At 35.5% G+C, this 288358-nt stretch overlaps 2 protein-coding genes and 1 long non-coding RNA gene across 11 annotated transcripts in view; 1 reads left to right on the forward strand and 2 right to left on the reverse strand.

The window, feature by feature from the left end:
- Positions 1–3401, reverse strand: part of LOC108585499 — a 65927-nt gene extending 62526 nt beyond the window's left edge. The window contains exon 1 of the long non-coding RNA XR_004184332.1: positions 3295–3401. This is a non-coding gene — a long non-coding RNA (uncharacterized LOC108585499). The remainder of the gene's footprint in view (positions 1–3294) is intronic.
- Positions 3402–3403: 2 nt separating this feature from the next.
- IRAK1BP1 (interleukin 1 receptor associated kinase 1 binding protein 1) lies at positions 3404–38039 on the forward strand. Its single transcript, XM_017958037.3, has 4 exons — positions 3404–3796; positions 25139–25204; positions 37526–37656; positions 37761–38039. Exons 1-4 carry the CDS (start codon positions 3482–3484, stop codon positions 38029–38031), a joined length of 783 nt encoding a protein of 260 aa, XP_017813526.1. The 5' UTR covers positions 3404–3481; the 3' UTR covers positions 38032–38039.
- A 38281-nt stretch (positions 38040–76320) lies between these two features.
- PHIP (pleckstrin homology domain interacting protein) lies at positions 76321–215084 on the reverse strand. 9 transcript variants are annotated; one of them, XM_031667255.1, is made up of 40 exons: positions 214844–215084; positions 214670–214728; positions 214509–214544; positions 214262–214321; positions 197467–197617; positions 197277–197375; positions 179297–179457; positions 162074–162295; positions 161663–161763; positions 155337–155407; positions 153435–153535; positions 153302–153342; positions 152497–152595; positions 151579–151732; positions 151028–151162; positions 139598–139726; positions 137761–137986; positions 134162–134299; positions 133322–133505; positions 127094–127211; positions 124451–124591; positions 121576–121652; positions 119123–119354; positions 114822–114941; positions 112832–112939; positions 112112–112236; positions 111898–111980; positions 108328–108439; positions 108086–108147; positions 105491–105646; positions 104082–104202; positions 100874–100999; positions 97932–98001; positions 97562–97612; positions 97143–97292; positions 89561–89713; positions 88637–88800; positions 87926–88185; positions 87231–87428; positions 76321–83271 (listed from the first exon to the last, which is right to left on the reverse strand). In XM_031667255.1, the coding sequence occupies exons 1-40, from the start codon at positions 214881–214883 to the stop codon at positions 82634–82636; spliced, it is 5472 nt and encodes a 1823-aa protein (XP_031523115.1). In that variant the 5' UTR covers positions 214884–215084; the 3' UTR covers positions 76321–82633. The 9 variants fall into 9 exon arrangements, with proteins under 9 accessions (XP_031523115.1, XP_031523112.1, XP_031523111.1 ...); XM_031667252.1 differs by lacking the exons at positions 214509–214544; positions 214670–214728; positions 214844–215084 and adding an exon at positions 110429–110476 and having other exon boundaries at positions 127094–127208; positions 214262–214359; XM_031667251.1 differs by lacking the exons at positions 214509–214544; positions 214670–214728; positions 214844–215084 and adding an exon at positions 110429–110476 and having other exon boundaries at positions 214262–214359.
- Positions 215085–288358: the final 73274 nt, after the last annotated feature.

Here is a 288358-nt window from a genome sequence, read left to right on the forward strand (position 1 = left end):
TGACAGGCTGGATTAAGAAAATGTGGCACATATACACCATGGAATACTATGCAGCCACAAAAAAGGATGAGTTTGTGACCTTTGTAGGGACATGGATGCAGCTGGAAACTATCATTCTCAGCCAACTATCACAAGAACAGACAACCAAACACCGCATGTTCTCACTCATAGGTGGGAATTGAACAATGAGATCACTTGGACACAGGAAGGGGATCATCACACACCGGGTCCTATTGTCGGTGTGGAGGGGGAGGGATAGCATTAGGAGATATACCTAATGTAAATGACGAGTTAATGGGTGCAGCACACCAACATGGCACATGTATACATATGTAACAAACCTGCACGTCTTGCCCATGTACCCTAGAACTTAAAGTATAATTAAAAAAAAAAAAAGAAAAAATAAATAAATACAGATTCTCTTGTGAAAAATTCCAACAGATTCAACCGGAATTAGGTACCTATTCTTAGTCCAATCAACTTGGTAGTCACCTTATTCAAAACAGTTGCTAGGGGCTCAGCCTTGACTCTGAGAGAGAATTGAGCTAGTATGATCTGAACAAATAGCTCTATCCTCTTCATTCATTCTCCCAATCATTCCAGCTGACAACCTAAGTCAGTTTAGGCTTATCCTTCTCTTTCATATACTATTGATTTATAGTTCTGTCACAAAGAATTAATTCATTCTTCTTTCAAAATCCAGTATTATCTATTTCTTCTCTATTCTCATGGACTTTATTACTTGCCAAAATGATAGTTCAAAAACAGACATCACACTGCAGTTACATTTGCATTTCTTAAACTACTGGGGAGGATAAACTTTTTTTTTTTTTTTTCATCCTACAGACTATTAACATTTCTGCTTTCTTGGTCTGTATTGTGGACTTAATTGTATCCCCCAAAATTCATATGTTGGAGTGCTAACTTCAATGTGACTGTATTTGGAATAGGGTTTTTAAGGAGGTAATTAAGGTTTAATGGAAGTCATAAAGGTGAGGCTCTAGAAAGAGACATCAGGGTAATGTGCACAGACGCAAGGCTATGTGAGGACACGGCAAGAAAGTAGCCATCTGCAAGCCAAAGAAAAAGGCCTTGGGAGATACCAAACCTGCTGACACCGTAATCTTGAACTTCTGGGCCCCAGAACTATAAGAAAACAAATTTGTGCTGTGTAAGCTCCAAAGTCTTTGAAGCTTAAAGACTTCTGTTATGGCAATGGCAATCTAATGCAATCTAATGCAGTTTGCCTCAGTGTTCATTATTTTTCTTTTGACACGTTTGTTTCTTCTAATAACAGCTCTCTAGGCATTAAGACTCTTAGCCCTTTATACACAATAAACATTAACAAACATTTTTCCCAATTTATTTGCCCCCCCCCCACCTTTGTTTTCATTTTGCTTTATAAACTGATTTTTTTTGGAAAGTCCAATTTTTCAAACTTTTCCTTTATGGTTGCTGCACATGAAATTATGATTAAGGCCAGCCTTCTCATCCCCCAGAATATTTATATTTATATATAGGTTCTTCCAGTTATTTTTCTTTTTGGTCTCATTTATCGTTTTCAATGTATGATGTAAAGTATACATTTTTTAAAAATATAGCTTACAGTGGGTCGCGCGTGGTCGCCCATGCCTGTAATCCCAGCATTTTGGGAGGCCGAGGTGGGCGGATCACGAGGTCAGGAGATTGAGACCATCCTGGTTAACACGGTGAAACCCCGTCTCTACTAAAAATACAAAAAAATTAGCTGGGTGTAGTGGCTGGTGCCTGTAGTCCCAGCTACTGGGGATGCTGAGGCAGGAGCATGGCGTGAACCCGGGAGGCGGAGCTTGCAGTGAGCCGAGATCGCACCACTGCACTCCAGCCTGGGTGACAGAACGAGACTCCGCCTCAAAAAATAGAGAGAGAGAGAGAGAGAGAGAGAGAGAGAGAGAGAGAGAGAGAGTGTGAGAGAGCTTACAATTATCCCTGTACCATGTAATCATTTTCCACTGATATGAAATCTTTTATCGTATACTAAATACTTACACTTTAACTCCTGTTGCTTTTTGTTTATGACATTCATTCATTCAATAATTTATTTTGGAGGCTATATTCTTCCACATTTATCGTAACGGAAAAATAATTTTCCAGCAAGTTTAAGAAACATTATTTTGGGTGTCTTAAATCATAAAAGACTATGAGGGAAAGCTCTTAACGTTAGTTTTTAAATTAAAATTGTGTTCAGCGAACAGGATGAATATACACAAAATTATGTTAATCCAGTGATGAGCCTAATTAAAGGAGGGGAGTACCATTTGATTAAGTTGCATTATACTAATCGAAAAGAACAGAAAAAACAATGGTGAAGAAACTACAAGAGGACTGTCAGCTTTTTCAGGCTCCTTTTAAAACAATAGTTCTTATCCTTCTAAAACCAGTTATTCAAAATTCTTTTTTCCCCCCTCAATTCTCTTAATAAAATTCAGACAGTAAAGAGGTATAAGCCAGTGGGGCTATTTCTACAAAGATCATTGCTTAGTGCTAGGAAGAGAATCCAGAAGACGGGAAGTTGAGGGTTGTGTTCTAAAGGTTCTCTCAAGAAAAGGGTACAGAGAAACTCCAAGTTGTACACGCCCAGCAATGTCCATGTTGGATGTGCTTTGATACCACCTAAATCTCTCCTGTCCGAGTTCAAGGACCGAACCATTCCAGGGATTTTAGAAAAAAAATGGGGAGACATGAAAATGATGCCAAAGCCATAGCTATTTTTACAGACATCGGTTATGTTCACTCTGCTTTCCATATGCAACGCACTCTACATACAATGGGCACCTTATAAGCACATAGCAAATGTGAAAAATATTGTCAACATTGCTTTGATAATATTATTATTAATATATTATATATTCGAATACAATATATATTATTAATACAAAAATATTATCAACGCTGCTTTAGAGAAGATGAAACTGAGATAGGAAGAATCATAAACTGTCCAAGATCACAGGGGCAAAAAGTTCACCTCAACTGAAACCTCTCACGAACCACAAAAATGTGGCCGAGGGAGCCTCAAAAGCTGTACCCCAAGCGGGGACGGTAAAGTCAGAAAAGACACGGCTGGGTGCAATCACAGAGAAATCTAAAACCACCCGCTCGGCCTCGCTACTCTTCTTCCTCTGAGGTACAGAGACGCGGGTGGGACGCCAAGGAGTTGCGAGAAAGGCCAGGGCTCACTGAGGAGGCCACAGAGAAAGCCCGCTAACATTTTTTGAAGGCCGTAAGGTAAATATGTTAAAAACCGTAGCTACTCACTCAGCCGACACCTAGTAAAAAAGATGCGGCAAGATCAACAAGGCGTAGCTTGCGCCCGCCACAAACTCCGCGGCCTCCACAGCCATCCCGGCATACTTTGCGCCGTGCACAGGAAAGCCCTGGCGCGCATTGGCCCCTTCGGCCGCCGTCTGCCGGTAGTTACTATGGAAACCGAGCTGCTATCGCTATGTCTCTGCAAAAGACCCCTCCGACCCGGGTGTTCGTGGAACTGGTTCCCTGGGCTGACAGGGGCCCGGCGAACAACCTGGTCTTAGGCGGCGAGACGCTACCCGGCCTCCGCCACCCGCTCTCCTCAACACAAGCCCAAACTGCTACCCGTGAGGTGCACGTAAGCGGAACCTCAGAAGTGTCTGGGGGCCCGGACCGGGCGCAAGTGGTGATGCGAGTGAGCAGCACCAAGGAGGCGGCAGCCGAGGCCAAAAAGAGCGTTTGTCGCCGTCTAGATTACATCACGCAGAGCCTCCAGCAGCAGGGCGTGCAGGTGAGATCTCCGCGGGGGAGGAAATGCGAGCCGGACGACACAAAAGGGTTGGCAGATGGTCGGGCCCCACGGCCGGCTCTAGAGGGAAGGGAAATGTGGAGGGTCTGGAGCGTTTAGGACGTCTTTGTCGCAAAGGTACTCCGGGACGCCTGGACCTGGCAGAGTGAATATTTGAACCATTCTTCTCCTAGACGAAGGTAATTATTGGCCTCAGGCAAATTAAAAACGAAAGAATGCAAATTGGGTAGGTTTTTATCAGGCGATATTTGCTTCAGTAATTTTGTTTTAAATTTGAAGTGATGAAATGGTAAAACTTGAAATGTTAGTTATAAATATTTGCCCAAGTGGAGTGCTGGACACTAAATATTTTGTTTTGTTTTGTTTTTATTCTGCACCATGGAATTGGCAAGTGAAGAGCACGACCTGCTTCCTTCCGATCATGTAAAACTTTGCATGGAATGGTTCTTGAATATGTTCCGCAAACAGTAACTTTGGGGAGTGGGGAAGAAGTTGCGTCCATTTTCATTTTATAATGATTTTCATTTTGTAATGATTTCCCCAAAATTTCTCAGGCCTTCTTAGGTTTAACTTAAAAGAAAAAGTCAAGGCAGTATTGTGGATACCACATACATGAAATACTTTTAACGGAGATGTCCATGAGACAAATCACTAAGCAAATCTTACCTTAAGCCTACTCCTAAGGAAAGAAAAAAAGATTGAAACCATCATTTAATCCACACAATAGCACTGTTAGGCGTGTTTTAATAACCCCGTTTTCCAAATTTAAAGAGGTTAAACAATGCTGTGAACTTTAGGTAGGGCAATATTTGAACTCATGTATTCCTGAAACCAGAATGTAAGTTGCTTCCAATTCTGCTGATAATTAGAATGAAAGAAAATTAGAAATCATAGAGATGAACTATTTCAGTTTTCTCATTTTACAGAGTAGGACCCCAAAGGCCACAGATGTGACTTATCCAGGATAACATTAAGTTGGTAAAAGTGCAGACATTGTTACTTCCAGTCTATTGCAAGAAATGCCATACCCTGAAAAAGCAAGTCCTTATTTTTAACAAGAAAAGATATTTGCATTGCCTTTATAATACAAACATATGAGTTATTACAAAGTCATTTGGACAAGATTTCTTCAAACGATTTTACAATTTAGAAAAATACAAATAATTATAAATAATGTGAGTAAAGTGGGTTTAATATTAGAAAAATCATTTTAAAAACTGCTACTAGTGCCATAGTTGAATAAGATAACAAGTTTTTAAGTTATTTACATAAAATAAAAATGGAGCTCACATGACTCTATAAAACAACATAGGCTGGGCATGGTGGCTCATGCCGGGAATGCCAATACTTTGGGAGGCCAAGTCAGGTGGATCACTTGAGGCTCGGAGTTCAAGACCAGCCTGGTCAACATGGCAAAACCCCATCTCTAGTAAAAATACAAAAATCAGCTGGGCATGGTGGCACACTCCTGTAATCTCAGCTACTAGGGTGACTGAGGCAGGAGAATCTCTTGAACCCGTGAGGTGAAGGTTTCAGTGAGCCAAGATGGCACCACTGCACTCCAGCTTGGGCGACAGAAAGAGACTCTCTCAAATAAATAAGTAAGTAAATAAATTACTAAGTCCAACTTAGAGTAATTATATTAAAATTCAGTGTTCAATTCAATACATGAGAAGGACAGTAACCTCGCAGTCATCTCTGCTAATTGGTGAAAGAAGTCATGTAGATAATTTGTTCAGGAGAGAATACAAAATATCGTTTATATTATTAGGATGAATTATGGGTCTTCACAAAGTCCTTATTCATTTTAAACTTTAGAATTCTGAGCTGTAAGGTTTATAAACATCACTTCCCTGCTTAAAGGGCTCCTCATAATCCAAACTCCTTTGCTTAAAAGATAGAGCTGAAGGTGGCTCATGCCTGTAATCCCAGCACTTTGGGAGGCCAAGAAGGGCACATCACCTGAGGTCAGGAGTTCAAGACCAGCCTGACCAACGTGGCAAAACCCCGTCTCTACTAAAAATACCAGAATTAGCCGGGCATGGTGGTGCATGCCTGTAATCCCAGTTACTTGTGAGACTGAGGCAGGAGAATTGCTTGAACCCGCGAGGCGGAGGTTGCAGTGAGCTGAGATCACACCATTGCACTCCAGCCTGGGCAATAAGAGTGAAACTCCATCTCAAAAAAAAAAAAAAAAAAAGCCAAAACAGCCTGACTGTCTATCCTCATTTCCTATCATATCTTCCTCCCCTCTATTGTATTTTTCTTTAAGAATTAGCTCCAGCCTGAGCTATGGAATGAGACCCTGTCTCAAAAAAAAAAAAAAAAAAAAAAAAAATCAGCCCAAATTCACCTTCCTGGCATTCCTTTCCTAATATAACACTAATCCCTGCCATACAACACTTCACTCCCTATACTTGTAATAAAAACTTATCCCGTATCATAATTCTTAATTTACTTGTCTCTCCTCCATATTCTAAACTTCTCCAGAGCCGAGACCATTTGTTCTTTTTTTGCCTGTATGAGTTACGGTCCATACACTTCACATAATGTTTACTCAGAAGATACCTTCTGAATGAATAAAAGAAACAACGAAACAATAAATGAACAAATTATTCAGCTATGTGGTTTTCATTGAAAAGTGTTTTAAAGTTTTAAGCAATATTTACTCATTCAGCCAACAAACATTAAGCCTTTCTTTTCATTGTTCATTTTTGTTTTTGTCTTTGTTTTTTTTTTTTGAGATGGACTTTCACTCTTGTCGCCCATACTGGAGTACAATGGAGGCGGTCTAGGCTCACTGCAACCTCCACCTCCCAGGTTCAAGCGATTCTTCTGCCTCAGCCTCCCGAGTAGCTAGGATTACAAGTGCCTCCCACCACACCTGGCTAATTTTTGTATTTTTAGTAGAGATGGGGTTTCACCAAGTTGCCCAGGCTGGTCTCGAACTCCTGACCTCAACTGATCCCCTGCCTCGGCCTCCCAAAGTGCTGGGATTACAGGCATGAGCCACTGCACCTGGCCCATTGTTCATTTTTAAACAACACTTAATATTGTCTTAGTTTGTTTGGTCTGCTGTAATGAAAAACCATAGACTGGGTAGCTTGTAAACAACAGAAATTTATATCTTACAGTCCTGGAAGCTGGGCATCCAAGATCAAGGAGCTAGTAGATTTGGTATATAGTGAATGCTACCAAGAATTACCCTGATATCTCTGCTTCCCTTTTATTTTCTCCTTTCTCCTACTATAGGCATAAAATGACCTCACAATGTCTGGTCCTCCCTTCACAAAAGTGTTTCTGTCATTCAGGATGCATATGTAAGTTCTAGTGCAAGAGAGGACTAGGAGTAAATGCTGAAGGGAGTGTTTAACCCCTTTAACCCATTGCAGTATGAGCAAAACTACTGTAAGATTCCTCTAACAGAGTGCAACCAAAAAAGAGACCCCTTTTCTCCTTTTTGCTTCACAACAGACCGCCTCAGCCACCCTGACACCCAGTAGGAGGTATTCCACAGGAGCAGCAGAAGAGAACTTACCTTGTATCATGACATATCAAGTCATATAGTTCTTGCAATGGACTAAATGTTTGTATGTTGAAACCTAATCCCAAGTATGATGGCATTTGGAGGAGGCTTCTAGGAGGTGATTGGGACATGAGGATAAGGCTGTTTATAGATGAGAACTCTGAGGACCAGGGTGATTATTGGCAGGTTGCTTGCCCACGGTCATAGCCAAGAAGTGGCAGAATTTTAACCTTAGGGTCCATGCTCTTAACCACTACAGGGTGTTGCTGCTTTATTCTCTTGACAGTGGGTAATTGAGGTGTTAGGTAGGGAAGATGTCGCTGATGCTATTGATACCACTGCTTACATCCTTTGGCATTTCACATTTGTGTGCATGCAGGCCCAGCTTCCATCTGACAACATTTGTAAATTCTTTGCCTGAAAGCTTTCCCTGGGTGCCAGAATCCACTCTGTCTGCAAAGGGGGCCAGAGTGTAATGCCAGGGAATTAAAGTCCTCTCCCCGAACCCCACCAGCCTTCATCTGAAGGCTAATGTGGAACTAGAATGACTGAGGGAAATGAATGGAAAGAGACCTCAGCATCTTCACCCCTTGGGGTAGGATAATTCTGAGGTATGTGTTCCACCCTGGTTCCTAGAGTTTCGCTGCAGGATTAAATTTGAGTTGACCACAGTGGTAATTTGCTTGACAACACATCCTTTAGTGCCTTTCTTTCCTTATCTGTCTTGCATCCCACTCTGTTAATGGTGTTTTTTGGGATCACCTTCAAAATTAACTGTATGCAAATTTTTGTCTTAGGATCTGTTTCTAGGGGCATCCAAATTAAGAAGTAGTGGCAACAAATTGAACATAGACATTGGATAAAGTTTTTCGTTTTTAAAAATGGTCACAACATGAATGTCCTTGTAAGTTACATATTTACACATGTCCGTAATTACAGGTTGAACATCCCATCCAAAATGCTTTACCAGAAATGTTTTGGATTTCGGAAGTTGTGGATCTGGGAATATTTGTATTTTATATGTACCAGTGGAATGTTTGTAATCTGGAAATCCAAAATTCAAAATGCTCCAGTTTCCTTTGAGTGTCATGTTGGCACTCAAAAAGTTTAAGATTTTGGAGCATTTTGGTTTTTCGGATTAGGGATCCTCAACTAGTAATATTCTTTGGACATTAATTCCTGGATTATGTACATTTGAAGGCTTATGAAAAATTGTACTCTAAAAATATACATTTATACCTTCACTTGGCACAGTAGGCATTATTTTCTTCTGTAATTTTGCCAACTTAGTAGTCCAAAAATTGATACTGTCATTTCTTTTTTCTTTATCATTTGAACTTAAACTTTTAAAATACAAATTTCCAGTTCACAATATTTTGCCCATTTTTATATTGTCCTTACCTTACTACATTTATAAGAACCTTAAAATTAAGATTATAAATAACCTGGCCAGGCATGATGGCTCAGACCTGTAATCCCAGCACTTCGGGAGACTGAGGCAGGCAGATTACGTGAGGTCAGGAGTTCAAGGCCAGCCTGGCTAACATGAAGAATCCCTGTTTCTACTAAAAATATAAAAATTAGCCAGTCATGGTGGTGGGCACCTGTATCTCAGCTACTCAGGAGGCTGAGGCAGGAGAATCACTTGAGCCCAGGAGGCAGAGGTGGCAGTGAGCTGAGATCGCGCCACTGCACTCCAGCCTGGGCAACAGAGTGAAACTCTGAATCAAAAAAAAAAAAAAAAAAAAAAGATTGTAAATAACCTGTCATATATTGCAAAAATTTTTCTCAGTTTTTTATTTGCTGTATAACTTATAGTATTGAACATTCAAAATCTTAAAGTTTTGTTTAGCCAAAGTCATTAATTTTTTTCTGTATTTTTTCTACCTTTGTATATAATGTTTATTGGGTGTGTTGGATTCTTCTCAAGCATAAAGCTATATAACTTTTTTTTTTTTTAAACACAAAGTCTCACTCTGTTGCCCAGTATGGAGTACAGTGATAGTATCATTGTTCACTGCAGCCTAAAACTCCAGGACTCAAGCTGTCCTCCCACCTCAGCCTCCCAAATAGCTCGGACTACAGGCACACACTTCCATGCCCAGCTATTTTTTTTAAATTTTTTGTAGAGACAGGGTCTTACTGTGTTGTCCAGGCTGGTCTCAAACTCCTGGCCTCAATCAATCCTCCCACCTTGCCTTCCTGAAGCACTGAAATGCCAGGCATGAGCCACCACACCTAGCCTTATAGAACTATTACCTAATATTTCCTGGTCTCTTAAGGAACCTTTGTAGTACATTAGATATGTGTGCTGTGCTTGGAATTTACTTTGGCATAAGGATAAGGGTTTTATTTTCTCTTGACATAGGTAAGTAACTGTACTGACACCATTTACTGAAGTCTGTCTTTCCCTTACTACACATGCAAGAACCTGGCTTTACATAATTGAAAAGTCAAGTTGTAATATGGGCTTTCATTGTCAAGGCTCTGCATACTTTGATGTAGTTCTCTTGGCTTTACCTTCATCTTCCTGCGTGATACTAAAATGGCTGCAACATTCCCAAGCCTTGCATCTTATACTGTAGCTTAAAAAGAAAAATAATAGTCTTTGTTTCCTGCAACCACATTTATTTTTAAAAATACTACAGTTTACTCTAAATAGACAACCTAAGCTTATTTTTGTGGCCAGAGAAATGCCAGACCAATTAGTTTAGATTCGGATTTCTGTCCATTTTTTAACCTAATCCTGTAGTAAATCAGATGTGATCATCCTAAATAGTTTAGACCTGTTATGGCTTACCTGAATCACATAGTTACTGCTCAGAGGGAGTAGGGGAAGGATGTATGATATGAGGATTCCGTATTCCTTGTTTTACCTACTGCTTTGAAATGTTACTGCTTATTGCTATTTGTAATCTTCAAATGTTCTTGTATTAGTTACAGAATTAATTAGTTCATTTGATCCTTGTTATGGTCCTGTGTCAGTACGACTCTGTTTAAATTATTATCTTCATAAAACATTTGTAGGGCAAGTTCTCCCCTCATTACTCTTCTGAAAAAATTCCCTGTCTGCAAGGAACAGAGGGACATTTTAAGTGACAGCATGGAATTATAGTCAGAAATTCCAGAGGGTAGAAAATTTATATACAACAAATAAAATTTCTATTTATATTTTGCATTAAGTTTATGAATTAATTTCAGGATAATGGCTGATTTTACAGTGTTGTGTCCCAGTCCATTTATTTAAATGCTGTGTTTTTCTGTAAAGTTTTTTGGTTTTCTAGGAAATACTCTTCTAGACATTGACCTAGGCAAAGAATTTATGCTGAAGACCCCGAAAGCAAATGCAACAAAATAAAAAATAGACAAATGGGACTTAATTAAACTAAAGAGCTTCAGCACAGGAAATGAAACTATCAACAGAGTAAACAGAAACACTATCGAATGGGAGAAAATATTTGCAAACTATGCATCTGACAAAGGTCTAATGTCCAGAAGCCTATAAGGAATAAATCAGCAGGAACAAAACAATCTCATGAAAAAGTAGGCAAAGGAAATGAGTAGACACTTCCCAAAAGAAGCCGTACAAGCAGCTAACAAACATATGAAAAAAGGCTCAACATCACTAATCATTGGAGAGATGCAAATCCAAACCACAGTGAAATACCATCTCACACTAGTAAGAATGGCTTTTATTAAAAAGTCAAAAAATAACAGATACTGGCAAGATTGTAGAGAAAGAGGAGTGCTTACACTCTTGGTGGAAATGTAAATTAGTTCTGCCACTGTGAAAGGCAGTTTGGAGATTTCTCAAAGAACTAGAAATAAAATTACCATTCAACCCGGCAGTCTCTTTGCTGGGCATATACCCAAAGGTAAATAAATTGTTCTACCGAAAAAGACACATTCACTTGTATGTTTATTGCAGCACTATTCACAATAGCAAATACATGGAATCAACCCAGGTGCCCATCAACAATGGATTAAAGAAAATGTGATACTTATACACAGTGGAATACTATGTAGCCATAAAAAGGAAAAAACTCATGTACTTTGCAGCAATATGGATAAGGCTTGAAGCCATTATCCTACCCTAGTGCAGAAATAGAAAACCACATGTTCTCACTTATAAGTGAGAAGTAAACATTGGGTACACATGGACACAAAGATAAGAACAATAAACACTGGGAACTCCAAAAGTGGGGAAGGAGCACAGAAGTGGTTAAAAAGGTAACCAGGTACTATGTTCCCTACTTGGGCAACGGGATCAGTTGTATCCCACACCTCAGCATCACTCAATGTACACGTGTAACAAACATGCACATGTACTTCCTGAATCTAAAATAAATAAATAAAATTAAAAATATATATATTGAATAGATGGGATGTTTTACCAAAAGATTTTAAAAGACTTTTTGAAGTTTTAGGGTTTTCTTCTTGTTTACTCTTTTTGATTCCTATGAAAATAATTTTTATGGCTATTGAGATTGTTATCATCATGATTTGTGCTTCCCTATTGATATAGTTTGGCTCTGTATCCCCACCCAAATTTCATCTAGAATTGTAATCCCTATGTGTTGAGGGAGGAATCTGATGGGAGATAATTGAACTATGGGGGCAGTTTCCTCCATGCTGTCCTTGTAAGAGTGAGGGACTTCTCATGAGAGCTGATGATTTAAAGTGTGACACTTTATCACTCTCTCTCTCTCTCCTGCCAACATGTAAGACGTGCCTTGCTTCCCCTTTGCCTTCTGCCATGATTGTAAGTTTCCTGAGGCCTCCCCAGCCATGTGGAACTGTGAGTCAAACCTCATTTGTTTATAAATTACCCAGTCTTAGGTAGTATCTTTATAACAGTGTGAAAATGGACTAATACACCCATATTACTTAAGTAGTTATTCCTATCTTGACCATTTTGTCTTAAAACTCTGCCTTTTGTATTTAGAAATAAACAGTAGCTTAATCAAGATAACTTAGCAGACTAGGCTGATATATTTCAATAATTTTCAGTTTTGTGCCCCTTATAGCAGGCTTTCTCAATCTTGGCAGTATTAACATTATGGATTTGATAATTCTTTCTTGTTGGGAGCTGTCCTGTGCATTATAGGATATTTAGGAGCATTCCTGGCCCCCACCCATGGAGTGACTACCATGTCCTCCTTTACCTGAAACTGTTCAACTTTTTAGACTGGCAGGCCCATGTCTCAGGAACCTCCTCAGTTTGAGTTTCACAGGGACACTTGATCATCTTGTGTATCCACTTAGTAGTGTACTCTTCTTCCCCAACTGTGACAACAAAAAATGTCTCCAGGCATTGGCAATGTCCCCTAGGGCAAAGTCATCTGGTGGAGAACCACTGCCCTATCGATAAACAAAAACTCTCATGCTCTGTGTGGGAACCACCAACCAGACTATCAGAAATATATCTATAGTGAAACAAAGTTAAGTTTACTTAGCATGATGCAACAAAGAAGAATGCATCCGAAAGGACCTTAGGAGTGTTTCAGAAACAGGTGTTCAGGAGGAGCCTCTTACAGGTTTTGGCCGTATGCCGAGCAGTGCAAGGGAAGGATCAGTGAAGCAGGCAGGGACAGATTGGTAACTGACTATTTTATTGATTTTTTTCATAGGAAACCCAGAGGATTAAAGTTAGGCTAGGTGTGCCTTTACCAAAGGCACAGCAATCAAGCAGAAAAAGAATTTTAATTATTTTTTGTGGTTACAGGTCTGTTAGTTTCTGTTAGAAACTTTGGCTCTGTTAAAAACTTTCCTTAGATTCTATGTCCTCTTGGAAACGCTGTTTATATTATGCTTAGACCACCTCAGTCTGATTGTTAACAGGCAATTTTTATTTCTCCATTCCCTGTAATATTATTTAGAATTTCAAAATTTATCAAATATTTTACTATATTGGGAAGCAAGATAACTATCTTCTTATATGGGTTGCTTTCAGACTGCACATACTTCCCTTTAAAAATCACTGGGCTGGGATAGGTTCCAAGATGGCCGAATAGGAACAGCTCGAGTCTACAGCTCCCAGCATGAGCGACGCAGAAGACTAGTGATGTCTGCATTCCAAGTGAGGTACCAGGTTCATCTCACTGGAGCTTGTCAGACAGTGGGTGCAGACCAGGGAGCATGACCTGAAGCAGGGTGAGGCATCACCTCACCCGGGAAGCGCAATGGGTCAAGGAATTCCCTTTCCTAGTGAAGGGAAGCCAGGACAGACAGCATCTGGAAAATCGGGTCATTCCCACCCTAATACTGTGCTTTTCCAACGGTTTTAGCAAACGGCACACCAGGAGATTATATCCTGCACCTGGCTCAGACGGTCCCATGCCCATGGAGCCTTGCTCACTGCTAGCACAGCAGTCTGAGATCGAACTGCAAGGCAGCAGTAAGCCTGGGTGAGGAGCGTCCACCATTGCTGAGATTTGAGTAGGTAAACAAAGCAGCTGGGAAGCTCAAACTGAGTGGAGCCCACCGCACCTCATGGGGACCTGCCTGCATCTATAGACTTCACCTCTGGGGGCAGGGCATAGCTGAAAGGCAGCAGAAACTTCTACAGACTTAAACATCCCTGTCTGACAGCTTTGAAGAGAGTGCTAAGGGAAGAAACTTCCCTCAGCACAGAGTTTGAGATCTGAGAACTGACAGACTGCCTCCTCAAGTGGGTCCCTGACCCCTGATTAGCATAACTGGGAGGCATCTCCCAGTAGGGACTGACTGACACCTTATATGGCCAGGTGCCCCTCTGAGACGAAGCTTCAAGAGGAAATATCAGGCAGCAACATTTGCTGTTCTGCAATATTTGCTGTTCTGCAGCCTCCGCTGGTGATACCCAGGCAAACAGGTCTAGAGTAGACCTCCAGCAAACTCCAACAGACCTGCAGCTGAGGGTCCTGACTGTTAGAAGGAAAATTAACATACAGAAAGGACATCCACACCAAAACCCCATCTGTACATCACCATCATCAAAGACCAAAGGTAGATAAAACCACAAAGATGGGGAGAAACCAGAGCAGAAAAAGTGAAAATTCTAAAAATCAGAGCACCTCTTCTCCTCCAAAGGAATGCAGCTCCTCGCCAGCAACGGAACAAAGCTAGACAGAGAATGACTTTAACAAGTTGAGACAAGAAGTCTTCAGACAATCGGTAATACCAAACTTCTCTGAGCTAAAGGAGGATGTTCGAACCCATCGCAAAGAAGCTAAAAACCTTGAAAAGAGATTAGACGAATGGCTAACTAGAATAAACAGTGTAGAGAAATCCTTGAATGACCTGACAGAGCTGAAAACCATGGCACAAGAACTACATGACGCATGCACAAGCTTCAGTAGCCGATTTGATCAACTGGAAGAAAGGGTATCAGTGATTGAAGATCAAATGAATGAAATGAAATGAGAAGAGAAGTTTAGAGAAAAAAGAGTAAAAAGAAATGAACAGAGCCTCTAAGAAACATGGGACTATGCGAAAAGACCAAATCTATGTCTGATTGGTGTACCTGAAGGTGACGGGGAGAATGGAACCAAGTTGGAAAACACTCTGCAGGATATTATCCAGGAGAACTTCCCCAACCTAGCAAGGCAGGCTAACATTCAAATTCAGGAAATACAGAGAATGCCACAAAGATACTCCTGGAGAAGAGCAACTCCAAGACACATAATTGTCAGATTCACCAAAGTTGAAATGAAGGAAAAAATGTTAAGGGCAACCAAAGAGAAAGGTCGGGTTACCCACAAAGGGAAGCCCATCAGACTAACAGCAGATCTCTCGGAAGAAACTCTGCAAGCCAGAAGAGAGTGGGGGCCAATATTTGACATTATAAAAGAAAAGAATTTTCAACCCAGAATTTCATATCCAGTCAAACTAAGCTTCCTAAGTGAAGGAGAAATAAAATCCTTCAGAGACAAGCAAATGCTGAGAGACTTGTCATCACCAGGCCTGTCTTACAAGAGCTTCTGAAGGAAGCACTAAACATGGAAAGGAACAACCAGTACCAGCCACTGCAAAAACATGCCAAATGGTAAAGACCATCGATGCTAGGAAGAAACTGCATCAACTAATGAGCAAAATAACCAGCTAACATCATAATGACAGGATCAAATTCACACATAACAATATTAACCATAAATGTAAATGGGCTAGATGCTCCAATTAAAAGACACAGACTGGCAAATTGGATAAACAGTCAATACCTATCACTGTGCTGTATTCAGGAGACCCATCTCACACGCAAAGACACACATAAGCTCATAATAAAGGGATGGAGGAAGACCTACCAAGCAAATGGAAAACAAAAAAAAGCAGGGGTTGCAATCCTAGTCTGTGATAAAGAGATTTAAACCAACAAAGATCAAAAGAGACAAAGAAGACCATTACATAATGGTAAAGGGATCAGTTCAACAAGAAGAGCTAACTATCCTGAATATATATGCACCCATTACAGGAGCACCCAGATTCATAAAGCAAGTCTTTAGAGACCTACAAAGAGACTTTGACTCCCATACAATAATAGTGGGAGACTTTAACACCCCACTGTCAACATTAGGCAGATCAACGAGATAGAAAGCTAATGAAGATATCCAGGAATTGAACTCAGCTCTGCACCAAGCAGACCTAATAGACATCTACAGAACTCTCCACCCCAAATCAACAGAATATACATTCTTCTCAGCACCACATCGCACTTATTCCAAAATTGACCACATAGTTGGAAGTAAAGCACTCAGCAAATGTAAAAACAGAAATTATAACAAACTGTCTCTCAGACCACAGTGCAATCAAACTAGAACTCAGGATTAAGAAACACAGTAAAAACTGCTCAACTACATGAAAACTGAACACCTGCTTCTGAATAACTACTGGGTACATAACGAAATGAAAGCAGAAATAAAAATGTTCTTTGAAACCAACGAGAACAAAGACACAACATACCAGAATCTCTGGGACACATTTAAAGCAATGTGTAGAGAGAAATTTATAGCACTAAATGCCCACAAGAGAAAGCAAGAAAGATCTAAAATTGACCACTAACATCACAATTAAAAGAACTAGAGAAGCAAGAGCAAACACATTCAAAAGCTACCGAAAAGCAAGAAATAAGTAAGATCAGAGTAGAACTGAAGGAGCTATAGACATAAAAAACCCTTCAAAAAATCAATGAATCCAGGAGCTGGTTTTTTGAAAAGATCAACAAAATTGATAGACCTCTAGCAAGACTAATAAAGAAGAGAGAAGAATCAAATAGACACAATAAAATATGATAAAAGGGATATCACCAACTGATCCCACAGAGATACAAACTACCATCAGAGAATACGATAAACAACTCTACGCAAATAAACTGGAAAATCTAGAAGAAATGGATAAATTCCTGGACACGTACACCCTCCCAAGAAGAAATTGAATCCCTGAATAGACCAATAACAGGCTCTGAAATTGAGACAATAATTAATAGCCTACCAACTAAAAAAAGTCCAGGACCAGACTGATTCACAGGCTAATTCTACCAGAGGTACAAAGAGGAGCTGGTACCTTTCCTTCTGAAACTCTCCCAATCAGTAGAAAAAGGGAATCCCCCCTAATTCATCTTATGAGGCCAACATCATCCTGATACCAAAGGCTGGCAGAGACACAACAAAATAAGAGAATTTTAGACCAATATCCCTGATGAACATTGATACAAAAACCCTCAGTAAAGTACTGGCAAACCAAATCCAGCAGCACATCAAAAAGCTGATCCACCACGATCAAGTTGGCTTCATCCCTGGGATGCAAGGCTGGTTCAGCATATGCAAATCAATAAACATAATCCATCATATAAACAGAACCCAAAACAAAAACCACATAATTATCTCAATAGATGCAGAAAAGGCCTCTGACAAAATTCAACAGCCCTTCATACTAAAAACTCTTAATAAACTAGGTATTGATGGGACATATCTCAAAATAACAAGAGCTATTTATGACAAACTCACAGCCAATATCATACTGAATGGCCAAAAACTAGAAAAATTCCCTTTGAAAACTGGCACAAGACAAGGATGCCCTCTCTCACCACTCCTATTCAACATAGTGTTGGAAGTTCTGGCCAGGGCAATCAGGCAGGAGAAAGAAATAAAGGGTATTCAATTAGGAAAAGAGGAAGTCAAATTGTCCCTGTTTGCAGATGACATGATTATATATTTAGAAAACCCCATCATCTCAGCTCAAAATCTCCTTAAGCCAATAAGCATCTTCAGCAAAGTCTCAGGGTGCAAAATCAATGTGCAAAAATTGAAAGCATTCTTATACACCAATAACAGACAAACAGCCAAATCATGAGTGAGCTCCCATTCACAATTGCTTCAAAGAGAATAAAATACCTAGGAATCTAGCTTAGAAGGGATATGAAGGACCTCTTCAAGCAGAACTACACACCACTGCTCAATGAAATAAAAGAGGACACAAGCAAATGGAAGAACATTCCATGCTCATGGATAGGAAGAATCAATATCGTGAAAATGGCCATACTGCCCAAGGAAATTTATAGATTCAATGCTACCAATCTCCATCAGGCTACCAATGACTTTCTTCACAGAATTAGAAAAAACTACTTTAACATTCATATGGAACCGAAAAAGAGCCCGCATTGCCAAGATAATCCTAAGCAAAAAGAACAAAGCTGGAGGCATCACACTACCTGACTTCAAACTATACTACTAATTAATTCAAAATTAATTCAAGATGGATTAAAGACTTGAATCTTAGACCTAAAACCATAAAAACCCTAGAAGAAAACCTAGGCAATAGTTTCATGACTAAAACACCAAAAGCAATGGCAACAAAAGCCAAAATTGACAAATGGGATCTAGTTAAACTAAAAAGCTTCTGCACAGCAAAAGAAACTACCATCAGAGTGAATAGGCAACCTACAGAATGGGAGAAAATTTTAGCAATCTACCCATCTGACAAAGGGCTAATATCCAGAATCTACAAAGAAGTTAAACAAATTTACAAGAAAAAAATCAAACAACCCCATCAAAAAGTGGGCAAAGGATATGAACAGACACTTCTCAAAAGAAGACATTTATGCAGCCAACAGACACATGAAAGAATGCTCATCATCTCCAGTCATTAGAGAAATGCAAATCAAAACCACAATGAGATACTATCTCACACCAGTTAGAATGGCAATCATTAAAAAGTCAGGAAACAAGAGGTGCTGGAGAGGATATGGAGAAACAGGGACACTTTTACACTGTTCGTGGGACTGTAAACTAGTTCAACCATTGTGGAAAACAGTGTGGCGATTCCTCAAGGATCTAGAATTAGAAATACCATTTGACCCAGCCATCCCATTACTGGGTATATACCCAAAGGATTATAAATCATGCTGCTATAAAGACACTTGCACACATATGTTTATTGCAGCACTGTTCATAATAGCAAAGATAGACTGGATTAAGAAAATGTGGCACATACACACCCTGGAATACTATGCAGCCATAGAAAAGGATGAGTTCATGTCCTTTGTAGGGACATGGATGAAACTGGAAAGCATCATTCTGAGCAAACTATCACAAGGACAGAAAACCAGCCACTACATGTTCCCTCTCATATGTGGGAGTTGAACAATGAGAACACTTGTACACAGAATGGGGAACATCACACACCAGGGCCTGTCATTGGATGAGGGGAGTGGGCAGGGATAGCATTAGGAGATATACCTAATATAAATGAGGAGTAAATGAGTGCAGCACACCAACATGTCACATGTATACATATGTAACCTGCACATTGTGCACATGTACCCTAGAACTTAAAGTATAATAATAAAAATTTTTTTAAAAAATAGAAAATAAAAGTCACTGGACTAAAATGAGTAAGTATTTTACTGGTTCTAAGATTGTTTTTCAGAGAGAAAAACAATACGAGTGTGGAAGCAATTCAGTAAAGTAAGGAGTCTTTTTAACAAATGTTGCTGTAACAGTCAAATGTCTATATGCAAAAAAAAATGGACCTCCACAGTCACCTCACACCTTATACAAAACTTTGTTCAAAATTGGTCAGTATTGCGCATGTAGCATCTGTTGCCTGTTATCAGGATAGAAGTCCAAGCACTTCTGCCCACTGCATCTTAGTATGAGAGTCACCAAGAAAACAATGCAGTCAAGCACTGGATGGAACAAACCTTACTTATGTAGAGAAAAGACAAGAGTGAGATCAGAGTCAGTAGTAGGTGTCAGTCCCCCATGACCAGCAACTTCTTCCCAGAAGCTAATGCAGGAGCAGTTGACCAGGATGCACATCTCTTGTGCTGCAACAGAAGGACTCAGTCCCCTTCCTAAAGGGTACAGATACAGTAGTGTGAGGTTGGCCAGGTGTCATACAACATACAACCTTTAAAAAGTAGAACAAAAAAGTACATATTGAGTCTGAAATGGGGAAGATATTCCCATACCAGGAAACAAGCCCAGCACAAGCTCTGAAAGATACTTTATCTCTTAGTAACCAAGTGTTCCAGGGCCACGGTCCATTCCTGGGCAGTTGAGTGTAGATCAAAAGACTGTAGCATGAGATTGCCTTTCCCAACAGTAAAACACAAAACTTCTAGAAAAAAGAAAAGGAGAAAATCTATGTGACCTTGGGATTGAAGATGAGTTTTTAGATACGGAGGTTGAGTATCCCTTATCTGAAATGTTGGGACCAGAAATGTTTCAGATTTCAGATTTTTATTTTGGAATATTTGCATTATATACTTAATGGCTGAATATCCCAAATCCAAAAATCTAAAATTCGAAATGCTCCAAGGAGCATTTTCTTTGAGCATCATGTTGGTGCTAAAAAAAAGTTTTGAATTTTGGAGATTTTTGAATTTTGGATTTTCACATTTAGGATGCTCATCCTGTATTACCAAAAAGCGCAGTCCATGAATCAAAGAAAAAAGATAAATTGTATTTTATCACAATTCAAAACTCACTTTGTGAAAAACATTGTTAAGAAAATGAAAAGTCAATCTACAGACTGGGAGAAAATATTTGTAAATTACATAGCTGATAAAGGACTTGTATCTGTTAAGAAAATGAAAAATCAGTCTATAGACTGGGAGAAGACATTTGTAAATTACATAGCTGATAAAAGACTTCTATCAAGAACATATGTACAACTCAATTCAGCAGTAACAAACAGCTCAATAAAAATGCACAAAAGATCTTAACAGACACTTCACCAAGGAACTTATGCAGATGGCAAGTAGCCACATGAAAAGATACTCAACATTACTTGTCATTAGGGAAATGGAAAATAAACCACAATGAAATACTACTGTGTACCTATTAGAATGGTAACACTGATGCCAAATGCTGGGAACGATGCAGAGCAACAGGAATTCTCATTCATTGCTGGTGAGATTGCAAAATTATATGGCCACTTTGGAAGGTAGTCTTACAGTTTCTTATAAAGTTAAATTAGACTTACCATAGAAGTCAGCATTCTAGGATAATTTGCCAAAGTGAATTGAAAACAAGTACATAGAAGAATCTGTACACAAATGTTTATGGCAGCTTTATTCATAACTTCTAAAACTGGAAGCAGCCAAGATGTCTTTCAGCAGTGGAATGGATTTTAAAAACTGGTACATCCAAGCAAAAGAATATTATTCAGCAATAAAAAGGAACGAGAATTGATTCACAAAACAATTTGAGTGAATCTTAGCTGCATATTAGTCAGTGAAAGAAGCCAGACCCAAAAGCTTTGAATTTTATGATTCTATTCACATGATCTCCTGGAGAAGAGCAAAGTATGGGGACCGAAAACAGATTTGTGGTTAACAATCTGTTGGAGGGCGAAGTGGTTGACTAAAAGAGATGCGCGGAGAAATTTTTAAGGCGAAAGAACTATTCTTTATGGTACTGGAGTGGTACATACATGACTTTATGCATTTGTCAAACCTCACAGAGCTGTAAATCACAAATAGTGAAGCTTGATGTATGTAAACTGGGGGAAAAAGGCATCAAAGAGCCTATCACAGGATCAATTCCACGATAAAATGTATTCTCTTGACAAATGAACCCAGTTCTTAACAAATGAGTGACATAACTGCTTAAGGTGATGGGGGCAGGGAGTGTCCTAAATTACTGGAAAATGGTGTTTTGACTGGAAATTATAAGGATGAAGAATAAAGATACAAAAACTGTATGCTCTAGTTGGTAAATATGTTTTCCAAAGGGGTATTTGTTAACAAGTCTGAAACTGCTTTACATGTATACTGAGATTAAACAAATAAGTGGATAGCGGATGGTGGGAGCCAGGTTTCTCACTCTAAGAGAGGGAAGTTACAGATAAAAATGGAAGGTTAAAATGAATTCTGTGATTCAGGATTAGAATTTAAAACATCAGTGTGAACGCATGTTTAGCTTTGTATATTGTACAGATGGAAAAACAAAATTTTATGTGTGTGTGTATATATATATATGTATGTATGTGTGTGTGTGTGTCTATGTGTGTGTATATATATACCCTAGCTCTGTCCACTGAGAGAGCCTGGAAGGAATGACACCCCAATAGCAGTGAGCAGTCTCAGCATTCAGATCTTGGTTCTACATACAAATCTCAAAGAAAAGGTACTATGCTTCTTGGAGAAATGGCTTATTCTAGGACTGGGACAGGGAAACTACATAAGCCTGTAGTATATTGTAACAGAAAGTAAGAAAGTGCTCAGCAAGTAAAGGAAAGGGGTATTTCAAACAGATAAAGGAGCCAAGCTGAAAGAAATGCCAATGGCCAAAGCTAGAACAATTGAACAACAAAATAAACAAAGTAGTATTTATTGAGTGAGTGTCGGCTACACTTAGTGACATGCTTCCAATTAATAAAGTATGGAAAGGGGAAAATAGTAACTTTACAGTGGAAGAAACTGGCAAACACTACTTTACCCAAGTGACCTGTATTGGTATTTTGAGTAGTGTCATGTGGATACCATGTACTGCCTCATGTGTTGTGATTAAAAAGGCATTTCACCTCTACAGTATTCTTTCCTAAAATTTATAACGCTAGTCTAATCATGAGAAAACATCAAAATGAGGGACATTCTGCAAAATACATGACAAAAACTTTCAAAGTCATGAAAAGCAAGGGAAGACTGAGAAACTGTCAAGAGACCAGAGGAGACTAAGGAGACTTGATGAGTTAATGCAATACAGTATCATGGATTCGATCCTGTAGTAGTAAAAAGCACATTTAATAGAAAAACTGGTGAAATCCAAATAAAGTTTGGAGTTTAGTTAATGGTAATCTGCTAATGTTGGCTTTTAGTTTAGACAGATATACTATAGTATTAACATCAGAGAAGTCTGAAACTGAGGTAGATGGGAACTCTGTACTATCTTGGTAACTTCTCCATAAATTTTAAATTATTCCAAAATTAAAAGTTTATTTTAAAAAGTTCAGGCCAAGTGTGGTGGCTTATGCCTGTAATCCCGGCACTTTGAGAGGCTAAGGTGGGAGGATCATTTGAGGCCAGGAATTTGAGACCACCCTATCAACATAGCAAGATCCTAGCTCTACAAAAAAATTTTTAGAAAATTCGGGCATCCTCCTAGCTACTCAGGAGACTGAGGCAGGAAGATCACTTGAGCTCAGGGATTCAAGATTACAGTGAGGCATGCTTGTACCACTACTCTGCAGCCTGGGCAGCAAAGCAAGACCCTGTCAATCAATAGTTAAAAACAAAATGTACAATATAATTTTATTTATGAAAAAGTCTGTATATAGATCTAGATACATTTATATGCATTGATGGTTTATTAAAATGTTTACTAAAATATTAACAGTAATGAGATTTGAGAATGCTACTACTTTTTGGTTATTTTTGCTAGTATTAGATTTTCTTTGATTAGCATGTATTTTTATTTAAAAAACACTATTAAAAACAAAGATAGCAATAAAAGATACTTTGCTTTCCGGTTACCTTTCATAAAATTATTTCTCATAATTTTTCAATCAGAAGTTCATCAAGTGAAGTTGCAGAAAAGTGAAAAATGAGACGTTTTATGACGTATGTTTACATGTCATAAAATATTAAATGACAAAAAGTTTCATGTTAATCAAGTGAAAAAATGATTACAAGCAATATGTATAGTACAGACCCCTAATTCTTGCAGTCAGTCTTGGTCCGAAAATATTAAATGTAAAATTCCAGAAATAATCCATAAGTTTAAAACTGTACACCATTCTGAGTAGAGTGATGAAATCTCTGTGTCCTGCTCTGTCCCACCTGGGGATGTGAATCATACCTTGTTCAGTGTATCCATGCTGTATATGCTACCTACCCATTAGTCACTTGTAGCTGTCTAGGTTATCAGAGCAGAAAAAAAATATTATACATAAGGTTGGATACTATCTGTGGTTTCAGGTATGTGCTGGATTTTTAAGGTGAAAGAACTATTCTTTATGGTACTGGAGTGGTACGTACATGACTTTATGCATTTGTCAAACCTCACAGAGCTGTAAATCACAAATAGTGAAGCTTGATGTATGTAAACTGGGGGAAAAAGTCGTCAAAGAACCTATCACAGGATCAATCCCAGGATAAAATGTATTCTCTTGACAAATGAACCCAGTTCTTACAAATGAGTGACATAACTGCTTAAGATGATGGGGGCAGAGAGTGTCCTAAATTACTGGAAAATGGTATCAAGTTCCAGGTATCTCTTGGAAGTTATCCCCTGTAGACAAGGGAGAACTACTGTACTGTTTTGTACTTAACCTGTATTCTAAATTTTCCACAATGAGTAGGTATTACTTTCATAATAAAAATGTTGCACTAATATTTTCATGGGACTGACCAACATCAGAGTGATATTTGGAACTTGAGTCAAAAGCTTTTAACTTAGGTTAAAACTTTTAAGAATTTTTCTGGATAACATAAACTGCTTGTAAATAGTTTATATCTTAAAATTTAGATGCAACCATGTCTTCTTCAAATAACATAATTAAATTGCTTGGCATAATCATATATTGATTTAACATATATTTTGAAAGGTACAAAAAAATTACATAAAATACAAGTTTTGCTTGTCCCTAAAGAATGAAAGTAGCTAAAGATTTTAGTCACTGAATTTAAAAACCCTTTTGGAAAGCAAATAAGAAATTCAACTTTTTTGTCAGAATTATATGCCTTGTATTTACCCTGAGAATATGTAAGTATTAATACTACTTTTTTAAAACCAAACTGGCTCAGGTTAGATGTTTCAATAAATATTTATATCATAGTGGTATAGTCTCAACTTTTGGTGAGTGCTTTCTCTATGCCAACTACTTGATAATATAACTTCTCATTAAGTCTGCAAAACGATGCTATGTGATGTACATGGTATTAACCTGATTTTATAAATGTGGAAACTAAGGCTCAAAAAATCGAATATTGAGTAACTTGCCCAGAGTTGCACATGATACATATTTGGTAATTTTGTATTAAAATATTTGTAAATTAAATATTTTTTAAAATGCTGACACTCAACATTAAGTATGCTTTATGTGCAAACAATTGCTCATATATATATCACCCTAACTTCATACTTTCATTACAAGCTAATATAAATTATAAAAGGAGTGACATGAAATTTTAAGCAAACATTTATAGATTTCTGAATTCATTTTATGTCACTTTTAGGAAAGTTTTAAAACATCAGGCAGAGTTCTTTTTGCATACTTTATGTTTTTCTGATTTTAATTAGTGTAGGTTTCTAATTTATGTTTTAGTGTAATTGCGTCAAATGTTTAGTAATCATACTCTTGGACTTTTTCTGTTTCAGGCAGAAAATACCACTGTGACAAAGGATTTTAGGAGAGTGGAAAATGCTTATCACATGGAAGCAGAGGTATGTACTTATCTTAACAAATAATTGGAAGCAGCATGATTTTGTGGAGACATTTATTTTTATTCTTGAACTGGAATGGTGAAAAATGCTTCTCATGATATTGACAGAAGATTATTTTTCTCAAAATCATGTTGGTGTTATGTATCTATTTCAGCTTTTAAATAAATTTAGTGAGATTTAAGAGAAATAGTTTAAAATGGAATAAAAACAGCAAGTGGGAAATAGTAGTTAATTGCCGCTAAATAAAATTTTAGTACTATCATCTAATGTGCAGGTAACACTACAGAAATCTCTTTTTAGATAAAAAGCAAATAAACAAAGTCATAACCTAAAGGATTTGAAATACTTTTCAGCAGTCTTTTGTTTTGCAGTGCAATTTTACTGTATTGTGATAAATACTGTTTAAAAATGAAAACCCTTTAACCTTTATACAAATTAAAAAGAATAAAACTATTTTCAGTACACTCAATTAATGACAACATTTAGTTCCTACAGCTGCCTATACTTTTTACTTATATTTAAAGATTTGATGGCCAGGATTTTGTGAAATCAGAGTGTGTTCTAGTGGTGGTTAGGTTACAGGACTGCTGTTTCTGATTCCAAACATTTTGGAGTATGTGCCTAGTCCATGTCACTTCCTTGTAACAGGAAACAAAGGGTGGGGTTATATTGAAATCTTGTATATCAAATGAGAGAATCTTTGTCTTTTGAAATAGAAAATATCCCCATCACCTGTTTCTGTCTTCAGGCAGACAATACATTGGTTTTCTGACTTTAAGGAGGTGACCTTAGGTTCAAATCACTTAGGCCCAGATTTCTCAAAGGTCATATAACAAGAATTAGATTAGAAATTAGAACCCTGGGTTCTTATCTCTTGAGAAGCAACTTCCACAGTATTCTGTTTGTTGCCCCAATGCTTCCTGTAATCATTTTGTGATTTCTCCACTTAAAATTTTACTGTGTCAAGGAATTTTTAAATGACTCGTTATGATTTTAGGGATCCACTTGGCAAAACTTATTTTGTAGTAGTAGGAACTGAAAAATGCCTTTCAAAACAGTATGAAGAGCAGTCTGATCCAAATTACAGAGGTTAAAAGCTGGTAGTATGTTATAGTACTCCTCCAGTAATTATCACCTGTTAGCACTTCAGATTGTAATGAATATAAATAGGAGCAAGTTATCTTAGTTAAGTAGGTTTATTAAGAAGGAACCAAGGGAATAATGGGAAAAAGGAAACAGTCCCAGAAACTACACAGCCAGGCTTCATGGAAAACTGGAACGTGTTTGAAACCACTGAGTTGTTCTAGGAACTGACCTTTCAGATGCAGAAAGAGAGCATTAGAGCTGCTTGTTTTAAAACATGACTAAATGGGAGTTTGGCTAAACTCTGCTCCTCTTCCTTCTACTTTACTTACCTTTTTAATGTTTTATATTCAGATTTCTTAAGAGATAATCTGATTATATTTTGTATAGGGATTCCAGGTAGCCAGAATTTATATCATATCACACAGTCCAATACATGATTGCCCTTAGGTCAGCACCAGCAGTCAGTGGAAACCAGAGTACTGGGATCACAAAATACAAAATGTACTAACCTAAGCATTAATAACAATGTGTGGCTTTATGGCTATGGATTTAGCAAACACTAAAACCTAATGTATAACACATGCCAGTATTCTTAAGTACTGTTAGATATATGGAAGGAGATTAGATGGTTGGTAGACTCCTACAACTCAAGTGAAGAAAAGAAATAACTTGATTTTAAAAATGAACCAAGGACTTGAATAGACATTTATCAAAAGAAGACATACAGATGGACAAAAGGTATAAAAAAAGGTGTTCAGCATCACTAATTACTTGAGACATACAAATCAAAACTATATTGAGCTATAACCTCACGCCTATTAGAATGGCTATTATCAAAAAAGCAGAAGATTGGCTGGTCACGGTGGTTCATGCCTATAATCCCAGCACTTTGGGAGATCGAGGTGGGCAGATCACGAGGTCAGGAAACCCCATCTCTACTAAAAATACAAAAAAAATTAGCCGGGTGTGGTGGTGGGCACCTGTAATCCCAGCTACTCGGGAGGCTGAGGCAGAAAAATCACTAGAACCCGGGAGGTGGAGGTTGCAGTGAGCCAAGATGGCGCCACTGCACTCCAGCCTGGGCGACAGAGCAAGACTCCGTCTCAAAAAAAAAAAAAAAAAAAAAAAAAAGAAGACAGTGTTGATGAGAAAGTGGAAAAATTAGAACGCTTGTGCACTGCAGGTGGGAATGTATGATGGTGTAACCATTATGGAAAACAGTATACAGGTTCCTCAAAAAATTAAAAATAGAACTACCATATGATTCAGCAATCCCACTCCTGGATGTCTATCCAAAAGAAGTGACATCAGGATCTGGAAGAAATAACTGTACTTGCATGTTCATTGTAGCATTATTCACAACAGCCAAGATATGGAAGCAACCCAAATGTCCATAGACAGATAAATGGATAAAGAAAATGTGTTATATACATACAATGAAATATTATTTATTTTAATCAAAAAAAAAAAAAGGGAACTCCTACCATTTGCAACATTGCTGTGCCTGCAAGACAGTATGTTAAGAGTAACATAAAAACGTCAGTAACAGAATGATAAATACTGGATTATTCCACTTACATGAGGAGTCTAAAATAATCAAATCATAGAAGCAAAAAATAGAAGCTGGTTGCCAAAGAATGGAGGGAAGGGGAAATGGGATTTCTTACTCAATGGGTATAAAGTTACAGTTATGCAGGTGAATAAATTCTAGATATGGGCTATACAGCATAGTGCCTACAGTTAACACAGTGTTGTGCACTTAAAAATTTGTTAAGAGGGTAGATCTCATGTTATGCTTTTATCATACACATGCACAAAGCAAAGAACACAAGGAAAATTTTGGAGGTGATAGATACGTTTATTGTCTTGATTATAGTGATATCACAGGTATATGTGTATGTCCAAACTCATCAAATTGTATATTCTAAATATGTGCAGTTTTTATGTATAAATTACACCTCAGTACAGCTCCAATTTTTTTTTTTTTTTTTTTTTTTTTTGAGACTGAGTCTCACTCTGTCACCCAGGCTGGAGTGCTGTGGCATGATCTCAGCTCACTGCAACCTCTGCCTCCCAGGTTCAAGTGATTCTCCTGCCTCAGCCTCTGGAGTTGCTGGGATTACAGGTACCTGGCTAATTTTTGTATTTATCGTAGAGACGGGGTTTCATCATGTTGGCCAGGCTGGTCTCAAATTCCTGACTTCAAGTGACCTACCTGCCTCGACCTCCCAAAGTGCTGGGACTACAGACGTGAGCCACCCAGCCTGCCCTAAATAATTTTTTTTTAAAGAATAGATGAGGCCAGACACGGTGGCTCAAGGCTGTAATCCCAGCACTTTGAGAGGCTGAGGTGGGCGGATTGCTTGAGCCCAGGAGCTCCAGACCAACCTGGGTGACATGGTAAAACCCTGTCTCTACAAAAAAATACAATAATTAGATAGATGTGATGGCAGGCACCTATAGACCTATCTACTCTGGAAGCTGGGGTGGGAGGATAGCTTGAGCCCAGGAGGCAGAGGTTCCAATGAGTCAAGATCATGCCACTGCACTGCAGCCTGGGCAACAGAGTGAGACTCTGTCTCAAAAAAATAAAAATAAAAAATAAAAAAACAAAGAAATATTAGACAGTAGAACATTACTTTTGACATAATGTCCGAAAATTTCATTCCAAAAGGCATGAAATTCTTTATCTACCTTCCACCTACCATGCCGCTTATCTTTGTTTCAAAGATAAAAATGTTAAACTCAAGATGGATTAAACACTTAAGTGTAAAACCTAAAACTATATAAACCCTAGAAGAAAACCTAGGCAATACCATTCAGGACATAGGCAGGGGCAGACTTCATGACTAAAACAACAAAAGCAATTGCAACAAAAGCCACAGTTGACATATGGGATCTAATTAAACTGAAGAGCTTCTGCACAGCAAAAGAAACCATCATCAGAGTGAACAGGCAACCTATAGAATGGAAGAAAAATTTTGCATTCTATCCATCTGACAAAGGGATAATATACAGAATCTATAAGGAACTTAAACAAATTTACAAAAAAAAAACATCAAAAAGTGGGTGGAGGATATGAACAGATACTTCTCAAAAGAAGACATTTATGTGGCCAGCAAACATTAAAAAAGGCTCATCATCACTGGTCATTAGAGAAATGCAAATCAAAACCACAGTGAGATACCATCTCATGCCAGTTAGAATGGCGATTATGGAGAAATAGGAACGCTTTTACACTGTTGATAGGTGGGTAAATTAGTTCAACCATTTTGGAAGACAGTCTGACAATTCCTCAAGGATCTAAAACCTGAAATACCATTTGACCCAGCAATCTCATTACTGGATATATGCCGGAAGGATTATAAATCATTCTACTATAAAGACACATGCACATGTATGTTTGTTGTGGCACTATTTACAATAGCAAAGACTGGAAACCAACCCAAATGCCCATCAATGATAAACTGGTTAAAGAAAATGTGGCACATATACACCATGGAATACTATGCAGCCATAAAAAGGGATGCATTCACGTTCTTTGCAGGGACATGGTTGAAGCTGGAAACCATCATTCTCAGCAAACTAACACAGGAACAGGAAATCAAACACTGCATGTTCTCACTCATAAGTAGGAGTTGAACAGTGAGAACACATGGACATAGGGAGGGGAACATCACACACCAGGGCCTGTCAGGGGGGTGGGGGGCTAGAGGAGGGATAGGCTTAGGAGAAATACCTAATGTAGATGACAGGTTGATGGTTGCAGCAAACCACCATGGTATGTGTATGTAACAGATGTGCATGTTCTGCACATGTATCCCAGAACTTAAAGTATAATTTAAAAAAAAAAAAAAAAAAAAAAAGTCAAAAAGAGAGCACAGAGTGAAAGAGAATAATCAAAAAAATTTCTCCAAAATGTACTAAAATGCAAGATTTGAATTTCCATATTCAGTGGACCCAGTGGGTGCCCAACACAATGAACAACAACAACAACAAACTCATCAAAGCATACTGGAAATGTTAGAACCCCAGGAATAAAAGGACCCCAAAAGTTCTAGAGAAAGAAAAATAGTTCCAAACCAAGGGTCAGAAATCTGAACAGCAGTTGGACCTCTCAGTGTCAACACTGGAAGCCAGTAACTAAAAGGCAAGACAGCAACATCTTCCAATTCTGAGAGAAAACAATGTCTAATCTAGAAATCCTTACCCATCCAAAAAACAGTAAAGGAGAAGGTAATACAAGGACAAGCAGACAGGGCTGACCAGAACTGTCACACTGTTCTTTATTTGACCAGGATCTGATGGATTAATGCCCTCTTAAAGATGTTAAAAATGTGAAACATCACTCCTGCATACAAGGTCTCAAAACATTTCCCTACCATACGTGAGGAAGTAAACCAAGAAATAGAAAAACAGGAGTTCCCAGGTAATGGCAAAGGAATATCCCCAGATTCAGGGGACAGAAGGACTAAGGCTTCAGTAAAATGCCTCCAAGAAAAAAATAAAGGAACTAATAGATTACCCAATTAATTTGACCTATTTATTTGAATTTTATAGCTCTTGTCAGAGGGTTTGAAGGACATGTACAGCTAAGAAAGCAAACAAATAAAAATGAAGTGATTATTAACTCCCAGGAGTTCAATGAAGACTAGAAGAAAAGAAATGCGATCATAGTACACTATATTGTTCAGCTGTAAACAATTATAATAATACAAACACTGACTGTTGATTTAATTTTAAAAGAAAGTTTCTAAGTGATGACTTTAATGGTAGGTGAATGACTGGAGGTGGGAAGGAGGGTTGGATTAAAATCCTAACTCTGTGATTCCTATACCAGTACTCTTTCCAGTTTTTACATTATTTTCATGTTATAACCTTAGTGTTTAGAGGAATTTTTTTTTTTTTTTTTTTTTTTTTTTTTTTTTGAGATGAAGTCTCGCTCTTGTCAGCCAGGCTGGAGTGCAATGGCGTGATCTTGTCTCACTGCAGCCTCCGTCTCCCAGGTTCAAGTGATTATCCTGCCTCAGCCTCCCGAGTAACTCGGATTACAGGCTCTGCCACCACACCTGACTAATTTTTGTATTTTTAGTAGACACAGGGTTTCACCATGTTGGCCAGGCTTGTCTCGAACTCCTGGCCTCAGGCAATCCATCTGCCTCTGCCTCCCAAAGTGTTGGGGTTACAGGCGTGAGCCACCGTGCCCAGCCTAGAGGAATTTTTTAATCCTGGGAAATAATAGGTATTCAATACTGTGTATCAGGTAGAAAAAGTAGTAGTGTAACTTCTCATATAGTTTTCTCCCTCTTCTTTCCCCCTCCTTTTCCTTGCATGCCTGCTATGTGTTAAGCATTTTCCATATATTATTCCATCCAATCTTTTTTAAATATTTATTTTTATTGTGAAATATTTTATACATATATAGACAGGAATATATAAGACTCATTCCATTTCAGACATCTGATCAATACAGAATCTTTGAACATTAAGCCAAAATTGTCTCACTAGTAGCCATAGGTTAGTGTACTTCTGTAAGAAGAAACAAAACAAGGTAAATACTTCTTCCTTAAAATATATACTTGAAGTTCATTTTAATATTGATGCTACTTTTTTCTTTTCCAGGGTAAGAATCCTGTTTGGCCATTTCTTATGTAACAAACTCTTTCTTTAGTTAGCCAGTTTCATTCTAAACCATCTACAACTACATTGTTCTGCTTATGATTTGGCCAGTCCAAACTAGAGAAAGTTGATTATCTCCCTTATTCTAGAATATTTATTTCTAATAACACATGTAAGACTGAATTAACTTTTTGGCATTTGCTTCACATTGTTCCCTCAATTCAGCTTATAGTCATAATAATTATAACCAATAAAAGTGTCTTTATAATGTGCTACCTTTAAATCATATTTCTTTCATCTTATACTTTGTTACTGCTATTTCAGTGTGAACTGCGGGATTTTACATTTATTTCTATGAAATTTTATCTTAATTTGGTTTACCTATATTTCCAGTCTGTAAAATAGCAGAGAAGTAAAGCTCATAATAAGGAGAAAAATCATACCAACTCAGGAGTGACACAGATGTTAGAATTAAAAGACATAGTCATTAAAAGTTATTTTGACTGTAATTCACATGCTCAAAAATTAAGGAGGGATGTGCAAGATATTTAAAAAAAAAAAAAAAACTGAATTTCCAGAGATGAAAACTACAGTGTATGAGATAATGAATACACTCAATAGGATTAACAGCAAATTAGACCTTATACAAGACATGCTTAGTGAACCTGAAAATGTAGCAATAAAAACTATCCATAATGAAACACAGAAAAGAAAGACATAAAAATGAGTTAATAAAACGTAGGACAACGTCAGATAGCCTATTATACATATAATTGAAGTCCCAATGCAGAGGAAATTGGGGGACAAAAAAAATACTTGGAAAAATTATGACCCAAAAATCTCCAAACTTGATGAGAATTATAAACCTACAGAGTCAAAAAGTTCAACTAACCGTAAGCACAATAAATTAAAAAAAAAAAAAATGCACCAGTACACATTATAATCACGTTGCTCAAAACCAGTGATAAATATTAAAACAGCCAGAGGAGGGGAAAAAAGACATATTATCTACAAAGGAACAAAGATAAGGCAACAGATTTCTTGTTGAAAACAGTGCAAGCAAGGAGACAGTTGTGCCACATCTTTAAACAACTAAAAGGTATATATATATATCTCTATCTCAACCAAGAGTTTCTATTAATGTATCCAGCAAAAGTAGTGCTCAAAACCAAAGACCAATCAAAGACTTTTCCAGTAAACTGAAAGAATTCATTACCTGTAGACCTACTCTTTGAGAAATTTAAATGACATCATTTAAGCAGGAAAGAATGATACCAGAAAGAAATAGGAATTTACACTATGTGGGTTTTTCTTAATATAAATCTCTTTAGAAATCTCTATATTTATATAAAAGATAACTGACTAGACTGGGTGCAGTGGCTCACGTCTGTAATCCCAGCACTTTGGGAGGCCAAGGCAGGTGGATCACCTGACGTCAGGAGTTCAAAACCAGCCTGGCCAACATGGCGTAACCCCATCTCTACTAAAAGTGCAAAAATTAGCCAGGCATGGTGGCTCACACCTGTAGGCCCAGGTACTTGGGAGGCTGAGGAAGGAGAATTGCTGGAACCCAGGAGGCGGAGGTTGCAGTGAGCCGAGATCACATCACTGCACTCCAGCCTGGGCAACAGAGCAAGACTCTGTCTCAAAAAAAAAAAAAAAAAAAAAATGACTAAATAAATGATAATGATAAACTACGGGGATTATAACATATGTAAAAATAAAATATATAACAACAATAGCACAAAGGTCAGGAAGGGAAGAACAGAAGTACAATGTTATAAAGGTGTATGTGAAATGGTATTCTAGCTCTTGACAGTAGATTGTAATAACTTAAAAATGTATTCTGTAAATCCAAAGCAAACACTAAAATAATGGAGTTACAGCTAATAAGTCAATGAAAGCTATGAAATAATATAATAAAAATATCAAAAAGAAAACAGAAAATGAGTAAAAGTGAAATAACAAGACCACAGGTTTATATTTAACCATATCAATAATCACATTAAATGTAAATGGTCCATATACCTTCATTAAAATACAGCTATTTTCAGTTGTATTTAAAAAGTTAACTCCACTTACATGCTGCCTGAGAGAAGTGTACTTTAAATATGAAGACATGTATCGGTTAAAAGTAATGGGATGGAGAAAGATATGTCATGCTAACATAAATGAAAAGAAAGCTGGGGTGGCTATAGTAATCAAAGTAGATTTCAGAGCAAAGACTTTCAAAGATAAAGACGGTCATTTCATAACGATAAAAGTCAATCAAGAGGACATACAGCACTAAATATTTATACATATAATAAAGCTTCAAAATACTTAAGGCAAAAATGATAGAACTACAAAGAAATAAGTCTACAGTTTTTGTAGATTTCAATACCCCCCCTTTTCAAGTTGATAAAACCATAGACAGAAAATCAGTAAGAATATATCAGATTAGAATCACACTGTCAACCAATTTGACCTGCTTGACATATATAGAACACTCCAAAAACAGCAGCCTACACATTCCTTTCAAGTGCACATTGAACATTTGCCGACATAGACCATATTCTGTGTCATATACAAGTATTTGGCCAGGCACAATGGCTCACACCTGTAATCCCAGCAGTTTGGGAGGCCGAGGTGGGCAGATCACCTGAGGTCAAGACCAGCCTGGCTAACATGGTGAAAACCCATCTCTACAGAAATACAAAAATTAGCTGGGCATGGTGATGCACACCTGTAATCCCAGCTACTCGGGAAGCTAAGACGGGAGAATCACTTGAACCCGGGAGGTAGAGGTTGCAGTGAGCCGAGATCATGCCATGGCATTGCACTCCAGCCTGGGCGACTGAGCGAGACTGCATCTCAAAAAAAAAAAAAGGATTTGAATCGTACAAAGTTCACTGACCACAGTGTAATTAAATTAAAAACCACTAATAGAAGGGTCTCAGGAAAATCCCCCAAATATGCTGAATTTTAAAAACATACTTTTCAGTAACCCATGTGTCAAAAAAGAAGTTGAAAAGGAAACTAGAAAGTGTGTAAGGAAGAAATCATGCCAATTCTATACAAATTCTTCCAGAAAAACTGAAAAGGAAGAAATATTTCCTAGCTCATTCTTTGAGGTCAGAAGATAACCAGAAAAATACCACTACAAGCAAAGAAAATTACAGACCAATATCCATCATAAACATATGCAAAAATCATAAACTAAATTTTAGCCAAATTTAATGATTTATACACATACACGCATACACACTGCACACACACACACGTATCCTTTACATGCAGGTATAAAGAATAATATTAATACTTAATGACCAAGTGTTGTGTATCTCAAGTTGGTTAACATTGAGAAATTGGTCAATCTAATTCACTGTATTAACAAACTGAAAAAAATCACCTGATCTTCTCAATAGATACAGAAGAAGCACTTAACAAAATCTATTATTTATTTATTCCTAGTAAAAATTATCAGTAAAATAAGAACAGTAGAGGTTTTCCTCAAACTGATAAGAGGAATCCATGAAAACCTACAGCTGTCATACTTAATGGTGAAACACTGAATGCTTTGTGCCTACAATCAGGTACAAGACAAAGATGTCTTCGTTCATGTCTTCTTTCACCATTGTGCTTGAAAAAGAATGAAAGACATCCAGAGTGGAAAGGAAGAAGTAAAACTATCTTAATTCATGGACAACATGACCATTTTTGTAGAAAATCTGACAGAATCTACAAAAAAGCTATTAGAACTAGTAAGCATCAAAAAATTTAAAATACATAGGTATAAATCTGTTATAAAGATGTGAAAGACCTGTATGCTAAACACTGCAAAGCATTGCTGAGAGAAATTAAAGAGGATCTAAATTAGTGGAGAAACATTTCTTGTTCATGGTTTGGAAGATTCACTATTCCAGATATCAGTTCTCCCTAAATTAATCTATACAATCCTAATGAAAATCTCAGCCAGCTTTTCAAAAAATAGAAATTGACAAAAACTGATTACAAAATATATTTGGAAATACAAAGGATCTAGAACTACTTTGAAAAAGCAGCATCTTTATTTATAATAGCCCCAAACTGGAAGCAACCTAAATAGAAAAAAAAAAAAAAAAAAAAAACCTGTGATTAGATCATATAACGAATACTATTCAGCATAAAAGGAACAAAAACTATTATGCAACAATGTAGATGAATTGCAAACATATTATGCTAAATGAAAGTAGTAGTCTCAAAGATTACAGACTGTATGCTTCCATGTATATGACATTCTGAAAAAGGCAAATCTTTAACAGTGGAGAATGTATCAGTTAGTTGCCAGGGTTTAGGAACTGGGGAAGGAACTGATAAAGGAGTTACTCGAGATAATTTTTAGGGGTGTTGGAACAGGTCTAAATTTTTGTTATGGTGGTTACAAAGTCCTATCCCTTTTTCAAAAGTAATAGAATTCACTAGGTATGGTGGCACTTTCCTGTAGTCCAGCTACTCAGGGGGCTGAGGCAGGAGGATCATCTGAACCCGAGGGTTGAGGTTGCAGTGAGCGCATGATCACACCACTGCACTCCAGCCAGGAAAACAGAAAGAGACCCTGTCTTTAAAAAATATATATACATACATATATATATATATATATATATATATATATATATATATGATTAAAGACAGATGTTCTGCATTGTATAAGGTGAGGTTATCTTATATCTGTCTGCTACTCCAGCATATTCTCTAATATCTGTACTTTTTGTTTTGCATATTGAGATTGTGTAAGAGTTCTTTAGAACAAAAGGTTTAGGCTGGGTGTGGTGGCTTATGCCTACAACCACTGAGGTGGGAGGATTGCTTGAGGCCAGGAGTTTGAGACCAGCTTGGGGAACATAGTGAGACTCCACCTCTACAAAAAAATTGTTTTTAATTAGCTGGGCATGGTGGTGCATGCCTGTAGCCCTTCCTACTTGGAAGTCTGAGGTAGGAGGATCGCTTGAACCCAGGAGTTTGAGGCTGCAGTGAGCTATGATTGTGCCAGTGCACTCCAGCCTGGGCAATGTAGCAAGATCTTGTCTCTCTAAAAAAAAAAAAAAAAAAAAGACAAGGTTTAGTTCTCTTCATTGAAGAGTTTACAGACCAGTTTTAAAGTATTGCCAAATATAAGGACTGCTTCCACATATTTAAAGGCAGAAGACAGTGAAATACATTAGCTTCCACATATGGATCTGAACAGAACTATTGGAAGAAGAAACATTTCTCAATGACAGCAGTGACGTATGACATAATTACTACTAATCAGGAAGCTAAGGGCATTGACCAGACAAAGGAATCATGTCGAGTTATCAAGATTAAAATTTAGCCAAGTTTTAAGATTTAAGGGAAACTCCTCCAATTTCATTTAAAAATCCCTGGTTTAAAATATAAATTTTTTTAATGTTCAAGACAATATTAATTAAATTTGAAAATTCAAAAGCAAAAAAAGAACAAAATAATTTAGTTACAAGTATCAAATAGGCTTTTAAAAATCTGTTACATACTATATAATGACCTCATCATCTGGCTATACTTTTTTACTTAGATGTAGAGAAAATCTTGAAACAGTACATCAGACATGAAAATAATATCGTGTCATTTCATTTACAGGTCTGCATTACATTTACTGAATTTGGAAAAATGCAAAATATTTGTAACTTTCTTGTTGAAAAGCTAGATAGCTCTGTTGTCATCAGCCCACCCCAGTTCTATCATACTCCAGGTTCTGTTGAGAATCTTCGGTAAGTTTAAGCACATCTTTAACTAAGATATTCTTTAAACAAAACTATCCAGTGCTACATTTCATTGAGTGTCATATTAATAATCTCTCCATTTAATTCCTAAGACGGCAAGCCTGTCTTGTTGCTGTTGAGAATGCGTGGCGCAAAGCTCAAGAAGTCTGTAACCTTGTTGGCCAAACCTTAGGAAAACCTTTACTAATCAAAGAAGAAGAAACAAAAGAATGGGAAGGCCAAATAGATGATCACCAGTCATCCAGACTCTCAAGTTCGTTAACTGTACAACAAAAAATCAAAAGTGCAACAATACATGCTGCTTCAAAAGTATTTATAACTTTTGAGATAAAGGGGAAAGAGAAGAGAAAAAAGCACCTTTGAAATTCCAACCAAATTATTATTGTACTTGTATCTTTTTACCTATTTTTATACTTTTTATGTTTGCTTTTGTCCTGAATATATATATATATTGTATAGGAAATAAGCTATTTCTTTCCAAAATCTATAAATCTTTGAATATAGTCCCACAGAATACTTACATTCACTTTCTATTTTTAAAAGACTACTCTGAAAAACACTCTTGGGAAATAAATGTATTATGTACATACTTATATACTGACAGTTCATACAAGCACATGTGTAATATTTCTATTATAAGGACAAATATTGACCCTTGCATTTGATAATTTTTAAAGATATTTAAAACATTTTCTCAGCCACATTTTTATATAAAACCAAATTTTATGTAAAAACTAGGCTTCAATAAGTTAAACTTTTTAAATTGTAAGACAAAATTTTTATGTAAAAGAATTCTTATATCCCATCAAACCTAATAATTTTCCACAACTAAAAATGAGTATAAATACATAATTTTAAGTGTATCCTGTCAGGTCTGCTATTTGGTTTTACTTTACTTAGAAGCTAAGTAGTTACTCTGTTACTTTTTCATGGATGCTAACAGAAGACATGAGATTCCTGGACAGAAACAAAGGACTGTTACTCATGGCACAACAAGGAGTATAAGCATCAGCACATTCTCATTGCTTCCCTTGTCCCAGGTCCCGTGGGGGCAAAATGATATGGCCATATACAATATGGCTACATATACAGTGGGCTTTAGTTGTAGGTAAAGAATACTGAGCTTGGAGGGTTCACTGCTTTTTATCCATGAACAGATGCAAACCTGCTCTTTGCCTTATCCCTTACAGATGCTCACTCAAAACTCAATACTGAGAAATGGCCCAGGTATAGTACAGTCAAGGTCTTGCATGGTAGCCACACCTAGCAATATGTGTAGGAAGGTGAAGTCTATTGAGGGCTATCTCACATCTAACAGTTTCTTTACTAGGACCAGAAACCATTTGATGCAGACAATAACCCCAACCTTAACAACTTCACAACATGAATAGAAATAGTGATAGATAATTCATAACTTTTTACAAAAGAATAATGAGGTATAATGGGAAAATGTTTTGATGCCAAAAATAAAAGAGTTAATATTTGAATCAGACTCCAACAGGACTCCTTAAAATGATACAAATACAAAGCAAATGATACGTGTAATTTAAAATTTCCTAATACACACGTTTTTTATTTTTCTTTTTTGAGATGGAGTCTTGCTCTGTCACCCAAGCTGGAGTGCAGTGGTACGATCTCGGCTCACTGCAACCGCCGCCATCCTCGTTCAAGGGATTCTCCTGCCTCAGCCTCCTGAGTAGCTGGGATTACAGGCACATGCCACCATGCCTGGCTAATTTTTGTGAGATGGGGTTTCACCATGTTCACCAGGCTGGTCTTGAACTCTTGACCTTGTGATCCACCCGCCTCAGCCTCCCAAAGTGCTGGGATTACAGGCATGAGCCACCGCACCTGGCCCTGTACACACATTTTTAAAAATAAAACTTTTTTAAAAAAGAAAGGGTTGAAACTAATTTTAATAAGATTTTATTTAACCAAATATAGCAAAAATATTATTTCAGCATGTAATCAGTATTTTTTTAATTAGTGAGATATTTATGTTTTATCTTGCCTTCAAAATGCAGTGTATTTTTTTACATTATAGCACATCTCAATTCAGATGCTAAATTTTCATCAGAAATATTTGATCCATATTTAAATTTCCTAAAATATACAATTGAGAAAAAGAGATTCACATACCCAGGTTGTTCTAGCATGCCTAAAAAATCTTGTAACTGGATCAAGTATCAGTTTTTAAATTAGTTAAAATTAAATAAAATTTAAAATTTAGTTCCTCAGTCACACTAGCCATATTTCAAGTACTTGAAAGCCGCAAATGGCTTGTGACTACCTTGCTGGACAGAGCAAGGTCCAACACTGAGATAATAATGATTCTTAAGGCCATTTGAAAGTTGACAGCAAGTATGTGTTACTGCTGTTGAATTACATGTTATCTACAGGCAATCATAAGCCATATCTGTTGTGCAGCATAGGCTTTCCATTCTCTATACATCTAGGTCATAGCGTTTTTCTATTGATAAATCTGGATGTTTATATACCAACATTACTTTCTTACAACATATTCCAGTATACAGTGTCCATCTTCACCTACTTTTTAAAGTGGTCCTGAAACAATTTTATTCATCTTATTGGAGTGTTGCTGTAGGGGAAGAGTAGAAGCTAAGAAGAGTTTGAGTCCAACACCATTATATTCAAACTGGAGTTGTAAGCTCCTTAAAAATGGGGATCTTGTCTGTCTTGTTCACAGTTGTGTTCCCAGCCCCAGAGGTAGTCTCAAGGCCAATACCAAGTATGCTCTCAAATATTTGCTGGGAAAATTTACTAGCTGGATAAAAGACAAGTTACTTTAATCTCTTTAATCTTCCTTTTTCCTTACAAATGAAAGAGACTAATAGTACTTACCTTGCAGCGTCATTATAAGAATTAAAGTTGATAAATACATGATCATGAGAACAATGGCTAGCACATAGCAGTCACTCTGAAAGTAGTAGCCAAAATATATCAACCGCATTGTTTGATTATTGTCGGCTCAATTAAAAGTTGGCTTTTCCAAATCCTCCATTTGGAAGAATTTTTAAATAGTCATATTAAAAATAAAGTTATCAGAAAACCAATGAAACATATGTTGAATTTTTATTACCAAAAGTTACTATCCAGTTGTACAGAAAAGTAGAATGAGACTGTGCGTCAAGAAAAAAATTGTTCATTCTCAATAAAAATTTAATCACATGGGTAGTTTTTTTTTAGCTGTGGGTTCATGCTATATTTGGTTTCATCATATTTGATAAAGAAGCTTTCAACTTAGCATGAAATACCTAAAGACAATTTTTTTAAGTTACCTGGCACTTTTTAGAATATCCAGGAACTTTTAAAGATGTTGCTTCTGAAAAAAAAAAAAAAAAATCCTGTAAAGTATACAATCCTACATCTTTCCATAGAAGATCTTAGGGAAGAAATCCTTCAAAGATTGGAAAGACTTATGTGTAGTATTCTGTATACTAAAGGGTATCAAATTTAGTTGTCAGTTGATACCAATTTAATTTCTTGATATGTGGCATACACTGGATTCTTATGATGAATTACTTAGGGAGACCTGTGCCACAAAGCCTACTAGAATAAACCTATCCTAAACTTAATCCTGTTAGAATTTCCTTCTTTTGAACTCCCTTAAAAAAAAAAATCTTTCCAGAAAGTGGAAAGTTATAATTTCTATTTTCCAAAAGACAAAATAAAATTCTAAATAGGGTATTTGAAACAGACCCACTATATTCTAAACTCCTTTTTGAAAGGAAATGCTATTAAAATAAGATTTCATATATTACTGATAATTCATAATGAATTTTAGGATTCCATTCAGTTGCATACTAAAAATTCCTTTTTTTATAGTAGCAATGTACTTTTAGCAGTATTCTTATTTGACAGTCAGTTTGAGTTCAATGTAAACAAATAGGACTTAGAAAAATAATTTGTAACTCAAGATGCTGTACCTCATATCCTATAATTATTGTTTTGTAATTTTCCTTCTCAGGAATGTGGGCTAGGGATATCTCAATTCTGTCAGATTTGTTGATAAGAATGTAATAGTGAGGAGTTCTTATAGCCTACTAAAATAAATGCATGAATTATGAGATCAAATGTGGGAGTTAATATATGATTATCTGCATTCCAAAATGAAAGCAAATTCTTTATTTATTCCAACAAAAAAAAGACCTATATAAATTAGTTTGAGCTAACATTTAGATATTTACTATTAACATGTATGGTATTTGCAACCAAATCACTGAGTTTGTTGTTGTCGTCGTTGTTGTTTGCGACTGCTGCTCTGTCACCCACGATGGAGTGCAAGTAGCTCAATCATAGCTTACTGCAGCCTCAAATCTCCTGGGCTCAAGAAATCCTCTCACCTCAGCTTTTTAAGTAGCTGAAACATCAGGTGCACACCACCAGGCCTGGCTAATTTTTTATTAGCGATAAGGTCTTGCTATGTTGCCCAGGCTGGTCTCAAACTCCTGGCTTCAAACAATCCTGCCTCAGCTTCCCAAAGTGCTGGACTACAGGCATGAGCCACTGCACCCAGCCCCAAATAGCTTCTACTCATAGCCTAGTGTGGCCTAAATTTATTTAAAATGCCCGGGTAGGCCAGGCACGTTGACTCATGCCTGTAATCCCAGCACTTTGGGAGGCCGAGATAGGCAGATCACTTGAGGTCAGGAGTTCAAGACCAACCTGGCCAACATAGTAAAACCCCGTCTCTACTAAAAATACAAAAATTACTTGGGCGTGGTGGCATGTGCCTGTAATCTCAGCTACTCGGGAGGCTGAAGCAGGAGAAATGCTTCAGCCTGGGAGGTGGAGCTTACAGTGAGCCAAGATCATGCCACTGCACTTCAGCCTAGGTGAGAGAGCAAGACTCCATCTACATACATACATACATACACACACACATACATACATACATACACACATATACATACATACATACATACATACATACATACATAAAATGCCCGGTATCTTACAAGACTAGTTCACAGTGGGTAATTCAAATCAGACACTGCTCTTCAAGAGAGGTAATATTAATAGAAATCTTTCAGGAAGGGTTGTTTGTACTATTAAACGAATAAAACTCTTATAAACCTGTTCATCAGGAGGATATTTCTGTTTCAGCAATACCTGGAACCCTTCTTCAACATCCCAACCAACAATTACTCCCAGATAGCCATATCACCTGTGAATTATCATGAATCCCATGTCAAATGAACAAATGCTGGCTCTGGACTCTGAATGTAAGTTGGTTAATTATAAGAGTGAAAAAAAAAAGACTAAGAAAAAACATACTATGTTATTTGCTACATAGGGTTTAAGCTTTATTAGAAGGCCAGGCATGGTGGCTTACACATGTAATGTCAACACTTTGGGAGGCCGAGGCAAGTGGATCACTTGAGGCCAAGAGTTTGAGACCAGCCTGAACAACATGGCAAAACCCCATCTCTACTGAAAAAAAAAAAAAAAAAAAATTAGCTGGGTGTGGTGGCACATGCGTGTAATCCCAGCTACTTGGGAGGTTGAGACATGAGAATCACTTGAACCCAGGAGACAGAGGTTACAGTGAGCCAAGATCATGCCACTGCACTCCAGCTTGGGCGACAGTACAAGACTGTGGCAAAAAAAAAGAAAAGAAAAGAAGAAAAAGATTTATTAGGGTTGTGTATGCTCAGTATAATTAACAAGACAATATTAGTGAACCAAAAACTAAGAATAATTTACACACTAAGAAACGAAAAGCCCAGGTGGGAGGTGAAAGTTCTAATCTAAAATGATCCTGAAATAAGTTACTGATCCCTGAATTTAAAAAAAAAAAAAAAAAAAAAAAAAACTCCCAAATGCCATGTTGCTTACCACGTGATAGGCAGGGGTCAGGCAGTGACAGTATGTGTGGGAGTGTATGTCCATTTTTCAGAATAAGATACTTTTTCAGTGTCTTTCAAAAATAAAGATTCTGTCACCTGTCCTTTTTTTCAAGGAACAATTATGGGCAAAGAGTAAAAAACAGACACATAGTTTCAGTGCTTCATATGGACATCAGTTTTGCGCTGATCACATTAATTGTGCCCTAATTATTTTTTATCTTCCCCTTCACAAGACTATGAACTCCTCAAGAGTAGGGCTATGCCTGAAACAGTTATTTTCCCAACGTTTGGGTAATAAGGAGGAAAAAAGCTGGCTGTAAGGTATCCTGCTTTATTCTCAAATAAGACAGATACTGTTTATGGCAAAGTACCTGAACATTGGTACACATGGAAGCAGGGATGGGAAATGCAGGACATATATTCAAACTGTGTTTGCACATTTTACAGTCCAATAAGCATGCTTTTATTTCTCCAGAGCTTAGCTTTCTCAAAAAGTAGTTTGTGGCTATGCGACAACATACATTCTGTTGTGTAAAGAAGCCTCTTAAATCATTTCAGAACCTATGTTCATTTCAAGCTAATTGGATCAGCTATGCCCTTTACCTCCTATTGCCACTGAGGGTGATTACCACTTAAGCCACACATTCCTCACCAGAAGGCCATAACTTACTGTCCAGAGAAAGTTGCTTTTGAAATTCTGACAGCAGCCACTATAAAATTACATCTAATAAATTCAGTAAACTTATAACTTTTAATAAACAGATGCTTAAATTGAATTCATTCCCATGGGCATTTACTTCCAAAGCATATTTTAGAAAATCATATTTGTACTTGATAGCAATAGTAAATGTATAGCTCATACAAAAAGGTAATGCTTTGTTCTTCCATTGAATCAGTCATATATATTATAATTTCACTTTAAAAGAATTAGTATAACAATTCAGATAAATCAACTCCAGCCCAAGTAACTAAATAGCATCAAAAGAAATTGTTTTTCGTTTGCACTAAATTAATCATGAAAACTTCAAGGTATTACATTCTATAGGGAATAGGAGGTGAAGTATAATTAATTCAAAGTTTAATGTCAACCAAATAAAATACAGAATTATTTTTAATATATCAAATATTTCACTAGCTCAATACGTACAAAGTAAGCATAGATTTCATCTTCATTTTCAATATACCTATTCCTAAAAAGATAAAGATTTAGTGATACAGATTCATGTCATCCACAAAGAAATCAATAGGAATATGCAGCTAAAACTTTTAAAGAGAATTTACTTGCAAACCACAAAAGTCAGCATACATTTGAAGAATGACTATATGGCTTTCATTTTGTAGGAATGTTGAGAATTTACAGTATCCCAAAATATTACTCCTCTGAAGCATTACATTCATTTTCAAAATATTCAATTATTAAATACTTGAAAAAGAAGAAATAGAGAATTGATCTAATATTAAATCCAACGCTTTAGAATTGTTTTCTCTAAAAGATTAGACACTTCATTGACCAATATTAATTAATGATATTTCATATTGTTTGGTGATAACTCTGGAAACATAACACTGCAACAGCCACCTAAATAACTATGAGAATGCGTGAAGCTCCGAGTTTTGGACAGATTTCAGCCCTCAGTCGATCACAGTAACCCTGATGACAGGAAAAGTTGAAACATCAGCAATGTCCAAAGAGCCATGCAACTACTGCTTCTCTGTATGTGAACTAGAATATTCAGAAAGGGACAGAGACATGCAGTTGAAGAAACAACAAATTCCTTGAAAAATAGTGTGGCATGATAGGGCCTATAATATTACTTCCAGAATATATGGAGGTAATAGTTTGAATGGTAACTTTTCAGTCTGCTACTTGTTAGAATTTTTTTTTTTTTTAATTGAGGTTGAATCTCGCACTGTTGCCCAGGCTGGAGTGCAGTGGTATGATCTTGGCTCACTGCAACATCCGCCTCCAGTGTTCAAGTGATTCTCCTGCCTCAGCCTCCTAAGTAGCTGGGACTGCAGGCACATGCTACCACGCCTGGCTAATGTTTTGTATTTTTAGTAGAAACAGGGTTTCACCGTGTTTACCAGGATGGTCTCGATCTCCTGACCTCGTGATCCACCCACCTCGACCTCCCAAAGTGCTGGGATTACAGGCGTGAACCACCGCGCCCGACCTAGAAGTATTATCCATACATTTTGTACACCCACAGATAAATGCAATGCATCTGTACCTAAGTGAATGTCAAGACTGGAAAGAAAAGTAAAAATCTAAAGAATATTTTAAAATGATCGGCAGTATCGGATGTAGTATTGTTCTGATGCTACACTTCCAAGAAACATCACTTATGAAGAAGGGATGAAATTTAAAATTCACTAAAATGATTGAAATTAATAAAATACATGAGAAATTTGTTAAGTCTTCTAGAAGTAAGTCTAGCTAGAAGTAAGATTTTATATATGCTGGAATAAATTATCCTCAAGTATATAGGAGATTGAATTCTCTTTTTTTTTTCTGAGTAACCTAGTTTATTTTGCAGATTTATTGGGAAATGGCAGATGAAACAAAGTGGACAAAGAACAGATTGAGGTCACTTTTTCATTGTCCTCATCTTCTTGCTTCACTTTTCATGAGATAAAGCTAAAAAGTATATATTTTTCAGAAATTACATGCTGTCACCTAAGGTTACTAAGTGACCTCATTTTTCTTCAAAATTGTTTGCCCCCTTTTGCCCATCAGTGATCAGAGCTAGTTTTTGAAAATATTTTAGTAAGAGTTTGTGTTTGTCTTAAAGCTAAGTATAATGTGTAAGTATTCAAATCACCAAAATATTTTTGAAAAGTACTGTACTAATCTCAAATAAGTACATGGAGAGTTACAATTTATTGACTCACATTCCTCTACTCCCCACCCCAAGAAAATGATTAGGGAGGATGATTCAGTTACAAACTTCCACTGCAAAAGGAAAATGCATACTGATCTTGGATTAGGTTTCCCCCCCCCCCCCCAAATATTTACAAAAGGATGATTATACTAGTGTTTTAGGGGATTTTTATTCCAGGACTTCACCTTTCAACATAAATGGTAAAATGTGCACATGTCATTTTATATGTTTTATTTGCCAAAAAAATATTAATTAATCACATTATTTTCTGCCCTGAAATCCCAAAATACTGTCTTAAATGATGGGTAAAAAGATCTCCTCTGAAAGATGGTAGCTATTTTTTCCAGGATGAAAGAAATAAAGTAAGACAATTAGAGTATAGTGCAACCTTTTTATTCTTTGAAGACTCTGAGCAGAATCATTGTCATACCCCTGAGAGATGAAATGCTATATTGATACAGTTGCTAGGAGAACACAAAGTTGCAAACTGTCACTACACTATTTGTACACAACTCCACAGTGATGTCTTCCAAGATGCATCTCTAAGCAGTATATGAGGAAAAAAGATGAAAATCAAGTTTACTAACTTTGCTGTGCAAATTATTTTAGAAATATTTACACTTAAAATGCTAGGTGTTTTTCTAATTACTGTGTGAATCCGTCACTAATTTTTATTTTTTGGTATTAGATTGAAAACTAATTAGAAACATTACCATATCATTAGCTTTCTTCCCAGTTATACCTATTTCTATTAAAATAAATGATAAATAGCCATAATTTATTTCCCCTGATTCAAACAACATATTTTCCATAAAACTTGAGGTCATATAACAGGTGTCTTATATTTGTGTGTCCAGATAAAAGCTCACCTGATATTTGTGATGAAAATAAAGAGGAAGCTTCGACTGCAAGAAAAGCTTTCTTCACTAGGAACAGAAGATCCTTTCCCGAGGAGGGGAAGTGAAATTACAGAGACCCATTAATCCATAGTTTCTGTGTTAAAACTAAAACTTTAGAAGCTGTTACTGAGAATATTTATTTTGTCTGTGTGTTGAATACACACACAAAATGAAATATTGAGGTAGCCTAATTATATTGGATGTTTTGCTTAGTTGGTAACTGAGGTAACACTTGTTTTATTTTTATTTTTATTTTTTTATTCTATTCATTTATTTATTTATTTGAGACAGAGTCTCACTCTGTCACCCAGGAGGTGGCGTGATCTCTGCTCACTGCAACCTCCGCCTCCTGGGTTCAAGTGATTTTTCTGCCTCAGCCTCCCCAGTAGCTGGGACTACAGGCGCATGCCACCAGGCCCAGCTAATTTTTGTGTTTTTAGTAGAGACAGGGTTTCACCATCCTGGCCAGGCTGGTCTCAAACTCCTGGCCTCTTGATCCGCCCGCCTCGGCCTCCCAAAGTGCTGGAATTATAGGCATGAGGCACCGCACCCAGCCTTTTATTTTTTATTTTATTTATTTATTTTTTAAGACAGAGTCTCACTCTGTCGCTCAGGCTGGAGTGCTTTGGTGTAATCTTGGCTCACCACAACCTCTGCCTCCTGGGTTCAAGCAATTCTCCTGCCTCAGCCTCCCGAGTAGCTGGGACTATAGGCACCCGCCACCATGCCTGGATAATTTTTTTGTATTTTTAGTGGAGACGGGGTTTCACCATGGTCAGGGTGGTCTTGAACTCCTAACCTCGTGATCTACCCACCTCAGCATCCCAAAGTGCTGGGATTACAGGCGTGAGCCACCACACCCGGCCATTATTTTTTATCTTTTTAGAGCAGGGTCACACTCTGTTGCCCAGGCTAAAATGCAGTAGTGCCATCATAGCTCACTGTAACCTTGAACACCGGACTCAAGTGATCTTCCTATCTCAGCCTCCTGAGTAGCTAAGACTACAGGTGTACACCAACACACCTGGCTAATTTTCCTATTTTTAGTAGAGACAAGGTCTCACTATGTTGCCCAGGCTGGTCTCAAACTCCTGGCCTCAGCTTATCCACCCACCGTGGCCTCCCAAAGTGCTAGGATTACAGGTGTAAGCCACCAGACCCAGCCAAAATGGCACTCATTGGTCATTGTTCAGTACGTGCCTACATATTGCTAGCATGTGCACATCTACCAGAAGAACTTCTGGGTTTAGACACATAATGGGGTGGCAAATCAATGTGCAATATTTTTTTAAGCCACCCTCAGCTGACTCTTCACCAACAGTAGTCTAATTGGTAGAAGATGGTGAGTCATCATCTGCCTTTCAAGTTCTTTCCCAACAGCAGGTTTATTTCTTGATGTATGTGCAGTCCTAGAGCTAAAGGAGACTATTAGATAGGATCAACTCTGGGCCCACCTTCTGTCTAATCCCAAACCTCTTCTACAGCATCCTTGATGATTTGTCAGCCAGCCTTTGGCATTAGAACGTTGATCAGAAACTGTGAGGAGTAATAGCATAAGACCAGTCTTGGGACTACAGAGAAAATATGAAGTGGTAAGAGGGAAAAGTGTATATTGAGAAGGAAAACTACTGATTTAAGATGGCAAAGCAAGCAAATACAGATGATTCTGACTTACGATAGTTCAATTTATGATTTTTCAACTTTATGGTGGTGCAAAAGCCATACACATTCAGTATATACCTCCACTTATGGCAAGAATATGTCCAGACAAGCCCATTATAAGCTAAAAATATCCTAAGTCAAAAACACACTTCTGACTTAGCAATATTTTTAATTTACCTTGAGTTTATCCAGACATAATCTCATGGTAAATCAAGGAGCAGTTGTAACAGATTGGCCTGAAGCTTAGCACAGCCTCCTTCTCTTCACCTGAAATGTAAAGATTTTAACCTAGCTTCTCTCAACAACTTTCATAAAGTACTTCAACATTGCCCTGAATTAAAACATAACTAAAGAGACATGTATTTCTATGCTCTTTTCACTTCCTGATTCCAAGCCGAAAAGCTGGACTATTTAAGGGCATGACAAATGCAGAATTGCACAACTCTAAATCTGAACAGCATTGCCAGGTCCCCACATTTCACTAGGAGAAGGGCCTTTAACAAATCGTAATTTGCTCCAGCAACAATAAAAAGTGGTACATAGGCTAAGATGAAGTCCAGATGCAGGGGGAACCCATGGATTACTTTAAGACACATGGGAACCACTTACAATGTGTGGAGTTTATTTGGATCTTGATTCAGACATGCTAAATCAACAAATATTTATAGCAGGAGACATTTGGAAATTTGAATACTGACCAGATGTTTGATGTTATTTCTTTTCTTTTTTCTTTTTTTTTTTTTTTTTTTTGCTCTCAGCAGAATCAATGAGGTTATTTCTATATGTTGGATATTTTTCATAATTTTTAAATGGCATCTTTTCATTACAATATTCTGTTTTCCTCAAAAATATAGGAAAAGGGTGGAAGGGAAACAATGAAAACGTTCAGGTGGGTCACAAAGATGGACACAAGGAGTCTGAAAGGCAGGCCTTGACATTTGTCTAAGTAATACTAACGATGACCCTTCGGAGTTTCACGGGAGAGGAGGGTTGCCAGAGTGTAATGGAGAGAAACTGGACTTAGTTGCTAGTTAGGATGACGGTGCAAGGTCCATGAGAGGGGATGAGGGAATGCCTGCTTGCGGAGGGGAAAAGGGAAGTGGACGTGGGGCAGGGCAGGGTGGCTGGGAGAGCCTATCACTTACAAGAAGAAGGAGAAAGAGGATAGTGGTTTTTCCCTGCATAAAAAACGCGATGGATTCTCACGAATTTATTGAAAGTCTGTGTGTCCACCACAGTCCAGGGTATTGTGGAATATTCAGGGGAAATACAAATCCAAGAATTATCTCAGGAATCAGCATCAGAACATAATCCCCCAAGAGAAACTATTCATGGAAAGCAGTAGACTGATAATAACATTTGAAAAACTGATTTCCTATAGAATCAATAGTTACTGTTTGACGAATTATACAATGTAGACTTAGGTCGTGCGATAGCTACAAAATGCCTAAGGAAATGGACTAGGTCGTAACAAGAAAAAGTGCTATCAAGCCCCGGGAGAAGGGAGCATTCTTGGCGCGGAGGGCGGAGCCTTTTCTCGAGTGGCGGCGGATGACCCGGGCTCCTGCCCCTCATCTCGGCGTGGGGCGCAGGCGGCGGCCGCAAGGACCGTGGATGCTTGAATAGCGCTTCTCGCCGGCGGAGACGGCCCCGGACAAGCACACCCGCCCGACCTCCGCCCTGTCGCAGTTCCGGGGCGTTCTGCGCTGTCATGGTTGCTAGGTGCGCGCTCCGCCCTGGGACAGCCGCGCACCTCCAGCGGAGGGCGTTAGCACCCCAAGACGCTGCTGCAGGGGTCTGAACCGGTCCTTGGCCTGCTAGCACCGGGTCCTGGACGAAATCTATCGCGGTCCACCTGAGCTTCATCTTGTGCCGTGACACCCATGCCTAGGTCTTGACACTTCACTCTTATGCCCGTTACTGCCAAGGGTCGGGATGGCCTTCGTGTCCTCTGCAGCCTTCGCCTGCCTTCTGCTGCCAACAGCTGTAGATTTTACCTCTTTCCCCTAACTTCCTCTCAGGCTCCTACTCCATTCCTATCGCGACTGCTTGAGACCGGGCCACCTCCCCTGCAAATTACCTACACCAGTGTCAAAATCAGGTCAGGGCAAATCCATGCCAGAACGCAGTGACCTAACTTCAATGCGACTCTGATTGCGTTCTTCCTAGTTTAGAACTTTTGGTGGCTCCTGATGGTCAAAGGAACCGAGGTCAACCTCCTCTGGCACTTTTCAAGGCACCTCAAAATCCGAGCCCTTTATTTTCCCCAGTCTTGACCCTTCTCTCCTGCTCCAGGGGAAGGAAACACACTCCCACCTCTGGGATATTACTCATCCCCATTGCCTCACCAGTTTCTCTGTTTGATGTTTTCACACAATAAAATAAAATTATCCAGTTTCTCTGGATAATTTACTTGCCTGTAAGTTGAAAACTCATAACAGCATATCCTGCAGGACTGCCACCTCAGTTCAATTAGATGACCCTTTTCTATCTTACAGCAGTTGCATGTTTCTCTCCAATGTAGTCAAGATCACTACTCTAGCTATTTAGTTACCTATTTATCTCACTTCATTCCCAGTAATTTATTATCTGAGTACTCTGTACCAGGCACTGGGTTAAGTAGAAGTTATGAATACTGTACTTACAACTACCATGTGAAGTAGCTTCTGTTACCCTCATCATTTACAAGTGGGCATGTAGAGGTTAAGAGAGTTTAATCTGTCAATCTACATGGCCAGGATGCAGAGAACTCAGACAGGCATCCTTGTTGTTGTTGGTTTTTAATAAACCTCCAGGTGATTCTGATGTGCATCCAGGATTGAGAACCACTGCTCCAGCCTATGAGCTCCTTCATGACAAAGGGCCATGTATTTTGTCTCTGTATCTAGTACAGTGACTGGGACATAGCAGGTGTTCACTAAGTGTGAAATACATGGGAGTTTTGTCTTGTTTGGTTTTTTGATCCTCTCCACCACTCTAGAGGGCAGGTCATACAGGAATCATACTTGCCTTTTTTAGATATGCAAAGAGATCGAGAAAATTGACTTGGCAATTCATAAATGGCAATGCCATGATTGAAGACCAGGGACATGTGACTCCTCTCATGCTTTTTTCACTATTGTAGTTTTTTCTGGGACACTTCCCAGAAGAGGATTTCCTTTTTATTTTTTCCGGGAAAAGTTTGGTGATAAGAGATTCATTTTTACATCTGATCAGATTTAGACCCTCTATAGTGCCAGAATAGAGAGCAAAGAGGCACAAGAGTAGGTTCTGCTGACAAAAGAAAGTGGAAGGGGTAGCAAACCCACTTCACAACATCATTATTTTGATGTATAGCATCAAAAAAATTGCTTTAGTTTCTGTAGCGATTACTATATAAGTACAATAATGTATCCTGAAGTCATTCCAGGCCATCTGGAATATTATTCCCCGTGGTACCAAGCCACCAGCTGAAGAGTTTTAAGTAACATGATCAGAATTGGATTTGCTGTATAAACACATAAATGTGTATACACACATACACACCACCACCACCAGCAACAGTGCAGGGAGTGAGTTGCAGTGATACAAAGGAACTACAGGAAATGTTGTCGATAACAGGTTTGTTCCTAATAGCAAAAGGTGGAAACAACAACCATGTCTTCTGGCAACAGAATGGTTAGATTGTGATGTTTTCACACAATAAATATTACATAGCAATAAAAACGAATCAATTTTACCTTATGTAAAAATGTGAATGAATCTTGGAAATATTACAAAATTATTGTCGTATGAAAAGACAAAGAATATGCCACCAGAAATGTGGAAGAAAATATATTAGCACCCAGGCTCTTGATTTGTTGAAGAGAAATGTACTATCCATGTTTACACTTATATACAATATCTGCAATTTATTAAATTTATTACATAAATATTTGAATGTTTATAATTCATAAGGGATCTATAAGCATATATATGTGGGTGTGTATGTGTGTCTGTGTCATGGTCTAAAATGGACTGCAAAATCATGATTGATTCCACAAAAGTACAAGTCAAGGCCGGACATGGTGGCTCATGCCTGTAATCCCAGTACTTTGGGAGGCCAAGGCAGGCAGATCATGAGGTCAAGAGATGGAGACCATCCTGGCTAACATGATGAAACCCTATCTCTACTAAAAATAAAAAAAAAATTAGCCAGGCGTGGTGGCATGCACCTGTAGTCTCAGCTACTTGGGAGGCTGAGGCAGGAGAATCGCTTCAACCCTGGAGGCCAAAGTTGCGGTGAGATGAGATTGCACCACTGCACTCCAGCTGGGCGACAGAGCAAGACTCTCTCTTAAAAAAAAAAAAAAAAAAAAGTACAAGTCATTACTGAGGCCACGGGCAGTGGCTCAGGCCTGTAATCCCAGCACTTTGGGAGGCCGAAGCAGGTGGATTACTTGAGGTCAGGAGTTCAAAACCAGATTGGCCAATGCGGTGAAACCCCATCTGTACTAAAAATATAAAAACTAGCTGGGCGTAGTGGTGCACACCTGTAATCCCAGCTACTTGGGTGGCTGAGGCACAAGAATCGCCTGAACCCAGGAGGCAGAGGTTGCAGTGAGCCAAGATTACACCACTGTACTCCAGCCTAGGTGATAGAGCAAGACTCTGTCTCAAAAAAAAAGTCATTGCTGAGAAGATGACTGCATCTTTAAAATACAGTTTAGACTAAAAAGTGATGAGTATGAACTAATTAATGGCTATTTAAAGTGAAACCTCTACTTTTTTCACTCCAGGAATATTTCAACTATTTATATCAAAGGAGTAGAAAATGGGCATTTGTTAGAATTCTTGGAAAAATACTGATATCGAGTAAAATAAAATAGCAGCAAATAGGAAGTGAACAGATGATATATTCTTATGCTTTTGACATTTGCTAGCTGCTTCTTAGTAACCACATATGACAGAATATAGAATCTATGTTTGTAATCATCACAACATTATACTAAGCTAAAATGCTTAAGTCATTTGAAGTGTTCCAAAATATGAAGTCATATGAAATGTTCCAAAATGTTACAAACTTCACTTGTAATATCGATCATTTTAACCATTCCACTAAATTAAAAGAAGCTTGCTTTAATTGATGATTAGCACATTAATAAATTAATTAACTCACTCCTAGGTAATCTTAAACTTGCAAAGGAACATTGAAAAAAAATCTTAAAACTGGAGAAAAAGAGTGTTTCTTAACTTGCCTTTCAACTGACAAGAATTATGAAAAGGTTACCCCAAAGATTAACTTTCTAAAACCTCTTGCCTGAAAATGAATCTTAATTTTGAAGATAAGCCATTATCTGAGTTTTGGTATCACAATATTCAGCACATTAAAATGATTTGTATAGTACCTTCATGTTTCTAAAATAAAATGTCTTACTTTTGCATACCAGGGTTATTGGTAGACAGGCATTCAAACTATATGAGGGAAAAAAAATTGAGTGTTTCCCAAGATGCAAAGCATTCTTTACACAGTTGTAATATGACATTTCTGCGTTATGTTCAGTGGAGCTGTTTTGTCTAAATTCCATGTCTTCTGTTTTCTTGGTTGATTATCTCTTTCTTATAAAAAACTAATTTAAGGCAATGCTCCTAAACAACTTCACTGCTTCTGTGAAATATGGCATATTTATAATTGCTAGAAAGATTTCCAGTGAATTGTCACTGCCTACATGTAATGATGGAACAACTCACTTATGAAGTAATTGTGACATTTGACTTAATATGATGAATAAATTTTATCAGTACCAATTAATACTAACAAGTTACAGGTTTTTGGTTTTGTTTTGTTTTTTGTTTTTGTTTTTGTTCTTGTTTTTGTTTTTTGAGACAGAGTCTTGCTCTGTCGCCCAGGCTGGAGTGTAGTTATGTGATCTTGGCTCACTGCAACCTCCATCTCCCAGGTTCAAGTGATTCTTCTGCCTCACCCTCCCAAGTACTGGGATTACAGGCATGTGCCACCATGCCTGGCTAATTTTATATTTAGAGTAGAGACGGGGTTTTGCCACGTTGGTCAGGCTGGTCTCAAACTCCTGACCTCAGGTGATCCACCCACCTCGGCTTCCCAAAGTGCTGGGATTACAGGTGTGAGCCACAGCACCTGGCCTAAGTTACAGGTTTTTATAACCTAGGTATTATAGGCAGAAATGTCATCATGCCTCAAATGTGAACTTCTGGCCACATGATATGGATCACTGTATGCTACAATGCATATGATGCATTAAATTATGAGCAAATTGATACAGTGATTCAAAGACTGTGAGTCAGAATTTCTAACAATATAATTCATCAAGAAGTTGGAAAATATGGCAATAATGTAAGCAAAAATGTTGCATAGACCTCATGACTAAAATAAAGCTCAAAACTTAGGATGCTAAAGCATGTTATAGTGGCCAAGAAAATGTGCCTCACAGAGTTTCACCTGCAGGAAGTTTATTAGACCAAGGCCTGAGCAGCTGCACTCAGAATTTCGCTGCTGTGTGTGTGCTGTGGATTCACACTTCCCTCAGACTATCCTAGCCAATAATGAGTACACAGGTATACCTAAGTTGGTCCTTACCTGGGAGACAGGGGACTACTGTGATGATCAAATTTGGCCCAAGGACTCCCCAACAGCCTTGCCAAACCTTCCTTAGACTACATAGAAGTCAAGGACACTTCATCCAACCTTACTTCCTTTTCTCCTTCACTTGGGGCTCACAGTGGCATGACAGGCTGGAAGACCTCCCAGCCTTTCCTAGGTCCCTTCCCATTTTATTTTGTAGGCATTTCCTTTATTATAATCCTTGTGCATTTTATTCCATCTTGGCATCTGCTTTTCGAAGGACATGGACAAACCCATGTGGCCAGATAATAGTGTTAGCAATTCAATTAAAAGTAATATGATCCATGGCAGATTGATGATGTTTTGTTACCAGTGGAGGGTGTCCCTGAACAAAGAATTGGACAAAACTCACAAACAAAGCAAGGGAAGAATGAAGGAACAAAAGCAGAGATTTATTGAAAGCAAAAGCACACTCCACAGGGTGTGAGCGGCCAGAGCAAGTGGCTCAAGGGCCCAGTTACAGAATTTTCTGGGGTTTAAATACCCTCTAGAGGTTTCCATTGGTTACTTGATGTACCTCCTATGTAGATGAAGAGGCTAAAGTGAAGTTATAAAGTCATTTACTTGGGCTTAGAAGGTTGGGTTTTTTGTTTGTTTGTTTGTTTAATTTGGTTCTAGAAAGTCTTTAGGTTGTCTGCTCCTACACCCTATTTCTTGCCTCAGTTTTGTTAAATCCTAGATATCAGAAAATGATTATGTGTAGTGCAAGAACATCCTCTTGGTGGTCTGTACACTGGCCTTTTATAATAAGACTCAACCTTAGAGTTGCATTTGGAGTATTATAATCCACACGTAGAAGTCACTCGTCAATCCTGTCAACTAATTTGGCAGTGTGATGGGGGGAGGGAAGTTACTTAATCTATCTGTGTTTTACTTTCTCTAATATAATATGAGAATAATAGTATCTGACTCATAAACTTGTGAAGACTAAATGGACTACTCCATGTAAAGAATGCAGAACAGTGCCTAACACCTAGTGTTTAATTAGTTGTGTTAGTCATTATTGTTACTATCAATGAGTTTGGCACTTGAACATATGTAGTTTGCCAAGACAGCTAGTATAGAAAAATCTATATCTAGGTGACCAAAGAGCTAGAAAAGAAACAGAGTGGTTAGAGAAAAGCCCAGGCAGATCTCCAGACATCAGAACACTCTACAAAAATACAAAAAAAAAAAAAAATAGCTGGGCATGGTGGCACACACCTGTAGTCCCAGCTGCTTGGGAGACTGAGGCAGGAGAATTGCTTGAACTCAGGAAGTGGAGGTTGCAGTGAGCCAGGAATGTGTCACTGCACTCCAGCCTGGGCAATAGAGTGAGACTCCATCTTACAAAAAAAAAAAAAAAAAATTAGAAGTTCCAGTGTCTTCAGATGAGAAGAAACCAGTGCAAGAATTCTGGCACTGTGAAAAATCTGAATGTAGTGATACCGCCAAAGGATCACACCAGCTCTCCAGCAGTGGTTCCTAAACAAAATGGAAATTCAGAAATAACAGATCAAGAATTCAAAACATGGAATTGAAAGGAAGCTCAATGAGATCCAAGACAAGGTTGAAAATAAACACAAAAAATCTTCTAAAGCAATTCAGGAAATGAAGGAGGAGATAAACATTTTAAAAATAAGTCAACTAGAGCTTCTGGAATTGAAAACCTCACTTAAAAAAATTTAAAATACAATGGAAAGCTTTATCAATAGACTAGACCAAGCAGAAGAGAAAAAATCAGATTTTGAAGACAGGTCTTTCAAATTAGCCAGACAAAAGTAAAGAAAAAATGATTTTTTTAAACTGAACAAAGTCTTTGAGAAGTGTGGAAGAGTGTAAAGCAACCAAACCTACAAATTGTTGGGATTCCTGAGAGAGAAAGAGAAAATGTAAACAATGTGGAAAACATATTTCAAGGAATAATTCAAGAAAATGTTTCTAATCTTGATACAGGTAGACATCCAGATACAAGAAATTCAGAGAACACCTGTGAGATACTACACAAAATGAACATTGCTAAGGCATATAGTCACCAGACTGTCAAACTGAACACTAAAAAAAAAAAAAAAAAAAAAAAAAATCTTAAAGGCAGCTAGTGAAAAAGGTCAGATATATACAAAGAGAATGCCATCAGACTAACAGTAGACTTCTCAGCAGAAAGCTAACACAGCAGGAGACATTGGGTGCCTATTTTCAGCATTCTTAAAGAAAAGAAATTCTAACCAAGAATTTCATATCCTGCCAAACTAAGCTTCATAAGTGAAGGAGAAATAAAATCTTTTCTAGACAAGCAGGTGCTAGGGGAATTCATTATCACTAGGTCAGCCTTACAAGAAATCCTCACAGGAGTTCTAAACATGGAAATGAAAGAATGATAACTGCTACCACGAAACACACTTAAGTACATAGCCCACAATTACACCTAAGTACATAGGCCACACAGTAGAAACTACAAAGCAACTACCTAATAACTTCATGATAGGATCAAAACCTCACATATCTTGCTTGAGCCCAGGTATTTGTTACCAGTCTAGGCAACATAGAGGGACCCCATCTGTAAACACAATACAAAATTAGCTGGGTATGGTGGCACACACCAGTGGTCCCAGCCACTGGGGAGGCCGAGGTGGAAGGATTGCATGAGCCTGGAAGTTTGAGGCTGCAGTGAGCCATGATCATGCCACTGCACTCCATCCTGAGTGACAGAGTAAGACCCCGCTCAAAAAAAATACATTTTTAAAATATCGATATTAACCCAGTATACACATATCAATATTAACCCTGAATGCAAATAGTCTAAATGCCCCACTTAAAAGACAGAGACAAGTTGAATAAAAAAACAAGACCTATCTGCTGTCTTCAAGAGACCCTTCATACATGTAATGACTCTCATAGGCTCAAAGTAAAGAGCTGGAGAAAGATTTATTACTCAAACAGAAAAAAAAAGCAGAGGTCATGATTATTATATCAGATAAAACAGATTTTAAACCAAAAACAGTAAAAAACAAACAAACAAACAAACAAAAAAACGGGGGCGGGGGGACAAAGAAAGGTGTTACATAATGATAGCGAGATCAATTCAACAAGAAGACAACTATCCTAAATATATATACACCCAACACTGGAGAACCCAGATTCATAAAAAAAATACTTCTAGACCTATAACAAGACTTAGACAGCCACACAATAATAGTGGGGGACTTCAACACCCTCCTGACAACACTAAACAGATCATTAAGGCAGAAAACTAAAAGAAATTATGGACTTAAATTAGATACTTGACAATTGGATGTAATAAGCACTACAGAATACTCCAGTCATCAACCACAGAATATAGTTCTTCTCATCTGCAAATGAAACATACTCCAAGATTGACCACATACTTGGTCATAAAGCAAGTATCAATAAATTCCAAAAATTCAAATCATACCAACCATACTCTATGACCACAGTGGAATAAAAATAGAAATTAATACCAAGAAGATCTCTCAAAGCCACACAATTACAGGGAAATTAAACAACTTGTTCTTAAATGACTTTCAAGTAAACAACAAAATTAAAGCAGAAATTTAAAGTTCTTTAAAATAAAGGAAAACAGAGATACAACATACCAAAATCTCTGAGATGCAGCAAAGGCAGGGTTAAGATAAAGGTTATAGCACTGAAGACCTCAATGAGTTAGAAAGATCTCAAGTAAATGATCTGACTCACACCAAGAGGAACTAGAAAAACAAGAACAAACTAGCCCAAAAGTGATCAAAAGAAAAGAAATAACTAAAATCAAAGCAGAACTGAATGAAATTGAGACCCAAAAATCCATAAAGAATCAACAAGACCAAAAGCTGGCTCTTTGAAAGGATAAACAAGATGGATAGACCACTAGCTAGTTTAACAAAGAAAAAAAAAGAGAGAAAATCCAAAAAAGCACAATTAGAAATTACAAAGTTAGCATTACAACTGACCCTACAGAAATACAAAAGATTATCAGAGACTATTATGAACATCTGTATACACACAAACTAGAAACTCTAGAGAAAATGGATAAATTCCTGGAAACACAACCTCCCAAGAGTGAATCAAGAAGAAACTGAAACCCTGAATGGATCAATATCAAGTTCCAAAATTGAATCAGCAGTAAGAAACTTACCAACCAACGAACTCCCCAGACCAGATGAATTCACAGCAAATTCTACCTGATGTGCAAAGTACCAATTCTACTGAAACTATTCCAAAAAAATCAAGTAGGAGGGACTCCTCCCTGACTCATTCTATGTAGACAGGATGACAAAAGCTGGAAAACACATAATGAAAAAAGAAAACTATGGGCCAACATCCCTGATGAACTTAGACACAAAAGTCTTCAACATAATACTAGCCAACTGCACCCAGCAGCACATCAAAAAGTTAATTTGGGTGGAGCGTGGTGGCTTATGGCTGTAATCCCAACACTTTCAGCGGCCAAGGTGGGTGGATCACGAGGCCAGGAGATTGCGACCATCCTGGCCAACATGGTGAAATCCTGTCTCTACTAAAAATACAAAAATTAGCTGGGTGTGGTGGTGCATGCCTGTAATCCTAGTTACTCAGGAGGCTGAGGCAGGAGAATGACTTGAACCTGGGAGGCAAAGATTGCAGTCAGCCGAGATCATGCCACTGCACTCCAGCCTGGCAACAGAGCAAGACTCCATCTCAAATTTTAAAATTTCAAAAATTTGAAAAAAACTATTCTAAACTCATATGGAACCAAAAAAGAGCCAAATAACCAAAGCAATCCTAAGCAAAAAGAACAAATCCAAAGGAATCATATTACCTGACTTCAAACAAGGCTACAGTAACCAAAATAGGATGGTACTGGTACAAAAACAGACACATGGACCAATGCAACAGAATAGAGAACCCAGAAATAATGCCATACACCTACAGCCATCTGTAGCTGGTCTTTGACAAAGATGAAAATAACAAGCAAAAGTGAAAGGATTCCTTATTTAATAAATGGTGCTATGATAACAGGCTATCCACATGCAGAAGTCTGAAACCAGGCTCATTCTTTTCACCACATACAAAAATCAACTCAAGATGGATTGAAGACATACATGTAAAACCTAAAATATAAAAACGCTAGAAGGAAACCTAGGAAATACCATTCTTGAGGTGGGCCGACATCTCAAGTACCATTCTTGAGATGTTAAAGATTTCATGACAAAGACTCCAAAAGCAATTGAAACGAAAACAAAAATTGACAAGTGGGAATTAAACTAAAGAGCTTGTGCATAGCAAAAAAAATAAAAAATAAAAAAGGTGTGGAGATATATATATATATATCTCAACAGAGTAAACAACCTACAAAATGGGAGAAAATATTTGCAAACTATGCATCTGTAAGAATGCATAGAAATCAAAATTCTAATATCTAGAATCTGTAAGAAATGTAAACAAATCCACAGGCAAAAAACCAACAATCTCATTCAAAAAATGACAGAAGACATGAATGTACACTTCTCAAAGACATACACGTGGCCAACAAGCATGTGAAAAAATGCTCAACATTACCAATCATTAGAGGAATGCAAGTCAAAATCACAATGAGATACCATCTCACACCAGTAGAATAGTTACTATTAAAAAGTCAAAACACCACAGATTCTGGCAAGGCTGCAGAGAAAAGGAAACGCTTACACACTGCTGATGGTAGGAATGTAAATTAGTTCAACCCCTATGGAAAGCAATTTGGAGATTTCACAAAGAATTTAAAAAGAGAACTACTATTCAACTTACCAATCCCATCACTAGGTATATTCCCAATGGAATATAAATCATTCTGTCATAAAGACATATGCACATATATGTTCATCACAGCAGTATTCATAATATCAAAAAGATGGATTCCATCTAGATGCCGATCACTGGCGGACTGGATAAAGAAAATGTGATACATATACACCATGGAATACTATGCAGCCATAATAAAGAACAAAATTATGTCCTTTGTAGCAACATGGATGTACCTCAAGACCATTATCCTAAGCAAATTAACACAGGAACAGAAAACCAAATACTGTATGTTCTTTCTTATAAGTGGAAAATAAACACTCATTAAACATGGGCACAAAGAAGGAATAATAGACACTTGGACCTACTTAAGGGTGGAGGGTGGGAAGAGTGTGAAAATCAAAAACTACTTAACGTTAGTAACCATCAGTGAAATGCAAATCACAACCACAATGAGATAACATCTCACACCAGTCAGAATGGCTATTACTAAAAAGTCAAAAAACAACAGATTCTGGTGAGGCTGCAAAGAAAAAGGAATGCTTATACACTGTTTGCAGGAATGTAAATTAGTTCACCCACTGTGGAAAGCAGTTTGGAGATTTTCCAAAGAACTTAAAACAGAACTACCATTTGATCCAGCAATCCCATTACTGGGTACATATCCGGAAGAAAATCATTCTACTAAAAGACACATGCACTCGTATGTTCGTCACGGCACTATTTGTTTTAGATTTTTTATTTTAATTTTTCTGGGTACATGGTAGATGTATATATTTATGGGATACATGAGATGTTTTGATACAGACATGAAATGTGTAATAATCACATCATGTAAAATGGGGTGTCCATCTCCTTAAGTATTTATCCTTTGTGTCACAAATTATCCAAGTATGTATATAAAATTTAAGAAATTTTAAAATGTACAATTAAATTATTATTGACTATAGTCACCCTGTTGTGCTATCAAATACTAGGTCTTATTCATTGTTTCAATTTTTTGTACCCCTTAACCATCCCCAACTCCCCAACACCCTCCCACTACATTTCTCAGCCTCTGACAACCATTCTCTACTCCCTGTCTCCATGAATTCAACTGTTTTTATTTTTACATCTGACAAATGAGTAAGAACATGTGATGTCTTTCTGTGCCTGGTTTATTTCTCTTAACATAATGACCTCAGTTCCATCTATGTTGTTGCAAATGACAGGATCTTATTCTTTTTTATGACCAAATAGTACTCCATTGTGTATATGTACCACATTTTGTTATCCGTTCATCTGTTGATGGACACTTAGGTTCCTTCCAAATCTTGGCTACTGTGAACAGTGCTACAACAAACATGGGCGTACAAGTATCTCTTGGATATACTGATTTCCTTTCTTTTTGGGTGTATACCCAGCAGTGGGATTGCTGGATCATATGGTAGCTCAGTTCTTAGTTTTTTGAGGAACTTCCAATCTGTTCTCCATGGTGGTTGTACTATTCACATTCCCACCAACAGTGTATGCAATTCCCTTTTCTCCACATCCTCACCAACATTTGTTATTGCCTGTCTTTCGGATAAAAGCCATTTTAACTGGGGTGAGATGATATCCCATTGTAGTTTTGATTTGCATTTCTCTGTTGATCAGTGATATTGAGCACCTTTTCATATGCCTGTTTGCCATTTGTATGTCTTCTGAGAAATGTCTATTCAAATCTTTGGTCCATTTTAAAATCAGATTATTGGATCTTTTTCCTATAACGGTGTTTGAGCTCCTGGTTATTAATCCCTTGTCAGATGGGTAGTTTACAAATATGTTCTCCCATTCTGTGGGTTGTCTCTTCACTTTGCTGATTGTTTCCTTTGCTGTGCAGTAGCTTTGCAGCTTGATGTGATCCCATTTGTCCATTTTTGCTTTGGTTATCTGTGGTTATGTGTTACTCAAGAAATTTTTGTCCAGAACAATGTCCTGGAAAGTTTCCTTAATGTTTTCTTGTAGTCGTTTCATAGTTTGAGATCTTAGATTTAAGCCTTTAATGCATTTTGATTTGATTTTGGTATACAGTGAGAGATAAGGGTCTAGTTTCATTCTTCTGCATATGAATATCCAGTTTTCCAGGCACCATTTATTGAAAACACTGTCTTTTCCCAACTGTATGTTCCTTGCACTTTTATTAAAAATGAATTCACTGTACATGTGTGGATTTTTTTCTGGGTTCTATATTCTGTGCCATTGGTCTCTGTGTGTCTGTTTTTATGCCAGTACCATGCTGCTTTGCTTACTATAGCTCTGTAGTATAATTTGGAGTCAGATAATGTGATTCCTCCAGTTTTGTTCCTTTTACTTATAATAGTTTTGGCTATTCTGGGCCTTTTGTGATGTTATATAAATGTTAGGATTGTTTTTGCTATTTCTGTGAAGAATGTCATTGGTATTTTGATAGGGCTTGTTTTAAATCTGTAGATTCTTTGGGTAGTATGGACATTTTAACAATATTAATTCTTCTAATCTGTGAACATGGAATCTTTCCATTTTTGTGTTCTGTTCAATATCTTTCACTAGTGTTTTAGTGTTCATTATAGAGATCTTTCACTTCTTTGGTTAATCCTGGGTATTTAATTTTATTTGTGGTTATTATAAATGGGATTATTTGTTTTATTTCTTTTTCAGATTGTCCACTGGTGGCATACAGACATGCTACTGATTTTTGTAGGTTGATTTTGTATCCTGCAACGTTACTGAATTTGCTTTTCAGTTCTAATAGTTTTTGTGTGTGTGTGTGTAGTCTTCAGGTTTTGCAAATATAAGATGATGTCATCTGCAAACAAGAATAATTTGACTTATTTCTTTCCAATTTGGATGCCCTTTATTTCCTTTCCTTGTCTGATTGCTCTAGCTAGGACTTTCAGTACTATGTTGAATAGCAATGGTGACAGTGTCCTTGTTGTGTTCCAGATTTTTAAGGAAAGGCTTTCAGTTTTTCCCCATTCAGTATGATACTAGCTGTGGGTCTGTCATACATGGCTTTTATTATGTTGAGATATGTTCCTTCTATATCCAGTTTCTTGAGTATTTTTATCATGAAGGGATGTTAAATTTTATCAAATGCTTTTTTGGCATCCATTGAAACGATCATATGGTTTTTGTCATTCTGTCCTGTATTATACTGATTGATTTGTACATGTTGACCTATCCTTCCATCCCAGGAACAAATTCCACTTGGTTGTAACGAATGGTCTTTTTCACTTATTGTTGAATTCAGTTTGCAAGTATTTGTTGAGGATTTTTGCACCAATATTCATCAGAGATATTGGCCTGCAGTTTTCTTTTTTTTTTTTTTTTTTGACGTGTTTTTGTCTTGTTTTGGTATTAGGGGAATACTGGCCTCATAGTATGAGTTTAGAAGTATTCCCTCCCCCTGTATTTTTTGGAATAGTTTCAGTATGATTGGTGTTAGTTCTTCTTTAAATGTTTGGTAGAATTCATCAGTGAAGCCATCAGGTCCCAGGCTTGCTTTTTTTTTTTTTTTTTTTTTTACCAGCAGACTTTTTATTATGGCTTTAATCTCATTACTTGTTATTGGTCTGTTGAAGTTTTGGATTTCTTAATGATCAATCTTGGCAGGTTTTACATCACAGCACTATTAACCATAGCAAAGACATGGAATAAACCTAGGTGCCCATCAAAGGTGGGTTGGATAAATAAAATGTGGTACATACATAACATGGGATACTAAGCAGCCATGAGAAATGAAGTCATGTCATTTGCAGCAACATAGATGCACCTCAAGGCCACTGTCCTAAGTGAATTAATGCAGAAACAGGAAAGCCAAATACCACAGGTTCTCACTTATAAGTAGGAGCTAAACTGGTTACTCATGGATATAACAATGGAAACAGTAGACACTAAGGACTAGTAGATGGGGGAAGGAAGGAGGGTGACAAGCATGGAAAAACTATGGGTACTATGCTTGGTACCTGGATTATAGGATCAATTGTACCCCAAACCTCAGCAGTATACCTGGTTAACAAACTTGCTCATGTACCCTCTGAATCTAAAATAAAAATTGAAATTATATTTTTAAAATGGCTTTTTTTCCTGTGTAAGTGTGGAATATAATATAAGCATACATTTAATTTGTTAAATTAAGATTGGGTTTGCTTTCTTAAGAAGAGACAAGTTAGTCTGGGGTACCTAAACTTCTTCTATTGGTCCACTGAACATATAAGCCAACATTACTTTTACGTAATATTTGGAGTAGCTAAAAACATGAAACACGTGTTCAAATAAATTGAGTCATAATTCTGACACAGTTTTTTTGTTTTTGTTTTTTGAGACAGGCTCTCCCTCTGTCACTCAGGCTGGAGTGCAGTGGAACTATCTCAGCTCACAGCAGCCTCAACCTCCCGGGCTCAAGCATCCCTCCTACGTGAACTTTCTGAGTAGTTGGGATTAAAGGCATGTGCCACCATGCCCAGCTAATTTTTTTGTAGACACAGGGTTTCACCATAATGCCCAGGTTGGTCTTGAACTCTTGGGCTCAGAGTTCTTGGCCTCCCAGAGTGCCGGGATTACAGGTGTGCACCATCATGCCCAGCCTTGCCAAAGTTTTTTATAAACGTAATTGTTCTATAGCATGTCAGTTTGAACATAATTTCAAAGATCCTCAGGTAACTTAAAATTGAGTACATTTCAGTTATAAGCAACACTGAAATACTGCTCACTGTGAATAATTTTAAGTGTATACACACTTGTTTCTTATATTTGTACACTATGGAGTTGCTGTCTTCAAGTCATATTTTTAGTAAAAATGTTCATTTTTGCAAATTCGAGGTTTAAAAAAATTGTGCTATGTATATTGAGATTTGCTGTTCTACAAAAATACTTGCATATGATAGTTTTAAATCACCATCCTTTCAGTTTTCTCTGTGAAACTTGTTATTTTCATTAAAATTTGTGATTCATATAGGTAGCTGACACTAAACTAAGAACAATAGTGACAGAGAAATACGACTGTGTGGCTGAGCACGGTGGCTCACACCTATAACCCCAGCACTTTGGGAGGCCGAGGCGGGCGGATCACCTGAGGTCAGGAGTTTGAGACCTGGCCAACACGGTGAAACCTTGTCTCTACTAAAAATACAAAAATTAACTGGTTGAGGTGTTGAGTGTTTGTAGTCCCAGTTCTTGGGAGGCTGAGGCAGGAGAATCACTTGAACTGGGGAGATGGAGATGGCAGTGAGCTGAGATCGCACCACTGCACTCCAGCCTGGGCAACAGGGAGACTCTGTCTCAAAAATAAAAATAAAAATAACAATAAAAAATAATTAAATAGAAAACCAACTATTATTCTCAGGTACGCAATATCCTATCTTAATCAAATGATTAATTTTTCTCTGAAAGCCACTGATTCTGTTTTACCACTTAAGTGGATCTTAAATTTAGAAAAAATGAGATAAAAATTTCAGGATGAGGCTGGACTTAGTGGTTCATGCAAGTAATCCTAGCACTGTGGAAGGTCAAAGTAAGAGGATTGCTTTAGTCCAGGAGTTTGAGACCAGCCTGGGCAACACAGTGAAATTCCTGTCTCTACATTCAATCAATTCATCAATCAATAAATGCCTGGTGAGGGAGTGTCTACCTGTAGTCCCAGCTACTCATGAGGCTGAGGCAGGAGGATTGCTTGAGCCCAGGAGTTCAAGGTTGCAGTGAGCTATGATTTGTGCCACTGCACTGCAGTCTGGGTAAGAGAGAGAGACCCTGTCTCAAAAAACAAGAAAAAGAATTAGGGTATTTTACACTAAAACTATCTTGGAGATTTCCCATAGGTCCCTGGAAAATCATGAACTTTAGTACAGGTATACCTTGGAGATATTGATTCCTGACCACCAAAATAAAACAAATATTGCAATAAAGAAAATCACACAAACTTTTTGTTTCCTGGTGCATGTAAAAGTATGTTTATACCATAGTTATTCTGTTACATGTGCAACAGAATTACGTCTTAAAAACAATGTACATACTTTAGTTTAAAAATACTTTATTGCTAGAAAATGCTAATGATCATCTGAGCTTTCAGAAAGTCAGAATCTTTTTCTGGTGGAGGGTCTCGCCCCAATATTGATGCCTGCTGTCTGATCAGGGTGGTGGTTGCTGAAGGTTGGGGTGGCTGTGTCAATTTCTTAAGATAACACTGAAGTATGCTGCATCCATTGGACTCTTACTTTCACAAAAGATTTCTTTGTAGCATGCAATGCTGTTTGATTGCATTTTACCCACAGAACTTTTAAAATTGGACTCAATCCTCTCAAACAGCTGCTGCTTTATTAAGTTTATGTAGTATTTACATTCTTTGTTGTCATTTCAACAATGTTCACAGCATCTTCACTAAGAGTAGATTTAATCTCAAGAAACTTTGCTCATCCATAAGAAGCAACACCATAGCCATTCAAATTTTATCATGAGATTGCAGCAAGTCAGTCACATATTTTTTTTTTAATTTATCTATTATTATTATACTTTAAGTTGTAGGGTACATGTGCATAAAGTGCAGGTTTGTTACATATGTATACTTGTGCCATGTTACTGTGCTGCACCCATCAACTCGTCAGCACCCATCAACTGGTCATTTACATCAGGTATAACCCCCAATGACATCCCTCCCCCCTCCCCCCTCCCCATGATAGGCCCTGGTGTGTGATGTTCCCCTTCCCGAGTCCAAGTGATCTCATTGTTCAGTTCCCACCTATGAGTGAGAACATGCGGTGTTTGGTTTTCTGTTCTTGTGATAGTTTGCTAAGAATGATGGTTTCCAGCTGCATCCATGTCCCTACAAAGGACACAAACTCATCCTTTTTTATGGCTGCATAGTATTCCATGGTGTATATGTGCCACATTTTCTTAATCCAGTCTGTCACTGATGGACATTTGGGTTGATTCCAAGTCTTTGCTATTGTGAATAGTGCTGCAATAAATATACGTGTGCATGTGTCTTTATAGCAGCATAATTTATAATCCTTTGGGTATATACCCAGTAATGGGATGGCTGGGTCATATGGTACATCTAGTTCTAGATCCTTGAAGAATCGCCATACTGTTTTCCATAATGGTTGAACTAGTTTACAATCCCACCAACAGTGTAAAAGTGTTCCTATTTCTCCACATCCTCTCCAGCACCTGTTGTTTCCTGACTTTTTAATGATTGCCATTCTAACTGGTGTTAGATGGTATCTCATTGTGGTTTTGATTTGCATTTCTCTGATGGCCAGTGATGATGAGCATTTTTCCATGTGTCTGTTGGCTGTATGAATGTCTTCTTTTGAGAAATGTCTGTTCAAATCCTTTGCCAACTTTTTGATAGGGTTGTTTGTTTTTTTCTTGTAAATTTGTTTGAGTTCTTTGTAGGTTCTGGATATTAGCCCTTTGTCAGATGAGTAGATTGCAAAAATTTTCTCCCATTCTGTAGGTTGCCTGTTCACTCTGATGGTAGTTTCTTTTGCTGTGCAGAAGCTCTTTAGTTTAATTAGATCCCATTTGTCAATTTTGGCTTTTGCTGCTGTTGCTTTTGGTGTTTTAGACATGAAGTCTTTGCCCATGCTATGTCCTGAATGGTACTACCTAGGTTTTCCTCTAGGATTTTTATGGTATTAGGTCTAACATTTAAGTCTCTAATCCATCTTGAATTAATTTTCGTATAAGGAGTAAGGAAAGGATCCAGTTTCAGCTTTCTACTTATGGCTAGCCAATTTTCCCAGCACCATTTATTAAATAGGGAATCCTTTCTCCATTTCTTGTTTCTCTCAGGTTTGTCAAAGATCAGATGGCTGTAGATGTGTGGTATTATTTCTGAGGACTCTGTTCTGTTCCATTGGTCTAAATCTCTGTTTTGGTACCAGTACCATGCTGTTTTGGTTACTGTAGCCTTGTAGTATAGTTTGAAGTCAGGTAGCATGATGCCTCCAGCTTTGTTCTTTTGACTTAGGATTGTCATGGAGATGCGGGCTCTTTTTTGGTTCCATATGAACTTTAAAGCAGTTTTTTCCAATTCTGTGAAGAAACTCATTGGTAGCTTGATGGGGATGGCATTGAATCTATAAATAACCTTGGGCAGTATGGCCATTTTCACGATATTGATTCTTCCTATCCATGAGCATGGTATGTTCTTCCATTTGTTTGTGTCCTCTTTTATTTCACTGAGCAGTGCTTTGTAGTTCTCCTTGAAGAGGTCCTTTACATCCCTTGTAAGTTGGATTCCTAGGTATTTTATTCTCTTTGAAGCAATTGTGAATAGAAGTTCATTCCTGATTTGGCTGTCTGTTTGTCTGTTACTGGTGTATAAGAATGCTTGTGATTTTTGCACATTAATTTTGTATCCTGAGACTTTGCTGAAGTTTCTTATCAGCTTAAGGAGATTTTGGGCTGAGACAATGGGGTTTTCTAAATATACAATCATGTCATCTGCAAAGAGGGACAATTTGACTTCTTCTTTTCCTAACTGAATACCCTTGATTTCTTTCTCTTGCCTAATTGCGCTAGCCAGAATTTCCAACACTATGTTGAATAGGAGTGGTGAGAGAGGGCATCCCTGTCTTGTGCCAGTTTTCAAAGGGAATGCTTCCAGTTTTTGCCCATTCAGCATGATATTGGCTGTGGGTTTGTCATAAATAGCTCTTATTATTTTGAGATACGTTCCATCAATACCGAATTTATTGGGCGTTTTTAGCATGAAGGGCTGTTGAATTTTGTCAAAGGCCTTTTCTGCATCTATTGAGATAATCATGTGGTTCTTGTTTTTGGTTCTGTTTATATGCTGGATTATGTTTATTGATTTGCAAATGTTGAACCAGCCTTGCATCCCCGGGATGAAGCCCACTTGATCATGGTGGATAAGCTTTTTGATGTGCTGCTGGATTCGGTTTGCCAGTATTTTATTGAAGATTTTTGTATCGATGTTCATCAGGGATATTGGTCTAAAATCCTTTTTTTAGTTGTTGTGTCTCTGTCAGGCTTTGATATCAGGATGATGTTGGCCTCGTAAAATGAATTAGGGAGGATTCCCTGTTTTTCTATTAATTGGAATAGTTTCAGAAGGAATGGTACCAACTCCTCCTTGTACCTCTGGTAGAATTCGGCTGTGAATCCATCTGGTCCTGGACTTTTTTTGGTTGGTAGGCTATTAATTATTGCCTCAATTTCAGAGCCTGCTATTGGTCTATTCAGGGATTCAACTGCTTCCTGATTTAGTCTTGGAAGAGTGTAAGTGTCCAGGAAATTATCCATTTCTTCTAGATTTTCCAGTTTATTTGCGTAGAGGTGTTTATAGTATTCTCTGATGGTAGTTTGTATTTCTGTGGGGTCGGTGGTGATATCCCCTTTATCATTTTTAATTGCGTCGATTTGATTCCTCTCTCTTTTCTTCTTTATTAGTCTTGCTAGTGGTCTGTCAATTTTGTTGATCTTTTCAAAAAACCAACTCCTGGATTCATTGATTTTTTGGAGGGTTTTTTGTGTCTCCATCTCCTTCAGTTCTGCTCTGATCTTAGTTATTTCTTGCCTTCTGCTAGCTTTCGAATGTGTTTGCTCTTGCTTCTCTAGTTCTTTTAATTGCGATGTTAGAGTGTCAATTTTAGATCTTTCCTGCTTTCTCTTGTGGGAATTTAGTGCTATAAATTTCCCTCTACACACTGCTTTAAATGTGTCCCAGAGATTCTGGTATGTTGTATCTTTGTTCTCATTGGTTTCAAAGAACATCTTTATTTCTGCCTTCATTTCGTGATGTACCCAGTAGTCATTCAGGAGCAGGTTGTTCAGTTTCCATGTAGTTGAGTGGTTTTGATTGAGTTTCTTAGTCCTGAGTTCTAGTTTGATTGCACTGTGGTCTGAGAGACAGTTTGTTATAATTTCTGTTCTTGTACATTTGCTGAGGAGTGCTTAACTTCCAATTACGTGGTCAATTTTGGAGTAAGTACGATGTGGTGCTGAGAAGAATGTATATTCTGTTGATTTGGGGTGGAGAATTCTATAGATGTCTATTAGGTCTGCTTGCTGCAGAGATGAGTTCAATTCCTGGATATCCTTGTTAACTTTCTGTCTCGTTGATCTGTCTAATGTTGACAGTAGAGTGTTGAAGTCTCCCATTATTATTGTATGGGAGTCTAAGTCTCTTTGTAAGTCTCTAAGGACTTGCTTTATGAATCTGGGTGCTCCTGTATTGGGTGCATATATATTTAGGATAGTTAGTTCTTCCTGTTGAATTGATCCCTGTACCATTATGTAATGGCCTTCTTTGTCTCTTTTGATCTTTGATGGTTTAAAGTCTGTTTTATCAGAGACTAGTATTGCAGCCCCCACTTTTTTTTGTTCTCCATTTGCTTGGTAAATCTTCCTCCATCCCTTTATTTTGAGCCTATGTATGTCTCTGCGTGTGAGATGGGTCTCCTGAATACAGCAGACTGATGGGTCTTGACTCTTTATCCAGTTTGCCAGTCTGTGTCTTTTAATTGGAGCATTTAGTCCATTTACATTTAAGGTTAAGATTGTTATGTGTGAACTTGATCCTGCCATTATGATATTAACTGGTTATTTTGCTCATTAGTTGATGCAGTTTCTTCCTAGCCTCGATGGTCTTTACATTTTGGCATGTTTTTGCAATGGCTGGTACCGGTTGTTCCTTTCCATGTTGAGTGCTTCCTTCAGGGTCTCTTGTAAGGCAGGCCTGGTGGTGACAAAATCTCTAAGCATTTGCTTATCTGTAAAGGATTTTATTTCTCCTTCACTTATGAAACTTAGTTTGGCTGGATATGAAATTCTGGGTTTAAAATTCTTTTCTTTAAGAATGTTGAATATTGGCCCCCACTCTCTTCTGGCTTGGAGAGTTTCTGCCGAGAGATCTGCTGTGAGTCTGATGGGCTTCCCTTTGTGGGTAACCCGACCTTTCTCTCTGGCTGCCCTTAAGATTTTTTCCTTCATTTCAACTTTGGTGAATCTGGCAATTATGTGTCTTGGAGTTGCTCTTCTCGAGGAGTATCTTTGTGGCGTTCTCTGTATTTCCTGGATTTGAATGTTGGCCTGCCCTACTAGGTTGGGGAAGTTCTCCTGGATGATATCCTGAAGAGTGTTTTCCAACTTGGTTCCATTTTCCCCCTCACTTTCAGGCACCCCAATCAGACGTAGATTTGGTCTTTTTACATAATCCCATACTTCTTGCAGGTTTTGTTCATTTCTTTTTCTTCTTTTTTCTTTTGGTTTCTCTTCTCGCTTCATTTCATTCATTTGATCCTCAATCGCTGATACTCTTTCTTCCAGCTGATCGAGTCGGTTACTGAAGCTCGTGCATTTGTCACGTATTTCTCGTGTCATGGTTTTCATCTCTTTCATTTCGTTTATGACCTTCTCTGCATTAATTACTCTAGCCATCAATTCTTCCACTTTTTTTTTTCAAGATTTTTAGTTTCTTTGTGCTGGGTATGTAATTCCTCTTTAGCTCTGAGAAATTTGATGGATTGAAGCCTTCTTCTCTCATCTCGTCAAAGTCATTCTCCATCCAGCTTTGATCCGTTGCTGTCGATGAGCTGCGCTCCTTTGCCGGGGGAGATGCGCTCTTATTTTTTGAATTTCCAGCTTTTCTGTCCTGCTTTTTCCCCATCTTTGTGGTTTTATCTGCCTCTGGTCTTTGATGATGGTGATGTACTGATGGGGTTTTTGGTGTAGGTGTCCTTCCTGTTTGATAGTTTTCCTTCTAACAGTCAGGACCCTCAGCTGCAGGTCTGTTGGAGATTGCTTGAGGTCCACTCCAGACCCTGTTTGCCTGGGTATCAGCAGCAGAGGCTGCAGAAGATAGAATATTTCTGAACAGCGAGTGTACCTGTCTGATTCTTGCTTTGGAAGCTTCCTCTCAGGGGTGTACTCCACCCTGTGAGGTGTGGGGTGTCAGACTGCCTCTAGTGGGGGATGTCTCCCAGTTAGGCTACTCAGGGGTCAGGGACCCACTTGAGCAGGGAGTCTGTCCCTTCTCAGATCTCAACCTCCGTGTTGGAGATCCACTGCTCTCTTCAAAGCTGTCAGACAGAGTCGTTTGCGTCTGCAGAGGTTTCTGCTGCGTTTGTTATTGTTTACTGTGCCCTGTCCCCAGAGGTGGAGTCTACAGAGACAGGCAGGTTTCCTTGAGCTGCTGTGAGCTCCACCCAGTTCGAGCTTCCCAGCAGCTTTGTTTACCTACTTAAGCCTCAGCAATGGCAGGCGCCCCTCCCCCAGCCTGGCTGCTGCCTTGCCAGTAGATCACAGACTGCTGTGCTAGCAATGAGGGAGGCTCCGTGGGTGTGGGACCCTCTGGCCAGGTGTGGGATATGATCTCCTGGTGTGCCTGTTTGCTTAAAGCGCAGTATTGGGGTGGGAGTTACCCGATTTTCCAGGTGTTGTGTGTCTCAGTTCCCCTGGCTAGGAAAAGGGATTCCCTTCCCCCTCGCGCTTCCCAGGTGAGGCAATGCCTCACCCTGCTTCAGCTCTCGCTGGTCGGGCTGCAGCAGCTGACCAGCACCGATCGTCCGGCACTCCCCAGTGAGATGAACTCAGTACCTCAGTTGAAAATGCAGAAATCACCGGTCTTCTGTGTCGCTCGCGCTGGGAGTTGGAGACTGGAGCTGTTCCTATTTGGCCATCTTGCTCTGCCCCTTCAGTCACATCTTTAGGCTCCACTTTGCAATTCTAGTTCTCGCGGTATTTCCACGACATCTGCAGTGACTTCTGCCACTGAATTCTTGAACCCTCGGAATCATCCATGAGGGTTGGAATTAACTTCTTCCAAATTCCTGTTAAAGTTGATATTTTGATTGCCAATGAATCATGAACGTTCTTAATGGCATCTAGAATGGTGAATTCTTTCCAGGTTTTCAATGTACTTTGACCACATTCCTCAGAAGAATCTCTGGAAGCTATAGCCTTACAACATGTATTTCTTTTCTTTTTTTTTGAGATGGAGTTTCACTGTTGTTGCCCAGGCTGGAGTGCAATGGCGCACTCTCAGCTCACTGCAACCTCCGCCTCCCGGGTTCAAGCAATTCTCCTGCCTCAGCCTCCTGAGTAGCTGGGATTACAGGCATGCGCCACTAAGCCTGGCTAATTTTTGTATTTTTAGTAGAGATGGGGTTTCACCACGTTGGCCAGGCTGGTCTCAAACACCTGACCTCAGGTGATCCACCCACCTTAGACTCCCAAAGTGCTGGGATTACAGGTATGAGCCACTGTGCCTGGCCTACAACATGTATTTCTTAGATAACAAGACTTGAAAATCAAAATTACTCCTTGATCTGTGAGGTGCAGAACAGATGTTGTGTTAGCAGGCATGAAAGCAACACTAATCACCTTGCACACTGCCATCAGAGTTCTTGGGTGACCAGGTTGTCAACAAGCAGTAGTATTTTCAAAGGAACCTTTTTTTTTTTTTTTTTTTTTCCCCTGGAAAGTAGGTCTTAACAATGGACTTAAAATATTCAGTAAACTGTGCTGTAAACAGATGGGCTGTCATGCAGGCTTTGTTGTTCCATTGATAGAGCAGTCGGGTAGATTTAATATAATTCTTAAGGGCCCTAGAATTTTTGGAATGGTAAAGAAGCACTGGCTTCATCTTAACACCAGCTGCATTAGCCCCCAATGAGAGCCTGTCCTTTGAAGTTAGGCATTGACTTCTCTCTTGCTATGAAAGTCCTGCATTGGTCCTTCTACCAATATAAGGTTGTTTCATCTGCATTGAAAGTTTGTGTAGATTTTCATCAATAATATTAGCTAAAACATCTGGATAACTTGCTTTTTCATCAACACCCCCTTGCACTTTTATTACAGAGATGGCTTCTTTCCTTAAACATCATGAACCAGGCCAGACGCGATGGCTCACACCTGTAATCCTAACACTTTGGGAGGCTGAGGTGGGCAGATCACAAGGTCAGGAGTTTGAGACCAGCCTGGCCACCATGGTGAACCCCATCTCTTGTTAAAATACAAAAATTAGCTGGGCATAGTGGCAGGGGCCTGTAATCCCAGCTACGCAGGAGGCTGAGGCAGGAGAATCGCTTGAACCTGGGAGGCGGAGGTTTCAGTGAGCTGAGATCGCAGCATTGCACTCCAGCCTGGGCAACAAGAGCAAAACTCTGTCTCAAAAAACAAAACAAAAAGCAAAACAAACAAAAAACAACAACAAAAAAAAACCCATCATGAACTAACCTCTGCTAGCTTCCAATTTTTTTTTTTTTTTGGCAGCTTTCTTACCTCTCACCTTTACAGAATTGAAGAGCTTTAATGGCCTTCTCTGGATTAGGTTTTGGCTTCAGGGGATATTGTGGCTGATTTGATCTTCTATCCAGACCACTGCACCTTTCTTCTTATCAGCCATAAGGTTGCTTTGCTTTCTTATCATTCATATGTTCACTTTAGTAGCATGTTTAACTTCCTTCAATAACTTTTCCTTTGCTTACACAACTTGGCTGTTTGGCACAATAGTTCCAGCTTTCAGCCTCTCTTGGCTTTTGACATGCCTTTTTAACTAAGCTTAATCATAGCCAGTTTTTGATGAAAGTGAGAGACTTCAGACTCTTCTATTCACTTGAACACTTAGAAGCCACGGTAGGGTGACTGACTGGTTTAATTTAAATATTGGTGTATCTCAGGGAATAGAAGGCCCAAAAAGAGGGAGAGAGATGGGGGAATGGCCATTTATTGGAACAGTCAAAACACACAGAACATGTATTAACTATCTTACATGGGTGTGGTTTTTGGCATCTCAAAACAATTACAGTGGTAACATAAATGATTACTGATCACAGATCACCATGAACAGATGGAATGATATTTTAAAAGTTGGAAATATTGCAATTACCAAAATGTGACACATGAAGTTATCACCTGCTGTTGGAAAAAATGGTACTGACAGTCTTGCTGGATGAAGGGTTACCAGTTATCTGCAAAGTGCAATAATGCAAAGCACAATAAAATAAAGTGTGCCTGTACTTCTTTTTATTAGTAAACATGTATTTTTAAAGCAATTCACAATTTATAGCAATACAATAGTGTGTTGTGAAAACATTAAAAGTCCTTCTTCTAAGGGTTCAGAAAACCTCACACTTACAACAATAAGGTCATGGCCGCAAGACACAGCTTGTCTGGAAACTACATATTAAATGATGTATTCTATTCAGGGACTAAATATAAAAGCCAAGGTTGAGCCATGAATACAGAGGACAATATACAAATGAGATTATCACCACTCGCTATTTGAACAGAATTAGATCTCACAGATAATTTAATCAACTTTCAAAACTTTACAGATGAGGAAAATGAAGCTCTGAGATATGACTTTGCTGGGGTTCCTCTACTTCCTGTCAGGAATGAAAGTCAAATTTCCATTTCCCAACTCCAAGCCAGTTCTTTTCATTACACTGTGCTGCCAGTATGTCTAACCAATATGGTAGAAAGGTATTTCATTGAATGACTTCCACCATTCTTTTCCCAAAGACTAATCAGTAAGTGGTAAATGTGTTAAATTTACCACACATTGATTACAAACACAAAGTACTATATTGCAAGTAACAGAGGTTTTGCGCTTTGGTCTTTATTCTTACTTCCATTAAATACTGGGGAATCTTGGGTCATAAAATTGGTATCATTACAAAAGAGAAATGAGTAAAGAGTGGTTGCTGAAAGTTAATTTTTCTTGGCTGGTTCTTCTAAGTATATACTAGGTATTGTTATTAGCAGACTTCAGAAAGAAAAGGTTATCTGTAATTTTTTTTACCTGCCTTCCTCAACTTAGAAATTTATTTTATACAAAATCATTTTAACAAAACATCTTAGGGAGAAATTAACACAAAATTACAAATCACTCCATGTGCTTAATTTGAATTGTTATAGTCTTATGTATTCATATCTAATAGTCTTCATGCTAAAATTGGGATTCTTAGTAAGTCAACAAAAAAGCATGACAATCTGACACAATTTCTAGGAAAACTGCAATAACTCTATGAACTTAAATACAAGTAAGTGAAATTCTTTCATCATTCCTTTTTTCCCAGAAATTTCATATTTTTGAGAAAATATTTATGCAAAGTGTTCCACTGAAATGTATCTCTTACGAAAGTATCTGAATATTGAAGTATTTATCACTCATCGCAGTTAACTTACGGTAAGAAACCAATGAAATTGTTTTATTAAATGTACACATAAAAAAGCATATAAGTTTTTGACCTTCAGTTGTTTTGGAATTAAATTACATTTCGGCACCCAAAAATCTTTTAACTGACAGTTGTCATACTTTGCAAAACACACAGGGCACTGGAAACTCTAATGAACCAGCATTTACATAATGGTAACTGCCATATAACTACTTTGGTAAGCAGCTTGTTGAAATTACGTACTAAGTGCTTTATGTGTTGCCAAAAAAACTTAAAAAACCAAATAATAAATCATGAGGCTCTACAAAATAGCTTAGAAAAACAAGTTTTCTATTTATTTAAAAATAAGTTTGTAGTTACTACATTGCAGGGACAGGAATTCTTACACGTACATTCTAGTTTGTATAAAAGGATTCAAAGAATTATGCATCAAAACTAACATAGAAAGTGTCCACGTAACAGTAAAGAAAGGTCCAATCAATATGTACAAAAAGAAAGGGCACTGCTATTCTGGTGTGAGACTGCTGTTTATAATATGATACTCCAGGTTCGGAAAGAAAAAAACAAACTTCAATAAAGCTAAATAATTAATTTGTTTTAAAACTCTGTGTTACTTATTACATACAACAGATCTGCTTGTGTTTAAACATTGTTTTCTGTACAAAATAAGCATAATCTTAATTTGAAAATGTGTCAGTTTCAACTTTCACCCTCTAGGTCAGTTACTTTTTAAAAATTGAGCTACATTCTACACATGTCTAAATGTCCTGTGACAGGATTTAAGTTTTCTAAAAGATCTTCAATAAGACCCCTGTCTTCTTGCAGTTTTAATATGGTCCAAAAATGTAACGTTGTATTGTCTCATTTTATAGTCTATCATTGTGACTAATCAACACACACAATGTTAAAGTAACCAGCGTGTGTGCATCTGCCTTATATGCATGTAGTATATTCCATCTTGAACCTATTTTTCTTGGCTCCTTGAATTGTAGAAACTCAGCCGTGCACTAAGTATTTGGTCTGTGCCATAAGGTTAATTTCCTGATAATTTTTATCTGCATTAAAAAAGTGTTTCAACACAGAGCTATCAAAACTAAAAACAGTATCTATTTATAGCTCATATTTTCTACTCACTGTTTTACTGCAGTGTGTACAAGGTTTATCTCTGGAGCGCCAAAAGTGGTACTTACAGTCTTCTGACTCAATTTGACCTCTTCTTGGGTACTATACATAGTTCATGATGACTTTTCATTTGGAGCGCTTTGCTCAGTATAATTAACAAAAATAGTTTCTTAGTAAATGTAGTATTAATTTTAGTTCAGATCACTTGGAAATCAGGGAACTAAGGGAAACTGCAAGGGTAGAAGCAAAGAAAAATGTATTTTTCAAATTTTAATGGGAAAATAAATTCTTGCCTAAGTGTAACAAAACCACTGCTCAACCTGTTATATTAGAAATACTTTTTAGGTTTATAGGAGTAATCAGATGATAAAACTACTTCCCCTATGACTTTTAAAATCATGTAACTCCTGCATATAAGCAAAACACTTACAGCCCTTTAATCACTCAAGTATCTTGGTCCTTTCAACCTATTCAAAAATGAATTTCAGGTCACAAAAAAATTCAGAATAAATCTGTTTTCATTAAGTAGAAAACTGAAAAAGCCACTTCCAGCTGACATTTGATAGAGATATACAGTAGGTATAGATGTATAAAATGGAATGTCAGAATTGAAGTAAACATTGTTAACTGGAGAAATTATATTACAAATCATATTTGAAAACATGTAAATGCTGCTAACATATAAGATAAAAATGATATTTGAATACATTTCTTAAAATGTCTGATTCATCTACTGCACTGCAGATGAGGGACAGTTCTAGATGTTAACATACATGCTGCACAAAGGTATTTTCTCTGATTACTGTATCTTATGTAATTCATTTCCAGGTGATAACTAAATTTAGTCAATCCCAAGTCTCAGACGTTACCTAATCCAGCTCACAAATATTCCACATTTACTTACACTGAAGGAGGAAGATAGTTTTATAATAATGCCAGCAGTCTTTAAATTTGTAGTGAAGCTGTGCAATAAAAACAATTGAAATAAGGCCAAAAAAATCTTCAGCTTATAATACATGCAGAAAATAGTCCAATGCCACTATAGCAGGTCACAAAGGATAAAATTTTAGAAAGTTATGTATGTATTGCCTATCGCCCAGGGCTGTGAGTCTCTGATTAGACTGAATATTTAAACTAATGCTCCACTTAAACTTTTCATCTGGGACTTGAGAATGTTGGAGTTGAGGGAGGGAATATTAGGGTTTGGTACTTAGAAATACCTAAATTGGTTTACACTTTCCATGCATGTTAAGTTATATTTCTGAATTTTCAGTAAATTTGAGATGTTTTTATTGCTTACCTAAGACAACTGCCAAGATTTCTTTCTGGCCTATCAACAGTACATACATAGTGTTACCGCCTCAAAGAGGATTATTTTCCCAAGTGGTAAAGAAAACAAAAATATGGTGATGACTTAAATTTCTTAATTCAACTTCTGCAATGTATAGAAGCTAAATTATAAAAATATAAAATCTAAATATATTGGTATTACTAATACATGTTTAAGTGTTTCGGTTACAAAGAATCTGATCCAAGTTACTGTGCTTTACTAAGAAACCAGTGTCTAATAATGTCCAAATAAGGTCATAAATATACAGTGTCTTTAGAACAGGAATAATACATTTATGTGTTATAGGAAAGATGGTAAATACTCATTTCTTTGCTCAAGAGTTGGAATTAACACATACACTGTACTAGAGGTATATTCCACTCTAAGACTGTGTACGCTCTTCCTTTTTCTGTACACAACTTAAAACTGTACATTATTTTTTTACAAAAATTGATTTTATAGCCTATTCTTTTTTTCTTAACACAATGCAGATAACATCAGGAAATTACATATTTCAAATAGATTGCCTTCAAAAGCAACTAATTAATGACTTAAATTTCAAACATACGCTATTATTTTCAAGAATGGTGTAAGTGAAAGACTCATTTTTCTATACAATCAAGCCATCCATTTCTGCATTATGAAGAGTTTAACTACTGAATTTTAATTTTATAGTTAAATATATTTGTTAGAAAAAAATAAATATACAAAAAACCTGAAAAATTTGAAATTATTTTTCAACTGCAAAATCTCAGAAATGCAGTCAAAATCTGGAAAATGGTTTACTTAATTTCACAGGAAAATTTCTGTACAAATTTAGTTACAAATGATCTTAAAAGCCCAAATGTATCACTTTTTCATTCTTCAAGACAGTTAAATGACAGCTAATATTCATCCTTATCAGACATAATTATGTAATGTGTTTTGCCAAGGTTCGATTGCAGACTTTATTTTTCTACATCAGGGTCATGCTGATACATATTTTCCCCATCTTCACTTTTTAAAAATGTAGTATCTGAAAATTTTGGTTACATTTTTGTACCATACCAGTCCTCAGAAAATACTACATTCTTTAAATTTTTTAAAAAATGGACAGTAATTTTTAAACAATAGAAATGGTAAGTATGTTGGTTTTTAAGGTATAAAATAACTAACTGTACCATAAACAAATAAATAACTGCTCTCCTTTTCCATAGCAGTACATATAGCAATACATTCTCCTAAGTCATATAGTTATCATTTACAATAGACAACTTAATTTTACTAATGATGCAAAAAATAATAGAATACAAGGCACAATCATTAAATGGAGTTTTTCTTTAGGGTGTATATTGACATACCAGCATGATAAGGATACCGTAAAAAGTGCAGAAAAAACACAATGTGCAATGAGACCACTGTATAAAACATGATTGCATAAAAAGTGATTTGGCCTATTTTAACCTTTAATAATTGAAAATAACCAATTTCCCCCTTAAAATTAAACTATAAAGTATGACATTTTAAAATTATTTTTATTCTACTGCTATCTAAAAAATCCTGAAAAAAGAATTTATACCTGGGTAATAGTATATAAGTATGTGTTTGTATATATATTTAATTATACCCATTTATCAATATATACACATACACACACAGACACGTTTCTTTGTAAGTCATTTTAGGCTATTAGATATGTCTAAAGTTTAGAAATGACATTAATCCAGATCAACAAGTAAACATCAAATCCCATACCTTTTTTCCTGTATTTTCCTTGAATCCTTTAACCACTTAAACATTTCCTCTAGAATATCTCTGTCAAAGGACCCACCAGTGCATTATTTTCTATTAGTACCAAAAAAAAGATATATCTCAGCATAACTCTTTAATAACTTGCTCTTTAGAATATATAGCCTTTCCAATATTGAAAAGTGTATGCTGTCCTGACAGTCAAAAACAGGCTTTCCACTGCACTGATTCTCAGTCTTTGGCACAATAAACAGAGATTGAGTGATATAAGAATCAAGGTCTGAAAAATTAGACAGTCAAATGTTTTCCAATGTGGATATGTTTCCCTTCATCAGTACATTTTCTCTTAAGTTTGGCAGAAATGGAATAAAGCAAAAGCCTCCTCTAGATACTTTGTAGATGAACATTCTATAATTAAAATTAAACTTTTTAGGGTATCAAATGGTGGAAATTTTGTATTTATCTTTTAGAGGAAACATTTCTTAATTCACTGCTACTCTGTATAACATCTGTCTTTTAGGGGCATGACTTGTATCAATAGAAATGTACCTTGCTTGGTCAAAAATAATTCATTTTAACATGAAATGCTCTATCACTAGGAATATTATGCTCCTAAAGAGTGTAGCAGAACTGTCTTTTCTATAAATAAATCAGGAATTCATTATAGATCAATTTCTTTTGTTTCAGTGAATGAAATGAATGTGAAAATGCATAACCTATCTAAGGGCAATAAATAGCAAACATTTAAAATATATATGTATATATTTATATATATATATTCATTTAAAGAAGTGAAGTGTCTTGTAAGTTTGTTTTTTTTTGTTTTTTGTTTTTTTTTTGCAAATCAAATCATATTCCCTACTCCACCATAGCAGCAAGGAAGCAGAAGCCTTAGTTCTACTTATTCCTTAACTGTACCTGCTTTATAGATTTTGAAGTAAAATATTTTGGTACAAGTTACCAACCAATTAAATTAGCTTTTGCTTTTTCAGTCAACTTTCGGACTCGTCCTCTACTAGAAGTTCCAAAAGTTAAAGAGGTGTCTTCGAACAACAGCTGCCTTTGCTCCTCTTCAGAGTCATCCTCATTATAGAAAGCTGTCCTTCGACCTTGATTTCTAGTTCTCATGTGGGGTTCAGAGCCTTTGAGTTCTTCAAACTCTTCTTCCTCATCTATAGGATCATCTATCTTTTTTCGGTTACTTCTCCTTAACACTTTGACACTTGCAGGGACTAGGAGATCTGAATCTAGTTTTTGTGTCTTCATCTTCCTTTTGGGTTTTCTACCTCCACGACTCTTTTTCTGTAACAAATCTTCCTTTACATTATTAGTTTCAGAAAGAAAATTGCATGTTGAAGAAGGAAGTACTTCATCTCTGATGGGATGCACATTATTTTGCTCTAAATTTTCTGGCTTTGCATACTGTAGCTTTTTGGGCTTTCTACCCCTTTTCTTGTGTATAATTTCACCACTATTGGTGTTAACTTCTACTTTAGGTTTCCTTCCAGGTCCCCTCTTCACAAGTTTTGATGGCTGTCCTCCATGGCCATTTACTTGAATGGTTCCTGGTACAAGAGCGTTGTTCTTACAATCTCCTAAAAGGGAACAACAGGACACCTTAATACATGGAGTTTCTTTTTTGGTTTGACCCTCAAACTTGTCAATAAGGCCCCATTGGTATACTTATATGTAATGACATAATCTAAATTATTTTATTAAAATGGGAAAAAAGAACCTAGAGAATGTTAATAGTTCAATGATCTTATTTATTTTCTAATTAAAACAGACAGATTCTTAATGATCTCATGAGGGAGGTAAAGCTCATAGAAAATAAGTAACTCATCTAAGTTAACATTGTGATTGATTATAAAGCTAGGATGACCAAAGTTTTCTTATTCCTAACTTAGAAGTAAGTTACTCTTGCTCAAAAACTTTGCTCTCAGAACTGTTTAAAGAGGACTTAAAAACAACTAAATGGCAGTTTTTCTTCACAGGCTTTGAAAAGTCCTCGCCTTGTGTAATAAATGGCAAATGACTATAATCCTAGGAAATACTGATTATATCAATCAAAATCACTATGTGTGCCACCATAATCATGATTAAGATCCCACTGTAACAAACTCCATGACAAAAGGCCATTATGCTTCATAAAACAGGAGAGAAAATGCTGGCAATCAAATTCTAAACCTGAAGGATCTGGAGATGATGAATCACCTTTCTGTTGTAGAAAAAAATGCTATAACTTAGATAAAGGAAAAATATGCCACAGGAACTATCAGTAACGAACTCTCTTTCCCTCCAAATTTCTGACATGTTTTTATTTGATAAAGTAGGTGATTTGCAATGCTCTATTTTTGAGGAAATTCATAGATGGAAACTGCTTTTAAAAAGAATACATCTTCATAAAAGCATTTTTTGTCACGGGTTGGAACTGTACTTTGTAAATAAGAAAATCATGGTTGGTTGGGTGCAGCGGCTCACAATTACAATGCCAGCACTCTGGGAGGCCAGAGCAGGCGGATCACCTGAGGTCAGGAGTTCAAGACCAGCCTGGCCAACATGGCAAAACCTCGTCTCTACTAAAAGTACAAAAATTAGCTGGGTGTGGTGGTGGGTACCTGTAATCCCAGCTACTCAGGGGGCTGAGGCAGGAGAATCATTTGAACCTGGGAGGCGGAGGCTGCAGTGAGCTGAGATCGCGCTACTGCACTCCAGCCTGGGCGACAAGACAGCCTGGGCGACAAGAGCGAGACTCCGTCTCAAACAAAACAAAACAAAACAAAAAAACATGGTTAAGAGACTCACCAAAGGTCAGAGTCAAGTATAGACAGAAAATGCAAAGATTTTAATTCCCGATCCCCATAGTGAAATGACTCTCTTTAGATTAGTGGTTGGGAAAAAATGTGGGTGTGGACATAAAGTAGTTAAGTATTTCCTATGGAGCAACTGACATGTAAACTGCCTAGGGATTCTGCCAATCCCTCTTGTTTTACATTATGACTACACGGGTTCTAAATATCCAGCACATGTACCTACTACAGAAGATAGGCTTTAAGAACTACATGAATCCCTTGAAATGGTCCAAAATTTTGTATGAATATGTTTATGTACATTTTTCTTAGACAGGGACTATAGGACTTATCAACTTTATAAAGCAATATATAATGTAAAAAGATTAAAAATGAATGCAGCTTTCTTAAAAAGGAATTCAGAAGTTTCTTTAAAAAGTTTAAAAACCACTGATCTTGAACTGTGTTGTCCTGGGCACATGAAAAGTTACGCAGTTTAGGAACTAAATTTTTAATTAAATTTCAATTTAAATACTAAAGCAGTATATATTTTAAAATACTGATTAAATACTGAAATAACATTTTGGATGCAATGGAATAAAATATTATTAAAATTAACTTTACCTATTTTTACTAAACATAGTGACTGCAAAATTTAAAATTACATATATGGCTTGTATTATATTCCACTAGACAACACTGCTTGATTCTAGACAGTTAATTTAGGTGTCATTATTTATAATAAATCACTGTTAATGTTAACTAATAGATAAGGATATTTCTATACAGTACCAGTACTCGAGTATTTCTAATACTCAAACATTATAAATCAAATGGACTATGAGACCAGACCTCCGCTATCATAATGCTAGAACCAATTCATCATATATATTTGATTTCGCTAGGATTCAAGAATAAAAAGCAGCAAGGAAGGCCAATATACTATTCAAACTCTAAATTCAGTTCAGAAAGGGGGCAGATATTAAAAATGTGAAACATTCATATGCAAAGTATTTTGGTTATTTATTCAAACAATTATCTTCTATATAATGGGCATTAAAAATGAGTAAACACATTAACCTCAGATTCTTCTGGAGATACAGACATGTGAAAATGAATAACTTGATCAGTATTATAAGTACCACCAAAGGTAATGAACAGGGTTTTCTGGGACATAAAGATGGAAGTGCTTGGCTGGGCGTGGTGGCTCACATCTGAAATCACAATACTTGGGAGGCTGAGTGGGGTGGATCACTAGAGGCCAGAAGTTCCAGACCAGCCTGGTCAACATGGAGAAATCCTGTCTTTATCAAAAATACAAAATTAGCCGGGTGTTATGGCGTACACCTATAATTCCAGCTACATGGGAGGCTGAGGCAGAATAATTGATTGAACCTGAAAGGCGGAGGTTGCAGTGAATGGAAATCTGGCCATTGCATTCCAGTCTGAGTGACAGAACAAGATCCTGTCTTTGGAAAAAAAAAAAAAAGGATGGAAGTGCTTGATTCTATCTAAAGAAGCCAGGAGAAGACTTCCTAAAGACGATATTTTAAGTGAGACGTGAAAGGCAACAGACCATTAAACTAGGAGGGAAAAAAGACATCCCCCCCAAAGAAGAAAAGAACAAAGACTCAGGAACTTCTAAGTGTTTAGGATGACTGGGATACAAAAGAGAGAAAGAAGGCAAAAGAACCTGGAATGTTAGGCAAGAGCCAAGTAACAGAGAGTCTTGTGTAACAGGCAAAAAATTAAAAATGTTTCCATATATGATTTGAGGGCAAGGAAGGGTTTTCTCTGCATGTATGTACACACATCCACATGTGCTAGACAGAAATGAAAAGATCACTTTGGCTGCAATATGGGGGATGGACTGGTTAAGAAAGAGTTTGAGAACTGAGGCAGGAAGACTAGTTAGGAAACTAGGAAAATAGTCCAGGCAAGAAATTATGTAAGCCTTGAAATAATGTCACGGCGGTGAGAATGGAGAGGAGAGAATAGATTTAAGAGATGTTATGGAAGGAGAAACAACAAAAACAAAAAGCTGTTGAAGAGATTCAGTTGCTGAATAGAGGGCTAGGATGACTCCCTGATTTTAAGTTTACATGGGTAGATCCCAATGCCATTAACCAAAATAAGATTTCAGTAGAGAAATTAAATTTTGACAGAGGTTTTTAAAGACAACAATGAAGAAATGTCTTAAGAAACACTTTGAAAGTCATGATGCAAAATGCTTATTATTAGGCTGTCTGCTGCCAAGAAGCCATATTATTTTAACATGTCACATGGCTTATTTTAGTATTTACTTTCTTCATCTTTCAAACACGAAGACTTTACAATAAAAACCCGAAGCTGAAAGAACTTGAAGTGTAACATGTCAAAAGTTGTACTCTACAGTTGTAGACAACCCCAATGAATTATTATTTAATAAAAATCTGTCTAGAAAAATAAGTAGTTTTGTGATCCAATATTTACTTAAAACATTTTTCTACAAAAGTGAAGAATGCTACATTGGGTTAACTATATCCTATTTAATTTAAACTTCGAAGATAAATTTCTTTTTTTCTTTTGAGACAGGGTCTCATTCTGTTTACCAGGATGGAGTGTAGTGGCACAATAATAGCTCATTGCAGTAAATTTATCAACTAATACAGATGTGTGACTTTTAAGTGGGCAACCTGAAAAGTGGATATAAATGCTGATTCCAACAAAAGCATCATTTATAATAAGGTTCTACTGTATCTTGAAAGATAGAAATAATACCTTACCTTGCTCAATGACAGCTGATGGCTTTGAAAGAGTGGACGCCTTTGGGAGTAGAGACGACTTCATTTTACGTTTGACTGGCTTTTCCTTTTCCATGGTTTCTTTTGCAGAATTATTCCTAGTGCCATGACTAAAATTGGATTGACCAGGACTGGAAAGAGTATTCAAAGTTTTGGAATGTTTCACGGAATTCTCTAGTACTAAAACAAATAAACAAAAAGTTAAAAATTAAGAGTTACTGAACCTAAAGATAAGAAAAAATGTTAACCTGAATTATTTGAATTAGCTAAGACAACAAAACCTGAAGGATGCTTAAAGCTTTCTTAGGAAATCTACTTTCTAATAGGAAAAAGGCATATCCAGCTAGAAACTCTCAATAGTTTCAGCCCTTTTAGAAGCTGTCCCATCATTTCAAAATTACGAAGGCAGGTCTTGGCAAATTGCTAGCTAGTGTGGGTACTATGATTTAAATTCAGTAGTTTAGATCAGAGTTGTCATTTCTAAGCATTAGTCTATAATGACGTAAATCTCAATTTAATTCTTATTAAAAACTTTTTTTAATAGGAAATTAATAAAGAAGGCAAAAACAACAGTGTCTGCTAGAAATTACTAAAACTCAATATACTGCATTTGGCAAAGTAAAAACTTAAATTAAGAAAATCATCAGACACATTACAATTTAGAAAGTCAGTCTTACTTGTTTTCCCTGGTATTGCAGATGCATTTGCTTTTGTAATAAAAGTCTTTGCAGCTGAAGAAGTCGATGGTTGCTCAGTGATAAGTGGATCTACAACCACTCGGTTGCTTCTGGTTCGAACCACAGAACTAGATTCTGTTTTACCGTTTATCTGAGCAGCATTGTGTCTTGGCGGTATTGATCGTGTAGGTGTAGAGAATGCAGAGGTAGAGATTTCTGACTTTAGCTGGGGTTTTAAGATCCTTTTTTTCCTTTCAGGGCTGTAAATAAAATAGTATTGTCAGTCACTCTTATAGTTCTATATGAATGAATAAAACAGTTTATAATATTGTTGGATTCAATATTTGTACTATTATGAAATATGTTAAAATATGAGATTTGTAGTGGATTTCATATGATTGTGAGCCTTTGAAAGTGAATATTTAGTGAAGGATCGCTGTAAATGCTAAAGTTATATGACGGAAAGCATGATGCCATCACTATCCTAAAAATGCTGTTTTACTGTATAGATTTAGCAGTTTGAATTTAAGCACTTACACTAGTATAGCTTTAGTTAAAAGATTAAAAATCCTCCACATCATAGGAACTTGCATGTCAAATATATCATTCTGTAATATAGGGAATAGTAAAGGAAGTATTAAAAAACACCAAGTTCTATCATTTAGATGAAAGTTATAGATCAGTTAGTGGTATTTAAAAGAAATTAAATACCTTGACGCAGCACTACTGGAAACAGAGCTGCTTCTGTTTCTTTTCTTCCTCCTTTTGGTTATGGTATTTCTTTTATGAAAACGAAGAGCAGATTTATAATCTGATAAAACTGAACTAATGTGTTCTTCAAAGAAAGCAGACAGGCGCAAACTCATGCTGTAAATCTGTGAGGGAAAAAAAAGTGTTCAAACATTCCTCGGAGGAAAATATCTTTGTTCAGTAAATATTGTAATGTAAATACTTTTCCAGTAAAAACTATTTAGAATTTAAATACTGTTTTTGACATCCTTTTTCCTAATCTTTTGATGAAAAGGTAAACTGAAGCATTTTAACAATTAAATATTTTTGTGTTTAGAACAGAAATCTTTCAAGTTTTGAGATTCTTAAAGAAAAGTCTGACTCTAAATTCAAATGGCTCATACAGACAAAACTCCTTATTGTCAACTCTATTACACTGAAACTATCCCAAAGGTTTGAACCTGTTTTCTACCTAGGACTAGCATCTCTTCTTTCTCATTTCACTGCTATATAGCACTGCTTTGTGATGTTATGTCTGGTCAAAGAGTTTTAAATTATATTTATATTTTTACTTATTTGTAAAAATCATTCACAAAAATGTCCCATAAGGCAGATAATAGCTAGAAAAGTCAAGGCCAGATGGCTCTGGTGCATACCAGGACAATTTGCACCTATCTATTCAATCACAGTACTTCAAGAAAAGTCACCATTACCAGACATCAAAGATAACATAAATGTTATTTCATACAAGGAGCTGAGTAGAAAGGTATAAATTCTTTTTCCAGGGGGACAATATTCAGAATATAACAAAGTTAACTTGGACCTAAATTTTAAGTAAAGCAACGTTTAGTCATTTAACATACTCCTCTAACTCAATCTAGTCATAAACAAAATTTAATTATATACCCTTGATCTTTTGCTTGGTGTATATGCTTTGGAATTACTGAAAATAAGTCTGACATCTTTACATAACTCCATTGGTGACTCATAATTCCCAGCCTCTAAAGTTTCTCTAACGGTAGCAAAATCCATTGGAGTGTCAATGATGTCTCTGTAGTCCTAGGAGAGGGAAAATAGGTGGTGTTACCATTATTATTACACAAAGCATCACTTCTCAGCACAGGGATTTGCACAGGATTTTTATGATGACTGTAAGTCCTAGAACTCTTAATAATCACTCCTGTTCCCCTTATCAAGAGTTCCTTTTTTCTAATAATTCTAATTTATTTCATACTCTCCCCCTTATATTGCAATCAACAATAATTTTCTTATTCAAGAACACAGAAGTTATTAATTTTTCACTGGAGACTTGGGAGATGGAGTTGTACTGGAAAGAGGAAAGTAAAAGAGTAAGGAAAAAGCCCAGCTCTACAACCAAAAGTTTGAAAGAAACTCTCAAAACTTTATACTACTTATAAATTCTAAAGGTCTGACGCATTGAAATACAACTGTAACTTTAAGGAAATAAAAATGATGGAAGTATGCCAGCATCCCATTTATGCAGACACCTAAGTTCTAGTAATCTCAACTTCAGTACTACAATTGGGAATTTTGCTTTGCAGTAATAAAGAATTAACGAATGTGAATAGTTGTCACAAAGTCTATGCATGTCACCTGAGGTGTCTACCTAGTCAACTGAGTATAAAATTAGGTAACAGATTGGAACCAATAAAAACACACAAGTGAAAGAGCAACAGGAAATCATCATAATATGGTGTATAATTCTAAAATTATCAGAATATGCTTTTTTTTTTTTTTAAGCAGGGACAAAGAGTATTGTACTCCCCCTTTTTTGGGAGAGACAGTCTTGCTTGTTGCCCAGGTTAGAGTGCAGTTGATGCCATCACAGCTCACTGCATCCTAAGCCTCCCAGACTCAAGCAATCTTCCCACCTCAGCCTCTCAAGTGGCGGGGACTACAGGCAGGTGCTACCACGCCCAGCTAATTTGTATAATTTTTGTAGAGACGGGGTCTCGCCATGTTGCTGAGACTGGTCTCAAACTCCCTGACTTAAATAATCTGCCTGCCTTGGCCTCCCAAAGTGCTGGGATTACAGGCATTAGCCACTACATCTGGCCTGCAGTTTTTCAATAGTCCCTCAGTATGGGATTATATTTTTTGAAGTATAACAACTTGACTTTGCACCATCAAGTTTAAATTATGATCAAATATGTCTGACCCTGAAGAAGGTGCCATATAAGGCAGGATTACTGCCTTTACAAATTTTTATTTCTTCCTTTCCAATAGGTATGCCTTTTATTTCCTTTTCTTGCCTTATTGCATTGGCTAGAATTTCCAGTACTATGTTGAATAGCAGTGGTGAGAGTGAACATTTTTCAATCATTCCTAATTCTTAGGGGGAAAGCACTCAGTCTGTCACCAGTAAACATAATGTTAGCTGTAGGTTTTTCATAGATGTACTTTATCAAGTTGTGGAAGTTTTCCTTTATTCCCAGTTTTCTTAGGGGTTTTATAATGAATTAACGTCTTGTTTCTTCAGATTCTGCATTTGTCTATTTGCCATCTATTCACAGGGCCAAGGATGATCTGGTACCTGGGGGGCCTTACAGACCTGAGGAAAGACTGCCTCTTCCTGGGGCAGTCAATTCTTAGTGACGGGCTCCACTGAGAACATGTCTTTCATATACATACCAATGAATCCCAAGTATAAAGCCACAGTCAGCTCCTTTTCTCACTCTCACACACTAAGCCAGTATTTCCATTTTAAATCATCCCAGGGCTGGGACCAGACAACTAGATACGTGTGCCTCAGAGCCCACTGGAATTATTCAAACTAGCCAATAATAAGCTGTTAACTGTGACCTGCCTTGCATTTCCTGCAGAAACCCCAATAAATGATTTCTAAGCTTTTCCCTAGTTTTGGTCTCTCCTGCCCAACCAAAACCTAGCACTTCCCCTGTGGCCCTGTGTGGCATGTGGTAACCCCCTACTTTTCTGGGACTCTTTTTTACTTTTTTTTTTTTTTTTTTTAATGAGATAGGGTCTCACTCTATTGCCAGGCTAGAGTGCAGTGGTGTGACCTTGGCTCACTGCAATGTCCATCTCCCAGGCTCAAGCAATCTTCATGAGTAGCTCGGACTACAGGTGCACACCACAGAACCTGGCTAATTTTTGTATTTTCTGTAAAGACAGGGTTTTGCCATGTTGCTCAGGCTAGTCTCAAACTCTTGAGCTCAAGTGATCCACCTACCTTGGCCTCCCAAAGTGCTGGGATTACAGGTGTGAGCCACGATGCCCGGCCTGGGAATCTTCAGTATAATAAACTTTTTCCTTCCAAGCCTTGTTTTCATTTCCTCCTGTGACCACACTGACTTTACCATAACCAAAATGCACATTCATAGAACAAATGGGTGTGAAATTTTGTCAAATGCTCTTTCTATATTACTTGATATAATCATGAGATTTTTCTTCACTAGCCTATTAATATGATGGATTACATTGACTGGTTTTTGAATAATCAACCATCCTTGTATCTCTGGAATAAACAGCACTTGGTCATGGTATAAAATCACTTTTTAATATATTCCTGAATTCTATTTGCTGTTATTTGGTTAGTTTTTTTTCTTCTTTTCTACTGTTATTGTCTGGTTTTGAGATCAGGGCAACACTGGCCTTCATAGAATGAGTTGGGAATTTGAGTTTTTCTATCTTCTGGAAGAGACTGTGTAGAATTTGTGTTACTTCTTTAAGTGTTTGGTTGAATTCTCCAGTGAAGCCATCCGGGACTAGACATTTCTTTTTTGAAAACTTATAATCACAAATTAAATTTCCCTAATAGGGTTACTGAGTTACCTGTTTCATACTGGGTGAGTTGTGGTAGTTTATACTTTGAGTATCGGTCTATTTCATGTAAGTTACCAAATTTATGTATGTATAATTCTTTGTAGTATTATTTATTTTTACTTTATCATCCTTCTGGTATTTGCAGGGTCTATAGTGATATGCTCTATATCATCCCTGATATTAACAATCTGTCATCTCTCTTTATAGCTTTGTAAATCTCAACAGAGGCTTGTCAATCTTGTTGATCTTCTCAAATAACCAGCTTCCAATTTTATAGATTTTCTCTATTGTTTTTCTTTTTTGAGTTTCACTGATTTCAGCTCTTTATTATTTCCTTTTGTTGGCTTACTTTTGGTTGATTTTACTCTTCTTTCTCTAGGTTCTTGAGGAGTGATCTTCGATTACTGATTTGAAACTTCTCCTTTTCTGCTGTACTCTTTAGTACACTTTAGTATTAGAAATTTTCCTGCATTGCTTTAACTGCGTCCTACAAATTTTGATACACTGAATTTATTTTAATTGAGTTCAATACATTTTTTTAATCCCCATGAGATTTGTTTAATCCATAGATTATTTAGAGGTGGGCTCTTTAGTTAACAAGTTCTTAGAAATTTTACATTATTGGTGTTACAAACTTTGTAGATTTGGGCAAAACATAAAAATGATTTTTTAAAATGTTTTGCAATATTTTGGGTAATGTAAAATTCATGTAGAATACTTAATTTTTCTTGGCTCACATCTTGGCCTTCCACCATGCAGTATAGTACATGATAACTGCTCAATACAATTCTATTGAATACATGAAAGCTGTAGATTATTAAGCCCATTTATTTCCATCAAAAATTTAATTTTTAACATCTTGCTTTGAATATTTGATTACACTCAAAATGTGAACTAATATTTTCATATAAAAGGTGAAATATGAAGTGCGTGATCTGCCTTAAATATTCCACTAAAGTAAGGATGATACAGTTAATTCTGAATTATAAAAAGTAGATTGGTATCCAAGGTTTTCTTTTTCTCTTCTGTGACAGTAATTAACAAAACAGACCTCCATCATGGAGTACCGCAAGAGGCAAGAGATTACATTTTTCTTATTTCTACTGCTTTTCATCGGCTAACACGTTTAGCTGGTGGGACAGGTTCTAAATATTTGCTAAATATTGTTCTCATTATTTTGAATATGTAAAAGATGACTGCATTCTTATATATTTCCCTCTTAAGTTTAAAAAGTGAACTTTCTTTATACAAAAATTCATTTGCCTATTGTCAGAATATCACATATAACTGGTGCGCTGGATATAAAGGATATGGGTTCCCATTGTGGCTTTGTCTATAAATAGCCACAAATAAATAGCAAGAAACAGTTTTGTCTATAAATCTTAGCAAGGTGAGTCTCAGTTCAACATCAGTAAAGTGAGTGGCTTGGAGCAGTCTCAGGTCTCCTCCATTTTTTCTGTCTGACTGTTTTAATATTTTCTTTTTGACTTTCAATTGTTGAGTTTTTTTCACTCTTATTCTAGGTAAAGATTTTTTTCTTGTATATCCCGATCAGGAATCATAGTTTGTCAAATGTTTACCAGTTCTAGAAAATTCCTGGCCATGGGGCATGGTGGCTTACGCCTGTAATCCCAGCCCTTTGGGAGGCTAAGGCAGGCAGATCACGAGGTCAAGAGATCGAGACCATCCTGGCCAACATGGTGAAACCCCATCTCTACTAAAAAAATTAAAATTAGCTGGGCGTGGTAGTATGCGCCTGTAATCCCAGCTACTCGGGAGGCTGAGCCAAGAGAATCGCTTGAACCCACGAGGCAGAGTTTGTAGTGATCCGAGATTGAGCCACTGCACTCCAGCCTGGTGACAGAGTGAGACTCTGTCTCAAAAAAAAAAAAAGTTCTTGGCCATTAGCTCCTCAAATATTTCTCCTCTCCCATTCTGTCTATTCTCTTCCACTGAAATTTTTGTTAGACATACTTTGGACCTTCTCTTTCTATCTACTATTACCTCTTACTCTCTCCTTCACACTCAATCTCTTTACCATTCTGTGTGGGATTCTATAGAATTTGCTTAGATCTTTACATTTACTATCTCTTTAATCTGTTTTTAAAACTGTCCGGTAAGTTTAATTTCAGTAATTATACATTTCATTTCCAGGATTCTATTTAATTGGTTTTAATATGTCTTCCCTCTTTTCCTCTCAAATAACATACTTTTCCCCCATGTTTCTTATTCTTTCATTTATTCCTTTAACCAAAATTATCTATCAAAGTTTAACTCACAGCATTTCTTTTTTCTTGGTGGTACATATAACAACAATAATCTTACAATGAATGTCATCTCTCTTTTTTTTAATGAAGTATAGTAATTCAGAATAATCTATTACTCAAATTTTCAGGGAGAGGTTACTAATATTTCCATTGGTTGTTTCTGTCATCTTATAATGGTAGATCAGATCAGTCCCTTATATAGGTGTGTGTGTGTGTTTTTTTTTTTAATCATTAGTTCATTCAGTTAAGGATTAACTTTTTTTCCATAATGGATTTCCACACAAGGGTAGTGCAAATTTGGATTCTAAGTCCATGTATAGCGTACGTTTAGGAAAATTTCTCCTCTCTGACATTAGAACCACTGGGGAAAACATTCTTTGTTGTGAAAGGAATTATTCAATTCTTATTTTCATTCAGGGTGCAGTTCTTCAATACTTCTGGTTTAGGGTTGGGTTTCAGCTCCAAATTCCTTTTTCACCACTGCCCAAGGACTCAATTATCTCTGTATAGTGTTAATACTTGTGCCTCTAGAATAAAAACATTGTCTTATTTCTATCCCTTCTTTTCTGTGTAAAGCCCAGAATACAAATGCCTAAAACAATGAATAAACAGCAATTTATTTTTCAAAAGAATACATAGCTGAGCTTGCAAGAACCAAAGTGAAATCCGTAAGTTGTGAAAACAGAGAGAAATGAAAGCCAGAACATTCATGCATCAGCTCAGTCCTAGGTTTTCCCAAAGGTGAGGTTCTAATTAGCTCAATTTATCACATCACTGGAATTAAAGATTTCTCTTCCACATTTAACATTCTATGTTTCTGGTATTTTAAATGACATGAAAAAAGTCATTTTCTGATATTTATCTGTTGATGAAGTTTCTCTATTTTCATCATTGTAAGTTAGAACAAAAATAAGCTTGGCTAATTTTTGTATTTTTAGTAGAGACAGGATTTTACCATGTTGGTCAGGCTGGTCTTGAACTCCTGACCTCGGGTGATCTGCCCACGTCACCTTCCCAAAGTGCTGGGATTACAGGTGTGAGCCACTGCGCCCAGCCCTTGAACTATATAACATTTAATTACTTTTTAAAGGAATAAGATAATGATGTCCAATGATACCACATCTAGGTCATGATGTCTTATAAAACATTTTTTATTTTCATTTCAAACCATGAATGCTATCTGAACTGCATAACTTTTTTCTTTTTTGAGACAAGACTCTCACTCTGTCACCCAAGCTGGAGTGCAATGGCGCCATCTCGGCTCACTGCAACCTCCGCCTCCCACGTTCAAGCGATTGTCCTGCCTCAGCCTCCTGAATAGTTTGGATTACGGGTGCCCACCACCACGCCCGGGTAATTTTTGCATTTTTAGTAGAGACGGGATTTCACCATGTTGGTCAGGCTGGTCTCAAACTCCTGGCCTCAAGTTATCCACCCGCCTCGGCCACCCAAAGTGCAGGGATTACAGGTGTGAGATACTGCACCTGGCCCCTGAACTATATAGCATTTAATTACTTTTTAAAGGGATGAGAAATCACTCTACGCTAAATTTAGATTGCTATGATTGCATGCCAAAATAAATACTTGGATCATGTTTACTTAGCTCTTTTTACCATGTATTCCATAAAGATTATACATTGGCATACCTAAATATATACAATAATATCACCTTACATTTGTACACAGTGCTTCACATTTAAAAACTATTTTTTTTGTTTGCTTTTGTTTTTGAGACCGAGTCTCTCGCTCTGTCGCCCAGGCAGCGGGATCTCGGCTCACTGCAAGCTCCGCCTCCCGGGTTCACGCCATTCTCCTGCCTCAGCCTCCCGAGTAGCTGGGACTACAGGGGCCCGCCACCACACCCGGCTAATTTATTTTTTTGTATTTTCAGTAGAGACGGGGTTTCACCATGTTAGCCAGGATGGTCTCGATCTCCTGACCTTGTGATCTGCCTGCCTCGGCCTCCCAAAGTGCTAGGATTACAGGCGTGAGCCACCGCGCCCGGCCTAAAAATTATTTTTATATATTCTCTTTACATCTCCATAATCCTGTAAGGATGTAGGCATTATTATTTTTTTTTTTCCTAGATAACTGCCATAATAAATTCATAGAATCAGTGTAGGGAAGACAAAAAGAAAAAAAAATTCAGATGAGAAAACTAAGGGACTAGCTCAAAGCTGCACAACTGGTAGGAACAGAATAACCTATTTCTTACAGTGTCTTGGTTCAGGGCTCCTTCCATTTTACCACACTATTCAAAATTTAGATTCTCTATGTAGTCAAATGGATAATGAGAACATGTATAAAATAATAAAGAAATGAACAATAATCATAAAAAGTAACTAAAATAGCCAACTGTCATGTAAAAGATATGTAGCAAACTGACAGGTAAAGAAAATATTTTCAAAAAGACTTACTGGATATTCAAGGAGATCTACTGGCTGACGGAAAGGCTCTGAATCTTCACATTGAAATATGAGATTTAACAATTCTTCACACTGTTTCTTCCATGCTTGAATATCGTAAGACTGGGCTCTATTACGTAATCTTCGTCTAGGCTGATGGTCCTGCAATAAAAGTGTTCAAATATATTAATAAAAGAGCACTTATACAATAAAATTTGTACTTTTAATGCAGTCTTAGATAATTGGGTAATACACAAGAATTCAAACAAAAGAAAATATTCACGAAGTTCTAAAAAACATACATTTTGTAATTGAAACTAATTTGAACATACTTAATGTCTTTTAAAATGCTAAGAGTAAAAAAAGAAAGAAAGCTCTTAATACATTTTAATTCATATAAAGTACTCCTGCTAAAACTAAAACTATATTACCTTCCTTTTTCGAGTAGAAGTTCCTGGCACATCAGCATCTTTCTCTTCTTCCTTTGAGGCAAGAATTTATCAGATTCATAAAACATTTTAAATGTCATTATACTTTATAGTTGATTAATTAGCAATTATTTCCTTTACACACTGGAACACTGTAATGTATATGCTGGGGCACTTTACTGACTCATTAAAAAGTTTCCCATTAAAAATTTTTTTGTAACTCTAAAAAGAATATTCTACTGCCAGTTTTTGTTTTAAACTACACTAGACAAGAAATAATCTTCACAACAGCTTTTACCTGAAAACTATAATATGTAAATTCATTTTTATACAGAGAATATCAATATAGTAATCATAATGAAATATTACATACCTCAGAATCAGACAACACTTTCTTCTTCATTGAATTATAAAGTGGAATTATGTTATAACAAGTCTGATCCCTACATAACAAGGAAATGTTAAAATGTAAGACTACAGCCATGATAATTTTTTTCCTTAAAAATTTGTTCCTAAAACCGTATTTTAAGATAAAAGTAGAAGCTGAAGGCTTGCTTTCTTCTGCATTGGCTTACTCCAATAATGTGTGCACACACATTTAACCCTGACCCCTCCACTCTATGTAGAGTTTTCAGTGTGGCCTGACTATATCATTACACCAAACCCAAGTCTCATCTCCCAGTCTTTGCTTAGGTATCTGCTGTGCTTCTTCCATTCCTCAGTCTTCAAACAGCTAATATATTTCTTGTCTTCCAACTTTCTTTCTTTTATTCTTAAATGTATTTCCCAAAACTCTGTTCTTACGCATCTTCTCTTGACACTATACCTTTTGCTTTGATAACTTTACATAATGGTGGTTTTATCTGTGTAAATGAATTCCAAAATTCCTGCAATCTGTCCTAACCCTTCTCCTGAGCATTCTACCATAACCTAAAATTCCACATATGTTTAAACTTAATAGTGGCTCCCCAGATATCCTTGTTCCTTTCTCTATTTTTTCTTAAACAACATACCATTCTTACAGTAATGGGAATATTGGTTTTTCATTATTCTTTCCCTTTCCTCCTCCTTATAAATCCAACTAGTGGTCAAGTGCTGTGAACTCTATCCCCAAGTATGTCTGGGCATCTGTCCCTTTCTCACTTCCATAAATTAAGTCCTCATCAACTCTTAGTTGGTCAAATATAGCAGTCAATCTGCTATTTATGCTTCTTGTCTCTTCTATATCAATTAAATTAGACACTGCAGTCAAATTAACATTTTTAAGGCATAGTGTAAAACATTCTATTCTCATGTCAAAATATTTTCAACATCCCCTTGCTCTCAGAGCTCATATTTTAAAAGTCTAAAACCTTAGATTGGCATTCAAGGCCACCCATGATGTGGCCCCAACTCAAATTTATAGCACTGTATCTCTACTGTGACTTCTACTCATTACTGTCTACCTCACCCAATTTATATTACCCTTAATTAAACCTCCCTACCTCATGCTGCTCCTTACCCCTGGAATGGCTTTCTTTTCATCTAACGTTTCCTTAATCTATCAATATCTACCTTGAATACAATGTCTTCTTAACATACTTCTCCTCCCCTGTATCTGAATCCCCATCATCACAACTAAAAGTGATCCTACACTCATCTAAACTTCTATACAATTCTCTTATTACTTGTCACAGTTTTCCTTATATTATAGTTTCTTACAGATTTATCTATCCTATGAAACTGTATTAAGAGGACAAAAATACTACCTCCAAGCACCCTTTATATTACTTTGTATGTATCAATTGCTTGAAATTTTGCCAAATAACTCAATTAAAAAGTATAATTAAAATTTCAAGGAATACTTAATATCTTGAAAACTATCTGCTAAAAAAAGTATTTCTAAACAAACTATACACATCTAAAAAAAATGCCACGGATTTATTTTTAGGAATATACAATACAAATGCTTTAAGTGTTTCATGAATCTGATTTCAAAGACATTTCAAAGTAGCTGTTTGAAAGAAATACATTTCATAGACTATTTCAAATGTATTAACAATTTTCATCTAAATTATTTCACTGAAATATGAATATGGTATCTCATGTAGTTCTACTGATTCTCTTTGAAAAAACAGATATACCTACACATAGTTATAACACTTACAAAAAATTACAGACATAAGAGTCTTCGGAGGATAATGCTTAATTACTAATTTCAATAAGGAAAACAAAAGCATAGCAATAATGGCCCCCAAACCATTGGAAAGCAATAGATATCTTAGAAAATAAGGTAGAGAAAGGGCACAAAATTGACCTTACTAATTATGTTTGGTGTTTTCTTATACTGAAATGACCTGCATTTCTCAGTTAAAAAACATTAATCAAAAAGGAACTCAAAGATTATGTCCATTAACGAGAATGAAGCATGGATGTTTATTTAAAAAAAAAAACAAAACACCTGAATAATCCTGAAGTTTTCATTATGTAAAAATGAAAGCTGATAACAGCTAAGTAAGCTTTTAAAATGCTGTTACTACTTCTCAACCAGGAAAAAAAAATTCAAAATAACAACATGGAATCACAGCAGTCTTTGTACAAAGTATAGAATTCATTTCTCTGCCTTCAATTTAGGAGGCTCAATTCATTGTATGACTGCATAAAATCCTTAAGATAAGGAAGGGAAAGTACTTCTGCCTTAATAAATAGTGGTTATCACTCTTGTTATGGGATCAATGAGGAACTAACCTTGACTTTGAACTAGAATCATGAAAGTTAAATTTAGTCTCCTGCTGGACTACTTAAATACTTGTTAATATACTTGACAGGGGCAATATACTGCTAGGATGAAAAATTCTCAAATCAGATGGCAGACACTCATTTACTGTGCAACCTTATACATGTTAACCACTATAGGCCATAGTTTCCTCAATTCAAAATTCCAGATAATAAATCTCTTCCACCTGTAAGATTGTTACTTGGGTTAGAAAAGTTAAAGTAGGTAAAACATTACATGTTAAATAAATCTTTACTGTTATTATTGTCTAACAGTTAGATTGCAAAAAGAATCTTTTTAAAAAAATTTTAACCTTAAAACACAATGGCAATGCAGCTTTTATGATTTCATTCTTATTATTAGCCAATGACCTGTTTCTTCCAAAACCCACGATCAAACCAGGGACCTTTAGATCTTCAGTCTAACGCTCTCCCAACTGAGCTATTTTGGCTACTCGTAAACGTTTCCTCTTTACAAACAGTATGTTTTCTATTTTAAGAGGAACTATAGTGCCATTAATTATTAAAACTATCATAATTACATATGAAAAAATAACTTACTTTATAAAATGTAGAAGAAGATCAGTCACGAATTTAGCAGATTTCACAATAGGGCTTCCAGGCTCATTAAATGTTCGTGTATTATGCTCTATATATCGAACTTCCCACATTAGAGAAGAAACCCGCCTTAAAAAAACAAAATATAGAAGTTTTAACTTCCTTATATTTAGAAATATGTGTACATCATTTAAAACCAAGACATTCCAACTTTTCAATTTCAGTCTAAACCAATCGTAAAAACCATTGGTCTTATAAAGTCATTTTCAAAGAAGCATAACTGCATTTGTGTTAGGGGAAAAAAAGAGGGGCAACCATAACTATGTATTTGCATACAAGATGTTTGGAATGGAACACACCAGACTATTAACAATGCCCTCTTTTTGGGAGGGAGAACATCTATATGGGGAGTGGCAGGAGAGTAGAAAGGGGAGAGTTTTTAAGTTTTGGCGTTATATATTTTTGTCATGTATGCTATCATTTTTTGGTAATAAAGACCCCTGACTTCTGAACAAAAAAGGAAACAAGTAATTTTAATCTAATTATATTATTGGTAATCAAATGACATATACAAATGAAAAGTTAACTGACAGCCACCTTATGAGATACAAAACTATAAAAATATTGCATGTTCGTTTACCAAGAAACCTAACTAAATGAGAATTATTTTCTGAACACTTAACTGATAATGCTAAAATAAAATCTGGAGTTTTATAATTTTATTTCTGAAAGTAAATAAAAATCCAAGGACAACTTTTGAGAATATTATCTGTGGCCTGACTTGAAATAATAAAGAAGAAAACACTTAGAAAATCTTACTGATTGTGAACAGAAATACAATTACATGGAATAAAAAAACACTGTATGTAATTGTGGACATAGAAACAAAGAAAAACTGTGCATTTCAAAAAGATTCACAAGGCTCTATCTAATAACAGAATCACAGATATCTTCAGTGTATCATATAGAAAACTGTGTGTAAAATAAGTATTAGATTAATACCAGCAGGGCAAACTGACAGTAATAGTTTAACAAGAGACTGAACTAGAAGTATCACGAAAGAGAAACAAACTATAAGAAGTCTAACACCAATGAGTGAAGGAAGAAGCAAAAACTTTTAAACAGTGAAATAGTTCTGGAAGTCATCATTGTATTGAATAAGAACATAACTCAGGTTTATAACTGAGTTTATCATCAGGTTGGAAAACAGGCAATTTCTAATTCATGTAAGTATTGTGTTCCAAAAGTTTTTTTCCTAAATTGGCTACAAAACTAGGGTAATGCCAAAAGCCTATTTAAAATATAATGTATCTTGAAATACAGATGTTCCTCAACTAATGATGGGGTTATACCCTGATAAACCCACTGTAAATTCAAAATACCATTAAGTCAAAAATGCATGTGATATAGTTAACCTAGCAAACATTTTACCTCAGCCAAGCCTACCTCAAATGTGCTCAGAACACTTACATTAGCCTATGGTTGGGCAAAATCATATGGCAACACAATACACTGTACAGTATCGGTTTAACTTCATGATCACATGGGTGACTGGGAGCTACTGGGAGCTGTAGCTCACTGCCATTGCTCAGCATCATGAAAGAGTACATCACAAGCCCAGAAAAAGATCAGAATTCAAAATTTGAAGTATGGTTTCTGCTGAATGCATATCCCTTTCATATCACTGTAAAGCTGAAAAATCTAAGTCAAACCACTGTAAGTCAAACCATATGTATAGTATATGTTAGCAATTATCATGTTGAGTAATGTGTGAGATATTTACAACAATAATGGAAGATATCAGCAGCTTATCTTTCTAGTTGTAGTACAACAATTAGTGTATGTATACAAACAGTTCTTTCCTTCTCACCCACCCATGTCTTGTTTCATCTCTGAAGCACTAGGTTTAACTTCCAATCTTTAGCAATTTAGGGGTCAAGGTAGGAATATAGTTAGGAATTCCTTCTTTTTTTTTTTTTTTCTCTTAAACTTCCAACAACTGATACTGAAAAAGACTTGAAGAATGCTTTGAGGGTGGGATGGTTGGGAACCACATAGCATAGAGGATTTTCTCCCTATCTCTACGCTTTTTGACAAATATCAAGGAAGCAACAGCAAACACACCTAAGAAGATCAGAAAAATCTTTAGAAACTCAAGTTTAATATATTTGTTTTCTTTATTCCAGTGGTTCTCAATCAAGGATAATTATGCTCCCCAGAAGACATGTGACAATGTCTGATTACATTTTTGGTTTTCACAACTAGGGGGCTGCTACTGGCATCTAGGGGGCAGAGGCACAGGATAGCCCCTCACAATGAGATACGGAAATAAAATTTAAGTCATAAAAAGAACCAAAGGCACATTTTATACAGAAAAATATTAGTACAAAATATGAATAAAACTTCTGTAAGTTAAAAAAGAAGAATAATGGAAAGGACTTCAGTAATAAATAACTGGTCACAAAAAGTTTTAATGCAATGTTACACAAATTAAATTGTTGGACTGCTAAGCAAAGGTTATATGAGAAACATTAAAACTAAAAACAGGATTCTATTATTTAAAAGCTATAAACATATTTTTTGACAAAACATTTTAGGTAATAAACCTATAAAGCCTACTGAAGATTAAAGACATTCAACAAAATTACCTAGATAATGAAAATTAATTGAAATTATGCCTGGGCCATTTAATTCTAATTCTTTTTCATGCTAAACTACAACTATGAAAAACTGAGTATTTTCAAATTTCAGTGTTATAAGTAATGATAAGCTGAATATAGGCAAAATAAGAACAAAATACATAATACAAATACATAATTTTTATTATATATTCTATTAAAAATCAATGAACAAATAAATATTTTAATGTTATCTAGGAGAAAATGAAATAACTTGCCTTGCTTTATAGAATACAATATAAAGACAGTGAGCATAAAATCATTCCAGCCTCTAGGAATAACTGTACCTAGGAACTGTATTTTAAGTGTCTAAAGACCAGCAGCATTGGCATTACTGGTACTTGTTAGAAATGCAGAATCTCCAGTCCCACTCCAAATCTACTGAATAAGATTCTACATTTTAACATAATCCCCAGGTGATTCTTATGTGCATTCATATATACAAAAAGTTGAGAAATAATGCTAAAGATCAGTAAATGGGTGGAAAGATCACCAGCTTTCCTTTGATAGTAGCTACATCAAATGGTTCTAACCTGTAAAACCTGTTTTCCAGTCTTTGTTTAATTGTACTTAGATCCGTTGGATATGCCACTACTGTGCAATACATGGGATAGGCTTGCAGATCCACAGGGGCCACAAATGCTGAGGCAATATCTAAAATAAATAGATAAGTTTGTAAATTTATTTTTGTATGCTTAAAATAATTCAAGAAGAATTCTACTTGAATTAAGACTTAAAAAGTCCTTATCTACATAATCATTAGTCTGCCACTGTCTTTTCACAAACAATATAGTTTAGCTGACATGAAGAATCTCACTTTTTCTTATGTCTACATATATATTGCCAAATTCTAGGGGTATTCATAGGTTTACTGGGAGAAAGAAACAAATTATATATACATATATCAGACCTACTAAGTACACACACATTGCCATAATTGACAGTTGGCCATTCCTGAATCTATATTTGACAAAACCATTCTATTATTAACACTGTAACATACTGCATTCAAATCTAACCTTTGACTTTCTCAAAACTTATTCCCTTATCTCAACTTTACATTATTCTGAGAAATATCAAACAAGTAGAGAAAGGAAACAGACCCAGAAGTTTTGATTCAGTGATACTACTGATCCAATACACACTGTAAAGTTGTACAGCAAAAACTATAACTAGTTAGGATTACTCCCACTTTTTTGCTAATTTACATATAATACGTAATATCCTAAAATATTGCTAAAATTATTTAAGGTAGTATTTATAAGGCTATTCCTATAAAGTGTTGGCGTTTTATAAAATACTTCAGATTTGAATATTCCTCACTGTGTGTGTCCATCCAGCTCTTCTTACTCATGTTAATTTCTCTCTGGACTCTCTGCAGCTGATTCCTTACTGAGAGAGAGGGTTGCTACAAACCACCACATAGTCTAGAGTTACTTCAGAAGCCCAGAATTCAGATAATCAAGTTTTGTGGTCATTGTTTTCTTTCCTTTTAACAAGGCAAAGCAATTAATATACCCTCTCCTTTCCCCTTAAAAAGATGCTCTTTTGTGTGTGTATATAAAGTTGGGGGAGATCAGTACAAGCTATCCATATAATTATAATTGAGCTTTCAACCCTCCTCCATGAATTCATATCATGTCAGTCTGAATATGTCAAGTGTTTTAAATTGGGTTGTGGAGGACAAAGATTTTTCAGAGATGCCTCTGGCACTTCTAGGAGGCCCTTATTCTAAAATTCAGCTAACATAACCTAATTTATAACTGTTTTAAATAGTTAAGTCCCGTGTTAAGATCACATTCAAAAACAGATTCCACTTAAAATGTTTGAAACCACTGACTTAGGATATTGTGAAAAAAATTTTTTGTTGGAGAATAACAGTATTTTTCTACTACTTTGCATTCTGCCAGTTTTTTCTATACTCATATGTTGCTTTACTTACCTAGTGTCATCAACTGGTTTATTCCTGCCACAATTCTTTCACATTCTTCATCCCTGGGATTGGTACCCCATTCTCCATCAAGAGGTTTATAGATTAGTGATCTGCACTCACCATCAGTTAAAGGAACACTGGTACCTAGTTCTTCAGGAAATACAGCTGAAATAGAAAAGCAGATCATTGCAAATATGTGGTAACTTATTAGTATTTAGGTTAGCTTTAGAATGTAAAAATAATAGTCACAAAATTAAAGTATATTTTGTATAGATTTGGTAAATATACTCTTTATTTTAACACAGGAAAGTACGTTTCAAGGGTCACGAAAATTTAAATTAATTTTTAAATGATACTGTAAATGATTCTCTAAATAATTACTTCTCCAAAATTATACCTGAAAATCTGCTCTGTAATCAAGCTACATGTGCAGAAATCATTTCTATAAAATATGCAAATCTCAAAGTTTTCTGAATCACTTCATAATTGCCATGTTTACTTTTGATAAACTATACACAAGGTAAAACTGAACTAAAGTGACATTTTCTAGAAATACTTCAATCGAAGCTTCAATTTTTGAATGTAGGAACAGAGAATTACGAAAATTGACAAATGATGCTTATGCTTATTACTCATAAATTATGAAGGTATGCTTTCTGCATGCTTGAATCTTCAACAGTTTTAGCTGACAGAATCACTAGAGGGTTACGGTAACTCAAAATCTAGAAACGTGTTAGGTGATTTTTCCTTTAGACTAGGTTTTGGCAGATACACACTAAAAATATGCCACTGTTTGTGTACAATCAAAATTCTCATCACAAACTACAATTAAACTCTATAGGTTCGTATGAATGTATATCCAAATAGAACAACAACAGTAACCACCCTTCAATATACTTAGGTAGGAAACGAAATAGTGAATCAGTATCACTTATTCATTTAAAAAATATCCAAGGCATTCTAACACCAACTGGCTTCACTGCTATCATATTCACAACAGTTCAATGTGAGTTCAAATTTAAACTTTTTTTTTTAATAAATGAGAGAAACAAAAAGATAAGCCATGTAACATGGTTACAAATTAAGATATTTTATAATTTTAACAGCTCTAATTTAGCAGTGAGATAAAAACACATAATATTGGCATTAAATTTTCAAAGTGATAATTCCTGCAAAGAACTAATCTTAGCTTACCAGCATGACCATCTTCTCATTTCTGAGGTCTATGAGATTGGCTTATTTTCTCCAACAGTTATTTTTTCTCTGACTTTGGAATACAATAACTACTAAGTAACTCAATTAATAAAAGATGATTTCTACTATGTTAGAAATTAGATGTTTTCCTCTTTGTATTTTAAAGATCTTATTTTTATCTGCTAACAGATATCATTATTATTATTGTTGTTGTTTTTGAGATGGAGTCTCACTCTGTTGCCCAGGCTGGAGTGCAGTGGTGTAATCTCAGCTCAATGCAACCTCTGCCTCCCAGGTTCAAGTGATTTTCCTGCCTCAGCCTCAGCTGGGATTACAGGCACATGCCACCACACCAGGCTGATTTTTGTATTTTTAGTTGAGATGGGGTTTCACCATGTTGGTCAGGCTGCTCTCGAACACCTGACCTCGTGATCCACCTGCCTCAGCCTCCCAAAGTGCTGGGATTACAGGTGTGAGCCACCGTGCCCGCCCTGTAATATATTATTGTTAAAAAAAATCAAACAATATAGAATAACAGAAAATAATTTATGAAGTCTTTATAATCCTACTCTATAAATAATCATTATTAAAATCTGGACTATATCCTTTTAATCCCTTTTTGGCTTATGCAATTGTGTATGTGTGTTGTATTTTTTACAAACAAAGAAAAATGGGCAATGAAGTGGAAAGAATATATAAACTCCAGGCTTTGGTCCCAATGACCTTTTCTCAGTACAAGGAAGACGTCGTACTCACTGCCTAAGGCTAATTATTAAATCCTGAATGTGTCAGGCCATATAAACAATGACAGTTATATTGTCATTATTAATTATATCTTCGTTGAGCTCTTGTGTGTGTCAGACTCTACAATAAGCACTTTACACACATGATGCTATTTAATCCTTAAAGCAGCCCTATAAGGAAGGTATTAGCTTAAGACGGTTTCAAAGGCCGAGTCCTAAAAAGTTGGGGAGTGAGGCTTTATGGAACTTGCCAAGATCACATAAAAAATGACAAGTCAGGATACGAACTGATGTCCATCTCTCTCAAAAGCATAACCTCTTAACTATCATGTTACACTGTAAGCAGTCTGCTAAAGTTACAAAAATGTCTCTGCCTCCCAAATGCACACTTTCTTGAATAATAATTAATAAAACAATTTCATATTTTGTTGTAATAAATTAATTTCAATCTTCCCGGTGAGACTATAAATTCCAAGTAGGCAAGAGTTATATCTATATTCTTTGCTGCTGAATCTCCCCTACTTCAAGGTGTACAATAAATATTTGCTGAATGAATGTTTTCTATTTGATACTCACAACAACTGTGATAGCATGTTAGCAAATCTTAAATAATTTCTTAAGAAATTAACTCCATAATGCAGACACAAAAAGCCCAACACACACTTACCATTATTAGGTATAAGCTCCATATCCCAAGGACTCATCTTTTCTGTATCTCCATTGTCCCAGCTTAAAGAAAGAAAAATCAGTATATTAAAAAATCTAAATTATTGTTTCACAATTTTAATAAAATCAATTATCAAAATAATTGCTTCTGTGTTTAAAAGAAGTCTCTTTATCTCTTAATAGATGGGAAAAAAAATTCACAGCAAGCCTAGGTGAACTAAAATACAACAAATGTTTCCTTACCAAACATTGTAGCATTGAAACAGACTATCAGGGTACTCAAGTTGAAGAGGTTCCTGGCTTTCAATTGTTCCAAACCACCAGGCATCATCTATGACAGACCTGAAGCGGTCACCTGGCCAAGAACAAAAACTATCTCATTATTCTGAAATGCATGGCTGCTGTCACTGCTTTTTCCTAACGTAAACCTTTAAGTACCTAAACTGCCTGTATGACTTCAGAAGACAAAAAGTGAACCACACACTCCAAAAATAAGTAAGTACAATCAGCAATACCAAGAGAAAAAAGGTATTTAGTAAGCATACTTGAAGTGTGACTTAGCAGTTTTCAATTCTACTTTTTATATTTCATTAAGGTATATAGAAATTCACTTGCTTTAGGCATTTTTACCAATCTAGCATTTTAAATTCATCATTAACACTATACCCAAACTTTTCACTCAAAGATTATTATAATTTAGGTAAATTCTACTCAACAATTACTTAATCTATTTTTAATTTCTTACTTTCTGTAAGCAAGTTTTCCCAACCAACAATCAATCAAGACTCCGTCCTAAACAAAACAACATAAAATCCAACCTGTCTTCCTTCATCTCAATCACTCTTAATACTCACTCACTCTCCCTTTCCTGTAAAAGGAAACAAAAAAAGAAACAAAAAATAAAACAACTAGTCTTTTTAAAACAGAGGACACTCCTTGTGTCTATTTCCTTATCCGACTGCTGTCATCGTATTACTTAACCTGCTTTTTCCCAAAGACCTGAACAAGCTATAAATGCTATGGCTTTTTCTTATGTAAATCTTCTCATGTTCCTTCCGTGTCATAAGAAAACTGTAAGTCACTTACTTCCTTTATGCAATGCTTTCCTGTTCCTCAGCTATCACAGTACTTGAGTTTTCTCATGGCTAGCATAGGCTAGAGTCTGAAAGACTTGGGTTCAAATAATGTATCTGTGTAACTTTGAATATATTAATTATTTTTGACCTTCATTTTCCTTGTCTATAAAATAGAAATGGTGATGTCTACCTCCCGGTAATTTTTGAATAATGCATTCTATTAAAGTACTCTACATTTTTGACACACGGGTAAGTTAAAATGAATTAAGTTAGCAATTAATCTGAATCAGTTTTATTTTTAAACTCATAAAGAGAAAAGTATCTATGTTCTCCTTTTCTTACCAAAAAGGATTTAAAAGTTTATAAAAACATACAGCATGAAATTAGTTAAAAATTTGAAAAACAAGGTAAAAGAATATGATAAAAAAGAAAATTGGAGCCAGGAGAAAAGTTCATAGGACACAACTGCATGTTGTTGACAGTTGTTCCTCAGATGCATACTAGTGACACTTAAGAAGCTACTATATAGTTTAATAAGAAGCATTCTTGACACCACCACAACTTCACACTAAACATGAAGAGTTTCAAAAAGCTGTATCTTACGACCCTATACAGACTGATCATCATGCTAAAGAGGAAGAACTGAATAATGTGTGCCTAACCATAATGAACAGTATCTGCAGAGTAACAAGAAAGTTAAGCAAAGAACCTGGACTACTACTGAAGTCCACCATTGAGAGTAAGCCTTAAAACATTTCTGAGGAGGGGCTGAAGTAAAAATTACTAATGTAATTTTAAATGGCAGTCGATAGGTGAATGCATATATCCTCAGATATAAAAGACTAATTAGATACTAACTTTAGAAAAATATTAACCCATAAATTAGAATAAAATCATAATATTCAAATGAGAAAATTATGACGTTCATCCATTTTAACTCTGATTTGTCCAATGTCAGCCATATTACTTTGCCGAAGTTATGAGCTCACTTCTGGAATATTCCTGAACTTTGATCTCTATTATTTGTTCTGCAATTTGTTGGCAAATTCAAGTCCTTAAAAAATAAAATTTATCATATCAAGTAATGTATGTGAAAAATTTAAAAAATCAGATGTACCAAAGGCTGATAGCCAAAACCAAGAAAAATGTTTACATCTATTTTAACTACTACTTCTTGACTTACAGATTTCTTCACTCATCAATTTTTGACAGTAAATATCAAAGTTGATTCTTGAAGACATGGGTTTTAACTGACCAGGTCTACTTACACACAGATTTTTCCAATAAACAGATTTGTCCCTCTGTATTGGCAGATTCTACATCAGCAACCAAATGCAGATTGAAAATACAGTATTAGTGGGATGTGAAATCCATGAATACGGAAGGGTCAACTTTTCACATTGGGGGGTTCCATAGGATCAACTCTGGGACCTATGTATGCAAAGATTTTGGTATTCATGGGGGTCCTGGAAGTAATTCCCTGTGGATACTAAGGGACAACTATAACCTTAATACAATTGTACATAAAAAGTATGTGTATTATATTTAATCCATATTTAATTTTTAATAATGACTATGTAAATATTGCTTGCTCCTAAGCAAAATAGCATATAATGCCTTTCTTATATAATTTTGTTTTCCCTAAAATTAATAATTATTTTTTTAACGCTTGGTTTTCAGTGAATTTACAATTAAATCTATCCACAATCTCTAACAGCTCAAGCTGTAAAAAACATTCTTCAATGTTATTTTGCACGAAGACAAACTTCCTAGATAAGTTATGTGTTCCAATTTTTTCCCCCTGAAGATTTTCCTCTTGAGGGAGATTTGGACTTGTTAGGTAGCTGCTATCCTGAGGCTTCTACTGAATACTTGGGATTCCTTTTAACTTTTCCTGTTCTGGACTTCCTGTTTCTTGAGGGGATTCCATACTTTTCCCTTTCTTGGTTTACTCCCTTATTTGATGAAACACATCTTTCAAAACTTCTAGGGAAATGGTACATGAGATGTAAATTTTCTTTCTAACTTCCATGTCCATAATTTTGATAAATTGCATTTTCCTAATTTCTCTTTACAGAGCACATACAAGTTTTCAAAAAAGGACAAACCACCATGCCAATGCATTCCAATGGCACTGAAGGATAGACTGGTATGTCAATTGATGTCCTTTTTCAAACCATACATACCATATACACATCACACCATGACATACATTGGTCCTATATGAAATTTTTAAGAGAACTACACTCATAAGTGGCACATCATCTATATGTAAATTAATGCACCTTAAGTGCCTGAAAACTTTTAAGGATTTTAGCTTCTTTGAGACTTGTTTATGATACTAATTTTAAAGATTATAACAGGATTAACCAATAAAAGAAAAATGTCAGTTTAGCTTTAGTACAAACTTACACATCTTGTTAAGCTTCTTTTGGCTTCAAATATAAATTCTATTGTTAATATTTTTATATAAAAATTTAACTTAACATGTACAACATGGAAAGAAAAAGTCAAATGTAACAGAAAAACATGTTTGAAATTTAAGCATCAACTAAAGTATTTTCACTTCTAAACAAAACTGAACAATATCTCCGACACAGTACCTTACTTTGCTATTAACATTCCTACAAACAGCAAAAAGATTTCTCTGATAATCTTTTTCTCAAGTATGAAAAATAGTAAATCACTAAGAAAAAAACCACATCAAACATCTATAGCTTCTAAATAAATTACCCACCTATATTCCATCGCCTATATTTTGCATCATCAAATTGTTGTCTCAAGACTAGGAAATCTATAACGTCAGGCATATCATGGTATCTAATTACAAACAGAAACAAACTGATTAGGTCACATACCTAAAAATACCTAAAAGATGTTCAAATGTATCTGAATCTTGAAAAACAATCTACAATACTAAGAAAACCATTGCCTCTTTCAACAGTCCTTACTTCATGGTAAATGATCCGCCAGTCAGTTTACCAGTATCAGGATCTAGAAAAGCAAGTTTAAGGCAGCAAAGGGTAGGTAATCCCACTTCATACTTTATGCCAACTATTTTCATAAGTTCTTGTTCCTGAGAGAGACAGAGAATATAAGAAACTATCTTTACAAAACAAACCACAAAACAGACTGCTAAACATGGTTGAGAAAAAATTTCTTGGTTTAAATCTTGATTTGGATGGTGATGACTGAGTACATGTAAAAATTTACTTAGCTCTATACTTAAGATTTGTGCACTTTATAGTATGCAAGTTACAATGAAATTTTTAATAAGTAAGAAAGGGAAGAAAAATATGGAGAACTTTACTAAAGTAAGTTTTCTATTACCATTCCAAAGACCTATGGTAACTTTGAACTACTGCTGACAAATCTAGAAATACGCATCAAATTTATGAATACAAAGCTTACCTAAGACTTATTCCCTAATTTTCACTATAACTAAATTTTGTACCCAACCCATAAACTGCACTGGAGTATATAAATTCACTCAAATCGTGTGTTTCTCTGGATGAAAATCAAACACCTGCTACTCTCTAGGACTGCTTCAATTAAACAAGGTATCTTCATGATGCAGTTTCTCATAGTATTAATAGTAACCTTTGATACAATTTTCTCCAAAATCCATAATTGTATTTTTGGGGCCATTAAATAATAAATCAATGTCATACCCGTAGTTCCATTTTATGCCATGGTTGTTTTTTGGGATTGATACTATATATTTTATTTTTCCGGGCCATTTCAACATAGGCTTCATGTCCTTGTCGGAAATAATAAACCTAAAAAATAAAGTCATATTAAAACCTGGATGTGTTTCCTTTAATCCAATATACAGGTATCTGCTGAAATTGCAGAGAGAAAATCTAATGCCTTTTGAGCCAACAGAAATTATAACATTTTCTCCCTCCTCCTTTATCTCAAGTTGTCTTAACATCACTAAATCATAACCAAAGTGTTCCAAATAACATTACTTTGAATACACACAAGTCGAGATGAAAAGTTATTTTCTGGTTTCACCATTTTATTCTTAAATTCAAAATAAGTTAATCTATATTGCATAATAACGTTAAGTAACTAATAAGTTTATTGTCCACTTTTTTCCTTATTTTTTTTTTTTTTGAGACAGAGTCTCACTCTGTCCCCCAGGCTGGAGTGCAGTGGCACGATCTCGGCTCACTGCAAGCTCCGCCTCCCGGGTTCACGCCATTCTCCTACCTTGGCCTCCCGAATAGCTGGGACTATAGGTGCCCACCACCACGCCTGGCTAATTTTTGTATGTTTACACGGTGAAACCCGGTCCTTAACATTTTTAGCAAGTGGTTTGTACATATGCAGAAAACATTAAAATGAAAAATGTACTTTCACATGTATTTTAATCCTTACACAAATCCTAGTAAGACAGCAGGGCATACATTTACCCCCATTTCATGAAGATCAAATTTAAGTGACTCCTGACTACTGTCTTGGAGAACTAGTACTTGAGACAGCAGTCTGACACCCACTAGTAGAAGAGCGTGTTTAAAAACGCTAAGTTTTTAGTAACATTTTGGGATAGCCACTATCCCCCATACTTTCATTCTATTCATTAATACCATTATTGTTCCAGTTGGCTGGAACTTTAAATGATGGAATAGTGCTGAATAATGAAGACCTTCAAGCACCTTCAAGCACCAGCAGTTAAAAAGACAACCTAACCACTTTGAAAGGAAATCATTCAACAAGGAATTACAAACTTTTCTGGCCACGTTGAAATAATGTATTAAAATATAATTTCACATCTTAATGCTACAGGATGTTAAGATCTATCACTGTACTATACTACAATAACGTGGTAATGCTCTGTGCTCTTCAAGTCTTATGAGGCAAGTAGGATTTCTAAATAAATTCATTCGGACTGTTCTTTAGAATCACTCTAGCATTAAAAAGTTTTTGTTTTCTTTGTTTTCTTAAAGTGTCAATTACCACTTATACTGTTAATTCGTATGCTTTGCTAAAGAAGCTTCTATTTTAAGTCCCAATTTATTTATGGTCAATCTGTTGGACACCAGATAACACTCCTATTAAAATTTGTGTACAAAATAAGGAGACATTAACCTTGAGTAAGAAATGTTGAGACCAGTTCTTACATTTTCATTCTAAATTCACAAGTACATATTCTAAAACAATGGTCTCATCCTCAGTTTCTTAAAAATTAAATAGTATTTCTTATTCTAAGATTAAAGATTTTTTAAAGATCTAATAAACTATGAACATTGTGGGTAAACAAAACACAACACTTTTTGAAATAAAATTAAATGAAAATAAGGTGCTAAATTTCATTTTTCCTTTAATATGTTATACATTAAGCCTTAAGATAAATGAATATATTTTAATTTAAAAAGATAAAGCTGACAATAAAACTCCTCTTATTAAAACATACATTCCATTTTTAAAACACTAACAAAATTTTCATTCTCATGATATTTAGATTTACAGCAGCTTCAAAGAGGATTATCATTAGATTTTCCCTCCTAATTGTACTTTCTCCATACATAGATACAAACATCTAGAATGAGATACTTTATAAAACTGATTCAATTTTCTAGAAGTCTATTTCAAGAGCTATTAAAAATGTTTAAAACTATGTGAGGAAAAAAGGATAATTTAAAACTTTTAAAGTACCTCATCGCCCATCTGTGGCACAAATGGACATCTCCGGGGAATAGTATCTGTAATCCATGTTGACGGCAACCATTCTTCTAATGTCAAACCGTTTTCAGTTAGTTCTCCCACAGCCAATCTCTGACAAAATTTAGAACATTGTTAAGTAATCATCAGAAAAGCATTAATCCACCAATCTACTCTTTAAAATAATTATAAAGATAATTGAATAAAAGGGGAAGGGCACCACTGTACAATATTATATACAGTTGGCCCTGTGTATCCATGGGTTCTGCATCCATGCATTCAACCAACCTTGACTGAAAATATTTGGGAAAAAAAGTCCACAAAGTTCCAATAGGCAGAACCATGCTACATTCTGAATACTATGCTGAATCCACACAAATAAAATGATGTGTAGGCACTGTATTAGGTATTATAAATAATCTAGAGATGATTTAAAGTATATATAGGAGACTGTGTGTAGGTCACATGCAAATACTATGCCATTTTTTATAAGAGACTTGAACATCCCTGGATTTTGTTATCTACAGGGTCCTGGGACCAATCTTCCATGACTACTGAGAGATGATGATCCTTTAAGCAACAAAACACTTACCCTGGAAAAAAATGGCAGCAGTGGCTACAGAGTTATTCAATCTCTCCAAATCACTGTCTACAAAGAGAACTAACTAGAAGCAAAACCCAAAATTCCACAGCCAACACTCACAACAAGGTAACAAGATATCCCCACAAACCCCAAAGTACAAGCTCTGTGTATTCTCCTTTCCTTTCAAAATGCTATCAATTTTATAAACATTCCATATAACAAACCAAGATACCCTAGAGTTTTTTTTTTTTTATCCTAGTTCTAGTAAGTTAGAACTAAATAAGATATTCTCATAGGAGCTGAGTAGTGCAAGATATAGAAGGCTAATTATTTCCATAAGCTGGACATTATACTTCTACATAGCATGAGAAACTATGCCTCTGAGAAAGTTCCTTAACTTTGCTGGTCACCCGCAAGTGGCCACAATGGTCTTGATGTTGTTACCTTAGACTCAGAAAAAAATGAACTTTCTAAGACTATTTGAAACCTAGTATTTTTATAAGTAAAAAAATGTTATGCAACTGATTAAAGTCTTTTGTGAATCACATGTAAAACATTAAAGATGACTGTACACTAAGACTGCTACATTTTACTCATGTTTTTTAAAAAACAAGGTACTGTAATTATCACTATAAAATAATACTTGTTTACTAAAAGAAGTAATGCCATAACATGGTATCAGAGAACACTATTTGCAATAAGTACTACTACTGCTTCCCAACTGTAGTAGTTATCATTTTCCTCTTTTTCCTATTAGCCACACCATACTGTTTCTCAGTCAAACACATCAAGAGCACTACCCTGAAGACTTAGGGTAAAGGTCTTTGATATTTACTATATATGAGATGGGTTCATTACAGAATTTTAGGTAGAAGCATAGTACGATCTCACTTATATTTTAAAAGGATCACTCTGGATGCATCAGAACAAGGATTGGCAAATCATGACCCTCAAGGGCAAGTCCAGCCTGCCACAATTTTCATATATTTTTATTGGAACACAGCCATACCCATTTGTGTATTATCTATAAATGCTATTATGGCAGAGTAGCTGGCCTTCTGTAGAAAAAAATCTGTCAACCTATGCTTTAAAGAATAGACCCTAGGGAGAAAAAAGGAGAAACAGGAAGACACGTAGGATGCTACCACCGTAATATAAATGAGAGTTCAGGGTGATTCACACCAATGTGATAGCAGTGGAGTGGTGAAAAACAGTAAAGTGCTGAATATATTTACAATTCATTAGATAATTAATTCCCTGATGGACTAGATGTGGACTATGAGAGAAAAAGAGGAATCAAAGATATCTCCAGGGTTTCTGGTATAAACAACTAAGAGAGTCACCACATTACTGAGATAAAGAGGGGTGGGGTACAGCGGGTTTGAGAAAAAAGCTTGGTAAGTAAGTTTTGTAGGTGTTAGATGTGAGGAGTACATTGATATCCAAACAGTAATTTGATATATGCACAGTTATCAAATAAAGTAGCAATTATGTTATGCACTGAGTATATCAGAGAGATCCCACAACCCAGGAACTTCCACTGTGTTTTATTCAGAGCAGTTCTGATTTTATCAGTTTTGTATACTGAGGAGCTATGTTTGTTTGAAAAGGGTTTCCTGTGACTAATAAAAAGGAAAAGACAGAAAAGTTTGAAAATCATAATTCTAGCCTCAATATGGACTATTAATTGCTAGGCAAGTATTTCTCCCTATAAGGAATTATCTATGTTCAATGGGGAAGCTAACAACTTTTACACCAAGACAGGTAAGTTGTATATTAAATAAGAATAATCATATGTATGACTGAAAGACTTTGGCATCACCAAAAATCATTATAAGGACAAATCTTACAGCCCAATAATTCCTGAGGAACTTAGAATGTTTGGTTGAGGAAGATTTCTGTCTCTTATTAATTACAACCATTAAGGGGTTAAGAATGCATTGAGTATTCTTTAAGATTTCCAGCTCCATGATTTGAGTTTTTTTTTAAATATGGAAAGCATAAATAATTTCTTTCCTTTCCAACCATGGGAATGCTTCTAGGCACAGCTCAAATCTTATTTCCTCTAGGAAATCTCATCTGAAATTCCAACATAAGAAGACCCTGTTTAAGAAGGGAAATACTTGTATGTTTATTCAAGATAACTAGAGGACTAGGGAGTAAGAACAAGTCCATCTACTGTTACATCACTGCTAGGCATGTGAACAAAATTTAAACTAAAGGGAATACCCTCCAGTATCCTAACCTTACCATATTTAAAGTGACCCACATAATTCTATTGGCAGAGTCATCCCATCGCAATACTCTGTCACAACAACACAGTGAAATTAAAATATGCCAAATGTTAACAACAGATCTACATGTGCCAGTGCATGAAGAAGCCCATGGTATTAGTTTGAGGAAAATTATCAAATTAACGGGACCAGATGAAGCAAACTGTATTCTTGGGATGAAAGAACTGTTCTCACAGTGACTTATCACTGCAAACCTCAAAAGTTCACCAAAATTGTCCTGAGATGAAAAAGAATATTTACCTTATTAGCCAGACACATGGCTAAATCAGTTTTCTTTAACCAATCTGTCTACTACATATATAAAATAACAAATCAGACTACATTTATCATCACTGACAAGGTAGAAAAGAAAAACTGTGGTAACTGTGTGGCATTCTCTTTGGTAAAGCTTCCCCAAACAAAAGCAAAAGAGGCAACAAGAAAAATAGCAGCTGTGGAATCTAAATTAAAGTAACTCATAATTATAAAGCTGAAACAATAACTCAACAAATGTAGATAAAATAAAACACTTAAAACAAAACAGATATATTATATTCTTATGCATTTTGAAAGCTCTGTGGGAATAAAGACCCTATGGTCTCCCACTATTTAATTCTACAAATGACAACTTATACTTAAATGATAGAGGTTACAAACAAATCTTCCTTTTAATCAAATACTGCTTCCCATTTACAGTCTTTAGGGAAGCAGAAAACATGCCCCTCGTGTTGTATTTACTTTAGAACAAAAATTAAACAGCTCTCACTTTCATTCCTATGTTAAAGAATTTCAACTCCATACGAGCTGACAGATATTCTTCCTATAATATTTCTTACGTTCTCTGTTTTTTCTCAAATTGTCCAGACTTAACTGTGGTAATCAAATCAATACTGCTACTGACCAAAGGACTGAAAACTTATGGCTCACACACTTTAGATTAATGAAGGAATGTTACAAGCCCATCTTACCCCACTTTAGCTTCATATTTGCCTTGGGATCAATTGTGACAAGCTGTGTCATTTCTACTCTGTGTGATGTTCCTCAAAGACTTTGTTTATTTTCAGCAATAACAATTAATAAGGATAGTTAAACATAAAGGCAATTCATAGACTAATATACTATATGTTTTGCATCATTATGTATTTCACATAAATAAATTCCACCAGACTGTCAAGAAAAATCTGATCTTTTTAAGATTAAATTTCAATATTTAGAATACGGCAATTTTGTAAGTAAATATTTTTACATGCTAAATATCTAAAAACTCGAATAAACTAAATATATTTAGGTATACTTTTTTACTACTGTGTACTTCTGAGTTTTTTCTATTATTATTTGCTGATAAACTTCAACAATGTTTGTGATCAATTGTACTTCAACATGTGTGCTTTAAACTGTTTCCCTAGAAAACACCAAATTTGTAATTTTAAAAACCAAACCTTTTGTTTTCTTTCTTTGGGCTTCTTTTTCTTTGGTGATATTGGTCCATCTTTTTCTTCATTTACTTTTTTCTTTTCCTTTTTGATCTGTTTTTGCTTCTGTTTTTCAGATTCTTCTTCTTCATCTGAACTGCTTTCTGCTTTCTTGGTTTTATTCTTAGGAACTTTCTTTGGTGGCTGCAGATTAATTCCTGCATCTGCTGTCCAGTCAGAGTAATCACTGGAGTAGTCACTAGAAGGACAGAAGGGATTTTTAGGTAACACACAAGATAAAATTTTAAGACTTGTTTTATAAAAATGAAAAGAAAGATTATAATAAAGAGAAATGACAAAACAAATACTTAAACTAACAAAAAAATACTTCCCTAATTTTCAACTCATCTTCAAAAGTTTCTTAAAATTCTACAGGCTTTACTTAAATATTGCAAAAGAAAAAAAACCTCCCCCAAAACCTGAAGATACATAAAGACACAACTTTAAGTGAATAAACAAATTTAAGTACCTTTCAAGATTTTAAGAAAAATATTGACTTCTGAGTGTTGCATATGTTACAAATTCTGTGGGTATATGAAAATAAGGAAGAGGGGGTCACTTTTCTCCGTTCTAGTGACAGCATAAAGATAACCCTGGAGAGCACAGAAGGTGTCAACATTGAGGAGATATGGGGATTCCTTTTTTAAGAGGAAGTGGGAGTTCAGACAGAGGGAACTCTTATGGTCCAGCACTAGTGCTCTCAAGGTAGCTGGATATTGAACTGGCAGAGTCAGAAGTGTTCCTGCCCAGGGGAAAGACTGTGTTTGCAAACTTTACTCTGCATGTAAAGTAATGAAATTTCATTTAGATAAAATTATTCTACCTACCTACACCTTAGGTGTATCTTATGCTTCAAAGCATGCCATGATTCAGAAAATACAGGCCTTACTATATTTTGTATACTGCTTCCAATCATGTTTGTCATTTCTTTTTAGTTTACCTTCATTGACAAACGATTTACTGAACCAATCATGTTGTAAAATAAAGAATCTAGTTGTATTATCTTCTATAGTAATTTTAGTATGTGAGCATATTTACTTATTTTGACAATTTTATGAACATAAATGTCTTAAAGGAATCTAAGTTATGTTAAAAGCAATAATTAGCTTGCCTAGATTTAATGATGTATAACCTCATCCTCTAAAAATACTGCTGTTAACATTAACGCGGAAAAAGCAGATTTTACTGGAGCTTTATTCCATTGTCATTAACCCTCCCCACTAACCCCTCCACTGTCCAAATGTTCTTTATAAGCACGTACCTAAATCTCTGATTATTCTAATCATCCCAGATAAGAATCAAATAATTCAGATGTTTTCTAACATGATTTAGTCATTTCACTATGAAATTTAAAATGATTTTTAAGAACTTAAACTATTTTCAGATATGCTATTCTAAAACAGGTTGTCTTCAACTTATGAGCATTTTATTTATACTAGCTCCAGCCAAGGCCACTGTAAATGGTACCTGCCAAATCACACAGTTATCACTCTCTAGAGTACTTGGCTCTTACAGAAGATCTTCTGCTGTCAGCATAAACATAATTACAAACTCCAGAGCCCAGCATTCTTTACAACTGTCCTCAACTGCTAAAACCACCACTACTCTTTTAATACAGGAACCCCTATGTCATCTCAGGGTTTGAAATACTCTGATTCCATTGTTGAGCCAAAAGAACTTCAATGTTTCCTTCACTGACCTGTTCTGAATACAGAAAACTACTAGATAAAACCACACACATTTGCACATCATTACCAGAAATCATTACTGTGAGAATAGGAGAGCCCTTGATTGTAGAACTGAGGAACTCTTACAGCCTCTACTTCATACTTTGTCTCTTCTATTTTAAGAGCCACTAAGGTGGGGGATAAGTTTAGCAGCTAATCATAACTGCCATCCCCAAAGGCTATACTCTCTTCTTGCTACTAAGACCTTGAAAAGTTAGCCAAGGTCATAAGCCCTGCAACAATGTGAATCGCCAGTATAAGGAGTTGGAATCCTCACTGGCCTGGTCAAATAAGGTAGGGATAACAAGAAAAAGGAGAGCTTATTCCTCTTATCATTAGTATTCCATAAATTCCACTACATTTAAGATAGTTAACTCAGGGGGCTTGCATTACTTCCTTAACTTCACACTTTTCAAAACCAGTAATGAAACTGGCTTGCAATTCAACATTATAATAGTATTCATAAAAAAAAAAATACTAAATAAGAAGATAAAGTTAAAAGCATCATTTTGCAGATCCAGTTGTAATCACCAAAAAATTATTTTCTATAGAGAACATATATCAGAAAATCTACATTTCATATAACTTCCAAAACTCTCTGAAGAACCTGAAATGTGTTGCTGGTTTTAAAAAAAAAATCACCTTTCTAAAGATTTTATATAACATTTGGAGAAATAAAAATCATTCATTTACCTAGAACTGCCATCACTGTGCCATGCTCTCTCTTCTTCTTCAGATGTTCCACCACTGACAGCAACTACTTCACCTTCCTAAGATATGTTGAATACATGTCTTATTGCATAATTTTATAAAATAACATTTTATGATTACAGAAAATATCAGTGATATCTTATAGTATCAGTCATATTGGGATATTTAAAATTTGATTTAAATTAGTTGCAAAGGGTGTCGTGGCTCATGCCTGTAATTCTAACACTTTGAGAGGTTGACGTGGGCGGATCACTTAAGGTCAGGGGTTCGAGACCAGCCTGGCCAACGTGGCGACACCCTGTCTCTACTAAAATACAAAAAAAAAATTAGCTGGGAATGGTGGCGGATGCCTGTAATCCCAGCTACTTGGGAGACTGAGGCACGGAATCGCTTGAACCCAGGAGGCAGAGGTTGCCATGAGCTGAGATTGCACTGCTACACTCCAGAAAGAGACTGTCTCAAAAATAACCAATAATAATAAAATAATAAGAGTTAGCTGCTTCTCTTTAAAAAATTAGTTGCAAAAAACAGCTTTTACCTTTTTTTTTTTTTTTTTACAAATAAATGAGAATACTTAAATGTATATAAAGACATAATACTTACTAACATTGGATTCAGAGCAATCCTACAGATTACCATTTTAAAAGCCTCACAACGTATCTTCTAGATAAAATTATATCAAATTCCATATTTACATTTGAAATTATTACTTCTTAGCCTTTTCAAAATACAAAGCTTTCTTTTCTATGGGTGCTTTGAGAAGGCACATTTGTGTTTATTTATTATAGGCACATCTATGTTTTACTTATTAAAACAGCTTTCCCATATACAAAAGGATGTTCCACTTCTGGTCTTATTTTATCCAAATGGTAAAGGACTAAAAAATACTCCAACACTCTGTTTCTCTTTAGTAAATATTCATGAGTCAACAAAGAATATTATCTGTGAGAGCATTTTCTTCATAAAGTTGGATTTTTTGATGGCAAAAATATTGCATGTCTTCCTCGCTTAAATAAACTTCATGCTCCAATAACAGTAACACCTCATATTTATTAAGCTTTTACTGTATGTTACAAACTATTCTAAGCACTTTGTATGTATCACCCCATTTGGGCTTGACAACGCACTATTGGTGATAGAGAGAGTTATTTAAATAAAACAAACTAAAGCTTTAAAAAGTTGAGAACTTTGCCCAAGGCGGCACAACTAATAAGCAACAAAACTTGATTTAAGCCCAGGTCACTTTAGTCCAAACCCTGGACAACATTCCACAAGAATGGTGTTACTTGCTGGGCATATTCAGGTAACTTTTAAAGAGGACAATGGGGTGGATTATTTTAATATTTAAATAAAATAATATATTTGGGACAAAAGTTTTCCTATTTTGATGTTTTAATGAAGAATGTGAATTATATGTCTATTCCACAGTTATGAAAACTAAGCAAAAATGAAAAAAATCACATTTGCATATTTTATTAACAAAAAGCATATTTTATTAACAAATTTAATCACTGCTCAATATAACAAATAAATCTAAGCAAGTGATACGACTTTTCCCACATTTCATGTGTTACTTCCTTAAAGGGGGGAAAAATAAACAGAATTATTCCTACATTACAAGTATGAAATACTACAGTACAAAACATTTCAACGAAAAAACCAGAGTTCCTTCCAATTAATTAGTATACTGTGCCCAAAGTGATACTTTGTTCTCAATGGGCTCCTCTAGAAATATATTCTAAATTTCTAAAAGGATGTTAAAGCATAAATAAATTAGTTTTGAAGACATTTGAAGGACTTATTATAACAGATGTGTTTCTGGAAATACAGTTCTTAAGTTTCTAATAAACAGAATATTTCAAATATTATATAGAAACAATATTTAGAGGAAACTCTTTCAAAAATAGAGACATTTTGTAAGATAATTAGCCCACATGTATTTTATGTTTTGTATGTCTATCCAAATTACCATGAGTCAAGTTTATATAATCAGTATATTTCTCTTTTTTTGCCAGAATGAATATATCATTTTGACCTGGCCATATGAGGACCCAAAGCCATTGGAGACTAACTTAAATTGTGGTTAGAATACTCTCAGTTTGAGTTAATGTTGCCCTGGCCAAAGAGAATTTATTTAGATAATTCTCATAAACGCCTAGCATTTCAAAGCACAACATGGCTTCAAAAGTGTATAGTAGTCAATATCTAAAATGATTACATCTCTAACCTGTAAAGAAGGAAGGTGATGGGGAGGGCTGAGAAGAAAAGAGGAACGGACATGGTTTAACTGCTTAATAAGATTGGTTTATGACTGCAAACTGATTGCCTTCACTGAAACAATACATAATTTAGTAAGGACAGTAATATTTACTGAAATAATGACGCATGAAGAGTATTTAAAAATTACACTGAGAAAGCTATAAACTGGTACAGAGATTAAAAACTAACAAAGACTGCCAAATACTTACTGATTTGCTGTTATACTTACACTATACATACTACAGCTTCACAGTACCACTTAAAAAGCTTGGCTTTAAGGTAAAACAAACTTGCATTTAATCCCTGCTCTACCTCTTAATAGGTGATTGTATAATCTAAATATCTTGGAGCCTCAGCATCCTTATCTATAAAATAAGAATAATTAATTCACATGACTTTATTTTGTGGATTTGAAATTATGTGTATGTGTGCCATGCCTAGAAATAGATTTTTAGAAAATAAAAGCTGTATCATAATACCCCAAAATGCCATATTTAAACTACATCCACAAACATATCAATAAATGCAAAGAATGAAACTCATATTTAAAAAAATAAGTAAAAATGACATCTAATTTATGAATGTGCTGATATCTTACATCTGAAGAACTAGTGCCATTTTCTATCTCTTCTGAGGGTCTAGGAGTCTCCTCCAATGCAGATCTCGTACGATAATTGTGTTGATTTGTCTGTTGCTTTTTGGATTCTCCAAGATCCAGGAAATGCTCATGAGCATGATTCTAGAAAAAAGTAAATTAAATTTATTCACACTATGTTTAAAGAGCAGGATTTTTAGTTTAAAAGTTAAATTTTTTTAATCAAAAAAATTCAAGCTGGGCATGGTGGCGCATGCCTGTAGTTGCAGCTACTCAGGAAGATTGCTTGAGTCTAGGAGTTCAAGGCTGTAGTGAGGGATGATTGCACCACTGCACTACAGCCTGGGTGACAAAGTGAGACAATTTATCCTAACAATAAAAACATTTGTTCATATTTAAGATATTACTTAATTGGACGAGGTTATAGTACCAACTCAAATATTTTAACATTCATCAAGTTAAATCAAAGGCTTATCAAGGTTATGTTGAAATTTACTTGCTGATTGATTAGTTATAAAAACACTGTTTTTTTTCCTAATTAATGACAGACAAAGATTAATGATAAAAGACTAAACCAAACACTGATCTCTTCTGTATCTACAGCAAACCTACAGAAATGATGTAAGAAAAAGGATAATGGGCTGTGAGGCATATGTAATAGGCAGAGGCAAATTGGAAACCAAAATGGGGATCATAAAGCTACCGTGCCACAATGAAGACAAGACGCCATGTGGCTGGGCTGTTTTTCTTCTACTGGAATAAATGTAAGAAGTCTTCTGCAGATAAGAATACAACCAATAAGCACTAAAAAACTGACAAAGCCCAACACAGTGATGAAGACAAACTCAATAAACATTAAAATTTATACCTAAAACACACCAAAAAAACTTAATAAAGCTATCTCAAAAGTGAATACAAAGGCCAGCCATGGTAGCTCATGCCTGTAATCCCAGCACTTTGGGAGGCCAATGTGGGAGAATTGTGCTTTGGGGTCAGGAGTTCAAGACTAGCCAGGGCAATGGCAAGACCCTGTCTCTACAAAGTTAAAAAATAAAATTTAAAGTTAGCCAGGCACAGTGGTACAAACCTATAGTCCCAGCTATTTGGGATGATGAGGCAAGAGGATCACTTGAGGCAGTCCAAGGCTGCAGTCAGTTAGGACTGTCCCATTGCACTCCGGCCCCGGCCCAGGTAACACAATGAGACTATCTCCCCACCAACCAAACAAAAAAGAGAATCACATCCATGAAATAAATGCAGGGTCTTGTCTTAGAAAAAAAACAAAGAATCAATGAGACATCCTTGAAATTGGATATAACCATTTAAATTTGGGAAAAATAAATGATAGCTAGCTGACCACATAAATAATAACTGAAGTTATTTCAGTTTTTGTGACGAGAGACACTAAAAATATGCGAGTGTGCATGCACACACATACATATACGTATACACATACATATCATTCCTTTGATTTCTTAAAAAGTCTTCGAAGTACTATTGAATTAAGAGATAAGCACATCTTTTGATTTTAATCGATATTAACATATTCCATCCATAAAAGCAGTAGCAAGCAATACAAACGCTCATCATCATTATATAAGTTTATCTCAGCAAAGGATGCAAAAAAGGTATGCTTTCTACTTACCATGAAAAAGCCAACCACTCAACCAACCAAAAAACAAGATTATTTCAGAAAGAAATTTTCCTTTATTACACCAATAGGAATTCTAGCACTCTGAGGTCCTACTGATCCCAGGGTACGATACACTTAGTAAAGAAAAAAGGACTACTTGAGTATTTTGAAAAGATGAGTAATAAAACAGAAAAGTGAATTCTAGAAAAGAAGACTGCTTTAGGAGGTTTAAAAAACTCAAATGAAAAAAGGAAGGAACACGAAGCTGGTGAAGAAGGCCAGTTATTTATTTTCCCTTTGTTTCAATAATTGCTTTAGATAGTGACTTGGACCTAAAAAGAAGTTTCACATAGGCTTCCTCAATTTCAGACTCTAAGGCTCTGAAATTTTCAAGCTAAGATGTTTTTCTCCAAAATAAAAAAAAAAAAAAAAAAAAGAAAGAAAGGAAAAAGGGATACTTGTGATTCCTTCACACTCAGCGAAGTACATATCTCTCTCCAATTAGGCCATGACCAACCGAAATCTACTGGGTGCAAACATTTTTCCAGAGTAGGATGACAGAAAAGCCAGTAAGGCAAAACTATTAGGGACAATCTACCTCTCTTAATGGAGAAAATGAGAAATATTATCTATAGCAGCATTAGCTGACTTCATTATCTAGAATAATGAAGAGATGCCAAGACACCACAAGAACACAGAAAAACATAACAAAACGCTATTTTTAGACTGTACAAAGATGGCATACAAGATTATGAAGAGCTAAAGAAAGCTCTTGATGAGGCTTTACTGTAATTTATTAGAATTTCATGAGTATACAAGAATTGGCACTTTGGGAAAGGGTATGCTAGAAAGCAGAAATGGAATTAAAAATTTTAAATACGAAACAAACAATCCAGAGATAACCAAGAATTACTATGTTAATTTTTAATCATTAATTAACCTGTTTATAATATTAACAAATGGTCACAATACTTAAGAAGCAAATATTAAACATCAAAATAATTAATATGTACCTTTGAGACAGTGGGTATTTTATTCTCTTTTGGAACAGTTAAGTGTTTTCTTTTCTCTTCTGACCTGTAAGTCTTTATTTCTTCTTCTCCCTTTGCAGTTCTCCATTCTTCTTGCCTACTGAAAGACAAAAGCCATATGCATTCATCTAGAATTTTACACATAACTTTCCTCCAAAAGGAATGTTAGGTATCAGGAAAGGAATGCTACTCCTGATGTTTTATTTTAAGATGGAAGCACATGATAAAGATTTCTGAGTTTAATTTCATAGGTTGTGGGCTCAGGACATGCGGCATTAAATGACTGAAATAATGGAAAGACAAACTCTGTCTACTTCAAGTTGATACTACTGGTTCCTGCTATGGTCTTTGGCAAACCAAGTATTAGATTCTGGGAACATGGTGATTCCTACGGTAACTTTTCCAAGAGTGAGAAATTGGATTTTTTTTTTTTTTAAGGATAGGGCCTATGCTTTGATAATCATCTGTTCCATATAGATAGCTGGAATCTCTTTAAAAATTCAATACAACAGAGCCTGAGGTTACACTGAAAGTCCTGAAAGAACTACACTCTTTCCAGAGACAGGGAGGTCAGGTTTCATCTACTGAAAAAACTCAAACATCAAGGTGAAACTGAACAACACAAGTTGAGGAACACTAATTTTAAACTTTAATAAAAAAAAATGAACTCATGTGAAGATAATTTTATTTTTTACTTCAATATCTTACAACTTTAAAGGTTTTGAAATGCAAGGGTATCTGAACTTTAATTCTCCCTTAAGATTTCATAATAAGAAGGGAGTTAATACTAAAACACAGTGCAACTATATACTGTTGATATTTCTTTACTAGATGATATTAATGAACTGCACAATCCCCATTGTGGCTGGCCATAATTCTGAACGGAAAATAAAATGAGCAAATTTAAATCTTGTGAAAAGAAGAGGTTTGGATTTAATTTTTTGTTCTTAGTTTTTTATAAAAAAAAATTAAAGTTTTTACTGCAATAATTATATACTAACATATAGTTGCAAGAAATAACAGAGCGATTATTTGTATCCTTTATCCAGTTTCCCCAAACAGCAACATTTTACAAAACTTTGTACCCTTTGTCCAGTTCCCCCAAATGCTAACATTTTGCAAAACATGGTACAACACCACAAGGAGGATGCTGACATTTATACAACCCATTGATCTTACTCAGACTTCCCCAGTTTTACTTCTATTAGTTTCTATTAGCTTGTGTGTGTGTACACAGGCATACATTGTTTTACTGTGCTTTGCAGATAGTGTATTTTTTTTTTTACAAGTTGAAAGTCTGTGACAACCCTGCAGTGAGCAAGCGCCACTTTTCAACCACATGTGCTAACTTCGTGTCTCTGTGTCACATTTTGGTAATTCTTAAAATATTTCAAGCATTTTCACTACCATATCTATTATGGAGATCTGTTGTCAGTAATTTTTTATGCTTCTATTGTAGTTGTTTTGAAGCGCCATGAACCTCACCTATATAGGACAATGAACTTAACTGACCAATGTTCCATGTGTTCTGACTGCTCCGCCAACTAGCCATTGCCCCACCTTCTCCCTCTCCTCAGGCCTCACTATTCCCTGAGACAGAACAATATTAAAGTTAGGCCAATTAAAAACCCTAACTGATTCAGTGAAATCATCTCTCACTTTAAATCAAAGGTAGAAATGATTAAACTCTGTGACGAAAGCGTGTCAAAAGCTGAGACAAGCTGAAAGCTATGGCTCTTGTGCCAAACAACCATGTTTTGAATGAAAAGGAAAAGCTCTTGAAGGAAGTTAAATATGCTACTCCAGCAAACATAGGAATGATATGAAAGTGAAGCAGACTTGTTGCTGATACAGAAATTGTTTTTTGTGGTCTGGAGAGAAGATCAAATCAGTTACAACATCCTCTTAAGCCAAAGCCTAATCCAGAGCAAGGCCCTAACTCTCTTCTCTTCTATGAAGGTTGGAAGGGGGGGAAAAAGCTGCAGAAGAAAAGTTGGAAGCTAGCAGAGGTTGGTTCATGAGGCTTAAGGAAGAACTACCTGTGTAACATAAAAGTGCAGGGTGAAGCAGCAAGTGCTGATGAAGTAGCTGCAGCAATTTATCCAGAATATCTAGCTAAGTTCACTGAAGAAAACAGCCACACTAAACAACAGATTTTCAATGTAGTAACAGATCAAACAGCCATCTAAATGGAAGAAGATATCATCTGGACTTTCACAGCTAGAGAGAGGTAAAGGCTTGGCTTCAAATCTTCAAAGGAGAGTCTAAATCTCTTGTTAGGGGCTAATGAAGCTAGTGACTTCAACTTGAAGCTAATGCTCATTTATCATTCCAAAAATCCTAGGGCACTTAAGAATTATGATAAATACACTCATCTTGTGCTCCATAAATGAAACAACAAAGTCTAGATGGCAGCACATCTGTTTATAGTATGGTTTACTGAATATTTTCAGCCCACTGTTAAGACCTACTACTCGGAAAACATGATTGCTTTCATAACATTACTGTTCACTGACAATGCACCTACTCACCCAAGAGCTATGATGAAAATATACAAGGTGATTAGTGTTATTTTCATGCCTGTTAACCGAACATCCATTCTGCAGCCTATGGGTCAAGGAGTAATTTTGATTTTCAAGTCTTTTTATTTAAGAAATTACATTTCATAAGGCTATAGCTGTACTAGATAGTTACTCTGCTAACAGATCTGGGCAAAGTACATTGAAAACCTTCTGGAAAGGATTCACCATTCTAGATGCCATTAAGAACATTTATGATTCATGGGAAGAGGAAAAGTATCACCATTAATAGGAGTTTGAAAGAAGTTGATTCCCACCCTCACAGATGATTCTGAAGGCTGAAGACATCAGTGGAAGAAGTTACTGTAGATGTAATGGAAACAGGAGAACTAGAATTATATGTGGCAACTAAAGATGTGACTGAATTGCTGAAGTTGCATAATAAAACTTTAAACGAATGAGGAGCGGCTCATGGATGAACAAAGAAGTTTCTTGGGGGAGGCTACTCTAGTGAATATGCTTTGAACATTGCTGAAATGTTAACAAAGGATGTAGAAAATTATACAAACTTGGCTATGCGCAGTGGCTCATGCCTGTAATCCTGGCACTTTGGGAGGCCGAAGCGGGTAGAGCACAAGGTCAGGAGATCAAGACCATTCTGGCTAACATGGTGAAACCCTGTGTCTACTAAAACTACAAAAAATTATCCAGACGTGGTGGCATGCGCTTGTAGTCCCAGCTACTGGTGAGGCTGAGGCAGGGGAATTGCTTGAACCTGGGAAGTGGAGGTTGTGGTGAGCAGAGATCATGCCACTGCACTCCAGTGTGGGCGACAGAGTGAGACTCCGTCTCAAAAAAAAAAAAAAAGGAAAAGAAAATTACATGAACTTAATAAAGCAATGGTAGGGTTTGAGGGGACTGACCCCAGTTTTGAAATAAGTTCTACACAGAAATACTTCATGTGTAGTCAAATCAATGTGGCAAACTTTATTACTGTCTAATTTTAAGAAACTGCCACAGCCATTTCAACCTTCAGCAACCTCCACTCTGATCGGCCAGCAGCCATCAACATCGAGGCAAGACCATTCACCAGCAAGAAGAGTATAATCATTGAAGGTTCAGATGGTTGTTAGCATTTTTCAGCAGTAAAGAATTTTCAAATTAGGTATGTAGTTTTTTTCAGACATAATCATATTGTACAATTAACAGATTAAAGAATAGTATAATCATAACGTTTATATGCACTGGGTAACAAAAAAAAAAAATCATGTGAGCTACTTTATTGCACTGGTCTGGAACCAAACCTGCAATATCTCCAAAGTATGCCTGTATCTTAGCAACCTAAATCTGTTCTCCATTCCTATACCCTTGTCATTTCAAGAATATTTCATAAACAGAATCATATAGAATATACGTTGAAATTATTTTTCTCTACTCAGCATAATTCCCTCAAGATTCCTACCCATTGTATCAATATGTTGTTCCTTTTTACTGCACAGTAGTAGTCCATGGTGTGAATATACCATTGTTTAACCATCTACCCACTGAAATAACATCTGGGTATCTTTCTGGCTTTTGGGTATTACAAATAAAGCTGCTATACATTTCTGTTCAGGTTTTTGTGTCAACATGAGTTTTCATTTCTTTAGGATAAATTCCCAATAGTGCAACTGCTGGGTCATATGACAGGCAGTTGTATGTTTAGGATTTTAGGGAAGTGCAAAAGTGTTTCGCAAAATGGTTCTATCGTTTTACATTCCCACTAGCAATGCATGAGTAATTCAGTTTTCTCTCCATCCTCTCTAGCATTTGGTGCTGTCACTTATTTTTCATTTTAACCATTCTGAGAAGAATGCAGTGATACTTCATTGTGGTTTCAACTTGTATTTCCCTAATGGTTAATGACATTGATTATCTTTTCATGTGCTTATTTGTCATCTATAGATCCTTTTTGGTAAATGTCTGTTCATGTCTTTTGCCCATTCTCTGGATGGATGATGTTTACTATTGAGTTATGAGAATTATTTCTAAGTCACTTAGCCCCGTGTTGGGTATGTCATTGGATTCCATTTTAATTAATGGATGAGGCTGACCCATTTCAGAGAGCCTTTTAAAAGGAAACTTTAGACTACCTATTGTAGAGATTCTCAGGAAGATTTCCATAGGATGAGTACAAAGTTTGAGACAAAGCTCTAGGAAGCCCAAAGAAAGAATATCTGTTAAAGTTATGGCCACAGTCTTGCTTGACCATAGGCCAATGAATAGTTAAGCCCAATGATAAAGGAATAAAAGGATGAAGAATATTTGAAGAGACGCTAATCTTCCTCACTCCTCAGGTTCCGTTCCATGTGCAGGAGCCTCAAGCAACAACTAGCGACCACATCTCCTGACTCATTCCTCTCCAGAGGAGGAGTAAATTAGTCAACTGACATGCTCTGGAAGAAAAACCCAGCTTAGCACAGCCCAGCCTTATGCCATTGTGTGCAATTATACATTTTGTCCTGCATCTTAAAGAAGCAAACCACATGTCCCAGAAGGGGAGAATAACTGTGGCCCACTGCTATCTGTGTCTGGGGAATATCACTTTTTGTTACTGTTATGGTTTTTGTGGAATGTAACTTTTTGTTACTGATATGGTTTTTATTTCATGAAATAAAAAGTGATAGTAACAAACAGTGATAGTCTGATTTACTATGTGTCTTATTTTCCACGTTATTTTTCAATTATTTCAGACTTGGTGTTGAAAAAATGGGCATTATTTACTTGACCCCTTTCAAACCTTAACATTAGAATTAAAAAGTAAACAAGGATCTAACTAAAAATATACCATGTGAGTTAATTAATTTATGATGGATAACTGGGCACATATGTCATAAGAAAGTATAAATGTATACCTTTGGTGTGTGTTTAATTCTAAATCCTAAAGTAAATTCAAAGTATGTCCAATCAAAAAGCATAATCTATATGAACATTAAGACCAAAATTTTAATTATATAATTACTACTACCTTCTGAGTTGAAGAACTAGACAATCTTAAATTCAAATTCACATTTTGACCTTCATACTTAGAACATATTTCATACACAGCAATCAGCATTAATTAGGTTCATATAGGCCTCATTCAAGAGTATTTCATCAGTGAAGATTAAAAGGAACTGGATATAAAGTTCCCTCACGGCATGGTCTAATAGAATAGAATTTTATTAAATCAACACTTTTAAAGTCATAAATGTATACTTTTAAATATAAATATTTTAATAAATATAAAATCTTTTTGTATTTTCCAATTAATTTTTTTTTTGCATCTGAATATCATGTGAATGACTGGATATAGCCATTAAAAAAATTAAATAATTATAACAAACTTTATAAAATGTATTTTAAGATACAGTTAAACAGGACAAACCAAGACTGAAATATGCTACTCAATAAAACCTTCCATTTGGTCAATCCAAATTTATGATTTTCCTGTTGACCTTAACACATATCATTCTTATCATTTACATAAATCATTCTAGAAATAAACATATTTTAGAAACTTAATTTTTCTACAGTCATGAATAGTTTATACTATCCTTTCAGATAAATTTCAGAGGAATTACAGAGCTGAAAAGGTATTATGCTGTGAATGCTGTTAATTCAAAATGAACACAAGGAACTATGGTACATAAAAATTCACAACTTCCCTTACCTGGCTATACCAGCTGATAGCTCGGGTACTACCACCCTCCGACTCCAAGCCACAAGATCCCGCTCTGTGGCTATTTCACTTCTTGGTGCATTGCTGTGCATTTGCCGTACACCTTCAATTTGTCCACTACGTCTCAGTCCTACGTTTGGTGGTGAATGAACCTCTGAGGTAGAACTTACAGAGCCTAAGTGAAAAAGTTAGTATATTAAGTTCTACTTAGAAATATTTCTCCATTAGTTTATAACAGAAAAAAGAGACAAAACACTATCTTCCACATGAAACTTCTTACTGTGGCAAAATAATTAAATTACCCTATCAGGAACTAAACCACAGGCAAAAGTGGTTTAATGAAAACAAAACATCGTTTTTCAGTTGATTAGATAAATCAATGAATCATAACTATAGACTATTAAGCCCCAAGGATATAAAATCATTACCTTAAAAAAATGCTGAATATTTTTGGGAAAACTTCGTAAGAAGCAAAATAGACAAACCCAAGAGTATTTATGGTTCATAAATTTGTTTTGACTCTTCAAGTTTAATAATATACAACAATAAGGGCGATGAGATGTTCAAGAATGTGGCTTGGACTACTCTACATGTCTCCTATAGAAAATGTGGAAGAATATACACATTTAAAAACTCATTATCTCTAACTTGAAATCTCGTTATGAACCATTTTCTTAGGTCATTAAATATTCTTCAAAACCCTGATCATTTTGGCAGCCTAGTATTTCATTTTATGGATGTACTATAATTTTTTAAATCACTTAACACTGTGGGAGGTTTAGGCTGTTTTAAATTTTTAAACATTGCACTTAAAATGGAATACCTGCTTACCTCTACTTAAACGGTTGGTATTACTGATAGCTGCTTCACCAGAACGTCTCAGGTCTTGCTCCTGTTGTAGTCTTTGAATCATGCTGTCTAGTGGGCTGATCTCCTGGTTTGCTTGCTGACTTAAAACTTGATTCAGCCCTACACAATACCACACAAAATATTATGAATACTTTAGTTACTATTTAAACCACTTTACTCACCAACCTCACTTATGAGTTCAGAATCTAACATAAATGTTGCTTGGGTAAAAGACTTAAATGATCAACTGTAAATGATGGGAGTTGAAAAAAAAAAAAAAGAAAACATCTGTCCATCTTAGTTTATCAAAAATAATGACGAGGATGGTTGCTAACTTTTACTAAGTGTTTATCATGATTTAGATATTCATAATCCTTATGGTAACTCCATTAGGTATATATAAACAACTCCACTTTATAGATGGGAAAACCAAAATAACCGTTCGAAGTCACACATCTAATAAGTGGCAATAGTAAGGTTTTCCACTTAGATCATAGTTTCTTTTACAATGACACATCTGATTACTCACTTTCTTAAAAAAAAAAGTTTACTGCCTTGTTTATTCAATAAATTATTGACTTTCTACTATACGTTAGGAACTACGCCAGGTACTGAGATCTAGTGGTAAATAAGGCACATGAAGATCCTTGTCCTTTAAGGAGCTAACATACTGATGGGGAAAGTAAACAATAACCTAGGAGTTAATGCACAGTATGAAAGAAAGGTGTTGAAATAAAGAAGGTGATGGTGGGTCAGAAAACTCAGAGAAGCCCTCTCGGACAAGGTAGCATTTGAGCTGAGATTTAAATTACTTAGCCACATAAAGAGCTAGATAAGGAACACTTCAGGTAGAAGGCAAGAGGTACAAAGGCTGTGAAGCAGGGAGAAACTTGTATTTTAACCCATCCAACTTTTCCAGCATTAATTCTTACTTGTACCACTCATACAGGACCACTTGACTTCTGCCCTTCTAACAAGAAAACACCTTCATGCACTGAAACTTTTGAACACAATATTCCCACTATAAAGATAAACATGATAATCTCTAACTTACCATTCCAGCACCAACTAAAATGGCACCTCCATGATATTTCCTCTGTGAAATCTTTCCAATTACTTCTGAAAGAATTAGCTGCTACCCTCTTTCACTTCCTTAAACAATCCATACATATCTAAGTATTCAGAGCAATATAAAACATAAATGAAGCCCAAACCAGTTCGTTCCTTAAAAGCATGAACTGTCTCATTTATCTTAATATTATCTAAATCTAGTACAATGCTAGGCATTAAAAAATATTCTCTTGCTGAATAAATTTTTAAAAGGTGTATTATAAAATATATGAAAAATATTGCCATGAGTATAAAGAAGGGAGCAATTAGTATCAGCCATACAAGTATATGAGAAGATCTGATCAGCTCAGAATTTTAGGGTGGGCTTAAATGGTAAGAAAAGATAGAGAGGATATTCTGAAATGAAGTAGTAGTAAGAAAGGTAAAAGGAAAAAGAAATTACATGTATTAAATGCATAACATTAAACTAAAATTCAATAGGATAAAATAACTTGTTTAAGGTCACCAAGGTAGAAGTGGCAAAGTAGACAGAAGTAAAAGTTCTAATGTCTTATACTTCTTTCCCGGTTTGCTGTTGGAAAAACATGTTGGAATACTGATGAATAATCTGATATAGCTCAAGTTTACAACTGAAAAAAAACACATTTAAAGTATATTGTATGGTGTCAATATAACAAGATAATTTATTGTTATAATAACTCAAATCTGTTTTTCCCTAACTCTGAGAGATTTCCCACAATAAATTTTATTATCTGGATTTGCACATAAAACACTAAGGTTTTTTTGAAAAGCATTTTGCTTTTGTTCTATTTTTGTATTAACCATTTTTAGACTCAGTAACTCTAAAACATGACAAAAAAAGATTTTTACCCTGAATTCTGAGACTTAGAACACTGAAAAATTTTGTGACTCATTACAAAGCCAATATTATTGCTATCGACTCTTATGGATACCAATAACTGGTAAGTATTTCATTTTTAAGATTATGCCTACTTTACATGGAAGAAAGAACAATGGACTGAGAATCAGAGCTGCAGTTACAGTCCCCGTGATTCTATGACACAATACCACTAAATTTTGAATTCTCTCAATTTTCAGGACTGGAATATCATAGATACAGGATTAAATACTGTTTATGAGAGCCCTTAATAAATTGGTCAATGGACTTAAAAAGTAATTAGGTAGCACTGATACTTTAATAAATGAGTCTTTTCCTTATTTCCTTATGTCTGAAACCCTAAAATAACTATCAATTTTGAGGCTTGGGCACAATCTGATTTTGCCAATTCCTCTCCAAGAGACTAAAGACATTTCTCTTAATTTCAGTTCTATGACCAAAACTTCTCTAATACTGAAACTTACCTAACCTGAATATCTGCCCATACTTCTCAAATACTACTTATTCTCTGAGTTCATGCTGTGTCCATGTAATGAGACACATGAATCTCACAAACTCCAGATATTCAAGTCCGCTGGACTGCACTACTCTATCAGTAGCAGCAGGAATGATTCCTCTAATGCTTCTTCTCACCCTCCATTCTAAGTAGACATGTCTAATTCCAAGAGCAGCCCTTTCTATCCACTATGTCCATCTTTACTGCAACTTCATGCTAAATCCTTTGAGAAAAATAAGATGCAGGTTTGAAGTTGATTTTTTTCATTATTTAAAAGTCACTCCACGCAAAAGCTACTTAGAAGCTTTTGTCAATTAAAGTCTAGAACTTAAAATATTTTCATAAATATCTTCTAGTCTAAAAATATAGAAGTATTCATAATGACAAAACTGGTTTAACCTTCTTTACAGAACATTTCCATTATTTTTACTTAATACACTAGTGCTACATTTCTTGTCAAAAGAGGGAAAGCAGTTTGTAGACTCTGACTCCATTTTAACTCTCACTTAATTCTCCAACACTCCATTACTTCACTAGAACAGTTCTCAACACTTTCCATGTCAATCCTCTTATAAACCTTTAAAAGTTGACAACTTCTTAAAACATCTTCAATGTGAACAGGCCATCTCCAATCTCTCTCACATCATGCTATTATTCCCTTTAGTAATATTCATCACAATTTGAACTATGTATTTGTTTATTCTAATAAACTGTGTTTAATAATCTACTAACCCATTCCGTGAAAGCAAGGATCATGTTTGTTTAATTCACTACTGAATAGCCATGGCTTAGCAGGTGTCAGAGACAGAAGAGATTATCAATAAATGTTGCTGAGTAAGTAAATGAATTGACTTGTTTCACACCAAATACAGCAACTACCTTACTGATCCCTAGGTGTTACAAATGGATAGTAATCAAAATTATTGCTGTAAATCGACAGCGTTCCATAATTAACTTGTAATCCTTAAGCATGATCAAAGACTTGTATAAAAGTATAAAACAATACTTTTACTTCTTATCCACTTAACAAATGAAAACAAAGTTTTACTCAATTAGCAATTTTAACAGTTCAGTGGGAAGAAGAAAATTTGACTGTCTAAGAAAAAGAGCACCTACCTGAGGAAGTTACTCCCATCTGAGGGATGAGTTGCTCCTCCCTGCAATTTTCACGGCCAGGAACTAATCTTTGATATCTTGATGGATGAGGGTTACCATCAACGTCAACCAAAAAAGGGGGAGGCATAAGATGAGGTGCTTGCTGAGTCTGTTCATCTAACACAAAATTGTTGGCATCACGAATAAGTGGCCGATAATCACTATGAAAGAACATCTGATCTGCTATCTGTAAAAAGAAAAGTTCATAAAAGACTGGAAAAATAAAAATGTATCATTATAGAAAAAAGTCTACGACATTTTTAATAGAAAGCAAACATCTGAATACAAATAATGGTATTAAGCAACAATTTTCAAAATATTATTTTCCTGAATTAATTGTAAATAGGTCTTTTAATTTTCTACCTTAAGTATTATGATCGGAAAAGTAGCTGCTTTAAATTTTCTCTGAAACAAGGAAGAGATTACACACAGGAGTCCCCCTCTTATTTGCAATTTTGCTTTCTATGGTTTCAGTTACCTGTGGTCAACCTGACTCCAAAAATGCTAAACAGAAAACTCCAGAAATAACCAACTTATAAGTTTTAAACTGTGCACTTTTCCAAAAAGCATAATGAAATCACATGCCATCTCACTTGGGACACAAATCATCCCTTTGTCCAGCATATCCACATTGCCTAGATATGCTACCCACCCATTACTGTATAGGAAAAACACAGTGTGCATAGGGTTTGGTATGCTCCAAGGTTTTAGGCATCCATTTGCAGTCTTAGAACATATTCCCTGTGGATAAGGGGAGGTTACTGTGTAGAAAAGCTACTACTAAAAATAAGCTATTCAATATTCAATTTTAAATTAAAATGGTAACATCAAATCTAGTCATAAATCATTCAACAGTCTTTTTACTTCCACACAGCTACCGTGTTTTATCTTAAATCCTTAGGTATACAGTAAGTATGATTTGTGTAATATTACTATAAAATCAACATAAGATTTTCTAAGGGATAATAAGCATTTTCTCTAAATGTTTTGAGATGATATCAAATTATTAATATAAATTCAACCAGGACATAAATTTTATTATATAAAATTTCACTGGTTAATTTGCAGTTTCTTAAACTAAATTATAAACTACTCAATATTTACTATCATAATCTTTTACACCATTCCACCACAAGTAATCAATTTACTTCTTTTAGTCACTGATCTTAAAGTTGAGGTCTTTAAATGCTGAGCACAGAGGCAGGGCATATGCCTGTAGTGCCAGCTAATTATTTAGTAGGCTGAAATAAGAGGATTGTTTGAGCCCAAGAATTCAAAGCCAGTCTAGGCAACATAATGAGACATTTCACACCCACCCTGTAAAAAAAAGCTCCCCAAAACTGGACAGGATCTTTAATAAAAAACATTACAATCAGGTAATATAATACACTTTTAAGAATCTTATGAAAGCCACAGATTTGTACCCTAGATAAGAACATATTATCTACATAAATAAAACATTTTACATAATTTCAGAGTCCCAATATGGATAACATCTTCCATCTCCAGTTTATATACCCCATGTTAAGAATTCCAATCTAGATTGCTCCAGCAGGCTAAGAGTTATTTTTTTTCTGAAATATGTAGATTTTTAAATAATAAGCCCTAATAAAGTGAGATTTAACTGCTGTCTTCACCTTCCTTACCAAAACTAAGTCTCCAGACTACTTAACATAAGATTCTTCAAATTTTATCCTGAATGTAAAGATGCTGATTCTCACCTACTCCAAAAACATACAACCCCTAAACATGCATTAAAAAAAAAATAAGGACATGATAAATAGTCATCATACTCTACCTTGTCATATTTGCTACTGGACCCAAAGCCAAAAATTAAAAGATGTCCATGAGAGTCGGTGCAAGCAAAATGCTGACCATCAGGAGAGCATTTGCAGTCAAATACTGCGCCATGTCCTTGGCCTTCAATCTGAAATATATTTAACCAACAGTAAGAAAACTACCATTAAAATGTAAAGAATTGGTCACTATTATTAAAATAATTTTATGATAAAAGAAGTATACATCCTAATGAAGTGAAGATTAAGCAAAACAAGCATAGTATGGTAATAAAATTTATGAATATTCATGAAAAGTGCCAGATTAATAGCCTTCAAAAATAAAGTATTTATCCACAGACCAAACACAATTCAGGAAATAAAAGAATACCAATCTCCCCCACCCATAGAATTCTGCTTCATGTTTTAAACTCAGATTTAACACATAATTACGTCTTAAACTCCATATATCTCTGTTCAATCATGCCCTTTCTGCAAAAGCTGACATGTAGCAACTGTACCGATTTTTTGGTAACTCTTGGAAGTAGTAGCCAGAGATCACTGCTCAAATGACACTAGATTTTATTATTTTTGGTAATAAATTCCCTGGTAGTCTGACTCGTCTTTTAAATGGTGAATTTCAAAGGTTAAAGAAAAGGTTTTTTTTACCTGATAATTGTTTTCTGTTTTCCAGTTCCATTAATCCAGAACGAATGGGTTTCCTCCCTGCAACCTGTCAATCAAACAGAGGTGGCCAATCACCACTCTGAATTTTTTGCTCTCAGTGCTTCTTCAGACTATGTTCCAGTTGAAAACTTCTTTAGCAGTGTTCTGAAAGAGGTAAAAATTCTACCCTATCTAAAGCACATCTAGGGACTGAATTTCAGAAACAACTAAAATAGGGAGTTGACTCCCTAACAAATAACAACTAAGGATGATTTTCAACAAATGCTGTTGGATTTCTGGATTAGCAGAATCGGAACACACACACATTATCAGGTAAGAAATACCTCCTTTCTGTTCCGGTATCCACTGATCTAGAACAAATTGAGTTTTATTAGTAATATCCCAGGAAATGCTTGGAAAAGAGAAAAGTGGTTTCTTTCTTTAGTATTAAAAATGCGGCATAAGGATGGATGTACAGTTCACCAAATGCAGAAGTTAAAATTCAGAAGAAGAATAACGGATTTGTCAAGGAAGGTTTGCATTTTGGTAAAAAGAGAAAACTCATTTCTATAAAAGAAAGGACTTTACCTAAGAAGTTAATACAATACCACAAATGGGATTGCCTCAAAAAGAAAACTAGCTTTTTCCTTTGGCTTGCTAAAAAGAAGAAATGTGTGCAACAGTGCTTATTAATGCTCTTTTGGATGGTTACAATAATAGAAAAGAAAGAATAACTTTTTAAAAAATGTAACCATATTAGATAAACCTAGTAAAATTATCTAATGTTTAATACATACAAAAACTTGTAAAAGAAAGAAAATGAATCATAAGTGAAACAGGATTATATCTCGAGTGTGAAGAAAGTTGGAGGATGGTAAGATAGGAGAGGAAGGTAACTGATTCCAAGTCTACTTTAAAACAATTCAAAAACAAGACAGAATATAACTATTTCTCCAGATTACCACAAGGGCACCAGTAGCCATACAGCTAGGCATTTGCCAAAAATGAAAGACTATAAGTAGAAATTCAGGATTCAAGTCTTTATTTTTCAGTGTTTTCCTAGGCAAATAAAAAAAAAGTTACATGAACTGTTATAAATAAGCAAGCACATGAACAAAGTATACCTCTAAATAGACTTTTATATCAAAAACTAAAAATCAGGGGATTGAAACTGCCTTAGCCATGTGTTGTTAAATGATTTTTTTTTAACTCCGTTCACTGAAAATTTCACAGAAGGCAACAGACAGAACAAAAAGCAACTACTTTGTAAATCTACTCTAATAAATGTTTCCAGAAGTGTAATTACAAGTCTAAGATTACAATTTTAAGTAGACAGTAGAGCGGAGACTTGAAAGTAGTAGTGCAATTTAGCAATTTCAAAGGCAATCTGACAAAGGTTCCTAAGCATGGTATCCTTCATGTGTTGTTTAAACAAACATTTTTTCTTTCCGGGGGTGAGGGTTGGGGGGTAAATAGGACTGATCAACCCTTGACCCTATTATTTATCAATGTTGTCACATTTACAGTTAGTAGATCTCTAAAATAATCTTTGGGGACAGTTGAAGCTTATAAAGCTCTGAAAAACCAAAGAAAAAATAGCAATCATATTTAGGATGCCTGTGTGTCCTATATAACACATTCCAATGTGAATATGGCAAGACAATATTAATTTTCTTGGTATAAGGCATCTGTTTAACTCCAAAGTGACTTTTATATGGAGAAAATGAAAGTACATTTCAATCATATCAAAAAAAAGAAAACGATATTATTTGTATTAACCATTTGTTTACGAAAGGAGGCATTAAAAGAATCCGCTTTACTCATGAACCGGTTAGAAAAGGTGCCTCTAACCTCATGAATTAAAAGGCAATTCTCTATTAATGGATGCTCAGACAATAAACACCCATACCTATAAACTGCAGACTAGGTTTTCCAAGACCAGGCTTCCAAACAGTTGATGATATAAAACAGGAAAATATTTTACTTTCTCTATATTAACTAAAAATATCCTAGCTAGTTTTAAAATGTATGGTATGATTAACTAAGCCAATCAAAAGAAAAGAATTTTATCTTTTTAAACAAGGGCCAAAGTATGAGTAAGAATTCTCAAAGACAAAATTTTAAATGAAAGCACTATTTGAATATTCACATCTACTAGAAAGCAATGAGGCTTATCTTCAAAAATGAAAAGAAAATACCCTCTCTAACCAAATGAAAGGTATATGAGACTATCATAAAATTAAATGCCCTGCATAGCAAGAAAATGTGTCAACATGAAATTTAATACTACATATAGCTTATGCTAGCTAGCACTTACTGCAGTTGTAGTAAAATAATTACAAAAAAGTGAAATTAATAAGTAATGACAAATTACCAAAATAAGTGCATTTTGGATGAAGTATTCCTCTAATAAAATCAAGTATGCTTGTTATGCATTATTTTGGACATATATAAAGACCACATAAAGCTCATACACACTAAATATCAATCAGGTTTAGTCGAGATAATCTATGAGACAGTATTTACCAATAACTGTGAAAGCTTCAAAAAGAATAAGAGGACTAAAAAGAAAAGAAATAAAGGTGTATTCAGCAATTATTGTATTTTGTTTTATTTTTAAAAGGAGATGGGAGAATCGGATGTGTTAAAATAGTGACTCTCTTATTAGAAAATTCTCATACTGACTAAAGAATTCTGTAAATACTACCAATACATGAGTAGTATAAACTTGTTAGGCATTTAGAGATTTATACTGAACTTTAAAGAAATTAAATGATACAAAAATTTATGAGCTAAGAGCTCTGATGAGGACAGACTCATTAAGGAAAGAATACTAATACCTTTTCTGAGGGAGGGTACTATATACAAGTAACATAATTTTCGTGAAGCAGAGAGATGAATGATTAGACAGAGGAATGAGATTGAAGACCCAAGACATCTCTCCATCAGTAATAAGTAAATCACCTACTCTCTGTGGAATGATGGAGATAAATGATCACTAGAGTCCAGTTCTAAAATCCCACCATCTGAGGTTCGGAAAGGTATGTTGGAAAAAACTGGACAAATCCGGAGATGAAGTATATTAAAAACAGAATGCATACTAAAATTCAGGGTCTAAATTATATCAATCATGAAGAATATATAGACAGTGAATATGAGAAGTATACGGCTCTAGAAAAAAAACCTTAACACAAAGGAGGAAGGTTAAAAACTATGGGCTATCTTAGGCAGAACCATCCTCTTCTAGAGTTATTTCAATTCTATTAGCAGGGTCAGTTTGTCTTGTTTCTTTTCTTTTTCTTTTTTTTTTTTTTTTAACATATCACTGATTAAAAGCATCTTACTTAGGAAATACTCCAAAATTTAAAATTATGCATCTTTTAAAATACCCTAATTTTATGAAATGGACTCATATACCAAGAATGAAAAGAGCTGATAAATGGAATTTATGCTAAGAATAACCCTTAAGAAGTCCTTCCTTATGTATTAAAAAAACTTTTAGATTAGAGCTTGCTAACATAGGGAAAAATATGTACACTAGATACAGAAGAGACTCAGATGTATATCTGAAGTAAGTGTTGGATCCTGGCCAACATGGTGAAACCCTGTCTCTACTACAAATACAAAAATTAGCTGGGTGTGGTGGTGCTCGCCTGTAGATCCAGCTACTTGGGAGGCTGAGGCAGGCAGGTGAATCGCCTGAACCCGGGAGGCGGAGGTAGCAGCGAGTCGAGATTGTGTCACTGCACTCCAGCCTGGTGACAGAGCGAAACTCCGTCTCAAAAAATAAATAAATAAATAAAGCATTGGCTATCTTCTCATCATTACTACAGTCATTATATAAACAAAGACGACCTTAAAAGAAACTATCCAAATTCCAACAGTTCAGGTGTTATCAAATTACTTTAAAATATTGTTACTGCATGGCTATTTTAATATTGAAAGTTCTTTAACTTATGCCAACATAAAAAAGAAAACTGCTGGACCTGACTTGATAAAATCAGATCAGATTATTATATAAAATGGAAAAAATATATATTATATAAAAGTGATTCTGAAAAATCAGCTCTAGATTTTCATCTAAAGAAAAATATTACCAAAATAAATATCTTCAAATTTAACTGCATTTTGTAGCAACATTCTGATTTGTCTGGGGAGATCAGTACTATTGATCAAGCCTTCCTTGTGGTTTATTTTCTTTTGGTCTTTTTGGCATATTAGCATGGTGTGACTTCCTTGACACACTCTCTAGGGATTGTGACCCCTTTTCCATTCTGCTAAATATATGAGTATTTCCCAAAGTTTACGTCTAAGCCTTCTGCACTTCCTTGTCCTGTCTCCATGAGGAAGTAAACTATATTCTATAGGAAACACTTCAATATTTTCTTCTTTTTACTCCTAGTCCCTCTAAGTAGTCTATCTCCAAGTGCCAGCTGGCCATTTCCACATAGGTAGTTCAACATAATAAACATTATTACAAATGAACTGAAAAAAGAAGTCAGTTCTCCCTTATGTCTTTCCTATTTCCATTAATAAAACCATTGTTCTCAAGGTCACCGGGGCTTAACACTCTATAAACCCATTTATTAAATCTTTCCTCCCTGTCACCCTATAGCCCAAATCCCCATATAGTTACAAAACACCAAGTCATTTATGCATTTTTTCTTTACAAATTTCCTACCACCTACCCTATAATTTTTCATGACTAATTAAAGTAGTTTTCCTCACACTTATTCAATTTCATACCTGAAATAGTACTACTGGCAACCAAATTATTTTTCTCTTAGCTTCTTGACCATCCTATAAAATAATTTACCAAAGTCCCCACAAGGTTCACAGGTATTTATGCCTATGAGATCATTTGAAGTCACTGACAGTTCTCAATTTGTTTTTTGTCATTATTTCCAAAATCTATTGCAATAAAGCTTTCTAAATAACTATGAACATGTCTTCACATTCAACTTTTAATAATATTCCTCCTGTTTATAAAATTCATTCTCTTTCTTACTGACTCAATTCCTATTTATCTTTCAAGGCATAGTTTCAATTCCTCCTCCTCAACAAAATGTCTCCGATCGTCCACCCTGACGTGATCCCTACATCTTAAGATACAGCAATTGTCTTTTCTCATTTGTCATGCTACCATTTGAAATTATTTATCAATATTTATCTCTTAAGGTATATTTTGTATATTTTATCTCCCCAACTTAACTGTAGTCTGACTAAAAATAAAGACCATGTCTTATTTCTCCCTTGTGGTCCTCATATTTTGTGCTTAACACAAAATAAAACACTCAAATAATAAAATACTCAAATATTTGTTAAAATGTTTTCATCTGCATGTTTATATTCTATATAATTTCATATACTTTCTCTTATAACTATCAAATCTCAAATACCCTTGTGATAGCAAGTCATGGACTATGTCAAAGAATTACTACATAAAAGTAATTCACCAAATATAATGCAGTACAAGAAGCTGGAGAGACAAAGTCACATTCATGGTAACAGATTAACATGCCTTTGGTACCAAGAGATATATATCTCTCTCTCTCTCTCTCTAAGAGATATAATCAAAAGAATCCTAAAACCTGAAAGAAAGTGATAATAACTAGTGTATAAGAAGACCGAAGGTACTTCCTTACCCAAAGAAGCTGAAACATAGACTGGAAGCATCAGAGAGTCCTTTTAACACAGAGAGTATAAATATAGGACATTATATCTTGTTAGATGATGATAGGAAGAAAGAAGGAAGGAAAGAAGGGAGGGAGGAAGGGAGGGAGGGAGGGACGGGAGAGGGAGAAAAGAAAAGAAAGAAAGAGAAAGAGAGAGACTCTTCTCCTGATTCATAAGAGATAACACAATACGAGATGTATCTATTTTGAGCTTCTCTTTCTCCCTTTCCTAGATATATACAGCTACAATTATCTAAAACTATAAAGTACAGGTCACACTGAGAACATGTTAACATCAGAAGAAGTATGCATGTACAAAAATTCTGGGTGGTAGATTGGCAGCCTCTGCTCGTTTGGAACGTTGCAAGGAGAAATATATTGTTCTGGATTAGTGGACACTGGAACTTTTTTTTTTAAAAATCTCTTAAGTAAAAGAAAGGTTAAGAGAACAATTATAAAAATAAGGAAAACTTTAATCAAATAAAAACGTTTTTGGAATTTACCCATGAAACAACAAAAGTAAAGCAAAAATCAAATTCAGTAAAACTGCTTTCTATCAAGAGACATACTGTACTCTTTGATTAAAACCAAAACCAGACAGGAGGCAACAAACTACAGCTTTGAGTAACATGACAGAAATAGAAAGATATGGAAAGAGAGAGACACAGCTAGGGCTATAGAGAAAAGAAAGAGTAAGAGAAATAAAGCAAAACTGCGAGAAACATGAGGAAAGCTACTAAAAACATGGGGTCTACAAATTCAACTCCAAGCATCTTTTATTTACTATTTAATATTCAAATGGCCTCGTACTAAGAAATGTGAAAATTCTCTTTATCTTTTCAAATTAATTTAATATTCATTTAAACTCATAGTTAAAACTTAGCTGTCCTGTGATAATTTAATGGGGAAAAAAACACCATAAAACAATTTATATTTAGGAACATTTAAGGTTATAATTAACTTCTAAACCTGGCGACCTCTTTTATACAAGGCCCTCAGCTTCAGTCCTGAGAGGTGCACACATTTTCAAGCTATTTCTGGGAATTATTTATCTGCCTTTTAGCATTTAATGGGAGTATAGAGACTTTAGAGTCTAGAACAACTCTCATCAAAACAAAACTATTCTGATGTTTACCTCCTGCCAATGCCAAACAAATGTGGGCTAAGTTATACCCAAGTATTATAGTTTGGAATATTCTTAATATACACTACTTGCTTCAGGAAAATATCCAAATATATACTACATTTCCTCTGAATACTCAAGTTATGTAAGGACTGTTCAGTTGATTTGTAAAGAAATAACTGATAAAAGTACTGAAGGCCTAGAATTTAGTTTGTTTGTTTTTAAAGAATAAAGTTGTCTCATAATTTTCTCTATAAAATTCTCTTTGGCTTCTTCTCCTGTTCATTTAAAAAAGAAAAACAACAGCAACAAAAAGAACTACAAAGGCTTTTCCAATAAGGATTTTTAAAAGTTTTTAGTTAAAGATGAGACAACAGAAACAGTAGGGGGAGTACAAGCTACATGTACTGTGTGTATTCCATTTCATGCCCTATGTGAGCCTCTTTTAAAACATTATCTCACGTGTCATATACTACTTATAAGCAGCAAAAACAAACCCAGCACCCACTCCCCAACTGCTTTTATCACTGAGATCCTCTATTAGGAGGAAAGTTAGCAGTAAAAATAAGAAAAATAAACTCATCAGTTTTTCTGGAGAATACCACTTTGAAAGTTGAGAATCCATTTCAAGATTTCAGAATGAAGTAAATTATTTAAACATAAAAGAACTAAATATCTTTATCTAAATTCCCAATCTCAAACTCTTTAATTTGCTGAAAAATTTAGATGGTCCCAAAAGAAAACACAAGAAATTTTTAAAAGTATAAGGCATGGCTTGAAACAGAAAAAAACAGAATATTTATTAGAATGATGACGATCAGTGCAATATTAAATGTTAATGTTTTATAATCTTATAATATTTAAAAATTATTAAATTTAATTACTATGTATCAGGCATTTGAAAGTTCACCTTTTCACTTGAAAGGTTTTTTAACATTAATTACAGGATTTTGGGCTATTTCTAAAATTTCAAAAAAAGAATTTACATTTCCATAATTGCACCAAAAAATGCGGTAAAATGCTGATGAATACAAAATACTAAATTATATGTTACATGATTTCCATTATCTTTTGCAAAGATACTATAAATTTCCAATGGAAAATTCAATTATTATTCAAAAAGCAGGAGAAATATTAAAGTATTCTTAAAATGTACTTGATAAAAACCAGTATTTAAGAAATGTATACATAAAACTGTTATTCTAAAGGTATAGTCTACATTCCTTATTTTCCAGCTATAGGTGGAATGGTGAGTTTACTTATCTGTTTTATAAACTTCAGTTTTAACGGTCACATGAAATATTAATTGATCTTAACAATACTTCACATAACTTTCACGATTTCTAGTCAAAAAAAGGAGTATTCCACCAGAATTATTCATCCTCTAATAGACCAAAGCACTATGTATGACTAGACCCTTCACATGGTGCTCAAAAAACATTTACTAAACTGAACTTGTGATTACTACTACAACTTAACATCAGGGATTAAATTTGTATGCAATCAAGTATCGTGGTATTTCAGTAACTGAAAAACTTATTGATTAGCTACATAGAGCCAAACAGCTATAATTATAGCCAAAACTCAACATTCATGATAGCAAGCAGTGAGAACACAGGCCCTCCCTCGAATTGTTTTTTTATTTTCTTAATAGCAATGCTGGATGCTTTATCTTCCATTTGTCCATAAATAAAACAAGCAATGAAAAGAACAAAAGAGTGAAGAGCAAAAAGAATTAGGGCAATTAGATAACTCATAAAAGACAGACAGGAAAAAAATCAAGTTAAAGAGTAAGATGTCAAAAGATCCACTCAGATTTATTACCATTATGAAAACATTTCTTCATGGACATATTACTAGCTGAGTATAGTTAAAAGTTAGCTATGCAATAACATTGACAAAAGCTCAAAAAGCCAAACATGACTAGATTTGAGTACAGCCAGAATCATGGGTTTATGCTCCAACGGTCCGCATAATAGCTGTGTGAACTCAGTAAATTTGGGCAAAGCACTTCATCTCTATAATGTACAGTTTCTCCATTCCTAAGATCAAGAGTAATAAAATCTATCTTGACCATCTTACAAGGTTTTCATGGGACCCAAGGGAGGTAAAATATGTGGGAGCATTTTGGAAACCATTAAACATCATACAAAAAATTAAAGGTAGTATCTTTATTTTAATGAGATTAACGGTGGCTCACTTTCTATTTTTTCAAATGCAGGATATATTTTTTAGACTTTCGGTTTATGTTTTGCTCACTCTCTGCAATTCTATGAATACTATCCAATTCAACTTATTACATATATTTGTTTCTTCTGCCCTCTTTAGAGGTTTTCCTATCTCTTATCCATAAAAAGAACCAGAAAATTATCCTCATCTAATACTCTTATTTAACAATAAACAATTTCTAAGGCAGTAATGTAACCAATCCCTCAGCTAATTTTCAAAAATATCAATATATTACTGTTGACTTCTACTCCTGGTTACATTACCAATTTTTAATGGTCTAAGGGCAAATCACTTAACTCTCAAGGTACTGCAGTTTTTATATCTACTGAAAAGGTAGAATATTAGTGTGACCAACTTACCTGATAAGGGACAATTCACCTTTATAACTGAAAAGTTAAAGCAGTATTCAATTATGAGAGAAAAGTTTCCCTCCAAACAGTCTACCAATACAATAATGCCCTTTGGAAATGCAAAACTACTAAAATGAAGCCACTAGTATATGCATAGCCCACATATTATTTTTTTTAAGCTATAAAGACAAATTGAGAAATGACTAATTTCCTTATTCAACAGATATTCCAAAAAGGAGCAAATTAGAAACACAAGGATAGAAAAGAAGAAAATATTTTTTAGTAGCATATTTACCGGTGGTTTTTAAAAAAAATCTCAATACAATCACAAAGGAAATCCATCAATCACTAACAAGTGCACACCAAATAATTAACACTGTTTCCCAGAAATAGAGGGTTTAACAAACCTTATTTCCTACCTAACGTACACTAAGGCACAGCCTTAAAAATAGCTAAAGTTATTTCCCTCACTAAAAAATCTGCTATTATATCTGCTTACTCACGACATAGAAAAAACTTTACTCTGATTCTCAATCAAGCATAGCATCACATCCAGTTTTTTCACAAACCATATTTCACAAATAACTGTTTTGTAAAATAATTTATTTCGCAAAATAATTCTGACCACATGTACTAATTGTATTGTTTTATGGTTCATTACTAAAGGTTTCTATAATTGGTTTTTTTAAAAAATTTAAACATGCTGAAATAGTGGAAAGAGTTTTTTTTCTTCTGTTCTTTGTTGAAAGGTATCTCTAATATACAGAAAGTAAGACATAAAAAAATATGACTACACAAATTACAGTAGTTGAGGAGACCTTTATACTTCATACAGTAAGTGGAAACACTGCTCAGTAAGTTGTATGCGACATATTAAAACACTGTAATTCAAATACTCAGCAAATTATGTTAAAATCTAAGAAACAAAATGTGGAGAGAAAGGGGTATAAACTCAAATATTTAATATACTACCACTTGATTAAAAGCAAGAAATGCCTGATTCTTTGGCTTTAATTTTAAAATCAGTGTACTTGAGTCAAATTCTATTGTGCTAGAACACTATTAAAGAAGTACAATAATACAATGTATTTATTTATAATTTCTTCATATGGTTTTCCAAATATTTTTTCTTCTCTATATTGTATCTTCATACTTGTGAATTTCCAAAGTTTCACTGCTAAAACTGTATCAGTTATCACAATATACAGGCACTGTAATATGCACAATTAATTTTCTTTTAAATTCAGCATGTCAATAAAGGTGTGAAATAAATCATTCTTTATTGATGGGAATTTAAAGTCAAAATAATGAACCAATTTTTAAATGGATTTCCTTTGTGATATGCAGAGTACCTTTGTCAAAAAGTTTCCAAATCTTTAGCAGGTATAAAATGAAGAGAATGATAATTACCATATTGAAATAAGATCGTATTTTGACTCCTCTTGCCAGATCCCACACTATCACATTCCCATCATGACCAGCAGAAAAGAGAACTCTAGGATCGAACGGGTGTGGTTCAAGAACAAATACCTCATCTTCATGACCCTGGAATATTTTTGAAGTGTCAAGGAATCATAGATATTAAAAAAGAAAGAAAAACAAACATAATGAAATACCAATATGGCACTATTTCTAGAAATGGAGTTTTAAGAAATATTAAATTGGCAAAACTATTCAAATTTGTCATATATAAATAATAATGAAACTGAGCTAATATCATTGTCCAGGGCTTGGTGGATGGATCTTTTCATATTAAAAAAAAACAGCAAATATCTACTATATATTTCCAAGCCAAACCTGTTTAACTGCATTATTAAAATTATTCACAGTCACTCACAAAGCAGTTACCCCAGCAAGCAAGAGATTTTAGTTAACATAAAAGACTTTATTCCTCAATGAGAATGTTTCATTCTGTAGTCAGCTTCAGTTATATCAAATAAAGATTAGAATTTTTTTCTCACCATCAGGACATGAATTAGTTGACCAGTGTAAGAATTCCAAACTTTCAGAGTCATGTTATTAACTGCAGTTATAACTGTATTGTCATGTCGATCCCAAGCTACCATAGTAACCTTCATTTTTGTGATTTTATCTTCTATTCCTTGAAGGTTTTGGCTGAAAGCGAGGAAGTATTTTACACTGACTATTAAAATACTGACACAACAAAAACCAAAACATATAATCTATAATTTGTATTTATATTCACTAACATAATAACTGTCACTTAACAGTAACTGAGAAGTTTGAATCAACATGGAATGAGGGTAAAAATCCCTGCACCAAGTCAGGAAATCCATGATTTCCAGAATTCTAGCACTTCGAAGCCATTAGTAACAGATGATCTTGCATAAATATCACTGCTATAACACTATCTAGATCCAGGAATTCTGTGCCATGCTGCTCACTCTCCACCTTTTACTGTTGCTGTCATCCCCTGCTGACTGTTCTGCTTTCCCATTCATCTGAGATGACTACACACAAATACAAGTGGAGAAAAACATTAAAAGCAAAATAACAGTTACAACACGCAGTATAATTTATCTTGGCTGAAGAAACCATTGGACATAAAATATTGTCCCTCTGTGACAAATGAAACATATATGTTCTGGTTTCTGAAAAAAATATTTAGAGTTAAAACTATTATTACAGTACTTTTATCATCCCCTTAAAAAAATTAATTCAGTAAATGTCCTCAAATATGCCAATGAATCATTTCATAAAAATCTACACTGCTCATCTCCAATTGTACCTCTAGTTATTGCAGAAAAGTAGTAATTTTAACATGACATATAATTTTATAGGCTGAGAGTCACCAACCTGCACTATAATATACTTTAAATAATCAATATCTACAGAATATTTCAAATTTGACCTCTTACCCTGCTGGACGAGTAGCCATATCCAACAAAATGCTCTTCCATTCTCTTCGTTTAAATTGCCAAATACGTGCTGTCCCATCACGGCTCCCACTTACAAACCTATATTAAAAGGAATCAATCCCCCAAAGAGAAATCATACATGCTTTACCAAAATGCACTTTTTCCTGAGATCTCATTTAAAAAGACAGCATTCATCTTTACTTGTGCAGCATTCTAGTAACTTCTGAAACTTAATGGGCTTTTTAGAATTTTATATGCAAACGTTCCAATTTTCATGGCGAGGTCACAAAAATAACATTTGCCAAAGTGATTCAAGGTCACTATGTACTACCCTAGAAATAAAATCGACATTTTCCAAGGAAAACACAATGATTTTCTTCTCAATATTAAAGAATCTGACTTATTCTACTCAAGGTATTAGAAGTAGCTTTATTTCCTTTTATAACAAGAACATGGGAAAATTTATACATCATCAATAAACAGGTCTGCCTCAAATATTATACTGTGACATATTTTCAATCTATACCAAAAGCTTCTCTACATTTTGAAACACATATGGAATATACAGGGTAATTTAAAAAGCAGTTATTACTAAAAGTGTCCAAGGATACTAACATTATTACAAATAAGATAAAGACATGTGCCTATGCACGTGAAGGCTTTATTCACTTTTAAGTATAACTGGTCAAGATCTTTATTTTAGGTAGGTGATCATTTCCTATACAACTTCAAATAAAATCTGATGACTAAAATTGTCTTTATTTCATAATTTTAAAATTAGAATTAAATTAGACAAATATTTTACCTGTTACTAGTGTTGGAAAACTGGATACTGTCAACTTTGTCCTATATATAAACAAATAAAAAAGTGGGTGCTGAATATAAACTCTTAGACTCACATAAATTATACTCATCTAATTCTTTTCACCAATACTTACAGTATGAAACTCCAATTCTGATATTTTCTCTGGCTGACCTGATCCAAAAAAATAAACCCGAATAATATGATCTGTGCTTCCCGTCGCCAGAAACATTCCACCTATGAAGAATAACAGCAATTATTTAGAAGTAAAACATAACTTCAAAATCTCTGAAAATTAGAAAAATGTAAGCAAAATTACAATATATACTGAATTAATATTTTACTCCAAAACCATTCACATTTATCCTAAATATATAACGCATCTAACTGGAATTTAAGAAAGAAGTTTATGAATATATCTTTGACTAGAATGAATTTTTCAATATTTCCAGAAGTAAAGCTTTGCTCAAAAAATAATTTCACTAAGTGATTATATAACCATACCATGTTAAAATTATCTGTCATCTTCACTAGAAAATATTTCTCTTGCAATTCTGCTGAAATTTTTCTCTTGTGTTATTTCCCATGTGTCAAAATCTTACCAAACTTTTAAGGTCAACTCCCTCAGTAACTTTTCTTTACAAAGTTTGCAATCAAAGGAGGCTGGTCTCTTTAGAACTCCCCTAGGACTTTGTTTTGTAGCATATTCATTCTATCTTGCATTACAGTTACTTGTATGTGCACTGTACTCAAGAGTAATACTCTTCTACAGTATTGAAAATAATACTTGTATATAATAAAATATTTAAGTACTTTTGCTAAATGATCTACCCACTAACTCCTTAAAAACATCAAATTGTCTTTGAAAAAGGAGTAAAAATTCAGAGTATTCTGGATGCATGTATGATGCCTATATTTATGTGATTACTACACGGAACACTGAATCCATGGCAGTGGCACTGGACATCTAGAAATTAGAAAATGAACATGTTTGGGATATTAGTATGGCAAAAACAGACTCACTTCACCAGTTTGCTATCCCTTATCTCAGGTAATACTCCTATCCACAATTATAAAATAAGCAGAAAAAGTAAAACTGAAAATAAAGGTAGGAGGAACAGGTATTAGACACAATTTGGATCTACTCATGTTTCATTTAATTTTCTTGTCAATTTACTACAAATAACCAGGTTTTTTTAAATAACTTGTTTAAAAACACCCTAACATCCATTCAAAATGCTGCTGCATAAACACAAATCTGAATTGGAATCTTAGCACTGCTATACAATCATTTTTTAAAGTGCAAATAAGAACAATATGCAGCGAATGAACTGATAAAGATGTACAAATATGAATCAAATGTATTTTACTTAACTATAGAATACCTTCAAAATCCATGAAAACATAAACCTGATTTAAAATACTGTTCTTACAATGAAACAAGTATTTAAACATTCATTCTTTAACAGGGTTGATTTTGAAACTATTTATTCTCTCCTACTAGAACATTATAGTCTTCTTAAAGAAAAACATTAGTCATGTGATTCTATAAACTAAACTCTTACATAACTGAAATACTTCTAAGCTAGTTTATATGATTCTTGGTTACTCACTAGCTCTGGCATATGTATAAGAACATGATTTATGGCCGGGCGCGGTGGCTCAAGCCTGTAATCCCAGCACTTTGGGAGCCGAGGCGAGTGGGATCACGGGGACAGGTCGAGACCATCCTGGCTAACATGGGTGAAACCCGTCTCTACTAAAATACAAAAAAACTAGCGGGCGTGGTGGCCTGTAGTCCCAGCTCCCTCTCGGAGGCTGAAGGCAGGAGAATGGCCTGAACCTGGGGAGGCGAGGAGCTTGCAGTGAGCCGAGCAGCACTGCACTCAACCTAGGTGACACAGCTGAGACTCCGTCTAAAAAAAAAAGAACATGATTTATAATACAACAGTAAATATTTTCCTAAATATTATGCGCTCCACTAGAAGGTTTCTAAATGAACAACTTTAAGTGGAAAATTAGAATGGGGGAAACTTACCAGCACTAAAAGAAGAACAGATCATTTGAACTCCAGGCCGAGGGCGCTCTGTAAATTTTGCAGGTCTTGGGCTGTAATACAAAAAATAAACAATTAAAAAAATCCTAAAGGAACCAGTAGCACCAGAAATAATCTGTTTCAAAAAATAATCCCAGAAGGGCAAAATTAAGTAAGACGCAAGAGATGGCTCCCTTCCTAAAAACAACTTAGAAATAATTATGTGTCATAAATCAGCAGATCTTGTAGAAATTCGAGATACAGATTTTGTAGGACCTCCTGATTATACAACAATACGTACATGGAACAATCCCAAAGGCACTGTCATACCAGACATGCAGTTACTAGTTACACTTACTTCTAATCAAATTTAACATGTTCTCAGTTTTTCATACAGAATAGCAACGTACAAACATGTAAGGAATAAAGCTATTCGCAAACATGAATACAGTAGCAAAATAGGTGCTGTCTGTGCCTTATGTATCTCATCAATAACTAAACTTTTTCAGTATTTTACATTTTTAATTAAACTTCTTCCTTCTTTGACCTACTAATGTGATAAAACATGTCCTTTAGGACCCCAAAAAGTAGGAATATTACATTTATCCTAGTGAAAATCTGAAGATAATGTGACTCTTACATCAACTATAATGAATACTCATTCAAAATAACAGTCTACAGAAAATAAGTTACACTCAACTGTATTTATATAAATTACATAACTGTATTACAGATTACATTTTATATCAGTACTACTGATATTAAATGTTTAATGTTACAGCCAACCAATTAGAGAAAATGAAGATTTTTATCATACTACCAGCTCTAATACATTTAACAATGTGTATGTAATGTTCCAATATACTGATTATATTTGAAGCCCTACTTACTGTTCATTTTGGCATAGTTCTTCTACACTATTTGAGGAAATGCAAAAATAATTAGAGCCTTAAGCCTATATAACTTTCAGAATCTATAACAAATTTAGCAGTTTTAGTTTTGTGATCATTTACTGGAAAAAAGTATATACATGAAACATTTCTGAGCTATAGGTTGGTGCAAAAATAACTGCAATTTTTGCCATGTTTAAAAAAGTTTTTTACCATGAAAATAATGGCAAAAACTGCAATCATTTTTGTACCAATCTAATATATATTCTGAGCAATGAGAATTACCTTTTTTTACTGACACAGAATGCAACAAAATGTTAAGAATTTAAAAAGTAAGTTTGTAAATAGTTTTACATTAGTATTTACAACAAATTATATTAATATTCACAGGCTCTAACAGCTGAGCAAAACAAATATCATTTAGAGAGACAGATATTAGAACATTCTTAAAACCTAAACATTTATTCAGAGCAAAATTAATTGTAATTTAAGTAAATTAATCTGAATTATGAAGGCAACTAAATACATTGCTTTCATTACTATCTTAAGGATTGTAGCTCTAGATTTTTGCTAATTTTTGGTACATCTGCTCACATAAGCTCCAAGCAAGCATTTACCTGAAACTCATTACAAAAATATGCAAATAGTCTTAGAGATTACCATTTTTTAAAAGATTTTTATTTTAGAAAGGAAATCAGTATATCGAAGAGATATCTGCACTCCCATGTTTGCTGTAACACTGTTCACAATAGAGAAGATTTGTGGTTTTTTTTGTTTTGTTAGGTAGAGTCTCACTCTGTGGCTCAGGCTGGAGTGCAGTGGTGCAATCTCAGCTCATTGCAACCTCTGCCTCCCAGGTTCAAATGATTCTCCTGCCTCAACTTAAAATTTTTTAAGTTAAATTACAGCCAAATGACAACAGCAATGAAATTATATTTTAAAATATTAAATTAGTGTGACAATGTAAGTAATTATGTGTTTAATTTGTTTACTTGTTTAGGTTTAAAGCAAATCAGTAAGGTTCGTTTAATGGAAAATATGCACACATAGACGCTTTGGAACCTGATGGACCACCATTTGAGTCTTTGTCATTGTTAATGTTACTTATTTTTAGATACTTTTTTAGACACTTCTCTTTACACACTGGTGAATTATTTTGATTAACCAATAAATTTAATAAAGCACTCTACAAGTTACTTTGTTTGTTATTGGAGACAGAGTCTCATTCTGTCACCCAGGACAAAGTGTAGTGACACTATCTCAACTCACTACAACCTCTGCCTCCCAGGTTCAAGTGATTCTCATGCCTCAGCCTCCCAAGTAGCTGGGATTACAGGTATGCACCACCACGCCCGGCTAATTCTTATATTTTCAGTAGAGACAGGAGTTTTACCATGTTGGCCAGGCTGGTCTCAAACTCCTGACCTCAGGTCATCTGCCCGCCTTGGCCTCCCAAAGTGCTGGGATTACAGGCATGAGCCAACACTCCCAGCCACAAGAGCGAAGATTTGGAAGCAACCACAGGGTCCAACAACAGATGAATGGATAAAGAAAATGTGGTACTTATACACAATGGGGTACTATTCAGCCATAAAAAAGAATGAAATCCTGTCATTTGTAACAACACAGATGGAACTGAAGGTTATTATGCTAAGTGAAATAAGGCAGGCACAGAAAGACAAACATCACATGTTCTCACTTATTTTTGGGATCTACAAATCAAAACAGTTGAATTCATAAGATAGTAGAGGATGGCTATTATAGGCTGGGAAAGGTAGTGGGAGGAAGAGGAGGGAGGTGGGGATGGTTAATGAGTACAAAACTAATAGAATGAATGAATAAGGCCTAGTATTTGATAGCACAGCAGGTGACTATAATCAACAATAGTTATACATTTTTAAATGACTAAAGGAGTATAATTGGATAGTCTGTAAAACAAAGGATAAATGCTTGAAGGGATGGATACCCTCTTTAACACCATGTGATTATTATGTATTGCATGTCTGTATCAAAAGATCTCATGTACCCCATAAATATATACACCTATGTACCCACAAAAACTAAAATTGAAAAATAAAGATTTTATATTTTTAAAGAGAAAAAACAAGTGGGTACCCATAATTTGTTTTTAGATGCATTATTTGAGGAAACATTTTTTAAAAGGGCCTTGGGCCGAGTTCAGTTTCTAGGTCTATCACTTATCAAGTGTGTGACCTTAGGCCAAGTTATCATTTCTGTACCTCAGTCTCCTCATCTGTAAAACAAGGGTAATTAACAGAACCTATCTCAGAGTTGCTGGGAGAATTAAATAAGTGCGATTCATGTAAAGTGCTTAGTACAGTGTCCAATATGCTCAATAAATATTAGTATTTTTATTAGGTTCAACAAGTTCTAGCCAATCCTTCAATGACTAACTGCCATTTAGTTTGGCACAGTGGTTAAAAGGGGTTTCTCATATTATACCTCTAGTAGTATTTAAATCCTGGCTCCAGTACCACCTGCTAACAATGTAACCTGCTGTGCCCCAGTTTTTTCCCTTATCTGCCCCAGAGATAATAACTGTATCTTTCTCAAAGGGTTATTTATAGGGATTGAGATAACAAATATGAAATGCTTAGTACTAGCTTGGCAGACTAAGTGCCTAATAATCACCAATAAAAATTTGTAATTATCATATTATACGCCTATTTTAGGATTCCTAGTCTCTTTACGCCTAAGTCTAAATATACTTGGACAGCTTCCTCCTACCCAGAGACCTCTGGGGCTAGCTTATGGTTCAATTAGCCACTTCGACTACCCATTTAAGAAACAGCATCTTTACTGGAGAGTTGGTAATATACACATACAAATGAACGTATAAAGATATTTGAGTTCCCAAAGTTGAACTGATTCATTCAACTAATGCAGATGCTGGGTTTCTAAAGTCATTTCCCCCAGCAGATTATACAAAAGCATTATAGCTAAATACAGTTTTTGCCTTTATTAATTAAATCCTATGTGACATAAACACAGTAGAAATCTATATCCTGTCAAATTTTTGGCAGTTTTCAACTATGTGTAAATACATAAAGAGAATAGGTGTTTCAAGGCTTATATCTAAAGAGCAATGGATTGTTCTTATTTTTATATTTTTAATGAGACAGGATCTTGGCCCTGTTGCCAAGGCTACAGTATAGTGGTGTGATCACAGCTCATTTCAGCCTCCAACTCCTGGGCTCAAGCAAGCCTCTCACCTCAGTCCCCTGAGTAGCTGGGACTGTAAGTGTGCACCACCATGTCTGGTGTTTGTTGTTGCTGTTGTTTGTTTGTTTGTTTGAATTTTTGTAGAGATAAGATCTTGCTCTGTTACTTAGGCTGGTCTCAAAGTTCTGAACTCAAGTGATCCTCCTTCCTTGACCTCCCAAAGTCCTGGAATTACAGGTATGAGCCACCGTGCTCAGCCACATTACTCATTCTTACGCGTGAACTCTGAATTTAAAAATTTTAAGGAACAATTTTAATTCCAATTAGGAAAGAATATTACTTATAAATAACCAGAAAAAACTTTAAAGTCCAAAAATAAAAAAAATTGCTAAGCTGTATACAACAGCTCTATGGAACACAATGGAAGCTATTAAAATAAATATAAATATCTATGGTAAAATATTAAGAAAAAAACAAAATTATATATATTTTCCTAATTGTATCTATATAAAAACATTCATGGAGAAAAAATACTGTATTAGAGTAGTGGTTTATATGTGATTCTACATAAAGGTTCTGAAAAAAATCACTTATATGGAAAAGCTCACTTCTCAAGCATCCAGAAACATGAAATGTTATTGTACTTAGCAATATAATCCTCAAGAAGCATAAATAAGGTGTGAGCTTAATTCTGTAAAACATTTTCTGTTCCTATCCCAATTTGAACATTGCTAATCACTTTTTCTTCTCTAAAACAATAAGATAGAAAGAGAGAAAGGTATCCCAATCAGGTCCACAAGGAGGTTAAAAATATATACAAGAAAACAACAATTAACAATTAACTATTGCTATTGTCCATATACATCAGTAAAATATTTCAACTTTTATCTATCAATAAAGACTTTAAATACGAGGGATGCAACTGAAGTGAAGTCAACTTGCTTTGTCCAAAGAACCATGTTTTAAATCACAATCTTTTTTCAAACGAAGTAGTTTTATTATGTTACTCGAGCTACCATGGCCCCCAAGCTGCCATAAAAACCACTCTACAAGAATGTTCATACACATGAAATTAAAGAAGCAGGCATTGCATTACAATCATCTAAACGCTACTGTTTTTAAAATAATAAAGGCATGCATATTTTATTAAATAACTTGGGTTGGCAATTTATACATAGAAGTCAGAGATAATTATTGAGATATACTTTCTAATCTGAATGACTTTCTACCTCGAGTGGCAGAAATGGCCATTTCAACATTGTGAAATCAACTGAATACACTACTTCCTTGTTCAAAGACTACCCATGGAGCAAATACACTATTTCCTCTCCCCACTACATCCACTTAAAAGATACGGTATAGAGGCCAGGCACGGTGGCTCACGAAACCCCATCTCTACTAAAAATACAAAAAACTTAGCCGGGCGTGGTGGCGGGCGCCTGTAGTCCTACCTACTTGGGAGGCTAAGGCAGGAGAATGGTGTGAACCCGGGAGGCGGAGCTTGCAGTGGGCTGAGACACAGAGTGAGACTCCACCTCAAAAATAAATAAATAAACAAACAAATAAACAAAAGATATGGTATAGAAAGTATCAAAGGGCAGAAAAGTGCTCTAGTCCTGGCCTTGCCAATTTTTAAGCATTGTTTTAACTATGGGAAAGTCTTTCAACCTTTTCAGTGCCCTTAATCAAAAGATAATACTATCCAACCAACTTGTTTTGATAAACCAAAGTATTAACATGGGAGACTGCACAAACGCAAAATGCTATTATGGGGAGGGAGGGGAATACATCTATCTACCTTGATGCAGTTTAGTGAAACCTCAATGATTCTGTCTCCCTTTGTTTTCCTAGATCTAAAATAAAATCTCAAGTTTATAGATTCAGTAGCATCAATTATTAAAATTATTTTAAAGAACAGCATTAGCAATTCTTAAGATTATGTTCTCAGCATCAAAAGCAGCTATTAAAATATGCAGCACATAGAAAGGAGTGGTAATAAAATAGGTAAATTCTGAAGGAAAGAGCTATGATTAGGATAAAGAGAAAAAAAAGTGAACATGAGAAAACTTTATTTGAAACATAGAAAAAGAGGGAGGTATAAAAACAAAACAGGTTAGTAAACAGTCAAAAGAGGATTTCTATTATTTACTCAAGGAGAAAAAGTAAATGTATTCCCATTGTCGACTACTTCATACTTTCGCAATTCCACTCATTAAATTAAACATATTTATTCTATGAAATAAAATAGAAACTGACTTTATTTTAAGGGTTCCAGCATCCCAGAGCCAAAAACAAATAGTGCCATCTGCCCCAGTAGAAGATAGATATCTCTTTGAGCCACTGCACAATGGTGAGAACTGAAAAGACAATCACAGAAAAAATATCTTTACAAGAGTGACATAGTCCAAATAAAATCTACTTTTTGCGATTCAAATAGCAACTAACAGTAACAGTTAGAAAATGGCAAGAATTTACCAAGGTTATGTTATTTAAAGTACATATATTTATAAAGAAAGCAGTCTTCATTTTAGTTGGCTTTATATACTGGATTATAAAAGTGATTATAAAAGTAACTTCTTAAAATTTAATAACCAAAAGCGACTTCATTAAATTTACTTTACATTATAACAACAACAAAAAAAAATGTATAGGGATTAAGACAATTACCTGTAGTGATGTAATAGATGCACTATGGCCCTGAAGAACAGCCAAAGGTGCACAGGTTCGAAGACACCAGACTCGGATCATTTTATCACAACTTCCAGCTGCTATCATGGTATTCTCATAGTTTACAGCCATGTCTGATATTTCAGCAGCATGTCCTCTTAAGGTAGCTAATAACCTCCCATCATCTGTTGCCCATATTTTCACAAGACAGTCATCAGAACCCTTAAAGTAAGAACGGATATTAATAGAATTAACCCTATACATTTTAATTCAAAATCTTAACACTAATAAATCATATCTGTTATATCCACTTCTGAACAAGTATATTTTTAAATACCAAAAAGTGTTAAATATTTGTGTTAGGAATCTTCCTCTACACAAAGCTCTTTATTAAATTAAATCACTGAAAAAGAGCACTTGTGTACTCACCAGCAAATAAGAGAAGTGGAATACTGACGATAATTAATATTTACCTTTGGTTCCCTATCTACTATCAAAGTACCCTCAATGTGGATTTCTGTAAAAGAATTTGAAATTCTGAAGTAAAAAAAAAAAAAAAATTATAGTTGCAAAACAAATGCAAGATACAATGGTGACTAATATTATCTATTTTGTTTTGTAATACAAAACTAAAAGTAAGCTTGTTTGGGGCTTTTTCTCTCAGGAAGCTAGGAGTTTCCTATCACTGATCTTCAGCTGAAAACATGACATCATCTATCAGAAAAAAAATTAACCTCATCTGTATGAAGTCAATAAAAATACATAAATTACTTATTTATTCTGCCATAGTAGTGTAAGTCCAGAAAGAAATTGTAAAGGATATGGAGTTTCCTATGGATACCTATATTGACAAATGAACATTCCGATTTTATATAGACAAAATAGAGATAGAACATTGAGACTTTATTTTTTATTATAAAAATTTTAAATATATAAGAAAGTAGAAAGAATAGCGTCATTAATCACCATATATCTACTTCCCAGATTCAAAACTTAATTTTTTGCCACATTTTCTAGTCTTTAACACAAGGTTTAAAGAGAAAACACACACTCTTGCAAAATTACTGAATATTTTACAGGATACAGTTTTACTAAGGGTTCATGTTAGAATGCTTAACGACCTTCCAATCTAATTCTTAAAGAAACACCTTCATATCTGACATTAGAAAGAACTCAAAAGGACCTACAGAGGCATATAATTCAGACAACTTTCTGCATCATACTGACAATAAATATAACATATAAATGTTTCCAAACACTGTATCAACAGAATATGTTAAATGCTGTATCTTAAATCAGACTTAAATCAGCCAATGCTACCTAAAACACCCCCCAATTAACTATAAAACCAGTTCTTCTGACTGAGTTATTCATCTACTAAATAAGGAGGCTAAATTGAATTGTCTTTAATGTTCCCTATACCTCTAAAATTAAGTGATTCATGCATTCATTTATCCCTTTGCCTTGTGATTATGTGACAATCACTAAAGATATAAGAATGAGATATAAAGACACAGTATTCTTGTCCTTGTGAAGCAAGACAGAAGAATATAAATGTAATGATGTACTATATATTATATAGGACATATAAACACTTACATGTCCTAAGTGTTTAACCACTGTTAATCAGCAAAGATTCAAACAAGGAAACGATCTACTTTTCCTGAGAAGATGGAGAGGTACGGTGTGGAAAGGAACCCAGAAGCGGTGATGCTTGAATAGAGTCTCACGGAAGAAGAGGCAATGTAATGTAGCGGCTTAGAGGACAGCCTCCAGGGTCAAATGTATGACTTTGGACATGTTACATATACTTCTTGTGCCTCAGATTTCTCATCTATGCCTACCTCATAGGATTGTCACAAAACTAAATGAGAGCGAAGAGATAAGACAGTGTCTGACACATGGTTACAGCTTTATCTTCTAACACTACCTTTGCTGCTGACAGTATTCATATTCTTATTACTTTAAAAAGAGCATTCCATAATGCGACTATAAACTATGGTCAAAAGCATGAAAATGTGAAACAATGTGAGTAGTTCATAGAATTGCAAGCAGCCTGCAAGGTTATTTACAGTGTGAGGTGAAGGCATACGGATGAAAAAGTAAGAAAAATTTGTGAAAGGCCTTTTACGGCTTACTAAGAAAAGTCGTGTGTAATGAGGGTCACTGAAGATATCAAACAGGTGAGTATCCGTCATATTTGTGTTTTCTAAAAGTCATCCTGGCATCAGTGTGAATTAGGCTAGAAAGTAGGAGACCAGTTGAAAGTTGTTAAAAGAGCATGGTCAGGAGAGAATGAGTGGTAACACAAATTATAGCAGCAAAAAAGAATAATCAAAGACATGATTATAACAGCTGTTCGGGGAATAAAAGGGATAAGGAGCATATCACTGATTATCTGTTGGAAGTGAAGGAAGAGCTGCAGCAGACTATGACTCCCAGAAAGCTGGTCTATACCACCACCTGGCACATGGGAAACACATTAGGGATTTGCTGAGTAAAAAAATGCTGTAGGGCACTCATTCAAATTAAATTCTCTAAATTTCACAAACTGAATCAATGTGTTCACTACATTTGATTATCTTCCCAAAACTGAAGCAATATTTGGTTCTCAACTGCATTCAGTACAGAAAGAATTTTAAGTACACTACAGTAGGTAGACTATATAACAAAAGTAAAATCATGACATCATGTTATCTTCAAATACGGATACAATTCATATCATTCTTATGAATCTTTGAATGTGTTTTACATTCCACTATAAAGGTGCTTCACGTATTTTTCATGTTAACAAATAAAAACACCAGTCTTTTGACCAAAATGTCAGTTTTAATAAAAGGAACAATGGCAATCTGTGACCTAAAATTAACCTCCAGTGACCTTCATCAATTAAAATGTAACAAGAAGTCCCACTATATTCCTACTGGGTTTATCATTTAGTTATCTTACCAATTTAGTATTGCTTGATTAAATTTGCTCTTTTTAGACAAGTGCTGAAACAAATAAAAATGCATATTCTTCCCTCTGAGTGTGTATTATCTCAATTAACCTTTCTTTTCTTCCATCAAATTGCCAGAGAGAAATTTTTGATCATCCTTTCACAAAAATCTCTCTCCATTATCCTCTTCCATGACCCACAGAAGTTTGCTGCCCCTACCCCTAATTCCACCCCCCAGGACTGCTGGAAGATTTTCAAACAGAATTCTCAGCATTCTTAAGCAATTTCTATCTTACGTATCATCACTTGTGATTATTAATTCACCTTTATGGAAATTTGAAACAAAAGATAATCTGAGCACAAATTCAATAAAGCTCTCTTAAGATGACTATACAAGTACTCAAAAATAATTGACTAAAAGAACTGCAGAGGAAAAATTAAATGTATTGGGAAAAAATGTTTAAAGTACTATAAATGTGTTTTATTTTATTATTTATACACTTCTTTGTTTAGTTTGAGATAGTCTTACTCTGTTACCCTGGCTGGAGTACAGTGGCATGATCATGGCTCACTGTAACCTCCACCTCCCAGGTTCAAGTGGTTCTCATGCCTCAGCCTTCTGAGTAGCTGGGATTACAGATGTGCACCACTACACCCAGTTAATTTCTGTATCTTTACTAGAGATGGGGTTTCGCCCTGGTGACCAGGCTGGTCTCGAACTCCTGGCCTCAAGTAATCCACCCACCTTGGCCTCCCAAAGGGCTGGGATTACAGGCTATAAATGTGTTTTAAGTAAATGAGGAAGAATGAATTAAAAATTGATAAATATCATTATTTTTAAAAAGACCAAAACGTCTAACATAATTTGAACAGATACACTCTCTTTTCCATAAGCCTACCTCTAGTTCCACCAATGTCACTAAGATCAACAAGCCAGAAAGTAAGATATTATAGTCTTTCAGCCAAAGAAAAATAAAATGTTAAAGCCAAGTTACGGATATTAAAAACAACAGTATGTAAACAGTGAAAAGGGGCCATGACATAAGATACACCTCTTCTAAGGTGTATGAAGGAAAAAGAAGTAGCGAGAGATCATATAACCTCAGCAAAAACAAAACAAAAAAAATCAGACGATTAAAAGTGAACGGGAGAGAACAACAGAATGAACTAAAAAAGTGAAGAAAGTTTGGAAATGCAGTGAAATAAAAGCAGTAAGAAAGCTGGAAAAATTCTGCAAGCAACAATTAAAGATCTGCTAAATTGAAACAGTATGATGTTAGAGATACCTCAACTGACATAGTTTTTTTTCAGCAAAGCTCCAATACCCAGGGGAAAACAAAGTAGTCATTTCTTTTCAGTAACATCTCAATGCTGCTGGGGATTTCTGCTCGGGCTGGGAATTGGAAAATTAAGAAAACTTAGAAGTCCAAAGTATAAGTGAAAATAAGTGATTAAGCTGGAAATGTTTTACCTAAGAATGACAATTGAGTTTTAAATGCCTGTTTAAGAGTTTGTATTTAACCTGCTCAGGTAGTCACTAGGCAATTTGTTAGCAGGCAAGACATGGTCACTATAGTATTTTAGCCAGATCCTGCTAGTGTCTATGTGAGTAATAGATCTGAAGCTACAAGAAGAGGTTTAGATTAGAGATAAGAGATCTGGGTGTTATCAGTTTATACCACAGTAGTCAAAACAATGATAGCAGACGAGATTGTCAAGAGAGACCATTTAGTGTAGATTTTTATCTGAAAAACTATGAACAGGTTTTAAGAAATCCATGGGGTGGGCACAAAATTTAAAATTCTTTTTTATAATTCATTTTAAAATCAAATTATTAAGCTAGTGTTTAATCACAAAGATAAGAGAGTAGTAAATCACTTGTTTCATTTTTCTTGTTTTTTTTTTTTTTTTTTTTTTTTGAGACGAAGTCTTGCTCTGTCGCCCAGGCTGGAATACTGTAGTGCAATCTCGCCTCACTGCAACCTCTGTATCCCAGGTTCAAGAGATTCTCCTGCCTCAGCCTCCCGAATAGCTGGAATTACAGGTGCCTGCCACCACAACCAGCTAATTTTTATATTTTTAGTAGAGACAGGGTTTTGCCATGTTGGTCAGGCTGGTCTCAAACTCCTGACCTCAAGTGATCTGTCTGTCTCAGCCTCCCAAATTGCTGGGATTATAGTCATGAGCCACCACACCCAGCCTCATTTTTCAATAATGTAAAATGGTCATAATTACTGTGAAAGAGTGCTCATTAATATTATCATTTGTTTATATCAAACTTAGCATAAGCTGGAAAAATCTCAAGAAAATCTGTATAGCCTTTAGCTTATTTAAATCCCAAAACAATGAGACACCAAATTTACAGGTTTTTTTTTTTAAGTCAAGACAATCTTGTCATCAAAGGATGAAGCCAAGGAAGCTAAAAGAGTACATCTCTATACTTGAAAAAAAAGGATGAGTTTGTGTCCTTTGTAGGGACATGGATACAGCTGGAAACCATCATTCTTAGCAAACTATCACAAGAATAGAAAACCAAACACCGCATGTTCTCACTCATAGGTGGGAACTGAACAATGAGATCACTTGGACTCGGGAAGGGGAACATCACACACTGGGGCCTATCATGGGGAGGGGGGAGGGGGGAGGGATGTCATTGGGGGTTATACCTGATGTAAATGACCAGTTGATGGGTGCTGACGAGTTGATGGGTGCAGCACAGTAACATGGCACAAGTATACATATGTAACAAACCTGCACGTTGTGCACATGTACCCTAGAACTTAAAGTATAATAATAAAAAAAAATGATGTGAGATTAAATGAGATAATGCATGAAAGCTTAGCAGAGTTCTGCTTTATAATAAGTACTCAATAAATACTGTGTTTTTTTAATTTTATGTGTTTGAAACCCAATAAATATTCATCAAGTAAAAAAAAAAAAAAGAAAACACAACTGCATAGATATTATTTATGAGAACGTGTGTTGAGAAAGGGTGGGAATTAAACAAAATTTACATTTTTCCAATCCTAAGAATTTGGCTTCAAGTACTCTAAAAATTAGCTTAGCCTACTGCCACACCTGAAAAAACCACACATATTATGATAAAGAAATGTGCCTAAAAAACAGTCAACATGCTTCTGCACTTTAGGACGAAGGAAGAAAATAGCATCAGACATTTACTCTGTAACCACTGTTATTTCTTCCAGTACTTTTACAGTATGGAGGTAATGGTACCTATCACTTTTCCCTTCAGCATGCAGCTGCATTTCTTACTATAAGCAATTAGTATTTTTTTCTGTATATCCAAAAACAGTTCTGATTTTGTAAATACCTTTAAAAACTTCAACATTCTTCAAAATAAAAAGTTTGAGAGGCAAGACTCAAAAACAAATATAGTCGTACCTCCTAGATACTGCAGGCTCAGTTCCAGACCACCGCAATTAAGCAAGTATTCCAACAAAGCAAATCACACAAATTTTTTGGTTTCCAAGAGTTGTAAGAGTTACATTTACATTCTGCTGCAGTGTATTAAGTGTGCAATGTCATTATGTCTAAAAAAAGGGGCACACATTAATTTAAAAATACTTTATTGCCAAAAAATGCTAATTAACTGAAACTTCAGCGAGTAGTAATATTTTTGCTGGTGGAGGGCTTTGCCTTGATGTTGACAGCTGTTGGCTGATCAAGGTGGAGTTGCTGAAGGTTGGGGAAGCTGTGACAACTTCTTAAAATAAGACAACAATGAAGTCTGCTGCATCCATTGGACTCTTCCTTTCACAAGAGATTTCTCTGCAGCATGGAATGCTATCTGACAGCATTTTACCCACAGTAGAACTTACTTCAAAATTGGACTCAGCCCTCTCAAATCAAGCCACTGGTTTACCAACTGAGTTCATGTAATATTCCACATCCTTTGTTTTCATTTCAACAGTGTTCACAGCATCTTGACCAGGAGTAAATTCCATCCTAAGAAACTACTTTCGTTGCTCATCCATAAGCAGTAACTCCTCCCCCATTTAAGTTTAATCATGAGATTGCAGCAATTCAGTCAGACCTTCAGGCTCCACTACTAATTTTAGTTCTCTAGCTATTGCAGTTACTTCCTCTACTCAAGTCTTGAACCTCTCAAAGTCATCCACGGGGGATGCAATCAACTTCTTCCAAACTCCTGTTAATGCTGACATTTTGACCTCCTCCCAAGAATCACGAATGTTCTTAATGGCATCTAGAATGGCGATAATAATTGATTCTCAATTACAGGTGAAACAGGAGGTTTTTGATGTACTTTGCCCAGATCCATCAAATGAATTACTATCCATGACAGCTATAGCCACATGAAATATATTTCTTAAATAAGACTTGAAAATCAGAATTACTCCTTGATCCACAGGCTGCAGAATAAATGTATTGTCAGCAAGCATAAAAACAACTCTAATCACCTTGTACATTTCCATCAGAGTTCTTGGGTGATCAGGCATCTTGCTAATGATCAGTAACATCTAGAAAGGAATCTTTTTTTTTTTTTTTTCTGAGCAGTAGGTATCAACAGTGGGCTTAAAATATTCAGTAAACCATATAAAAAGATATGCTGTCATCCAGGCTTTGTTGTTCCCTTTACAGAGCACAAGTAAAGCAGATTTAGAATAATTCTTATGGCCCTAGAATTTACAAAATAGTAAATGGACACTGGTTTTAACTTCAAGTCACTAGCTGCATTAGCCTGGAACAAAAGAGTCAGCCTGCTTTTTGAAGCTTTGAAGCCAGACATTGACTTCTCTCTAATTATGAAAGTCCAGATGACATATTTTTCCAATATACGGCTGTTTCACCTGTAATTGAGAATCTATTGTTTAGTGGAGCAACTTTCTTCAATGATCTTAGCTAGATCTTTTGGATAATTTGTGGCAACTACTTCATCAGCACTTGCTGCTTCACCTTGCACTTTTATGTTACGGAGACAGCTTCTTTCCTTAAACCTCATGAGCCAACCTCTACTAGCTCCAACTTTTCTTCTGTAGCTTCCTCATCTCTCAGCCTTCACAGAATTAGTTAGGGTCTTGCTCTGTATTAGCCTTTGGCTTAAAAGAGTATTGTGGCTAGTTTTGATCTCCTATACAGACCACTTAAACTTTCTATCAACAATGAGCTCTTTAACTTCCTCATGATTTGTGTGCTCACTGGAGTAGCACATTTAATTTCCTTCAAGAACTTTTCTTTTACATTCCACAACTTGGGCTAACTCTTTGAACATGCATTCCTCACTTGCCTTAATCTTTTCTAGCTTTTCTAGCTTTTGAATTAAAGTGAGAGACCTGAGACCCTTCCTCTCGCTTGAACACTAAGAGGCCATTGTAGGGTTACTAATTGGATTAATTTCAACAGGTAGGCCCAAGGAGAGAAAAATGGGGAAGGGCCAGTTGCTGGAGCAATCAGAACACATGCAACATTCATTGATTTTAAGTTCACCATCTTATAAGGGCACAGTTCATGGCACCCTAAAAGACTTACAATAGGAACATCAGAGATCACAGATCACCATAACAGTTATAATAATAATGAAAAATCTTGAAATATTGTGAGAAGTACCGAAATGTGAAAGAGACAAGACTTGAGCATATGTTGTTAGAAAAACGGTGCTGACAGACTTGCTTTACTCAGGGTTATCACAAACATACAATTTGTAAAAAATAAAGTATTTGCAAAATGCAATAAAGAAAGGGACAATGAAACAGGGTATGTCTGTATTGGCATTTTTCATAAAGCCTAGGCAATGTCTAGTAACACATTTGACTTTAATGTTCTCATGAAGAAAAGTTCCACAGGTCTTTGTGACGTGGTTTTCTACTGTTATGCACTTTGGTATCAAAATTCTCCTCAAAATCCAGAAAAAAATGGCCTACGTACTGCCATGAAAACTTCAAACAACTTCAGACACAGCGCCATGAATCATTTCAATTCGATGCAGAAACCAAACAGCACCTAAAGTCCATGCCCCCAAATTTTAATAATTTAATGAGTTTCCAGAGGTTAAGCTTCAAAAGGCCTAATTGAACTACTTATTTATTTAAAGAAAAGCTAAGTTTCAGAACAACTTCATAGAGCTCTTTTTGATATGGCTTATTTACAGATACTCTGACTATATAAATGAACTACAGGCCTTTCTATGCAAGGCCAAGAAGTCAATTTAGGCCCAGATGTTGCAAAACTATGAGGCAGACAATTAGAGAGGACAATTCTGTTCAATAATAAAGTCATTTGCAGGAAGCAGCATAAATGACAAGGAATGGTTGAATTTTCTCTAAGTGAAATCATGCCCCAAAGAGTTAAAGAAATCAATGACTAACATTGATTAACTGAATGACTAACATTCTTGAGCGTGCAGGATGGCAACTAAGAAACAACTTGTCCAAACACTGAAACTCCCTCTACTTAAGAGATAGAAGAACTGGCTGAAATCAGCTGGAACCAAGATGGCCAATGGAATCTACACAGAACCAGCTTGCTGACATCAGAGCCTGACTATCTACCATTTTTCATACTAACTACCCTAGAATTTGCTCATGTGACCCATGAGGTAGCATGATGAGATAACTGTGCATATCCAAGGACATTCCAGACCTCCCCTTTCCTTCCACAAACACCTACTAATCTCAGAATTCACCCCTACTGAACCTCTAATAAAAATACTGCCTTGAAACCAGCATGAGGAGATAGATTTGAGCTTGACCCCTGAGTCTTCTTGGGAGTTGACTTTCAATATAAAGCTTTTCTTTTCTCAAAAACGCAGCGTCATAGTATTGGCTTCTAGCACACTGGGCAGCAAGCCCCCTTTGCTCAGTAACACAAGCAGAAAACCGTATACATTGGGAAACAGTTTACTTCTGGTTCAGATAACCTGAGAAATCTTAAAATGAGGCATCAATCATAGAAAGATTACTACTTTGACATGAAAATAAAAGAAATTATGTGATTTTTTAACTAAAAATATCTTAGAGAATTTGGCATTCCTTGAAAATCTACTGTTATCTGGCAGAGTCAACAAGGAGAATTTTAATTTCTCTTGAGGCTACTTTACAGCTTTGTGAGTCAGAGATCTCATCTCTTATTGCCATTAGAATAAGCAGCAGAAATGAATGCCAAAAATGTCTATATTGTCGTATTTACTACAATTTCATTTACCTATTCAAGCTAAAAAGTAACCTGCTTTTCTAGTAAAACTAAAAATTGCGTACAATTTAAATTTAGTTCAATTCTTTTCTAGGTCATTTATTTTCTTTCTTACCAATGTATCAGACCTGTGTTTCATTTCCCTTACAAATCAGCCTAAACCTCAGGGTCAAACATTTCAACACATGCCTTATTTCATTCTTGACCCTTATTCATCTATACCACCAATGACCAATCCGGCACCAATCTAACCATCACTTGCTCTAATACTGCTATCAGGATGCCAAGAAGCATTATGGTAAGGAATATAAGCATACTAATTCCACAACACTACAAATTCATGAATCTCCTATTTACTTGGTAGGCTAAGCATAATCAGCAATCATTTTTTCTGTCTCTTTTCAATACTCTTCTATTGCCAAGCTTTATCACTAATTTCTAGAATCCAGTTCCATTTCATAATCAAGACTCTCATCAGATAGAATATTTCATATTGAAAAGTAGAACCTGTTAATTGCGGACCTAATAACTACCTTTCTAAAAAGTCCATACTGCAATTTTATACATCCCACCTCCTTAAAAATCATTACATATCAATAATCTCCTCTCGTATCTTCAAATTTGCTACCTTAGGAGTTTCTTCCTCTCAACTCAGTTTTCCTACACTTTATTGTCCTCTAAATTACCATACTCTGCCTCTTTTCCATTATTAAACACGCTAAATGCTCACTATTGCTTCTATACCACCTCCTATGCACTTAAAATAACTGTGAATTTCAAACGTACAAAAGTTTCAAGAACAGTACAAATGTTTCCCGTATCTCCATCACCACTTTTCTTCCCTCCCTCTCTCCATATAACATACACACATAACTCCATGACCATTAATCTTTATTCTGAACCATTTAAAAGCAAGGCTGCTGACTTGATACCCTATTACCTCTAAATATCACAGTGTGTATTTTTCTAAAACGTATTTCCCTACGTAAGTTGCGAAATCAATACTAATAACACTACCAATAACAATACTGGTAACAACCAAATCTACAGGCCCCATTCAAATTTTGTCAACAATGCTCTCTTTTCCTTTTTGGTCCACAAATCCATATACATTATATTTAATTGGCATGTCTCATCAGGCTCCTTCAATTTGGAATACTTTCTCAAGCTTTCTCTTTCATGTCCTCAGCAGGTTATAAAGAATACAGGCCTTACAATCTGCAGGATGACCCAAAACCTAGGTCTGTCAATGTTTCCTCATGACCAGATTCAGGTCATATTATCTTTTGCAGTAATTCCACAAACAAGAAGCTGTGTTTTTCTCAGGGCACCACTTCAGAGAACACACAATGTCAACGCATCCCAGAGCTAGTGAAGTTAACATGGTTACATTAGTATTTCCAAGGTTTTTCTCCTGTAAATTTGCAATGTTTGCTCTTTAACTGATTAGCATCTTTTGGGGACATACTGCAAGATCTTCAAACTAAGATCTTCTACTAGTCTCTACCCACTAATTTAAAAAAAAAAAAAATCAGCCACATGAATGAATACTTTGGAGAAGGGAATCCCAGGCAACGTCCTAATATAAGACTTTAAGTCACAAATGGGCTTCGCAAGTCTGAAGTACAAGGGATCAGTGTACCTGAAGTACAGTAGCAGAGAGGAACTTATCTTACAGATATTTGTATGTATTTCCCCTATCAGATGGTAAATGTTTTGCAAGAATGGACATTAGTCATTTTTATATCTCAAATTGCTTGATTCATTCATCATTTGTCGTATGCCTCCTGTATACATCAGATACTCTGCAAGGCACAACAGATCTAAACAATAACAAAGACAAAGACAAAGCTCACAACTTAATAGGAAAACAGAAATCTGTCATTGGAATGTAATAGGAAAATACAGTGTAATAGAAGCACAAAGTTAAGTGGCAGTACTCCACATTCAGAAGACAGACTATCATATCTTTTAACTGTCAAGTTTCAAAAGTTTAGTTTCTATTAAGTGTATTCAATTTTTCAATTCCCATTCCCTCTTCAGTGTACTGCAATCTCATTCCTATCTCTAATGCTAAACCTGAACAGTTTTTGGTCTTAGTCTGTTGGAGCTGCTATAACAAAATACCTTAGACACTTGTTAATTTGTAAACAGAAATTTATTACTCGCAGTTCTGGAGGCTCGCAGTTCTGAACTCGCAGTTCTGGAAAGTGCCAGTAGATGTGGTGTCTGGTAAAGGATCTCTTTGTGCTTCAAAGATAGTGCCTTCTAGCTGTGTCTTCACATGGTTCCCTTGACCCTCTTTTGTAAGGGCACTAATCCCATTCACAAGGGCTCCATTTTTTTTTTTTTGAGACAGAGTCTTGCTCTGTCACCCAGGCTGGAGTGCAGTGGCCAGATCTCAGCTTACTGCAAGCTCCGCCTCCCCGGGTTCACACCATTCTCCCACCTCAGCATCCCGAGTAGCTGGGACTACAGGTGTCTGCCACCTCGCCCGGCTAGTTTTTTGTATTTTTTAGTAGAGATGGGGTTTCACCGGGTTAGCCAGGATGGTCTCGATCTCCTGATCTCGTGATCCACCCGTCTCAGCCTCCCAAAGTGCTGGGATTACAGGCTTGAGCCACCGCCCCACCCACCCTAGGGCTCCATTTTTGAGACCTCATCTCCTAAAGCCCTCACCTCTTAATACTACCACATTGGGGATTAGGTTTCAACACAATAATTTTGAGGCGACAGAAACATTCAGACCATAGCAGTCATCAATTACCTTGACAAACCCAAAGGATGTTTTAGAGTACTAATCTCACTTTAGGTTTCTGCCTTTCATGAAATTATCATCTCCTGACTTCTAAGATATCACACTTTTTTTTTTTTTCCCCTAGCCTCTCAGGCAGCTTCGCGGTCTCAATTATTGACTCTTCTTTTATCTGCTTTAAAAGCTGAAGTTTCAGCCTTCTCATGTTAGATACATACGAGATAATGTATTCCATTTTCCAAGCTGAATGATTCCTAAGCTAAATCTTCTAACCTAAATCTCTGAGTTCCCACTGCCTACTGGGCATTTCTATTTGGCTTTCCACACAGATATCTCCAAGTCAACATGTTTCACCTTCACAAACTTCTCCCCTTAAATTCCTACCACAGTAAATTACAGGACTTTCTAAATCACAGAAGTTAAAAATATGTCATCCTATACTCTTCCATCTCTCTCCCAACATACAAATCAATCTCTCGAGTCTTACAAATCCTGTTTTTAATCTGTCAATTCCATCCCACTGTGACTGTTTAATCCCTGACTTCTTTTATAGATCACTGCCAGAATCTTTTTGCCAATTTCTCTGTATATAGAGTTAGTTTGAATCCATCTTCTACAATAATGCCAAAGGGTTCAATGAAAAGAGAAATTCTACTCACTCTTCTAACCAAATCACAATCATTAGCTCTCCACTGCCTTCAGAAAAGAAATCCGCTATTTAGCAGGTCACAAAAGTATCTTGATTTTGCACCACACCAATATCTCTAGCTCTTTATGATGAGCCATATTTATTCTATGCCATATCCATTAATACACAATTGCATGTTACATTCTCCCCCCAAGTCTGTAAATGCCTTTCCCTAAGTGTGCAATATCCAATTCAACTCCTAAATTTACCAAGCTGTTACTACTCTAGTCAATTTCCCTTACCATCTCCTACCACAAGGTTGGATTAGATACCTATCTCCTATGCTATCTCAGCACCTCGTATACCTCCTGTCAAGGTTTTATCACATTATATCAATATTGTTTGTTTACCATCCTTGAACTCTCGAAGAACAAATACACTTTCAATTCTATATCCCAACGGCTTAGAACAGTAGCTGGTTCATAAAACTCTGAAGTTCATTAAAGGAATGCATAAACTCATTTTCTTTATTATACAATATTTATTAGAATCAGAGAGACATTTTATGTTTCTGAAAAGGGGGGAAAACTCTGCTTTTTATAAGGTGTTCCATGTATTTTTGAGTGCCTTAGTTGTGAAAATTCATTAACTCTACTTTTCTCTGGTAAATGTTACTTAATGAAATGATTTAGAAACCAAGTAAAAAAACATTAAAAGGCTAAGAGAGAATTAGGGAACAAAATTTGACTTGGCAATTATGCTATTTCCCACCTTGGGTTTTTCTCATTAATATAATTGGGAAAGCACCCATTCTTAAAATACTACAGTACAAAATAATGATACATTTTCCTAATACAGAATATCAATTATCAATTACAATGATTTCCTTTTTAATTCTTGTATACTATTTATAAATAAGATTTTATTTGGATAAAAAATCAAAGATAAAATTTACTAAAATCTGTAAGTAGCAGCAGGGAAAATCTAATGACTGCTTACTGTGTATTTTGTTCAGTACTAATTATATGCATTAATTCACGTAATCCCACAAAAATCCTATGTGGTTGGTTCTATTATTAATCTACTCCCCTCTCTCTTTAGGAGATGAGAAAACTGGAGATTAAAGAGGTGACGTAATCTGTCAGTTTCACTAGCAGAAGTCGTAAAGCTGTGACTAAAAGCTCTGATGTCAAAGTTGATGCTTTTAACCACAGTATTCTATGCCTCCAGCTGTCCTGTTCAGAAAGGACTCAAGAGAATTAATCCCTTGGAAAAAGTTTTCAAATATATATACACAAATATCTTAGAAATAAATCTGCAAGGTCTTAAAATACCAATTATATAAAAAGGAAATATTGATTGGTCCATTACCAAATTGTTATCTCCAAAAATAATAACAGTATGTTCTCTCACAGGAGTGTTTCACTGGTCAATCATGATCTACTATCTTAAAGGCTGATTCTATGTATTTCCAAGACTGATTTCCAAAGGACTAGTGTCTAGTGTGTGCCTAGTGAAATGAAAAAAACACTCAGTGCCCATTTTATTAAAGAATAATATGAATAGTGGACATATGTGTAACCTACCACCACTTGAAGTGAAAATAATAAAAATACAAGAATTTTTTTAAAACACAGTGCCCTCATATCTTTGTATCTCTTATTATAAGGTAACATTCTGAAATCTGCAACTACAAATCACCAGTAAAATATTACAAATGAGACTGAATTTGGCACAATTAACAAATTCTATCACATTCTTAAAAAATAAACATCTTTAGACTTTTGGTAAGACCATATAAAATAGCACAGCACTACTTTTCTTCCCTTAATTGATGTGCTTTCAACTAAAGAAATAACCAAAAAACAGCTTCCTCTTCACATATTATTCCTGTTCTCTAAATCACATGCCCTTAAAAGAAATAATCAAATGTCTAGAAAAGGATAGCATTTTTTTTCTGTACAGAGCCGAATAAATATTTTAGGCTTTGCAGGCCATATGTTCTCAGTCAAAACTACTCAACTCTGCCGTTGTAGTGCACAGGCAACCATAGACAATATATAAACAACTGAATATGCCTGTGTTTCAATAAAATTGCATTTATAAGAACAAATAAACTGAGTTTGACACACAGGCAGTAGCATGCTGAACCCTGGTTCACAAAGCTCTTCCAGTCCGTACCTACCAGACTCATCAGAGAGCAAAAAGCACACTATTTCACTGTATTCTCCCTAAAGAAATTTCAGGAGATTATATGTCTAATTAATATCAAAACATGTAAAATGCTTCATAAAATATGACAAACAAATGCTTACAATCCCTATCATTTTTAAAGAAAGACTTCCTGCAAGGTTCTTTACAATGGCATAACTTTATATTGACCAAAATGTAATACAAAAACACAATGTAATGCTCCTTTTTCATTATTTTAATTTATTATTGTTTTTGAAAGAATTCTTTCAAACATAAGAAAAACCAAATTTACTTTAGGTTTTTAGAGGTGAATTTGAATATAACCATATTAAACTTGAATGGCTAAATTAATTTTCAATTACTATTTGAGAGCAAATTACTACTGTTGGTAGGCACTTCAGCAAATATAGAGATGCCTATTTTCCACTCTGAAAATAATACTTGATACAAGAGAAGGTAAAGGGGGAAAATACTGATGTAAGAAGTGATCTGCAAATGCCTGAGGTAGATTAGAGTCAAGGGAAAAGAAAAGTATAAAAATGCATTGCTACATCCTGCCATTTAGCTGTTTTACAGATGACTGGGTGTATGGATAGAGGAGAAGTAGTAGGTATAAATAGGTCTCAGTTTACAAGCAAATTCACTAAAAAGAGGAATCTATAATTGTCATAACTACGTAAAATTCACAGCTGTTCTCTTCAAAGACAGATAGGAAAATTTCCATTTAACTTCCATTTCAAATTTTCTTATTTCAAAAGAAATTAAAAACCTTCTGAACAAATGCATACCTTCAGCCCACAGGGTAGTGTTTAATAATAAATATCATCACAATAGTGTAGTATTATGCTTAATGAATGTAGATGTTAAGGCACCCGAAAATAAAATATTTCCAAAAGTAATTTTCTCACTTACAATAAAGCTCGAAAGCTTTGCTTTTCTCCATTCTACAGGTTACAAGAAACGATAACAAATAAATAAACCTAAAGAGGTTCTTTAAACACAACATCAGATATTTTGAAGAATGAAGTGTTAAGAATAACAGGTAATAAGAGTATTAGATATGCTCAGAATTTTTTAGCTTTTTTTAAATCACTATTTTAAGGGAAATTTCTCATAGACAAGCAAGTGGTTTTTTACAGATAATATAAAAAGGTATATTTAATAATCTCATACAATTATAAAAAGGCACATTTAATAATCTCTCAACATACTTAGGAAATGTCCTTGGTTTAAAATTAAAATTATTTTATGACATTTTGCAAAATGTCAAACTGTGTATTTGATATATGTTGAGAACTATACTTATTCACGATGCACAAGCATATTATAACTTTGACTGTGCTGCAACATGTCACTTAGAAACTTTCTGAATTTGGATAAAGTCCAAATTTAACTAAACTATTCTGTTAGAGTAAGTGAAACCACCTGAATTTCCAGTTTCCCATTAAAAGAAAAAACCAAGATTTTACTTCAAGTTCACTTATAAGCAAAATTTCCTCAATTACATATATGAATATAAATAATACTTTAAAAATTACTTACAGTAAATATCCGTCTGCCAGTTCGATCAAAAGTTACACAGTACACAGATGACAAGTGTCCAAGAATTCGTTTATGCATTTTCATGTGCTGATATACTGCAGTTGGAACAAGTCGCTCAAGTCTGTATTTCCCATTCAGCTTCCTTGAAAACAGAGTATCCGCTACCAAGAAAAAGAAGGAAAATAAATGTAATCTGGAAATTAATTTTCTTAAATTATCACCTTTTAAGAATTCATATATTCCAATTTGTCATGTGCTGGTAAAAATAAAGATGCTTTCTGATATACATGGCTTCTAGTTAAAAGTCTTTAAAGTACTGAATAAAAACATTGTTTCACCTAAAATAAGTCAGGCACTATCATTCTCACTTTGTAAGCAGGCAAATGGAGTTAAATGACCTGTCCAAAAATCACAAAGTAAGGCATGAAGCTAGGATTAAAGCTCAGATTTCTTCACTCTCTGGCTAGCGCTCTTCAAAGGCACTTAAAACTGGAACCCAGTGTACTTTTCGTTAACCAGTAACACTTGAACACTCTGAATCTGACAGGCAGAATGATATTTAAAAATCTCTTTGTAACAAGTGAAGACAAAGGAATACATCATTTGCATTATTCAAAAATAATAATTAAACCTGGAATCTTGCCAAACACCTGTATAATGATTCCTTATTTAGAATCCATTAGCTTTCCCTTTCAACTCATTCGTTCTAATCATCATTCAAGATTTGACTGAAGTTTATCTTCTGTCCCAAAGCTTGATACATTGACTCCAGCCGAAAATGTCCTCTCTTCCATCTAAATTACTACTATACTTATTTTCTATACTGGTAACTTTGGACAAAGAAGGTGCTCAATAAATAGATGTTGACTGATCTGCAGGCACATTATTAACCTACAGATGATCTTCTAATACAGGCTTTTTTTTTTTCTAACAGTGACTGCCATCTACATTGGGTAATTAGCATTAGGTTTCTCACTTGAATTTAGCCTTAAAGAAAACTAAATATATATACAAACTACTACTTAACCAAGGTACAGAGCCCAGTAATTATGCCCTAAAGTTGGTAAAACATAAATATATTGGTTGTATTATAAAGAATCTCAGTATTGCTTATATTATTCACATCCAATAAATGTTTGGCTCATACTATATTTCCAGCCACTGTGCACCCCACTGCCCCCACCCCAAACCCCCAAAGAATCTCTGGGCCTGGTAGGAGATATATAGCCTTTACAGGTTCCTAAGCAATAATATTTCAAAGAATAATTACACTATGCTTGTATGTTCTTTTATCACAGCAATAATTTTATATTCTGATACAGTATTTCTCTTGCTGTTAGCATGTAAGTTCTATGCAACAATCTACCACAACACTTGGGAATTTCTAAGACAAGGTAGGACAGTCGTGAATTAGCATATTTAGGCTTAAGTTGGTTATATAACAATTTAACAGACACTCAGTAAGTTTCAATCATAGCCTCGTCCCCTGATACATTTTCTTCATGCCCATGAATGGCCTGGTAAAAGACATCCTCCAATGCTTTGGCTCCAAATGTATTTAATGCAAGAATCACACAAAAACGACAGACATCAATTTTCCTGCCAAATAAGAACTAAAATCATCTTATCCAAACACCAAGGATCACTCACATCTCAGATTCACCTGTCCGTTGTAAGAAAATAAGTGATGACATGCCACATAAACACTGACAGTATTACCAAGATGTACTTTAACTCTAACCAAATCAAAATGTCGAATTTTAGGAAACTAACAGTGTTCAGGTGTGAAAATATGACTGTTGGAAATAATATATCAAGACACGTTTCTTAATGATGATTGAGCATTAGTATATAGGTCAGAATTTTTAAGATAAATTTGTTATAAAGACCATCTGAAAATCAGAGATGATGAAGAATTTTATAAGCAAAAACTACTTCTCTTAAAAGAAAATGTTACTGCCTCTTAAACACAGGTTTTACTGAATCCTTGACCTAGACTGGGATTAAATCCATTTTCATTTTGGAAGCCAATTGAAAAAAAAAAATAAGAATAACCTTTTCAAAGTTACTTTACAGTCAAATTTTCAAGCAACATTTTCCAGAATTAGGTGAAATATATTTATAGCTAACACTATATTCCACAGTATCATTTGTAATGCTTAGCTACCAATTAACTATTGGCTATCTATACTATGACTACATTCTGAAGGAAAAGGTACTTAACAGAGTCCTGGCTCTCAAACATTTACAAACTTGTGTAACAGCACTAAAAGATGTGACATACAGAAAGAACATATGTAGATTCCCAGGTAATAAGGTGGTGGTTCAAAGTTTCTAACCATAGGATTTAGAGGAGAAAATATAAGTATAGTTCAGTAGTTGCACAACTGAAGAGGTTGAATTTGAGGAAGGCGTGACCATATCAAATAGGTAGATAATTTTTATAAAGAGAGAGGGATGAGCTAGGACTCACATTCGATGAACTCACACTTTCTTTTATAATACCATTTGGAAAATGTCTCTCTCTCCTATCAGATCTTAAGTACCTTAAAGACAAAAACTCTCTTATGTTTCTCAAACCTGAGTATAGAGCCTTTTAAATTTAAAAAGTATGTAAATAAATCTTCCTTAATAATAAGATATACAAGATGGTTCAATTTAATTTATAGTTTTATGGCAGAATGGCAAATGGCAATTATCCACTTTCTAAAGAAATTAGTAAGAGACCAACTAAATTTTTGAGTAAAAAGGAAATGACTCTTCGATTATTGGAAGTCCTTAAATTTTATTAAACTAGAACATCAATTTTTAAAATGAGCATGGTTAAACAGATAAGGGGACACAAAGGGATAAATTCTTTATAGGACATTATAATTTAACCTAAAATCAAGAAGCATACATGACTTTCATTTTAAAGTACATTTATTTTTGTAAGTATAGTGATAGAAACTCTTAAATAAAGCTTACCGAAGCAAATCTCTATTCTTTTTTCACTTGGCAAATTCTTTTTTATCCTCTAGGATCAGTTCAAATGCAACCTCTTCTAGGAAGATTTCAAAAGCATCCTAACTGGTTGCCCTACAACATTGCTCCTCTGTTCAAAACTGCAATGCTCTTCATTTCATTCAGAATAAACACCAACTTCCTGATACATCAGCCTAAGACAGCCCTGCAGAAACTCGTCTCCTATTATCTCTGACCTTACCTGCTACTTCTTGCCTTGACCTGCTTCAGCCACCCCAATCTCCTGTTCTTCCAACACACCAGACATGCTCCAAACTTAGGTTTGCACTGGCTGTTCCCTCTTCACGCAGTCTTTCTCCACATATGGCTAATTCCCTTATCCCTTTTCAAGTCTTTTCTCAGATGTCTGCTACCTTCTGAATAAAGCCTAACCTAACCAGACCACTGAAAATAGCAATACAGCCCCTGCCATCACCCATAACTCCTGATCCCCTTTTATTCAGCTTTATATTTGCTCTTCATCTATCACTTATTACCAGACATATTTAATTATTTACTATATTCATTGCTTATTTCCTGCTTCCTCCTACTACAACATAATAAACTTCACATGGGCAGGATTTTATTTTGTTATCTGATTAGCCTAAGAGCTGACAATGATGGCTAGCAATTAGTAGATGACTGACACAGGCTGGTGAATTAACAAATAAATTACATATTAATAAAAATAATTAGTTTGGTGGTTACAGTGACCCACACCTGTAATCCCAGCACTTTGGGAGGCTGAGGTGGGCAGATTACTGGAGGTCAGGAGTTCCAGGCCAGCCTGGCTAACATGGTGAAACCTCATCTCTACTAAAAATACAAAAATTAGCTGCCAAGGTGGTAGGCGCCTATAATCCCAGCTACATGGGAGCCTGAGGCAGCAGAATAGCTTGAACCCGGGAGACAGAGGTTACTGTGAGGTGAGATCATGCCACTGCACTCCAGCCTGGGCAACAGAGCAAGACTCTGTCTCAAAACAACAAAAATAACAACAACAAATTAGGTTTAAGAATTAAAAAAAAAAAAAAAAGGAAGATTTAGCTCACAGATTTAAAGGATTTGAAATATCTCTAAATAGTGCTTCATTTTAACTGCCTGCTAAATGAATTTAACTGGGAAATAAGGGGGGAATGTATTCACTTAACTTTCTGAATATAGAGCATAAATGAAATAAAAATTCCAGAAATCACTGTTATCCATTTGAATAAAGTCTGAAGTTAAAAAGGAGCAAATACTGAAAAGTGTCATTTACACCAAATCATTCAGAACAGTCTTTGAAATAAAGTATAGGTGCTCAAGTCTACAAAACTAATTAGTAGAGATCAACAAAAGGCCCACAACTTCTTGAACATCAGCTGTAACTATGTGCATATTCAGCCCTTGGGTTCTCATCCATTACTTCTTTATGTGCTAGGATAACAAGTCAAATTCCCCCACAAGTCATTTCTTACTTCACACCTATTTTTCAAGAATTGATTTACTTATCCAATCATAATACTAATGCATATTCAATTTAAGAACATAAATGAGAGAAGAAAAACCCATAATTCTATTGCCTATAGCAATCAATTTTAAAATTTTGCAAAGGTTTATCTCATAAACAGCATTTTAACAGCTATGTTGTATTCCTTAATGAAATAAGAGGTTTTAAGTCTGACAGACCTGTGTTCAAATTTGTCACCATGGAGACTTTAAGCAAGTTACTCTTTCTAAATTTTAATTTCTCCAGTTACATTATTAGAGAAACATTTCCCTATACCACAATATACCTGGCTTTCATATTATGCTGTTCTTTGACATCCCACAATTTCACAAATTTTACATAGTCAATTCTATTAATATCTTCTACTGCTTTAATATGAAGTCCTCCTACTCAGCCCAACAGAACAATAAACATCTACTTACTTTTCTTCTACTTTTTTGTGGTTTAGATTTCTCACTTAACTCTTTAATCCATCTACAATTATAATACTCATTATGAGGTCTCTAAAGATTATGTTTTTCTTCCTCAATTAATTGATCATTTGTTCCAGTCTTTCCATTTACTAAATAATTCTTTTCTATTAAATTCTGATTACATTATCATATATATATCATACCGTATATATATTATATATATCATACCGTAGATATATTATATATATCATACCGTAGATATATATATAAAACCGTATATATATATAACCGTATATATATATATCTCTATCTTTTTTTCTGTGCTGGGCCACTGACATAACTGACAGTCTATTTATATGCCAATACCAAAATTTTAATATTACATTCAATTATGTTTTAATATTTATTTGTGTATTCCTCTCATAAGTCCACTTAAAAATGTTGTATATTGATTATTTGTTAATTTTGAAATTAAACAGAAAGTTAAAAAATTTTTGTTGGAAATGTAAATTTAACTTTACTACCAAACTGATACCTTTCTATCTAAAACATGGTGCTTTCTTCCTGTTGTTCGGCCCAAGTTTTCAATGCAGATGATTTTTTAAAAAGATAAACATAATGAAGTTACCTCATTTTCTCTCACTGTATCATTTGAACCAAGTTCATAAAGAAAGAAAAAGGTAGCTGCCATAAAAGAGTATCTGCAATAACCTAATAACTACATTTTTGAGGGCACTAGAAAAATACACGATAAAAAAAAAAAAAAAAAAAAATCCCTGCAAATAAGTACTATAGCAAAAATACCATTAGCTCCCTACAAAATGTTTAGGCTTTTTTCTCCTTTTGCAAAGATCTTTGTAAAATGAACACGTACACATGATAAAGCTGCAATAAATTACCCAAGATCAAAATTAACCATGGTTAAAAAAGATGACTTGGAAAAAAATGAAAATGACTATGAATTAACAAAATACAAAGGTTAGTTTTTTTTGTTATTATTGTTTTCTAACTGTTAATAACAATATAACATGCTATATAATACCTACTCCAGTGCAGGAAAGCTGTTCCCTCCTAATCAGAAATGGAGGACCACAAAAACAGTGCTTACAACTTCTGCCAACTCATGAAAGCAGAGCCCTGCTGGCAGCCTAATGAAATGCAAGGAAAAGCATGTAGCTGTAGATTCTAAAACCTGGAGAACCAATTTGTGTACAGTAGAAGAATTAAGTGAGGAGGCACAAGAATATGTAACTTGGAAGGTATCTTAGTAAAATTTGGGCCTTTTCTGAAGCAGAATCGGGGGGTACTCAGACAAGAAGCATCAGTATTTTAAGAGAAGGTTTTCATTAATTTTACTTAATTCATTTTTTTATCCTCTGTTGACTAGTTTTACTTTTTTTTTTTTGAGACAGAGTCTGACTCTGTCACATAGGCTGGAGTACACCAGCGCAATCTCTGCAGCCTCCACCTCCTGGGTTCAAGCAATTCTCATGCCTCAGCCTCCTGAGTAGCTGGGTGCACAGGTGTGCACCACTATGCCTAGTATTTTTTCTATTTTTAGTAGAGACAGGGTTTTTCCATGTTGGTCAGGCTGGTCTCGACCTCCCAGCCTCAAGTGATCTGCCCGCCTTAACTTCCCAAAGTGTTGGCATTACAGGCATAAGCCACCATGGCTGGTCTTGACTAGTTTTATACTGTGATTCTAATTAAAGAAGACACTTGGAAGGAAAGCTCCCAGGTTTTCTGTAAATAAAATGCAAAAGTAATTAAAATTTCTAATTAACATCTACAGAAATGATTCCTAAATTAATAAAAGGGAGTAAATTCTAAATAATCAGTACCAGGTTTCATTTTAATCTCCACAACCTGTATTAATAAAGGCTTTGGCTTTCTACATATACAATTAATAACTATCACTGTAAAACAAGAGTTTGGAACTCTGACACTAAACTTGAGTGAACTATAAAAATGTTGATAAAAACTTAAGAGTACATGAAAACAAATTCCAAACTGATTTACCCCTCATACATGCCATCTCCAATTTTAGATGATAATTAGATTTTCCAAGAAAATAATGCTATATTCATGACTAGACATCAGAGAGCAATGTCTATAAAAGTGACCTTCCAAGTTCATCAGTCCATTAAAAGTCCAAATAGTTGTTTATATATGGTGTTGGTGATTTCAGAATTTCTATCAGATAAATGTATCGTGTGGCATAAAGTAATAAGGCATAAAATTACTTGAAATGTTATTCATTTTAGAGATCCACGAAAATGTTCTAATGAAAAGGAAATATGAGTGAGGGTCACAAAAAAAAATTGCTAATCATAACTTTCTAACAGAAGTTATGCTAAAGCCAGGCATCAAACACTTGAGAAAATAGCTACAAAGGAAGAGGAAAGCAACAAAGGTTTAGAGTTATGAGAGGTTTTTACTAGGACTTCAAGAATCTGATGATAAAAAAAAGTCTTATCTGCTGCAATTAATAATGTGGGTATAAATGTCACAATACAGTACACAACAAGGAGAGGAAAAACGCTACAGAACACTCTTATGTAGCAAGTTTAGAGAATAACAGCTAGTATTTACTGAGTGTTTTACTACATACCAGGCACTATTCAAAGTATTTTACATATATTCTCATTTAATCCTCACCAATCCTTTTAAGTGGGTACTTCCATTATCCCCAATAAGCAGATATGCCTTACCAATAAGGAAACCAAAGGATAAAATGTAATTTACTAGAGGTGGAGCCCAGGTTTAAACTCAGGCAGTCTGGTGCCAAAGACTATACCCTTACCTATTACATGCTGCCTATGTAGAGCAATATTAGAAAAGAAAGACTGAAAGAAAACATGCCAAAGTATGTATAGCAGATAAGGAGTGAGACTGATTAATTTTTGAGCTGTTCTGTTTTCTAAACTTTCTCCATTGAGCATACGTTCATTCTAATTTTTTATAACTCAATCTACCTCAAGGAATTCAAAAAACCAATATGAAAACTCTAAAATATCTAAAGAGATTAGCTTAAATTCAAAGACTGACAAAAATAAACCTAGAGATAAAGATGCAAGGAATTTAAATTTATTTAATCATAAAAAAGAAACACTAATGCCTAAGCATATTACAGTATATGAATGCATATTATGCTACAGAGAATGACAATTGCGTATTTGAAAATGGACTGAAAAAACGGTATGCTATAAAGGAAGAATTCACATCAGTTTTGATTTGCAAGTTGTAAGATAATATTACAAAGCAGGCCATCAATTTTGTTTGTAAGTTTTGTTTGTGTAATCTTTTCCATTGAATTTTTAAACTAAAAGACAAACATGTCAAAGATAGTTTAGGTTCCATTTTATTTAGGAGGGAATCGTATAAGGAAGAATGTTTAATTCACTATAGAGCCACAACGTGAAGACCCATTACTAACACAGGTATCAAGGAAGTAATGACAACCAAATACTCATAAATCGAGGGCCAGAGATAATTCTGGGAAATTATTCAATACACGTTGGTTTACTTCTACAGTACCATCTGGTCTCTACATCACACTGTACCAGCAAGTAGCAACCAACCAACATCAAAACAGGACAAATAAATCATCATAATGGTAACTATAATGAATGACAGTCCCAATAAAGTACAAAGAACCAGGCTGCAACATAAAAAGGTAATTCTGTAGTCACCTTTTTGTCTACAAAAAAAGGAGGGCAGGTAACTGGGAATAGAAGAGTAAGGGGAAATAGTCACCTGAGCAACATAGCACCCACGAGAGCTTCTCTCTTTGCTTTAATACTATAACTAAAATAACCAGTATGCACAGCAGCTACTTTCCAGATCTCTAGATATTCAATTTTGGTGTTTAGCTGCACCTCCTGTTTGAAACATATTTTGTTTTTAATATTTAGCAGATACCATAAAGATGAATAATGTCTGAAAAGGAAAACCCAAATACTAAACTAAAATAAAATACAGAAAATGAAAAGATGATTCCAAGAGTTAAACAAAAAATTTCATGAACCAAGGACATAAAGAGCACTAATAAAAAGGGTAGATATGATAATTATTAGGAATAGTATTGAATCTTTCTCCTATTTTATTTCCTGGAAACCAGTCTGATGCTACTTCGAGCAGAAAACACACAATGACCTAATGTTTTCAGTTTTAAATATTTTTAAATGTTTATAGTTATTTTAATAACAATTTTTCTTTTAAATAAACATTTTTTAAGTTAGTTAGGTCCTAATGTCAAACATTTTAATCACTCAATTTTGAGTCAACAAACATTTATAGAGCACCTATATGGGCCAAATATGGGCTAGAGGATATAAGAGGGAAAAAGAGAAGACATGGTACTTACCCTCATGGAGATTGCAGTCTAGCAAGGAAGAAAGACATGAAACAAGGACTTACAACAATGTTAAGTGTTATCAAATAGAAGGTATAGGGGAATCTTGAAATCTATAGCAAAGGGTTCTAATCACATTGGGGGTGGGGAGTGGATATCTGGGAGTCTGGGAAAACTTCTCTGAAAAACTGACATTTAAATTAAGACCTGAAAAATGAACAGCCACAGAATGCTGATGGGAGCGGAGCATATTCCAGGTTGAGGAAACAGCATGTGCAATAGTCTGAGGCTGGAAAAAGCATAGCATTCAAGCAACATAAAGAAGTCAGGATTGACTTGCACACAGAGCACAGAAAGGGCAAGTGTCAAGAGAAGAGACGAGAAGGTAGGGGGGCGGACTATATAGAACGCTTTCTAAGCTATGTTAGGTATTTTGGACTAAATTCCAGCAATTATGAGTTGAAGTTTTAAGGGAGAAAAGAGTGCAGTAACATACATAGTAAGATTTATTTTGGGATAATTCATTGCAGTTTTCTCTTAACCGCAATGAGAATGAATTGGAAAGGATATAACTAAAAGCAAAAGCTAACTTTGCAAAAGAAATCAAAGGGCTCTGAAAACAAAATTTCATTTTAGAAAAAAATTAACCAGCTTGACACCAAAATTATCAACACTTTCTCAAAGAATTAAATACCTGATCTCATAAGTATCTATCTGACACTACATAAAAATTGAAAGAACATACCACGTTTCATTGGGTCTAGAGTTCAAATACTGAGGCAAAATTCAAACAACTGCTATTCCCAAATCAACAAATGGACAGAGCTGACACATTAACACATAATTTCAGAGAAGGCAAAAAGGTGCTATATAAATGTGACATAAAGTTAAAAGCATAAGATCTGAGGTACATGCATACATACACACACAAAAACAGAGATATAATGTCATTGGTTACTGCTTTCCTAAGCTTCAGTTTCCTCATTAATAAAGTAGGATCAGCTGAGTATGGTGGCTCACACCTGTAATCCCAGTACTTTGAGAGACCGAGGTAGGTGGATTACTTGAGGTCAGGAGTTCGAGACCAGCCTAGCCAACATGGTGAAACACCGTCTCTATTAAAAATACAAAAATTAGCCGGGTGTGCTGGCGCATGCCTGCAGTCCCAGCTACTTGAGAGGTTGAGGCAGGAGAATGGCTTGAACCTGGGAGGAGGAGGATGGAGTGAGCCAAGATTGCGCCACTGCACTTCAGCTTAGGTGACAGAGCAAGACTCAATCTCCAAAAAAATTAAATTAAATTAAATTTAAAATGTAGGGTTATCTTAAAGAGTTGCTATACAAAGCAGATGAGACAAAATGTTTTGCAAACTCAAAGGTATTTTATACTAACATCGATATGGACTGTCCCTAAATAATCAAATCTTCATGTGTCATAAAAGTTAATTTAACTCAACAGTTTTTGTTTACTTTTTAAAAGACTTTTGTTGGAGACCAATTTTCCCCCTGAGGCTTCTTTATGGAGCTGAACAAATTATTCCTTTGTTTATAAAAATATCTATTCAGCCCAATCTGATCATGGACTTCCCAGGTCCAAAAGATGTCTGGGAAAACACTGAAATATGTAACTTCAAAGGATCCCTGAAGAAATTCAAAATAGTCATGACCTTATGAGAAAATAATATCATAATTTGCTTCACGTACACAGATATGAATATTTAACAAAATCAAACCCAATAATCACTCTGGAAAAATAGGTGATACAAACTAAAAGGGAAAATGGCTAGTGATTCCTAATTACTACTGGAATTGCTTGCCAGATGTTTTATACAAAGTGGAGGGGATATCCCTCATCACATCTATAACCTAAAACCAAATGTTATCCTATTAGTTACAGAAGAAATTAAAACACAGCTAGCTACAAAAGCAACAATTTAAACTCACCTAAGGGAGTTTCATTTCTTCAAAGTTCCGCCCCCTTTTTTTGTCAACCATTAATTTGAAAAGAAATTTAAGCAGAAGAAAAAAAAATAAATATATATTTTATACATTTGATACTTTGGCATAATGAACATTATCTCCCTAAAAAAAAAAGCCAATACACCTTGACAGTCTCTCACAGCTAACCTGTTTTTAAGAGGCAAAAAAAGGGAGGAAATAGAAAAGCAAGGGAGGGGGCTAGGGAGAAAATAGTTAATAAAACAACAAAGGCCGGGCGCGGTGGCTCAAGCCTGTAATCCCAGCACTTTGGGAGGCCGAGACGGGCGGATCACGAGGTCAGGAGATCGAGACCATGCTGGCTAACACGGTGAAACCCCGTCTCTACTAAAAAATACAAAAAATTAGCCGGGCGAGGTGGCGGGCGCCTGTGGTCTCAGCTACTCCGGAGGCTGAGGCGGGAGAATGGCGTGAACCCAGGAGGCGGAGCTTGCAGTGAGCTGAGATCCGGCCACTGCACTCCAGCCTGGGCGAAAAGGCGAAAACCCCGTCCAAAAAAAAAAAAAAAAAAAAAAAAAAAAACAACAAAAACTGTGTCAAATAGAAATATGAAGATCATTCAGGGAAAACACTAAAAAACAAAGACCAAGACAAAAAAGAACATAACTGAGTCAACAATCATTAAACAAAAAAAAAAAGTATAAAACCTTTATAAGACTAAAATTATGACTAGAAAAACATAAGAAAATGAGCTCTAAAAGTAAAAATGGTTACTGAGAAACAACAGGTTAAAATAAACATATTTAAATAAGTGATGAGTAGATACCTAACTAGGAATAAAGTATGGATTGAGTAAGAAAATGGAAAGAAAAAACACTGAATAACTGAATACAACATATTAGAAAAAGATAAATGAACAGGAAAAAAACCCCACATATTATATCCTATAATTTGCTGAATTATATGTAACTGTTAACTTATATATTAAAATTATGTAATCTCACATATTTGTAATATAAAAATCATTGTAATAATTATGTAAGAAATAGGAGGAAAAATATAAACCTAAGAGTCTAAGAAAAAAAAAAACCTTGATTGAATAAATTTAAGAAATTACCAGCTACAGAGTAATTCAAACACAATATTGGAAATATGGCAAAATACAGCACAAGGTGAGAAAGAAGAGTCTTCTCTACAAAAACTTGCATCTAGCTTTAAGTGACTGTTTGCTATCTTTATTCAAACTAGTTTTCTCAGAGAATCACAAATTGTAAATGTAGACAAGATTTAAGACTTTTTTTTTTTTTTTTAATGCAAGGCTTCTTAGCATTAATTGGATGTCTGGGTAGTAAAGCTATTTTTCAACGCAAAGTTTTTTCCTTACACTCAAATATGTCTAAGAATCAGGATTCTCAAAACTCCTTATCCTCACCCAAAACTGCAGAACTTAATAGCAACCCTCCACAAACAAGTAAAATAAAATAATGGAAATACCTAGGCAAAACATCAAAAAAAGATGACAAATGAAAGACCTAGAGGTAAGAAGTTTACTTTGCTAACATGTCAAATGTAAGAAAAATGCAAACAAAGCAATCAGCAAAAACTGCTTTAATTTAATGTATTAAAATCTTTTTCACAAGATAAACATGTATTAAAACAATTTCTAAATTTAACCTTAAAAATCCCTTTAATGTATTTAGGTCTCTTCTTTCCTATCTCCCCTTATCCATGCACATTTATTACTGAAGTATAAGCAAATATAGAATAAACTATATCTGAAAACAGGCATAATGTGGGTATGGAGGTAAGAGAAAGGACAATACCAAAGATTCACTAATACCTTCGGAAGTAAATGCCGCTATGCCAAGTACACACTCACATCTCTCTACCACAATAAGAGAATCACAAGCTAGTAATAATAACAGATCAGTGGGATCTTTGGTCTTTGCTTTTGAAAACAGTATTAAAGGAGGTTCTAGAGCACTGGAAGGCAGCGGACCACTTTGGGTCTCTTGCTGAGACTGAGTTCTAGTTCAATTTTCACAACTTACATCAAAGACTAAAAGGTTCAAAGTAGTTGGGAATTATAAGCACATAATAAAATAAAACAGGATAAGAAAACACTGAGGCAAGTTCAAGTGGGTTCTCAAATTGTACAGGTATGTATTTTACATTCCAAGTGTAATGAACTGATAACCCAGTCTACTCATAAACCTTAATTCTTAAAAATCAGTTTCTAGTTTGGTGATTTTATCTTCTCTTACCATTCTTGGATCAAGTTTCTCTTCTTCTTTCTACCAACCTTCATTCCATTTTTGTAATGCCTTACCCACCTTTGAACTTTACTTGTCACATCCCAGTGTATCAATTTCATCAACTACCTACTACTTTTCATTTAATATTTACTAATGCTGAAGAGTTGGGTCTCTAAAGCACGATAAAACATAATGCCTGTCCTCCAGGACCTAAAGTATATTAGAGGAAACAAAGGTAAATAGCCATAATCATGTGATAAAATCAATAGTAGAAATAAGTAAAATCACTTAATTCTGCCCAGTTTAACATCTGAGTTTTAAAGAATAAATAGATACTTGCAGAATGTACAGAAAACAGAGGGGCATTCCAGAGAGAAATAAAACATGTGAGGAGACAAAAGAATGAAAATCAACATAGCTGATTCTATGAACTGCCAAAGAGTTGTACTAAGCTAGAGCACAAAGTGCAGGTGAGGACACGGGAGGAAAAGTGTGAAAAGGTCAGTCTTGTGTGATAGTGTCACATTAAAATGGTTGACACTATCATTCAGTCACTCTCAATGGGGGAAAGGAGAAGGCATGACATGATGATATGTGCATTTCAAAAAGTTTAGAGCAGTGATAATTTTGCCCAGGAGATATCTGGCAATGTCCGGAGACTTGTTAAATTGTGACAAGGGGGTAGTGGGGATGCTACTGGCAATTAGCAAGCAGAGGCCAGGGATGCTAATAAACATTCAACAATGCATAGGGAAGCTGCCTACACCCAGGAATTATCCGGCCCAAAATGTCTCAACAGTGCCAAGGTTAAGAAACCCTCGTTAGAACCTGACTCCTGGGATACAGGAATAGACTAGGGGCAGGGGCTTAAGCAGCGCTTAAGTTCTGAGATAGCAGAGGCCTTGTTCTTGCTTATCTGCAACTCCAGACCCTAGCCCAGTGCCAGCTATAATCAGGGATATACAATATTTACTTAGCGAGTGAATGAATAATGTAGGACTCCAGGCAAGAAGTACCAAGGCCTGAAATGTGGCTGTGGCAATGATAATGGAGAACAGGTTCAAGAAAGTAGAATAAACAGGTATTATTTATTAAATAGACATAAGAAATGAACAGTAAATCTAAAATAAAATTATCTCCAAGCTTCTGGCTTGGAATAACAAGGTTCAGAGAGCGTCAAAAATTACATTTTAGGTATTTTTAAGTTTGAGATGAATGTGAGATATTCAAGAGGTCCAATAGTTTCCACACGGTTTGAAATATCTAAGAAAATCCAATTTTGCCACCAGCTTAACCTAAAATTATCCTCTGAACTACAGTAAGAAGTCCAATAAAAAATTAACAAACCCTATGTCCAGTATGGTATCCTGGACTAGATCCTGGAATAAGAAAATGTAATTAGTATGAAAACTTAGTGAGATATGAATAAGGTCTGCTGTATAGTTAACAGGAGGGCACCGTTGGTTTAGTAGTTCTGAGGAACAGACCAGGTAATGCAAAAGTGTAACATTTGGGGACACTGCATGACGGGTATACAGGAGCTCTTTAAACCATCTGTGTAACTTCTCAGTAAATAATTTCTTACTCCAAAATTAAAAGTTTCTTTAAAGAAAAACAACTACTACCCCAAATGTGTCAAAATTTCAGTATTTGGGATCTATATTAAACGTTTAAATCTATATACGTATCTTAAGAAAAGCTAAAATGTCAAGAATTTTTTTCTTACCTCCACTGATACTTGGTAATACCACACCCACCAAGGAAAGAGCAAAGAAAACTTTTAAAGGTAGCCAGACAGAAAATGGCAAAGACTCAACAAAAGAAGAAATAAGTCAGTACTACAAACATTCGTATGTATTTTTTTAAATCTTCTGAACCATACTGTAACAGCTTGAAATAATATATTGTACCACTATGCAGGCAACTATTCTGGCAAGAAGACTGATGAATTATTTCTTCCCATCACCATCCTATTCATAACTTTATAGCGACAATAAAACAAAATATATACCATGGTGAACTCTAGCAAAACATAGTCACTAAACTATGACTAAGCAAGTTGAACCATTTTGATCAGTCTAGCTTCTCTGTAGTGCTTTCAAAACATATATGTAAATACACTTTTTTAAAGTAGGCAAAATGGGCAATTCATTACAGGTGTTTCTTAACATAAAGCAAAGATTTTCCTGAAAATCACAACAGGAGAGAAAAAAATTTATCTTAAACCCTAAAAATAAAATAGTCTTTCAGAAAGGTACATCAATTACCTGCTTGGCAATTAATTCTGTTACCTAAATGAATCAATTACATTTCTATGCTTGGATGCAAAACCCAAGGTATTTTTGCCATACGTATATATAGGGTTCTGTACCATCTGTTGTTTCCGGCATCCACTATGCATCTCAGAATGTATCTCCTGTGAATAAGGAAAGACAAATGTTCCTCTCTCCCTGTCAGCAGTATTTACTAATCTGACCATCAATAATGTGACCTAAAATATTTTATTTGACTTTTATAAATATTTGGTACCCTTTTCCAAAAAATGACTAACACCAATTTTCTTGAGTAGTTAAGCATTATTATTAATAAATTTAGTTTACTGGGAATAAAGCATAGCATAATGGAGTCAAACAGTCTGGGTTGAATCCTGGCTTCACTTCTCACTGCATGTGTGAACTTGGTCAAGTTACCAAAATCTTTCCATGCTTCAGTCTCCTCTGTAAAATAAGCATAACAGTTCCTACCTATAGAACATTTAAGGTTGTAAAAGAGTAAATAAATAGAAAACTCTTAGAACAGTGTCTGGCATATAGGAATTACACACAGAGCAAATGTCATTTACCATTAATCATTCTTACACTTTCATTACCTACCACAGATCTGATAATGTATTGAAAGAACAAGCATAACATGTTCTCCTTATTATATGGATCTATAGTTTTTCAAAGACAGAATAAACTTTTCCTAAATGGGAAAACTCCTATAATATTTTATTTTTCCCTTCTTTCAGGAAACCTATTATACCACCTTAGAATAATTTTCTAAGTACAAATATACCCTCGTCTCTCAAAATCTTGTTAATGTTTGTTCATTACAGCAAGATTACATATTAAAATTATTTAAACAAGACAATCTTTTGTTTTTTAAAAAAAATACATGATTACCCACCATGCAGATATCACATAGGTTATCTCCGAAAAGTAAGTTAGAGGAAGCAATCCAGAATACATCAGAGAGTCAAAAACATGTAAAACATAGAAGAAAGGATAACAAAGCAGATAAAGTGTTTAAGTCTCATAGGAAAGGAGAGAGAATGGAACAGAGAGGTTATTGTAAAAGATAATGATTGATAATTTTTCAATGTCAATAAAAGACATTTCCAGAACCTAAACAAGACAAATTTTTAAAAAGTTAACGTCAAGACATACCATACTCAAACTGCAGAAAATCAGAAAGAGAAAAAAATCTTAAAAGCAATTAGAGAAAAAGGAATTGCCTTCAAAGCAGCAAGTTAGATAGTAGATTTAAACCCAAGTACATCCATGATTATATGTAAATAACTAAATGTTCTAGATAAAACACAAAGATTGTCATATTGTATTTTTAAAAGCCCCTTTTATATTTTTAAAAGAAATCAAAGGAAACAGAAAGTTGCAAGTAAAATGATAGAAAAAGAGATACACATATATATAAAAATGAAAAATCAAAGTCATCTAAAACTTACTATCTGTATAAGAATTATCCAGAAAAGAAAGAATGAAGTAAGATTTGAGCAGGTGAAAGAAAAAAGAATAACATTCCTCGCTAGGTAGGAACATGAGAGTGGAAAAGAAGCAATGATTGAACTTTGAAGGTATCTGAAAATTAGGAGTACACTTAGAGAAAGTACAACACTATTAAAATATCTTGACCTCTTTATACTATCTTGAGCAGAAGAGTGACACAACAAAGGCAGACCTGAATAAGGTTACTATTACAGTGTTACACACTATACTGGAAGGGAGAGAGAGAGAGATGACACCCCAGGCAAGATTAGTTTGGATGACGCTGTATTAATCCAGGTAAGGCAAGGGCCTGGTACTAGCAGATGGGAAAGGGATGAACCTAGGAGGCATCTCAAGAAGACATATTTACATCAGTACTCCCTCTTTGAAACTTTAGCCAAAAAAAAGTACTGTGCTTTTAAAAAGATAACTATTTTTGTCTCCTACCATTATAACTAATCTGAATTATATATTGATTCTACTAACTCGACCTAATAATATATACCTTAATATGGAACTTTTGTAAAAATAAAATACCAATGAGCTAACTGGCCTACATAAGGTGCAATGTGCACAATCCCTAATTACACATGACTTTTTCACTATTAAAACTACTAATAAGAAAAAAAATCTATTTTTTTCCTTTTTGAATGCAGATGTACATAATATGAAGTTCTCTAATACCACAGTAACCCAAAAACTTTTTTATTTTCAAAAGCTCTTTACCAAGATGCTATTTACTAGCAGTGAACTCAAACAACTCACCAATGCTGGGTGGGCTACCATAATTAACTGGTGACTCAGGTGGTCTTCCACAGTGCAACGCAGCCAGAGCAGATCCTTTCCATACAACATGCTTGCAGCCTATTAAACACACGTATTTTTATGCATACAAAGAACACAAAAACAAAAGTGAGATAAAGAATGTCTGAATCCTATGAGAAAATTTTCATACTTTTATTTGTGCGTAGTAAAGACTGTCTTCCAGCTCCTAATAAAGTTTGTACTCCAGGAACACTTTGAGGAATTTCTTGTTCAAGAAGAGGTCCTAGTCGATGACATATTTGCAGCAAGTGATCAGGTGCTAAGTGTCTGTAATACTTCACCTATTATGTAAAAGACAAATATAGTATGTTTCAGTTTATCATTTTAATTTTCAGAATCTTTGAGCAACAATAAAAAAATTCATCCAAGTATAAAATGTTTTGCATATCTGATGTAAAGCAAATCTCCAGAATAATTAAGAATTAAAAACAAGTGATAGTTGGTTATTAAAAAATTTAAGAACACTTAACATCTATGCTGAATTTCATAATTTACTAAAAATCTTACAGAGAGAAAGACAAAATTCCAACTGCTGCTTTAAATACCTTTCAACCATAAAATAAAGCTACCCACTATAAAAAGTGTGAGCACTTTCAGAACAATTTCAAAATACTACTTAATTTATACCGGCATTTGAAACCATGATATGAAGTGCTAATATTTTTATTAGTCTTTCAGTAAATAAACAATATTCACAATCTAAATAAAATTATATTGGAAAAAATATTATTGTATTACTTTATAATTAGCTATCAAGTTGTAAAAAAAAGTCCACAGTAGTATCTAGTTCAGCTGTTCTCAAAGTATGTTTTCGGCACCCCTGGAGGTCCCTCAGATAAAACTTATGAATAATACTACATGAGTTGTTTTTCACTTTTTCTCATGAATGCATGGTGGAGGTTTCCACAGGACACATAACATGTGATGTCTTAACAGACTGAATGCAGAAGCAGATAGGAAAATGTCTCTTCTATCAAGCCAGATATTAAAGATTCACAGAAATGTAAAACAATGCCATGCTCCTCACAGATTTGTTTTGTTTGGGAATAATTACTATAAAAATGTTACTTATATTAACATGAAATTAGTTTATTAGTATTATTTAATAGGTCTCTAACATGTTATATGCTAAGTTTCTAATGTGGTAAATACCAATAGATTATAACCTACACAAATAAAGGAACTTCAATACATTTTAGTAAGCATAAAGGGGTCCTAAGACCAAGAAATTTGAAAACTGTTCCTCAAGTTTACCAAGTAATGGCAACTTTAACATGAATTCCTTTACATAAGACTGATGTGGGGGGAGGTGAGATTTAAATCATTTCATTCCATCTTGCAATATCTGCTATACTCTAACTGCAGAAATCCATGAACGATATGTTTTTAAAGGTAGCTAATACTCATCCATCTAAACTGAAGCCAATAGGAGAAACCTACCTTGCTCTTTATCAAAATACACTCCTCCTTTCACAAAGATAACGTGGAGCCATACTGCCACACTTTGGTAAGATTATTTAAAACACCAGAGTTTGGCATACAGTAGGTGATAAGTCAGTAAAATGAGTATTTTTGTAAAAAGGAGTTCTAATAGAGTATGTGTCATATGAATTATACATACTACCTCCTTGTTTTAGTCAAAAAGCACACTGACATTGAAGTCTCTGAGAAATCCTAAGATAATTTCCCAAACTCATTTAGCTACAGAATCCCTTTTTTCCCTAATAATATCTATCATATTCATCCAGAACATAGTTTAGGAAACACTAGTATGATTAGCTAAATAAAAAAGCATTTAGAAGGAAACTTACCAAAATGAGTTTTTAAAATCATATTTATACTTTTCTTTAATCGTCCCCAAAATAATTTATTTAAAAATAAAATTTAGAAGTCTAGAATACTTGTAAGGTTGCTTCCAGTTCTAAGATTGCAAATGATTATTTTAATGTGACTTAATTGATCAAAATTCCTTTTAAAAACTTTAAAGAAGATAGAAGTTCATTACTTATTAACTTCAGATGTGTGATGATGCTGTTTTAGTATCCTCTGGCAAAATATATTTTCAGGTCGCAAAACTGAACATCCTTACTGTAATATTCTATCTTTCAATAAATTATGAATCCACTCTGACTCAAGCTTTCTTCAGTGATTTAGAATGTTTGAATTTTTCAAAATCAACTTTCATTTTAAAGTTAGAAGAGATACTTCCAGTTCTTAAATTCCTTGTGCTTTCTCTGGCTTTTGAGACTTTATACAAGCTGATCCCTCTGCTGGCAATCTTGTCTTACCTGCTCACCTCTACACCTCATTCTCCATGTCTCAGTCTATGTCTCACTCACTGCCTTCCATGACCTATTTACACCACCTGTGCCCCTTTTTGGACACTTTGTGTCCACAGCACATTATACTCCTCAAATGTCCCTTCATCCCTCTAGCACTGTGTGGTACTTACCACATTAATTGTTTTTAATATATTTTGATACTTAGACTTTTAAGAATCTAATGAGAGTTATGATCTTCTTCACCCCAAAAATATATAAGCCCTACCATTATCTGCCTTGTTTGGGGGGTTCATAAGACTCATGCACTATACTAAAATTGCCAGTTTACTTGTCTGTGTCCTGCATAAGGAGAGATTAGGCCATGTTTACCTCTGTCTACCCAATACCTAATGCAGTACTTACAGTTAAGCGCTTAATAAAGTTCTAGTTGGATAAACAAAGATTTAAGAATATGCAGAAACTACTGACTTCCCCATTCTCAAAAACCTCAAAACATTTTGTTAGCGCCTATCCCAGCACATAAAAATAGATGCAGTAAAATTTCTTTACATGGTATAATTCTATATTCTAATAGTTTTGGGGTTGTTGATTTTTGTTTGTTTGTTTGTTTGTTTGAGACAGAGTCGCCCTTTGTCGCCCAGGACGGAGTGCAATGGTGGGATCTCAGCTCACTGCAACCTCCGCCTCCCAGGTTCAAATGATTTTCCCGCCTCAGCCTCCCAAGTAGCTGGAATTACAGGCGCCCACCACCTAACCTGGCTAATTTTTGTATTTTTAGTAAAGACGGGGTTTCGCCACGTTGACCAGGCTGGTCTCAAACTCCTGACCTCAAGTAATTCGCGCCCCCCCCAGGCCTCCCAAGTGCTGGGATTACAGGCATGGGCCACAGCTATTAGATAATAGCTCTTATCTAATTGCAATTATCTAATAGCAATTCTAATAGTTTTAAAACACTTTTTAAAGAAAGTCATAGAACGTGTCTTCAAACAAAATTTTAGACAAAACAGATTAAAGGTACTCAGAAAGTATTCTTACTTAAGTGGCATCAGGGAACACATATGTCAATGCTTGACTCTCTACTTGCTTCCTCTTAGCAGTCCCTGAGGTACCACCATGAAAGGGTCTCTGGAAAGAACAGTGGAAACAGACTAACAAACAATGCTATTATCCTCTCTTTCCCAAGAGTCCTCTTCCCCACCCCTCATTTTCTCAGCAGATGACTTAACCTACTTTACAGGAGAACCTTTAAAGCTGAAACTTTCTGTTTCTTCCCTATCAAACCTGTAAACCTAGCTACACCTGTACCAATTCTGTCTCTTAGTAACACAACTGTCCCTCTTAATATTTAAGATCCAGTCCCTCTACCTATGCTTTGAATCCTAACTTCTCTGACTGCATGGAAATCCTACACTATAAATTAGACCTCCACATTCTAGTATGTACACTAACTTCCTCTCAACCAACTCCTTCCCATCTACACCTACGTGTAAACATGCTCATTTTGCATTCACTTTAGGAAAAAACAAAAACCCTGCCTAACTGCTCTTATCCAACACCTACCCGTGCCCAAATATCCTGGCTACCCCTTTCCCATTCTCTTCCTCTCCGGAAACATGTTTTTAAAATAATGGTCCATAGTCCATCTCATTTCATATCCCGTCCTCTCCTCAACCTACTCCATACTAGCTCCCACACTCATGAATTTACAAAAAATAGCTCTTATCAAAAGATCACCTTCAATTATCAATAACTCCAATAAGCATTTTAAAATCTGTATCTTATTTAATGTCCCATAATATTTCACCTAAGTGTTGAACACTTCCTCATTTGCAAACTATCGTCTCTTAACTTTTGTGACACTCCTTGACTTGCTTTCCTCTCCAACCATTCCTTCTCATTTTTCTTTTAGGTTTATCCTCCTCTATATAGCCATTAAATAGTGAAGTTCCTTAAGATCCTGGGTACCAGAGTCCAGTTCCGATCCTCTTTTCTTCTCACTATATACTCTCTCCTTGGACAACTGTTGTAACAATGACTTCCAAACTTCTATTTATAGCATAGACTTGCATATCAAAGTTTCTTAAAACAGCTCTCTAGAGCCCAAAAGCATCTGACACTCAACATATGCAAAACTGAATTGATGGATCCTCATGAAAACATTCCCCACGAAAGTGTTCCCTACCTTGGTGGATGTCAACCCCATTTATCCAATCTTAGAAGACAGAAACCAAGGAGCTGCATTTTTTACACAGCCCATTCGTTCCTCCTTCCCATCATATTCCCAATATCCAGTCACCAAGTTCAACTTAATTTTTCCTTCCTATTTTTAAATCCATCTACCTGTATCTCCATAATAGTCCAAGTTCAAATAATCTTTGCAATAAACGCCTACCTTTCCCAAATGCATTCACACTCCATCTATTCTCTATACTGCAATTAGAATGTTCTTTCCAAAATACATATCGGATCAAGTTACCCCTATTTAAAACACTTCTGAGGCTTTCCTCCCTCTTTGGATAAAGATCCAAATCCTTAACTTGGTCTACCAGTCCAGAAATGCATGTATGGTCACTTCTTAATTTTCTAGCTTCACCTGGCACATTCCCAGTCCCTTTCCCCAACTCTCAGTTTTCACATTTCAACCACATGGCCTTCTTCCAGGTTATTTACACACAATCTCTCTCTCCTGTCAGACTTTATCATATAGCATACACTCTGCATTTCTCCACACTTCCTTGCCCAGACAACTCTTCTATGTGTCTCAGATGTTCCCTCTAATGTAACTTCCTTTGTTTTTCTATCCTCTACACAATCTAAGTCTGTTTTCTTGGTTGCACACTTCCTGTGACTTTCCTTTATTAACTCATATATCAGCTTGCGATTATACATTTAAAAGTATAATTTAATGTTTTTCTATTTCACCATTAAATACAAAAGCGCAGGGGCCGTGAATCTTTTTTGCTCTCAACTATCTGTCTGTCTCTCTCTCTCACACACACAAACACAAACACACAGAATAAACAAAAATATTTTTTAAAATAAAACAATCTTTTCTATTACCTTTTTCTAAACATTCTTTATAAACATATTAATCACATTCCTATTCATAAATATTAATACATTATTTACAGATATACATATGTGATTTTCAATTTTCTAGTAAGAACCCCATATCTTTAATATAAACTTAAGCTTTTAATTTAAATTAGCTTTTATTTCACTAGTAAATAATTAAAAGAAACATTTAAAATAATATAATAATAAAATCTCTGATCTATATTGTATGTAGTTTCTCAGCAATCTATCAAATGATATTATTTCAGGGGAAAAATAACCCCTGAAGAATCCCAAATTCTGATATACGAGTTACTTTCTGTGACCCTAGGTGCTTTCAAATTCTTAACATTCAACACATAAAAAGTATGACCAGATTATAAAGTCAATGTGATAAATAATACTAATATAGCTAACACATATTGGCTGCACACTGAATGCCAGGCCCTATGGTAAGTGTATAAGTTTTACATGGAACTACTCACAACTCTGAGAGGTATACACTATCATCACTATCATTATTCCCATTCTATAAAAAAATTATAGAATTTATTTAAAAAGATATTGCAACCTTCCCAAGTTCACACACAGTGAGCAGATGAGTCAAACCATCGCAATCTAACACTGGACTCTACAATTCATACTATCACACAAATGACCTATTACCTCAAATATGTGTATATATCAATGTGCAAGATATAAGCAAGTCATACAACAGACATTTTGAATAGTTTTCAACACAGACATTAAAGGGAACCAGAAAAAGAGAAACATTTCACGGTTCACTTTCACTACTAAGGAAACTAACATAAAAGTATAAATTTCTATAGGTAAAAGGGAACACTTTAAAAAATTCTAAGGGTTAAAGTAGAAGATAAAACTACAATATTTATAAGATTACGCTGCTACACCCTTAATTTAAAATTAGAAAGTAAAAACAGATTAAAGAATTAATAACAAATTTATTATTACTATTTTTAAAATTCCCCCAAGAATGCCCATGTTATCAGCAGTGCTCAAAACTTTTTAAACTCATCCACCCCCATTTTGTTTTCATTTGTTTTTTAAGGGGGCGGGGGGGGGTCTCGCTCTGTCACCAAGGCTAGGGGACAGTGGCACAGTCACAGCTCACTGCAGCCTCAAATACCTGGGTTCAAACGATCCTCCCACCTCAGTCTCCAGAGCAGCTGAGACTACAGGTGCATTACATCACTTCTAATTTTTATTTTATTTTTTTAGAGACAGCATCTCTCTATGTTGCCCAGACTGGTCTGGAACTCCTGGCTTCAAGTGATCCTCCTGCCTCAGCCTCTCAGGTAGCTAGGATTACAGGTATGAGCCACCATGCCTAGCTCTCATCCCTTTTTGATGAACAAAACATTTTCTCTCCTCCAATAAGATGCAAGAATGGGCCTTATGGATGTAAATCCTGATGCCATTCCATTGAGATTCACACTTCTACTGTCTAAACCAGGGGGCTAGTCAGAGCTTTTTCAAACTTATGTCCCTTCCACCTCCATTCTCAATTGAGTTGCTTGCTATGGGAACAACAATCTTTGGTTAACCGTCCGTCCATTTTAATCCTTTTTCATGGTTAAAATCTGAATTAGCCAAAGGTATCCTTTTGGTAAAATATGTTATATTATTTAGAGTAGAAGTCAGCGAACATTTGTAAACATCATATGGTAAATATTTGAGGCTTTAAGAATAACATAGTACCTCCATTGCATGTTCTTATTTTTTTAAAAACAATTCTTTAAAAATGCAATAACCATGCTTAGCTTGATGGCCTTCCAAAAACAGATCTCCTGCACAATTTACCCACAGCAGCCATTAGTTTACCACTCCCTGATTAAAAGAATGATTCATGGTTCTAGCAACGTTTCCATCAGCAAGAACAAAAGAATTCTGTGAAACAGCAGCAACTCTGTTCATTACTTGTCCATCTTGGCCCAAGTTATAAATCTGTATCATCCATTTTTCAGATCATATATATAAAATATTTCTAAAATTATCCATTGCAATTTGAACAAAAGGGTCATCTTCTGAGAATGTGAATTATAGTATGGAAGAAACAAGAAAAGAAACTGAGCTATTTGAGAGGTTTATTATCCTGCATTTTTGGCTAAACCAACATTTTCTGACGGTATGCTACTTCATATAAACAGACATCCTTCCCAGCCAAAAAAAATTTGCCATTATCTCAGTGAAAGGTATTGTTAAAAGGCAAGTGTCATTAGTGGGAAGAAAATATAACGGATCTAGAAGCTGCTACATTCTACCAGACACACTGTCACTAAGAACTCTACTCAGTTTATAAAGAAACGGTCAGGAATTTAAAATGCGAAATCTTACTGGTCATGGTAGCTCATGCCTGTAATCCCAGCACTTTGGGAGGCTGAGGTAGGTGGATCACTTGAGGTCAGGAGTTCAAGAGCAGCCCTGCCAGCATGGTGAAACCCTCTACCAAAAATACAAAAATTAGCCAGACACGGTGGCACACACCTGTAGTCCCAGATACTTGGGAGGCTGAAGCATGAGAATTGTTTGAATCCTGGAGACAGAGGTTGCAGTGAGCCAAGATCACGCCACTGCACTCCAGTCTGAGTGACAGAGCAAGACTCTGTCTCAAAAAAACAACAACAACAACAACAAAAAATCCCCAAGAAATCTCACGTCACACAGCCTGGGTTTAAAGTTGCTAAGGCTGAGGATGAGAAAAACATTTACTCTTTCTAAGCCTCAGTGTCCTCATCTGTATGACTGGTATCACAACAGTCACCACCCTGGAAAGTAGTCATAAATTACTAAATTAAACCATATAAGGCAGTTAATACTGTACCTAAAAGTTGGCTGTTACTTTAATTACATTCTATATTACATATTACATCTACATAATGACTTTTCATCTTAAACAAAATCTTTGTGAACCTAAATAGGAAAAAAATTTGAGCATCTTTTTAACAACCTTTTCAAAGTGATGTTAGATCAATATATTCATTCCAATTATTTGATTTAGCTGTGAAGACCTAGAAGTGCCTTTCTCTCCTGTAGCATATAATTATTATGAAAATAAGACCCTGCTGTTTGGCACCAGTATCATCTGTCTAACTAGGCTTTCACTTCATCTTTAGGTTCTGAACATCTAATTGGTTCTAAAAAGTCACTTTTTCAGATCTTCTCACATCTATTCTCTCACAGTTTTGTCAGATATAAGAGGCTAGTTACACTTCTGCTATTATGTTTTTGAGTTCTAAAAGGCGAGTTTACTGGAATACAGTTATTTGTATACTATTGTAGCATATAAACAAAATTACAGAAATACAATATATTGTATAAATATATTATTATATAAAACATATATAATATACAATATATAAATATAAATTTATAGAAACACTATGTGATAATTAATTACTGTGTAAGGCCTGTTATTAAAATCCCAGCCTCTAAAATTCTAAAAACATCCAATCTTATAATGACAAATCTGTTACTAACAGTGTGAGTTAAATTATAATCTTTAAAGCAAGAATACATTTTCTGATTTGTTAACTGTAATAGCTTCTCCACAGAAAAACAGAGTACTTACTTTGTGCTGAGTGTTCTAAAAATTTATTTATCTTCATAAGCACATAAACTTAAGTATTCTCCCTATTTCATACATAAAGAAAACTGAAGTTCGAAGGCAGCAGTTTGTCTGAGGGCACATATTTGGAGAACAGGAGAAATAGTAATCAAACCCAGGTCTCTTGATTCCAAGTTTACTGTTATTTTTATCATGTTACAGCTTCCTTATTTTAGAACTTTAGTTTTCTCCCCACTGACACACAGATTTGACTAAAAACTTAACAGAACCCATATAAGTCAGTTCAAGTTAAGTCCTCTAAGCTGGGTAACTATTCTTAGAAGGCCCCTTAGATGCCTATTATTTCTTTGTAATTATAATAAAATATAGAACCTTATTAAGTGTCAAAATTAATCTTGGTGGTCTATTTGCTCAAGTAATTGTGAATAAACAAGCTTCAAAGAATGTGTCATATTCGGAATTTAGTCAACTGTTAAGAATTCATTTAGATAATAGTTCAGTTTACATTATCAATACAATTACCAATACAAATTTGTCATTTAAAGAAAACACAATACTAAAAGAAAAACAAAGAAAATGCAATACTACTCTTCCAAATTTTATTCATCATAAACCAATCAAATCTTCCTAAAAATAAAAGAGACTCTATTCAGAATTGAGGTTTCCATAAACCAAAGCAGGGATGCTTCGTAAAAAATAATTTAAAACACAACAAAATGACAACATTTAATTGCTTAAAATAACAAATTTTCAAGTTTTGATTTTTAAGTCGTCATATGTGCTAATTTGCATACTTTTAAAATTTCTTTAAAACATTACTAGCAAAATATTAAATTCAAATCTAGGAATCTGCTGAAAAGTTACTGTGTATTAATTTAAAGATGAAAAATCCTTTAACTGCTTATACTAACGCCAACGTAAATAATCTTCAAAGATCAGTTTCATTTTTAATGTTTCAGTTTCAAGCACAGTACTCAAAATAACATAATTCTTATGCAACGACAGCAAAGTTGTTTCAGACAACGGATGTTTCACTAAGTTGCCTAGAATGTAGTGTCTCTACACCCAAAAACTAAACCAGAGTCAAACACGAGATACATATTTCTTGCATTATACTATAACTTTTGCCAAGACAAGTTACATGCCTTTTTCCATTCATGACAGAGACCAAATAGACCATGACATATGACCACAGGTCAGCTGCTGTCCAGAACACAGTCATCCTCCAACATTCATGGGGGAATGGTTCCAGGAAACCCCCACACCAAAATCAAAATCCAGGATGCTCAAATTCCTCATATAAAATGGCACAGTGTTTTCATATAACCTATACACTCCTCCTGCACACTTTAAATCATCTCTAGATTACTTAAAATACTTAATACAATGTAAATGTTATATAAATAATTGTTACACTGTATTTTAAAAATTTTTTGTGTTTTGTTTTCTAAACTATTTTGATCTACAGTTGAATTCACAGATGTGACACCTGCAGATAAGGCAGGCCTGCTGTACATGAATTCTTCCTGTGTCTCTGCTGCAAAAAAACCTGCCATACCCATCTGTACTGCCATGGATAACCTAAGAGTTACCTATACCACACATCTCATTCTCCTTACAATTTAGTTTTAACATAAGCAGAAGTTGCATTTGACTATGTTGCCACATAAATTTTCTTATCAAAAACTTCTCATTCAACCATCCTTTTCTTACCTGTGATGCCTAAGCTCAAATATGGCTGTTTTTGAGTGTGGAAGGTAAATAACTAAAGGAGGACCTGTCTCACAACTGATGATTGCCTTCTCTGTGGTAACTTCTCAACTTACATTCATCACTATTCAATACGATAACAAGTTTGTGATTTTTCAGTACCTTGCTTTATCAAATTCCACCAAGAAAAAACATGTTACCATTTTCACCAATTTGTTATAAAATACTTACACTCCTCTATATTCCATAGGTCCAATAACATTATTCATTGCAAAGTAATTTATTAACACTCACAATTTCCTCATAATTTCATCGACATAGCTTCTCAAAAACAAAATAATAGAAACTGAGAATGTTCACATTTAAAATGCCTTTCGCAAACTTTAAATTTGATTCCTATAATAGCCTTTGCCACTTTTAGATATAACCACAAAAGCAACTTAAATATCCTAAAATTAGCTGTTAAAAATTTTTTTCTAAGTAAAAGTGCATTAAAATAGAAAGTTATTTTAAATAAGTATGTTTGGTATTCTCTGCCAACTAAAGCTTAGTATTACAGATATTTTTCTACGAATTCTGAAATTTATACAAGGAAACTACTAGTAAGAATGAAACTAATCAGTTTAGTATTACTTGTTCAGAGTAGTTGTACAAGATACAATTTTGTTACAATTCTGTAGTGGCATGGTAAATACCCACAAAATTTGCGAAAGGGAAGAATGTCAATTGGCTTTAACTTTAGTAGAAGCTGCATTAGACTGTTATTATTATTTTCTTATTATTCATCCACGTTTCCAGATTATGAAAAAAAAAAGAAAACCAAAAACTAACAAAGAAATTCTAAATCAACTAAAAAACTGAAATTGATTAGGATTCATTTAACCTAAAGCTAAAGTTTTTCCTAAATTCTGTTTAAAATATATATAAACAGATTGACAAAATAGAAGTCAAGACATCTCTTCTCCGACAGTTTCCAAAAAGAATATAAACTGTTGTGATGGTTGTAAATCTCGCAAATAACTGTATAGGAGGCAGATGCAATAGCCAAGTTCTCTTCATATATTCCTAAATGTCATTTGATGATTACCCAAAGAGAAAAAGCTTTGCATATTCTCTAATCAATTCAGGATTACGTCAACCACCCAAATTATTTCTTAATGTTCAGTGTTCCATAAAAACAAGTCACAGTAGAAATCAGTAGCAATATTTTTCCAGAGGTCTATCCACAATGCCTTAACCATGACTTATTTTTGGTATTTACTAAACATTTTTCCTTTATTTTTTTAGGCCTGTTTCATCCTTGAGTCTATAAAGTAATTATATTAATAGTATCTTCCGAAGTTTTTTTTGTTTGTTTGTTTGTTTTCTTTTCTTGAGACAGGGTATCACTGTGTCGCCCAGGCTGGAGGGCAGCGGCACGGGACAGAGCTTACTGCAGCTTCAACCTCCCTGGGCTCAGGCGATCCTCTCACCTCAGCCTTTCGGGTAATTGGGATTACAGGCATGTGCCACTACTACTAGCTAATTTTTTTTTTAGTTTTTGTAGAGATGGGGTTTTCCATTTTATACAGGCTGTTCTCCAACTCATGGCCTCCCAAAGTACTGGGATTACAGGTGTGAGCCACCACACCCGGACTCTTCTGAAGTTTTAATGCAGTCTTTTTATACTGCAGATTCTATGTTTAGAAAGTACATACATACTTGTTTCTGAAATAAAAATGTAAATGTTCTTCTTTTAAAATATTATAAAGATCTAAGTGGAACACTACTAAAGTTCTGATAATAGCACTACTAAAGTTCTGATAATAGCAAACCCAAACCCTTACATAGTACTTGATTCATGCCAGTTATTACTCACAGATCACACAAAGTAGAAGCTATTATTAGCCCATTTTACCGAATGGAAAACAGACTCCCTCGATACGATTCTGCCTCACAACAAATGAAAACCATTATAATTTGTGAAAGGCACACTCCAGCTCCCGCTTTATGTTCACACCGCTTTACAGTGAAGAATATTAACAATACAGTAAGCACTGCAATTAAAAATGTTTGTAATGCCTCAAATTTTAAAAAACGGTATAAGTATCAACAGAATAATTCTATTTGTAAGAAAGAATGAAGAATGCTCCTTCAGCCTCTCAGCAACATATTCACACCGAACATTTTATTCATCATATAACCCTTCACAACTAACATATTTTATTCATCACTATAACAACCTTGAGAGATTAAAGCTGTTTTAGAGACTACCATGCAAAGCTTCTATTTCATTGACACTCTACTAAAAAAGGAAATAGTAACTCTACTACACACATTTACTTTATTACATGTTCCCCCAACCCCAAAAAATTATAATAAGTGTTGAAAGAACTATGCTATCTTCAATATAGAATGGGAATCCCTAATTCTAAAGCATTTAATATGGTATCTTTTTTCCCCTGAAAGTTGTCTCTAGGTTTTATACCTTAACTTTCACATTAATCAGCATACACTAAATAAATGTATACCTAAGATACATACATAATTAAATCCTATCCACGGTTCCTATTCATCTCTGAATTTGAGACCACCAATAATGAAAACTAGTGCTTAAATTATGATGGAAATCATGGTAATTTTGGGGCATTTTACAACATAGTGTCTCAAATCATCTTTGCAGCAAGAAATGAATTTACCACCAAAGAATGGCGCTATGAAAAGCATTTATATAATTTTGTAACCTACGTGATTTCTACTTTTCTGTGTTTTAGAAAATTAAGCTCTACAAATGAAATAAACTTAGTTCTTAAATACAATGTACTGCTATTTATAGTTCAAAATCACAGATTTTCAGATTGAAAAAATTTCAATCCACTTATTTTTCAAATGAGATAACTGGGACAAAGAGAAATTCCATGACTTGCCCAAGATTACCTACAGGTTAACTGTCAGCAGAGCTTAAAACCACAATCCATATCTCCTGACTCCCAATCCTTTCACTAAAAAACGAAAAAAAAGAAAAAAGATTTCTAATAAAGTGGAATAATTTTAAGAAAAGCAAATATCACTATTTTACAAGGCAAAAAATAAATCATTTTAACAGCCTGGCAAAACATGAACTAGTTCTTGGTGGGAAAAAAGAGAAGTCTTCTAAGAAAAAATGTAATCAAGAGAGTCCCAAATCCGGTAAAATGCTTGAAAACTCTGCCTCTATATCTCATATATATGCAATCATCATTAAGTGACAACTAGAAAGCAGACTTAATAAACTAACTAGATTCACTATTCAAACTAAGAAATAAACAAACAAATGACAAAGCTTTCCTTCTGTCCAAAAAAAATTTTTTATTCTACAGTTTAAGAATTCTGATATTTGGAAAAAGTGTTCCTGTTCTTTAAAACATATCTCATATTTTTAAAAATGTAAAATCTAATTAAACGTATACCATAGCACCAAAAACAATTTTTAGCTTCCTATCCATTTACTTTGTTAAAAATGTTTTAAATCTTAAGGTAGATGGTGATAATTACAGTCATGTTTTAAACCAGAGACAGAAACAACCATAAGATATGAGCATTTCCTTTCTCAATCACACTTGAAATGAATGCATCAATTATAACCTGTAAACTTTTAAAACTGCTCTTAAAATTCTACTTTCCTCTTGAGTAAAATTGAACCATTGCGATAACTAGACTGACTACAGATGATCAGTGCCTATTTTTAAATTCACATGTACAAATATTACACCCCATTTTAAACAGCTATAATTTGAGGTTTTCTAGAAATTTCAATGTGATGTGATATATGAGTTTTCTCATTTAAAATATTGCTCAGTTTATTATTTAATATAACAAATCATTTCCAGGAAGAGTAGAAACTAAAGAAACTACAGTTTCACTCACCAAGTAATTTTCAAACCAATGTTAAATAAATTCAACTCGATACACAACAACATAACACTTTTTAAGTCATAAGAATTAAAATAACAGAAAATACTGTACAAGATACTTTACATGTGCTGACTTAGATATAAAACAGCAAGATCTACTATTGAACAAAAAAATCCAGTGTTCCTAATGTTTTTAGACCTAAATCTCAACTAAAAAGGTGAAATAAAGTTAATTCACACACCTAGATACACAGTTTGATGGATGAGAAAGCACCTCAAATGGTACCTTGCATCCAGTAGAGAGTAAGCAATATGCTTAATGAATGAAAAGAGTCAAAGAACTCCAAGTTCTAATAAGATTTCTAAACTGATTGATGAGTATGCCAACATGACTGTTCTAGTAAAGAGAAAACTCCAAGCAAGAAAAACCACTTCCATTCTAAATAGGTGGATTTTGAGAATAATACACAGATAAAAAGAATGCTTATTGTATCTTAACTCTGAGATGCAGACTAGGGATAGAAATTCACTTTACCAATATTTCCTCCCCCCCACACTCCCCCCAAAAATTAAATTAACCCAAAAACAAAATTGATAGCTCATTTTTACTGAAAAAAAAAAAAAAAGATATTCCTACGAGGATTAGCCATTACCATAATTTAGCCAGATACCATTAAGCTGCTTCATTTAAAAAATATAACATTACCAAAAGATTTCAAGAAAACGCAGCAATCCTCCGTGACTGAAGGTTTGTGGGTTTTTAAGAGATGCACAGATGTAAAAGCAGATGCAAAGATGAGTTTTGTAAAATCTGCCCCATCTTAAAAATGGAGTATTATAACCTTTGTGATAATTTTTTCAAATAGCAAGGAAGATATGTAAATTCACTGAAGACTTCTATCAAATATTTATAAACCTAAAAATTAATTTCAAATTAGTAAATCTTGGAGTTTACTTCCAGTTCCATTCACTTTGGCCAAGAATTGAATGAAAGTATCCCAAATCACTCCTTGAAAACTAACACACGTTCAGTGTGAAAATTACACTGTTAAATCTCCATTAGATGTATTAAACCTCAGTACCCTTGCTTATTTCAACAGCCATGAGCGGTTATCAACAACTTAGATTAAATCACAAGAGATTTATATACAAAAGTTAGGAAATATACTACATTAAAAAAAAAGGCCATTATAATCATGTCCTGCCCTCACCTCACAAAAGACATTCATTCTAAGCTCGCTGAAACTTCCTAGTCATTAAAGAAGTTCTGATGAAGTAACATTAGTAATTATGACTATCTCAAAACAGTTACAAAAGCCTCATAAAAATCAACGCACTACATAAATTTCAAAGGCTTGGTGTGCCCGGTGCGACTGCTTTAACTGCCCCACACACACATATTCACACAACGAACCTCTATCAGTTTAGGAGAAAATGTTATAGATAACATAGCTCCTTTAAGGTAACTTCCAATCACATTACTGAAGTGATAGGTCCACTTCTGAAAAGCAATTTTTAAAGATTCCTAACATACTCATTTGACAACCCACAAAATTAAGAAAAAGGTCTTTTTTAAGCTATTAAACAAAATATGTCCCAACGTAAGCACAATAACTTTTACTGGCCGAGTTCCATCCCACAGTAAATATGTGGACAAAAATCAAAACTCTTCAGTGTACTCCAATAATAGTTTTTAATTAAACGAAAGGCACACCATAAGAATTAGAAAAAGCCTACTAAACTTCTGGTTTTAGGGAATTAGAGGCTTTACATTTCTGCAAAGATGTGTTTTAGTAAATGCAAGACGAATCACTGACCAACTATCATCACACATCAGAACCATTCCAACAAAAAACCTAGGACTGAATTTAGGAAAAACAAAATAAACGATAGAGGAGGAAAAAAAATAATGTCTTGCCACGGTACCGCAGCCGCTGGATAGCCTGCTTGTGAAATGCTAATGCCACTTCGGAGCAGTTAGTCACCAGCTATTGTGTAGGGCAGGAGAAAGCCGAGCCGGCCGCGCGTGCAGAGCAAGCAAGCGAACGAGCGAGCGCGCTCTCTCCCTTCGCGCCGCTCCCGCCGCCGCCGACTCTCGCGCGCCCCCGCGCCCGCACGGACGCGCGCGCCGGCCCCTCCTCCTCCGGCCTTGCACTGCACAACACTCATGACGTATCTTTATTTCTAGCACATTAACAAAATATCACAAATAAATTGTCCGCAGCCCCTGCGGCCCCGGAGTACGAGTACCCCCGGCCACTGGCCCCCGCAGACCCCTCGCCGGCCTCCCAACCCTCCCCGTGGCCTTTGGAGCTTTCACGTTCTAGGGCCAAGTTTTTGTCTCTGTAAAAAATTGCGGGAAATTCAATTTTTATTCGACTCAGGGAAAAGTTTCTTTGCTCTGCGACGTGAATGTCTCACCAGATTCTGGTAGGTCCTGGGATGCTCCTTCCCGGTCCAGTCTGTACGCCGGGGCAGCAGCTGCGGGGAGAGGACACCCCGTGAGCTCGGCCCCCGGCCCCTGCCCGCCCGCTCCCCTCCCCCGCCCGCCCCGCGCCCCGGCGGGGACCCCTCGAGCCCCGCGCCCCTGCGCCCTGGCGGTGGCGGCGGCAGCGACGGCAGCGGCCAGGGCGCCCGCGCGGCGGCGGGACGCGCCGGCCGCCGCCGCCCTACTCTCCTTTCCTGCCACCTCCCGGATCAGCACCTGCAACAACAAAGCGGGGAGAGCTGAGCCCCGCGCCCCGGGCCGCGGCCCCGCAGCCGCCGCCTCCCTCCCCCACGCCCGCGAGCAGCGAGCGCCGGCCCGGCCCGCGCCGCGCGCCGCCGTACCTGAGCCGCCTGCTGACAGGGTCCATCTTCCAGGAACCGGGCGATGAGGAAGTAGAGCTCTGCGCGGGAGAGAGGGACGGGGAGACACACAGGCTGAGCGGCCGGGCGGCGGGGGGCGGGGGACCGCGGGCGGAATCGCCCGGTGCCAGCGGCCCCGGCAGCCCCCCGACTTACCGGATCGCAGCTCCGAGAGGCCTTTCCTCTCACAAGACATGTTTATGGGTCACTTCAGGGCCACCGACGGGACACCCCGCCGCCGAAGGGAAGCGGGGACGGTGCCGCCGCCTGCCCTATAGCTGTCAGTGTGTGTTCACGAGCCGAGCCTCGGCTCCACCATTCAAGCAACGGCGGCGGAGGCGGAGGAGGAGGAGGAGGAAACAACAACTCTCAGGCAGCGGCTACGGCCGTGGCCGCCTCCGCCGCGGATCCCTCCGCCGCAGAAAGGAGTCCGCCGCCTTCGCGGCCCCGGGCTCGGCCCCGGCCCTGGCCCGCGCACCCGCCCCCCGGCGCTAAAAAAGGAGTGCCTCCGACCCTTCGTCCCCAGCGCTCCGCACCCGGCACGGCGCGACCCCCACCCGCTCCTCCCCGCAGGGCGTGCGATTTATTTATTTATTTCCAGCCGGAGAAGATGTCGGAGCCCAAGCCGCCGGTTGGCTGGAAGGCGCTTTCTCTGTGGAGGCCGATAGTGGCAGGGAGGGGGCCGGGGACGGCTCCGCGGAGGGATCTGACGCACACGGAGCCGCAGCACAGGCTCTATTCAGCGGCGCTGGCTGGAGCTGAGATGGAAGTTAGTTTCTATGTAGCAGAAATAGGAAACAAATGAAGCAAAACTGCCCAAAGAGGGGAAATGCCCCAAGGATGGGTCTCACTCACGCGCGTACACAGACACACACGCAGAGAGCACTCACGCTGGGCAAGCTCGGGATCGCGCTACCCTGCCCGAGTTGAATGATAGTGTTTGGTTTCTGTCTCTTGCCATGTGCATGTGTATAAATGCTGCGGATTGGCATCTGTGTAAGTCTTGTCCTGCGTTATTTCTGCAGCCTGTGCAAGTGTTGTGTAATTTATTGGAGTGCTGTATATTGCGATAGAGGTTTGGGCTGCTTTTTGTTAAGCACTTGCGTTTTGCAGACCCGTTATTTGCTGAAGCCACCTCTGCATATTTCTTTTATTACTGCCATTGCCTTTGGCGTACGTTTTTTAAATGTTTTTTATTGTTAAACGGGCAAAGCGAACTCTTGATTTGTACTTCAGATACTCTTTTTCCTTATTACAAAAAGGCAAGTGATGGCTAATTAGGTATTTGGAATTAAAGAACCTTAAAGCTTTTTTAAGTGTTTACGAGAAGGGAGAATGTAAACCTGAGGGAAAGGAGAGGACGCTAATATTTATCTCTAACTAATCTGGAGGTAATTTAGTGACAGATCGATAACCTACCGAAGGATGTTGAAAGAGTATACTACAGTTTAGCCAAGGTGAATAGTGATTAAATAATTTAAATAATCTGTATCTTGCAGTTGACTTCGTCATGCTAATTAATGGCTTCTAATTTGAGATGTAAACCATTCCTGTTTACAGTTAATCACGGGAAGACTTCTTGAAAACTGACGAAAAGAGAAAAAAAAAATCTTTCATAAATTACTATGTAATTACCGGTTTTATATGCTAAATCATACATCTGTGTTTTGCTGATGAGGATAAGGGCCTTGTTTTTTAAAAAACGAATATGGGTGAAATTAATGGAAACAATGGAAAAAGCCATTTGTTAGAAAACAAGGACACCAAATGATATTTATCTCCAGATGATTTAAGCACTTTCCAAAAAGACTTGAGAGTTCAATATTTTTTAAGGATTGCATTTTAAAGGGAATTTGGATAGTCGTTCTTTTGTTAACATTTAACAAAAGATTATCCTTAAAAATGTTAGACAATAAACTGCATTTTATGGATCTGGTTTAAAAAGGTTATTTGCGGGGAAAAGACCAACAAGCTGTGTTGTGGTTTTCTAGATTGTTTCCTCAAGCCTTGTAACCTCCTAGCTCCTTACATTCCTAGTGGGAAATAGTTGCTGCAAATGCCTTGGGCTGCACTGCAAGCCCAAGTGTGCTGCACCGGTGTGATGCCCCACACTAAAACATCCAGAAATCATCATACATGTGAGGAAGAAGAAATAAAGCATCAAACCCTTTGGAATAATAGGATATAAAATTGCCTTTTGTAACTGAATCTTAAAAATGGAAGGTTACCATGACTTGTCCTATTGCAACCTGGTTATCAAAATAACTTTTTTTTTTTAATATGGCTATTCTCAAATACTGAAAATATTTGCATATTTAAAGACACTTAATTCTCTTCTATTATAGGTAAAGTAGACTGTTTCTAGGTGGTTAAGCTTGAAAAGATAGACTGAAAAGATAGGACATTTTGTATGCCTTTTTGCAATTGTATTTAGTTTTAAGACCGATGCTATTTTAGCTTAACTTTTAAAAAAGTGTTCTTCAAATAATTGTAATATTTTACATGATCATGAAATTCTTCAAATAAACAGATTTTAGAAACTACAAATTATAGTGGGATTTTCTGGTTTTGAAGGCTTGAAATGTGTGATTCTTACTAATAGATGTTTTATCCTTGTGATTGAAAATAAACCAAATTATGACATGGAATATAATAATACTCTGGGTAAAGTTTGCCATATATATCTTGTGTGTGTTATGTAAACACAGAAAACTACCTGCATGATTATCTCATATATTCTTTTCATTTAGAAGCCACAAAGCTTTCACCTAAGTATGCTACTAGTACTTAACTCCTTAAAAAATTTTGAGAAAATCCCCCTCCAAGTTTTCCAAACATGATGTTCTTGTCATTTTGATTGACTTTTGACAGTGTTATATTTCTTTTTCAAATGTCCAATATGGATAGTAGTAACCTTCCCTTTGAACTATTGTCTGTTATAAGAAAATATACATTACCTGCTAAAAATTAAAACTTCTCTTCAGCCAAATAAACTATTTGTATTTAACAGTGGATATTAAATTGAATTTTACCAAGTCCTTTAAATGTAACAAATACTCCAAATAGCCCTTTTAATTTCCTCAAACATAAAAAAAATTCTGAATTCTAGCATTGACAGTTAACTATAAGATTTATTAAGTTGTTTATTTTACTTATTTATGCACAAAGTCTGTACATAGCAAATAGAAAGAAAAGTCTTACTTGGAAGTTCTAGATTTTAGTTCCTAAAGCAATGACCCTTGCAATTTTTTGTTCAGCCAACTCTTTTGCATATAAGGATAGTTCAGATTCCATCTATATCCTTTCCTGTTTGTTTATTTTAACATTTTTATGAGTTCCAAAAATAAAATATCCCTTTAAAAAGATCTCCATGCAGTTTAAATAACAAGGTTAACAAATAATAGTAAAAGTTTGGAAAGCCAAGAGCCAACATTTTTACATAATATAGTCTCTCTAGGAGAAATAGAAACTTTTCTTGAAATATAAAAGTTTATGTGAAATTCATCACTTTTCACTTGGCAACACGTGAAACAAAATAAACATTTAACAAAAATTTTGTCTTGATCTTGTAAGCTATTATTCCAATAAAATAATCAAATGCTATCATTTCAGTTCTTTCGGGAACAAAATGGGATGGTATTTATAAGTACAAAAATTATACATTTATGAAATTTACTCTCCAGTAGTATGGTGAATAATACATAACTCAAAAAATCTCTACGAATACAACTTTTAAATTTCATGTTAAATCTTGTTTTTGTTTCGATGTTATGTTTCTTCTATAGCAGAAGCTTTATCCTGTGAAATATAGAAATGTAAAAGTAGAAAACACTGTTCTCTCAAAAATACTTTAAAAAAATACTCATCAGCCCCAAGAACAGAATACAACTCTCAAGGATCTTATTTAACAAGCCACACTCCTCCTTGTAGCTTGCTCCCCAATATTGTATGTTTCTGTCCATGCTTGTCTAACTTTCTCTCTCCCTTACACACACACACACACACACACACACACACACACACACCCTTCTTCCTTCATAAAGCATGAATATTTATCAGATTTAAAGCACATGAACAGATATACTATTTGGCTGCTACAAAAAGAATAGAGATAACCAACTTAAGTGAGTCATTTCATTATTTAACAATGTTTTTGTTATTTAACATTAACAATTCTCCCTTACATCTCACTGAGGAATCTTTTTACTTAAATTAGAGCACGTTTCCTTTTAATGTGTAACAAGTATTAGCTAGTCCTCGACAATCATGTTATCCCTTATGTATTTAAATGTTAGTAATTCACTCAATCTTTTTTCTCCAAGTTAAATAATTCTAGTAGTTTATATTTTTATAAGTCTTAATTTGCACGAGAAACACACATCTTCATGGGTTTATTTATATAGTTTTTTTTTAAAAATGATCACTTCATGAGTTTAACAGTACAATTACAAAGATTAAAGGAGAAAAACAATTTTAGAACATATTCCCCTAAGATTTGGAGCAACACAGTGGATGAAGCAGAAAAAGCTGTTCCAGATGGCAGGAAACATAAAGGAGAAGTCTGTAGGCATGTTCTATCATAGGAAGATGTCTGATGGACTGGGAGTGGGCTGGGTTGAACAGAGAACAGTGAAAGAAGAGAAGGTAAAGTTGGGGGAGGGGAGGAGAGAATGGGTGCAGAGGCTCTGGTAGTACACGATTATCTATGCGATGTTAAGATGGCATTTGAGAAAAGCAGTTACATGGTTACTTGCCTTTATATGTGCCTAAAACCATAAACTTCAGGAATCCCAAAGAAAAGGGATTTTAGTTATAGAAAAAGAAGGGAAAGTTTTATTTGACAAGTAGTGAGGAATCTCTACCGAATAAAAATAATGGATATCAAGGACACCAAAGTAGACACTACTGATGATGAAGAAGAAACAGGTGTTTGAAAGAGTAAGGACTGAACAGTCAGAGCACCCACAAGTCTGACTTGAGACTCATATATAAGTTCTAATTCAAAATTAAGAATAAAGCCAACTTCGATTTAACTGACTGTAACCAAAATACTCTATTTTCTGAATTCCTATAAGAAACCTAATTATACAATCTAATTTGTATATTATTTTTGTTTTTCTTCATATATGGGGATGTGTGTGTACTTGGCAAAGGTCTCCCTGACTTATGCTTCTGTTGCTTTATTCTCTTTCACAGATATTCTTGTACATGTTTATTGAAACAATGACTAGCTATTACAAAAAAAAATTAGTTCTATCATAGTTAAACATTTAAAATAATATTGATACCAAGTAGATCTTTCAACCAAGATGTGTGTGCTAAAATTTAAGAAAAGCTTATAATTTGATTTTGAGATTACACCTACAATTCTTGTTGCACTAACAACTAACAATTTTCATGTTTACACTTGAGTGCCTAAAAATACAGGTGCAGATGAAATGACTGGAGTGGATTTTTAAATGCTTATCAAAATTTACCAACTGATAATGATTTATAGACAAACTACGATAGCCTTTAAATAGAATATTTTCGTTAGAATATATGTGGTATTTCCCCTTAACAGGTATCAGAAGTAATGCCTCTAAGACATCATTAGGGAAAATCTTTCTTAAAAATGTTGAGTAAGTGGCATCATGTAAGAAGGAAGAAATATATTGTCTTTTTGTCTTATTATAGTTTGTACATGTTACACTTTACACTTGTTTTTGTCATTCAGTGTTTTGGGCTTTTTGGTAAGTACATGTGTAAGAATTCCATCTTTCCCTGATATTCCTGCATTTTCAGTTTTTTCCGTGTCTCTATAAAAGTTTCCTTCTTTTCCATCAGTGAAATGTTAGTTTCCAATGGTAAACCAAATATGGAAGATAAGATATGTAATTATTTGGAGAAATAATTCCCATGTTTTATTTTCAGTTTGGATATATTCTAAGAACTCTAAAAATATAAAGATGAATCTATTATTTCCTCTTATAGTTGGGACTGTCACACATTAAAATCTTCAACATCTCTTATTTTCAGCTGTCCTGGTTATTACGCAAAAGACTAAAACAATTTAAATAATTGGCGTCAAAAGAAGGATAAAACATGTAGCCTGCCTCCCTGCCTTCCTTCCTTTCTTCCTACTTTGCTTCCCTGCTTCCTCCTCCTTCCTGCTTTCTTTCCTCTGTTTTTCCATAAAGAAAGAAATGAAGTGCTAAGTAGCAAACATTTGCTCTTTGTGCAGTATGTATTTGCATTTTTGTGTTGCCAAACTTTTCTTATTTCAACATTTTTGCCAAAGTCCAGGTAAATGTGGCCTTTTCATTCAGATGTCAGATTTTACTGAGTTAGAGGAATTACTAAATTTTAAAAAAAGTTTTTGCATTTTTCACAGTCTAATTTATAAAGTTTTCAGGACTTACATAAACTTAAACCTCTCTATGGTTAATATTGCTTAACTTCACTTCTTTGGGATATTTAGATATCTTGTTTCATTTTCATTTTTAGGTACAGATCCTATCATACCTTAAAAAAATTTAAATCAGTTTGTGTTGAACACACAATGTCAAATTTCCGTGGCACAATAGTGAAGATATTTTTCCCTAAAGCCTATTAACAAGCATTCTTCTATTAGAATAATAATTACAAAGGTAATTTCCTCTATTAATCACCCAACTTTTTTCCTGTTATTATTTTATCATCTTTTCCCTTTTTACTACTCATAATGTTTTAATAGAAAATTTTTTAATGTTAGAAAAGATGAAAAAAATAAGAACTTCTGTCACAAGTTCTGGTGTTCTGCATTGCTCTGAAGTTGTGTTTCTTTTTTCCTGGGCAAAATTATTTGAGTTGACATAAAAACCCAAAGTCAACCTCTAACATCTGTCCCTTGCCCTCATATGTCATTCCTACTACTATAGTATCCTTATTGCATCATTTTTCCTTTCTGTCTGTGAGTCAGCTGAAGAACCATCATTTAAACACTTACAATTTGATCCTCATTATGTACTTTGTTTCAACACATGGAGATGCCCAGCTTACTAGAGGCCGATAATCTGAAGCAGCAGTGACCCCTCTAACCGAAACATCTGGAAAACAAAGGTTTCATAATCTGGCTCGTCTCCAGAAATTATCAGTTATTAAAATCTGACTTTGTTTAACAGCAATAACTCAATTTATTGAATGGATTGTGAGAGATATGAATCTATATATATATATACATACCATTCAAATTGAACTACAAAGAATTCACATTTTTGAAATAGAAACAATGAGTATTTATTTCATATAGACTATGTTTCTGTATCTTAACCTAATTGCTTTTAGTACGAAATGTATATATTTTACAATGCTAGCGAGAATAAAGTCTACCAAGTTATTTTTAGCAACTGCAAAACAGCATCCTAAAATTTTGTGAAATAATCGCTTGAGTGTGATAGACTCATGCATTTTTTATCAAAACACTTTTTGAGTGAGGGTATGATTTTCATATTTTAAAATTAACAGTTAATTTATAACAGATTATTTTTATTTATACAATATTATTAACCATAAAGATGTTTGAATCAAGTCCTCTAGCCACAAGTAGATTGAAACTTACAAACTAGAGTCACAAGTTGCATTGATTCCAAAAAATTTTTTAGTGTGCAGATACTTTCCTTTTAGCTTTTTTAGGTTACAAGCATGTTGTCATTCATTAAAAGTTTAGCGTTTTTTTCCCTAACATTATTTATGCTTCAACACAGTAATATTTGGAGTCTAGAAATCAAGTCATTAACTTTGGAACAATGTTTCAAACCTTTTTATTATGGAAAAATTGTCAAATATTCAAAAAAGTAAAGAGAATAGAAGGATAACCCCCAGGTTTCCAATTCCCAGTGTTCACAATTATCCACATTTCGACATTCTGGTTTTATCTATCCTCCCCAACCTTTCTTGCTTGAATATTTTAAAGTAAATCTCATCATTATCCTTGTAAATAATTTGTTGTGCAGTCCAGAAGCAAATTCTTGACAAAGTTCTTTTATTCATTGATTGACTCATTTCTTTACTATCTCATATATTAAACATTTGTTGAGCTACCATATTCCAGACACTGGATTAAGCCCTGAGAATTAATTAGCCAGGCAATGTCATTAGGATCCTTATTAAGAAGTTCTGTGATGATTGGAAATGTAAACTGCTAACAAATATCATTCAACTGCTTAAACCCCATCCATGATGCTTCATGAGTCCTGGGCAGTCCTTAGTATGGTATGTGAGATCCTTGATGATCTCCCCCCCTCGGACACTCCACACTCAATTTTATCCACCAGAGTATAATCGCTCTAAATTCCTTCTGTATGGAAATATTTAGTTTTCCAGATATGTCTCCTTTATTTTTTTGCACATACTGGCCTCTCTATAATCTTCATCTCCAAACCAGGCTGATTCCCCTGTGGTTTTCAAGAGACAGCCCATTCTTTGCCTCTTTGGGAAACCTTACCTTACTGTGTCTTTCCTCCCAGCAAACAAACCACTAGGTGTTCATCCTTTAGTACTTCCAGAGAATCTTCTGTATATATCTACAGTGGTATAATATTCAGATAGTTTATTGTTTTATAGTGCTCTTACTCACTAAACTAAGAGGTCTTTTTAAGAATAGTTCCTGAATGTTAGATTTCTATATGCCCATTATGTGGCACAATTCAGAATATACAACAGGTATTTAATAAATTCAGTGGGTTTTTTCCTTGGAATGTGTTGGTTAAATAAATAAACTATGGTCATTTCTGGAGGTATTTTAGGGTGGTGCCTAATGATGATTCCAGTTTGCCATAATTTCACAAGATTAACAAAATCCTGTGGAACCACTGGTAGTTTTCCCATTGAAGGGAAAGAAACAAAGTATGTGGTTTTTTTTTTTAAAGAAACACCAGATTATCATGTGACATTTCAATATTGGCTCTCTTTTCAGTCTTCATGACAGCATTATTTGAATATAAAATGAAGGAATGATTTGATCACTAAAATAAGGTCACAGAATACAAAATAATATCCCAAAAAGAAGGCCTAACTTAATGAACAGCAATTCCATTTTTACCCCTTCACATTTCCACTTGCCACTTGATATGGTTTGGCTGTGTCCCCATCCAAATCTCATTTGAATTGTAGCTCCCATAATTCCCATGTGTCGTGGGAGGGAAAAAGTGGGAGATAATTGAATCATGAGGGCGGGTCTTTCCTGCGCTGTTCTCATGATAGTGAATAAGTCTCACAAGATCTGATGGTTTTATAAATGGAAGTTCCCCCACACAACAAGCTCTCTTGCCTGCTGCCATGTAAGACATGTCTTGCTTCCCCTTCGCCTTCCACCATGACTGTGAGACCTCCCCAGTCATGTGAAACTGGGAGTCAATTAAACCTATTTTCTTTATAAATTACCCAGTCTCACATATGTCTTTATTAGCAGTGTGAGAACAGATTAATACACCACTTAACTTTAATATGTCGTTTTTAGCACATTTTTCTTGCCTATCTTTTATCTCCGTCTTACATCTTATACTCTCAAGAATCAGAGGGAAAAAGGCATACATGTAAATAGGGTATCTAATAAATAGCTTGGTGCATCAGCAAGGCTCCGCTAGCAAGTGAAAAAGAGAGTCTGGGCCATTACTCCCATAATTGTGGCAATTCCACACATAGGATCACAGAATTTTAGAGCTGGAACGTACCCGCAGATTATCTAGTCCAAATTGCCTTTCAAAGAGGTTAAATGATTTGTCCAAACTCACACTCTCTTTTCAAATTTCAGTCAGCCCTGAAATCTTTTTGAGATTATTGGTGAAAGGGCAGGATAGCTGAATAGCCAAAAGAGAATAATTTAGCATGGAGGAGTCAACATGATTTCGCATGAGAAATGATGTTTGTAGATTTCACTAGAGTTGTTTCAGGGGATAAATAAGCATAACTAAGGAGATTTGGAGATAAAGTTTATATTTAAACTTTGAAAAAGCTTTATGAAAGTTCCTATATCAGAGACTACTTAGACAATTCTCATAAGAAATTGAGTTGGAGAGAAATAGGGAGAAATTTTAGTAGTTAACAATATAGACAGAGAAGAATCAAGTCCTAATTCTGTCTCTTATGAGTGGCCTTGGGAAACTTATTTCACCTTGCTTAACATCATTTTTCCACAAATAATATAATAAGAATTTTACTTAACTCATAGGACTGCTGTGAGGATTGAATTAGATAATAATATTATCCATAATAAAAGCTAACACATATTGAATATTTAGTATGATACCTAGTACTATGGGATATGCCAGACATTGTTAACTACTTAATAAATATTACCTAATTTAATCTTTATAAGGCCTATATAAGGAAGGCAGTGTTATCTTCCCCACTTTAAAGATGAAAGAGACTGAGGCAAAGAATAATAAAACAGCTTGTCCTAAGTCATGAATTAGTGATTAATAAAGTCAGGAATAAAACCTAGGAAGGTTGCTCCAGAGCCTTCACTCTTAGCCAGTCAATCTCCCGACTCCTATGCTATTAATATGTATAAACCCTTTTCCATGCACAGAACTAGGTACACAATAAGGGCTTAATAAATGTTGGATAATACTATTTTTATACTTTCTCATGTGGACAAAGAAAGGGATGCCTAATATTAACTAAAGGCCTACTCTAAGCATAAGATTTTCTCTTTACAACTAACCTGGAAGGCACAGAGATGCCCAGGGAGGTTCCATGGCTCAACCACAGTCAGAAGCCAGCAAAGACAGAACCAGGATTCAGAAGACACTGGTCTTAGGCCAAAGCCCATGGTCTTATTACTGCATTTCAACCTGAATTCTTATGTGGATCAATACTTTTATTTGTTCTTCCTCTTCTACCAAAAATGTGCTTAGATGTATTAGTATGTATCTGCATAAGATATAAGGCACATATATGCACATTATCAATGTTTTATTTGACCTACAGGTGAGCAAAATTTAGTAAAGAGAAAATAAAGAGTAACAAGGGAAGAATTTAGCCAGTTTCTGAAGAATAAGCAGCTAATGTCCCCAGAGTCTACACTGGAACCAGTCAATTTTCATGTTTTAGAACATGATGGGGCATACAAATACATGTTAACATGTATTGATTTTCAGTTGACAATATGTTTTTCTCAGGAGAAAAGAGCCAAGCCAATGATGTCAAGTGGCAGGATGCAAGATGAGTTGCTAGACAAGGCATTTTTGAGTCATTTAGATTAGTCCCTGTGAAACATTGTCCTAAAAAGTTTCTATGCCAAAACCTAATAGAAAGTGCCAAAAAGAAGAGTACTGGAAGCATAAAATATTATCCCATGGTACTGTACATCAGCATTAAATGTATTTTGAAGTTCTAGTCACCACATTTCAAGGAACACATAAGGCTTGAAACCATATAGAGAAAGATCATTAAAATATTGTAAAGATGGAAAGTCGACTGCTGGAAAATGGACTAAATATGTTAATATCTTTGAAAACTGAGAAGGGATGTAGTAAAGTCAGGATGAAAATGGATAGGACAAACACAAAATTATTCATCAAAATCTAGAATTCTAGAACCAGCAAGTACCTTGTTGCTGTCCTTGTTAACCTCTGAATAGTTCATAATGTATCTCCTGGAAGTAAGGGTGTTTTCCACAGGATCACCATATATTATCACAGTTAGGATATTTAACATTAATACTATTACCTAACGTATCCACATCCAAGTTTCTCCACTGTCCCAATAAGGTCCTTTATTGCCCTTTTTTCCTTTCTTCCTTCCTCTTCTCTCCCTCGCTCCTTCTTTCCTTTTTCTCTCCCTCCTTCTTTCCTCCTTTTTTCCACCCTCATTCTTTCCTTCCTTTTTTCCTCCTTCCTCCCTCTTTCCCTCCATCTTTCCTTTCTTCTTTTCTCCTTCTCTCCCTCCCTTTCTCCCTCCTTGCATCCTTCCTTATTTTATTCCTTCCTTCCTCCCTCCCTCCCTTCCTTTTTCTTTCCTTCTTCCCTTCCTCCCTCGCTCTCTTTTTCCTTCTTGTCTCTTTGCTTCTTCCTTACTTCCTCCCTTCCTCTTCGCTCTCTCCTTCTTTCTTCCTCCTTCCTTCCTTTCTTATTCCTTTCTCTTCTTTTCTCCTTTCTTCTTCCTTTCTCCTCCTTTCTCCTTCCTTTCATCCTCCTTTCTCCTTCCTTTCTTCCTCCTTCCTTCCTCTCTTCTTTACTTTCTTCTTTCCTTCCTTCCTTCTTCCTTCCCTCTCTCCTTCCCTCTTCCCTTCCATTCTTTCCTTCCTTTCCTCCTTTCCTTCCTTCCTTCCCTCCCTCCCTTCTTCCTTCCTTCTTTCCTTCCTTTCTTCCTTCCTTCTTTCCTTCCTTCCATCCTTCTCTCCCTTCCTCCTTTATTCTTTCCTTCCTTCCTTCCTTCCTTCCTTCCTTCATTCATTCCTCCTTCATTCTTCCCTCCTTCCCTCCTTCATTCCCCTCTTCCTTCCCTCCTTCATTCCCTCCTTTCCTCCTTCATCCTTTTTTTGACCCAGGGTCAGGTATATCAAGTTGCATTTACGTGATATAATGCTCTATTTTCACTTCGTCTGGAACAGTTGTCCAGAATTTTCCATCTCTGATGGCATTCTTAGTTTTTGAGAGTCCAGGAAAAGTCTTTTGCAGAACATTTCTCAGTTTGAATTTCGCTAATTGTTTCTTCATGATTATATTAAATTTGAAGATTTTTGGCAAGAATAAATACTACATAGTTAATGTTGTATCCTGTAAACACTTCTTAAAGACTGGAAGAGAAGAGATTTAGAACTGTTAAAGTCTAACTGTATCCCAGAGTATTTGTTATTTCCAAGAGCAAAGAAAGTAATATCATTGGTTCAAAAGGTTTAAAATAAAAGGGCTTAATCTATAACACTTAAATCTGTTAAGAAATTAATGAATGTTTCAGAATAACTCTTCAACTTTTTGCAGGTGACATTATGTGGCCTAGTATGCCTTTCCACAGATATCTCTTGACATTACTCTCAGGAACAGAAAACTGACTTGGTTGTACTAGCTTGACTAAAAATGGCATTTTCTAATGTCTCTCTCTTCCTCTCATCACAAAGGCAAATCTCAGTCAGTTAGACATTTGCAACATTGATTCTAAATGCTCTTTCAGGGTACATTTGAAAAGATGCAAAAATCTTTGAGAGAAAAAATATTTGTATATTAATACTGTCTAACCCTATAAGCTACTGACATCCTCAGTGATCTTGAGTGCATAGTTCTTTCACTTAACAACTCAAAGTCCTCAAAATTGGGAGAAGATATAGATGTACAAAATATACAGAGAATTACTAATTTTTCCAGAATTTCCAAACTGAAATTTATTCATGTTAGTGTTTCATGAAAATATGGTATGATAAAATTAACATGGATTTGGGATGCAGACAGAATTTGAACCCTAACATTGCTACTTCTCAGCTGCTTGCCTGTAATCAAGTCATTTAACTCTTTAAGTTGTATTTTCCACATCTGTAAAATGGAAGCGATCACATCTACCTTCCAGTGTTCTTATAAAATTGATAAATTTTTTATAAAGTGTCAGTTTTATGTAATTATTGCTATAATCATTGACAAGACAAAAATCTTTGATTTTACTCAAGAAAAGAATGGTCCATCTGGATAATCAAACCATGTATTTTGTATAAATTAACCAGTTGTTTAATCATATTTACTTACTAAATTTTTGTCCAAATAAGAAGTGCCAGACAAAATGTTGTCCAAGTCGTTTGTTCTACTTGATACCAAGTTCCCATCCTTGAATTGGGTGAGATAACCCAGTATGCATATAATAAATTTTCCCATTTGCTTAAGATAGATCACGTTTGGTTTCTGCCACCTGTAAGCAGAAGGAATATAGCTTACACTACCACTTAAAAGCTGGTTAGTTATGCTACCATAATTAACACCAAAAATAGTCACAGTGGCTAACAATTCTTTCAACAATCAGCTTCATTTTTCATTATAATTGTCACACCAGAAGGTGGGTGTATTAGTCCATTCTCACGCTGCTATAAGGACATAACCAAGACTGGGTAATTTACAAAGGAAAGAGGTTTAATTGACTCACAGTTCAGCATGGCTGGGGAGGCCTCAGAAAGCTTACAATCATGGTGGAAGAAGATGCAAACACATTTTTCTTCACATGGTGGCAGGAGAGCAAAGTGCCTGGAGAAGTGTGGGGGGAAAGTCCCTCATAAAACCAACGAATCTCATGAGAGCTCACTCACTATCACAAGAACAGAATGGAAGAACCACCCTCGTGATCTAATCACCTCCCACGAGCTCCCTCCCCAAACACATGGGATTATAATTCAGATTACAATTCAAGATGAGATTTGGGTGTGGACACAGGGCCAGACCATATCAGTGGGTTCTCTTAGGGCTTTACATGATCTGATATAGTTTTCAAGCTTCTTTCCAAACCACTCTTCCACTTTGATTTATCTACTCTAGTTATACTAGAATTTCTCTGTTTTAAATTAAGGTATAATAGACACAAAGTAAAATACAAAAATTTAAGGGTATGATTTGCTGAATCTTTATCAATGTATACTTCCATGTAATCAGTCACCACCCAAATCAAAATACAGCAAATTTACATCATCTATAGAGTTTCATCAGTACTCTTCCCAAGGTAAGCATTATTCTGAATTTCATCATTATAGATTGGTTTTGCCTGTTCTTGATTTTTATGTAAACCAATCACACAGTATGGTATCCTTTTGTGCCTGACTTCTTTTCCCAAACGTACCATTCTGAGATGCATCTATGTTATTGCATGTATCCATAGAGTTTTATTGCTATGCAGTATTCCATTATATGAATAAACTATAATTTGTTTATGTATTTGTCTGTAGAGAGACATCTGATTTGTTTCCAGTTTGTGACTACCATGAATAAGATGGCTATTATCATTAGCCATAATTATATAAATGGTATTTTTGTAAGTATCTTCGTGGACATATGTACTCTTTCCTCTTGGGTCTATGCATGGCAATGGAATTTATGAATTAGACACTAGGAATTTTTGAGTTTCAGTAGATAATCACAAATATTTTCAAAGTGATTTTACAATTTTACCCTGCTGCCAGCATTTTACAAGAGTTCCAATTGTTCTACATTCTTGTCAACATTTAATATTTTAGGTCTTTAATTTTAGCAATTCTGGTGGATGGGTAGTGGGTTTCATTGTGGATCCAATTTGCATTTCTCTAGTGAGAAATTGATGAGCCAATTCTAAATTTGTGCAAAAGTACAAAGACCTAGAGTAGTCAAGAAGGCAATGAAGAATAAGATGAAAGTTGGAAGACTTACACTACCAGATTTGAAGACTGAACATAAAGCTACCCTCATGAAGACAATGTGGAACAGAGAGTTCAGAAAATAAACCTACACATATTCGGTTACTTGATTTTCAATAATGGTGCCAACTATTCAATGCAATGGAGATCTCCACAATAAATGGTGCTGGGGCAACTGCTCCTCTATATAAAAAAAATTAATAATTTTAAATGGGTTATTAAAGCTTGATGTGGTGGTGCACGCTGTAGTCACAGCTACTCAGGAGGCTAAGGCAGGAGGATCACTTAAGGCCAGGAGTTTAAGTCCAACCTGAGCAACATAGTGAGATCCTCCTCTAAAGGAAGGAAGGAAGGAAGGAAGGAAGGAAGGAAGGAAGGAAGGAAGGAAGGAAGGAAGGAAGGAAGGAAGGAAGGAAGGAAGGAAAAGAAAGAAAAAGAAAGGAGGGAGGGAGGGAAAGAGAGAGAGAAAGAAAGAGAGAAAGAGAGAAAGAGAGAAAGAAAAGAAAGAAAGAAAGAAAGAAAGAAAGAAAGAAAGAAAGAAAGAAAGAAAGAAGTTATTAGACCTAACTGTGAAAGCTAAAACCACAAAGTTTCTTAAAAAGAATATAAGACATATCTTTATGAACATGGGATAGATGAGAAAACAGGACACAGAGAGCACTAATCATAAAAAAAGATAGTTAAACAATATCAAACTTAAGAACTTGTGGTCATCAAAAGACATCATTAAGAAAGTTAAGGCCGGGCGCGGTGGCTCAAGCCTGTAATCCCAGCACTCTGGGAGGCCGAGACGGGTGGATCACGAGGTCAAGAGATCGAGACCATCCTGGCTAACACGGTGAAACCCCGTCTCTACTAAGAAATACAAAAAACTAGCCGGGCGAGGTGGCGGGCGCCTGTAGTCCCAGCTACTCGGGAGGCTGAGGCCGGAGAATGGCGTGAACCCGGGAGGCGGAGCTTGCAGTGAGCTGAGATCCGGCCACTGCACTCCAGCCTGGGCGACAGAGCCAGACTCCGTTTCAAAAAAAAAAAAAAGAAAAAAAAGAAAGTTAAAAAAAAAATAGGCCAGGCATGGTGGCTCATGCCTGTAATCCCAGCACTTTGGGAGGCCGAGGCAAGTGGATCACAAAGTCAGGAGTTTGAGACCAGCCTGGCCAACATAATGAAACCCCATATCTACTAAAAATACAAAAAAATTAGCTGGGCGTGGTGGCGGGTGCCTGTTATCCCAGCTACTTGGGATGCTAAGGCAGGAGAATCACTTGAAGCCGGGAGGCGTAGGTTACAGTGAGCCGAGATCATGCCACTGCACTCTAGCCCAGGCAACAGTGCGAGACTCCGTTTCAAAAAAAAAGAAAAAAAAGAAGAAGAAGAAGGTTAAAAAAATAAAAATAAAGCAAGCCACTGGGAAAATGTGTTTGAAACGTACATATCCGATAAAGGATTCATATCTAGAATATATTTTTAACTCTCATAAATTAATAAGAAAAAGATCATCTAATAAAAATTTAAAAAGGTGCTCGATATAATTCTCTGTTCTTAAAGGTGCCATGATCTTTCCTATATGTGCTGATTACTCTCTCAAAATATATCATTCTATCCCCATCCCCACATTTTAACCCAAAGACTATACTGCATCTCCCATTACATGACCCCATTGCAGCCATCCTGCAGCTCCTTATAGCCCTCATGACATTGTAACTATCTGCTTGATATCTGTCCTCCACAAGGAATGAAGGCAAGAATCATGTCTCTGGCATCAGCAAAGTACTTGACCTATAGTTAAATATAATAAGTGTTTTTTAAATATAGGAAGGTTTAAAAGATCTTCGTATAAACTGAGAAGAATAACAAGCCATTATTAAACAGCAGATATGCTAGGAAAATAAAATAAACTGAATTCATTTTAGGTCAGTGGGAATAAAAAATTTGATGCAACTATATTTTTAAAAGAATAGAATTAACCTTATAAGTAATACACAGGACTTACGCAAAATAATCACTTCTTACTCTGCTCTCAGCAGAAGTGGTGATTATTATTAATATTATCTGTTTAGCAATTGGAATAACATTTTATGTCTACAGCTAATGATAAGTCAGGATGAGTGAAGTATCTCCCAAGAGGAAGCTATGGGACAGTTAGAAGTCTCCTGTTTGGGAAAATCAGCCTTATAACATGAATGCCTCATTTCCTGCTTATAGATTAGCAGACGCCAGACACCATTTCCATTAATTTAGCCTTTATTTATTTACTATTTAATTATGTACTTATGTGTTTATTTGTATACTATTTATTATACTTGACTTGAAAAGAAGAGTTTATTTGCTGTTCTCAGTGACAGGTTGTATTTTCTAAAGAGAGCTGCCAAAATATCTTCCATCCCACATGTTCTTCTGCAATGTGACCTTACCACTGCCTCATCAGAAGAAATGTACCAGTTACAGGAGTTGAAATCTATGTCCTCTCCCTTTGAATCTGGGTAGTCTGTGACTGCTCCAAACAACAGAAAATAGCAGAAGTGATGATATATAACTTTTGAGGCTGAGTCATAAAATGTCATGCAGGGACCATGTGGTTCTCTCGAAAAGCTCACTCTATGGATGTTCCCCTCTCAGAACACACCTGCCCTGCTGTGAGAGTCCAAATGGAGTGGCCACATGTAGGTATTCCAATGAATACCTGGGCTCAGTCCCAGCTGAGCCCAGTCTTCATGTCATCCCAGCACAAGCACCAAACATGTAAGAGAAGGAACCTCCAGATATTATCAGTTCCCAGCCTTCTGAGTCATTACCAGTAATTTGAGTGTTCATGGATATTACAAAGCAGCAAACCTTCTCTGATGTGCCCTGGACATAGGAAATTTATAAGCAACATAAAATGATTATTATTTATTCTCTGAGTTTGGTGTGGCTTGTTATATAACACAATAATAGGCCAGGCACTGTGGCTAATGCCTATAATCCCAGCACTTTGGGAGGCCCAGGCAGGCAGATCACTTGAGGCCAGGAGTTTGAGACCAGCCTGGCCAACATGGTGAAACCCCATCTCTACTAAAAATTTAAAAAGTAGTGGGGTGTGGTGGTGCACACCTGTAGTCCCAGCTACTCAGGAGGCTGAGGCAAGACAATCGCTTGAACCCGGGAAGCAGAGGTTGCAGTGAGCTGAGATCATGCCACTGCGCTCCACCCTGGGCAACAAAGCTATACTCTGTCTCCAAAACAAACAAACAAACAAAACAAAACAACAACAACAAAACCCAAAAAAATCCAATAATAGTAACTGGTACATTGTTGTTGTTTTTAAATAAATACTTAAATATATCTGTATTGTTTGGAGTAAGACACCCTTCTGTGAAAAATATTTTTGAAATACCATGACAGACATCTCTAACTCAGTGATTTTTAAAACTCATTTGAGTAACAACACTTCTAAGAATCCAGTGAAAGTCTTACTCCTCTTCTCAGAAAAATGCTCTTGGTCATAACTGACAGTTCAGCTGTTTTCTTACCAGTTGTTTTGATTTATATTAACTAAGAACAAACTAAACACTTAAAGGGCTAATATTTAATTCAGCCACTAGTTTAAATATTTAAAATCCATCTTTACATTAAAAGCTTAGTACTTTTATCAGGATAAAAATATATATTGTTATTGTGCACAACTCTGACTACACAAATCGTGATTATTCTGACTGAATCAATCAATTTCCTTAAAATTAGGATTTATAGACATAGGACAAACTATTCTGAACTTATGGTGTCAGTCATGGTAACTAATTTCAAATAGTCTTAGATTATCTATGTAGAATTAAATGCAATGGTAGATGGGTGCAGTGGCTCAGGCCTGCAATCCCAGCACTTTGAGAGGCTGAGGCAGGGTGATGGCTTGGAGACCAGCCTGGGCAACATGGTGAAAACCCATCTCCAAAAACATACAGAAATTGGCCGGGTATGGGTGCATGTACCTGTAGTCCCGGTTACTCTGGAGGCTGAGGTGGGAGGACCACTAGAACCCAGGAAGCGGAGATTGCAGGGAGCGAGATTGGACCACTGCACTCTGGCCTGGGTGACAGAGACTCTGTCTCTAAATGAATAAATGTAATGGAAAGAAGTAGTTTTGTGATTTTTATGAGATTGCTATCAATCTCATTAGTTACCAGGAATCAGAAGTACTAGTCCTGCAACTCATAGGGCAATTTTAATGAGCTATGGGAAATCTGAATCTGTTTTGTTACTTAGTATGGACTTTTCTTATCTGCAGAAAGGCTTGTGGTGAATAATGTCAATGATTATGTCCATTCCCAGATCACTGAATTGCCTTTGATTCTTTGTGGAAAACAAAACAAAACAAAACACGTTTATGTTAATTTCCAATGTTCATTGCTAGTATACAGAAAAACAACTGAATTTTGTATACTGATGTTGCATATGTAAACATCAAACTTGCAAAAAAATACTAGACTAGTTCCAATAGCTTTTATGTAAATGTTCCATATAGGAGAATCTGTTAATAAAAGCAGTTTTACTTCTTTTTTTTTTCTTATCTACATGCCTTTTATTTTTTTTCCTTACTCTAATCTCCAGTAAAATGTAGAGTAAAAATGGTGAAAGCAGACATACTTGCCTTTTTGCTGACATTAGAAGAAAAACAATCTTTCACCATTAAACCTGATATAAAATGTGAGCTTTCATAGATGCTGTTTGTCAGATTGAGGGCATTCCCTTCTTTTCCTAGTTTGCTGAGAGTTTTTTTCTTTTTTCTAAATCAGAAGTGGCTGTGGATTTTGTTTAATACTTTTTCTGGACCTGCTACGTTGATCATATGGTTTTCCCTTTTGGTCTATTAATATGGTGAATTACACTAGTAGATTTTTGAATGTTAAACCAATCTTGAATTTCTGAGAAAACTAGTGAATTAATACGGTGAATTACACAGGTAGATTTTTGAATGTTAAACCAACCTTGCATTTCTGAGAAAACCCCAGTTGGAATCCACTTTTTGATTCAGATTGTTAACGTTTTGTTACATATGATAAAAAATCGTGTTTATAAAAAAATCTATGTTTATGAAAAATATTAGTCTGTAGTTTGCTTCCTGTAAATCTTGGATTGGTTTTGATTTTCATATTTGAGTAAAGCTGGCCTCATAGAATGAGTTGGGCTGCATTTTTTCCTTTTGAATTTTTTGGCAATTTTTGTAAGATCATTATCTTCCTTGTATGTCTGGTTAGGATTTACCTATGAAACCATCTGAACTTGGTATTTTTTCTATAGGAATATTTTTAGTTAAAAATTTAATTTCTTTAATTAGTATATGACTATTAAAATGATCTCTTTCTTCTTAAGTAAACTAAGTGTGTATAGGAAATCTCCTTTTATATAGTTCCATTCCTGGCAACCTCCAGCAACCTCGGCCTCCCTGGACTGCTTGCTATGCATCCTGAACTCAGGAAGACTGCAGGTCTCCACCTGGAGTCCTGCAGTTCTGTATCACAATCTGGAAACTATTTCTAGGCAATAAGCTGAGACAATTGGGTGCTCATCTTACTTGTTTCCATTGTCTTAGGATCACTGTCATTCATTGCCTAAGTCCAATTTCTTGAAAACCAATGCTTCCTACATTTTATTCAGTTTTTGTTTCAGGAAGGAGAGTAGATTCAATCCTTATTTCATTTTGGCTGGAAGCAGAACTCCGTTCTTAAACTTTAAAAACATTTATCTCACCCAAGTTTGGCCAACTTGTCTCTCTTACTTTCTCCTTTTTTTTTTTTTTTTTTTTTAGTAATACTTTAAAACGTTGATACTTTTTTAAAATTTTATTTTCTCTCAGGAGGGGTAAGAAGGAAGCTTTCCATTGTCGTATTTAGCCTGATGCTTGACTCATATAATTTTCACCCATCAGCTTCATTAAGGTCTTCAGTGTAAGCTATTGGGATCAATTTGACAGTAAGACTTTGTATGATGAATGCATTCCCTAATTGTTTAAAAAAAAAAATTGAAGCAAAAGATTTAACTGCTGTGCCTAATTCTTCACCACTGCACTATTCTTTGCAGAAAAGCTTGGAAACAAGCCATATTCTCTTTTGTTTTCTTTTTTTTTTTTGCCACTAGAGTGAGTTGGAATGTCATGAAGACATGTTTTTAACCATTTAGTAGAGGAAAAATATAAATTCTTCTACAATTTCTTATGTAAAGCATATATTTGTCCAACAAAAGTATTGTAAAATCAAGTACTAAAATTTGAACATTAGACAGATTGTAGGTTTGACTTTTTAGGGGACTGTCAGTGATGACAGAATGTTTAATACGTAGGGCTTGCTCATCCCTTTTGTGTGCTAGTATGTACCCTTCTGGGGTTGACTACAGACTGACAAAGCTCTTCTCCTCTGCTGTTCTATCCTCCAGCAGGCATTATACCTACTGGTAGTGACAATATCATATTATGGAAGTCATATAGACTTCAGCGACAGGGAAAAAGCTGTGCTCACAGGAATTTCATTGCACATTTAACATTGCAAAATAGTTTATTAACCTGGGACCAGGTACACAGGTGTTTTGGACAGTGTGAACATCTTGAAATTGTTTGCAAATGTTTGTGTATGTGTTCTTTTTCCCTGTACATGAACTCCATAACTTATATGACACTCAAAGAGGGGTTTTAAATTCCTATGCTGAGTCTTCCACGTAGTCCCTTTGCAGAGTAGAGAAACAGACAAATGAGACCCACTGTCAAAGTGCTATAGAACAACACCCCCCATAAAATTATCTTCTGAGGATGATTTAGGAATCCAGATCACTCAGGGCTCAGAGTGGACATTTTTGGCCCAGTGATCTCTTGCTGTGTCCCAAATTATAGCTAATGGTTTAACAACAGGATAATCAGCTCTTTCGGTGGTTTAAAAATTGTAACTATCTTGTATTTGGTTTGTATTTCTTTACTTATGTCAAAAAATAAAAATAAGAATATATTCAGACGAAACTTTTGTTTAAGGTTATAAAACATTTCTAGGACACTGACATAAAAAAAGAGACTAAGTGTCTCATTTACATGGTCTACCTTTCAAGGGAAAGCAACTAGGTGTTAGTTTACCATATGTCTATGCTCAATCATGAAGCCAATTTGGTAAGATTAAATGCACTATATATCAAGGCTTGAATGATTTTTTAAAAATCACATTACTCTTTCTCACAGTAAACTGGGTTTTTTTTCTATGTTTTTTTTCTTTCCAGCCAAACAGCACCAGATCTCAGAATAGAGACTAATCATTTTGATCATTCTATAATAACTCACTCTATCATTATTCATGTCAGGAAAATGTTATTATTTCCATGTTATTTCTAATAAAACAGAAGCTCTAAAACAGCTTTTGTTCATGATGAAGTCTACTTCATTATTTTTGACTTGTTCTTATTAAGCACTATCTTTTTTTCAGCTTTATTGAGGTAAAATTGACAAATAAAATTTGTGTATATTCAAGGTATGCAATGTATGTTTTACCATATGTATATATTGTGAAATGTTGTGAAATGATTACCACAATCAGGCTAATTAACAATTCCATCACCTCACATAGTTACCTTTTTTCCTGTGGTGAGAATACTTAAGATCTATTCTCTTGGCAAATTTCAAATAAATAATATATTATTATTAACTATAGTCATCATGCTGTACATTACGTCTCCAGGACTTATTTTTCTTATACCTGAAAGTTTTTTCCCTTTGGCAAACATCTCCCCATTTTCCTCACCCTTGGCCTCTGGTAACCACCCATCTACTATCTGTTTCTGTGATTTCACCTTTTTTAGATTCCACATATAAGTCAGATCATGTGGTTTTTGTCTTTCTGTGAGTGCCATATTTCACTTAGAGTGATATCAACCAGTTTCATCCATGTTGTTGCATATGGCAGGATTTCCTTCTTTTTTCTTGGCTGAATAATATTCCATTGTGTATGTGGTGTGTATGTATGTGCATTTATATACATGCATGTGTATACACGCACATATATACACACGCATATATATGTGTATGTGTATGTATATGTATGTGTATACACATATATATATATATACACACACATATACACACACACATACATACACACCACATTTTCTTTTCTATTCATCTGTTGACAGGCATGTAGGCTGTTTCCACATCTTGTCTATAGACAATAATGCTGAAGTAAATATGGGAGTGTACACATCTCTTTGACACACTAATTTCATTTCTTTTGGATATATACCTACAAGTAGGATTGCTGGATCATATGGTAGTTCTATTTTAATTTTTTGAGGAAACTTCATACTCTTTTCTACAATGTCTGTACCAATTTACATTCCCACCAACACTATAAAGAGAATGGGTTTTCTTCACTTCCTCACCAATACTTATTATCTTTTGACTTTTTGATAATAGCTGTCCTATCAGGAGTAAGATGATATCTCATTTTGGTTTTGATTTATATACCCCTGATGATTAGTGTATTAGGGTTCTCTAGAGGAACAGAACTAATAGGATAGATGTATATATAAAGGAGAATTTATTAAGGTGTATTGACTTACATGATCATAAAGTGAAGTTCCACAATAGGCTGTCTACAAGCTGAGGAGCAAGGAAGCCAATCTGAATCCCAAAACCTCAAAAGCAGGGAAGCCAACGGTGCAGCCTTCAGTTTGTGGTCAAAGGTCCAAGAGTCTAAAAGCTGAAGAACTTGAAGTCCCATGTTCAAGGGCAGGAAGCATCCAGCATGGCAAAAAGATGTAAGCTGGAAGACTAAGCCAGTCTAGTCCTTCCACATTCCTCTGCCTGCATTTATACTAGCTGATCTGGCAGCTGATTAGTTGGTACCCATCCAGATTGAGGATGGGTCTGCCTCTCTCAGTTCACTGACTCAAACGTTAATCTCCTTTGGCAACACCCTCACAGATACACCCAGGAACAATATTTTACATAGTTCAATCCAATCAAGTTGACTCTCAATATTAACCATCACAATTAGTGATGTTGAGCATCTTCATATATCTTTTGGCCATTTGTATATCTTCTTTGGAAAATTTTCTATTCCAGCCCTTCACCCATTAATTGGGTTATTTGCAATTGAGTTGTATGAGTTCCTTATAGATTTGGGACATTAACTCCTTAGTGGATATAGTTTGCAAATATTTTTTCTGATTCTGTAGGCTGCCTTTTCATTTTGTTAATTGTTTCTTTTGTTGTGCAGAGACTTCTAGTTTGATGTAGTCTCACTTGTTTATTTTTGTTCTGGTTGCCTGTGCTTTTGATGGCATATCCAAAAAATTGCCAAGGTCACTGTCATACAAATTTTTCCCTATGTCTTCTTCTAAGACTTTCATGGTTTTAGGTCTTATATTTAAATCTTTAATTCATTTTTGGTTTATTTTTGTATATGACATAAGATAAAAATCCCATTTCATATTTTTGTTGCGTGTAGATACTGCGTTTTCCCAACATCATTTTTAAAAAATTTTATTTCACGACCGGGCACGGTGGCTCGCGCCTGTAATCCCAGCACCTTGGGAGGCCGAGGCGGGTGGATCACGAGGTCAGGACATCGAGACCAACCTGGCTAACATGGTGAAACCCCGTCTCTACTAAAAATACAAAACAAAACAAAAAATTAGCCAGGCATGGTGGTGGGCACCTGTAGTCCCAGCTACATGGAAGGCTGAGGCAGGAGAATGGCATGACCCCGGGGGGTGGAGCTTGCAGTGAGCAGAGATCCTGCCACTGCACTCCAGCCTGGGTGACAAAGTGAGACTCTGTCTCAAAAAAAAAAAAAAAAAAAAAAAAAAAAATTAGTTCACTACACCTGTAACAAAAAAACTGCATCCAATGCCATTTTTTTGAGGAGGCTATTTTTTCTCCCACTGCATATCCTTGGTGCCTTTGTTGAAGATTGCTTGACCTTATATACATGGGTTTACTTCTGGTAAGCACCATATTTTGATCTAAATCTTCCTTTGGTTTCATTTTTGATACCTGGGAATGTTTCTTTGATGAAAAGAAAGGTAACCATAAGGTCATCCAGAAAAAAATGTTCCATCATTCATTCAAGTTCTTTATTTTTCATGCCATGTCTCAGATTCAAATTACACTTACTTCTCCCTTTGGCAGTTTCCCATTTTGATTTCTTTAATTCAATAACTAAGCAATCTATATATTAAAAAAAGAGTTTCCCCATAAAGAGTTAGTAATATACCAAAATACAAATATTTCAATAAGGAAGTACTTTCTTTCACCATTGAAGCATTTTATAACACTGTTAACTATTTGGGGATATATTGATATCTGACTTGCCAACTGCCCCATTCAATAAATAGAGCTCCAGATTCTGAGTTTTTTTAAATCAAGTCTTTTTTTCTGAAAAAAAACACCCCTTATATAGATTTTTTTTATAAACTTCTTAGCTTAAATAATTATTTAAGTAAGTTTGTTCATTGTATCCATTGTGTTGAGTGAAGTATTTTTCACCCAGAAAGGAAATTATCATTTTTCTATGTAATATTAATATAAACATCAGAATTCTAAAAGGAGCTAAATTTAATGCCAACAATTGTAATCTCAAAAGTAGTATATGTTTGTAGGAATTTTAATGTGTTCTCTTAATTTATGGACCATGATAATAATGATAAAGATGATACAGGCTGTTTATGCTTGCATGTGGCTTCTCTTGACTAATGGTGGGCAGTTGGTGGCACACAGGGCAAAAACAGCAAGTTGCAGTATATTAGCATGATATACCAACTATTTTAAGATCCATCCCCGTGGAAACTTAAGCAGATCAAAGGAACTGAATCTGATCTGTCAGTATCAAACTACAATACTCACGCTGCTTTTTACTAGGGTCCTGATAAGCAAAGGTATTTAATTACTCTTTAAAAATTAAATATCTTTACATAATGAAACTTTGCTTTACAAAAGGTCATACTGACATTAACATATGTAGGCACAATTATTTATAAAACAAAAATATGAAAGATGCAAGAAAGCTATGTGTTTTTGAAATATACACATATTCTATATAGGCTATGGAATTCTATTAAATGAGAGATTCTAAAATAAAAAGTTCCAATACTGTTGCAGCTCTGAACTGGAGATCATCTAAATATTCTCAGTCAGGTCAATTGATACTGGAAGAAACTCAAGGTTATGTAAGGACCAGTACATGACTGGCTAAATTTATTATTTGAGTACTAATGATCTTGCCATCTCATTATCAGTAGCCTCAAAGCTTAAGGTTTACTTTTTTTTTTTTCATTGTGAGAGAGAGTCTCACCCTGTCTCCCAGGTTGGAGAGCAGTGGCACAATCTCAGCTCACTGCAAACTCTGCCTGCTGGGTTCAAGTGATCCTCCCACCTCACCCTCTCAAGTAGCTGGGAATATGGGTGCCCTCTCGGCTAATTGCTGTATTTTTGGTAGAGATGGGGTTTTGCCATGTTGGCCAGGCTGGTCTCAAACTCCTGGCCCAGCCTTCCAAAGTGTTGGGATTACAGGTGTGAGCCACTGTGCCCAGCTAAGCTTTACAATTTTTATAGAACTGGGTCATTGATATGTTTGAAAGTTGGAGATTTCTTCTCGTTTCAATCCCAACCAATTTCCAATCTCTATGAGAGTTTTAAAAGAATCCCTATAGTGGCAGTGAAATTCATTTAATTATCACCAATTGCTTTCAATAGACTACCTGGTGGAAACCTCTCATAAGAACTTTAATAGCTTTTCCTAAAAGAAACTTTTAATATACGGTAGCAGAAACTCACAGAAATTTCAATTAACAATGCATGAACTAATCATGTCCTGGAAGTTTTTGAGAATGAAGAAAATAAACTTATTTGTTGAGCAATTCAGTTGGACCCAGGTGTATTTAATCCAACATTATTTTTTGTAGATACGTGTACTTGAAAAATAGATGCTCTAATCACAACTAGTAGCCTGTTAGGATGGAAAAAAAATACATAAACCCCTCAATTTTAAGATGTTAGCAATTTGACATACTTAAACCATTTTATAGTAGCTTTCAAGAGGGAAAAACAACTATATTAAATAAAGGTAATTTATCTTAACTGCCAATAATATGATTCTTTTATCCATACAATTACATGTCTTTTTATTTCAGCAGCAAATCAGAGGATGAGAGTAAATCTTCTGTGTGTTTGATGTCTAACTTTTCAGAATTATGTTAGACTACTATCAATTACAAATAATAACATGATAACCCACTGCCTTTCATAATCTATGCTCAAACCTTGACCTCTTTAGCATCCTTAGACTTGACAGGAGAGTGTCTAGGCATATTGTGGGATACCAGTATTTTCTCTGTACATCTTATTTGGGTAAAATCACAGGATGTTATGTAAATTTAAAAAATCACTTTTCTTAAAAGTTAACTGGAAAATTTTAACAGGTAGATGTTCAGTTTTTTAGTGAAAGGCTTTCACTTCACAAAAACAAGATGCCAATTTAACTTAAAATTCAAACGGCAAATAACTGAGTTGAACAGATTCCTTCAATACATAGGTTTGCACATGCGCAGACAATGACAACTTAGTATTGTCTTATTTTCCCTCACGGCTGGTAAGTTTTAAAGAAAATACCAGTATGAAATATATTTCAACTCCAGACACATTAAATGTGAAGAGAAAAGACCTAGAATTGAGAAAATAGGGTGTGTCTCAATAACAATTTTTTTTTTTCTATTTTGTATGTTAGTCTGAGTCCTCAAATGTTTCATGTTCCTGTGGCACTTCTGAATGTTAGGTGTGGCAGCACATTGAAAGGGTTAAAGGGTTGTAGACTTGAAGCAACACTAAATAATTATGTCAAACCAAGGGCAATTTTATACTTAAAATAGTTATAATATCTATAGATTATAACCTATAGTACCTGTAATACAGTTATGATATCTATATAATATCTCATAGTATCTATGAAAGCAAGATAGCTGTGAGGCAGTTCACTTGGTTGTTCTTTTAAGGCTATGTTGCTGATGCCTGTACTCTGCAATACTAGTTATGTAAAGTTCTCACATCTTCCAATGGATGGTTTTTTTTTCTTTGACATCAGCTTAATGTTACTTTTACCAGGCTACTTACTCCTGCTTTATGCTTTCCCACTTGACCTACTCAGCTCATCAGCCCACCCAAAAGACATCACTTTAACCGTGTAAACCTCATTTGTAGCAGGTATTAGGTGGGTAGTGAGAGATATATCAGTGTCACCACTTTCAGGCAAAAGGAAAATTAAATTGGCTCATGTAATCCAAGGAAGTAACCAAATCATAAGTAGATCAGGGATATAGCTAAATCTCAGGAAACTGGAAACATGAAGAGAGGTCCTGGACGAATGTTAATTATGTGGATGAAAACGGAGAATTGTCTAGAAGAGGAGTGTTAGGCAGACACTTCCAGATGTCCCATAGCAAAAAATAAAGTTTATGTATTGCTTATCCTCTGTGAGGACTTTCTGGCACTCCAGGTAGGAAAATAGGGGGTACAAATACTATGATTATATTCAGTAAACCAAAGCATTGCAATGGTGGGTCACTGACACATTCTGAAATTTTGCTCTCCAATACTAACTTTTGAAGGTTTAAAAAGTCACTAAATATGACAAAATTATGTTGATTTAAAATATTTATTCTTTGATTCTGGGGTCATTTGCTCCATCTTCTACAGCTTCAAAACCACAAATATAAGAGAGTACAAATATTTAATGCTTTTTAGTTTTTTGTCTATTTTCTATAAATATCTTGAGACTGGCCTGATTGTATAGTCTAAGGAAGGAAAACGGTGTCAGAGCAAATCTTCATTTTGTTAGTAAAAATCTAAGAAACAAGAGGAGGTAAGAAATGTTGCTTCGGGTAAAACAGGAAGAAAAACCAAGCAACTAAAAACAACAAAAAAGGACATATTTTCATGAAAAATAAACTGGTTATGTGGGAGCAGAAAAGAGAAGGAAAATCATCTTGAAATAACCTTTTAAAGTCAGATGTATTCAACTCATCAGAACAAGGAAAATACGGCAATAAAAGTTTAGAGTTTTTTACACCACAATGTCCACATCAACCCTACTATTATCTCTGTTTGGCCACAAGACTGCCAGAGACAGAGCGAGAGTCTGAATCCAAGTCCTCTAGCAACAGATTTGTGCTCTTTCTCTTGCTCTATGCTGCCTCCCATTCAAGCACATTATATGCTTCCTACATACTTAGAATGGGAGGTTGTACCTCCAGCACTTACTAGCTTAGTGATCATAGGCTAGTTATGGTAATCTCTTTGGACTTTATATTACTCACCTGTGCAGAGAAATATGGCATCTTTCCTGTTGTCATTGACTTATTGGAAGAAAAAATATGACAGTGCTTTGTAATAATAAAACTTATACATATAAGGGGATTGTTATAATTAATATTCATAAAGAAAATGGTTGATGAGATTGCCCAGCCACTGTTATCTTTGAGGACTCATGAAAGCAATAATTGGAAATAATTTCTCTCTCTTGATTAGGCACACTGTGGAGTTAGTGTTGCACCCAGTTTTTGTCTCCTTACCTTGATAGGGATTCTGTAAAGTTGAGGAGTTTGGAGTAGATTAATAATATGATTAAAGTGTTGAATAAATAAGACCCATGAGAAAAGGAATTTGAATTAATTAGTCTGGAAACAATAATACATGAAGCATTATTACAAGAAAAATGCAGACCAACATATTCATCTTCTCTGAGAAATGACTTGAAAGTAACTGTGGACATATAAAAGAGACATAAGAAGGAATTTACTGATAGGGTTGAGAGTTAAATATTAAAACAGGCTATAAGAAGAATATGTGGCATCTCCTTTGTTGCTAACTATTCTAGAGAAAAATAGACACATCAATTTGTTATGGCCAAGGAGCAGATATCCTTGCAACCAGGGAACTAGAAAATCTAAATTATTTAGATCTTCTTCCAGCCTTCAAAAGCTCTACAGTTGTCTGGCTAATTCCCTGATTAACCATAAAAGAGGTAGGTAACAAATTTTTCTAATTATCCTTGTGTAAATATGCAGACTACTTGAATGTGTTACTATTTTACAATGTACGTAGTTTTCTTTCCTTTTTTTTTTTAAAGAAAAAAAGAGGAGAGTGAGATAGATGCAGACTCTGGTTCACGCCACATTATCATCATTGATCTGCGCAAAGCAAAAAAAAAAAAAAAAAGCAATTTTAAACTGATTTCTTCTTGTTATCACATTCTACTCCCAAACAGGTAACCGCTTTAATGTGTTTGATATACATTCTCAAATTTATATGTGTCTTTAGAAACATGTAGTGTCATTTTTTTCTGTATACTTTTAAATTTACATAAATAGAACCCATTCATTTTCTTCTGTTTTTCACAAAGCATTACATTTTAAAGATCTATGTTGTTTCTAACTACCATGTGGTATTCAGTGGTATGCCTCCACAATCTTATTTTTGTATAGTCCTCTAATAATGGACAATAATATTGCTTCCAATTCCCTGCCTTCGTAAACAATGTTGTGAAAAAACATATTATATTACATTCTTTTATAAAAATTTTATCTCCCCCTTTCTCTTTAGGAGTGAGATCAGATAATCATATGATATATGCACAATGACTTTGCCGGATTTTTCTTCAAAATGGCAGAAGCCAAATATGACGAAATTCTCATTTATCAATTAACGATTAATATCATCAAAATGGGCAATTTTCCCATATAATGGATGTAAAGTAGTATCTCATTGTTACATTTATTTTCTACTTACTGAGATAATATACTAATTATCCATATATTTTCCATCTTTCTAGGTTTTTAGTCTTGCTAATTCTAGGAGCTTCTTCCACAGTACCGTTATCATTCCTTTGTTTCTTATGCCTATTCCATTTATCTATTTGTCTATTACAACTGACATTTGGATCAGAATGGTAGTTAATTTACAGAGTAATTTCAGGATAGTTGACATATTTACATTGTTAAGTCACTTCATCCAAATGCAGTTCTCCATTTGTTGGGAACAAGCCCCCCAAAATCTGACCATAAACTGGCCTCAAAACTGGCCACAAACAAAATCTCTGCAGCACAGTAAGATGTTCATAATGGTCCTAATGCCCATGCTGGAAGGTTGTGGGTTTACCAGAACGAGGGCAAGGAACACCTGGCCTGCCCAGGGCGGAAAACCACTTAACGCATTCTTAAGCCACAAACAATGGCATGAGTGATCTGTGCCTTAAGGACATGCTTCTGCTGCAGTTAACTAGCCCAACCTATTCCTTTAATTCAGCCCTTCGTTTCCCATAAGGGATACTTTTAGTTAATTTAATATCTGTAGAAACAATGCTAATGACTGGTTTGCTGTTAATAAATATGGGGGTAAATCTCTGTTCGGGGCTCTCAGCTCCGAAGGCTGTGAGATCCCTGACTTCCCGCTTCACACCTCTATATTTCTGTGTGTGTGTCTTTAACTTCTCTAGCGCCACTGGGTTAGGGTATCCCCGACCGAGCTGGCCTTGGCATCCATTTATTCAGGTCTTATTTAATTTTATTTAGTAGGGTTTTAAATTTTCTCCTTGGAGGACTTAGACATTAATGATATCTAATATGTGACTTTCTTTCTAGAAGTTGACAGTATTAACTAATTTAACATACTTGTTCAATATTATCTCTGTTTATGCCCTTTATGTTTGCAATGCTGATAAACTTCTCAAGATACGAAGTATGTTTAACTCAATCTGTGCAGTGTCTGCACAACTCCGTGTAAAGATAGATATTGCTATGTACTTTTGATTAAATGATTCCCTATTTTTTATCTTACAAAATGTTTCTAACAAAATGATAAATTATACGATTTAGTTACTTTTAGAACAAGTAGTTGCCAAATCAATAATAATAGACTTAAGCAGTAAAATAATATAACCCCTCATTTATATTACAAATATTTAATGACTCCCTACTATTTGCCAGGCTACCACGTGTTCTAATATGATCTGTGAATGCCTAAAATCCTGAGACCCTTTCAGGGGGTCTATAAGAACTACATCCATAACAATTTTGAGTTGTTCTTTTTCTACTGTGTTGGTATTTGCATTGATGGGGCAAAAGCAATATAGTGGGTAAAATTGCTGGTGTCTTAGCATGAATCAGGGAAGTAGCACCAAATTGTACCAATGGTCACTGTGTCCTTGACTGACATGTACTCTCAGTAAAAACAAAAACAAAAAATAATAATAATGTCAGTTTTATTTATTAAGAATATCCTTGCTGGAGCAGTAAAAAAAAATTAATTTTTTAAAATCTCAATCCTTGAATTTGAATCTTTTTATATTTTGTGGTAAAATTGAAAGTATGCATGCTGAAGTACAATGGTCTTTTTGAGAAAAAAAAAACCCTTTCCCCTTATTTGAAAGCTGAATTAGCCACTTTCTTCATGGATCATCATTATGACTTGAAAGAACAACTGGCTGACAACTATGATTATTCAGGTTTAGGAATTTTGCAAACTTTTTTTTTTCAAAAAATGAAAAAAATTCTGTTATTTCAAAATAAGCAACTGACAATATTTGATGCCAATAAAAAATTTAAGTTTTCAAATAGAAATAAGGATTTTGGAAAATTTTTATTTCCTACTATGAGCTTGACAGCTTCCCAATACTTAAAGATACTTCGATGAGACCTGAACAAATGTGTTTTTAAAATATTATATAATAAGATATTATATAATAAAATATGTCAACATTTGAAAACTCTTCATAAACTAGTAAACCACTAAGTTCCAGACGACCAATGCATGATGTTACAAAATCATGCACAGGTAAAAGATCCATTCAAATCTCAAATTAGACCAACAAATTTATGCACAGTGAAAAGGTTAATTGATACAGATTCCATGTTGCAGCTTACCTTTAAGGAATAGCCACTTGTTGACCTTTAGTGTAGTACCAAAGATGGTATACACAATTACCTAAAAAGTCTATAAAATATACCTCCTTTTCCAATTATATGTTGGTGGGAGGACAGATTGTCTTCATATATTTCCATCTAAACAACAGATCACAACAGATTGAATATAGTGAGAGATATGAGAATCAACATCTTCTGTTAATTCAGACATTAAAGAGATTTGCAAAACAGGCCGGGCACGGTGGCTCAAGCCTGTAATCCCAACACTTTGGGAGGCTGAAGCGGGCAGATCACCTGAGGTCAGGAGATCGAGATCAGAGTGGCCAACAGGGAAAAACCCCGTCTCTACTAAAAAAATACAAAAATTAGCCGGGTGCCTGTAATTCCAGCTACTCAGGAGGCTGAGGCAAGAGAATTGCTTGAACTCGGGAGGCAGAGGTTGCAGGGAGCTGAGATCGCACCACTGCATTCCAGCCTGGGCGACAAGAGCGAAACTCCATTTAAAAAAAAAAAAAAAGAGATTTGCAAAATAAAGAATAATACCACTCTTTTCACTATTTTTTTTTCTATTTTAGAAGATACAATTACTCTTCATAAAATGTTATTTATGTTAACAATTTAATTGGTTTATTACAGAAACCAATCATAAACCAACAAAATAATTGGTTTATTATTTTTTAATGAAAAAATCCATTAATATTTTCCAAATTTCTGACTTTCAATTTCTAGTAGCAAATAATGGTAGATATAACGTACATATAAAAAAGCTCCTTGGCATCCTGAGTGATTTCTAAGAATGTAAACTTTCTGAGATAAACAAATTTGAAAATCATTGCTCTAGAAATAGGAAAAGAATGAAAGCGACGAATTCCCTGCCCTCATCCTGGTTGGGGCATGCAGGTGAACAAATATATAAAGATATGGTTCAGATTGTTTAAGAGCACTAAAAGTAAGGAAGTGATGTGATGCAGAGTACATGAGTAGACGTGCTTTAAGTGCGATTCTCAGGGAAGTCTTCTCTGAGGAAGTTACAGTTTAATCTGAGACATGAAGAATGCATAAAAGTGGCCAATTAAAGAACTAAGGGAAGAGCCGTCCAGGCAGAGAAAGAAAGGATTTCATCGGTCTGAGACAAAAAGGGTTTGAATGTTTGGGAACCAAAGAGGCCAGAGTGCCCACAATAGAGCAGTCATGGAGAAAGTAGTCCTAGAGGAGGTTGGAGAAATGACCAGAGGAGTAAGGGCCTCGATGGCCACCATTTGGGCTAAAACGAAAGTCCAGTGGGGAACCACTGAAGGTCTGAAGCAAGGCAATATATAATCTGATTACGATGTTAGAAACTGATTCTGGCTGCTGTGTGGAAGATGGATTGCTTGTGCCTCTGCATCAAACTTGCCTGGCCAAACTCCAAACCTGGTCAAATCTAAATCTCGATTCACTTTTCACCTGTACCTGAGCAATGAAACATGGATGGAGAAAAATCATCGGACCAAGCTGACTGATCTCCCTTTATGATCTAAATCTTCAAGTGGCTTTTAGTCATGCCATATTTTAAAATATAATTTCCCACTATAGTTTTATATTATAATTTCCTAGTTAGTTCACCTTCCTACTCACTTAAATAACTATTTTCCATCTCCTCTTTCCTTTGACCTTCAACATCTTTCTGCTATCCATTTTTTCAGCTGATAATTATCTTGCTTACTATTTCAACCAACAGTGAGATTCCACATCTCTGGTCACATTTGCCAATCTACTGTAAACTGAGCCTCCTGCCTTCCCTCTAATTGCAATGGATAAATCGTCTGGTTTACTACCTAAGACCACCATCTCCATCTGAGCTCTGCATTTCCTCTTTCCTGACTACTTGTGTACCTTGCTACAGCAGATAACTTCTGTCTTCCTGAATCATCAGTCACCATCTGTAGCACTCTAGTTAGGTGTTCACTCCCTTCATTTTACTGAAGTTTCCTTTTTCAAGATCATCAATGACCTCCACATTGTCAATGTAATTCTCATTTCTTAGACTTCATCTCACTTATCTTCTCAGCAGTATTTAACAGAGTTCATTATGCCCTTCTTATCGAAATGCTTTTCTCACTTATCCTCCAGGGACCACCTTCTCTTGGTTCTCCTATTTTACTGGCCATTCTTTCTTTTAATAACAGTATTTAAATACTGTACAAATACTGATGAGCCCCAATTAGATGAACTACCTGACTTCTCCTTCACATCCTAGACTCTTATATCCAACAACCACTCAACATCACTATCTAGTTAATAGTTATTTCAAACTTAGGATGTCCAGCTGAGCCCTGTTCCTCCTCCAATCCACCCACAAAAATCCGTTCCACCTGAAGTATTCATGATCTCAGTAACACCATAATTACATGTTTTTTTTTCAAGTCAAAAACCTTGGAATATGCTTGGCTCTTCTATTGTCTTGTCCCTCAGTGAAATCTAACTTGTCTATTGCCACAATTCTAGTTCAAGTCATCATTATCTTTTGCCTATACTCTCTTAACTGGTGTCCCTGGTTCTGCTTTTGTCTCTCTGCAGGATATTTTATAGCAGCCCAGGTGATTTATCTAAAACATAATTTTAATAATATCTGCTTTAAGTTTTCCAAGGGCTTCCTATTTCACTCTCAATAAAAATAAAAATCCTTGCCTTTACTTCTAATAAATGATCTGGTCCCATGCCACCTCTCTCATCTCCTTTTCTAACAGGCTTCTCTTCCCATCCTACCTCTCAACTCCACTTCAGTAGCACTAGGCTTCTCGTTGTTCCTTGAACAGAGAAAGCATACTTCTAATTTAGGGGCTTTATCACCTGCAGCTCCCTCCATCTGGAATGCTCTTATTTCAGATTTTTGCACGGCTTAGTTCCTCACTTTTTTCAGGGTTCTGCTTGAATATCATCTTATCTTGAGGACATTCCCTTAACACCCTTTAACTCACAGGCAAAGACGGAGAATTGAACATGTGCATTTTCCTTAGCACCCTCTTCAATGTCCACTAAATGACAGTTAATGATTGTATTTTAAGCCTATAAACTCACAAAGACAAAAAGGACAAAGAAGACACTAATGACAAAATTTTGGAAGCTGGAAAGAAGAGATAACAAAACACACACACATACACAACACACACACATACACAACACACACACACACACCCCCACACACCCCATGACTATCCATTCCTCTTACCTAGCTTTATTTTTCTCGATAGCACTTAACCTAGATAAATGTAAATAAATATAAATACAAGATATATATTTATTTTTACATTTGTTTGTTGTCTCTTCCTTTTTGCTTCCAGAACATAAGCTGCATGACAGCAGTCTTTCCAGTTTTGTTTTGGTGTTGCATTTTCAAGCTTTGGAATCATAGCAGAATCAAATTCAGTATAAATTTTTGACTGAATAATTGAGGTGGCCTGGATGAGTGTAGTTTGTGTGAGGTGTGGGGTTGTGGGAATAAAGAGTTCTATTTTGAATGTTAACTTGAGGTGTCTGTTAGACATCCAAGTGATGATATCAAGTGAAATCCGCATATCTGGAGCTAAGTCATGGCTAAAAGTGTAAATTTTAGAGTCATCAACATTGGCTCTAAAGAAGATCACCTGGGGAACTATGAACATGAAAAGAGAGAAAGCCAAGCTCCAAGCCTTGGAGGACTACACCATTTAGAGATCAGGCAGAGCACTGGTCTTTGAACCTTATAATTATACACTACAATTTGTAAGAAGAAGAAAAACTAATTTAAACTAAGCAATGTGATATGTAGAAATTTATCTATAAATAATATATATGTATCTTTACACAAATATATTATGTACATTATAAAATACACAGACACAGATATTAAAAGAGAATGAGCTGAAGGACTTCCAGTTAAAGAGGAAGTATTGAACACATGCATTTTTCAGCTCCCTGCTAAAGGCCCACTACAGTGATAGTAAATGTATTTTTAAAAATAAGGTATAAACCCACAAGGACAAAGAGAACAACAGACAAACAATACCATCAAAATATAGGAAGCTGGAAAGAAGAAAGACAAATGGCAGCTGACTTACAGACTCAGGAAAGCTGAGGCTGCAGTGGGGAAAAAGCAGAGATACAATCTGATTTACAATGCAGAATCAGCCATGCCCCTGATCCCCCCTGCAAAGGCTCAGAAATTGTTTCTGGCACTTCTGCTAGTGGAGGTTAATGTTGGTCAATAATAGACTTAGCTGAATGTCTGTCTGAGAAGCAGATACATCCACAGACACCCCCACCACTCTACACTACCAGGTAACTAACCTCTACCAGACAGCAACAGTCTGGAGACTTATTTTCTGAAGAGGGTTAAGAGGCGATCTTGCCTGGAGAACAACAGGCACACATGAGAATGGGAATTCCAAATGGAAAGCAGGTAGATTAAGTCAAAGTTAATATCAGAATGCTTAAAACCAAAATATTAAGAATAATTTCTATTTGTTACTAAGGGATGTGGAGGTAAATAAAAAGAACATTATTTTGTTGTGTAGCAATGATTGCCAATGGAATTCACCTACATAAAAAGAATTTTAAAATAATGAATTGCTATATAACATTTTCTTTATTTTGTAGAGCTATTTCAAATATTTATTTCTATTTCTTTTAAAGTGCATGGATTGTTTGAACATTATCTTGGTACATGAATGCAGGCATTTTAAAGTAATTGCATTTGTTGTATCCTGGATTAGAAGTAGGCATAAATATTGTTTTCTTCTGTGCTGTGTAACTGATGAAACAGAGTCTACTTTGAGTACCATGGCATCACCAAAACTTATTTCCCCATTTCTCATGATATGTGTATATATCTATAGAAATAATTCTTGGAGACACAATAATCATATCTTACTTTTGTAATTTTATACTTTTGTGTTTACACACATTGAGTGTACAACATTTTCAAGACTTCATTTATAGTAATACTGTTTTTATTCTTGGAAATCACGATGCTTATGTTATTATTATTATTTTTTGCCTGGATATCCTTTCTCTTCTTATCTTGCTGAAAAGCTCCCATTATTTTTCAAGAACTATCTCAAATATGACTCTTTCTTTAGGGCTTCCTTGACTCCCCTCAATTGTTAGAGTGCCACTATGAGTATAATATAGTATCTTGTTTATACTTACATTATGGTAGTCTCTGCATTATTTTATAATAAGTCTGCTAATTCTCTTAGCCGAAGTACCATGTCTTACTTATATTAGCACTCTGTTAACTGATCAGACTGGGAATATGGTAGCTATTTAATGAATGTTTAAATGGATATTTGAAAATTATTTTGTGCTCATTATCTCATTTGATTTTTCTGGATTCAGTCAGTCACTAGTTCCTATTGCCCTAAATATTTATTATATCTGTCATTTATTATCCATGCTAGTGTCTACTGCCAAAAATTCATGCTCATTCTGTCTGTTACTGGGAATATTAGTATCTTAACCTGATTTTCATTTCTAGTCTCACTTTATTTACCCATTGGAGTGATTTAACCACACATTTTACTATTTTCTCTCTACTTTAAAACCTTGAAGTGGGCTACATCTACTTTTAGAGATGATAGAGTAAAAGTGAATGTTATTTAACCTACCACTTTAAACATATTAAAAGTAGTCAAAACTATATTTAGACATTCAGACAATAAGCAGTATAGGATACTGATCTCTGAGAGCAAGGAGATTAATAGGAGAATCTTTTTAATTTTTAGTTTTTACAGACAGGGGTTTTGCATTAGTTGCTCAGGTGAGTCTCCTGGGCTTGAAACTCATGCCCCAGCCTCCTGAACTACACGCATGCACCACCACACCCAGTTTCTAAGTAAGCCTTTTGATTGTCTCACCTTACAAGCTGGAAAAAATTTCTAGATTATACAAAGGTGAGAGAGTGCCAAAACAAAGTCTGGCATCTTGCTCAGTTGAAGTTACAGAGCTTGGAGTTCAGAGAGACGAAAGTACCTAGAATTTGTGAAGCAAATACTGAATTGATGAGTTTCAGAGAGACAGAGAGAGAGATTGCAAGTGAAATAGAGTACCCCAGACCTTCCTAGGGTTCTCCATAAGCCTTAAGGCTTCATACTGATCTGCAAATGCATGGAAGGAATTGCCCGAGGCTGAGAAAGAACCCTCAGGAAAAAATAGGCTGAGCAATTTTTAACTTTACCTAGGCAAATCCTCCTGATACATGGGCATGTATTAGGGTCCTCAGAAGGATAGTGCCTCAGTAATGGGGACAATTTAGCCTAAACTAAAGGTTATGCTACACCTATTTCATAAAACTTAAAAGCAAACCTCAAAAGGACCAAATATTGATTCCAAGCAAAAAAGTCTATTTATTTAAATGAGTACAACAAAATCCATCATCTAACAATGTAAAATTAATAATGTCAGCATCCAGTTAAACATTTCCAAGCATGCAAAGAAGCAGGAAAACGCCACCCATAAGCAGGAGAAAAAGAAACCAACAGATACAGATTCAGAACAAGACAGAGAGAATTAGCTGATAAGGATGTTAAAATAGGTACTACAAATACATTTTATACGTTTAAGAAGGTAGAGAAAAACATGAACATAATGATGGGAAAAATGAAAGATATTTTAAATAAACAAACTAAACTATAGATGAAAAATACATGATCTGAAATGAAAAGTAACTGAATGAGATTAACAGCATACCACACACAGCAGAAAAAAAAGATTGAGTGCATTTGACACAGCAATATAAACTAACAAACAAAAGAGAGAACCCACTGAAAAATATAAACATAAGGTTAGTGAGTAATTAACTATTTTAAATAGTATAATATGTGTAACTGGAATATCAGAATGGGAGGAGAAAATGGAAAAAATATTTTAGAAAATAATGGCCACAATTTCTCCAAGTTTGATGAAAATTATACACCACAGATCCAAGAACCTCAAGGAGCCTCAAGCAACATAAATGTGAAGCAAAACACACAAGACACATCGCAGTCAAATTACTAAAAATTAATGATAAAATGAATATCTTAAATGTACCCAGAGATAAAAGACACATTATGCTCAAAGGAATAAAGATTAAAAAACAGCAGCAGACTTTTTTGAATCAAAAACCATGCAGGCCAGAAGATAACAGAGAAACCTCATTAAAGAAGAGAGAAAACAAAAATTTTTAATCTAGATTTCTATATCCAGAAAAATATCTTTCAATAATGAAGACAAAGTTCTGCATTCTGTTAAAGTGTAGCAAGTGGGGCTTGGGGGGTGGTTGCAAACTCTTTTCCATTGGTTTCACTCAGGTGCTTAAAAGAAAGATCGGCGCAGGACAAGAGACTAGAAAGAACTTCCTTCAGTGGTTCAGGTTCACTGAAGCAGATTGGGCACTAATGTGGAAATGACAAGAAGTGTTTCTGAACCCTCATGAAACAATAACCTGAAGGCACAGAGGTAGAAGCAGCAAACGCTGGTACTCAAGGACACAGATAAAGTATCATTGTGGCTGGTTAAAAAGAAAAAAATACCCTTACTCATTAAAGGGGGCAGAAAACAATTCTAGACAACAAGTTTCCATCAAAACCATTAGAGGTCTCTTCTTGCTGGGAAAGACTCAGAAAACCCCTGACCAAGAGTCACCAGGTATGCAAGGCAGAGTTTGGTTGACATGGGAGGAGGGACAAGATCATGAGAAAGCCCTACCCCAAAGACACAGTCACATGGGGTATGACTAAGACTAAGCTGGACAAGGACAACAGAAAAACTTCCTGCCCCCTCCCCAGATAGCAAGCACTGAACAGGCAATAGCAGGCTACCAGTAGAAAAGAGTCAAGATTGTGGAGAAAGATCTCCAATGTGTCATAGTTGCACAGGAAGGCTTAAAGCTCAGGGTAGGTCAAGAACACTGGGAAAAAAAAGAAAAGCCATTCAGCAAAACATCTTCAACTCTAACCACAAGGTAAGACTAGAGGAAATTGAAACTGGTGGAGAACTATAATTATAACAACAAGAAAACCAAAATCCACTTAAATTTCTGGCTAGACTGACTCAACCCCAACACTCATAGTCTAGCAGAAGAAAAAAAATCCTTATTTCTATGCATGAATAGCATTTATCTCAATTTTGACTGTTCCATATACAATGCCTAGTATTCAATAAAAATTACCAGACATAAAAAGTTAAGAAAAAGCAGCACATTGTGCAAATACAAAGCAATTTATAGAATCAGACTCAGAGATATCCTAGAGGTTGGAAATCAGACAGGGAATTTAAAATAACTTTATTAAAATGTTAAAGGTTTTATTTGAAAAGCTGAGCAACATACATGGTCACGTGGAGAATTTTAGCAAAGATAGAAACCATAAAAAAAGACTAATAAAATACTTGAAATAAAAAAAAAACAAAGCAACACAACTAAAGAATACCTTCAATGCAGTCCTCAGTCGACTTAATACAGGAAATAATCTGTGAACTTGAAAATAGCTGAATAAAACTCATTTAAACTAAAACACAAAGGGATAAAAAAAAAAAAAAAGGAGAAAGAACCATAACAGAGCATCCAAGAGCTCTCCTCTAATATAAAAGTGGTCTAATGCACATGCAATTGGAATTGAAGAAAGAGAAGAGATGCAATGAGACCAAATACATTCTTTTTTTTTTTTTTTTTTTGAGACGGAGTCTCGCTCTGTGGCCCAGGCTGGAGTGCAGCGGCCGGATCTCAGCTCACTGCAAGCTCCGCCTCCCAGGTTCACACCATTCTCCTGCCTCAGCCTCCCGAGTAGCTGGGACTACAGGCGCCCGCCACCTCGACCGGCTAGTTGTTTTTTTTTTTTTTTTTTTTTTCTTTTTGTATTTTTTAGTAGAGACGGGGTTTCACCGTGTTAGCCAGGAGGGTCTTGATCTCCTGACCTCATGATCCGCCCGTCTCGGCCTCTCAAAGTGCTGGGATTACAGGCTTGAGCCACCGCGCCCGTCCGAGACCAAATAAATTCTGGAAGAGATAGTGGTCGTTCAAATTGATTAAGTAAGACAAATATTGATTCAAAAAGCCTAGAGTATGCAAAAAAGCTCGAGTATTTTAAAAAAAAAAAAAAACCTCTGCACAAATCATATTCAAAATGCACAAAACCAAAAATAAAGAAACAATTTTGAACGCATCAAGAGAAAAAACACACATCACATATAAAGGAATAGAGATAATAATTAAAGCTAAGCTTACATCAGAAACTATACAAGCCAGGAGACAATGGAGTGACATCTTTAAAGTACTGAAAGATAAAACTGTCAACCTGGATTTTTATATCTGGAAAAAAAGTATCTTTCAAAAGTAGAGGTAAAATAACATTTGTTTGTTTGTTTTTCCCAAAAAACAAAAGCTGAATGAAAGCATTATGAGCAGAGTTATGCTACTGAAAAAAATGTAAAAGGAGGTTCTTCGTGCAGAAAGAAAATGATACACGGTGAAGCCTTGATCTATGCAAAGAAATGAGGCACTCCAGAAGTACTTACGATGAAAGTAAAGATAAAAGGCATTTCCCTTATTTTAAGAAACAGTTGACTAATGCAAAAATAGAAACAATGTGTTGTGGATTGTGGCACATGTAAAGGTATACATAATGTGTGCAAAAATAATATAAATGAAACAAAAAAGAGAATATTTTGCTATAAAAGATACACTATATCAAAAGTTGTATATCATTATTTAAAGGTAGCATGTGTTAAATTTAAAATGTAAGTTGTAAACCTTAGGGATTTTAAAAGTTTTTAAAGTGTATAAATAACAAGCCAGTAGTGAAGAAAAATAAAGTCATAACTTATTTCAAAAGCAGGCAGAGAAAGAGAAGAAAGGGAGAAAAATAATAAATAGAACAAATAGAAAACAACCAGCAAGATGACAGATTTTAAATAAATCATATTAACAATCAACCATTAAATTGAACTAAAATGAACTAAGCTTGTGCTGTTCAATAGAAATATAATGTGAGCAAGGTAAGTAATTTAAAATTTTTTGGTAGCCACATTAAAGATAAAAACAGATTAACTGTATAATATATTTTGCTTAATAGAGTGCATACAAATAATTATACATAACTATACAAATTATACTATATTCGCTATATTATATTAATTATATATAATTATGTTATATTATATAATTATATGCATATTATATTAACCCATTATGATATTATGATATTATTAACATATCAACAAAGATCAATGACAAATTCTACATTCTGTTTTATACAAAATCATTAAAATTCATGTGTATTTTATACCTACAATGCATCTCAATTCAGACCAGCCATACATATTTTAAGCTCTTCAGAGTCACATGTGGTTAGAAGCTCCCTTACTGGACAGTGCTGTTCTAACCACACGAGCTGAATGACAGAAATTTAATATATAACAGAATATTATATGACAGAAATATAAAAGCAATAACAGACTAAATGCTGTTTACAAGAAATTCACTTTAAATACAAAGACATAAGTAGGCTGAAAGTAAGAGTATAAAATAAAGTAAAAATGATGGAAAACATAAAATATGAAATTCTAATTAAAAGAATACTGAATTTGGTACATTGATGTCAGACAGAGACTTCAGAATGAGGAAAAGAAACATAATGGTAAAGAGCCAGTTCATTGCAAAGACAACATAATGTGTGTCTACCTAATAACAGATCTTCAAATGCATAAAACATAAAGTGGTAGAACTGAAAAGAGAAACAGACAAAACCAAGATTATATTTAGATACTTCAACACTCTTTTCTTGGTAATTGACAGAAAAATCAGAGAGTGATTCAATAAGAACACAGAAGACCTGAATAGCACTTCACCTAATTGCTATTTATAGAGCTCTGCACCTCAAAACAGGAGAACATGCATTCTTCTTAAGTGCTCATGGAGTAGTCCCCCAAGAAAGACCATATTTTAGGCCATAAAACTAACCTCAGGAAATTTAAAATAACTGAAGTTGTGAAAAATATGTTCTCTAACCACAATAGAATTGAGCTAAATACTAAGATACCTGGAAAAATCCTCAAATACCAGGAACTTAACACACATGTAAATAAAATATGGGTCAAAGAAGAAATCACAGGGATATTAATAAATATTTTAAACTGAATGAAAATGAACACACATATATAAGCATTTCTGTTGCAAAGTATGATTTAGAGGGAAATTTATAGTAGTAAATGTTCCTATTAGAAATGAATAAACTTCTTAAATCAATAAGTTTCACTTTAAGAAACTAGCAAGAGAAGAGCACATTAAACTTAAAGCAAGCAGTAGAAAGAAATAGAGCTAAGAGCACAAATTAATGAAATGGAAAACAAAAAATTTTTAAAAATCAATGAAACCAAAAGCTGATTCCTTGAGAAAATGAATAAAGTTAGGTAACCTCTAGATGGGCTGATCAAGAAGAAGAGAGAAAATACAAACTAATAATATCAGGAATATGAAAATAGACATCACTAAGGTGATACCTATATTAATAGTATAATAGGGACATATGAATAGCTTTATACCTACCACTTGGGAACTTAGATGAAATGGACACATTTCTTGAAAGATACAAAATATCAAAGCATACTCAAGAAGAAACTTACTTATATAACTGGAATAGCCAGTGTTTATTAAAGAAAATGAATTTATAGTTTAAAAAACTGCACACAAAGAAAACTCTAGTGGTTGGGCACGGTGGCTCAAGCCTGTAATCCCAGCACTTTGGGGGGCTGAGGCAGGTGGATCACCTGAGGTCAGGAGTTTGAGACCAGCCCGGCCAACACGGTGAAACCCCATCTCTACTAAAAATACAGAAAAAAAAAAAAAGCCAGGCACGGTGGCACACACTGTAATACAGCTACTTGGGAGGCTGAGGCAGAAGAGTCGCTCCAACCTGGGAGGTGGAGGTTGCAGTGAGCCGACATCACGCCACTTCACCCCAGCCTAAGCGACAGAGCGATACTTCATCTCAGGGAAAAAAAAAAAAAAAAAGAAGACTCCACTAAATGTCTTTATTGGCAAATTACATCAGACATTTAAAGATGAAATAATACAGACTCTATACAAATTTGTCAAGAAAATAAGAGAGAAGGGAACACTCCCTAACTCATTTTGTAAGGCTAGTATTACCCTGGTAACAAATCACTACAAAGACATTACAAAGGACAAAATTCCTACAGACTAGTATCTCTCAAGCATATAGGTGCAAAAATTTTTTTCACAATAGCAGCAAATTGCATACAGCAATACATATATTTTAAAAAGATAATGCATCAAGACTAAGAGAAGTTTGTCTTAGGAATGCAAAGTTGGTTCAACATTTAAAAAAATCAATTAATGTAATTCACCATATTAAGAAACAATATAGAAAAAATATGACATTCTCAATAAACAAAGAAAAAAATTGTTTGGTGAAATTAAACACCCAGCCATTAGAAAAATTTCCAGCAAACCGAAACTAAAGAAAATGTCCTAAATCTGATAAAAGGTAACTACAGAAAACCTACAGCAAACATAATACTTAATGGTGAAAGATTGCATGCTTTTTCCTTAAGATTGAGAAGAAAAGGATATCCTCTCCTACCACTCCTATTATCATATCAAAAGTTTTAATAAATGCAACAAAGCAATAAATATGTCATATAGATTGCAAAGAAAAATGTTATTTGTAGATTACATGATCATGTATATAATAAACTCAATGAACTCTGTAAGTTATAAGAACTAAGAAATGAATTTAACAAGGTTGCAGGATAAAAGGTCAACATAAAAACATATTTAATTTCTATATGTTAGCAATGAAAAATTGAAAATTAAAAAATTTAAAACACCAATTCGGTAGCCACAATATATAAAATACTTAAGGATAAATTCAACAAAATATGTTTACAACCTGTATTGGAAAACCATAAGACACTGCTGAAAGAAAATAAATAAAACCGATATAATTAAAGAGATATAACATGCTTACAGATTAGATATTACTGAGCTTTATATTTTCCTTAAATCAATCTACAGATTTAATTACAATTAAAATCTAGCAAATTTCTTTTTGTAGAAATTGATAAATTATTCTAAAATTTATTTGGAAATGCAAAGCATGTGAAATAGACAAAACAATTTTGAAAAATAAAAACAATGTAGAAAGGTTTATAATTCTTGATTTCGAAATAATCAATAGTGGTATTGGTGTAGCAATTAATGGAACACAGCAAAGATTGAAGAAATGGACTTAAAAATGTGTGGTCAATTAATTTTCAAAAGAGTGGTCAAGATAACTCAACGGGGGAAATGATAATCATTAAACAAATGGTACTAAAATAATAATATGTTTATATGGAAATTAATTTTGATCATTGTCTCAAATCATATACAAAAATTAATTCAAAATTGATTATAGATGTACATGTAAGAGCTAAAACTATAAAATTTCTAGATGAAAACACAGAACAAATTTTTAATGAACTTGGATTTATCAAAGATTTCTTAAGTAGGATATGAAGAGCAGAAGCTATAAAAGAAAAAAGATAAATTGAACTTCATCATAATTTAAAATTTTGCTCTTCAAAAGACATTGACAAGTAAATAAAAAATCAAACACTAAACTGAGAGAAAATATTTGCAAAACACATTATGTCGTAAAGGACTTATATCCAGAATATATAAAGTTCTTGTATTACTTAGTAATAAGAAGACAAAAACTCTTTTAAAATATGAGCAAAATATGTAAACACATGCTTCACCAAAGAAGAGGTACAAATGGCAAATAAGTATATGTAAAAATATTCTGCATCATTCGTCATTAGGGAAATGCAAATTAAAACCACAATGAGACACCACTACACACCTGCTATAATGGGTCAAATTAAAGACTGGCAAATACTGATGAGAATGTTGAGCAATTGGAGCTCTCATACATTTCTGAACAGAATATGAAATGGCATAGCCACTTTGGAAAACAATTTGCAGTTTCTTATAATAGTAAACATACACGTTCCTTATGAATTAACAGTTTCACTCCTAGGATTTGCCCAAAAGAAATGAACACATATTTCCATGAAGACTTGTACAGCAAAGCTTATAGAAGCTTCATTCATAATAGTCTCAAGCTGGAAACAACTGAAATATGAGGGGTCTTCAAAGTTCATGGAAAATGTATATCATAAAAAAAACCCAGTGCATGGATTTCAAAAATTTTTGCACCAAAATAAACTTATACTAACTTGCTATTACATGTCTTAACAAGATCTAGTTTGCAGCACTAAGAAGGATAAGACATTGGTTTTAATACAGCTCCTATCAAAGCAACATAAATGCCGCTAATACTGAAACAAGAACAAAGATTCAATTTATGATAAAGAATGGTGAAATCATTGGTGCTTTATGCAAAGTTTGGAGAATGCTCCAAATAAATCAGCAGATTACAAATGGATAACTTGTTGTAAGGAGAGATGAGATGATGTTGAAGATGAAGTTTGCAGAGGCAGACCATCTGCATGTATTTGTGACAAAAAAACTCATCTTGTTCATGCCCTAATTGAAGAGGACCAATGATTAAAAACATAATAGCCAATACCATAGACATCTCAATTGGATCAGTGTATACAATTCTGACTGAAAAATTCAAGTTGAGTAAACTTTTCACTCAATGGGTGCCAAACTGGTTGCACACAAATTACAGACAAGAGCAGGTCTTTCAATGGAAATTTTAAATAATAGATCAAGATCCTGAAGCATTTTTTCAAAGATTATAACAGGAGATGAAACATGACTTTACCAGTACTACCCTGAAGACAAAGCACAATCAAAGCAACGACTAACAAGTGGTGGAAGTGGTCCAGTTGAAGCAAAAGTGGACCAGTCAAGGACAAAGGTCATGGTGACAGTTTTTTGGGATGCTCCAAGCATTTTGCTTGGTGAGCTTCTGGAAGGCCAACATCTGCTTATTCTGAGAGTGGTTTGGGAAATTTAGCCAACATTTCAGCAGAAAAACACCCCAGAAAATTTTACCTGCGAGTCCTTTTCTACCATGACTATGTTCCTGCTCATTCCTCTCATCAAACAAAGGCAATTTTGCAAGAGTTTTGATGGGAAATCATTAGACATCCACCTTACAGTCCTAATTTGGCTCCTTCTAATTTCTTTTTGTTTCCAAATCTTAAAGAATATTTACGTGGTACCCATTTTTCTTCAGTTAATAATGTAAAGAAGACTGCATTGGCATGGTTAAATTTGCAGGACCCTCAGTTCTTTAGGGATGAACTAAATAACTGGTATCATCACTTACAAAAGTGTCTTTAACTTGATTGAACTTATGTTTATAATGTTTACATTTTTTGTTTTTGTCTTTTAATTCCACTTTCTATGAACTTTTAGAAGCCCCCTTATACCATCAACTTGAGAATGAATGAACAGTTTGTGGCATATCCATATTATGAATGACTACTCAACAATAAAGAGGAACAAACTACTTATACTCACATTGATGATTCTATAAATTATTATGGTTTGTGAAAGAAGTCACATACAAAAGACTACATATTCTATTATTCCACTATATGAAATTCTAGAAAATTTCTGACACTACAGTGTCAGAAAACCAATCACTGTTTTCCAGAGAGTGGAGAGAAGAAATTAACTGCAAAGGGAGTATACAGTAATTTTTCATGGTGATGGGAAGTTCCATGCCATGAATGTGGTGGTGGTTACACTCTATGCCAAATTGTCCAAATTCGGTGAAGTATGCACTTAAGCTTGATGAATTTTATTTATGTAAATTATACTGTAATAAAACTAACAAAAATGTTTAACAGAGAGAAAACAAAGAGTGGGAGGAAAACCCTTTCAGTAACACTACATTTCTCATAGTAAAGTTGGCTAAGACACATCAGTCATATATGTGTGGGCAAGAGGAGGGTTGTCCCAAGGCAATGGGTGTTGAACAGAGGAAATAAGGGACTTTCTGAAATGTCCATAGAGGAGTGACAAAAGGAGTAAGCTGGTTCAGGCAGTAGAGGAAGGGTAACTAAGGAACAGTTGAGGGTGTGGGGCCATTTTGAATAAAACACTTTCATTTCATGATCTGGGCCTTGCCTATGTCTTCACCTCACTTGCCTACCCTCTCTCTCAGTCTGTTTTTACTCTGACTTCTTGTTTAGCTCTTTCTCAAGTTTCTTTGTGCACTCCTCATAGCTCTATGGTGGGTCCTGCTTTCCCCCCCCCCCCCCCCCCACTTACACCCTTTGTTCTCTTTAGGTCAATTATCCACTTCCATGCTTTCAATCATTATACCAATAATGATAAAACTAGGAAAAGCCTCAGAGATTATTTCTTTTCTACATAATGTCAAAGTGTATTCTTAGGCAATGCGACTAGCTACTTGAATTGGGTTTGTGAATGGAGACAGGAAAAGAAAGCCTTTACGAAGTCAGGAAAAAGTAGGCAAACTTGAGAGAGAAGAGCAACATTTGGTACTTCAAACTTATTATTCTTCTAGACTTAGTAACACTTCTTTGAAGCACGTAACACACTTGAAATCGTTTCTTTAATGTCTGTCTTCTGGGCTTACCTGTAATATTTTTGTGAGTCTGTCTTCTTTACATCTGAAATCCCCAAAACCAAGCAAGATGCTTGGCACTTAGTAGTTATTTGATAAATACTTGTTGCCTAACTAACTACTCTACTAGCTACATCCAAGCCAAGAAATGTGCAGTAAATTATTTCATGTCCCTAGTATTTTACTGTTTTCTTTGCTTGGAATGCTCAACCCTTCTGATTTCTTCTTACCTACTCTGCAACTCAACTCCAACAGGAAAGTTGGAGTTAGAATGTCTCCTTTGGAAAACTTTAGAAATGTCTCCTTTAGAAAACTTCCTGACTTACCTAAAGCAGAGATTTGTGCCAACACCATCCTTCTATATCCTTCCCTTCTAGCTAGTTCTTTGTTGAAATGTTTCCGTGTCTTTTTTCTTCTTAGTTAATTCTGATTCTTCCACACCTGCCATAATAGTTGGCACACAGCAGACCTTTAATCAATATTTGTTAAAAGAGTGATTTCTTTTTCCACCAGTCATGTGATATATGCAGAGTAGCATTATACCTAGGCAATTATTAGGGTTTGTGGGTAGAATGAGCCCCAAATCCCTTACGCAGAAGCTGGTTAAAACAGAAAGTAAATCAACACCTACTAAGATGGATACCAAACCTCAAATCCTTGTAGAGAGCTGTGTTGGAACTTCTAACCACTGCTAAAATTAGATTCAAATCAATAGTGAAGCAACCCAATTTTTATTAAGAAATTCTCCATAATGAAGATAATAAACTCATGTCTACAATTCTTTTTAAATTGGAGGCTAGCTATGTTAGCTTGGAAATAACCAGATGCAAAGTCATGAAGAGATTATGCAAAGTAACTTTTCATATGGCCTAATTTAATCTTGTGTGAAGCAAGTGCCTTTGTTAATTCAACTGATTTTTCAAAGGATTATAGTTTTGTTACTTACTTCTCAGTATTAGAATTAAAATGTACTTACCAGGAATCATCTAACCATGACAAAAAAAAAAAAAAGAATTTTATAAGCATGCAGGACAAATAATATGTTGCTGGTATGGTTTACAAGTGTGTTAGGTACATAAATAATGGTTTAGTAAAAGTTTAAGGACTTGAAGAAAAATATACAGATGACTCTACTTCTGCAACTTTTGCCAACATTCTAGAGAAACGAATGTGTAGCTCAAAATTGAGTCCAAGGTCAATGTATTTAGCCTTTGGCAATGACGCTGAGATTTTAAAACGATGCTTTCACTGATGAAAATACAGTTCCAACTTTTTAAAATGAGCATCTGTAATTTAAAAGCACAAGCCTCACCTCTTCCTTCCCCGTTATATGTAAGAAGCCCTGTTACAAATAACTGAAAATCATTTTATGTTGAAAAAAGAAGAGCACCCCGCCCCCATGCCAACACCACCACCAGCATGACCATAAGCACAGTTGCCAGCAGGGGCCTCCCCACCCCCCTAAGCAGTCTTGCTTCTGCTGCTGCTATAAACACCTATGTGAGCACCCTGGCACTCTCTACCATCCTACTGTAGCCGATGAGCGTGCACCCCTCCATGTTGACACTGCCACTGCTGCTGCTGCTGCATGTGCAAACAAGGACAGAGCCCACTGCCACCACCCTAGGAAACATTTCGGTTGGCACTACCCATCAGAGTTTTGTGACCAGTAGTGTGGGAGCACCTCAACTTCCCCCAGCATAGTGGTTTCCTAGCATTGAGGAGCCAGAGAACAAAGTCAGGGCCTAATACAAGTCCCTAAGAGTTACAGCCTGTGGTCCAGGAGCTGGGAGCTTAGCCTTGGTACCCACTAAAATTTTCCACGAATGAAGTCAGTGGACTGAATCCATCTTATACCACAATCAAACCATCAAGGTCATCAAATAGAATAAAAGAAAAAAAAATCCACCCAAAGGACAGCAACTTTAAAGACTGAAGAAACACCAGCCCACAAAGATGAGAAAGAACCAGTGCAAGAACTCTGACAACTCAAAAAGCCAAAGTGTCTTCTTTCTCCAAACAACCGCACTCACTACCTCTCCAGCAAGGGTTCTGAACTGAACTGAGATGACTGAAATGACAGAAATAGAATTTGGAATATGAACAAGAATGAAGATCATTGAGATACAGGACTACATTGAATCCCAAACCAAAGAAGCTAAGGATCACAATAAAATGATGCAAGAGCTGACAGATAAATAGCCAGTATAGAAAAGAAAGTAATCAACCTAATAAAACTGAAAAACACACTACAATTATTTAGCAATGCAACTGTAAGTATTAATGGCAGAATACACCAAGCAAAGAATTTCAGAGAGTGAAGACTGGCTTTCTGAAATAAGACAGACAAGAATAGAGAGAAAGAAGGAAAAGGAATTAACAAAATTTCCAAGAAATATGGGATTATGTAAGGATACCAAATTTGTGACTCACTGGTGTTCTTGAAAGAGATGAGGAGAATGAAACCAACTTGGAAAATGTACTTCAGGATACCATCCATGAGAACCTCCCTAACCTAGCTAGCAAGGCCAACATTCAAATTCAGGAAATGCAGAGAACCCCAGCAAGATACTTCACAAGAAGATCATTCCTAAGACACATAATCATTAAATTCTCCAAGGTCCAAAGGAGAGAAAAAATGCTAAAGGCAACTAGAGAGAAAGGTCAGGTTACCTGAGAAGGGAAGCTCATCAGACTAATAGCAGACCTCTCAGCAGAAAACCTACAAACCAGAAGCAATTAGTGGTCAATACTCAACATTCTTTTTATTTTATTTTTTAAAAAGATCTCCATGGGTTATTGGGCAACAGGCAGTATTTGATTACATGAGTAAGTTCTTTAGTGGTGATTTGTGAGATTTTGGTGCGCCCATCACCTGAGCAGTATATATGTCACCCAATTTGTAGTATTTTATCCCTCAATCCCTTCCCATGCTTTCTCCCTGAGTCCTCAAAGTCCATTGTGTCATTCCTATGCCTTTGCATCCTTATAGCTTAGCTCCCACTTATGAGTAAGAACATACGATATTTGGTTTTCTATTCCTGAAGTACTTCACTTAGAATAATAGTCTCCAATTTCACACAGGTCTATTTATATATATCTCACACAGTTTCTTTATCCATTCATTGACTGATGGGCATTTGGGTTGATTCCACATCTTTGCAAATGCGAACTGTGGTGCTATAAACACGTGTGTGTAAGTATCTTTTTTGTATAATGACTTCTTTTTCTCTGGGCGGATACCCAGTAGTGGGATTGCTGGATCAAATGGTAGTTCTACTTTTAGCTCTTTAAGGAATCTTCACACTGTTTTCCATAGTGGCTGTACTAGTTTACATTCCCACCAGCAGTGTAGAAGTGTTCCCTGTGGACTGCATCCACACTAACATCTATTATTTCTTTATTTTTTTATTATGGCCATTCTTGCAGGAGTAAGGTGGTATCGCATTGTGGTTTTGATTTGCATTTCCCTGATTATTAGTGATGTTGAGCATTTTTTCATGTTTTTTGGCCATTTATATGTCTTCTTTTGAGACATATCTATTCATGTCCTTAGCCCACTTTTTGATGGGATTGTTTGCATTTTTTCTTGCTAATTTGTTTGAACTTGTTGTAGATTCTGGATATATTAGTCTTTGTTGGTTGTATAGATTGTGAAGATTTTCTCTCACTCTGTGGGTTGTGAGTTTTCTCTGCTGACTGTTCCTTTTGCCGTGCAAAGCTCTTTAGTTTAATTAAGTCACAGCTATTTATCTTTGTATTTATTGCATTTGTTTTTGGGTTGCTGGTCTTGAAAACTTGCCTAAGCCAATGTCTAGAAGCGTTTTTCCAATGTTATTTTCTAGAATTTTTATAGTTTCAGGTCTTAGATTTAAGTTCTTGATCATCTTGAGTTGATTTTTGTATAAGGTGAGAGATGAGGATCCAGTTTCATTCTCCTACATGTGGTTTGCCAAGTATCCCAGCACAATTTGTTGAATAGAGTGTCCTTTCCCCATTTTATGTTTTTGTTTGCTTTGTCAAAGGTCAGCTGGCTGTAAGTATTAGGGTTTATTTCTGGGTTCTCTATTATGTTCCAGTCATCTATGTGCCTATTTTTATAGCAGTACCATACTGTTTTGGTGACTATGGCCTTGTAGTACGGTTTGACATCAGATAATGTAATGACTCCAGATTTGTTCTTTTTGCTTAGTCTAGCTTTGACTCGGCTGGCTTTTTTTTGGTTCTGTACGAATTTTAGAATTGTTTTTGCTAATTCTAAAATTAGAAAAATTCTAAAATTAGAAGAATGATGGTGGTATTTTTTAATGGGAATTACATTGAGTTTGTAGATTGCTTTTAGCAGTATGCTCATATTCACAATATCGATTCTACCCATTCATGAGCATGGGATGTGTGGGATGTGTTTCCATTTGTTTTTGTCATCTATGATTTCTTTCAGCAGTGTTTCTTAGTTTTCCTTGTAGAGGTCTTTCACCTCCTTGGTTAGGTATATTCCTAAGTATTTTATTTTATTTTATTTTATATTTGCAGCTATTGTAAAAGACGTGGAGTTCTTGATTTGATTCTCAGCTTGGTCACTGCTGGTGTATAGAGGAGCTACTGATTTATGCACATTAATTTTGTATCCAGAAACTTTGCTGAATTCTTTTATCAGTTCTAGGAGCTTTCTGGAGGATTCTTTAGGATTTTCTAGGTAAACAATTTTATCATCTGCAAACAGTGACAGTTTGACTTCCTCTTTACCCATTTGGATGCCCTTTATTTCTCTTGTCTGATTACTCTGGCTAGGACTTCCAGTACTATGTTGAAGAGGAGTGGTGAGAGTGGGCATCCTTGTCTTGTTCCAGTTCTCAGAGAGAATGCTTTTAACTTTTCTCCATTCAGTATGATGTTGACTGTGGGTTTGTCGTAGATGGCTTTTATTTTATTGAGGTGTGTCCCTCGTATGCCAATTTTGCTGAGAGTTTTAATCTTAAAGCCATGCTGGATTTTGTTGAATGCTTTTTCTGCATCTATTGAGATGATAATGTGATTTTTGTTTTTGATTCTGTTTATGTGGTGTATCACATTTATTGACTTGCATATGTTAAATCATCCCTGCATCCCTGGTTTGAAACCCACTTGATCATGGTGGATTATCTTTTTGGTATATGTTGGATTTGGTTAGCCAGTGTTTTGTTAAGGATTTTAGCATTTATGTTATCAGGGATATTGGTCTGTAGTTTTCTTTTTTGGTTATGTCTTTTCCTGGTTTTGGTATTGGGGTGATACTGACTTCATAGAATGATTTGGGGAGGATTCCCTCTTTTTTTATCTTGTGGAATAATGTCAATAATATTGGTACCATTCTTTGAATGTTATAATTCTGCTGTGAATCCATCTGGTCCTGCAATTTTTTTGTTGGTAATTTTTTTTATTACCATTTCAATCTCATTGCTTGTTATTAGTCTGTTCAGGGTATCTAATTCTTCCTGATTTAAGCAAGGAAGGTTGTATTTTCCCAGGAATTTATCCATCTCCTCTAGGTTTTCTAGTTTATGTTCACAAAGGTGTTCATAGTAGTCTTGAATAATCTTTTGTATTTCTGTGGAGTCAGCTGTAATATCATTCGTTTCATTTCTAATCGAGCTTATTTGGATTTTCTCTCTTTTCTTGGTTAATCTTGCAATGGTCTATCAATCTTATTTATCTTTTCAAAGAACCACCTTTTTTTTCATTTTGTATTTTTGTTTGTTTGTTTCAATTTCATTTAGTTCTGCTCTGATCTTGGTTATTTCCTTTCTTCTGCTGGGTTTGGATTTGGCTTGTTCTTGTTTCTCTAGTTCCTTAAGGTGTGACCTTAGATTGTCTGAGCTCTTTCACGCTTTTTGATGTAGGCATCTAGGTCTATGAACTTTCCTCTTAGCCGCATCTTTTCTAAGATATCCCAGAGGTTTTGCTAGGTTGTGTCATGATTGTCGTTCAGTTTGAAGAACTTTTAAATTTCCTTCTTGATTTCATTTTTGTGCCAATGATCATTCAGGATCAGGTTATTTAATTTCCATGTATTTGCATGCTTTTGAAGATTCCTTGTGGAGTTGATTTCCAGTTTTATTCCACTGTGGTCTGAGAGAGTTGTTTTGTGGCCTATTATATGGTCCATCTCGGAGAAAGTTCCATGCGCTGTTGAACAGAATGTATATTATGTGTTTGTTGGGTAGAATGTTCTGTAAATATCTGTTAAGTCCATTTATTCCAGGGTATAGTTTAAATCAATTGTTTCTTTATTGACTTTCTGTCTTGATGACCTATCCTGTGCCATCAGTGGAGGATTGAAGTCTCCCACTGTTATTGTGTTTCTGTCTATCTCATTTCTTAGGTCTCTTAGTAATTGTTTTATAAATTTGGGACCTCCAGGGTTAGGTGTATATATATGTAAGATTGTAATATTTTCCTGTTGGACAAGGCCTTTTATCATTATATAATGTCCCTCCTTGTCTTTGTTAACTGCTGTTGCTTTAAAATTTGTTTTTGTTTCTTTTTTGAGACGGAGTCTCACTCTGTTGCCCAGGCTGCAGAGCAGTGGCCGGATCTCAGCTCACTGCAAGCTTTGCCTCCTGGGTTTACGCCATTCTCCTGTCTCAGCCTCCCCAGCAGCTGGGACTACAGGCGCCCGCCACCTTGCCTGGCTAGTTTTTTGTATCTTTTAGTAGAGACGGGGTTTCACCGTGTTAGCCAGGATGGTCTTGATCTCCTGACTTCGTGATCCGCCTGTCTTGGCCTCCCAAAGTGCTGGGATTACAGGCTTGAGCCACCACACCCGGCCTAAAATTTGTTTTATCTGCTAACACAGGAACAGAAAACCAAACACCACATGTTCTCACTCATAAGTGGGAATTGAACAATGAGAACGTGTGGACACAGGGAGGGGAACATCACACACTGGAGCATGTCTGGGGGTGGGAAGCAAGGGGAGGGATAGCATTAGGAGAAATAGCTAACGTAGATGATGGGTTGATGGGTGCAGCAAAGCACCATGACACATGTATACCTATGTAACAAACCTGCACATGTGTCCCAGAACTTATACTATAATTTAAAAAACTTGTTTTGTCTGATATAGGAATAGCTACTTCTGGTCGCTTTTGGTGTCCATTTGCATGGAATGACTTTTTTCATCCCTTTACCTTAAGTTTATGTGAGTCCTTATCTGTTAGTTGTGTCTCTTGAAGGCAGCAGATAGTTGGTTGGTGAAGTCTCATCCATTCTGCAATTCTGTATCTTTTAAGTGGAACATTTAGGCCATTTATATTCAACATTAGTATTAGTATTGAGATGTGAGCTACCATTCCATTCGTTGTGCTATTTGTTGCCTGTATACCTTTTTTTTTATTATTGTATTTTTGTTTTTTCCGTCCTGTTAGATTCATACTTTAAAGAGGTTCTGTTTTTGTGCATTTTCAGGATTTGTTTCAAGATTTAGAGCTCCTTTTAGCATTTATTATAGTGCTGGCTTGGTAGTGGTGAATTCTCTCAGCATTTTTTTGTCTGAAAACGACTGTATCTTTCCTTCATTTGTGAAGTTTAATTTTGCTGGACACAAAATTCTTGGCTGATAATTGTTTTGTTTGAGGAGGCTGAAGATAGGGCCCCAATTTCTTCTAGCTTATAGGGTTCTGCTGAGAAATCTGCTGTTAATCTGATAGATTTTCCTTTATAGGTTACCTGATATTTTTGCCTCATAACTTTTAAGATTCTTTCCTTTGTCTTAACTTTAGATAACCTGACGACAATGTGCCTAGGTGATTATCTTTTTGCAATGAATTTCCCAGGAGTTCTTTGAGCTTCTTGTATTTGGATATCTAGTTCTCTAGCAAGACTGGGAAAGTCTTCCTTGATTACTCCCCCAAACATATTTTCCAAACTTTTAGGTTTTCCTCTTCCTCAGGAATGTTGATTATTCTTAGGTTTAGTTGTTTAATATAATCCCAGATTTCTTGGAGGCTTGGTTCATATTTTCTTATTCTTTTTTCTTTGTAGGATTGGGTTAATTAAAAAACCTCATCTTTGAGCTCTGAAGTTTTTTTTTTTTTTTTTTTTTTTTTTTTTTTTTGAGATGGAGTCTCGCTCTGTCGCCCAGACTGGAGTGTAGTGGCCGGATCTCAGCTCACTGCAAGCTCCGCCTCCCGGGTTTAGGCCATTCTCCTGCCTCAGCCTCCCAAGTAGCTGGGACTACAGGCGCCCGCCACCACGCCCGGCTAGTTTTTTGTATTTTTTAGTAGAAACGGGGTTTCATCGTGTTAGCCAGGATGGTCTCGATCTCCTGACCTCGTGATCCGCCCGTCTCGGCCTCCCAAAGTGCTGGGATTACAGGCTTGAGCCACCGCGCCCGGCCTGAGCTCTGAAGTTTTTTCTTCTGCTTGTTCAATGCTATTGCTGAGACCTTCCAGAGCATTTTGCATTTCTATAAGTTTGTCCATTGTTTCTTAAAGTTTTATTGTTTTTTCTTTATGCTATCTATTTCATTAAATTTTTCTTCCTTCACTTCTTGTATTGCTTTTTGGATTTCCTTACACTGGGCTTCACCTTCCTCTGTTGCCTCCATGATTAGCTTAATAACTAACCTCTTGAATTCTTTTTCAGGTATATCAGGGATTTCTTCTTGGTTTGGATCCATTGCTGGTGAGCTAGTGTGCTTTCTTGGTGGTGTTAAATAACCTTGTTTTGTCATATTGCCAGAATTGTTTTTCTGGTTTCTTCTCATTTGGGTAGGCTTTGTTAGAGGAAGGTCTAGGGCTCAACGCTATTGTTCAGATTCTTTTGTCCCATGGGTTATTCCCTTGAAGTAATATTCTCTCCCTTTTCCTAGGGATGTGGCTTCCTGAGAGCCAAGCTTTAGTGATTGTTATCTCTCTTCTGGATCTAGCCAGCCAGCAAGTGTACAAGGCTCCAGGCTGGTACTGGGGGTTATCTGCACAGAGTCCTGTGATGTGAACTGTCTGTGGGTCTCTCAGCTGTGGATACCAGCACCTACTTCAGTGAAGTTGGCAGGGGGGTGAAATGGACTCTGTGAGAATCCTTAGATTTGGTTGATTAATGCACTATTTTTGTGCTAGTTGGCCTCCTGCCAGGAGGTAGCGGTTTCAAGAGAGGGTCAGCTGTGGTAGTATGGGGAGGAACAGGTGGTGGGCAGGGCCCTAGAACTCTCAAGTGTATATGTCCTTTGTCTTCAATTACCAATGTGGGTAAAAGGACCATTAGGTGGGGGCAAGTCTAGGCATGTCTGAGCTCAGACTCTACTTGGACAGGTCTTGCTGTGGCTGCTGTGGGGGATGAAGGTGAGGTTCCTAGGTCAATAGAATTATGTTCCTAGGACAATAGAATTATGTTCCTAAGAAGATGTAGATGCCTCTACTGTAGGGAAGTGGGGGAAAGCTGGCAGTCACAGGCCTCACCCAGTTCCCAAGCAACCCAGAGGGCTGGTCTCACTCCCACCATTCCCCCCTGCAACAGCACAGAGTCTGTTTCCAGGAAATAGGTGAGCAGGGCTAACAACTTGCCCCAGGCTACCTGCCTCCCAGTTGTGAAAACAAGTAGGGCTTTCATTATTCTCCTGCCTGTGGAGTCTGCACACCGGATTCATGCCCTCCCGTGAGTTCTGGCCAGGAGACTTCTCAATTGGTTCAAATAGTTACAAAGTTCAGTTGGAGGTTTCCTTCTCCTTGTGGCATTTTCCCAGTGCCTCTGGCAGTCCTCCTCAAGGACCTCTGTGAGACAAGGCAGAAATGGCTTGCTAGGTGGCCCAGCAATCCCACAGGGTTTTTCCCACTGCTTCCTCTACCCTAGTATTTCACTTGGGTCTCTAAATGAACTCTGCTCCAGGTAAGGTCAGAATCTCCTTAATCTAGACCTCTAGTTTCCCCAGTGGGGGTGTGTGTTCAGGGGTGGACGATCTCCCTTTCCCACTTCCACAGTTTGGGCACTCCACAGTATTTGGGGTGTCTCCTGGGTCCTGCAGGAGCAATCCATTTCCTTCAGAGGGTCCGTGGGTTCTCTTGACTTTCCCATTGTATCCCTGCAGTCATGCTGGAGCAAAAGTTCATGATGTAAGCCTCCATATGCTGTCTGTCTGCTCGAGTGGGGGCTGCAATCTGGTCCTGCCTCCAATCTGCCATGATCTCAACATTCTTAAAGAAAAGAAATTTCAACCAAGAATTCCATATCCAGCCAAACTAACCTTCATAAATGAAGAAGAAATAAGATATTTTTCAGATAAGCAAATGCTGAGGCAATTCATTATTACCAGAACTGCCTTACAAGAGCTTCTAAAGGAAACACTAAACATGAAAAGGAAAGACATTACCAACCACTACAAAAACACACTGAAATACACATACCAGTGAAATTATAAAGCCACCACACAAACAAGTCTGAATAACAACTAGCTAATATCATGACGACAGGATCAAATCCACACATATCAATCCTAACCTTGAATATAAATGGGCTAAATGCCCCTAATTAAAAGCAACAGAGTTGTAAGCTGAGTAAAGAACCAAGACCGATTGGTATACGGTTTCCAAGAGACCCATCTCACATGCAATGACTCCCATAGGATCAATATAAAGGAATGGAGAAAAATCTACCAAGTAAAGGGAAAACAGGAAAAAGAAGGGGTTGCAATCCTCATTTCAGACAAAACAGACTTTAAACCAACAAAGATAAAAAAGACAAAGAAGGGCATTACATAATGGCAAAGGGTCCAATTCAACAAGACCTAACTATCCTAAATATGTATGCACCCAACACAAGAACACCCAGATTCATAAAGCAAGTTCTTAGAGACCTACAAAGAGACTTGGCATCCCAAACAATAGTAGTGGGAAATTTCAACACCCCACTGACAGTATTAGACATATCATCAAGGCAGGGAATTAACAAAGATATTCAGGACCTCAACTCAGCACTGAATCAAGTGGACCTGATAGACATCTACAGAACTCTCCATGCCAAAACAACAGAGTATATATTCTTTTCATCACCACATGACACATATTCTAAAATCAACCACATAATCAGATATAAAACACTTCTCAACAAATGCGAAAGAACTGAAATCATAAAACCACTATCTTAGACCACAGCAGAATGAAATTAGAGATCAAAACTAAGAAAATTGCCCAAGACCATAAAATTACATGGAAATTGAACAACCTGTTCAATCAAAACAACTTTTGGGTAAATAATAAAATTAAGACAGAAATCAGAAGTTCTTTGAAACTAATGAGAAAAAATATGCAACATACCAAAATATCTGGGACACAGCTAAGGCAGTGGTTACAGGGAAATTTATAGCACTAAATGCCCACATCAAAAAGCTATAAAGATCTCAACTTAAAGAGATCACAACTAAAAGAACTAGAGAACTAAGAGCAAACTAACCCCAAAGCAAGCAGAAGACAGGACATAAACAGAATCAGAGCTGAACTGAAGGAGATTGAGACGTGAAAAACTATTCAAAAGGTCAACAAATCCAGGGTTTTTTAAAAAAAAAAATTAATAAAATAGCTAGCTAGACTAATAGAATAAAGAGAAGATCCAACGTATATAATTAGAAACAACAAAGGGGATATTACCACTGACCCCACAGATATACAAATAGCCATCAGATAATATTATGAACATAGGCACACAACTAGAGAATCTAGAGAAAATGGATAAATTCCTAGACACATACACCCTTCCAACACTGAACCAGGTAGAAATCAAATTCCCAAACAGACCGATAATGAGCTCCAAAATTGAATCAGTAATAAATAGTGTATTAACCCAGAAAAACCCAGCATCAGATAAATTCACAGCCAAATTCTACCAGATGTACAAAGAAGAGCTGGTATTGTTTCTACTAAACTATCCCAAAAACTGGAGGAGAAGGGACTGCTTCCTAACTCGTTTCATGAGGCCAGCATCACCCTGACACCAAAACTTGGTAGACACACAATAACAACAAAAAAGAAAACGTCAGGTCAATATCCTTGATGAACATTAGTGCAAAACTCTTCAACAAAAAACTGGCATACCAAATCCAGCAGCACATCAAAAACCTTATCCACCACAGTTGAGTAGGATGTACCCCTGGGATGAAAAATTGGCTCAACATATGTGGATCAACAAATGAGATTCATCATTTAAGCAGAACTAAAAACAAAAACCACATGACTATTTCAACAGATGTAGAAATGGCTTTCAGTAAAATCAACATCCCTTCATGTTAAAAACTCTAAATAAACTAGGTATTGAAGGAACATACCTCAAAATAATAAGAACCATCTATGATGAATTCACAGCCAACATTTTATGGAATAGGCAAAACCTGGAAATATTCCCCTTGTAAACCAGCACAAGACAAGGATGCCCTCTCTCACTACTCCTATTCAACAAAGTATTTGAAGTCCTGGCCAGACCAATGAGGCAAGAGAAAGAAATAAAGAGTATTCAAATAAGAAGAAAGGAAGTCAAACTATTCCTGTTGCAGATAACATGATTCTATATCTAGAAAACCCCATAGTCTTGGCCCAAATGCTTCTTCGGCTGATAAACAACTTCAGCCAAGTTTCAGGATACAAAATCATTGTACAAAAATCTCTAGCATTCCTATAAACCAAAAGTCAAGCTAAGCATTCCCATACACCAATAGCAGTTAAGCTAAGAGCCAAATCAGGAATGCAATCCCGTTCACAACTGCCACAAATAGAACAAAAATACCCAGGAATACAGCTAACCAAGGAAGTGAAAGATCTCTACAGGGAGAACTATAAAACACTGCTCAAATAAATCAGAGATGACACAAACAAATGGAAAAACATTCCATGCTCATGGATAGGAATCAATATTGTTAAAATGGCCATACTGCCCAAAGCAATTTATATATTCAATGCTATTCCTATCAAACGACCAATGACATTCTTCACAGAACTAGAAAAAAACTATTTTAAAATTCACATGGAACCAAAAAATAGCCTAACTAGCCAAGGCAATCCTAAGCAAAAAGAACATAGCTGGAGTCATCACGCTACCCAACTTCAAACTATACTACAGGGCTACCTTAACCAAAACAGCACAGTACTGGTACAAAAAGAGACATGTAGAATAATGGAACAAAATAGAGAGCCCCGAAATAAGGCTGCACACCTACAACCATCTAATCTTTGACAAAGCTGATAGAAACAAGCAATGGGGAAAGTACTCCTGAAAAATAGTGCTGGGATCACTGGGTAACTATTTGCAGAAGATTGAAACTGGACCCCTCCCTTACACCATCTACAAAAATCAACTCAAGGTAGATTAAAGACTTAAATGTAAAACCCAAAACTATAAAAACCCTGGAAGACAACCTAAGCAATACCATTCTGAACATAGGAACTGGCAAAGATTTCATGATGAAGATGCCAAAAGAAATTGCAACAGAAGCAAACATTGACAAATGAGATCTAATTAAACTAAAGAAGTTATCAACAGCAAAAGAAACTATCAACAGAGTAAACAGACAATCTGCAGAATGGGAGAAAACTTTTGCAAACTATTCATCTGAGAAAGGTCTAATATCCAGCATCTATAAGGAAATTAAACAAATTTACAAGAAAAATATTAATACAAACAACCCCATTAAAAAGTAGGCAAAAAACATGAACAGACGCTTTTCAAAAGAAGACATATATGAGTGTTCTCACTTGCAAGTGAAAGCTGAACAATGAGAACACACGGACACAGGGAGGAGAACAACACACACTGGGACCTATTAGGGGGTAGGGGGAGGGACAGCATCAGGATAAACAGCTAATGCATGTGGGACTTAATACCCAGGTGATGGGTTGATAGGCACACATTTACCTATGTAACAAACCTGCATGTCCTGCACATGTATCCCAGAACTTAAACTAAACCAAAGTTAAATTAAATTAATTTTTTTTAAAAAAAGACATCCTATGCATCCAACAAGCATATGAAAGAAAGTTTAATATCACTGATTATTAGAGAAATGCAAGTCAAAACTATCTCACACCAGCCAAAAGGGCTATTACTAAAAAGTCAAAAGATAACAGGTGCTGGCGAGGTTGAGAAGAAAAAGGATGGCTTATAGCTATTGGTGGGATTATAACTTAGTTCAACCATTGTTGAAAACAGTGTGGCTGTTCCTCAAAGACCTGAAAACAGAACTACCATTCAATCCAGCAATCCCATTACTGGGTGTATACCCAAATGAATATAAATTGTTCTATCATAAAGATACATGCATGCATATGTTCATTGCAGCACTATTCACAATAGCAAGACATGGAAGCAACCTAAATAAACATCAGTGGTAGATTGGATAAAGAACATATGGTACCTATACACCATGGAGTACTACAAAGCCATATAAAAAATGAGATCATGTCCTCTGCAGGAACATGGATGGAGCTGGAGGCCATTCTCCTTAGCGAACTAACACAGAAACAGAAAAACAAATACCACATCTTCTCACTTATAAGTGGGAGCTAAATGATGAGAACACATGGACACATAGAAGGAAACAAAAGATACTGGGGTCTATTAGAGGGTGGAGGGTGGGAGGGAGTGGATGTGGAAAAATAACTAACGGGTACTAGGCCTAATACCTGGGTGACAAAATAACCTGTATAATAAACCTCCATGACACGAATTTACCTATCTAACAAACCTGCACATGTACCCTTAAACTTAAAAGTTAAAAAATAGAGAAAGGAAGAAATAATAAATATGAGAAAGGCCACGGATAATGTCTGTAAATTGTCTACAGATTGCTAGACTTTGTGTTCACAGTAGAAGTGTAGCAGGAAGGAACTAGAAGTAGACTGGGTTTTAGGTCTTAGTTGTAATCCTAGAGTCACTCACAGAAAGTTTCAGTTTTCTCCTCTTACAAAATAAGCACTGACTACCAGAAGCTTCTTGCATAGAACCAAAGCCACCTCTGTACTTTGTACATTCAGAAGAGGTTTGATGGTGCTCACAAAGGATTTTTCTTTTCCCTTCATTTCATTGAACTCAGTGAAAGAAAAAATGTTCCTGGGAACATATGACCTATCAAACTAGATTATTTCACTTCTATCAAAATATCTTACTGCAAATTCTATTATATTCTGATGAAGGCTTTCCTAGAATATACATCTAGAATGAGTACTAAACTGCCATGTGCTTGTGTAAATGCTGCCTTGCAATTATTTCTTTATTGTTTTATTCATTTAATATTCATTCAACAAAATTTACTGAACATCTACTAGGTCAAGAGATAGTACTGCTTAGTGTCACTGCCCTCATGGAATGTATAACCTAGTGGAAGAAACTTTAAAAATTAACAAGTAAATGACATGATTACAAATTGCTGTAAGTATGATGAATGAAAAATTAGGAAATAAGAGAAAGCATGTGACGTGAATTATTTTACATGTTAGTTTCAGGGAAGTTTTCTCCAAGAGGTTATATTTACGTTGAAACCTGAAGACTAAGAAGGAGCTGGCTATGCATAGTGTGTGTGTGTGCGTGTGTGTGTGTGTGTGTGTGAATGCTCCAGACGGAGGAGAGGCATGTGTAAAGTCCTAAGGTAGGGAGAAGCTAGGCAGATATGAGATCCTGAAAGGAGGCCTGTGGATGATACTGTCAAGACCTGAAATTAGAGAGACAGAGGCAGGCTTATTCAAGAATAAATAAGACAAAGTAACCAGTCTGGATTTTAGTCTACTGACATGAGAAGCCATTGAAGGATTTTGAGCAGGTAAATAATGTGATCCTCTAATTGTATTGAGTACTGAGAAGATTAGAGATCACAAAAGTAAAAATCGAGCCAGGTTAGGTCTCTCTTCTTCCCTGAAATCAGACTGAAATAGTGAATAGAGAATAGGTGCTGCCTCTTAGGGCCCATCCTTGATTAGGGAAGACACCCAGTACATGTGTTTTGAATGAATGAGTGTAACAGTTACTACATATTATGTACATATGATGTACTTTTCTATATTAATAACATTTAAAATAACTAAACAAAAGTTTAATGCATTAGAACTCCTTGCATTATGAAACTAACAATATCTGTTTTTATTTTTATATCTAGAATTGGGTATAAAATGAAAACCACATTCATCCGGGTAGAGAATATGAAGAGCAGAGGGAAGAGAGATGACAGTTTTTTCCCTCTTGCTTATGGTACTATTTCTCCTAACTCATCTCTCTGTGAATGTCTTTGGCTGATGTAAGGAACCTATTGACTAGAGGAACCACATTTTCTTTTATTTATTTATTTATTATACTTTAAGTTCTCGCATACATGTGCACAGGTTTATTACATACGTATACGTGTGCCATGTTGGTGTGCTGCACCCATTAACTCGTCATTTACTTTAGATATTTCTCTAATGCTATCCCTCCCCCCTCCCCCCATCCCACGAAAGGCCCCAGTGCATGATGTTCCCCATCCTGTGTCCAAGTGTTCTCATTGTTCAGTTCTTACCTATGAGTGAGAACGTGTGGCGTTTGGTTTTCTGTCCTTGCGATGGTTTGTTCAGAATGATGGTTTCCAACTGCATCCATGTCCCTAAAAAGGACATGAAATCATCCTTTTTTATGGCTGCGTAGTATTCCGTGGTGTATATGTGCCACATTTTCTTAATCCAGTCTATCACTGATGGACATTTGGGTTGGTTTCAAGTCTTTGGTATTGTGAATAATGCCACAGTAAACATACATGTGCGTGTGTCTTTATAGCAGCATGATTTATAACCCTTTGGGTATATATCCAGTAATGGGATTGCTGGGTCAAATGGTATTTCTAGTTCTAGATCCTTGAGGAATGGCCACTGTCTTCCACAATGGTTGAACTAGTTTACACTCCCATCAACAGTGTAAAAGTGTTCCTATTTTTCCACATCCTCTCCAGCACCTGTTGTTTCTTGACTTTTTAATGATCGCCATTCTAACTGGTGTGAGATGGTATCTCATTGTAGAGGAACCACATTTTTCTAAATGTTGTGCCTTAGAACAACTTACAATTTTTTGTAGGTTACTCATACTTGATCTTTGCAAAAAGTATCATCACGATAATAAATAATCTGAGTAGGAGTATGATCTTTTGAATGTTTGGTGGAGATAGTAAAATATTTCACTTTTAAAAAACCATTAAAGCTATGAATTCCTACTACTAAGTGTGCATGTACAACATGATCTGGACTTTCACTCCACCATGATGCAATCCTGAACCATAGGTAATTTGACATAATTACTTGATTTACATATGGAGATCCACAGTACTAACAATATCAGAAATATATTTCATGCTACATTTTATATTTCTACGTTGGGTAAGTTGACCTAGTTTAAATTATAAAAATAAAGTCTAAATTGGTTCTTAATCCACTAGAGCCAAATTTTTTACCAGTTGGTTCTCAGTTGCATGTTTTTCTCTTTGGATTTTGAAATGTTAAGACCTTTGCTCTTTTTCTTGGAGAGAAAGAAAATGTTTATAATTTAAAATGTCAGAAGCCACTCTTCATGCCTTCAAGGCCTGGGATCAAAAACACCAGGATGCGAAGATTAAGAATAAACAAAAGTAGAAGCCAAATGAGATGTACAGCAGAATTCTGAACAGGCACTCCTGCTCTTTGAGCAATCCCCCTGGAGCTAATTCAATCCCAAGTATAGTAACTGCTCTGCCCTCTCCTTGATTCTCTCTCTTACCATGTTTTTGCTCAGCAACCTTGGCTACCTGGACCCCTCTTGCTTCCCCTTTTTTCCCCCACAATAACTGTCTATTATCACTCAAATTGCCTTTGATCCCTAGCTCTGGCTTCTGGATTTGCTCTCCACTTACGTTCATTTGGGTTCACCTTGACTCCTTTTGGTTTCTGACTCCCATTCCAGGGCACATTCTTGCTGGGTGCCTGCATGTTTAGCTGCTTCCTCTGGCTGTTTCCTGGCCCCTCCCTAACAACTCCCAGCCAGTCCCAGAGCATGGACCAGAACATTCAAAAGAAGTAAACTTAATAACCAATAATTTTGGAGACAGATGATGTGCTTAATATAGAAAATAATCTTAGTTTTTAAAAAGTGTTTTCTAACAAAAGCAAGGTCCACAATGACTAAATTCTGTACGATATGACTATGAACACTTGATAAGTGAATGAAAAAAACACTGCTGTATTTCAGCAGGATTCTCTTGTCTCTTTGCTTATATTTTGAACAGAAGAAAGATTTAGAATATAACAATTTTTGTCCTGTAATTCAACCCAAATGACAGAATGTGATAATCAAGTGAATAAGCATTATAGGAATACCCAAAATTAATGGCTGAAGTAATGTCTTAATATGTCAGCTTTATTCATAGCCCAAGCCTTATCATTTATTTCAAAGTCTAATTTAAAGAACTCTGACTAATAATTATAAACATCCTCAGAATATTTTAAAAAGACTTTTCCTTAAACATTTAGTTAGCTTTATCATTATTATTAGTTGGTTAGCTCTTTTCCAGCAATAATATTATATATTGAAGGGTACATGTTCATTTATAACATCTCAGGCAAGCAAAGCAAAATTCACTTCGATATTACTGATGCTATAAACATTTCCACCTATCACAGGAGACATGCCAGAGCACTCTGGCCTTTATTGTAAGACATTGTATCATTAATATTGAGACATACTTTAAATCCTTGAAATGGATAGCTTGTTTAGCATGTATTTTGTGCCATGCTATTTTTATTTAATGTTGCATAAATAATACATTATAATATATTAGTTATTCCTTGCCTCATGCGACTTCTGCTACCAATGATTTTTAAAATGTAAATAATTGTATATAGTTTTCTCTTAAAAAAACAGAACTCTAACTTCAATAACACCTAAAAATTATAACATACACCCTCCACTGTTAGTTTTCAGAACTTTCATTATTCATTGATTTATTTAACCATTTATTCACTCGACATTTACTGAAAGACTTTTTATGTGCCAGGCACTACCATGCAAGGTGCTGAGCACAAGGATAAACAAGATATGATTATTCTTTCAATGAGCTCATAGTTTAGATGAAAAGTTAAACAGTCATGCAAATAATTAGAATGCAACATGAGATAGCTTAAATATAGTTATTTATAAATTGCAGATTTCAGAGCCTTCTTTCTGTCTGCAGGACTTATGGAAAGCTACAGAAAGAAAATAAAATCTGGGCTGCATTTGAAGAATTAACATAGATTGCAGAGGCAAGATATTTAGAAAGCACATTCAAGGAAGGAGCATCTATATTTGAGAAAGCTGGAATCTTAAGAGGAAAGACACTGAGGCATATGAATGCACAGGACATGAGGGTAACATTGAACAGTCAGTGTGGCTAGAATGTGGGAAATATATCAGAGATTGCATGTAGATGGAATGATGGGGCAGGAGAGGGAAATAGCATATTCATTTTTCAAGGGTCTGGAAGTAAACTTGGTCTGAGAAGTATAGAAATTATATTGCAGTGATTTGATAACTTCTTGTTAAAAGAAAGGGCAATAAGGCAAGTGGGAGTGAGCACTATATAGGTAAGGAGATTTTCAAGATGACTTAAACTTGGCATTATTTGTGATAGAGACAAAAGATTCAGTAAAATGAGAGAGAAAGGCAGAGAGAGAGAGAGAGAGATGAATGACACAAAAGATAAAAGAAACAAGTCTACATAGTCTTCAAATCCGTTTCGTATTCCTCCTTCCCATACAAAAGGAAAACTTTATTTCTGGCCCCTTTGCTGTTAGGCAAGGTGATATGGGTAGTTCAGGCCAATAAATTGTGAGCAAAAATTTAATGTGTTTCTTCCGGACTGAGGCAGTGAAAAGTCCCTGTGTGATTTTTCAGTGTCTCCCTTTCCCTGTCATAGGAACCAAGGAAGGGGTGTCATGTTGATGTGGGGAACCACAAGATCATAGTGCCTGAATTCGTGAGTCATGAAATCAAAGACAGTTGCTCTGGAGAGGTAGCAAAAGCCACAATGAATTTGGCTTTATAAAATAAAAATAAATAAAAAATTTATTGAAACTTTAAAGGTAGTTTTCTTTTGTTCCCGCAATATAGCATCACTGACCCTGATCAAAACAAAAATTTTAAAGTCAATACTTAATGGTCATACAAGTCAAAGGAGGCAAAAGAAGATGGATTCAAGGTCGTAGGTTAAGAGGCCTAGAGAGAAATAGGACCACTTCTTCTTCTGAAACACAGAGGAAAGGCTAGGGAAGGACAAAAATATAGGACATTTTGGAAGCAAAAATGGGGAAGTTGAAGGAGTCTATTCATAATGGCCAATATATTCTTGTGATATTAGAAATTAAGTCTTCTGTTGAGAAGTTGAATGACAAGATCGAGGAAAGTAAAATTACAGAGCAGTTGCTAAGGAAATAGTTATAAGGAATGGAAAGAGTCAGTTAGACAGAAGGAAAAGAACTGCAGAGCAATGGTACCCACCTAGCGAGTCTGTGGCATTTAGAGTGGAGACAGTCAACATGATTTTGTCATTTTCTACTGCAGTGTTTGCTAACTTGAGAGAAGGGGTAGAAAAAATAAATACCTGTGCTCATAGTAGGGCTTAGAAAACAAGTTGCAGGATGAAGAGGCAATCTCTAGAAAATTGAGCAAGTTCGGGAATGTGTAGTTGAAGTGATTAACAACCCAAACATGTGTAGTGATCAATTTAAATAGGATGAAAGTCAAAAGGAGGCCAGTAGAGCAAAAGATTCTACAAAAACTGGTGTTTTAATGGAATTAAAGGGCAAATTTAGCAGGACTAAAAGTGTAAAAATGTTAAAAGGGTTAACATTTTTAAGAAAAAGGAGGTTATTCTTATATAATGCAATGGTTGAGCAGGTTGTCTGGGTTTTAATAGCAGTTCTGCCTCTTACTAGCTGTGTGGCATTAGGGAAGTAAGCAACATTTTTTTTTTCTTCTGTGCATCACACTCCCCATGGGAAATTTTAAACTACATCAAAGAGTTTTTGTAATGACTGAATGAGTCAAACACATAAGGCTCTTAGAATAGTGCCTGGCACAAAGTGCTCTCGTGTAAGTTGTTCTAATGGTAGGATTTACACAGTCATGGAGATGAATGTTGAGGTTTAACTGAGATGAAGATGGAAGATGAAGATGGAAAGAAGTTAAGAAATTATAAGATGAGGATTTAGTGGATCTTCATTGTGGGCCCTGCATAGTCTCAAGATTCTAAGGAGAATCAAAAAGGAGAAGATTGTGAGCCAGTGTGGCCTCAGTTGATACAGTGATATCATAAAGTAATGACCATGAAGATGGAAAAGGAGAGTGGCATAACTATGGCATGAGCTTCAGATCGATAATCTAGTAGTCTAGAAATGTTTTCCACCCTTACAACTTGTCACTGAGAAACAGAGGGCATGAGAAAATGAAGAGCATCTCAAGAGTTTTCAGGACATTTTTATGAAGAAAAAGTGATGCTTTTGCCTACACAGAGAGGCAGAAAAGAAAGAAAAGGATGCAATTATGCAAAATCCTTGAGTATATATGAATGAGGAGTCCAGCAGGCACTTTGGACAAGATTAGTTGTAAAAGACCAGAATCAGTAAGGGCAAATGAAAGTATAAAAAGGTAAAACATTTCCTGAAAGGGAATGAAAGAGTATGGCACCTTGAGTCATCATCATGGGTAAGAGATGGGAAGTTAATTTGCTTTTGATTTTGTTTACCTCAAATTCACAGAGCCATTTTCTTTTCTACGTCTACCATTTATAATTTTTTAGAATGCATGTATTCTTAGTTTTAATCAGAGCTGCTGACTGTGGGGCTCTTATGTAAACAAAAAATAAATACACTTACCACATTTAAGATTATTGAGGAATAAATAATTCCAAGTTATTTAAATTATTTCAAATCTTACAAAATGATATTGAGCTTGCTGATACATCTTATGAAGCTGGCACAATGTTAATACTAATGCCAGACAATAATAATAATGGAAAAATAAAGTAATAATCCAATTTCACTTACGAATATAGATGCAAAAATCTTAATTAAAAATTAGCAAATAAAATCCAGCAGTGTATCAGCAATGACCTAGTGTAGTTTATTGCAAAGATCGTGTCATATCAGGAGCTCTTTCAACATCATAATTTATTATACAAGTATATTCATGGATTAAAACCATATTAATAGATACTAAAAAGGCATTTGGTTAAATTCAGCAGCCACTTCTACAAAACTCTAATAAAAAATATGAATAAATGAGAACCACCTCAATATGAACCAAGAGCAAATATTATTCCAGGCATTAACCTAAGAGAGTCCATTTAAAAACTATTATATGGGAATTTGGTAACATGCCTATATATGTAATACCTACTCAAAAAGCAATGGTGTGGCTCTATACTAGAAATAATCTCTGGAATTAGACATGTAAAAAAAAATCCACTTACAATAGTACAAAAGTATTAAAATATTTTGAAATATATTTAATAAGAAAGGTAGAGGACCTATAGGATGAGAATCATAAAGTCTTATCGAAGGGCCACATCATGAGCTGAACAAATGGAAAAACACCCAGTTCTTGTGCAGGAGGACTTAATACCACAAATATGTCAATTCTGCCCAAATTGTTTTATATATTTAATGAAATTCCAATTAAAACTCTCTGCTCTCAGAAAATTGGATTATTCTACATTTTATATGGAAGAATGAATGTTCAAGAGAAGCTAAGAAATGTAAGAACATGAAAAATAATGATGAGAATCCTTGCCAGATATTAAAATATGTTATAAAGTCTGCATAATCGAAATGGTTGGATATTATTAGCATAGGAATAGACTAATTGATTAGTAGACCAGAAAAGAATCACAGAATACACGGGAACTTAATATAGGACAAAGGTGATATTTCATTTCAAAGGGAAGAGAATGGTTTATTTAGTAAATTAGCATATTTCATTTGCATATTAGTGGCACAATTATTATTTGAAAAAATTAAAGTTGAACCACTATCTCACATGATATATAGAAATACTGCATTTGTCTTAAAAGTTAATAAAATAATAAAATTTCAAAAATATACAATTTAGATAATATGTATAACCTACACAGTAGGGATACTTTTTAAGGCAAGTTAGTAACCCAGAAATTATTAAGAAAATACATGAACCACCCTGTACAAATGCTAAGTGTTTTTTTTTTTTAAATAGCAAAAATTATCTGTGCTTGTTAGAATGCATTCAGCTGCAAGTACCAAGAAATCCAACTTACATAGGTTTAATAAACCATGAGGGAATGTATGGGCTCACACTGTTAGATGTTCAGAGGCATGGTGGCCTTTAAAAGTAGCTTAACCCATTATCTTTATCCAGTGCATTTCTCTGTGATTCTCTCATCTTTGTCCAATTTTTTGAATTTGCTTCCCCTGAAGCCTGTATCAAGAAGGCTACGGTAGTTTTTCTGGAAGTGACATGTGTACTTGACAATGGCTGAGAGAAAAAGAGTCAATTTCCTCCAATGGCCCACTCTTCAAAGTGAGGAAAGAAGCTTTCAGCAGATTTTTTCTCACATCTCATTGGCTCCAGCTGGCTGCATTTCTGAATCCCCGTGGGTAGTGAAATGAATTGATTGGCTTAGGTCTAGATGTAAGTATAAACGAATTGTAAAAATATTTAGTTGTCTTCATGTGGGAGATTTTGTGTAATTTTTACTTTCTTCCTTATATCAAATTGAATTTTTAAAAATAAAATACATTATCACTATAATCAGAAAAATTATAAAGCTATTTTATTGTGGAAAAAATTTATTTAATAATAATAGTGAGCCGGGGAGAGTATGAACTTATATATCACCATATTGTTTCA

This window comes from Papio anubis, chromosome 6 (assembly GCF_008728515.1).
Source record: "Papio anubis isolate 15944 chromosome 6, Panubis1.0, whole genome shotgun sequence".
NCBI classification, from domain to species: domain Eukaryota; kingdom Metazoa; phylum Chordata; class Mammalia; order Primates; family Cercopithecidae; genus Papio; species Papio anubis.

Coding starts and splice junctions, on each gene's coding strand:
- PHIP (XM_031667255.1), bottom strand. CDS start 214,883: ATGTCTTGTGAGAGGAAAGGCCTCTCGGAGCTGCGATCCG. Junction 155,408..161,662: donor GCTGGAACCCTTAAAATAAA/GTCAGTTTCTAT, acceptor TTTGTATTACAG/CCCAAGACCTGCAAAATTTA. Junction 153,343..153,434: donor CAGAATTGGAGTTTCATACT/GTAAGTATTGGT, acceptor GTTTATATATAG/GACAAAGTTGACAGTATCCA.
- IRAK1BP1 (XM_017958037.3), top strand. CDS start 3,482: ATGTCTCTGCAAAAGACCCCTCCGACCCGGGTGTTCGTGGAACTGGTT. Junction 25,205..37,525: donor CTTATCACATGGAAGCAGAG/GTATGTACTTAT, acceptor TTTCATTTACAG/GTCTGCATTACATTTACTGA. Junction 37,657..37,760: donor GGTTCTGTTGAGAATCTTCG/GTAAGTTTAAGC, acceptor TTAATTCCTAAG/ACGGCAAGCCTGTCTTGTTG.